Source organism: Periplaneta americana, chromosome 13 (assembly GCF_040183065.1).
Source record: "Periplaneta americana isolate PAMFEO1 chromosome 13, P.americana_PAMFEO1_priV1, whole genome shotgun sequence".
NCBI classification, from domain to species: domain Eukaryota; kingdom Metazoa; phylum Arthropoda; class Insecta; order Blattodea; family Blattidae; genus Periplaneta; species Periplaneta americana.
The window spans coordinates 49,055,158-49,343,515 of record NC_091129.1 but is presented as its reverse complement, the minus strand read 5'-3'; the positions used below and the strand labels follow the sequence as shown (position 1 = coordinate 49,343,515).

Sequence of the window (288,358 nt, the reverse complement as noted above, 5' to 3'; positions counted from 1 at the left end):
CATATTTTTGCGCAAAAAAAAATTGTTTCAAATGTGATTTTAAAATTTTTTCTCGCTAAAAGTACTTGTGTCCCGCACACTTGCAGAAAACGCTTCTGGCATCAAACAAAAGTTCAGTTACTGTTTGTTCCATAAGTTTTCATGTAAATCTGAGTAATACGGTTTAAGTAACTACTCTCCATTGTAACCAGATGTAGAACATATACCGTATATATTTTTCTCTCTCCTAACGAGTGTACCTCTGCACATGTGTGGACATAGTCCACTGTCATACATCTATGACGCAGTGCATGAGGGTAGGCCATTAGAGGGAACCAAAGAAGTGGAACTTAAACTGAGAGGATTCGATCTGACATCGGGATGGGAATCCGGTGTGGCGTAGTGAATAGAGCGTCAGCACGTAGAGCTGAAAATCCGGGATCGAATCCTTTCAGTTTAAGTTCCACTCGTTATGAGAATTTTTCTCCGTTCCAGTCATCTTTCATCATAATTATGATGATGCAGAATTTCTGCATGGAAATATCATATGTACTTTGGTACATCATAATAATATATGATATGCAAAATATAATCACTTAATGATTTAAGACGGTGTTTATTCCGTCGGATCCCGGCCACTTAGTCACTCATAACGAGTGCACCTCTGCACATGTGTGAACATTGTCCCACTATCACACATCTATGACGCAGTGCATGAGAGTAGGCCACTAGAGGGAACCAAAAAGTTGGAACTTAAACTGAGAGGATTCGATCCGACATCGAGAGGGGAATCCGGTGTGGCTTAGTGGAGAGAGCATCAGCACGTAGAGCTGAAAACCCGGGTTCAAATCCCGGTGCCGGAGAGAATTTTTCTCGTTCCACTCATCTTTCATCATATTATGACGCAGAATATCTGCACGGAAATATCATATGTACTTCGGTACATCATAATGATATACATTATTCTTGCCACAAATCAATCAGAACAGTATTATTTCTGGAATTAGTAAGCCCAAAATGTAACATCCGGAATTGCGCTTGGGCTAATTACCTGGTTGGATTTTTCCTGAGTTTTCCCAACTGTTAGGCGAATATTAGATAATCTATGGCGATTCCTTGCCAAATACCATCTTGCTATCACCAATGCCATCGATGCTAAATGACACAGTAGTTGATACAGCGTCGTTAAATAACCACGTAAGAATATAAAAACACGTACAGTATACGTTAAGGAGGGGTGTTAATATATCTTTCAATTCGAGATATCCTTCAATCTTGGAGTCTAGATAGCTCCTAGACTACCAGAATGGCTGTGAGCCCACTCAGCTTCCTGTCAGATTTTCTTCATGGAGTAAAGAGGCCACGTCGTGATACTGACCACTTGCATTCTTCTGGTGCCGATGTTATTGAAGTACGAGATCTATACTTCACTCCGCTCTTCAACTTTAATATCTTAATAATGATAATGATGTTTTTAAATAACCATTTATAGGAGCTACTTGTACGGCTTTAAAGCTTTCCACAACTACTTCTCTCCTGAAAAAGTAATTTCCACCCTAGATAGGAATTGTATGAAAGCCCAACATGACACATGACTCCGAGCATAATTATATCCAGAGATATCAGATGCTCTATTATCAGACAATCCCTGGTCGGTTTCATCTTTGTATATTCCTCAGGTGCTACCAAAATTCTCCATCTTCCCCATGTCAATCTAATACAGCTTCTATTTGGTCGTCGATGTCTCTGTTATAAATAATTACGAGAAGAGCTCAAAGTTTCAGTAGTAGAAATTGTCCCTCGTTCCCTTTTCTGTAGTAAACAATTTCGGGCAGAGCACACTTGAGTCTGAATGATACAGATTATATCATCCCCGTTTGTGTTTATTATGTACGAGCAGACTCCAGGTGAACCTCCCAGCAGAAGCTTGCTTTCTGGGTCAACAGTTTGTGCCTTCTTCGATGACTATTATTCATCATTGGTCCCATGTTTCGACGACCTTCCCATTCTATTCTAACGCCTTTTAGTATGTTCTCTCTTGCTATTTTAGGTCACTATTTGTTCATACTTCATCCTTCCCTACTTTAACTGTCAGAATTCTCACTTCATTGTCTTCCGTCTCTACTCCTCCAGTCTCTCTCACCCAGTGGTCGTAAGTATAATCAATAAACACTGCAGAAAATAGCTTGTAACTCTATCAGTTACACTGATCAACAGCATTTTTGTCACAAAGAATGTGAATGCTGTTATTAGCCAAGTCGTGGATGCTAAATTCGAAAATGAAATCAGTTTTTGCCTATCGGGCTGAATTTTCTTGTGACACGCTACCCTCTATCTATCGAAATCCATGAAAACGTTGCATATTGGTTATTCTGGTAAGTCTTAATTTAATTATTCTACAGATGTAATTTGGAAAACAATGGAAAAATGTACAAGGAAATCCCTGAGTTCAGGAATCTATCTCCAGGAAATGAAGGAGGTTTGGCAATATTGCCGAGAGACAGAAAAAAAACACTATTTTGGAAAAAAAAATGGCCTGCTCGGAATGAACTACTGCCTGAACAGAAGAATGTGGCGAACACTCCTCTTGTTGATCCCAAAAATGTGTATCTACCTCCGCTGCACATTAAATTAGGTCTCGTCAAAAACTTTGTGAAAGACATGGACAAAACATAGCCTGGATTCATGTACTTGCGACAGAAGTTCCCACTGATCAGTGAAGCAAAAATAAAGGAAGGAATATTTGTAGGACCGCAAATTAGGAAATTAATGGCTGATGGATATTTCCTTGATTTTAGTGATCTTGAAAAAATGGCATGACTGTATTTCACAAATGTCTGGAAGAACTTTTTAGGCAACCAAAAGGCAGAGAACTATCGCGATATTGTACATGAACTGCTGAGATCGTATCATCGTATGGGATGTAACATGTCACTTAAGCTACATTTCTTGAACTATCATTTGGACTTCTTCCTGGATAACCTTGGCGCCGTTAGTGATAAACACGGCGAACGGTTCCACCAGGACATTTCTCAAATGGAAAAGTGTTATCAAGGCAACTGGAATGCTGCAATTTGGTCCGACTACTGCTGAACCTTACGAAGAGATGTAGGCCTACCTGAGGCAAAGTATCGCAGGAAATCGGAAAGGAAATATTTTTAGGTTTGTTTCTTCACTTTTCTTTACTCTTATGTTGTATTTTTTTTTTTTTTGCTATTTGCATTTTAATTTACAAAAGTGATTATCATATGAAAACTGAGGCCGATACAGAATTTCTGAAATTAGGTCTGGATTCAGGGACGAATTTTCTTCCAGAAACAGTGTGTTCTGTTCTTTGGGCAGAATTTCTTTTTTAGACCACTGTTATTATCAGTCTTCGATTATCTTGTCCGTGATCTCGTTCCCCAAACTCCCCGTTTTTATTCCATAGGAACACAATGGCGAATTCGCAAAAATATCTAACAACTGCTGTAAATACAGATCTAGAATTTCACCTCAAACAACACTCAAGTTCTAGATGGTGCTCCCTTAGAAACTTAGTTCCGGATCCATAGTGTGTTTTCGTAATCGTAACAGTTCTAAAAATCGTCTGTAGTAGCTTCGGTACAGTTCCACTTCTTTCAGTATCAGTAGGTACCTTTCGTGAGAATTGGATTCGTCTTAAATTTTACTTGATATGAACAGTATTTCAGTGGCATGGACTGGTGAACTACTACAAAGTGAAACTGTGATAATTTTAACATGTATTATCGCCGCGGTCTTATGCTTAACATTCGGCAGGTCTTTGAGCGGCCTTGTTGCTTAACATTCGGCAGGTCTTTGAAATTTAATAAAATGTTTTCTATTTTTTATGTCGCCGCTCCAACCACTCGCCTCAATTTCAATGTTGCAACCAATAAGCTGCTTACATTATAAAATGACACCTACTTGCCTAATCCACGTGGACTAAAACCGAGATTGCAATATTGTGCTGACCCCGAACGTTAAGGTATGTGATTAAAAATTATTATCAAAGAGTTAATTAAGAGTTCAGAATGTCAACGTGCTCGCATATGAAACAACAACAACAACAACAACAATAATAATAATAATAATAATAATAATAATAATAATAATAATAATAGCCATTTAACAATATAACAAACTAGTGCTTATTCTTATGGAGAAAGTAGACGTGACAACGTGACGCTTAGAGTGAAACCTACAGAGCAACAATCAGTCGGCAAAATTATGTTTTAAAAGCACACCGCACGTTATTGTATGATGCCGGCATGAGGCCGCGGCGATTATAGCTTAAGCCTGGTTCAGACGGTGCGTGTTTCTGTGATGGATTCCAAGGTGGCTGCGTGGATGGGTCGCCTGCGTGCTGACTGGCTGGCTCCCGTGTTGCCTACGGTGATGGTAGTTGTTCACACGGAGCTGGCTCTTTTCACAATTCAAATTGGAAAATCATCTGCTGCTTCATCTGTTGCCAACACTCATGGTCAGAAAGAAACTAAACCGTGAGTGGAAAACAACTAAAGTCCTACATTAACAGCAGTAAATGCCGTAATAAAGTAATTAAGCCATAAGTGCAAAACAGCTAAAGTCCGATATTTAATTGTTGTTTCTTAGAAACTGAAGAATATAGAAAAAAACCGGTTTAGTTGGAAAACAACGAACATGGCGACATGGTTTCAGTGGTGATATAATATGATCATCTTTGGTTTCCAACCTGCAAACCATCACGAAAAAAAGCAAGGAACCTACCCTCGAAATCCAGCAAGCTAGCCATCCACGGAGGCACCAGAGCGCATTACTTCCGGTGAGTGATCAAGCAGGCGACCCATCCGCGCAGCCACCTTGGAATCCATCACAGAAACACGCACCGTCTGAACCGGGCTTTAGGCTATAGCGTCGACGCCGAAGACTGGCATTCAAGGATTCCAGTAGGCCTATAATCTATACTAATAATAAATCTGTAGCCGAAATTTTTCTGGTAATTTTCGATTATCCAAAAATAATTGGTCCTAACATATATAATTAATCACCCTGAAACCGAAAATCGCTTTTTTGAAATTTTTGTTTGTATGTCTGTCTGTATGTTTGTTACCTTTTCACGCGATAATGGCTGAACCGATTTCAATGAAAATTGGAATATAAATTAAGTTCGTTGTAACTTAGATTATAGGCTATATGGCATTCAAAATACATTATTTAAAAGGGGGGGGGGGTTATAAGAGGGCCTGAATTAAATAAATCGAAATATCTCGCTTATTATTCATTTTTATGAAAAATGTTACATAAAGACAATTTCTTTAAAAATCATTTCCGATAAGTTTTATTCTTTGAAAAATTTTGATAGGACAGATATTTAATGAGATAAATGAGTTTTAAAATTAAAATAACTGCCATCTAAGGCCGTGTAATGAAATAAACAAATGACTTCGTCTATAAGGGGCCTTGGTCAACAACAATCGAAAGCTATGAAACATAGCCTACAGAAAATGTTTCTGTGCTTGTATGAAGCAATATCGGAAGCTAAATTAACCGATTTGTATAATTAATTATTATTTCACCATTGGAAAGTGTAGTTTCTCTGTATGGACATAATGCTATAATGTTATTACAGAACTTCTGAGTGAATTGAGGACAGGTAAGATTAAAATAGCTTCTTATGCACAGAAAACTTGATAGGCTATTCTGTGTATTCGTTTCCTGTATTTCTTAAAATAATGTTTATCTCAGAGAATTAACGAACAACGAGAGTGTATTGTTTTAGTAGGCCTATGCAGTAATAATATGTTAGCTTAACATTTCATTATTTTATAATCCAAATTTTAACTATGCTCAATTGAATCGTGTTAAAATACATAAAATATATATGCATTAAATGCAATGCAAAAAATTTGGGTAATGAGCCAAGTAGATTATGTTGCCCTGTTGTAAAATAAAATTTGTTCCTCCTGAGATTCAAGAGCCCCCATAACAAATTGAAAACTTACTTATCGGGGTACATCCGTTATCAACACATTTTTATATAATATAATATAATATAATATAATATAATATAATATAATATAATTTAAGTTATTTGAGTTATTTGAAGGGTTCAGAACCATAGTGGGCCAAGCGCCATTTACTGAATACGTAGAAAACAAGAGTTAAAATTAAGTTATTACCATAATTCAATGGAAACATATAACAAGTATAATAAAGTATACACATTAAATGTAAATGATGTCAATGTTCATTGAACTATGGATGCATGTAATAAAATTTAAGAAACATGTTAAAGGAATTGTCATTGCACTAAATGAGTGCTCTCTGGACCAAAATGATTTCATTTTAATTATTTAAATATAATTTAAATTAAGTAACATATTAAACGATTTATCCTTCTATCAAACACGAATATTCCCTGGATCAAATGTCCTATTTTAATTATGTAATTACTTTATATTTATTTCTAACGGGTGCAGCGGAGCGCACGGATACGGCTAGTGTATAATAAACAGAAAACAATGTCAGGGCAACTTCTCTTAATCTGTTCTCGTTTCTGCTCAATAATTACACTATTTCTCAATTTACACATTCTATCATCCATACCATGAATCAAAACATCAAAATTGTACTGCCATTTGTGATGTATCTACTGATGATGATGATGATGATGATGATGATGATGATGATGATAAACGACAGACGCCTACACGGATTACTTCTGGACTTTATCCAATGGACTATTGACGTCACAACGACATTCACTTTTCTATAAAAAGTTGAATACTGGTATGTTTTAATGTTCCTAACAGTCTCGAGGCTATGTTACTGAACAATTCTGAACAATGTGCATGCGGAGCCCGCGCGCCTTGGCGCCGCGGTAGTGTGGTGGTGACGTGTGCGCCCTCTGTTGTGTTGTACAGTTTTCTCGCGGCGGACTATGTCGACAGGTGGTGGCTCGCTGTTTGCGATCCACAGCGAGTGCGAGTGCTACAACCCGCGCACCGATCGCTGGGTGCCCATCGCCCCTATGGTGTACCGGCGCAGCCGCAGTGGCGTCACCAGCCTGGGCAAGTTACTCTATGTAGTCGGCGGGTAAGTACCAGCCACATATAACCACAGTTAACAATCTGCAGTACGAGATGAGTCAGTGAGTACAATTCTAGTGAATCTGGTACATGTAAACACCGTCCGTGGAATCTGTAAAATATGGTCGCGCATGAAATCATTCGGGAGAGGCCGGAGTCTGTTTTTTTTTTTTCTCTTGGTCCAAGCAGTTGTCTTCTCTCTCCCACGCAATTCCTTTTGCGCCCTGACTACTCATTGCATCAGCCGTCTATGACGCCACATACGCATAAGGCTTTTTTTTTTCAATGTCACCATAGATCCTACGGACGGAGATTAATGTGTCAGTGAATAACTAGCATAACACAGTAGTCAAAGGATGCTGCAAGTGATGGATTAGTAAATTACTAATCTAACAAAGCTGCAATACATGATGATCTGTGAGTAACAGTCTAACAAAGGTAGATCAATGCCAGCGTAACAAAAGTGTTTAAATTATGGTTTATTTAACAACGCTCGCAACTGCAGAGGTTATATCAGCGTCGTGAGTGTGCCGGAATTTTGTCCCGCAGGAGTTCTTTTACATATCAGTAAATCTACTGACATGAGTCTGTCGCATTTAAGTACACTTAAATACCATCGACCTAGGCCGGGATCGAACCCGCAACCTCCAGCACAGAAGACCAGCGCTATACCGACTACGCTATCGAGGTCGACGCCAGCCAGCGTAACAAAGCTGCAATCAATGCGTACTGGTACCAGCCTAACAAAGGTACAATACATGGTGGATCGGTGAATAACAGTCCATCAAAGCTACAGTACATAGTGGATCAATGAGTATCAGCCTAACAAAGCTACAGTAATTGGTGGATCTATGAGTACCGGTATTAGCCTACAATGCTACAATATTTGGTGGATCAATGAGTACCGATATCAGCCTACAAAGCTGCAATACATGGCGAATCGGTGAATAAGTATATCAAAGCTACCATACTTAGTGGATCAATGAGTATCAGCCTAACAAAGCTACAGTACTTGGTGGATCAATGAGTATCAGCCTAACAAGGCTACAGTAATTGGTGGATCTCTGAGTACCGGTATTAGCCTACAATGCTACAATCTTTGGTTGATCAATGAGTACCGGTATCAGCCTACAAAGCTGCAATACATGGCGAATCGGTGAATAAGTCTATCAAAGCTACCATACGTAGTGGATCAATGAGTATCAGCCTAACAAAGCTACAGTACTTGGTGGATCAATGAGTATCAGCCTAACAAGGCTACAGTAATTGGTGGATCTCTGAGTACCGGTATTAGCCTACAATGCTACAATCTTTGGTTGATCAATGAGTACCGGTATCAGCCTACAAAGCTGCAATACATGGCGAATCGGTGAATAAGTCTATCAAAGCTACCATACTTAGTGGATCAATGAGTATCAGCCTAACAAAGCTACAGTACTTGGTGGATCAATGAGTATCAGCCTAACAAGGCTACAGTAATTGGTGGATCTCTGAGTACCGGTATTAGCCTACAATGCTACAATCTTTGGTTGATCAATGAGTACCGGTATCAGCCTACAAAGCTGCAATACATGGCGAATCGGTGAATAAGTCTATCAAAGCTACCGTACTTAGTGGATCAATGAGTATCAGCCTAACAAAGCTGCAGTACTTGGTGGATCATTGAGAATCAGCCTAATAAAGCTATAGTACTTGGTGGATCAATGAGTACCGGTATCAGCCTACAAAGCTACAGTACATAGTGAATCAATGAGTATCAGCCTAACAAAGCTATAGTACTTGCTGGATCAATGAGTACCGGTCTCAGTCTACAAAGCTGCAGTACATAGTGGATCAATGAATATTAGCCTAACAAAGCTACAGTACATGTGGACCAATGAGTATCAGCCTAACAAAGCTACAGTACTTGGTGGATCAATGAGTACCAGTATCAGCCTACAAAGCTGCGGTACACAGTGGATCAATGAGTACCAGCCTAACAAGGCTGTAATACGTGTGGCTCGATGAGTACAAGTCTTACAAATTTTAAGTGCGCAGTGAGTATTAGCTGAGGAAAGTCGCTGTACGTATTGAATGGATGAGTACTATCCATGAAAATTATGTAAGAGATGGGCAGATGACTATCAATCTGGAAGAGCTGCTGCTGTAGGCCTAAATGTTGGGCAGATAGGTGCCAGTTTAGAGAAGCTGATGAACATGGTGAATAAATGAGTATCACTTAGGAAAGCTGTTGCATGTGGGAAAGTGAGAGTCATTAGTCTACTATCGCCTTACAAATTCCAAATGTTTTATGTAATCTAGAACAAAATGGTTATATAACAATAGAGTACCGAATTAATGTCAACACTCAAACAACAGTAGCGTTTCAAGCTTCAAATCCAGCGAACCATGTTTCAATATCTGGCAGGAAAGTACCCATATAGATTAGGATTGTGTAAATATTCCATGTCCTTTGTTTATTTTTATTCTAGCATCATGGTGATTACTAAAGATGAGAATTGTATGTATAAACATATTTTGTTTCAGAGTACATGCGTTGCTGATTTTTAATATGACCACATTTTAGCTCAAATGCTTCCAGAGTATAAAATTTCATAGAAAATACAGATGTATATTTCAAGGTTTGAGGAATATTTGATGTGTTAAAAGCATAAATTTATATTTACATTTTTTGTCTATGTGTTTTAATGTATTAATTATTTATTTACTCATTCTCGTTTGGTTGCTTGCTTGGTTATTTCAGAGATGGAATTAATCCTCATATTATACACGTGGAATGCTAAATTCAAACATATTACGCGATTTTATGTTTCCGGTAAAGAATTGTCTCCTACTCCATGGTGCTTTGAAAACCATGAAGAAGGCGGAGGAAAATGTAGTGAGTGTACATGGAAAGAAAATAAAAATAGTGCAATCAAAATTTAACCAGGTATTTTCTACAAATAAAGGAACAACGGAGCTCAAAAAGCTATCGCAGGTGTTACATGGAGAGCAGGTTGAAGTGGGTTATCTCTTTTCACAAAATATGTCCAGTGACATCATGTGATGAGGAGAGTGCTTTCTCAGCTTTTAAGTTCATATTAAATGACACAAGATCAGGCTCTCAGAAAAGAATATGGAGAAAATAATTCTATCACAATGTTATTTCAAATAAATGTACATATAAAATTGAGAGATTAATGATGAACACTAATACCATATATACTGTATGAATGCCATTCCGTATAAATTACATTAATCAAGAACTTAATTTTAAGATAATATTTTTGGGTAAATATTTGAGTAATTTTATTATAAGAGAAGATTTAGATGAATATTTGGCATGCTTTTAGAACATAAAATTCATGCCCTTACTTATAACTAGGGAACGGATTTCATGTTTGTTACGTCCTAGACTATGTTATTAAGATATCTCTAAGTTTCATGTACAGAAGATCCCCCTGTTAAAATACTATAGGACCTAAAACGCCTAAATGAACCATAAAGCCCTATAAATTCCTAAAAACTATGTTTGTGTCTAAAGCACCTTTTTAGTAATTTGCGTATATTTAAAATAAAAATACCGGTACTAAAAATGCAAAAATGACCAAAAACCTACAAAAATACTATTTAAAATGTAAAAAATTCTCTTAAAGACAAATGATGATTTGGTAAATTCATTCCATATTGGTCTTAAAAGGGGAGGAAGAAGATGTTAACAGAACCGAAATTCGTTTGGAAAAGAACATCTTGGCATAAAAGGGGTGGTAGGTGGCTCAGGTTAGGCGAGAGTTTACAAATTAGTTTTTGCATCAATATACCCCCACTATGCGAAATAAAACTGACCAATCAGCAATCAGTCTCTTTTACTGATAGAATTTGAGTTTTCAGTAGCAATCAATGTCAGCGCCAGTTCTTCGTATATAAATTCCACCTAAAATGGAATGAAATATTTACTAAAATTAAAATTATTTTTGTTAATTTTATATAAATTCCACCTACAACGGAATATTTACTAAAATTAAAATTATTATTGTTAATTTTATATAAATTCCACCTATAGTCCCGTCGCTCTAATTTCCGGCAGCCAATCACGTTGTAGGTTGGCTACATTTAAACGTGTGCGTCTTGTGATTCGCTGATGAAGATGTTATGCATTTCCTAAGGCTGGATAAATACTTAATGTAATCGCCCGCCATTTTGGCTCTTTCGTTGGCGTTCGCAGAAAGCACACGAGGACGTTATTTGCAGCTCAATTATTTGCTGAATTACAGTGCGTTTGATTTATTACCATAGGAGCTACGACATGATAATGTTTAACGGTGTGGCAAATAGATCCCTCGTGTGGTAGCTCTGCAACGAAAGAACAAAAATGGCGAACGATACTACCTACCTAGACTTTATAGAGCCTTCACTTCCTAAGACGTAATCAAAGCGGAGGAGTCACGCCGGGAATAACAGCGTCGCGACTATAAAATGGGATATTTACTGAAATGAAAATGATTAATTGTTAATTTTATATAAACTCATAAAAGTCCTGAAATATTAATGTATTTAATAAAGCCCTAAATCTCTCTTTTTTTAGTACCTAGAAATCCGTTCCCTAATGATAATATTCTGATTGTCCAGCTATTTGTCTGTGGCTATTATTGGTATATAAAATCGCAACAGTGAGCCTTAATACGCAACATACCAAAGTGCTCATCAATAGAAGCAATTGATGACGATCAACAAATAAGCACAGATTAATAAAACAAATAGGCCTATTTCTTTTTTGCCTGTTTATGTTATTATTTTGCTCTATAACTAGCTTTATTTCTTCTTTCATCAAGCTTAAAATCAATTAAGGTGTTCTTGATTTAATTTAAGATACCTACCCTTTATGCCTATAGCTGTTTGCAATAATAATAATTTATAAATTTTATAATTTAAATTGTTAACTTTGCATCTTTGTCGAATAGAGTCCTTATGAGTTTGAATATATCAGACACTGATTTCACTGAGCCTATACCTTTATTGTCATTACATATATTTGTGATATTGTTATTTTAGGATATAAAATAATATACCATGGGCAATTAATATAATGGCGTAGTTAAAAATTTTTTTTCAGAAGTGAAGATTAAAAATTATACAAATAAATTGTTTAAAATATTCAAATATAAAATTATCAGTATGTGACTTAACTTTATGTTTCCCCAAGTCCTTAATATATTGTACCTTGTAATACAGGGCTTCCAGTCACAAGTGCCTCCAATCTCCTGCAAACTCCGTAGGTCTATGTGGAAGTCCACGCACAATCTACTCGCTATCAGACCATCATACTGACGCTGTACTTATCGCAAGATTCTCGGTACTCGGGCGATCAGCAGTATTATTGCAGTCGAGGTAGGCTTTAAAACAAGAAGAACATAGTGTGGAGCAACGAATGTTATCACGTTTTTAGTGAATACTTTTGCAAGCATAGTTAGAATCTACGAAGTCAATTTCAATTTCTGAGAAAATTATCTGGTGTAAACGTTCCAAGAAAGTAAATTATAAATATTTTTTTGTAAATTCGGTTTTTGACAAGAAAGTAACCAGGAAAACTGTTTTTATAGAAGAGAAATAGGACGAAATTTAAACAGCATTAGAAAGAAGTCTAAGATTAATTTCTTAATCATCTAGTAGCACAGTGTTCAGTTCCAAGTGAATCCGCACACAAAACAATGACTAAAATTGGGACCGTATAAGTTTTCAATGATTCAGAGACTATTCAAGGAACAAATTTCAAGATAAGTGTCTGGTGATTAGATCATAGACTAATAACTTAGCCCATCGGGTTCCTCTGATTTTGAAACCTTCCGATTTCTATTTGTGGGGAACGGTGAAAGACAAAGCATAAAACAAAAATTCTCGCACAAAAGAACAAAAGGAAATTAAAGCTCGTCTACGTGCAAATGGATATCATTTGGAACATTTGTTGTAATTTAGGGTAATATTATGTACACTGGTAGTGTTTTACACTCTTAATCCTGCTTAGCACGCATACTATCGCTAACACTGGTTTATGAATACAAAAAACGTTAGTACGCTGATCATCCACCGGAAGCAGCTATTTAGCCCGCGCTAAGAATGTCTATGAATACGGCCCATAGTTTACTTACAAGATAGAAGAACAGTGTCAGTATGTATATTTTACGGAGGAAGAGGAAGGGCTACCAACAGGCCGGGAAACGCCCGGTACGTGTCGGAAGCGTTCGAGGTAGGAAACACTGTACACTGAAAAATTTATAATATACTCTATTTTCACAACATAAATGACACTCGGGAGGAAATTAAACACAGGAGAAATATGGGATATACCTGTTATTATTTGGTTGAGAAGTTTTGTCATTTAGTGTCTGTTGTCAAAAAATCTTAAAGTTAGAATGTATAAAACAGTCCTATTACCGGCTGTTCTGCATGGTTGTGAAACTTGGACCCTCGCTTTGAGAGAGGAACAGAAATTAAGGGCGTTTGAGAATAAGGTTCTTAGGAAAATATTTGGAGCTAAGAGGGATGAAGTTACAGGAGAATGGGGAAAGCTACATAACGCAGAACTGCACGCTTTGTAGGCCTATTCTTCACACCTAACATAATTAGGAACTTTAAATCCACACGTCTGAGATGGGCAGGGCATGTGACACGTATGGGCGAATCCAGAAATGCTTATAGAGTGTTAGTTGGGAAGCCGGAGGGAAAAAGACCTTTGGGAAGGCGGGGACGTAGATGGGAGGATAATATTAAAATGGATTTGAGGAAAGTGGGATATGATAATAGAGACTGGATTAATCTTGTACAGGATAGGGACCAATGGCGGGCTTATGTGAGGGCGGCAATGAACCTCCGGGTTCCTTAAAAGCCATTTGTAAGTAAGTATTCTATTTTCACAATGTATTCTAATGGTAATATTAACACATTTCGATAATATTAAACACAGCTACAGAAAATCGTTGTCACAAATGTAGCACTAAGTTACTTATTATATGCTTTAAGCGTCTTCATAAATTCAAATTCTATTTTCACACTATGTTCCACTGATAATTTTCCTAAGAAGAAAATATCACAGAGAAGACTGTGATTAAACTATAATAAGATTGAAAACATCAATAAAATGTCAGTATCACGAAGGCAACACACACTTCGTCATTATAGCTGCGTTTCATGGTTTCTGTATCAAGTTAACAATCATATTCTGTTTTCAGATTATTTTCTTAAACTATCATTAATATGTTTTGCACACAGAGGATATTTTTGTAATACTAAAAATACATAAGCATATATCTCACTCCAACTATAAATTGTATGGCTTACATAATGTTTAATTACACATAATTGAAATTTCAGTTCAAAAACGTATCTCTTCAATGCAAATCAATATAATGCAACCCACTCCTCATCGTGCAACGACACAGTGTAGAAGTGTGGCGACTCAGCTCTCGCCATCGTAGTGAAGTGTGCAAGCTGTCTGAAGAGTGCCAAGAAAGTGAGTGGAAAAGAACTGAACAGAATGGATCCAGTGAGCATAAGGACGAACTTCTATGAAATAAATAGGAAGCTACTCTACAGCAGTGATGTCAAAGCAAGCGCATTTTTCTGACCTTGATGTCGTGAGCGGGCCTCAAGCGCTAAGTATGTACGTGTACATACAGCACACTTCCAACACATAGCCTACACTTCAACGATATATTTTACATTACCTTATGTGTACCACAACACACGTCACACTATACATTTACAACGTGCATACTGTGTAGTTCAAATTATCTTCTCAACGTACAGTTCCCCAAAAAAAGGAATGAGACGATGGAATATTCTAAAGTCTCAGATGTAAGACACTACGCATGATCGGACACCAGAGCACTAATACACAAGATAACAAATATTTGAGTCACTTAAATTGAGAATATTTGGTTTGTTGTTAGCATCGTTCCGAAATTCACTTCAAAAACTGCAAAAAATATGATAATATGACGTAAATAATATATAAATGTATACATAAATCGGGTAGTTAAATCGACATATGAATCTTCATGACTAGATCGACAGTCCGCGCAGAAATGAAAGCCTTCGTGTCTTCTCAATAGTTCAGACGCTAAGTCTTCTGCGTATGGTGTAAAAGAAAGCTACACCAACGATTTTTTTTATCTGAATAACTTTGAAATAGAGCTTTACAGAGTCCTGAGATTAAGTGTTGATGATCACAGACAAAACAAAATTACAAATTATATTATAAACGTTAGTCTAATGAATGCAATTACACCATTTATATATTATACATATATACATATACATATACATATAAGTATATATACACTGTAAGTGGATCTATATTAAAAACTAACAATTACAATGAAATTGAAAAATGTAAAATGCTTTAACAACAAGCATTAAGATTTTAAATAACTACATTTAAATATTAACCTATCAGCCGCCGAGATAAGATGGAGAGACAGACATTTATCCAGCTCTTTAATCTCACTGCAGGCAGGTTCCCATTCAAAATACTGACAAAGAATATTATAGCTCGGGCCATTTAGGAAGACTTTCCAAGATGGGAAACGTGCGAGTGAGAGTGCTGACTTCCCTCCTCGAGAAGGCTTTAAATCAATTTTTTTCATTTCATTTACTGTGTTCTGTAGATCTTACATTAGCATTGAAGCTTTAAGCTGTGCAATAAGTCACAATTTTGTAAGATTACAATTGTACAAATTTTTGTACTATATAGATGAAGAGGCGAGATATGGCGTATGAGCTGTGTGACAGGGGAAAGAATGAGCTATCAGAAAGAGAGTTTGTTTCATGATGGTTAATATTATACGAATCTACTTATACGAAAATTCATCTATCTTCCCCTTCTATATCCATTGGTGATATAGCCACGGCACATGTCACAGGACAGATCTTGCCTTCTCTACTATAGTATAGCTCACCTCAAAATTAGTTATATAGCGCTCGGTATATATCCTGAGTAAATCTGTGATCGGTATGGCTGCCGTACAGCATCTTAAGACCCCGCTTTGAGGACAACATTATCTACCGTGTGAAACAATAGTCACTTGCCAAAAGGGAAAAACATTATTATTTGAAATGACAATTATAGGAGCATGATAAAAACAAGTACCATGACAAGGATCACAACATGAATTGTGACAAGCACCACAACAAAGATCACGATAAGGACCACGAAATGAACCACGATAAGGATCACGATAATGGACAAGACCACGATAATGACTGACAAAGAAAATAAGGACCATCACAAAGACAAGGATCGCAGTAAGGACCACGACAAAGACAACAAGGATCAGGTTAAGGGCTCTGGCAAAGACAACAAAGACCACGGTAAGAACTACGATAAGGTCAACAACAAGAATCACGATAGGCCTAAATATCACGACGTGAATCACGGTTGTTGTCGTAGTCCTTGTCATGATCCGTGTCTTGATACTTGTGATCCTTATAGTGATCGTTGCTGTAGATGGTATAATGATCCTTGTTGTCTCTGCCACGGTCCTTATCGTGGTCACTGTTGTTTTTGTCATGTTTCTTATCGTGGTCCTTGTTGCCTTTGTTGTGGTCCTTATCATGATCTTTGTCACTGCAATGGCCCTTATCGTTCTTATTGTCTTTATCATGATTCTTATAGTGATACTTGTTGTCTTAGTTATGGTCCTTATAGTAGTCTTGATCCTTATAGTGGTCTTGGTCAGTGGCGTATACTGGTTAAAGGGTTTGGCTACCACTGACCCTATTATTACACAAAATATATTTTAAAATCCCTATAATAAAATTCCTTATATATTTATGTGAATTTCAGACGTCTTGATTGGGACGAAAATACGTTGATGACTTCGACATTGAAATTACAGTTGGGCCACTTGCAAAGTTTCTGTAGAAATGACTTTTCAATGGATATTAGTGCCAAGCCGGATAAACGTTCTTGTGTATGAGTTGATCTACAGTAGGATTTTATTCTCTTCAACGCAGAAAATGTTCTTTCTACTGATGCTGACGTAGCTGGTATTGTCACAATTAATGTTGCCAATTTAAGGACTTCAGGAATAACTTGGTTCAGCTGGTTTTCATATGTGGCAGATAATATTTCATGGATAGGTTTGTTCGAAAAATCAAACACTTCTGCTGAATATATTACACTTAATTCATTTTTCAAACGTACTTGATCAAAGTGACTGTTATAGGACTTAAATAATTTGTTTAGTGCCTCATTCGGGAAGTTTTCTCTATAAGCAGAACATTTTTGAGAATCTAGAAGATGTGTGAACTGAAGCTTTCCATAATCAGAAAATCTGTCAGTAATTTCCATGTGCATACGATCTAGTATGCTGTAGTACAGCTGCCTGTATTTCAATTCATCATCTCCTTTTCTTCGCTTTAATGGTGGTTCCATTGTATTGTCTGAAGAATTTTCATTTTCCATATTACTCCATATGGACGGAAACCCACTACGTCTGAACTCGAATATAGTATTTTTTTTTTTAACGTTGATACCTCTTGCAAGTAGTATGCTATGTCTAGACTTTTTGTCTGAAGAATATTGTAGAGCACATCTGTATGTGCGAACACTCTAGCATAGACTTCAAGAAGAAATATATTCTGAAACTGTGCGAAAAAATTCAAATATCCTTGAGCCTGCACAATTACAGCATCATCCCAGTTTTCTTCAGAGTCATTACAAATGATATTTTTAAAGAAAGCAGTCCGTTTTTCTCTGTATTCCTTTACTGCATTTACAAGCCAAGATGTAAAATTCAATCTAGTTGGTGCTACTTTTGGGAGTTTCTTGTTCATAAATTTCTTGAGTTTTCTGATCTTTTAGGAGATGATGAGAAAAATGCAGCTAAACCCGACAGTGTTTTGAAAAAAAAATGCGGCATTCTGGAATGGATGAAGTAGTTTGTTGCAAAACTAAATTGAGAACATGGCTGTAACAATGGACAAAGAGTGCTTGAGGATACTTTTCTTGAACTTTTGTTTTTAAGCCATTAATATTTCCCGCCATAACTGAAGCACCATCGTATGTCTGTGCAATTAACTTATTGCCGACATTGTATTCTACTGTAACACCTTCCACATGCTGAAACAAAGTAGCAGCAGTTTTGTCCGAACTGCCATTTGTGAATCCAATAAACCGTTCTTGAACATTGGCAGTATTGTCGACGTATCTTAAAACAGTGGACAATTGACTCTGATTAGAGCAGTAACTTGTTTCATCAACAACAATGGCCACAAAAGGTTTTATATTCTTTATCATAACCCTACTTATAGCAAATATTAAATCTTTCTGAATTGCGAGAGAATTACCACGAAATACTGTTGAACTCTCAAGATGATTGGCCAGTAAATGGTCAAATTCACTTAAGGAACTTAAATGTTCAATATAATTTCCTGTATTGTCTGATTCCACACTCTCATTATGACCCTGAAAAGCCAATTCTTGTTTTCCTAGAAAGCAGACTGCGTTAATAAGACGCAGTAAAATCTCCCGATTTTTTTTTCACAAGAGCATTGTGTTGGTTGATGTGTAGAGCATTTTGCTTATCTAGCTGTAAATCAATTCTTGTCTTCCCAAAGTTTGCAAAGTTCATGCTACTACAAATATGAGCTTTTGATTTGTCGTATTCTAGGACTGCCGTTCGAAGGGAGTTGATATGTTAGAAAACCCCTCTTTTGATCACACATTAGTTTCGCGGCTAAATAACAAACATGACAAGCAAAATAGTTTAGACAGTTTAGAAGTACCACACAACCAATTCCACTTACCATATGATGTTGAAGTGAAATGTTGTGTGTACTCACGCTGTTTTTCTTTTACGTCCATGGACAAATTTAACTCAGGAGTTGGTCTTTCCATTTTCACAATTTCAACTTTCTCGTTGTTATGTACGACGGTTAAAAGGCACTTTTAATAAACCTTCTATTACACAGTCATTTTCAACACAAAGCTCTCCAGAAACTTGTTCTGCCATATTTTTCACAATATCACTTAATTGGGAAATTAAAAACTTAATAATTCACAATTAATATAACTCTTAGACAGTCGAACAAATCACAGATTTAAAATAATGCACTGCAAGAACACAATCACATTCAATTGCTAGCGTACTAAGCGAATTGCGGCTTCGCGCCTGCGAAGAAACCGATCACGAGAGCGGCAACTCGCCCGCCTACAGTGCACGATGGAAACAGAAGGGAGTGGGGGGACGGGCAGTTGTGCGAAGGACAGCGTGAGCGAAACGGTCACAGGCTACCTCACGTAGCAAGTGGTTTCTCCAGCGATGCCGCCTTGACAACTTGTTTCTTTTCGAGAGCAGAGAGCGAATGTAAATCTAACAATTACTTTAATTTTAATTACTATGGTAAAACTAATGATACAAATTTATTACATTATGTTATATTATAAACTTTTTCTTTTGTAATTTCCTTGGGCTACCGCCGGTAGCCCCGGTAGTCCGCAAAATACGCCCCTGGTCTTGGTCCTCATCGTGGTTCACGTAGTGACCCTTATCGTGAACTTTGTCCTTATCGTGGTCCTTTTCGTAATTATTATCGTGGCCCTTGTCTTTGTCCATGTCGCGTTTCCTATATTGCTTCTTGTTTTCCGCATCATGGTTCTTATCGTGATCCTTATTGTTTTTGTCGTGGTCCTTGTTGTCTTTGACATGCCCCTTATCGTGATCTTTTTTGTATTTATCGTAGTCTTTATTGGCATTGTAATAGTCCTTATCGTCTTCCTTCCTGCTTTTGTTATGGTCTTTATTACATATTTACTGTCTTTGTCATTGTCTTTATCGATGTCTTGGTCCCTATCATGGTTCTTGTCGTGATCCTTATTGTGGTCCATGTCGTGGCCCCTATCGTGATCATTCTCGTGGCGTTTGTCGCAGTCCATGTTGGGATCTTTATTGTGGTCCCTGTCTTTGTTATTGTCGTGGTTCTATAGCGGTCCTTGTCAAGCTCATAGTTCTTATCGCAATCCTGATACTTGTCATCTCTATCATAGTCCTCCTTGTGATCATTGTTGTGATCCTTATAGTAATCCCTATCAAAGTGTCTTTCGTAGCCTATATCGTCATCTTTATCGTGATCTTTGTCTTTGCTTTGTCCTTTTCGTGGTCCTTGTTATCTTTGACGCAGTCCTTATCGCGATCCTTTCGTAATTCTTTCGTGGTCTTTTCATGATTCTTTCTTGGTTCTTATCATAGTCCTTTCGTGATCTTTGACGTCATCCTTATGATGGTACTTATCATTCTCCATGTCGTGGTTCCTATCGTGATCGTTATATTGGTGCTTATCATGGTCCATGTCATATCCTCATCATGGTCCTTGTCTTTATCGCAATCGTTAGAGCGGTCCTTGTTTTCTCTACGGCCCTTATCATAATGCTTGTTGCCCTTGTAATGATCAGTATCATTCCACTTGTCCTTGTCATGGTTTTTATAGTGGTATTTCTTTTTTGTCATGGTCCTTATCTTGGTAAATTTCTAAGCCCCTACCGTTGTCTATGTCGTGGTTCCTACCCTGTTCCTTGTTTTGTTTGTCGTTGTCCATGTCGTGATCCTTACCGTAATCTTTGTCGTGGTCCATATCTGTGATCTTTATCGTGGCACATGTCGGAGTCCTTATCTTGAACCTTGTCATAGTGTTTGTCGCGGTTTACGTCGTGATCCTTATCCTAGTCCTTCCTGTGATCCTTATCGTGGTCCACGTTGTGGTCCTTATCGTCATCCTTGTCATGAACCTTATCGTGGTCCTTATTGTGATTATTTTGAAGCTTCTCGTGTTCCATGTCGTGATCCTTTCCGTGGTCTCTGTTATAGTTCATAACGTGCTTTTTGTCGTATTCCATAATGTGATCCTTATCGTTTTCCATACCGTGGTCATGTGATCTTTATTGTGGTCATTGTTGTTCATATCTTTGTCCTTTTCATGGTCCTTAGGAAGGTCGTTGATATCTTTGTCGTGGTCCTTATCGTTGTCCTTGTCTTTCTAATAGTCCTTTTCGTGGTCCTGGTCTTTGTCGTAATTCTTATCGTTGTCCATGTCGTGGTATTTATCGTAATCCTTATCGTGATGTTTTCGTGTTTCTTGTCGAAGTATATTATCTTAGCCCTTATCGTTGTCCTTGTTGTATTTCTAATAGTCCTTTTTGTGGTTCTGGCCCTTGTAATCCATATCGTGATCCATGTCGTGGTATTTATCATAATCCTTGTTGTGGTGTTTGTCGTGTTTCTTGTAATATGTTATCGTGGTCCTGATTTTTGTCCTTGTCGTGGTCCTTGTTGTCTTTGTCGTGGCCCTTACAATGTTCCTTACTATCTTTGCCGTGGGTCTACATTTGTCATTTCAAAATTAATATTGTTCTCCCACTTTGGCGAGTGAATTTTCTGTTACAAGGTATATTTAAAACTTTCATAAAAGTTGAACGATCCAGAACGTAAAAGGAGACCTACACCAGAAATAGACAACTTATAACATGTTGCACTGGTGTGTACTTTGAAATTTGATGAAAATAGGCTTACGCCTTCACGGCCAGATGTCTTCCTGGTTACGTAGATATCGCGTGAACAGCTCTGTAGAACTTTCTAACTTTCGTCGTTCAAGAGTCTTCTCATTCCTCAATTGGGGAACTGTACATCTACAGTACGAACACACCATTCATAGACAGCATGCTTACGTGAACTTATAAACTATAAAGTCGTCATAATATTTACTTTCAAATTAATCGATTAAATACATCACTAAATATAGTACATATTCGACATCAATACTATGAACGAACTTAGATCAAGATTTTGTATTATGTGCGATATCTATATGAACCCAATTTAATATCCATGCAAACACCGTACAAATACATATATCTAATAGTTGTTTTTTTAGTTGGTTATTTAACGACGCTGTATCAACTACTAGGTTGTTTAGCGTCAATGAGATTGGTGATAGCGAGATGGTATTTGGCAAGATGAGGCCGAGGATTCGCCATAGATTACCTGGCATTCACTTTACGTTTGGGGTAAATCTCGGAAAACCCCAACCAGGTAATCAGCCCAAGCGGGGATCGAACTCCCGCCCCAGCGCAACTTCAGACCAGCAGGCAAGCGTCTTAACCGACTGGGACATGCCGGTGACTTCAAATAGCTGTTTTACAGCAATCCACAATAATAGCTGATAAGCATAACGTGTATTAACACTTGTAACATAGTTTCATTCATGTCCGATTGATGGTAAAATTCATGTTCTGGGAATAATAAGTTAATTAAGTAGTAAAATATCGCTGCAATAAAAATTATTGGGAATAAATTTGAATAAGGAACAAAAATGTTTCCTTCCCAGACAGGATTCGAACCACGAAAGTCTCAGTTACCAGTCTATCGTGCTCTGGAGTGAACAAGGCTCTGAAATCAGCTACAAGGATCGGTCCGGTTTTTTTTTACCACTACTGTACAGGCTTCCCAAAATTGGATATTTATATGATGGCGAAACTGCCTAGTTATAGCTGTTACCAGATTACGGACATGTATTAGTCATGGGCGATTTTAATACTGATATTCTAACCACAACCTCAACCTCCACCTTACAGCTTCAATTTATGTTCCAAGTCTGGAACATGTCCAGCCTACCTTTGAATCTCACACATCACACCGATACTTCTGGTACTTTTTTAGCTTTAATTGTCACAACCAACCCAAAGATAATTCTTTCTAGTGAGTCATTTCACGTCGAATCGCACAGCAATAAAACACGACCTTCTAGTAAATGGTTGATTTTTTTTTTTCATAAATTCCAGACATCAAATAAGGAGACCCGTATTGTTTTATTTCCACAATTATTAATTATTTATGTACTTATGACTATTTGAAATTACGCAAATTATGCGCGCACTGTTACATAAACTCACTTGGAACTCTGTGTCTACATATAATTGAGATTTGCGGTTTGGCGCATTTGAAAGACTAAATACAACACTTTTTATTACTCTAGGCCTATCACAAATAAATTTCAAATTTGGCCTAATTTTTTATAATTTATTTTTCAAAGCAAAATTACTACATTAAATAGCCCAGTTAAAAATCTGAAAAAAAATATATATATATATATATATATATATAGGCTTGTTCCCTGATGTATTATCTGTAACTACTGCATTTAGAAATGTGGGATCTGCACTCATACATTTGTAACAATTTATTTTCTGGAGGAATGCACGCGCTCGCGGTTCCCAGCTAATGAATTCTTCCGGCAGTAGGCTAGAAGGCTTCCCGCGGAAAGTTTTACGAAATCCTCCATTGCATATAACTGATGTCGCACACAAATGCATTCATTCATCAAATGATTAATATCTTAAGGAACAGTAAATATCTTATCCAAAGTTATTTTATTATTGTCAGCTCAGCTAAGAGGGGGAGTCCTTCACAATACTCTATGTTTATACTGTAATATAGCCAAGTGTTTAAAGATAGCAAGGCTGGGTAAGGCAGTAAACTTTATGGGAATAAACAGATGGCAAGAGACAAAATATAGAAGAGAAAAATAATCAGTCAAGGTTTGAATTTCATGGAGTGGCGTGACTTCTATACAACATCAGTGACAGCAAAGATCGCGTAATATATAACAAGTGTTTAAATCCATTTGACCTTCCTAATCACGCTTTTAAAAAGAAAAGTACGCGTAAGTCGCGATTTATTGATAAAGCTCAATTAAAAGGAGTCTTTGAATGTGCGAATATGTGATTCGTTCTGTAAAAAATCTGTCAACTTCTGAATAAGTCAGGTGAAGTTATATGTGAAGCCGATAGTTCTTGTGATATTAATAAACATGAATCAAATGCAAATGCGGACAGAGAAAGTGATTATCCCAATTCTCCTTCTAGCAGTTCTATGGATACAACGCTAGAAATCAGTATTATTGAGGAATTAAACAAGAGTTTGATATCAATAGAATCCTCTCTCAAGAAAAGAAAACTACAACAAAAACGATACGGTACCCCCGTGAAAAGTTTCCAAAAGTAAAAGGTTCCCTAGCAAGCAAAGTTTTTCCATGTAGAAAATGCATCGTCATCCCTTCAAAAGTAGACATATTTTATTTTTGACGGAATTCAAAGAAAATGTACACCTAGCGGAAAAAAGAATGGGCCGGCCGACAATTTCTAAGTTCCAGAGACATAACATTGCGCATGCTCGTCTCGTCAAAGCCATAGTTCACTAGGTAACACATAATTAAACCATTTAAATTTGCTGTATTTTGTTTAAGAGTCTAAAATACGTAATAAAATCAATGGCGGGTTGATTCTAGATACATCAGGACCCTTGAAGAGTGAAATAATAATAAAATTGATAAATACAAAATCAACCGGAGCGAATATGAACATGAAAACCACGTATTATGCCGAACTGATATCAACAGTCACAGTAGCGTAAGTCGTTACGGCATTGGTCTATTGAACAAGTTGATAGTAGTAGCTCGAGGTTCGAATCTCCTTCAATATTCTTTTTTTTTTAATTACAAATTTGCCATCATATGTGTCTCGCAAAGCTATAATTATGTGGCGATGTCTCTTAGAATATGCCCAAACTCTAATAAATAATAAACCTCCCTCTCTCTTTCAAGCAATACTGCTCTCTATAAATACAACGTTCTGTCTCGTCATTACGCTTGAAGATGACAAATAAATAATAACTCATTGCCCTGGTTCGCATAGGTTATTCTGCGTATGCTACTCTCCGACAGGACTTCGATTGGAGAAATGTCATTTTCTCCGACGAGGTAATTGTCTCCAATAGCAACGATAGTACTGCCCTAGTTTATTGTATGAATGGCCACCGATACGATGAACGCTTCGTGAGACGAATTAACAAGTCGCGTTGCGTGAGGGTCGCGTGTTGGTGGTGGATGTCATACGATGGGGCAGGACTTCTGGAACGCATCCACGGGCGGTTTACGGCAGAAGTCTACGAACACATTTTGGCAAATGTAATGATACCTTCCGCCCGAAAACGATATCCAGAAGGAACACTTTTCTTCCAGCAGGATAATCATCAGATACACACCGCCAACCGGATTCAAAGATGATTTACGAGGAGACGTGATGTCGACCCAGTCGACTGGCCTCCAAATTCACCAGATATGAATCCGATTCAAAATTTGTGGGCTGCAGTCAAAAGGATCCTACGCTCTAATTGGGCAGAACAACCACCCGTTCGGACACCTGAGGAATTGTGGGACAGAGTTCTAGATGCGTGGGAGAAGATGGCCAAGAATTTAGACCTGTTCCATAATCTTGTGGAATCCAAGCCGCGCAGAATGAGCGCAGTTGTTGACGCAGGTAGTTTGTGGACGAGATACTAGTCCCCACCAGAGGCCTTGTTTTGTTAATATATTAAAAAATTGTTTGTTTTTGTTAATTTAATTATTTATTTGTGTTTGATATGCGTCCGGTTTTTTAGGATGTGAAACAAGTATTTTTGTTTATACAGGCCTGATCTCACCTATTAATCGCCCAAAGGTGATGGGCAATAATATTTTTACAAGGCAGACATAAGGAAATTTTGTTAACAAATGCCATTTCACATTTAAACTAATAAATTAAGTAAAAGTTAAAATAAAAAAAAAATAATGATTTTACCATATCGGGAGACGAACTTACAACCTCTGGTACGGATGACAGGCTTCTTACCACTGGGCCACCCACTGCTCGTAATGTTTATTGCATTATAGACGGACGACTTTCAATGAAGAGACACCACAGCAATGCCTTGCAGTGGGTTACGTTTACACGAGTGAACCGCGCGATAGAACTTAGCATTTCTATCGACCAAGAGTCGGCCCATTCTTTTTGCCGCTAAGTGTACAACCTGAAAATTACATAGTTATTGCAGACTTTTCTGAAAATTATTCATTTGTAATACAAGATTCAGTACAAGGTATGCACTGGAACAAATGGCAAGCCACAATACATACTTTCGTAGTATATTTCAAAGAAGATACAGAAATTCGTCACAAAAGTATTGTCATCTCAGAAAGCATGACGCCGATTCCTTTCACTTTTTTCAACCCGAAGAAATCAATTTCTTAAAGCCAGAATTCAATGATATGAAAAAAATCATCTACTTTTCCGATGGATCAAGTTCACAATACAAAAACAAAAAGAATTTCAAATAACTACTTACATGAAGACGATTATGGAATTAGCACTGAATGACACTTCTTTGCAACGTCGCATGGTAAAGATCCATGTGATGTCATTGGAGGGAATATTAAAAGACTTGCCACGAGAGCCAGCCTATACAAGATCCTATAACAACACCAAAAAAAAAAAAAAAAAAGTTTGACTGGTCACAAAAAATATTTCTAACGTGTCATTTATATTTTGTCCATTGAATAAGCACAAAAACCACACTGAAAATTTGCAGGCCAGATACCATAATCTAAAACCAATAAGTGGTACATTAAAATTACATTCTTTTATTCTGTTGTCAAAAACTGAATATTTAGTAAAACAATTTTCTTTCGAGAAAGAAAGTAGGCGAATGAAAATTTAAAGTGTAGTGTGAATCAAAACAAACGTTTAAAAAGCATAATGTACAAATATTTGAAGATATCATAACAAGTAAAATAACACTGTTTCCTCGAGTGACTTGATCCGTACTGGGTGTAATGTTGCAACGTTCACTCGATAATCCAGCGCCGATAAGCCTCCCAGCGCGCTTCAACGCTTCCCGTCCACTGCTGCACCGACCGCTACACATTGTTTCGTAAGTAATTAAATTTCCATTAATCTACTGGAGATCCCATTGTGATTTTTTCTGGAATTATTAAGAATATTTCAGTGCACCTATTAAGTATTCTTTTAGATTTTTAATACGGCTATTTCACATTGATATCTAACTTTTAAAAATTGAATCATAAAAAAATATTTGTAATAATTATATTAAAATTGGTTAGTAAATATTTAACAAAAGACAGTACTTTAAGCTTTTAAATGCATTTTTTTTTTTCAAAATAAATTTTTACATCAATATCCTCAGAAATATGACGCTTTAAATGTTGCATTGTGCGACATTTTTAAAGAATTTTAACATGCAATATCTTAAAAACATGTGGACTTAGGAGGAAATAAAAATACACTTGTTGGTTTATTAGACCCATAGAGTTGGTAAAAAAATACAAACGCAATAAAAAATATCAAGGTCAAAATTTGTATAATTTTGTGCGATTAGACGTGGAATGACTCTACTGGACAATTGGCTTCTCCAGATATATCCCGATTATATACACACAGTATTTTCTCCAGTGTAATAAAAGTAGATACAGAATGATAATAACATACAGAGACTTGGAAAACATTGACGAAACGAGACTTAACAATGACATTCTTCATTTACCTTGGCACAATATCTGGAGTCTGCCGAAAATAGATGACAAAATCGAAATGTTAAGTGGCATAGTACTCGAGTTTTACAACAAGCGCACCTGTGAAAACCAGACGAATTTCCAGGCAGCCCGCTCCTTGGATGGCTCAAACAATTAGAAACTTTATGACAACACGAGATGCTGACTATATAGAACCTTCGGACGAGACAAGTAAGATAAGCAAAATCTGAATGCCTACAGAACACTTAGAAACAGAAAAACTCAGGCCATTAGAAATGCAAAGCTTCGGTATGCTCTTAAAATCATCGATCATGTTGTTAGTCTGAAAAAATGTGGAAACACACACATTCTTTAGGACTGATACAGAAAAACGTGCAGACTGATTGTACTGTAGCATTCCTCTTGACAGTCTTTTAGGGTGCTATTCATAGACATTTCGCTAGCCCGCGCTACGAGCGTGCTGAACAGGATTCATATCATATCATATCGCTAACACTGGTTTATGAATACGAAAAACGTTAGTTCGCTGAACATCCACCGAATGCCCGCGCTAAGAATGTCTATGAATAGGGCCCTTTATGATTGCTTCATCTAAAATGACAATGAAACTAAAACTCAAACATTAAGTGAACTATTCGACAAACCTTCATCATCATGAGACAAATTTCACTTTTTACATGTTATAGTCGACCTGGTTGGCAAGTTGGTATAGCGCTGGCCTTCTATGCCCAAGGTTGCGGGTTCGATCCCGGGCCAGGTCGATGGCATTTAAGTGTGCTTAAATGCGACAGGCTCATGTCAGTAGATTTACTGGCATGTAAAAGAACTCCTGCGGGACAAAATTCCGGCACATCCGGCGACGCTAATATAACCTCTGCAGTTGCGAGCGTCGTTAAATAAAACATAACATTTTACATGTTATATCCGAGTCTGGAAAGCATTAAGACGGATTAAAACAAAATCACAAAGTACAGATGACATGAATAGGGGAAATTCTCTTAAAATTACATATCATAAGAAAGAACTGCTGTTGGTGGTGTGTTTCTTCATAATGAGAACATTGTTTTACACATAATCTTTCCACCAAGTCTGAAGTAGATAAAATTGATTACCATAGAAAGTGAGCCATAGCGAAGACAAAAGTTAGGAAGAAACACAGACTTTGCTGATATTTTCGAACATTTAAAAGCTTTGAATAATAGTTTGCAAAGCCAAAATGTTAACATAATGACAGCCAGAGATAAAATCAAAGTATTTTTAAAGAAATTTGTTTTATGACCGACATCACTGGACAAAAAGAAATGTTAGCCTATACATGCCAGTGCATTAAACAACTCGTGGAAAGTTTAGTTACGCATGATACGACAAACAGTCGGTTTGTTTTAGCGACTAGCAATTAAGTTTATATAATTCTAAACTATAGCGTTTTTTTTATATTTTTCGGAAGACGCTCAAAACAATACTACAGTCACCGATGGATACTAAATCCAATTTCAGACAGCTGCATTCCATTGGTTCAAATTAAAAAAAAAATAAGGAAGAATTCATTTAAATATGTACTGTACGTAACTGGCGGCCGGGTAGCTCGGTTGATAGAGCAGCTGGCTACGGACTGGAAGGTCCGGGGTTCGATCCCAGGTAGTGACAGGATTTTTTCTCGTTGCCAAACTTTCAGAACGGCCCCGAGGTTCACTTACCCTCCTATAAAATTAAGTACCGGGTCTTTCCCGGGGGTAAAAGGCGGTCAGAGCGTGATGCCGACCACACCACCTCATTATAGTGCCGAGGTCATGGAAAGCATGGGTCTCTATCTCCATGCTCCCCAAGTGCCTTCATGGCATGTTACGGGAATACCTTTTTTTTTTTTACTCTACGTACCTAATGATGGAACGTTGAAATAGGTTTTTTTTCGCAGAGTGTAGGTCAGTTTTGGATCAAAAGAATGCACGAGTATCCCGAGCTTGCAAAATAAGCTCTTAATATTTTTATAACATTTCCAACTTCATATGTATACGAAATAATCTTCTCGTTTATGATACGAGAAATCTCATTGAATTTGAAAGTGATATCACTACGTGTGTATCGAATGTAGAGTCCAGATTTGAGAGCTACTTTCTGAAAAACAGGCATATTTTTCGCATTATTAAAATTATTATTTTTGTTTTTGTTTTAGCGTATAACTACTAGACATTTTTTTTATTATGTTAAATGTAGTATGAGGCGGTCAGAAGCAAAGGGGTGTATGTGCACTTACGTTATTTTCCATAAAATGTGATTAAAAGTTACTAAACATTCGTAAATTCCATGTGAAGTTTTAATTTTAAACGTTAATGTGCGATGTGGTTAAAATATATATTCATTTACCACTGAAATTTTAAATGCTTTAGTTTACCCTAGGTGCATTTAGATCATTTTTTATAAATGTCACTTACACCCTTTTCTTCTAACAGCCTCATAAGTGTATGGTAATAAGGCGTTTTTTGTTTCATTTTGTAAATCATCTCGCCGGTGAACCTAAATTGCGCGAGAAAAAGAAAAAAACGAATTGCATGCCACAGTTTACTAAGATGTATCCGAATTTCGTGCCGTCACGTTCGCAGATATAAATTTGAAAGCAGCATTTTCCTTCCCATTTTTCAGACTTACGACTGTCGAAAGTGAAACTGGTATGGTTAAAATGCATCGTGTATATTAGTATATAATGTCATTATTTCAAAGTTTTGTAATTTTATCACCATATTGGAAATTGTTTAAAATGCTGCATATATATTGATATGGTAAAAAAATATAATTTTAAGTAAAACTGCTATGCATTAAAAATGTAATTTTAAGTTTTTGGCAAACACAGATAACATACTTTTTACAAATTAGAATGTCGCTATTTCACAGTTTTATAATTCCATCATTATATTGCAAATTGCACTTTCTCTTTGATGGGTTTCTGGTTGTTTCAAGCCTGGTTCCGAACGCATTTCTATATATATATATATATATATATATATATATATATATATATATATATATATTTATTTATTTATTTATTCTTGAATGCCTTTTAAAGTACCTATCTAGTAACTGGTAAATATTTGGATGGGAAGAGTAAAACAAATTATTCAAATGGGAATTGAAAGATTCACGTGCGTTGGTTGTCCGCACTGAAGACGAGGAGAACTCGGCCCATAAGATTGGTGTAAAAATACTGTCATGCATGATTTAATTTAGTGAAATAAAATGACAAAAATCATCCACTTGTTTTTCATTTGGTTTTATGATCATTATGTCGTCGGTGAAGCAATCTTCTACTTGATTGCGGTGTAGAAACGTTAATCTGGTCCATACCTGTGGAGTAACGGTTAGCACGTCTGGCCGCGAAACCAGGTGGCCTGGGTTCGATTCCCGGTCGGGGCAAGTTACCTGCTTGAGGTTTTTTCCGGGGTTTTCCCCCAATCTAATATGAGCAAATGCTGGGTAACTTTCGGTGCTGGACCCTGGACTCATTCACCGGCATTATCACTTTCACCTTATTCAGACGCTAAATAACCTAAGATGTTGATAAAGCATCGTAAAATAACCTACTAAAAAAAAGATAATCCGAAGAAGAGATTAAGAAAATTACTGATTTTGGAGTCCTTTTGTTTGTACATTGTACTGAGACAAAATATCCTGAATCTTTCTCCCAAAAATATGTCCCATGTGAAATCGGTAAGAGTATAGAAATGGCCATAGGCAAAGCTTTCTCGAAGTCTGTATACACTATACTAGGAGAAAAAAAAAACTAAATTCAGCTTTCTCATCTCTTCCACTAAAAGAGAGAAAACATATTCATAAGTCCCTGCACTTTTGCATGGCAGTAGAAAAAATGCTAATGTCTTTTGACCCCCACAAGTGGTAAATATCTTTCGGAACAACTTGGGCAACTTTTGAATGTACTATCAGCTTAAATAGTTTTACATGTACTCAAATATTTCAAGTTTTTCTCTATCGGAAGAATTGCAATATGTTTTGTAGGGTCGTTCAGCAGTAAAAGTGACTCATTTTTATTTGTCATAATATCAAAATTGTTTAATATAGAATGAAACTCTTCCAATGAATTAGGTGCTTTCTGTCTCATCATAACATGAGCATGATGTAGGTTATTACGAATTCTAGTTAAATCTGTTGTTGATAAGAATTCAACGTCCCCCTTTGCCAGTTCCGCATGTAAAAATTTTAGTAGGTTTCTCCGAAGGGTTTTAAATAGCTTTGCGCTTCAAATTATTTTTACTAATTTTTTGCCCGGTTATTAAGTGTCCATCGTCTTTCTCGTTGTAATTTTTTATCACACGCTCTATTACAACACACTGATCATCAACTTTTATGTATACGTCTTACAAAGTCTCTTGCAACACTACCATCTTTCCTTATTATCAGTCAGAGTATTATGACAATAAAAATTAAAACCATCGATTACTAATCGTTTCTTGTTTTTTTCGCTCATCATAGTACTGACAACAGTCTTCATACTGAATCGTCCTTCAGTTGAAGCTACTTAAATGAGACACATTTCGCCATATGTTATTGTTTTAATAAATAAAATATAAAAATAATAACATTTACAGTACTTTAACTCACCCTGTTGTGTTGCGCGGATGAACAGACACAATTGACTCCTTGACTTGTGTGGTACACTGGCCAACCACAATACCTGATCGCGCGCATTCAAATCGAGTGTGCGTTCAGGAATCCGCGAATGCAATTCAATGTTTACTTTTCTGACCTGAACTGATCTCGCATGCAATTCGAGTGCGCCCCATCTCGCGACCCCCTTCAGCTCCTTACACGACTCCCCTCGGAGTAGCTACCCCCAGTTTGAGAACCACTAACAAGTTCAAAACACATTCAGGCGCCACATAATTAGTTAACAATAATGAAATAACTGTTCCTGATATTCTGATTAGGACTTGGCGCAGTTAAAAATGATAAAACAAAAAATATATCAATATATGATCTTACCTATTAAAAATAAAATAATATAATAATGAATCTATGGCAAAAAATATCAAATATGCTAAATAAACTTGATTTTATTTGAAACTAAGAGAAACGATTAGCAAAGATATAAGATTTTTAGGTGCATGCGCATTCAATAAAAAATATGTATATAATTATTATGATGATGATAATAATAATAATAATAATAATAATAATAATAATAATAATACAATTCACAAATAATTTTATAACATAAGGATATTCAGAATAATGCATATCATAAATTTGATTATACTGTAGCAGGTGTAGTTCGTGCGATATGACATCTTCAAGGAAGAAAACTAATAAACTAAATTTGCCAGAGCAGCGTTACTACTACAATGCAAACTAAAGCTAGAGCAAGGTTTCGCTCTTTCATGGCTGTGGCTCTTTATGACTTGCACATAATATTTAATAATGATGTAAGTTACTCTGCAAATGTCAGAGAACAGCTCCGGTTTCACATTGGATCATACAAGTAGTAAAAGTGAGCATGTCTGATTCAAGTAGTCATTTTATGTAACCGCACCGTACCGCAATGCGTGTTCTTAGTCATTCCTTCGACTAGCATTACGGAATGAGCGCGATATGACATCTTCAAGGAAGAACCGTATATAAAAAATAAAAAAGCTAAAACCCATAGAAACATTGAAAAAACTAGCAGCGTTACTACTACAATGCAAACTAAAGCTAGACCAAGGTTTAACTCTTTCATGGCTGTGGCTCTTTATGACTTGCACATAATATTTAATAATGATGTAAGTTACTCTGTAAATGTCATAGAACAGCTCCGGTTTCACATTAGATCATCCAAATAGTAAAGTGAGCATGTTTGATTCAAGTAGTCATTTTATGTAATCGCGCCGTACCGTACTGCTTGTTCTTAGTCATTCCTTCGACTAGCATTACGGAATGAGCGCTGGTTCGAATCTTCATGGGATAAGAAATGTTCTCATGAAATTTCAGCCGGTGTACGAGTAAGGTACCTACTCAGCACCGTGATCAATTTGGGAAGCTGCAGTAAGTACCAGCTATGTTGAGTGGGGATCCATCGTGATAACCATGCGTTATACCGTATTGGCTGAATGGTCCTTCACCTCTGCTGAAGTATGTGGTAGGATTTTTTCCTCGATGGGCTGTCGCGTAGGGAATTTATTTTCAAAACTCAATTGGCTGACCAACTCGACGAACTCATGAGACTTGCTTGCAGGTATGACGGAGCATCAGACTTGGCATCAGCAGAGAGCTACAACCCGCAGGTGAACAAGTGGAGCGCCATCACGCCGATGGGCACGAAGCGGAGCTGTCTGGGCATCTGTAGCTTCGACGGCCTTCTCTACGTGTGCGGAGGCTATGACGGCGCGTCCTGTCTCAGCAGCATGGAGCGCTATGACCCGCTCACGGGCGTCTGGAGCTCGTGCCCCGCCATGACCACGCGCCGGCGCTATTGCCGCATCGCTGTTGTCGGTCAGTGCATCCATTTTTCAGAATCCACTTAGCAGGCGGTAGGAGCGTTTGTCTTCAAATCCGGAGTTATTCTAGGGCATGGGTTCGATTCCCACTTGGACAGATTACCTATTTGAGGTTTTCTCAAGTATAAGGCGAATGTAAAGTAATCACAAGAGCTAGGAAGCCGGTACCAAAACTGTTAAGTTGTGTGAGCGTGGACTATATCTCTATCGAATGAAAAGTAATAGCGCATCTCTCAATGTCAGTGAACCAGAACGACAAACATGCACAGCCGGGTGGTAACCAAACATGTACTCCAATCGTCCACAGCCTTAGAACAAGAAAATAATAAACGAATAACGTAAAAAACAATAATTTGTAATTATAAACTTCGTAACTTCCAAACTAAAATAATTTACCCATACATATAAAATAACATACAATTATGATTCTAGCCTCATTCTAACAAATAACAATGAACATTTTCATTTTATCAAAAGAAATACAGTACTGCTTTTATGTCCAGAAAAAAAAAAAATATTTTTACTCTGAAAATATTCGTTCTACATCATAAGACGTTACTACAGCAATTCTGAAATATCTTACTATCTTCAGGTGAACAACTGCTTTGTCAATCTAATAGTGTATCTCGTATGTGGCACATAATATTAAATTCTATTGTAGTAGTAGTAGTAGTAGTAGTAGTAGTAGTAGTAGTAGTAGTAGTAGTAGTAGTAATTTATTTATTTAACCTGGTAGATATAAGGCCGTCAGGCCTTCTCTGCCCCTCTACCAGGAGATTCCAACTATAATATGAAGAATAAAATTACAATTAGTATTAAATTTACAATTACAATTAGTATTAAATTTACAATTACAATTACAATTACAATAAAAATCAAAGTACTAAAAGATTACCTGACTAATGAAAGCTAGATAATTTACCATAGAAAAACAAAGAATATTTTATATTTACTGAATTACAAATTAAACCTAAAATAACAAAATTGTATAGTGATGAAATTACCGGACAGCTAGGAAGTTTCTATTGTAATTTCGATATTGAACTTGGACTGTAACGCAACCGAATGCATAGCAGCACGATACGTCAACATTTAACGAATAATGCGGAAAAAAATTAACGTATTACATACTACTTTTCCCATAATTATTTAATAACAGAAGAACCATGCATAATATTAACATTACATAAATAACACAATTATAACAGAATAGCTCACTTTGTTCAGAACCTAAAATATTAATATAAATGAACAATATTCTTCAAACGATTCACGACTCTACACAGCTTGACAGAATGCCACTATGCGTTGTTTATATGAACATACTGTGTATCGTCTGTAGCGATCGGGAGCAGGCGAGACGCGGGTGACATCTTTACTTCTCACTGTACTCAACTGAAATCTACTGTTTTGGTACGAACTCCTACCTATGATAATCATATGGTTAATCCTGAGACTCATTTCGCCAATACCACCTCACTATCATCAATTCCATCGACGCGAAATGTAATCAAGTACAGTAGAGCGTCTCGTTTAGATACAGTGAAAACGTAAGCAAAGTGCAGGTAACGTGTGGGGGGGGGGGGGAAGACAAGCCGTACGATAAACACGAGGAATGCACACGGTTTAGTTACAACATTTATGGCGGAGCATTAATTGAAATTATATTTACCAAAAACACACAAAACAAAAGAATACAAATTGCATAACGTTATCATATACACATTTTCACAAACAAGCAATTGTAACATTGAAATAATTCAGTATAACAAATCAAATTTTGCTACTTATATGATGTTGCTTTCAAGCAGCACTTTTTTACGGTCATGGATTTCATTCTCTGTATGACTAACATAATATCATCATCTTCTGTGGCCGAATTAAGAAAACTACAGTACATTGGTCTGAAGTACAGTACCTGAATAAATTGAACTTTGAGAAGGGATAATTATGTTGAGGAAATAGTGTTTCACTTCAGACCAATATACTGTAGTTTTGTTAATTCGGCCACAGAAGACGATGATATTATGTTAGTCATACAGAGAATGAAATGCATGACCGTAAAAAATGCTGCTTGAAAGCAACATCATATAAGTAGCAAAATTTGATTTGTTATATTGAATTATTTCAACATTACAATTGCTTGCAATGTGTATATGATAACGTTATGCAATTTGTGTTCTTTTGTTTTGTGTGTTTTTGGAAAATATAATGGTCCGCCATATATGTTGTAACTAAAACTTTGTGCATCCCTCGTGTTTATCGTACGGCTCGTCCTCCCCCCTCCCCACACGTTACCTGCACTTTATTTACGTTTTCACTGTGCCTAAACGAGACTATCTAGGCCTACTGTAATCGAAGCAGCGCCGTCAAATAACCAACTAAAATAATCAAATTTTGTCTCCCTTTCCAATACTGCACTTTCTACTCCTGCCTCTTCCTTCCTTCCCTTTCTTCCTCTTCTCTTCCTTTTCCCTCGTCCTTCTTTCTTTTCTTTCCTCCTCTTTTTCTTTATTTTTTTCTGCACGTCAGTATGCGGAAGCTGCAAAGGATCGAGTCCCAAGATTTTCACAGAAAAAAGAGACTTTTCAGCACCATTGATAGGATCGAAAAAAAATAGTCCATATTATTTATGTCTTTATAGTGCATATTTTGTTCAAATGCAATACCTATAAGTTAATTCAATATACAGTAAAATATATCTCCAGTATTCGAATCTCCAAGTTCATTGACAAGGCACCGCAACAATGTGTCCATGTAATTATTCTATTATGCCTTATTTCCTCAGAGAACTGCGTGTATGCACTCGGAGGCTTTGACTCGACTAACTACCAGGCGAGTGTGGAGCGATTCGACCCGCGCATGGGACGATGGTCTCCAGTTCCTTCAATGAGCAGTCGGCGTAGCAGTTGTGGTGTCGCTCCTCTGGATGGGGCGCTATACTGCATCGGGGGCAACGATGGTACCATGTGCATGTCGAGTGGAGAACGCTTCAATGTCAGGAGGAACGCATGGGAGCCCATATCCGCCATGCACTCCAGAAGGTAACACTAAGGCGTTCACATATTTATCCAAATACCAAATATAAGTGAAATTATAGCACACCATTTGCTAAAATCAATGATGTCATTATGAGGCACTACTAACCCTTTCTAACCTGAATTTATGATTTTTCACAATTATGGGTACACCGTGAAGAAATAAAAAACAAAGCACTCCTCTTCCTAATAACAGCTGGCCAAGGAACTGGCGGGTGCTGCACTCTATCGGTAAAGAACGAAACAACTTCTGAAGATATTAAATGGAATCATCAGGCAAATCATATGAGTCAGAAATTACTGAAATGTTAGTAATTCCAATTGGACTCATTAGAACGGAAAAGGTTACACATGACATGCATGGGCAAGTTTTATAGGATGTCACTTGAATAAGGCTTTTGCTGCCGCTAGCCAAATGATATATGATATAGTTTATATATCTCGCGTCAACAATAATTGCATTAATGTAATGTGAACCTCACAATTTTTATACGGTACCACAATTATATTCATTACATATACATTTTCATTCATATGGTTTTTTTATCTAACTTCATGCCTAACTTCTAGTCCCTCTACTTGAAAATAATATCATATTATCCCTTCCCTTCTTGATTTAACATGGAATATGTATGCCTAATCATTGATTTAGTCAAATCAATCATGCACTATTATTACTTTTTGTCTTGCTACAATACTGACTGGTTATCTCGATCTTGTTTTTCTATAACAAAAACTTAACACCATGAATACTCTTTTAGCCATTCCTCTTCCTGCTCGCGAAAAGTTTTTCTTCTCTAATATTACAGACACTGAAGTTAGGCAGGCTCTTAAAAACACTAGATCTACAGCGCAAGGCTCTGACAACATAAACATTGTTTTTATTAATAAATTAATCGATATCGTGCTTCCTGTGATAACACATATTTTTAATTCTTCCATCATTACTTCTACCTACCCAAATCTTTGGAAAACGGCTTTAGTTCGTCCAATAGGCCTACCTAAAGTAAACACACCTACATCTCCTAAAGACTATCGGCCAATCTGCATTCTTCCCGTTCTATCAAAGGCTCTTGAACGTATTCTCCATAAGCAATTAAGCAAATATCTGATTGAATTTAATATTATCGACCCCTTCCAATTTGGATTCAGGAGCGGGCATAGCACTTCCACTGCTTTATTGAATTTAACTGAAGATATACGAGAGGCTATGGATAAACGACTAGCAACAATATTAATAGCAAAGCATTTGACTCTGTCGACATGGATCTACTATTAGCTAAACTTCGAGTGTTAAATTTTTCTGACAGCGTTATCACCTGGATGCACTCCTACCTCACTGGCCGCCAGCAGCGTGTTGTCTTTAATAATCGGTTCAGGATTCAGGATTTCCCCAGGGTTCGGTATTGGGTCCATTGCTTTTCTGTCTCTATATTAACGATATCGCCAAGTCATTTAAATATTGCAGATATCATATTTATGCAGATGACGTTCAATTATACATTTCCGCCAGTCCTGATAGACTAAGTGACTATATTAATAGACTCAATAAAGATCTCGAATCCGTTTCATCTTGGTCTCAACAATTCGGACTTAACTTAAATACAGATAAATCACAGGCTATCTTATTTTCGAATAAAATATTAATCCCCGATATTAATAAGCTGAGCCTTCCTCCTGTGACTCTGAATAAAGTGATCATTCCATTCAGTTCAACTGTAAAAAACCTGGGAGTTCATTTTGAATCTAACCTTACCTGGGACACGCATATCAAACACACATGCAAGAAAGTATTTTCCACTCTTCACTCATTAAAAAGATTGTACCACTATCCAGCTAAATTAAAGCAGACGCTTGTACAGACTCTTATTATGCCTCATTTCGATTATTGTGACGCTTTATTCAGTGATCTCAGGGTGGATTTATCCCAGAAACTGCAACGTGTTAATAATGTGTGTGTTCGTTTCATTTGTAATGTCCGCTACTACGATCACATTTCGCCTTCCTTCGATAAATTATTGTGGCTCAGGTTCAATGAGAGGAGAAAGTTACATTCCCTTTCTCTCTTATACCGAATTTTGCACACCTCTACTCCCTCTTACTTATCTGTCCGATTCCACAGTCTTTCTCGGTACCATAACTTAAATAAATACTCGGTCACAATATGATAACACGCTAGAAATACCACTGCACACATCATCTCTTTATTCTTCATCTTTCACTATTGCTACTTCTCGTCACTGGAATTCTCTGCCGCCTGAAGTCAAGGGCTGCCGAACTTTAATTTCCTTTAAATGTAAATTAGAAAAATATCTTATGATGAATTGCCAGACCTAACGCGTTGCAAATATTTAATGTAATGTGTTCCACTGTATTTATTTTTTTTTTGTTTCTTATTTTTATTATCTAAATCGTGTTTATTTATCACTTAACGCCAATATGTATCCCACTGTGTTGTTGTTTTTTAATATTAATCTATTTTTGTGTATATTTTATTCAATTGTCGGTTTCTGGTTTAATTATGTAAATCCTACTTAATTGTAATCTAATACTAATATGTATACTAATGTGTTTATTTTTATTTTTACTGTGTACATTTTTTATTGAATTATCGGCTTCTGTTTTTATATGATTCGTATTTGATTCTAACAACATTAATATGTATTTCACTATATTTATTTTTATTTTATGAGGTAAATTTTATGTAACTACCTTTTTTGATCTCATTATGTACCTAAATTGTATCAGTATGTAATTACTTAATTCCGATCCAGTTTTTATGTTCAACTGTGTAAGCAAGTTTTAATCCTGGTTGAGTGTAAGAGAAGGCCTTACGGCCTTAACTCTGCCAGGTTAAATAAAACCACTTTATTATTATTATTATTATTATTATTATTATTATTATTATTATTATTATTATAAAATTTTTCATTATAACCTAATCAACTTTAGTTTTCTTTATTTTACGATTCTACATCCTCATTACTCCATTTTCTTCCAGTTCCAATTTGTAGCATACTATGCTTCCCTGTCAATATTTACCACTAGTCTATACACTGTAACAGTTACGTTTTTCACTTCACTATTCACTAAACAAAACCTCTTATTATCTCTCCCACCTAGTTACTTCAAAATTCTTACCTTCATTTAAATGTAATGACTTGTTCCAAATTGACACTTCTATTCCTCATTCCTTAATCTTTGTACAAGTTCACTTATATCTATATCTCTTTGTTTACTGCTAATCTTATCTCTAATCATTGCTTCACCACTCTGAAAGAGGTTCGTTATTAGATCTGATTCTTTCACTAGTTCACTGTCCCTTTATTCACTCGCCACTTGCTTGCATTTCTTTATCTCATTTGTCTTCCTTATACTGTGCTTTGCTATCTTAGCTCGCCTTCCCCTCCATACTTTTCGCCTATTTTCCTTTTTCCTATAGAGCATTTCTTTATCTTATATTCGTTATTCACTTCACTATTTACTATAACAGTTTATTCTCACCCTCTAATAATTCCCACTATTCTCACATTCGTTACCCCGATGACTTGATATTATTCTAACACTTGATACTTAACACTACTCCTTTCTTAATGTTTATACTAGTTCACTAATATCGATCACTCATTCCTTCTATACCTCTGATTGAGGGTCTGGCTGATATGTATATCTATTATCAGGCAGTACATCTCACTTGACGATATGTGTCGGAGGAAAACCAATTGAATCGTTTATTTCTAAAACCCCACAAGTGACAAAAACAAAACTTTTGGGAAACCAATAAAAACTGTTTAGTTTTATTACTTTTATTTTTATGTCAAAATGTATTTAACAAGTGATATTAGTTGCTAAATATGAGGTTTATTCACTATTAGTTGTGTTTTATAATATATATATATATATATATATATATATATATATAAAGTCCCCAAAAAATTTAATTAATTAGGATGTTATGGGATTTTTCCAACAAACAAACTGAAACTAAACAAAGAATTGCCTTTTTCCAAATATCAGAGTGAATGAAAGTAAGTATGAACAAACTTTATAATCTATGTAAAAAGTACAGTATAAAATCACAAAAAATTACAGCTTTTTCTTTTGCAACGGACATTTTTCTTATCAGAACTTATTACTTTTCTAGTCTTTGCTTCCACTGTCATTACTATCTTTGTTGGTGGTAGGTCAAACGTACAGTTCTGTGTAGAATCCTTTCACTTCCTCCGGTGTGTACTGCAAAATCTTCTTAAGGTCCTCCATTTTTTTAAACATTGATTGGTAGCCTCGAGCTGTTATAAGCTAGATCTGTTGGCAGTTCAAACAGTAAATTTTCAGCACAAACACTTTTCTCAGAAATTCGAATTGTGAATATTTCTGCCTGTACAGTGATGTCAATGAACTCTTTACAAAGAACTTTACCTTTTTGTTCATTGTTACGAGTATGTAACTTACTCTTTGTGGGTGTGCTAGAGTGTTTTTATATAAAAAAGCAATATGCATATTTGTCCTGATAACCAATATTATTAAATATGACGGCCTATTTACGGCGAAACTTGTTACAACGCACAGCTGAACGGTCTTATATATATCCGAACAGAGTCATCCTAGACGAAAGTTGTCCGTTTGCATAGATCACAAGATCTTACTCCTCTGAAATTGTTTTGTTTGTTTCATGGCCTACTCCATTATGAATACACACATTTATTTTGTGTTTCATTATCAAAGCATTTGAAAGAACTATAACATTTACAAGAGAGTATTCATCATTTATGGTGAGTCAAACTTCTATTTGTATTTAAAATTGAGTGGAGATTTCAAATATATAAAATTTAATATAGGGTGCCATTTAAAAAAAGTGTTATTTTTGCCACATGAATCAATACTTTTGTGAAACCACAGCCATAAGTTTTAGTTAGATATCTCCAATAACGTTTGTTTTTGGTATTTTTTCATAAAATGAAAACCTATATAAAGAGTTATTAGCAATATTCCATACTTAATTAACGCACTGTATATTCACAATTGAATACTCTTTCAAAATTTAAATATCATAATATAGAGAAATGTCAAAGGGATGGATGAGGCGGTGAAATCTAAAATACAATTGAAGAGTGAAATATGAAAAAGGACCTAACTGTCAAATACAATATTTTTCAGAAGAAACAAAAACCGTCACACAGCTCAAAGATATTACTTTACTTTTTACTGAAATAACTGAAAATGAGATGCAGTTTGTTGCAAGAACCTCACCCTGAAATATATTTGAAATAATGAATACAAAGAGCAGCAAAAGAGGGATGAAACTTATTCTGCGAGTTCATTGTGGCACTTGGGATCTGAAATCATAATAACCTCAATTTCACAAACAATGGCTCTTGTATCCTTTTGCATATTTCACTCTTCAATTATCACTGTTTAAAACTTCTCTCTCAATATCTAAATTGACGTATTTGTTTAAATTTAATTTAATTGAAATAAATATTTATTTAGACTGGGGCAATTTAATAATCAAAGCCCGATATTTTAAATCCTCATTAATGAAGTCTTGAAGCATCCGTATAACTTCATAAGTGTTAAGATAATGAATAATAAGAAGTGAACTTCGACGTGATATGGAACTGTAATAGAAAGTTCTGATACAATGCTCTTTGTCAAAGATGTTTTAATGTGAATTATTACAACTTACTGTCATATTATTTTGTTAAAGTGTCATAAAAATAAAGATGCGCTGAAATTATAAGTAGGTAGTGAAACTGAAATGTTTTAATCAGTTATGTTATATTATTGCCATATTATTCGATAAATTATTAAGTAATACTGTCATTAATAAAGTCTTGAACCTTTCTATGTAACTTTATAAGTGTTACGCGAAAATAAATGAGAAGAAAATGGGTTTAGAATTGATATGAAACAATAATATGAAGTGCCGACAATGTTTTTTTTTGTAAAATATGTTATATACAGAGTGTTAAAAAGTATCCAATATTTTAGGAGGTGATAATATTCATCAAAACAAGAAAATAATGTCTAATAAACATAGGTCCTACAACACATACTTTCTGAGATCTGAACACTTGTTCATGGGAGGTGTTCAATGTGACGTCCATTCATGGCAATGCATTTCTCTGCTCTACAATACAGCAGACTACAGATAATCATACTGTAGTTGACACCCCTGGCATGGAATAATGATACGTCGTAAGGAATACTGAAAACAAAAGTCTGGTTGCGGATATGAGCGGGGTCCAGCAGAGATGGTGTTGTGAATTTTCGTAACCAGCATGCGTAGGCTGATGAAAATCTCCATGGAGTTGAAGAAACAAAGCATAAGCACCGATTCTCAATCAACGTATGGGCAGGCATTCTTGGTGATAGATTAATAGGGCCATACGTAGTACCACAGAGATTAACTGGGGCTCGTTATCAGGACTTTCTTATTAACGTATTGAAATAAATTTCAAAGATTGTGTGGTTCCTTACGCCGAAGGGCAGAGGAATGCATTGCCATGAATGGAGTCACATTGAGCACCTCCTATGAACAAGTGTCCAGATTTTAGAAAGTATGTGTTGTAGGACCCATATTTATTAGACATTATTTTCTTGTTTTGATGAATACTATCACCTCCTAAAATATTGGGTACTTTTTAAACACCCTGTATAGACTATATTATTACAACTTACAGTCATATTATTTTGTTAAAGTGTCATGTAAATAGAGATAATGTTGAAATTATAAAATAAAATGTTGTAAATGAACGATTACAGCAGAATATCATACTAATTTTTAAACAGAATGAGTCTCCTCTCTGATTAAACCCAAGAACTGCATGTCTATCATTTCAGAGGCCAGCAGAATAAAAATTTTGTGTTAATACTCTTTTTTTCAATTCTATTAATATTAATGAACATGTAAAAATCGATTATCATTTACTATTTTGCTTTCCCATACCCCATTAGGTCCTAAATACACGCTTCCGCTCAATCAAACCACTTAATACAACTTAAAACAGTTGCCACATTCTTCGGGCGTGACGTCATGCGCGAAGGAAGACGCGTTTTGAGCAAGCATACTGACTGACACACCTTCATATTCACATCACGTCCGTGTCCAATCAAAGTCTTCTTCTTATAACAGATTGAGGAAACTCAATCACTAAATATCTAAACACAAGCTTCATTTCAAAGAACTGAAAACAATATGTCTAATCCACATGGAGTCATAGAAACTACAGTTCGATATTCCAGGTATAACATATAATAATAATAATAATAATAATAATAATAATAATAATAATAATAATAATAATAATACTTACTTACTTACAAATGGCTTTTAAGGAACCCGAAGGTTCATTGCCGCCCTCACATAAGCCCGCCATCGGTCTCTATCCTGTGCAAGATTAATCCAGTCTCTATCATCATATCCCATCTCCCTCAAATCCATTTTAATATTATCCTCCCATCTACGTCTCGGCCTCCCCAAAGGTCTTTTTCCCTCCGTCCTCTCAACTAACACTCTATATGCATTTCTGGATTCGCCCATACGTGCTACATGCCCTGCCCATCTCAAACGTCTGGATGTTCCTAATCATGTCAGGTGAAGAATACAATGCGTGAAGTTCTGCGTTGTGTAACTTCCTCCATTCTCCTGTAACTTCATCCCTCTTAGCCCCAAATATTTTCCTAAGAACCTTATTCTCATACACCCTTAATCTCTATTCCTCTCTCAAAGTAAGAGTCCAAGTTTCACAACCATACAGAACGGGTTACATCAGCGTCTTGTCTATGTGGATGACTTGAATATGTTAGGAGAAAATCCACAAACGATTAGGAAAAACACGGAAATTTTACTTGAAGCAAGTAAAGCGATAGGTTTGGAAGTAAATCCCGTAAAGACAAAGTATATGATTATGTCTCGTGACCAGAATATTGTATGAAATGGAAACCTAAAGATTTGAGATTTATCCTTCGAAGAGGTGGACATCTCCTTGCTTTAACCCGCAGTTAATTGGAAAAGCATCAGATAGAAACTGGCCTGTACGGACTCTGCTGTACGTTTCACTGAGACACATTTTAATTAATCGAACTAGTTTCTTGGGAATACCAAATTCAATAAGAATATCATACAATACTCCTTCCATTGTTCTGGTACAATTTCCTTTTCCCAAATAGCAAGTACAAGTTTATAAATTTCGCTAGATAATGCCCTTCCCCCCTCTTGTATTAATTCTGCTGGAATTTGATCGATACTGGAGACTTGTACTTCTTCAGATTTTCTATCGCAATTTCGAATTCTGAAAGTGTGGGTTCGGGTATAAATGGCTCAGCAGTTTGTATTTGAATTTCGTCCTGATCATTTCTATTTGGCCTATGTACATTTAGTAGTTGCCCAAAATAGTTTTTCCGTCTGTTCAGGATTGAATAAGAGTCTGCAATCAAGTCACCATTCTCATCCTTTGTCAAGTTTACTCTTGCCTGATATCCGTTTTTAAATTCCTTTGTACCTTTATATAAATCTCGAATGTTTTATTCTCACTATTTGTTTCTACCTCATTGAGTTTTTCCTTCAAGTAACCTTTTTTTTTATTCCTAAGTGCACGACTTGCTTCCCATCTTTCATTGAAATAATTATCTCTATTCTCCTCAACTGGATCTCGTAAGAATTTAAATTTTGCCTGTTTCCTTCTTTCTACTACCATGCAACAATCTTCATTAAACCACGGCTTCTTTTTCTTAGTTTCATAATAACCTATGCTCTGCTCAACTGCAATTTTGATACTATCTCTGATATTTTCCCACACGCTATTAATATCTAACTCTTTCTCAACTTCGTCGGAACTTCCTAAAGTGGCAAACCTATTCGAAATTTCGACCTGATAATGTTGCTTAGTTTCCTCGTCCTTTAATTTCAGAATACTGAATTTACTAATATTAACTTGTTGCTCTACTCGCTTGGCTACTGATAGTCTTTCTCGTAATTCTCCAATGGTCAGAATTACAGTCTGCCACCCTGAAAGTTCGAATGTCTACTATACTAATATGTCTCCGTTTATATAATAATAATAATAATAATAATAATAATAATAATAATAATAATGATAATAATAATAATAATAATAATATAACAATAATAATATAACAATGAGAAAATAATAACAGAATTCCCCATTAGGGAAAAATTTTGGCTAGCCCCTTGCAAAATTTTGCGAACTACAGTTTAGAAAATAATTACTAAAGTACTAGCATAGGCTAATTGAAGGGCAGTGGCGGCTGATTGACTGAGGCAAATGAGGCCCGGCCTCAGTCACTTGGCTTAACTGAAATCAAATTTTGTGTTTTTATATAATGTATTAGTTATTTGAATGAAGAATATATCGATGTAGAAGCATTTGAAAACTTAGTGATGTATATAGACCTGTTTTGTAGTAAAATTTGTTCCTGAGGCCAAGATCGCTCATGCCAGGTCTGGCTTGTGATGTATATAGACCTGTTTTGCAGTAAATTTTGTTCCTGAGGCCAGGATTACTCGTGCTGGGTCTGGCTTGTATAGACCTGTTTTGCAGTAAAATTTGTTCCTGAGGCCAGGATCGCTCGTGCCGGATCTGGCTTATGCGTTTCCAGTCTTTTCGCGAGCTTTGAGTTTGCGCTTGAAACGTTGTAGCTGAGGCACAATTCGTCAGGCCTCGTGGCCTGGTCAGGTTTCACTTCTCCCATCCATGGGCCGGCCTCAAGGGTAGAGTGGGGTGGGAATAGCAATGGTGACTTGTCTTCCTAAATAGGCCATAAATAACAAAATTCCAGCTGTTCGGCAGGCAGAGCCCCACACTATTCTCTCCCCTTATGTCTCAGTTTATGAATTAAGCGAGGGTGTTGTACTATTGTACTTCGTAGTACAGTAGTGAATCTGGGCCAATGTTGTTATGTATTTCGGGAAAATATAAACAGAAACAAATGAGAGAAATAATGGTGGTGCAGTTAATTCATTGTTAGAGTGTCCTTTTTCGAGAAGAAATAATACTGAAAGAAAGGAAGTTTTAAACAAAGAGAGAGACAACCGAGATACCTACGACATCTCTGACAATTTTTCTGACAGATAATCTTAAAACGCGAGTTTCTATTGCATCCTGGTATGGGCAACATAAATTGTTAAGTGGTAATGTGGTGCAAAATAAACTTCTCTTGGCCTTGTTTTTTGCTGTCAAAGGAAAAAAATAAAAAGAAAAGAAAGAAGGGAGAATTTCAACACATAATATGGGTTGCTTCATCACATTGAAACAATCACTGAAACTCACAGGATAACAGCTTATTTGGTGAGTGAAATTATTTTTCATTAATAATAATAATAATAATAATAATAATAATACAGTAATAATGATATTAATAATATAATAACAATAATAATTAATATCATAAACAAACATTTCCTTTCGGAGGCACTTAAACTACTGTAGTTGCATCTGGCCTCACCGAGGATTTCGATCACCGGCCGCTACTGTTGAAGGGTTCAGGACTAATGGCATATTTAATTCTCGCCACTAGTTGTATAAACTATAGAGTCTCTACTTTTCGCTTTTGAAAGATGGCAATCCTACTGGTATATTCATAGTCGATACTTTATATCACCACTTTGCAGACTGACACTTTTGACGAAAGTGGCTCTTTCATATTAGTGGTATTCATAGACGATTGAAGAAGTGCACTTTACAAAGTGTCACTTTACGCCAGCAAAGTGTAGAGTTACAATTTAGTTCGTAACAGAAGTCCCATAATGTCTTTCAAAACAAGTGAACAAATAATAACAGATTAACGTGTAACCACAGATAATAACGCTTGTGATTTTAGTTCGGAGCCTAATTGATTGCGCGAGAAAGAAAATATATATTTAAAGTTGTTTTATTTCAGTTTTTGTTGTTGATAGTTTAGATTATTTCAGTCATTTCAGATATATACTTTATTAAATAGGTAGTGATACTGCTGGTGAAATTTTTGTAGATATATGCTAAAGTTAGGTTAGGTTTCGTACAGTACATAGCTAATCCATTCATATAGTTAGATTAGGTTTTATACATATATTTTTTCATTGATTTATATACTTAAGTTAGGTTTTGTACGTATCTGTTCCACTGATTATATAGTTAGGTTAGATTTTTTACAGTACATATCTTTTATTGATTTATATAGTTTTTTAGTTGGTTATTTAACGACGCTGTATCAACTACGAGGTTATTTACCGTTATTTTAATGTATATCGTTAGGTTAGGTTTTATACGTATATGCTTCATTTATCTTATATTATCGTTTTATTCCCCTTATTTTCATTTTTGTCTTTTTCTTCAATAGAAATCAAAAGAATGAAATAAACATATTACTACTGTTATTATTATTATTATTATTATTATTATTATTATTATTATTATTATTTTCTCTTGTTTCCATTATTGCCTGCTCTTCAGGAATATTTTGAATGCCAAATTTTTTTCTACAATGCAAAACAAAATAGGCCTAATGGTATGAGATCTCTTTTCATGGTGAGGTTATGACTGCACATGAACTAGAGACAGTATCTCAGCAGAAGCAGCCATATCAGATTATTGCTTACCGGCATGAAAATAGCTATATTATATTATCAAAACAGTAATGATTATATGAACATTAAGATAAATCTTATCTCAAAATACAGGCAGTCAACAAAAATCAAAATCATTTTAAACCCAATATAATTACGGAATCCGCTTAGAAAGCAGGCATGTGAGGTCTCTCAGTGCTAATTTAAGATAGTTACACCTACATCAGATCGAAAATAGTTTAATATTATTTAAGTTAAAAAAATTCGTTTCAGTAATAAAAAATTGGTTATTTAGGCATATCTACCTACATTTCACTTCATCGAATTGAGGTTATAGATACACGAATGTTATTATAGATTTTTTATTTGGTTATTTAACGACGCTATATCAACTACTAGGTTATCGATGAGTTTGGTGATATAGAGATGGTATTTGGCGAGAATGAGGCCGAGGATTCGCCATAGACCACCTGGCATTCACCTTACGGCTGGGAAAAACCTCGGAAAAAACCCAACCAGGTAATCAGCCCAGGCGGGGAACGAACCCACACCCAAGAGCAACTTCAGACCGGCAGGCAAGCGCCTTAACCGACTGAGCCACGCCGGTGGCTATTATAGATATCAATGTATGCTACATACATAACTGTATTATTGGAGGCACTGGCGAACCTCTATTATTCGTTTTTGTCAATCGGTCCTCAAAAAGATGAGCAAACTCAATAATTTCTTTATCAAATCGGAACCGTTTTTTAAATTCTAGGGGTGCTATGCATAATCATTTCGCTAGCCCGCGCTACAAGCGTGCTAAACTAGCCCCGGCTATCGACTGATTACTTGTACAGGATTCATATCATATCACATCGTTAACACTGGTTTATGAATACGAAAAACGTTAGTTCGCTGATCATCCACCGGAAATCCACGCTAAGAATGTCTATGAATATGGCCCTAAATCATTATAAAATTCCATGGGATTGTCTTTAGGCCTGTCCCTAATGTAGCGCTTTCTACATTGTTCACTAATCGTGCCACATCTTTCGCACGTTCTAACAATTCGACAACTTCCAAGACGTCCGCCATTTTTCTACAAAGTGACACTTTCGGCTCAAAGTATGGTCGGAAGTACACTTTCATCCAAAGTGTTCCTGTGTACCAAAATGTCGACTGTGCAACGAAAAAGTGACACTTTGCGTCTTCCAAAGGACATTTTAATTCAAAGTGTCGACTAGTCTTTTTATTTATAATTTTTCTTCATAATGAAGAGAATCAAGAGTTCAGAAGAGTGTCTACCTTATTCATAATACTTATATTAATAATTTCACTACGTAGTGCACACTAATCAGTAACTAATTAAATAAGCGCTGCCCAGAACTTACGATTTTCATAACTACTAAAGGTAAACTGAAAACTGAATTCGAAAAATGTGTCAAAAGCTTCACTTTGTAAATGTTACAAGACAGTGTTATTAGAAGGTCATAATTTGTAAAATTCCTACTGAAGATAATTTGCCACTGTAGGAACCGTTCTTTGTGTGCAGGTCCACGCATGAAGTGGTGGAGATTGAAGGTTGTCTGTACGCACTCGGAGGCAACGATGGAAGTTCTTCACTCAACTCTGTGGAGCGCTACGACCCCAAACTGAACAAGTGGACTCTGGTTACATCCATGCTGACGCGACGCAGCTCTGTTGGAGCAGCTGTACTCGACTGCCTTAATCTTGAGAAAGGAATTGCAGCCGCTAAAAACATTTGACTGTGGTGGCTAAGCTCTACATGTATGCGTATACGATAGTTCTGCAATGTGTAGACATGTGACAGATCTGTGAGAACGTTGATATAAGTAACACTGACATGCTCAGTGTAGATAGGCTATGATGGAGATGAGAGATGCAGATCTCATAATGGTATATGAATCTATATAGTATAATACATGAGAAGGGACCAATCATAGGGGCATTATTCTGTTTTCAAAGGATTACTGGTGAAATAGATCAGTAAATATATTGAATAAACAAAATACATATACATGTAAGCATTCATACGGAAATTTTAATGCCTATTTAGTTAGAATTTTTCTCTAACTCTTTTACGCCTACTTCAAAGTAAAGATGTAATATAATTCTACATTGGACACATACATACAAAAATGTTAGAATAAAACTCAGACATTTTCTGCGACATCACAAAATTTCAGAACCTGCCATTTCGTAAAATTTGCGTTCATTTCTGAATGTTAAGGGGAGGGTCTATGTTTGGAATTAAAATTTACGTTGTCCATAATTTTACCAATTTTATATTAATTGAAAAGCAATCAAATAGCCGTCCATCTATGCCACATGTAATTAACGTCTAATGTATTCACCTCATAAATTTACAATTTTATTCTCCTTTTTTTAAAGAGATGGGAGTGTGTTTAGGCTATTTGTAGGCTGTAACATGCCGAATCTATCAACTATCACAGGTTCTATCCATATGACTATATGAATATTCATTTTACATCTTCATTACACAAAGTTTAACACAATATCACTTAGGAATAAAAATATATATGACCTTCACGTGTTAACTTGAACTAAGTTTAAATATATCTTAGTTGACTAGTTTCGGCTTGGTAGCCATCTTCAGAATATTAGTTTTATAAAATTTCGGGCTATGGGATTTTCCAAACTCCATTACCCGAAGGTAATGTGTAGTTATACATTTTTGCAGCATAAAATCCGAGTACATAAAACTGAATGAATAATGGAGAACAAATTAAAAATTTCCACAAAAGCTTCACCACGTAGCAAAGAATATCTCTCTTTCTGTTACAAAGTTAAACACTAATAAATTCAAATTTTCTCTACATCCACTAGCTATATTATTATAATATTTGTCTCCTTCAAGAAATTGGCTTTCCTCCTTTATGTTCTTGTCATGTGTAACAAGTCACTTCAATATTTCACCAATCAATGGATACTGAGGATCTCCGGAAACAATAGTCTATAGACCAAATGCGTACATTGTCGCTTCATAGCCCTATTTGAAGATATGTGTCGTTACGTTGGGATTAATCTTGTACTTTTTATGTTTTACATCTACTCATTGAATGATGTGTGATTTGTTTAAAGGCACAAAAAGGTAAATTAATTTCCATCTTCATTTTTCTACACAATAGAATAGAAAGATTAATTCATACATATTTGTACTAATCATAGTACAAAGACGATTTTAAAAACGTTTTAAATCTATATTGATATATTTTATAAATTTAATTATTTAAATATAGTATATTTATCAAATTATTTCAAGGACAGGGAGACTCAGAACCGAGTAACACATTATGACAAACAATTTTGTTATTTGTGAAAAATTACATCCGATGGATGAGCCTCCTTAGATGCAGTACATTCCTTTAAACGATTGAAAAAATTAACATAAACTCTGGTTAAATTTGCATCTTGATTTAGAAACAAAATATGAGCTTCAATTGCAAGTATTAATTCCTGTAGTGAGTGGAGGCTATTTTTGTATACATGTTTCTTCAAATAATAATAAATTTGGTACTGTAAAATATCATGTCGTGCTGGCCAAGGCATGTCGCCAAATCGAGAGATCAGATGATGGAATTGATTATGAACATCTGTAGGCCTACTGTCAATGCTGTATAAGCAAAAAAGAAAATGGAGTCACTCGTGGAGTCGTTTTGACGCGAAAGACAGAAGTCTCAGGTGAAAAGATCAGGAGCTGGAACTGCAGAAATTTGTAACAGTAAATGAGAGAAGTACATTTCTTTTGCTGGATAAATAGGCCTGTAAAGACACAGAAATGGAAAATACAATGAATGTAAGTACAGTAGTGCCTCGCATAATGAAAGTCCCGAACAACGAACAATCCGCATAACGAACGCGAGATTCGGCCGAAAATTGACACTCCTAACGAACCATATCCCGCATAACGAATCGAACGTGTGCGATCACACGAGCAAAAAATCGCATATTCCGGGATTAAAGTGAAGAATAAATTTAATTAAAAAGTTTTTCTGTTGGTTTTCATGTTTTTGTTTGTTTTTCGTTACAGTAGTTTGAGGTACTGTATTGTATTTCTTGTGTCTTAATGTTTTTCTTCTTACATCTGAGTTTTTTATTAGGGCGATTTTTGCTTTTTTTGGCTCAGGAACGAATTAAAATGTTGCCCATATGTTACTATGGAAAACAGCGTCCCATATAACGAACTTAGGTAAACGGGAGAATAGTTCGAGGCGGAAGAAGAGTTCCAGGCAGAAGAAGTTATCAGATGATAGACGACATTAAGATATATGGATCATATGAAGACACAAAGAGGAAGGGAGAAAATAGGAAAGACTGGAGAATCTTGGATTTGCAGTGAAAGACCTGCCCTTGGGTAGAACACTATGAATGAATGAATAACGAATTTCTCGCATAGCCAACTTCATAGTCATTCAAACTAGTTCAAAACATCATGGTCGTCACTGATGATTCTGGGCATAGTATTGCACAACTCTCTCTATTCGAGTTAGGACTACTTTATGTATATCTAGGAAACAGCTTCTGGGCATATGAACTTTAATAAGAATTTAATCGCGTATCATACAAGATCCTCCCAAAACTCATCCTAGATATGTCATGGAGGCATATTTTGCTGGCCAGAGTGAAGTGAACGATGTTTGAAGGATTCCCACACTCTCTTAGCATTTTCTTCATTGTAAACAGTTCTAGAAACTACATGAGTAGCATCTAATATACTATCAGTATCTAAAAATCACGTCAAAATAGTACTGTGTGCAGCACCACAAGAACATTAAAACCTACGTCTTAAATCTCGCTAGGTTTGAATGATGGAAAAAGTTCCATGACAAAGGCAAATAGATGTAAATCTGTGAGCAATACTTCATTTCTCCATTTTTAAACATACAGCATATGAAATGGCATTATATGATCTTATGTTTATATAGTTGAAAAACATTCATAAACAGTGGATTTCAATGGTAAAGATCTTCGGAAATGTGTCAGTCGGCTCTGCGTCACCTTGGGTTGCAATGCCCATGAAGGAAGATTGGACTCATTAGTTATTCGTGTCAATCTTGCAGTACGTGTGCAGTACTAACATAATGCGGTAAAGTGCAAATTTAAATGAGTGGAAAATATGAGACACTAATCCACTTGTGAGCGACAGCAAAGAAAGGAAGTAATCATCCTAGGGTGGGATGTACAGTACAGTCTGTAACAAAAAGATGAAAGATGGGTGGAGAGGAGAAAAATTCTCTCCGGCACCAGGACTCGAACCGGGGTTTTCAACTCTACGTGCTGTCGCTTTATCCACTAAGCCACACCGGATTCCAGTTCCGATGCCGGATTGAATTCTCTCAGTTTCAGTTCCACCTCTTAGTTTCTCTTTAGTGGCCAACCTTCATGCACTATGCCACAGATGTGACAGTGGCACAATGTCCAGCACACTTAGTGATTTAAGACGTCGGATCCCGGCCACTTAGTCACTCGTAATGAGTGCACTTCTGCACATAATGTGTTGGACATTGTACCACTGGCACACATCTGTGACACAATGCATGAGGGTTGGTCATTAAAGGGAAACTAAGAGGTGGAACTTAAACTGAGAGGATTCAATCAGGCATCGGAAATGGAATCCGGTGTGGCTTAGAGGATAAAACGTCAGCACGTAGAGCTGAGAACCCGGGTTCGAGTCCCGGTGCCGGAGAGAATTTTTCTCCGCTCCACCCATCCTTCATCACATGATAATGCAGAATTCCTGCACGGAAATATCATATGTACTTCGGTGCATCTCAATAATACTGTAACAAAAAGCTTAAAAAAATACCTGCGACAGAGGTCCCAGCAAATTTCACACTGCTGCAGGAGAAATACCACTATGGGAAAATCTCATCTCTCACATTCCATTTATAAGGTCTGCTCCATCAACACAAGGCAAATTGTTAATTTTACTTATATCTGTGTTAGCACTTAAGTAAAGTGAAGTTTCCAACCTGTGGACAGTGACGTGGGAAGGGCCGTCGGTGGAAGTATGAATTTGTAGGGAAACATGATAAAGCGACAATAATTTTAGGTTAGAGATTGGAACAAATTCCATGCTTCTTGTCACATGCTCTTATTGTGTTACATGTAGACTACTTATCATATCTTGTTGCAGCAGAGCTGTCTATGCATCTACTGATGCTCGATGCAAGTTCTACAAGATACGATACGAACAAGGTGCTTGCCGAGTGGGATTTGAACTGTTTAAATATGTTGAAAACAGGCAATTAATATAGAAAAACGGGCCGGAAATATAAGTTTTTCAAACTACGTTACCAGCTCATTCTAGTCACATTGGTAATCAGATATAATTTGAATCTCAAGGCACAACAATCTCAAACTTATATGCGGCATTCCGATTCCTTCCAAAAGTTTCGTACTCATCCTGTTACTTGCTCTTATTATGATTATTTTTTATAATTTCTGAGTCTTTCACTCCTCCTGCACTCATGTTTTTACCTCAGAATTTTATTGTTGTTGTTTTAAGTAAAAGTTACTCTCTTTTTGTACACCTGAAATATAGCATTACCGATTTGAGAATTATTTATGTGAGAAGAGTTTCATAAAGAAAAGGATTTCCATATTTCATTCCCCAACCGCAGTAACACTCATTATTATATGATTATCGACAATAGGAGTAAAGCACTGCAGCTGCACATTATATTACTTCGTCTGTCCTTATGACGTATTATCGTGTGAATATAGAACTACCTATATTTCAATAAGAATTATTATGGATATAATGGTAGTGCTGGAGATTGTGAATGATGGACTGTTAGCAGAAGTAACAGGAATACCCTGATAAAATCAACACTAAAACCGTCTTTGCCCACTATAAATTCCACTGGGATGCTCTAAACCAATCATTTCCAACTGACCAACCTGTGACGTCGGAGCGCGATTCCCCCCTCGGAGCAGATCTGGTAGAGCACATGAGGGAGAGTAATGTTGTGTCTCCGCAATTTAAACATCTCCATCCCTTCCATTGCCACTCCCTTTACTTTGCTCTTTTTTTTTATTATCCAATTTAATAAACCCTATTTCACCCTGAGGTATATTAGGGTTATAGTTGGCATCAAAATATGTTTTATAAGCAATAAACAATAATAAAATTATAATACAAAATTGTGGTCAAGGTTGCAATTCACATGAATTATGTACAAGAATGCACCTTAATGAAAGAATGGATCGTTTCATAAAGCCTCAAGGCATGTCTCTATATTTATATCTAATGGTTATAGGAAGAAATATATATATATATATATATATATATATATATATATAAAATAGCTATTAAACATGTTATTTTAGAAGCAATAAATAGCTATACTAAGAGATGGCTTAAAATTTACGAATTAACTACATTATTTAGTAACAACAATTGGCAATAATCAGGTATTACAAGAAATGGCTCAAAATTAGAAATCAAATGCATAATTAAAATAAAAATTAAAACCAATAGTACAATATTATAGTATGCGAAATTGAAGACTTGCAGTTTCATTATAGTTGATTAGAAATAATAAGATTTTTTTTCCCGGAATAATTTAACATTTTACAGTTTCACGAATATTCTATTCAAGAAGGACATGAAATACTTATATGATTTAGGGTTGGTAAGTATATTGGTTAACGGTTTGGTAAATGTATAGTTTAAAGTGTTCAGTAACAACTCAAGCTCGTATCTTTCACGGCAAAAGACTGGACAATCATATAATACATGTTTGACATCTTGAGATTCCTCCCCACAAATGCAAGTTGCATCGTCTTTAATATGGAATCTATTTAAGTATTCCCCGAATTTTCCATGCCCAGTCAAAAACTGTGTCAGTAAGAAATTTGGCGTTATTACTTTACATTTATTACTTTGCTCTTTCATCTATGCTTCCCCTCTCGAAAAGCACGAGAGCAGGGACGTGTGACGTCACAGAACCAGTAGTTGGAAATGTTTGCTCTAAACATTCAGCTAAGGAAACTGCTGTAACCAGTTGCGTTGATTACGATCTGTCCTGAGAAATAATTAATAGCACTCAACACAGGATCCGCCTGCACATTCCATACTCAATGCCATTCTTGTCTTTCTTAAAATCACTAAACAACTTATGCAGTTGATACGGTACTATTCGCATGCTGCTATATGTTGCCTCACATATTTCAATCATACTTTTGCTTGTTTGCAATTTTAAAGACAATAGTGGTTGTGAAATCATATGAAAAACAGATTACGAGCAAGATGCCTTTCGACTCTGATCAGTTCTAAATAAATGAAATTTAAAGGAACGTTGTAACCGCGTCACTGTCTGCAGGTTGGGTCGAGGGTCTTAAAGCAACATGACAGAATCGTGTGTGGACAGGGTCTGCTTCGTCTAGCGTCTTAAGCACATAGTGAAGCATTCCCTCTCATTGTCCAGCCACCCACTGCTCTGTAGTCACTGCCAGAATGGACAGGAACACGACCAAGTGCATCAGCTTAGGAAATAAAGATTCTTCCCTAGCAAATTTAATATACAGTACTATTCATTTATCTGAATTACAGTAAACTGTACGAGTTTAGAGAAATGTATGCAGTATTTTGTATAGCTTCGATCTGCATCTTACAAAATCAACCCTTTATGTGCCAACAGGCGAAGCATCATTCCTTATAGCTATTATTTCTCTTGCAGTCTTTTTAACTCTGTCAGACAAGAGATAAAAAAGGCACACCTAATGTCACTGCCTATTACATTTCATACAGTCTCCTTTAGAAAAAATTTCTGTGATAATCTGAGGTCGTTGCAGTCCCAAATCGAAATACTCGTATAATTATGGCTTATCACTAAAGAAGTGAAATAGGAAAGATTGAATACAAGACTGGCACAATAAAACATACAAATTTAATGAAATACGGTTTCTATTACGTGAAATTGAGGACAAAAGATATGCCAAAATATTAAAGACTCTATTATACAGTAGTAAATACATCTTTAGTATTCGATGCACTTGGTCTTGAGATGGAAAAAGTTTCAGTATTATGCATGGGGACCAAGAGCCGTGATAGAATGGACTAAAGGGTGTAACGAGAGGACTGTATCCTGAATCTCAGACTTCATGAAATGGTTTGAACTTCATTTTCCCATTTCAGTGATTCAATGTTTATATAAAATGATTTCAATCTGGATACCGGAATGTATGTTGAGAAGTGTTTCATTTTGCATGTGCTTTCCTCATCCTCTAAAATTACGCATTACCGGTTACGGCGTAAGTAAATTGTCTAAAAGTGAAGAGAACGTTATAGTTATTTTAAAGACGGCTTCCAAATTTGAAATAACTGTCATACAATTTAGTTAATTATAGAACTAAAAAGGTTTCAAATATTCTACATAAAACATTAAATTTTTTAGAAATGGAGATCATCCAGCATCCTGGGCATTAGATCACTAAGTTACTTACCACCACTTCCGCCACCACCACCACCACCACCACATTTTATCATTTTATGAATGAGAAATGATGAATGTAACTTTATGAAGAAGTGTGTTAAGAATTCCAGTAAGAGAGTGACTGAGTGAATCAGAGAAAAGATGTATTTGAAACTGATGATATAAAAAACATATTAAAATTTTTCAAATATACTGAATAGTATATCTGCAGATTTCTTTCTTGTCTCTCTTTCCATTCTTTATGCTTTCTACAAGGAGGGATCGCATCTAGCACTTAACAGGCTACGTAGGAAAACAATTATTGGATAATTATATGTTAACAGATAATTAGCAATGTCAGTGAAAGTTTAAAATCTAATCGAAAAGAAGCGATAAATTATTAATTCCAACTAATTGATAAATATTTCCTGATTCTATATTCGTTTAACGGCACACAGAAGTGCTTACAATTTTATTTATCTGTTTATTTATGTATTTGTCTATTTATTTATATACTTATTTATATACATATTTATTTATTACTTATTTACTTACGAATTTACTTACATATTTACTTATTCATTTACCTACTTAGTTATTTATCTACTCAGTTACGTACTTATTTACTTAGTTTCTTAGTTACTTACTTACTATTCATTCATTCATTCATTCATTTACTCATTCTATTTATTTTTATGTACTTACTCCACTAGGGTGTAACACGTGAAGGACATGATGATGACGACTGATTTACTAGTTTATTTATTTATTTGTTTGTTTGTTTGTTTATTTATTTTTTCATTCATTCATTCACTCACTCACTGATTTATTTATTTATTTATTTATTCATTCATTCATTCATTCATTTATTCATTCATTCATTTATTTATTTATTTATATTTGAGTATGTTTAAACAAAACACGACGCAACAATAAAGACAGGCACATAATCATAATGGTCACTATCAAAATGTTACATATGAGACGTAAGTGGGACATGTTTTTTTGTTTATTTATTTATTTCTCATTATGTTTAAACAGCACATGACGCAACAATAAATACAGACACGTCATGATAATGGTCACAATCAAAGTTTTATATAAGAGAAGTAAGTGTGGACATGTTTTATTAAGTGAATTTGAAAAACTTATATCAAGTGAATTTACTGCTGAAGATCTAACTTACTAATTAAAATACGAGGTGCATTAAAGTTATAACACCTCCGATTTTTTTTCTCGCAAACTAATCATACGAAAAATTCGAAACTTGTGTCACTTCTCGACGTAATCTCCCTGCAGCCGTACACATTTCTCACAATGTCGATGCCATGATTCCATGGCCGCTGCGAACGCTTCTTTAGAAGTCTGTTTTGACCACTGGAAAATCGCTGATGCAATAGCGGCACAACTAGTGAATGTGCGACCACGGAGAGTGTCTTTCATCGTTGGAAACAGCCAAAAGTCGCTAGGAGCCAGATCAGGTGAGTAGGGAGCATGAGATATCAATTCAGAGTTGTTGTCACAAAGAAACTGCTGCGTCGCGTTCGCCCGATGCGCTGGTGCGTTGTCTTGGTGAAAGAGCACACGTGCAGCATTTTCCGGCCGTTTTGCACGCAATGTTGGAAGGAGCTTTTTCTTCAAAATGTCTTGGTAGGATGCACATGTCAGCGTAGTGCCCTTTTTTAATGAAATGAGTAAGGATTACGCCACTCCTGTCCCAGAACATGACCACCCGAAATTTTTTTGATGGCGGTGAGTCTGTGTGCTTCCATTGAGCTGACTGGCGCTTCGTTTCAGGACTGAAAAACGGCATCCATGTTTCATCCATTGTCACAATCGATGAAAAGAAAGTCCCATTCATGCTGTCATCAGACGTCAACATTGCCTGGCAACTTGCCTGGCAACTTGCCACACGCGCAGCCTTGTGGTCGTCCGTCAGCATTCGTGGCACCCATCTGGAGGACACTTTTCGCATTTTCAGGTCTTCATGCAGTATTGTGTGCACAGATCCCAAGAAAATGCCAACTTTGAAGTGATGTGTTCCACACTCATTCGGTGATCCTCCAAAACAACTTCCTCCTTCTTTGAACTGTCGCACCCACGAACACACATTAGACACATCCATGACACCATCACCACATGTCTCACTCAACTGGCGATGAATTTCAATCGGTGTCACACCATGCAAATGGAAAAAACGAATGATTACACGCTATTGAAAACGTCGCCATTTTAAGAATCAAAAACAGTCCTCACTCTCACCGCAGCCGCTAGAGTTGTGTGTGCCGTACAGTGCTGCAATCTCTGTCATCCATTCATAACGAGTACACGCGTATTTTAAAACAAACCGCTTGTTTCTATCTGCCCCCAGTCCTGAGAAGAAAATTGGAGATGTTATAACTTGAATGCACTAGTATTATTATTTCATATAATATTATATCAATGTAATAAAGTGTATTCTTAATTTTGTTTAATCAAGTATCTCTCTTTAGTATGAAACATCTATATTTTTCTAGTACAGTCAGCTAACATCTTTATTCTTGAAACCATTTCATGAAAGTCATGAAACTTTTGCAAGACATAATTTAGTCATAGTGGGATCAGGGCAGTCCTTCGTTCCACAGCCGAGTGTAAAGATCACTGAGACATGGTGCCTACCCTAAGTGTTCGCTGTGATTTTATAAACTTTTGTATATACCTCCATATTAATAATGTAGGAAAGTGTCTATTACACTGCCGATATTACACAATATAATAATCGTCACAGCAGATGTCGGCCTTGCAATGCAGGTCTCTGGAGTACTTTTTTCTTCTCCCAGCCTCAGCAAGGTGAAATCTCATTACATTTTAGGACAAAGTATCCCACATATCACATATGAAACTTTGTGCTTCTAAAATAAAATGTGAATTATCTGATCTTGAATTTTTTCTTGACGAGCATCCACCACGTCTGCTTTCCAATAGAGAAAAGTTGTGTGAAAGCATTACTCAGCTTCCAGAATAACAGCTTGATGACTTCGAGTTTTTTCATATATTAAAATTATTTTATGTTATTAAATAAAGAAATAAAAGTTTTCATTTGTTAGTAACATTCCACAAACAAAGAAAATGTCTTCTCTTTATGTTAACGAGCGAAGATATGGAGGAGTCAGATCTATTGCATTTGAACAGTGTTCAGTTTTATGCATTGCACAGATGTTGTTTGTATTGGCACAAGTTTGGGAAATACTTTACGTATATTTTGTAATCAATTATTTTAGTTGGTTATTTAAGGACGCTGTATCAACTGTAATCAATTATTATTTCCGTTCTTTTATTTACTTTCTACACTTTCTAAATGCATTTTATTCGTTTTAAATGCATACGATTTTGGTCCATTTTTGTAAGTTAAGATTTTAAATTAGGAGTAGTTAAATCTTAACACTGCATTATCTTTAATGTTGCAACTATCACGTCATAGAAGTCATAGCACATGACTAGTTGCCCTAAAAAAATAAACACACAACTGTATTTCTCATAAGCGCAATGACAGCAGTGATAAGAATCATTTCACAGCTATCAGAAAATGATCAATAATCTACTTCCAATCTATCTATACACTATCAGACATTCCTTTTTGGTCCTACTTGTTATGATTTATTTTCCTGGCTATATAAAGTTAAATTTTCATTAATTTTTTTTATTTTCAGAATTTATGTAAAACACTTTGTAATGAGATTTCACTATGAAATACTTTGAAATAAACAACACACAGCTATAATATGTTGCCAATAGCGACATGTTTTCCTTACACTACGTATGACACGATAATCAGATGTTTGAATGTTCTCTGAAAATTGAAAAGATAAATAAAGTAAGCAGATTTTAATTCCTTTAACAAATAATGAAAATGATTTAGACATTTTTCATATTCCCGCACTGTTGTGTATAGTCATATATGATCATGTGTTAGTATAACAAAATTTCCGTATTGAAATTTCGTTAAAATTGACAAATATAACATAACAATAAAACGTTCAAGTAATGCAACACAATAATCAATGGTAAAAGTATAATATAATGATGGAATATTTCTTTGCTACATCGGGCTTCTTCTGCTCTTTGGCTACTTATTCTGAAATTGTTATGTTTCCTTTAAAAAGAACTGTTTACAGTTCCTCTTCATTGTTGTGTTGATTGACATGCTTTACCCAAGGATACTCTCTCGGTCAATCAGAATCTCCTAACTACAGTGGTGCGTATTCAAGCCAGGGCGGGTTGAAGCATGCGGCGAGCAGATTGTACTGCGAGAGGGTTAAATTTCTTCCCCTACAAGAACGCACCGAAAGAGACCAAAGAGGTCTAAAAGTTGTCCATGCATACGCTAAGTAGGTCAGCGATTCATAGAACAAGGCAGAGATATATTGTCCTTAATATGTAGAAAACATTGCATTGTTAAAAAATGAAGTATTCAGAGACGCTAAATGGAATTATTCAACACAAATTACAGCTCTTTTGTCGTCCCCCAGATCCAGGAAAGTTGCTTCCTGAGTTGCAGCTAAAATTTTAATTGATCTTTCACATATTGTACTGCTGAAATGTATGTACAAATATATTGACAAGAACATATTTAGGTTTTACAATTCCTTAAACTATTAGCTGTGTCCGAGGAATCTTAAATTACAGCGAAAATTAGTATATTACGTTTTTAGCAGCTCATACGTATTGGTAGATTTTCATGAACCTAACAAAGCCAAGATTAAAGGCCAAGCCACCCGATCAAGATAAGCATCCTATGCTTAGATTCGCTTCTCTAAATAACATTTTGCGACATGTAATAAGGCTGGTGTGAGGAGGAAATCGAAGAAGAGATTCTGGCGAAATTTTATTTTAAAAGGTTTATTTTCGCATAACAGTAATTCTGTTATGACGACAATGATGTAATACTCCAGCAGTTTCGAAAGTCGTATACGTGAACGCAGTTATTTTTAAATTACTCAATCCGTATTGTAATGTACAAGGAACATTTTGTTGGTTATTCAAAATCGTACATATATAACATCTTCTGCTGTGAAATAATTTATTGTATTGCATTTATTAAAAATGTGTAAACAAAAGTATAAAGAGTTGCATCTCGACTTCATAATGTTATTTTTGTTCACCCGTGTCTTTTGGTCGCTCCTATTTGTACAGCATATTATATACTGCAGTCAGGGAGCACGCGGAAGAATCGAAGCTCGTTCATGTGCTGTTTCTTATGCATCTGTCCTAACATAACAGGTACCTACATTATTAAAAAAAAACAAACAAAATATCGTCCAAATGAAAAACGCTCTGTAGGACGCCCCATTAAAAGATGACATGAAAATTACTTTCTCAGCCCGTAACAGTTCTAGCACAAGTTTGTCTCACACGAAACAAAATGCCTGGTGCATGCAAAATTCTAAAATCGTCTTCTTCCGGCACAGTTCATCTTCTTTAGTACATAAACTAACATAAAAGCTCACTACAGCTAGCAACATACTTGCGTTACATTGGTACGATTCTATGACAAAAGTAGCCTAGACGAGGAAATACCGCTAGGAGAACAGGGGGTGAACAACCTGCTCATTGAATTTGGCTATCATATGCATTTGCGTAGTTAAGTGAAAGAAAATGCACAAAATAAATTCTTGCAATCAGTCATATTTTGATGAAGAGAGGGTTTTTTTCGTTAAAACAAAATCTTCGTAATACAGGTAATAATACAGGCGTTCGTACAAATGAAATATGGAGACATAGACGGAGATTACTATTTTTTCGTTGAACTGAAAACTACGTTAAAGCGGTGTTCTTTATATTGATACTTGACCGTACAAATTATCGTTTTATGCAATTAATATCAAATTACTTAATGTTTTATTATTTAATTATGCTTCAGCCAGCCACATTCTATACAAAGACTAGCTGTGCAGTTTTAACAATGCACACAAATAACAGTCGTAGGTTTGAATCCATATGAGATACGGATATCTATCCATTTCAATGTAATGTCTTGTGTTGTCCTGGAGGTTTGGAGTCATGCTGGCCCAGTATCACGGAAACTCAGTTATATGTCCGTCATAAACAATGGTTAAAGATAAATCCCCAACAGGAGTATTCAAACATATAATAATTAAATTAGAAAAAATTGATTTGAGACAAGAATTACTTTGTATTAAGCTTGCTATACGTCCCGCTAAAAACGGGACAGTTCCTCCTCTTTTGCCTAAGCGTCCGGCGTCCCCGTAATTTTTGTCGGGACGCGCAGAAGTTCCGTATTTTAGTCAAACTTTATTTCATATTATAAAAATCCGTAATTATTTATTTCAGCGATATCGTTCATATCCACTATTTCTCTACTTCTTCCTGTATGATTGTATTCAGTTATGCTTTAGACTACCCCTCATTCTTAGGAAGTTAGATTACGTTAAGTTATGTTAGCCCTGAAACCTTCCAACTACACTTTCTCGACTTTCTTTCTGGCGGTGTATAATATTTGCCGCAATTAGAAACAAAATTGTTTCTAATTACTTTCACTGACCATTCAAAATGTCCACATGCCGTTCACCATTAGTTCAATTATTTCCATAATGAAGAGACAAGTACGGTATCGCTAAAGTAAATAATTTTCTAAAAATAATTAATTTCTCTAACTAATGTTTACTTCATAAATTAATGTTGAAATTATTGTTTTGATTCGTATAAATGTTTGCAAATGTTTGACTTTGAAATATATAACATACGAGTGTTTCGTCACAGCATTTCTTACTTGTAATGGTAGACCTCACATGAACATTCCTCGTATACGGTGTCACCATTAACAACTTTATCATTACAGTAACACTCTTTGCAGTAAACATTATTAAAATACTCTATTCTCACTAGCTATCTCCGCTCTTAAAACTCAGTCTATCGTCTATTCAACATTATTATAACTTTCCTTTGCTAGTATGATATTGAAATAAGCAAATATGAATGAACTACACACATCTGGATGGTAGGCTACTGTCAGACAAAAAGATAAAAAGTAAAGTACTGTCAAGTGACGTAAATAAATTGGCAAGAATAAACACTTTTAAAGGCAATAGTGTTTTTTCTTTTGTTAATTCTCTTGTTTCAATCTTACTTTATTAATACATTTGTCAGTAACGTCTAGCTTTAATTTCCTTACAAAAAAGAACACGTCGATAGTGAAGTGTCCCGTATTTTCATGAGAAACTTAAGGGGTAATGGCAAGCTTACTTTGTATCCAACCTTTCAAACAGTCCAGATTGTCTTGACTTACATCATGGGGTTAGAACAGATATATGTCTGTCAAGGATTACTTGTTCTCTGAAGCGGTGTCGTGTTGTTTATTGTTGCCTTCAGCAACAGGTGGTGTTACGAAACAAATGATGTATTTGCGTGTCTCAGTGGTCTCAAAATGGCCTTCAGACTTAGATGTAGAAGCACCCCAGTTACCAAGTGAATAAATTGTGATATATCTGACTTGTTTATACTATGTTATTCTTTAAATAGCTTGAATGTGAAACAAGACAGAATGTGGCACTATGGCGGCCTTACGTTGTGCTTCAGGATCTGACGTATAAGAGATGTGGGCCCGGTCTGCCCTCAAACTACTGAAATGCATAACTGTTGCATATTGAACATTATGGCAAATAGTTCGACAACCACAATTGAGATGCTCCTGTAGCCAAAGAAACATACTTCGTCAACAAGTTCCATTCAAGTGGCAGTTTTATTGCTTTCAGTAATTCGATACACAGGCGAATGACTTCTCGTGTATTATGTAAAAGGATAATTATGTATTTTTCAACCTTGTAGTGACACAGTTTTATCGAGTCGAAATCACAATCCACAGCTGAGTTTCAAAATTCTAGTCCCGTTATATCCTATAATTATTAAGTACTGTCTTTTCCGGACCAGGGTTCCTTATCTCAAATTGATACATGTGCCCTTCCCCAACATCCTTGAAAGTTTGTAACACTAGCCCGGAAACACCCTGTCTATATATATTGCATATTATGCACTGTGCGTCCCCACCACTTTTATTTTACTAAAAATAAGTCTCCATTCTGAGTTAAATTTACTGTATGTTATTTTGCATGTAACTTGCGTGCGCGTTGCACCACATTCCTGGCCTATGACTTCCACTAACCCCTATTTATAGACTAGCCCTTTCGTTTAGTATGTTCTTGTCTAATACCCGACGAGAGTTGCGGGCATTATGAGCTCTAAAGAGCGTGCTTGCGCCTATGAACATCAATTGACATGGCTGCTATAAAGGCTAAACCATCTCTCTACTGTTTTTTTTTTTTACTTTTAATTTATTGTAGCCTATTCCATAGATCTTACATGAGCATTGAAGCTTTAAGATGTGGAACAAGTCAAAATTTTACAAGATTACAATTTTTTGGCGAGATGAAGTGAGGTGAGGCCGACGATTCGCCATAGACCACCCGGTATCCGCCCCACGGCTCTAATATCAATTCTCAGACATCTTAATGTCAGAACAGATCACAAGACCTAATCCATGAATTGGATTAATTCAGTAGCGTTGGAGACTATGTAGTAACAGAACCGGAGTAACATAGATCAAGAATCTTGGAAGTAAATTATTCACTTATTTATTAGAAAGTGTAGGCTACTGGTAAATAATCAATTTTTAAATCCACATAGCATACACAGTGAACGATTTATGACAATATTACTACAATTAATGCATTATTGTTGTTCAGTCAACTGTCCGAAGACAGGTCTGAACCCCACAATTGACATCAAAAATACACCAATCATGAGGCAACTAGGCCAGGAGATAATGGGATAGGGTAGCCTTTCCCCCTCCATTGCATACAACGCCGACTAGCTACATATTACACTAGTCAGATTTCAGATGCAGACAAACAATTGCTCTTCCTCTGACACATATCGTCAAGTGAGATGTACTGCCTGATAACAGACGTACAGTTACCCTTAAAAAGAATGAGACGATTCTTGGTCGTCGGAAGTTAAAGTTCTACAGCGCGGTTCACTCGATATCGACGTAACGATACATAACATGAGAAATAGTACAAGAATTGTTATAAGGACCACAACAAGGACAAGGACCAGAATAAGGATCACGAAGAAGACTGCCATTTAAGGCCAGGATTTCACAACATAGCTCGAGTCACAAAATATCATTGCTTCACTGTACCGAATGGCAAATGCCTGCTAAGGGATCTACATTCTGGACTGCTGCTGTCACTGTCTTGTCTCGGTAGCTCATATAGTAGCGTGTTGGTTCCGCTGTATAACCGAAACGTCTCGTGTTCGATCCCGGGTAAAACTTTTTTTTGAGGTGTAATTAATTTGTTCAGAGTTCCTCGACTGTCTAATTTGTCGAAAAATATGGAATAATTTATGCCCAATTTCTGGGTTTTACAAGTTGGCTGAACCTCGTCAAAAAAAAAAATAAAACTTACTTGGAAGTTAAAAGTATTCTTCCTCAAACAAAAATCATAAGAAACAAAAATAGACCTGTTAACTTAAAATCTTGTCCACATGCCATCAGCTTCTATTACAGATCTAAGTCGATCCGGCATGGATGTCACGAGATTGTGAAATAAGTTCTGATCCCCGGCGAGATCTTCCCAGGTGTCAACAACTTGATCCCACAATTCGTCTCGATTTCGAGGGCGTCGGTGGGCATAGGGACTATCCTTCTCTTTTTCAATTCCACCCATAAATTTTCGATGACATTCAAATCAGGTGACTTCGGAGACCAATTAATGATTTCGATCTCGGGTCTCCTTTGAAACCATCTTTGAATGCTTGCAGCATAGTGCACGGGATGGCTATCCTGCTGGAAGAGCAATGTTCCTTCGGGAAAACGTTCTCGGGCGGAGGGAAGGAATATATTTTCCAGAATGTGCTCGTAAGTTCCCGCATTAAACCGGCCATAGATGCTTCTATAACGCCAGGTCCATCGTAAGACATCCACCCCCAACACGATATGCTAAAGCGCCCCGATCTTTCACGTCGGTGCACATAGCGCTGGTCATGTCGGAGACCATCCTCACGATAGACACGGACAGGACCTCCGTAATCACTCGAGATGGTTGTTTCGTCGGAGAAAATTATATTTCTCCAATCGAAATCCACTCGATTGGTAGCGAAGGCAAGACGGTCGACAGCTTGTGCTTCCCCCAATATTTCCATTTGCGCAGCCCTCCGGCTCCTAATACCGCGGTTCCTCAACCTGCTGATCACAGTCTGTGAAGAGCCGGGAAAGTTAGATACTGCTCTTATTTCGTTAGCAGTCAGAAAGGGGTCCTGTCGAACTGTCTCGAGTAAGAGAGCATCCTCTTCCAATGAAGAAATCCGCGGACACCCAGGAATAGGGCGATTTTCGACCTCCCCTAAATTTTGGTAACGATAAGCCACCTCGCGGCTGTACTTCCAGGAACACCGACCAAACGGCCAGCAGATCTAGCCCCATATCCAGCCTCAACTAGAGCTATAACTCGCTGTCTCATGTCACGTCGGTTCGCCATTACGATGAGAAATGAGGGATGACGATAATACTTTAGTGTAGACAATGACTATTTAACGTGATATAGAATTATTGAAATAAGAGGCATCTTGCATAGTAAGAGTTAATAAATCAACCCTAAATTAAATATCTAAATAACAGGATATAACAGGAAGTCCAACTGTTGCGAAACTAATCAAATTAAATCTAAGCTGAAGTAGCACAGCCATTGATAAATGTTTTGTACACAGAATTAGACTGAATTCCTATTCGACAGAACCTATAATCAATGGCTTGTCTGAACATGATAAACAAATCCTAAGTGTTTCCAATGTCACTGAACAATTTCAAAATATTAATTTAAAAACTAAGAAAGGATCGTAAATGTTGTATCTAATGATTATTTACATTTATGTCTACAAAATGAATCTTGGAAAAACGTATATGATACTGGTACTACTGATATTAAGAGTTAATGTATTGCATTTTTCACTTAATTTCATTATCACTTCAGTGGATTTTCTCCACTCAATGTTGTGAAAAAATTCAAAAGTAAAAACATGTAGATAACGCAGGGACTTCAAAATCTCATGTATTAAAAAGAAGAATCTATATGTAATGAGTTGCAATGTAATGATCCTCATGTTCTTAAATACTGCAAGGAGTACAGTGTAATTTATAAAAAATTATGAAAGAGGGAAATAGAATATATTTGAATAGAAAAGTACAAAATTCAGATAATGCAATTAAATCTATTCGGAATATTATTAAATTTAAACTTGTAGATATCCTAAGAAAGAAAATAATTTTTCACTAAAACCAATGATTATAAAGTAGAGGATCCCAAATCTATTGCAAATTCTTTTAACGTATTATAGTATATAGTACAGAAATATTATTGACAACTTAAACATTCAAGATTTTGCAAAAGATACTGCAATTGGTTACTTAACAGATGCATTTAATAATTAGTATTAATATATGTAATTAGTCAATAACTGCAACAGTGCTTTTCCATTCAATCATAACATGAATAAAATTGAATGCATACTAAATTAAACACTATTGCAAACACGTAGATAAAATAGTTAAAATTAACTGAAGGTGTGAGAATGAAATAATCTAAAGCCATACTTTTAACAAAAATTGTTTTGTGCGAGTGCATTTCTTACACATATGGGAAAGCTATTAATCAAATATTGTAATAATTACTCAACAAATTACATAGCCTAAGGACTCTAAACCTTTGTAAAAGTTTGTCTATTATTATATATATTTTTATAATTTCATTTTAATTGTTAGTTTTTAATATATATGCATTTACATTGTATATGTGTGTGTATAAATGCATTCATTAGATTAACGTTTATAATATTATAACTTGTAATTTTGTATTGTTTGCGATCATTAACACTTAATCTCAGGACTTTGTAAAACTCTATTTCAACGTTATTTACACAAAAAAAATCGTTGTATAGACTAAGAATCGAACTCGCACTCTTCTACACAACACGCAGAAGTCTTACCGTCTGAGCTATTGACACGACATGAAAGCTTTCCTTTCTGTGTGGAGTGTCGATCTAGTCATGAAGGTCCATTGTCGATTTAACTACACGATTTATGTATATATTTATCTTTCATTTACGTAATATTATCACATTTTTTTCAGTTTTTGAAGTGAATTTCGGAACGATGCTAGTAACAAACCAAATAGTCTGAATTTAAATAACTCAATATTCGTTATCTTGTGTATCAGTGCTCTGGTCTCCGATCATGCGCAGTGTCTCACATCTGAGACTTAGGAATATTCAATCGTCTCATCCTTTTTCAGGGAAACTGTACGTATCAGCCAGAATCTCAATCAGAGGATAAATGCATTATTATCAGTGTTAAATAAAAGATGTCTAGCTCGTATAGATTTATTCATTTTATTTATTTTTGTCGTAAAGGTCCTTTTTAAATAATGGCAATTGTAATTTTACTGAAATAAATGTACACAATTGAAATTGTACATCCAAATTATATCTTAATCCAATATCGAGGTCGCAAACTGTCCTATCGATAAAAGATTACGCTGTTATCTCGAAGGCACCGATAATTTAGTCTTATAATAAACAAATATGAATTAAAATATTATAAATCAATATATAAAATGCAATCAAATGAAGTCTTAAAATTTATTCCTGTACGCCTAACTACATATCATAGTGATGCCTCTTTATGAATGATTTATGACATTACTTCTGATAATTACGTTTCTCTTTCTCTGTGTTCGGCTTTTAAATAGTTTCTCCTATAAAGTGTTCGTTAAATGGCTATTACAGAAAATAAATATTGTCGTAACAGAACCAACATATATATTCATACATACCATTTAATGACAAAATTAATAATTGTGAGTGGGCACTTACTCAAAAATCAATATACAATAATTATTAAGACCAGATTAACCTAAACTATCTTGACATAGTATATGGATCAACTCGGATATTTTCTCCGAGGTTTTTCTCTCAAACTTAAAGACAGGGATCTGTGACTTCAACTAGAAACTGTAATAATACATACGCAGTATTTTTGTCAAAATAAGTTCAGAATTAATATAAGTTAATATGTACTGGTAGATATTTTATCTTATCTGCCTCTGACTATATCTCTTGCTTTCATATACAAAGTGTATCGAAAATGGTGGACAAAACTTCAGGTATGGATTCCTCATATATAAAGAAGAAAAAAAGGTTAAATCAACATGGTTCCGGAAATGCTTGGTTGCCGCATTATTAGGGATGACAAGGACCATTGTGCACTCCAGAACTTTTATTTGCTGGAATTAAATGCGCAACACATGTTGATGATGCTCCCCACATTTCAGTCTACGTGTAGGGTAGCCTTTCCCCCTCCATTGCATACATCGCCGACTAGCTACATATTACCTAGTCAGACTTCAGATGCATACAAACAATTACTCTTCCTCTGACACAAATCGTCAAGTGAGATGTACTGCCTGATGCACGTTATCCTGGCCGATGGATAAGACGAGGTGAATCAATTGCTTGTCCCTCACGCTCACCAGATCTCACCCACTGGACTCCTATCTGTGGAGACATTTGAAGGCGCTTGTGTACTCGATCCCTGTGAATGATGTAGAAGCTTCTCTTCATCAGCGAATTTCGGAACGCTGTCAGACAATACGAGCTATGCTAGGCATTTGGAAGAATGTTCGGATGTCAATGAGACAACGAGCTGCGGCCTGTACTCAGGCAGAAGGAGGACATTTTAACAGTTTCTGTAAGCAAATGTACACAGACTGCATCATCAATAAACTAATTCCAACAAACAAACATACTTTAGTGTAATTTGAACTCATATAACGTTACAACAAAGCATTTCCGGACCCATGTTGATATAACCTTTTTTTTTTTTTTTCATGACGAATTCATATCTGAAGTTTTGCCCACCGTTTTCGATACACCCTGTATAGGTTGTTGCAAAGCAATGTAACTGAAACTAACCACAGCACAATCAAAAGCTTTGACTGGTCATCCTTAACACAACTATATGCTCCACATGGCGTCCATCATTGTTCACTAAGTATTACATGCGGTCTATAATCTTTTTCAACACGTACGCGTACACAAATGAATCGTCTCACATGGAAAGTTTTCCAAAATCAGTTTCAACATACTCCTGAAGCGAAAAATGTTTCATTAGTTACAAATTCTCAGTGGTACACATTTCCAAGATAGACGTCACATGAAGCACAACTGCAGACCGTCATAACTACCAATACAGGAAAAGCCTTTGTTTAAGGAGAGAACACGGGCTGGTTTATACCCCCTGATATTTTACAAATGAAAGTGATTATTTTTATATTACTTTCTAAGTTTTACCCTTACTGGAACTGCTTAAATTTGCAATGTAGAATGCGCGGCTGTGAGCATTACAACGTCGTGGTGCACTGTGATAGTACACAAGGAGTCTCAATGCCTGGATCACCAGCACCACCCAATCCTTGTCTTAGTCTTGTACTGTTATACACAAACTAATACACCATTAAAACAATAAATTCAGTATTTTTCATTACATGCTAATGTTACAAAGGAGTATTAGCGAAAGCTGACAGTACCAGTATCTCTAATTTTGTAACTACATTTTAAGAAAAATATATTATGCAGGTGTCCTTACTTCACGCCTCTTGAATATTTCATTATTTGTGCTGATGCCGTCAAACCGAAAACTCCTTTGTATTTAACCACAGTGATAGTCTAAACTTGCCTTTGTGTGCAATCCAAATATCTGGCAACACGGAAGTCCTTCAGCTGATTCAATATCTACTTCACTGCATTAGAACTGACAATTAGAATACAATTTACTAAATTAAAATTGGACTTCTTCACACGTGCGAAAATCATGACTGAAACTCTATTCCTAAGGAGTCATTATTTCATAAGATTATTTCAGTCAATAAAGTATCATGTAAGAGTTTGATATTTACATTTTATTTCAATGCTAGACAAGCACTGGGCTATTGGTGTAAAAAAAATTGGATCCAGACATTGTAACTGATTTGTATAGTTGTTGTATGTGTATGTGTGTGTGCGTGCGTGGACTTGTTTGTGTGTCCCATGATTGAAGGAAACATCGGGAGGACAAATTTCAACAGTTTTTTATTTCTTGCCTTATGTAAACAATACACTGCCATATTTCAACGTACCTCCAGCCAACTTTACAATTTATTTAATACAGTTGTCTAGCTCCTCTGCACAGTGCTGTCCTCTTCACTCTATAGGATAGAAACATACTCATTAGCTCTAGTTTGTACATGTATCAAAGAATAAAATGCATTCCACTACAATACAGTCTACTTCTTTCATATCACAATCATCATGGGCCCGTTTCACAATGTTTACAATCTCTGTAAATTGTAAACTTTGTTTGCTTCATAATCTTTGTTTGTAATGTTGAACTTCACAAAGGAAATCAAATCTTTAAAAATGAAATTTTGACCACTTCACAAGTGTTTTGTTTCACAATCTTGGAGTAATTTTACACATGTGTAAAGTTTACTTGTGATGGCACATTTCCTACAATAATTCTTAGTTGTGTCAAGTTTAATATTGCAACAAAGTCTGAATAAATAAATAAAATACATATTTCCTTTTTCGTTGTTGATAACTCTATAACATCTATTAGATGTTTTATGGTTGTGCTAACTTGTCAACTTGTGTTACTTGTCAACAATGTGACGCTGAAACGTGTGTTCAGGTTACTGCCCATCGACAGTCCTGATGTATTTTTATATTTGTGATGATTGGTTAATTAATATTAACCCGGTACACTCACAATCACACTCACATTCATACAAATTTCCAGACTCTAGACACCCAGGGAATTCTTCTTCTTCAAGAAAAATTCACCGAGAGCGGAGCCCAGGAATCGAACCCGGCACCTCCGGATCTGGAAACTAGCATGCTGACCAACAGACCACAGTCACATATTTCTTAAATTAATTTTTGAGTGAATGGATATCATTAGGAATTAAACTAAACCAGTTCTGATGTTACTTAGCAGTTGCAGTGACTAAATATACGTACTTATGTAGCACAGGATTTTTATGACGTTGCTGGGTTCCTTAATGTTTATGGGATTGTGGACAGAACATTAATAAGCTATATTGATGAATTAGAATTTATAAAACAGTTATATTACCGGTTCTTCTGTATGGTTGTGAAACTTGGACTCTCACTCTGAGAGAGGAACATAGGTTAAGGGTGTTTGAGAATAAGGTGCTTAGGAAAATATTTGGGGCTAAGCGGGATGAAGTTACAGGAGAATGGAGATAGTAACACAACGCAGAACTGCACGCATTGTATTCTTCACCTGACATAATTAAGAACATTAAATCCAGACGTTTGAGATGGGCAGGGCATGTAGCACGTATGGGCGAATCCAGAAATGCATATAGAGTGTTAGTTGGGAGACCGGAGGGAAAAAGACCTTTAGGGAGGCCGAGACGTAGATGGGAAGATAATATTAAAATGGATTAGAGGGAGGTGGGATATGATGATAGAGACTGGATTAATCTTGCACAGGATAGGGACCGATGGCGGGCTTATGTGAGGGCGGCAATGAACCTTCGGGTTCCTTAAAAGCCATTTGTAAGTAAGTAAGTAAATATTGATGAACCAACACAAAATGAACTGATTTTGTGGAAAGACATGGCAGCCATTCTATCAATTGAATGTTTATTGTGGACAGAACATTAATAGCCTATATCGACGAACCAACACAAAATGAACTGATTTTGTGGATAGACATGGCAGCCATTCTATCAATTGCATGTTTATTGTGGACAGAACATTAATAGCCTATATCGACGAACCAACACAAAATGAACTGATTTTGTGGATAAACATGGCAGCCATTCTATCAATTGCATGTTTATTGTGGACAGAACATTAATAGCCTATATCGACGAACCAACACAAAATGAACTGATTTTGTGGATAGACATGGCAGCCATTCTATCAATTGCATGTTTATTGTGGACAGAACATTAATAGCCTATATTGATGAACCAACACAAAATGAACTGGTTTTGTGGATAGACATGGCAGTCATTCCATCAATTCCATGTTTGTACGTGGCACTGCCTGCTGGATCGCATCTTATTGCTGCTTACACTGCCTGCTCAATCAGCACTTATGTGCGAGTAATGAAAATAGTAGGGGAGCTGCAGGTAAGCCCGGTCAGTTGGGAATGCCGGTCACCTCTTTATCTCCAAAACAATAATTCGATTTTGTCTTCCGACTGGTGCTGCACGTTTGGAAGGATGACATTAACTATGTGTAAGACTCTTTTTGTAGTAGTTGAAGCCTAGCTGTTACGAGGAGTGCTTGTATGTTTTCATTGATATTCTTGTAAATCAAAAGGAACTTCAGGCTGCTGCTGTAAGTAATTAATCTTGTTTTATTTAATACTTTCACACTAGGAATATACCCATACATGTTGCTAGTCAATGAGCAGCAGTTTGTTATTGGTACCTACATTCATTAATTTACTGCAAACTGTCTGCAATGAAGGCAGTACCGGTCAACTGACCGCCATTACCTTCACTATACCGGCATTACCTTCCTGTAAATATAACATTACGAAATGCAGCTAATGCATTATGTCAAGTGATATAGTTTCATTCTTAATAGTTCATGCGTTTAATATTACTTATTTATTTTTATTAATTATTTATTCATTACTTAATTAATTAATTATGTATCTGTGTATCTAGTCGTCTATTTATTTATTTTTGCATTTCCTTGAGGTGGTTAGCAAATACAGGCGTAAGACAAACAGAGGCAGCTTGACAGCAGAAGATCTTCAGAGAGCCCTAAGAGCTATGCAGGCTGGAAAGTCCATCAGGTCAGTGTCGAAGTCTACTGGAATATCCTTCAGCACACTTTAGGAGAGGATAATTAAACAGAACTATAATGATCCTAAATTAGGAAAAAAGTGAATTTTTACTCCTGACCAAGAAGCAGAGATGTACAACCAGTTAAAAGTTTTGGCAAATTCCTTCTATGGTCTTACGCCAAACGATGTAAAGCGTGCAGCCTTTGAGTTTGCTAAGGAAATAAAATAGAACATGAACATACATTCTCCAAAGAAACAAAAATGGCAGGACGTTATTGGCTTGAAGGTTTCCTGAAGCGAAACCTTTCTTTGTCTTTGAGAAAATCAGAGGCAGTAAGTATTAACCGCATTAAAGGTTTCAATAAGGAAGAAATTCGAAATTTTACACTAATCTTGAGAATGTTTTTCTAAAATATGGATTCTCGCCATCACATGTCTACAATGTAGACGAAAGAGGGAATGGAACCTGAAACTATTTTAGCACCCAAGGACCAAAAACGAGTAGGAGCAGCTACAAGTGCAGATCTTGGCACAAACGTCACTGTGATGTGTGCCATGAGTGCTGCTGGGAACTATATTTGCCCGATGTTTATATTTGGTCGGAAAGGAATGTGTCCGACTCTTGAAAAAGGCGGACCTCCTGATGCACTGTTCCAAAAATGGATGGTCCAATGAATTTTCTTGAAGTGGTTGGAAGATTTTGCTCATCACTCCCGTCCTACTCCAGAAAACCCTAACCTTCTGATCCTTGACAACCATTACTAACATTGCACCTTAGAGGCATATGAATTCTGCAAGGTAAAAAGTACTGTTATGGTTTCATTGTCACCCCACACATCTCAGAGAACCCAGTCACTTGATGTGACATTCTTTGGAGCTCTCAAGACGGCATTTAATAAGGAGTGTGACATCTATATGAAAATGAACAAATAAAAGTGTATCAGACCTGATGATCTTGTCAGAGTTGTAAACATAGCAAATGTTTTTTGTCAGATTTTGAAGCAACAGAAATTTTCACTTTAATTCCCAATTTGTCTCCAGATTCTGCTTATTATAACCCTAATCTTCACCCAGCCACATCACAGAGTAATCCCTCTAATCAGTCAAATATCTGCTCATCTGATCCTGTTTCTGCTCCACCTGAGTGCAATGTTGCAGTCAACCGTTTCTATAGCTGTCAGTGAAACACCAGGAGAAAAGAAAAAACGCAATTACATACAAATCAGTATTTCCGAAATTTTGAAAGCGGTATCAGCTGGACCTATTACATCAAACAGTAGAAGATCAGGAGGAACAAAAAAGCAGCACTCTGAAGTACTCACATCTACACCTATGAAGAAAACGTTTGAGGCTAAAAAACAGAAGAAACTGTCGCAGAAAGAAGAAAAGAAATACGATCCTAAAAGGTCTGCTGCGAAGAGATCTGATGTAAAGAAAAAACTCCCAAAGAAGTTGTTTGAATCTTCATCAAGGATAATGATCTAGTCATGTGTGATAACAGTGATGATGAACTGAGAGTGACAGAAAGAAGTGCTCTCTGTGCAATGATTATGGTATCGAGCTGCTGAAAGTGGGTACCTGCAGAGTGTAGTGATTGTGATAGTGCCAAGGGGTATGAATATGACTAGTGTCTTAACATGACTGATTAAATTCCGTTCAGAGACCTAAGAAAAACTTTTAACTATATCTGTAACTAAAAAAATATAAGACTGTGTTTCATGTAACTTCCTTAGGCGGATTTGTAGCTAATAAAATATTATATGCAGTTATTTTGTTTTTTTTTTATGTAATTTCTAACTGTTTTGAAGAAAGACAGATATAAACATAAGATTTTTAATTTACATATTCATTATAACATGGTTTTTGTGTAATTCCATTGACTGGTACACACATTGTAACGTAGAAAATATTAAATAAATCATATAATAGGTTGTTCCCTTTAAATTCAATTGTAAATTTCATGACCGTTATTACCTTCATGTGCTGGGAATGCCGGTCAATGCAGTGGTCTTTAATTAAGGAATTTGTATAAAAATTAGCAACTGTTTATAAACTGTAAATAGATGCAGTTGAAAGTGGATAGTTCAACAGTTCTAATGCCTTCACTAAAATTCAAATTGGATTATTAGTTGTCTGATACAGTCACATTTTGCTTAGGTGACCGCCATTGCCTGCTTCTTCCCTAATATGCGTTACAAGAGCGGTATGTTGAAGTTTTCACGTTCGAGGAAAAGTTTGAAAAAGCGAAACGTAGTTGAGCTTTTTTAATTTCCGAGAATTGAAAGAAAACATACCGCTCATGTATCGTACATTATTTCATGCGAAGATCGTTTATTACATACCTGTTTATTGTGGACAGAACATTAATAGCCTATATTGATGAACCAACACAAAATGAACTGATTTTGTGGATAGACATGGCAGCCATTCTATCAATTCCACGTTTGTACGTGGCACTGCCTGCTGGATCGCATCTTATTGCTGCTTACACTACCTGTTCAATCAGCACTTATGTGCGAGTAATGAAAATAGTAATATGCGTTACAAGAGCGGTATGTTGAAGTTTTCATGTTCGAGGAAAAGTTTGAAAACCATTCTATCAATTCCATGTTTGTACGTGGCACTGCCTGCTGGATCGCATCTTATTGCTACTTACACTGCCTGCTCAATCAGCACTTATGTGCGAATAATGAAAATAGTAATATGCGTTACAAGAGCGGTATGTTGAAGTTTTCATGTTCGAGGAAAAGTTTGAAAAAGCGAAACGTAGTTGAGCTTTTTTAATTTCCGAGAATTGAAAGAAAACATACCGCTCGTGTATCGTACATTATTTTATGCGAAGATCGTTTATTAGATACCTGAAAGAGGAATTTCTAATTAGTTGCAATGAAATCTCCATCTTGGTTTCTGTTCAATGACGGCAAATTTGCAAAACAAAAATACCTATCTTCAACATTCTTGCTTTAAAATGTTTTCTGTGTTTACTATACTCCAGCAGGCCGTGATATACGTCTGTCTTCCCCCCCCCCAGTCTATGATGAGTCTGGAATCTTGCTGATTTTTTCACGGCTTCCTTAATGTTACTTGCATCACGAATGCAGTAACTTTAGTGGAGTTGTAGAGTTTACTTAATTTTTGCAAATATTTAAAAACAATAATTAACAGTGCAATTTAGGTGAAATTGCAGTGGTAAGTTTCCAATTTATAATTATTACTATATTGAAAGTCTCTAAAAATAATATGTTAAAAACCTAAAGCAGTAAAATCAATATGTCACTTAAGCGGTAAGAAGAGGGAAATTGTTATGTGTGTTAGGTTGGGAATACTGAATGTGGAATTTTAGACTTTCCGCGGATTGGTTTTGTGCGGAAACCAAGCAAATACGCACGATCTCGCACAGAAGTTATTTTGCCACTAGGTAGCAGGTAGTGCCCACCGCTATTAACATTATCAGTATATGGAAAGTATTCTAAATAACTATTGTTACGACGTTCTTAAGTACCAGAAGGGACAAGGGCTTAGGGACACAATGGCTCAAGGTGTTCGGATTCTTCCGCAGTGCTTAATATTAGGCTAATAGTATTAATACTGAACTTTAAACTTAATATTTTTCTAAGCGATACTACATCCAAACAAAAGTTCTAATTAACGGGTTTGTATCATATAAATACAATTATACAAGTAGGCCTATGCTTGCTTCAGGAGTTTACTAAATTAATATTAAAATCAATGAACGTAATAAACATAATGTTTGAAACTGGTATAAAATATCTCAACATGTTTAAACACATTTACGAAGAAATATATGCTTCCTCTAACCGAGCTAAGAGATTATTGGAAATCACAGTTCGAATTAACGACAATATGGTGGTAACTTCCTGTTTGTAAAATAGCAGTTTCCTCAAATTCATGGAAATATTATACGGACACTAGGTCTACTGATTTATTAAGTTCAGTATTGCCAGAAAGTAAGTTCCCCATATATAAAAAGGCCCATTCGAAGTGTGATAAATTTTGCTCTCATAAAAAAAAATCTCCCCCCCCCCCAAATAAAAAGAACGAAAAGAAATGCTGAGTAAAATATTGCAAACAGATAATTTACCCCATCTGGTTTAGGTTCTGGCTGCTATGTATATCTATTATCAGGTATCACTTGACAATATGTGTGAGAGGAAGAATAATTGTTTGTACGCACCTGAAGTTTGATTAGTATAATATGTATCTAGTCGGCGATGGAGGGGAAAAGGAACCGGCCACCCTACCCCATTATCTCCTGGTCTAGTTGCCTCATAAGTGGTGCCTTCTTAGTATCACTTGTGAGATTCAGACCTGTCTTCGGACAGTTGACTAAACAACTACCTTTGGAAATATTAAGTTATAATTTAATATGTTTTACGAGATATAGGCTAATGTTCTGATCCTTTCCACTTCATGTTGCTGTAATACCATGGGTGATAGATAAGTTTCACTTAAAATGACAAGAAATTAGTTTAATTATGATTTAATAGGAAAAACTTACATCATTGTAAATATATTATAATTAATAGTGTTATTTTTAGAAACCCAAGTTTTATATCTCCTACGACAAATCTTGTTTAGAAAACATTAAATTAAACGTATTTTAACTCGAGTATTTCTTACTTCCAATATACTTCAAAGAAAAAAACCACATAATTAATAAACAATAAAATTACATACACTGTAATTACTTCTAAGATTTCAAATTAAAAATTATAATTCATTCTGCACACTTCGTACAGCCAAACCAATGGCAGTTACTTGCTGTGCTCTAGTGTCGAAACTGGACAATAATGGTCCACACGAAACTCAATGCTAAGAAAGAGGAATGAACAGGCAGTTACGCAGCCATAAGATGCGATCCAGCAGGCAGTGGTACATGGACTAAATCATTTTAGTCACTTATTTGATTAAATTTGACGCTTTCTATGGTCGTTTAAGTCGTAAGCCAATCAACGCATTGATATACTTGACCAATCATATAACACGAAACTCCATTGTCGCCAATATAGCAAAATCTAAATACTTTTACATTTTTCTTTTAAGAATATTTTTATATTTTCTGTTGATGAAATAGGGTTCAGCAAGCTTATAATAATCTATTTTAGGATAAAATATAAACATGTTTATTGATAATGTTAAAAATATAGCGACTTCAGCTCTGCTCCTTAGCATATTTTGTAAACTGTCGTTAGCAATATTGCTTAACCAATAATTTTAATTTGTAAATCTCTTCAGCTGACTTTGTAAAGTTCTTTTAACTTTACAAATTAATAAGATTGCATTGTGAAACACAGTTTACAAGCATGTGTAATCTTTTACTTGTGATTTGTAATTTGTTAACATTGTGAAACGGGCTCCTGGGCGCACACTTATCTAACAAAACTACTTTAAGGAGAAACGTTTTTTGCTGAAACCGAAAACAATTTTGTTTTGTCAAAAAGCACTTCGTTTAACAACATTTTTGTTCCGTATTTTAACGTTTCTGCTAAGAAACTAAAACATTTTTGCTTCTTTCGAAAACATTGGTGCCATGGGAGACAAGAAGCAGAAACAGAAATCAGTCGTGCAAAGGCGGTGGAGGATGATGAAGTTGAATGAAAATTGCTTGTGCAAAAGGTGCAGACAAACATTTGTAGATGCATCCAATAAATTAAAAATGAACTAAAGAAAACACTTTGGAGAACTTCATTAATTAACTATGAAGTGACAAAAATACCTATACATACATTTGATTATGTGTCAAATGCGATAGTAACAAAATAAGAAAACGTGACTGTAGGCTTCATTACAGCAGCGTAATCTACCAACACAAAGAATGTTTGTTACCGGTACTTTAAGTTTAGTAATGGACGGTAGGAAATAAATATGTGCTACAAATTATCTTTTAATAATAATAATAATAATAATAATAATAATAATAATAATAATAATAATAATATATAATAATATTATTAATATTAATATCATTATTATTATTATTATTATTATTATTATTATTATTATTATTATTTTGAAATTAATCAACACTATTTTTTAAACAAAGCTACATTAAATATGTAGTCTATATCAAAATTCTATATGTTCTTTAACTAATAAAATAAAATGCTCCCTAGGATTGCGTGGTTGGAATACTTAAAGGTTTGTTAGGTGACAAACAGAGCATAGACATCATCACTCACTTTCCACGAAGAACAATTTTTCAATGTCTATTTCTATATTCACAAAAATTTTCTCTCAACTCACTCAAGACATTGTTATACCTACTGTAATAATCTCGCAGCACTGAAAATCACGTCGACAGACACACCTGCCTATTGAAAGTGCATGAGCACAAACAAATGTTTTGCCTTCAAGCAATGGTGTCAGTGTACCTCTGCGCAAACTTGCTGCATTCTGCTCTACAGAGTTTTTTTTTTCCCTCAATCATGTCTAAACTTGTTTAATCGTGTTGTACAGCGTTTTTGCTTTTTGCTCAATCGTGTTTAAACTTGCTTAAACATGCTGTACAGCGTCATTAATCAATGAAAAAACAGTTTAAGCTTATTTAAGCAAAAATGTTTTTGTTTAAAGCAGTTTTGCTAGACAAGTGTGCGACCAGCAAAGAACGTGATCATCCTGTAAATAACCCAGATATACCAAGTAGAAGAAAGCTGAGTATTCAACCTAAGGCAGCGGTACATATTCAAGCCCTAACGGGCTGTAGCACGCGGGGAGCAGATTGCTCTGAGCGCGGGTTAACATTCTTCTCATTCTTCTCCTTCAAGAACGCACCGAAAGAGGGATAGCGGTTCAAAAGTTGTTCATGCATACGTTAAGTAGAACAGCGATGTATAGAACAAGGAGGAGACATACTTTAATTGTTCCCCATAAATAAAAATCGCATAGTTATAGGTCAGGGGATCGAGGTGGCTACAATCCTCGACTAATTATTCTGTCACCAAACACACTTCGCAATTCATGCATAGAATTCGCGGCAGTGTGGGCTGTAGCTGAATCCTGCTGAAACCAATCGTTCATTTCTTGTTAGTTGCGGAAAAAATCATTTAAAATTGAAGTTACATAAACGTGTGAATCAACTGTTGTGTCGAAAAATATGGAACCAATAATTCTACTCACACTCACTGCACACCAAACCCCAACTTTTGCAGCGTGGTGAGAAACTTCATGAATAATATGAGGATTTTTCGATAGCCCATTATCTATTCTGGGTAGAAACGTGACCGTGGAGATGAAACCACGCTTCATCGGTGAAGAACGTTAAAAGTGGGTCCATGTCGCCATTATGAACGGACTGCACAAACCAACTGCAATAATTAACTCTACTTACAAGACTTTGTGGTTGTAAAGCATGAACTACAGTTACCCTGTACGGCTTAAGTTTCAGAAGTTTCGTTGCCACAAAAGCTGACGTCTTGGAAATGTTAACCTATTGTGCTAAACATCGCAGTGATTTACTGGGTGAGTGCTCTAACCGGGTCCCTACTTCATCAAGCTTCTCTTCTGTCAGTACACGGCGTTGTTGAACACATTTCTTGTTCAAAAAAGATCCTGTACTTCTGACTTTATTGACAAGGTCATGAATAGTTGACCTGCTAGGAATTCGAACACCTACAAATCGATGTTCAAATTCTCTTCGACACCTTGCAGAAGAGTATTTCACATACGCATCATTGAGAAAAATTACGTTGTTCTAAAGTGTACTCAACCATTATTAATGGATACTTTATTACCACGAGACAACACAATTTTACTCACAACATGCGCACAGACGTCTTTCCCTCACGACAGCTCCTACTCGACTGACTGGCGCGACAGTGGTAGCTACAGTGCCACTCTGGCGGCAGGCGCGCCAAACTTCACCCAGTCCAAGGCTGCCGCGGAACGGTCCGGCCGAGCTACGAACGCACTGTATTACTAAGAAATGAAGTATTCAGAGAATGGAAATGATTCAACACAAATTAGAGCTCTTCTGTCGCACCCATTTTGAAAATCAAGGAAATCTGCCTCCAAAGTTGGAGCTAAATTAATTGATTTTTCACATACTGCACTGCTGAAATGTACGTATAATGACAAGGACTTATTTAGCTTTCACAATTTATCTCTGAACTGTGTCCGAGGTTTCCTAAATTTGCAGTGAAAATTAGTCTATATTACGATTTTCAACACCACATACGTACCAGTAGGTTTTTATGAATCTAACAAAGCCAAGATTCAATCATGTTTAGATTTCCTTCTTTAAATAACATTCTGCGAGACGTAATAAGGCAGGTGTGAGGCGGAAATCGAAAAAGAGATTCTGGCGAAATTTTATCTTAAAGGGTTTATTTTCGCATAACAGTATTTCTTATTATGACTACAATGATGTAATACTCCAGCAGTTTCGAAAGTTGTATAAGTGAACGCAGTTATTTTTAAATTATTCAATCCGTATTGTAATGTACAAGGAACAATTTTTTTAGTTACTATTCAAAATCGTACATAGCCTATATTTCATTTTCTGCTATGAAATAATTGTATTTCATTTATTATAAAAATGTGTAAACAAAAGTATAAAGAGTTGCTTCTCGACTTAATAATGTTAATTTTGTTCACCTTGTCTTTTGGTCGCTCCTATTTGTACAGCATATATACTGCTGCCAGGTAGCACGCGAAAGAATCCAAGCTCGTTCGCGCGCTATTCCTTACTCATTCCTGACCTAAGGCAATATGAACTTAAAGAGGAATTGGGAAAGTTTTTTGTTGTTCAATCAACTGTCCGAAGATAGGTCTGAACCCCACAAGTGATACCAACAAGGCATCACTTATGTGTAATATCACTTGATTTGTTTCACAAAAAAATCTTGAAAATAGGCCTACGATAGGGCTGTCTGGTAATCGGAATGCAAATAAATGGCAGTTGCAACATTAACTCGAAGAAAATACGAGGAACTTTAAAGAAAGAAACCTAGAACACCAGATCAGATATAGGCTCTAGTAACATGTTAAATCACAGTGTGGGAAAAAGTACGGTAGGCCCTATCTTAGTGTAAAGCCGTTGATCCTGCTATATGTATTATTAACCATCAGTTTATTTTCATTATTTAAAATTTAGAATGCACGTCAATAATATCTGAGATTCAGGTTAGTAATATTTACTTGCAACAGTTGTGTTCATATAAATTATTAAATAAATGTTATATATTTCTAAATACACACGTTCTCTTTGTTTCATGCAAATGAGAATCACCCACAAGCATTCTCATGGCATTTTTTCCTACGATGTTAATAATGTCAAAACAAATGCTTATAAAAATTCTGGCCACTCGAGCGCAAATACGAGGGCCTTCTTAGAAAATAAGTTTACCTGGGACTGTTTACAGAAAGAAATACAACTTCATGGAAATATTTATTGGAACAGATAAAGATATTGTTGAACTATTTTTCAACATATTCTCCACCAGAAATGAGACATCTGTCATATCGTGGGATCAACTTTTGTATCCCTTTGTCGTAGAAGTCTGCTGCCTGGGATCGGAACCAGCGTGTGACAGTCGTCTTCATCTCTCTGTTAATCAAACGGGACGAGAAAAGTCTCAATTCCGGTGGGGAATATGTTGAAAAATAGCTCAACAATATACTGTATGTATCTGTTCCAATAAAAATTTCCATGAAATTGTGTTTTCTTTCTGTAAATCCCCTAGGAAATCTTACTTTCTGGGGGGAGGGACTCGTAATTGCGCTCGAGTGGCCAAAATTAGTATAAGCACTTGTTTTGATATTACTAACAAGGTGGAGGAAAAAATTAAATTTTTTACCTGCCCCCATGAAAATGTTTGAATGTTTCAAGTCTTCACACATGCTACACATAATCCAACAATAATATTTTATTACTGTACCAATAATAAAACACAACTACTGACTGAAAATACAATTTAACTAAAACAGAAGAAGGCAGAGAGCTAAATTTATTTGTTTCGATGCCGGTTTCTATAGGCATTATTAATAAAAATAAGAAAGTGACTGCTTGCTACGAAATATCTACAACACCATATTCGTACAGAAGGTAACAGAAAGAAGAATAAAATGAAATTAAAAACTCATTGGCAGTCATGACACAATGTCCGTAAATATTGGTCTCAAATATAGGACATTCCTTACAATATGAGACACCTGGCAACCCTAAAATACGACGGCTGTGGCTTCCAGTGGTTATGCGTAATTTTTGGCTGTTTGCGCAGTGTTGTGGAGATTAGCAGGCTATTACCTCCAAAGTACCTGAACGTTTCAGTGGTTACATTTTCAAGACGAGAGATTTTTTTTTTTTTTTTTTTTTTTTTGCAATTCATTTTTATGTTCAGATAGTTCTGGTAATATAGTACAAAATATATATATATATTGTACTATAAGACGAGAGATGCAAATTAGTCAACACCAGGTACGATCTCTAAAGGATCACTGATAATTATGAAGAAAACGTAAAAATTTAATGTATTTTTTACAACTTAGTTTACATTGAATATTAAATTTCATTAATTTGAATCTGCAAACATTAGTTACTTTGTCACCAGATAGCCCATTGGCTTGACGTTATCCGCTTTTACGAGAGAACCGGCCCAGGAGGATCCGAGTGCGCACAAAAAGCGGCATAAGTAGCTCGATTTTAAAGTCATTATATTTCGTAAACCAGGAAAAAACGAAACGAACGATTATCACCACGTTTTTTAAACGAATGAAAATTACATTAAATATGCATTTTCATTAAATTCAAGCACCACAACCTGGGACGGTTGCCTTGTTAGTTTATTGTATTAGTTATGATGGACTGCCCATTTCCTTCCCAGCAACTAGCAGTTCCGCTGACGTTTATTTCAACAGAACCTCGATTCCATTTTTCCCTCTTCATCACACAGTAAACGCGCCAGGCTGGACTGCTGTGAATGCAGTCTTAGGGCAGTATTCATGAACGTCACTTGAACTTCACTTCCACTTACACCCGACCTGAGTAGGTAAAAAACGCAGAATTTGTATTCTGAGTAACTACTTAACTTACACTTGAGTCTAACTTAGCCAAACGCTAGCAAGATTCAAGATACGTGAAGACCAATCTTATATTATATTATCTCACTTAGAGCTATAATTTTCTTGAACAACAATTAATAAGACAATTATTTACTACGATAAAGGGCTGAAGTGGATTTAGAAGATGGCAATTTCCAAGAAATCATAGATTATGTATTCTGTGTCATATTATTTGCTTGTTTCCCTCAAGTTATACCTATGTAATCATAACCTAAATCTTATCTCCATTTTTACCAGTTTATTCCGAAGTTATGTACCTAAAAAGTCTATTACAAATTTCTCACTACTGTTATTATTATTATTATTATTATTATTATTATTATTATTATTATTATTATTATTATTTAAAAATCAATTAAAAAGGATGATTTAAATTTTTTAATTGGTTAGCTTGTAAATTTACCTCTGATTGAGGTTCTGGATGATATGTATATCTATTATCAGGCAGTAGGCCTACATCTCACTTGACGATGTGTATCAGAGGAAGAACAAATTGTTTGTATGCATCTGAAGTCTGATTAGTGGAATATGTAGCTAATCGGCGATGTATGCATTGGAGGGAGAAAGAAACTGACCCCATTATCTCCTGGCCTAGTAGCCTCATAAGTGATGCCTTATTGGTGTTACTTATAAGGTTCAAACCTGTCTCCGGACAGTTGACTAAACAACAACTTGTAAATACGTATTTATAGTATAATTTAATAGAGTTTGAAAAAAAATCGACAATAGACTATGATTTTTTTCACCTTAGAATAAAAATTAGTTATATTAATATACTTTATTAAACATAAGGTTAACATTCTAATTCAATTTTCGTGTACCCGTACTTAATATTATCATTATTACCGGTACTAAATTACTCTAAATTCCGTGCCATTTCTTCTTTGTCGAAACCTAAACTACATCTGATTTCTAAATATACTTAGTTTTCGCAATCTAGGGATTCGCGAAATATGGGTTTTTAACTGATAAAAGGAAAAAAAATTGTTTCAAGGCCATTTGGATCAAAATATCGTAAGCTTATACTCGCGAAATTTTATGTTTACGCGAAAATGTTGTTTCTAGCACGAACTTATTCGAAATCAATGTTTTTCAAGAGAAATTTTTATTTTATCTGTTTACGAAATTTTAAGTTAAAGTTTCCAAAAATATATTTATTGAAAGTCATTATAAATATGTACGTGAAGAGAAATTTTTATTTTATCTGTTTACGAAATTTTAAGTTAAAGTTTCCAAAAACATATTTATTGAAAGTCATTATAAATATGTACGTGAATTAATACAATAAGCGATGGTTAAGCTGCATTACTATGATGTACCGAAGTACAGAGACATCATTTTATTTTTACTTAACATTTCTGATATTAACCTGGCTATACCTTTCGATTAACGGTTGAGAACCGGAAACACCATTTGCTACCCCTTTCCACAACTGGAATTCGATGATACTGGCGTAAAATATAAACAAATCACTTTACTAGGTATAGGAGGGAAGAAAAGTAGTTCATCCATTTAGGTAAACTAGGAAATATCGCGATTTTAAGTATGATAATTTTCATTAGGTTTTTCTTTAATCAAAATACAGTACTGTATTTAACAATAAGTGTTTTACTTACGAACTGAGCTATCCATTCGGACGTATTCATTATGTAGTGTACATTATACTGTCTACAGCACATTAGTGTACAATAAAGAGAATGAAGTTAAATTGAAAAATATTCATAATATGGATATTTAAACACAATTTCGCAAACGGTGGCCGTTCATTTCGATACATGCTTCAGTTCTTTTTTCCATATTATCGCACTATAGACTATTGTACTCGTACCTAATTCCAATTACCAGTTTTGTCCTTCATACTAGTAACTCATGTTGAAATAATTCTGTACCTGCTCCGTAAAAGATTACCTTACGTGCTGTAAATTCAGTCTTCACTTCTGACCGATCCGAAAAGATAAAATTACTCAGACACGCTATCTACTGTCCGTCCAAGTGGTTTTATCGCAGGGTTGTAGAAAGGAGGGAAATCACGTGATAATTAATTAACGAGGCCCTTTTATTTAAGTTATTTTAAAGAGTTGTATAATATTAAGTAGACGTCCAATTCCTAACAGAAATTAATGTTTTCAGAACAGAGCTAAGACAGCCCAGCCACTAGCCTTTACAGAGGGGCGAGCAGAAGAGGGTGGGGGAAACCGGGATGCAACATAGGCAAACGGACGACAGTACCTGTGCGAGAACATGATTCAATATTGAAACTCTTTCGTCACTGGAAAACGCAAACATATTTCTGGAACATACTATACTCACTATTTCAGTACTGTTTATGTTTACTATGATCGTAAGGCGACTTTGACTGCATACACTTGGTTCTGTGTGGAGAATGGTTGGAAGTTTACTAGCAGAGGGGGTGGGAGTGAAGTACGTTAAAAAACTCAGGTACAATAAAAATTGAAGTAAAATTAAAATAATGTACCAGTACATATGGAGTTTCAGTGCAGTAATTCTGCGTTTCCATGTGGTGAAGACTCTGTAGAACGGAGAAAAATTTTCTCAGGCACCGGGACTCGACCACAGTTTCCAGCTTTACGTGCTGGCGCTTTATCCACTAAGGTACACCAGATTCAAGCTCCGATTCCGGATTGAATCCCTATCATTTTTAAATTTTACCTACTGTATTCCCCCTTATAGGCCTAAGTACAGAGGCGTACTCATTACGAGTCACTAAGTGGTCGGGGTCCGACGAAACATAGCGCCGCACAGTGGTCTAGAATGCAAATGTAGCGGGACAAACTAATAACTTTTCAACTACCTAACAGATTTTATGAAATTTTACACAGTAGTTACAGATAGCATATATGTTTTGTATACAAACTCTCGTTACATTGATATAAGGGGAACTACCCCTTATGGGGGGGGCGCAATTAGACAAAAGTAGTAACTTTTCTCCTATCTGATAGATTTTCATGAAATTTTACAAAGCAGTTACAAGTAGCATATATGTTTTCTATACTACCTCTGATTACGTTGGTATAAGGGGAACTACCCCTTATAGGGGGCGCAATTAGACAAAATTAGTAACTTTTCTCCTATTTAACAGATTTTTATGAAATTTTACACGGTAGTTACAGGTAGCATATATGTTTTGTATACAAGCTCTCGTTACGTTGGTATAAGGGGAATTACCCCTTATGGGGGAGCGCAATTAGACAAAATTATTAACTTTTCTCCTATCTGACAGACTTTTATGAAATTTTACAAAGCAGTTACAAGTAGCATATATGTTTTGTATACAAGCTCTGATTACATTGGTATAAGGGGAACTACCCCTTATAGGGGACGTAATTACACAAAATTACGCAACTTTTCTCGTATTTAACAGATTTTTATGAAATTTTATGCAGTAGTTACAGGCAGCATATATGTTTTGTATACAAGTTATGATTACGTTGGTATAAGGGGAACTACTCCTTATAGGGGGCGCAATTAGACAAAATTGGTAACTTTTCTCCTATCTAATAGATTTTTATTAAATTTTACACAGTAATTACAGGTAGCATACATGGTTTGTATACAAGCTCTGATTACGTTGGTATAAGGGAAACTACCCCTTGTAGGAGGCGCAATTAGACAAAATTAGTAACTTCTGTCCTATCTAATAAATTTTTTATGAAATTTTATAAAGTAGTTACACTTAGTACATTTGTTTTGTGTACAAAGTCTGATTACATTGGTATAAGGAGAAGTGCTCCTTATAGGAGGATGCATTTAGACAAAATTTGTAACTTTTCTTCTGTTTTAACAGATTGTTATAAAACTTTATACAGTAGTTACAGGTAGTAAACTTGTTTTGTATGCAAGTTCTAATTCTCTGGATTGTCTTTGTTTCGATCTCATACTTGCTGTAATTGAAAAGCTTTCTTGGGAAGCTACGACTTTTTCCAGTGGTAAGTTTTCTATAAATTTTCATTACTATCACGATGAGAACCGAATTTAATAAGTAGCTCACTTCGCCAATGTTCATTTGGTTAAAAAATCTCACTCATATTCTTTATCCTCTTGCTCTCCAACGATAAATTATCTTTTGGGGAAAATGTAACATTTCAGTTACTATTGCACCTTTTGGCACTCGGGAAGTTTATTTGACACATAATTAACAAGCTGTCACCTTGAATTCCCTCAATTATCTTCGGTTCACAGATATTTAAATAACTGCAACCGAGGAAAATTGTACTACTGCACCTGGAAAGAACAGTGCGCATAATTTATTACTTCCGCAAATCTGCGCACCTTAAGACTTCATTTAAAACAGAGGTAAATACTCGTGGAAGTAAAAGAAAATCATTTTGGGACGGAACATGAGACGGTAATTATCTTAAGTCGTGGGAGTAGGTATTTTATAGGATTAATGGTTTTTTATAAGTGTTAGATAAGTATAGATATCGCGTACATAGGAGTAGATCGCGAGAATTATTTTATGTAGAATAGATTTTTTTCTTTTACGTTTTATGGAGATAGTACGCGTCGAGAGATAGAAAAGGACGCGGAGAGGCTTTGTAGGTATGAAGTGTCGACCTGGGTGGCGCAAGCCGTTGAGGCACGCAATGACTCTACGGCTTGGTCCGAAGTATTGTGGGTTCGAGTCACATCTGGGGCATGGGTGTTGTGTTTGTGGTAGTTTAGGAAAGAAGCAGAAAAACAGAAGAACCTGACAAACAGAAATCTTTCGGAAAAATGGCCTATGGCCGGATAATAAAAAAATGGCCGGAGATTATAGACAATAGGTAACGGCGCGTTTTGTGGCTTTTTTTAGTGTCATTTCTATGGAAGCTTGTGTTACGTGGCGATGCGTATGAAATTAGTAGAGCGGACGTTGAACTTAAATGTATGTGTAGACGCGGTGGAAAATTTTAAGCGTGCATCTTTTGTAATTTGTGGGGAAGTTTAGGATTCTTAGAACTATTAGTAGGATAGTCGAAGCCATGGAAGGTTCTAGAAGAGTCTTTAGGTTTTGCAACGCGTCTGGTGGTAACGTATGACTGTTTTTAACCAATCAAAATTTGTTACGAGAATCGCATGAGGAATATTGAGAGGGGTTAGCGTCTCAGTGAGGTTTCCTCCGTGGATGGGGAAGGTAGTCGAGAGGAAGAGCTCCTGCGGAGAGGTGTGATCGCGGGCGATATAGGTCCAGGAGGGCGAGAAGCGAGACACTACTACAATTTTCGGACTTAGAAAATTTAAGCGGCATACGGCGAAATAGCTCCATATTTTTGGGACTTAGAGAATTTCCGCGACAGAAGGCGAGACATCATCATATTTTGGGACTTAATCTTATATAAATTAGCTGCTAGTGTGATACCGCCGATCAATGATCGTAAGATATAACTTTCAGTTCTACCTGCCTATAGTAGCAGCAATATTTTGTAACTAAATACGAGCCTGGATCCGCATTCTACAAGCAATCACAGACGTATGATAAATAAATTACAAGTAGTGATTGAATTATTGGACAAATTAAACGTGTTGTTCTTCGAATAATAATTATGGAATTAAGTCCCGTCTCCTAAACTCCACGTCCCGACCGACTTCAGCTTCCCTGAGATCTCAGCTTTACCGTAGGCAGGTCGAGGTGGCTGGCGCCCAATAATCTACTTATCTACAGATCGACAATCATTTTGCCACCTTGAACGACTTGTCCGGTATACCCTGGAACTGACAGCCGGAGCTGCATTGTAGCGGCAATCGACTAGACAGCTGGAGGCGACGATTGCGTACCCTCTGGCGTATCTCACGCCACCGCGGCCGCAGCAATCCGGCCACAAAAAGAAGTTGTCACCTTGAATTCCCTCAATTATACTTCGGTTCACAGATATTTAAATAACTGCAATCGAGAAAAATTGCACTACTGCACCTGGAAAGAATAGTGCGCATAATTTATTACTTCCGCAAATCGGCGCACCTTAAGACTTCATTTAAAATAATTTTGGGACGGAACAAAGGGTGTTTTTTCTCTGCCTTAGCCAAGTCTGCACTCAATGGTTATATTTATATTTGTCCCGTGTCCATTCATGCTATTTGATATGTCATAATATCAAATGTGACAAAAACAGTGCTACATACCTAAAGAACTACTTGACATGTTGATACCAAATATGAATGGAATCGACCATTTACAACAGAGTTACAGCACAAATAAAATGGCACACTTGTGGCACTTGCTGAGTAAGAATGCTGGGTGGCGAAATGTGGCACGTTACCGGCCTCTTACCTCGCTCTGCAGCCACCTCCGCTGATTAAGATAATCAATTGAGTGTTACTCAGTTATATAGGAAAAATAATTTAAAGGTTTTATTTCATTATTTTTACATGTCATTTTTCTACTTTTGTCCTCCTAAATATGGATTTTGGACCACTGTGGGCCGTCTTGAATCACAAAGTGATTATTTACGCTTTATCATATTACTATGATGAACCGAAGTAATATGGAGTTCTTATTAAAACGGAGCAAGGAGCCTAACACTGAAAAACTTCAAGCGAAGTAGCTGACTAATGTTCTATTGTTCTGTGGGCACAATCGTCTTCATTTTATGATCAACAGTGATTAAATAAGGATTCATAGATTCATCAGTCTTTTAGTAATCTCTCCACTAAAGAAAAATCGGCAAATTTAAAGTTGCCAATTCTGGAATTTTGGAAACAAATTGAGGAATATCAAAATATCAATTCTCAATTCATGTTTCAAAATATAGCGAAACTTGTCAAAGTCTGTCTTTCTCTGCTGCACTCTAATGCTTCTGGGTAACGCATATTTTCTAGGTGTCTAACATTAAATCAAAAAACAAATAAATACATTTCTGACATGTACTGTTTCATCACTTGTGCATATAAAACTAGACATGCTCAACAAGAAAAAGGTGTACTACGACTACCCTGTAACACAATAAACGCTTAAATTACTTAATGGAAGCATGTACAAAAGAGATTAAACAAATAACAAAATTGCTACTAGACTTGCAGTGCGTGAGGAAGCAGTGGCAGATGACGAGGAAACAATTTCAACTGTAAGTACGCTGGCGCTTAAAGATACCTGATCCGTAGTAATCGATAAAGATCCATAATTTGTTCCTGTAAGTATGATTTCTTTAGTTATTACTTAATGATTAGATTATTATTATTATTATTATTATTATTATTATTATTATTATTATTATTATTTAGTTATTAGATGAAGATAACAGCCAGTGTCGCCAAAAGTACAGAAATATACCAGTATTATAATATTCAAAATTTCATCCCCCTCTGCTGATTGTAAAAAGCACTAGGTTTTGCGGGAAATCGCTGATATTGTCAATTATGAGAATAAGTTATACTTAATCCACATTAGCATTTTCCCCAACACATTTTTACCGGTCCCAATAATACTGTCACCTATTGAGAGCTAGCAGAACCATTTCAAAGTTTGTCCATTTGTTATATCTGTGATTTTGATTTATCCTGTGGTTAGAAAGATCGCTTACACGATCAGAAAATTATAGAACAGATGTCTCTGAACGCCAGTGTACAAATATTTTCTTTATTCATCACTATCTTGTATAGCCCTCATTTATGTATGGGTACCAAATGGGATCGCTGAGCTTTGATTTGATTAACGTATGGATTTTTTGTTGACTGTGGGGATTTTTTTAACATGTCTGAAAAAACCTGGCAACACTGAACGGAGGGATGTGCAGATTCGGAGAGAAGCAACAACTGAAGGACGTAGATATCAAGGATGATTGACCAACTAACCGTGAGTGGAGTAAAATGACACTAAAGCGTATATCCGACACACAGAAATTCTTTCATTTAGTTGAAAGTAATTAATAAAGTCGCAGGCTGGAAATTTTGACGGTAAGTTTTAATGTGTGTGCAACACATCCTAGATGGCGAAGGTTTAATTTTTTGACGGCAGCAACCATATTTGGGGCATTGTGCGTGACAACGGCAGAAACTTTATTGTTTAGTCCCCATGAGTTAATGATGTCTTGAATGCAGCCAGCAATGTTCCGGCTGCATTGCTTCCCTTGATGCAGGGGCGGTTATTCAGGTGCAATAAGTGAAGTGCCACTTCACCTATTTACGTATCAAACACAATTTTATCTCGTATTAATAATTACTTCTAGTTAGTACTGGTACCGTAGTTTTAAAATATAGAAAAAGTTTTCTTTTCAGTCATTATGAACAGTATTTAGTTGTATAAATAGTACCTGTAACCGTCCGCTGAATAGAATAATGTCAACTGTTACGAGCGCTGAGCGATGTCTATTGGAACTTACAATACTGTAGAGGTGAAATTATTTGGGATCCTATTCTCATACAGCACTTGATTCCCATGGTAACGTGACGTCACGCACTAAAGAAAGATTGTATGAATGAAATGCGTTTCTGAGTCTTTCAGTTACGGAGAACTCTCAGACTTGTAGGTGGAGTAACCAGTTCGCAGATCTAACAGTACTAATAATAGAGATTGATTGAAGCTGGTCTACAAGGCCGGGGGCTATTGTTTAAGGGCTGTGAAATTTTACAGTATGTACTACCTGACTCGAGGAAAGTATCCTCATTCCTTGTGTCCAAGCAGCCACTCCTGCAACTGTAAATTAGCTGTAAATGTTATTTTATCAGGAATACACCCACATAGATCCGTAAAGTTTAAAAGTTGTTTTCCGAAGCGTGTATTTCTTCTCATGAGGTCATGAGCATGCCAGTTTTGTTCCAGCTCTTGTATTTGAAAGTTTACGCGCGCGTAAATGTACACATGTAGTTTAATACTGTGCACGTATATATTAACTTATTATTTAATGTATTTAGATTATATTAGTGATAAGCAGGGAAAGGATTTATATGTAAATACATATTTACTTATAAAGCTAATATAATTTATATTTTGCATTATCTTTATGTTTCACAATGTGTAGGGTTGAAAAATCCTACTTTTATTTTCCATATTTTTCCATATTTTAGAGTTTAGTACATATTTTCGTTAATTTCCATATATTTTCCATATTTCATATAAAACAGTCCATATTATATTAGGTTTAACAATAAAACAAAACAAAATTCCATTAACTTTTAAAAATACATTTCAACAATAGAGATTTAAACACATGTTCAGTAATCCCTTTAACATCAGAGTTATTTGAAAATTAGCAGTCCTATCAACAATGGGAAAGTAAGTTACAAAACTGTATTAATTTAATTTAAAATTTTTAACAGACTTCAGTTGTGCAGCTCAACAGTTAAATGCCAGTCAGAGTACACATAGGTTCAGTTTTGTAAATCATACTATAAAGACGGTAAATATGCCAAAAGTACGTCATTCAGTCAATTTAAAATCAAAACTAACAAGTTACATTTCAGAATTTAAAGAAGATGGTTTATCAACTGACAATAAAATATTATTTTGTAATTTGTGTCAGTGTGCAGTATCATCTACACAAAAGTTCCTGGTGCAACAACACATTACAACTAGTAAACATCAGGCCAACAAACAACTAAATTCCAAGCAGAGACAATTGTTTTTAACACAACCAACAACATCGAATGTAAGATCTGAGTTTAACATCGACCTGTGCCGTTCTCTCATCTCTGCTGATATTCCTCTCTACAAACTAAAGAATAAGGTCTTCAGGGAATTCCTTGAAAAATATACTCAACATACAATCCCGGATGAGTCAACACTTAGGAAGACGTATGCTCCATCCATCTACGATGAGACAATACAGAAGATAAGAGATGAAATTAAAGATAGTTCAATTTGGGTTTCCATTGATGAGACTCCCGACAAAGAAGGTAGACTTGTTGGTAATGTAGTTATCGGTTTGTTAAGTGAACAATATTCTGAACGAATTCTTTTGCATTGTGATGTTCTAGAAAAGTGCAATAACAAAACTATAGTTAAACTGTTCAACGAAGCTATGGGTATCCTGTGGCCAAAGGGTATTATGTACGATAATGTGTTATTCTTTATTAGCGATGCTGCCCCTTATATGGTCAAAGCTGGACAAGCATTATCTGTTGTATATCCTAAATTGACTCATTTTACTTGTGTGGCGCATGCATTTCATCGTGTGGCAGAAGTGGTCAGAGACAATTTCCCTAAAGTAGATTTGTTGATTTCATCAGTGAAAAAAGTATTTCTCAAAGCTCCCAGTAGAGTTAACGTGTTGAAAGAAATGTACCCTGAAATTCCATTGCCACCAAAGCCAATTTTAACTAGATGGGGTACATGGCTAGAAGCAGTTGAATATTATGCCGAACATATAGACTCTATTAACAATGTTCTCCTTGCATTGGACTCTGAAGATGCAGTCTCAATTGATACTGCGAAAACAGTTACCTGTGACATAAGTGTGAAGAATGACTTAGCTCACATTCAGCATACATTTTCATGCATCATAAAAACGCTCAAAAGTCTCCAAAATAGGCACCTTTCACTATCTGAAAGTTTTGAAATTATAAATAGTACTGTGGAACAACTGAATCGTGGTAGAGGTAAAGTTGCAGATGCAGTAAGAGCTAAGGTGGACACTGTACTTTCAAAAAACCCTGGATATGAAGAACTACAAAAGGTTGTTGCTGTGATGAGTGGTGAATCAACAGTGAAGATTAACTTGGACTTATCCCCAGCAGACATTGTGAAATTGAATTATGTACCAGTTACTTCTTGTGACGTCGAACGCTCTTTTAGTCAGTATAAATCTATCCTCAGAGACAATAGAAGAAGATTCACTTTTCAGCACTTGAAAGAAATGTTTGTAACCTATTGTTATGGTAACAGACAATAAAAATTGTGTTTTGTTGAAACTACATTGGAAGATAAGGTACGTCCATTATATTTTTTGTTTAGTTTGATTAAAATGTACCAATATTTAACGTACATAGTCATTTTTTTATAATTTTAAGTCCATATTTAATTCCATATTTTGGTAAAAATCCATATTTAATTCCATATTTTGGTAAAAATAACTACATATATATTTACATATTTCATATATTTTTAGTCCATATAAATCCGTTCCCTGGTGATAAGTGTATATAGTGTATTAATCCTACATCATAGTGCATATTATATGTTTAATCACTATAGTGCTATTGTGCAAATACTTAGGTAGGCCTACCAGTACATAGAAAATGTTGATAAATGAGTGCGAAATATGTATCCCGAAAATGACACGGTTTGTAATTTATTAGAAATGCCGTTTTGTAGACTTAAATATGAGGAAAAAAATGTTTCAAATTCTGGACAATCTACAATTCAATTTGTTCTTTGTTTTAAAAAATACTAAGAAAATAGAGAAGTTGTATAAAATAACCTTAAAAAATTATTCCGATGAAAGAAGCTTTCCTGTTTGAAAACATTGAAAATTTCACTTGGAATGCTACATCACAGGAGAGACTTTCATCATTAGCCCATAGCTTTGCATAGAGATATACTGTTCTCCAACCAGGAGATTAACCGTGAAAGGAATGTGCTTACTATTGCGTCATCTATTGGAGCGAAGTAGATAGATAATATTATCGTTATAACATCAGTTTAAAAAACATGCGCTCTCCTGCATATGTTATTTTCTGTATGGAAGGATTAAAACACCAGGAAAGTAACTGTGATCTAATTTTGTAACTAGGGTAGTATAAATATATGTGTATCAATGTTATCGTTTGTGCTTTGAGAGTTAGACAATGGAGATCCGTGTACCCACGTGTGTGACCTTATGATATCAACATTCATTCATAGCATTGCCCCGCTGCATCTCATTCTCCTGAGACTTTCTCGTGGTTGGAGTAGGGCCTACAGTACTGTCCATCCTCAGTTAAACTCAGACATTTTATGAAGACATCATCCACAGGTTTGCTGCATTAAAAGATAGGAGGATTGACTTTGAATGCAAGAAATTGGATGAGTCCTAAAATAAATTAATTTTCCTGTTTGCAAGTGTTCTAGAACTATTAAAAGTGTACGTAGTTTACAAATAGTAGGCCTACTCATTATATTGGTAAAACTGTTCATGTATTTCTGTACTGTGGGGAGCTTACGAGAAAGTCTCTGCGAGGTGTATTTTAATTAGGTGCTGTACGGGGAAGTATTGATGAAGGGAGCACCGCTCTTCCTAGAACTGACCAGAGATGAAATAAGTTTTTATGAGTTATGACCCTTATGACACTAAACAGGTAACATCACTGTCGCCACATGTTTAATTATACCGTGGCTGAAAATATCTGGTAGTTTGAGACTAGCTCTGTATCGGTGTGTTGTATAAGTTGACACTATTGGTTTATATCATGGATGGGCATCGTGCCTCACTTGAGAAATAATGTCTCACTGACCTTCACAGAGCTTATCGCTCTGAGTGACATCACCTTCACAGTCCCCGATCCTCCCTCTCGCAGCTCCTAGGCGTGGGCAGGTTCTATATCAGTTTCATAAGCAATATCAGTGGTGGCATAATGGCATTATCAAAGCAGTGTGTACGCGTTAGAAAACGATTATTTCATGAGAAATGGGAGAAAGAGTTTTTTTTTTTTTTTTTGCTGTTTAGAAGGGGAGAACATACGATGTATGTTATGCTCGAAAATCCTATTAGGCATTAATAAATTTAATATACAACGACATTACTCCTTATGCCATAAAGAACATGCTGAATTAGAAGGTAAGACAAATTAAATGTTATTTTTCGTACTATTCCGAAGAAAATTTATGATCTTAACATTTGCATAGTATACTAAATACGACATTATACCTTAAACACGCTGCATTAAAATGTACGAGGAATTAAATGTTGTTTGTACGTATTAGTTCCAAAAGAAATTTATAAAAAAAAAATATTAAATGTGCGTAGAAAACGAAATATGATTTTCTGAAATTATTTTAGGTCGAGAACGTGCAAATCTATTAAGTAATCTTGATAAACGCCAGAATATTCAAGAAAATAAACGTAGACAACGTGATGGAATATTATTGGCTAGTTATGCAATTTCTCGCCTGTGATTTAAATCAATTCAATGATGGAGAAATAGTAAAGACGTTTATGATTAAGCTGCCGAATTAATTTGCCAAATTGAATAAAAGTTTTCGAGTCTCTCACGTTAACCACGCGCTTTCCTAATAATTCGCCACTGACCGCCTTAGCGATAACGATAAGGTGACGCAGGTCACAGAAGTTTATATTTCCCGTCTCCTCTCCTAGTAAACAAACTATTTCAAATCGAGTGCCTCACGTAACCGAAAATTGTGCCCATGTATGGTTTATATTTTAAAAGTTGATCGAATGTTTTCACATTGCTTAGTTACTGTAATGTAGTTAGTAGCGTGTCATTATGTTGTTTTCTACGAGCAAGAATGGCGTTACGCTGGATGTTGCCTGCGTGTAGGATTGGCATTTTTCCACATTCCTACCAGGTCTGATCTGGTGAACTCCCCACAGTATGTGAACAGCGTTTCACCTATTCTTCTTTTACGGCGAGCCCCTACTGACTTGATGACGTAAGTCAAAACAAGGGGAAGTTATTGACCACCACTCACATACTGTCGGTGACTCAGGAGAAGACGAGAGCGGACTGAGGAGCAAGGGATGTGAAGAGATAATGTACCACAACACGTAAAATATTTGTACTGGAGTAAGCGGAAACACTAGGTCTCCTTCTGTTCAACTTAGCTTTAATTTCCATACGCATTGTTACTCATGTTTCCTGCACGAGTAATAACCTGGCTACTGGGATGCTTATCTGAGCGATGTTTATAATAATCAACAGCGATAGTCAAGAAGGTCACATTCTTTCCGCTCGTCTTCTCCTGAATAACGGACAGTACCTATGACCTATGACTTATGTATCCTCCTTGCCTGTTGGAGGACCAACAGTCTATTGTGAAATAAACAGTTTTTTACGTTCTTTAATTTGGTTCGAAGTTTATCCCGAACAATGTCGTAAAAGTTACCTAAAAGAACCTGAAATATTCACGTGAAAGAGAAATAAAAAATTGGAAAATCAACCAAGAACCTGGTTACTCAAATCACGATTAACTGTGTGATAAGTTCTCCGCACTATCACAATATTTTAGCACTCTGAAACAGTGTTACGACACGGCAGCGAAAATTTTGGGTTTGAACTCTTGACGAATTATATTAATCCGGCATCTTCTACCACGCTAAGTTGCTACAAGTCTTTTTATATAAATTTAATTAACAGTTTATCCAATATTTTGTCACTGTTCGGTGCGCACGTTAAATGTTGGGGCTGCTGTCCAACATTATTGTCTGCCCTATCTTCAAGTTCGATAGGATGCGGCCGCTTCAAATACTTACTTACTGGCATTTCAGGAACCCAGAGGTTCATTGCCGCCCTCACATAAGCCCGCCATTGGTCCCTATCCTGAGCAAGATTAATCCGGTTTCTATCATCATATCCCACCTCCCTCAAATCCATTTTAATATTATCTTCCCATCTACGTCTCGGTCTCCCCAAAGGTCTTTTTCCCTCCGGCCTCCCAACTAACATTCTATATGCATTTCTGGATTCGCTCATACGTGCTACATGCCCTGCCAATCTCAAACGTCTGGATTTAATGTTCCTAATTATGTCAGGTGAGGAATACAATGCGTGCAGTTCTGTGTTGTGTAATTTTCTCCATTCTCCTGTAACTTCATCCCTCTTAGCCCCAAATATTTTTCTAAGCACCTTATTCTCAAACACCCTTAACCTTTGTTCCTCTCTCAAAGTGAGAGTCCAAGTTTCACAACCATAAAGAACAACCGGTAGTATAACTGTTTTATAAATTCTAACTTTCAGATTTTTTGACAGTAGACTGGATGATAAAAGCTTCTCAACCGAATTATAACCGGCATTTCCCATATTTATTCTGTGTTTAATTTCCTCCCGAGTATCATTTATATTTGTTACTGTTGCTCTCAGATATTTGAATTTTTCCACCTCTTCAAAGAATAAATTTCCAATTTTTATATTTCCATTTCGTACAATATTCCCATCACGAGACATAATCATATACTTTGTTTTTTCGGGATTTACTTCCAAACCTATCTCTTTACTTGCTTCAAGTAAAATTCCCGTATTTTCCCTAATGGTTTGTGGATTTTCTCCTAACATATTCACGTCATCCGTATAGACAAGAAGCAGATGTAACCCGTTCAATTCCAAACCCTCTCTGTTATCCTGAACTTTCCTAATGGCATACTCTAGAGCAAAGTTAAAAAGTAAAGGTGATAGTGCATCTCCTTGCTTTACCCCACAGTGAATTGGAAACGCATCTGATAAGAACTGACCTATACGGACTCTGCTGTACGTTTCACTGAGACACATTTTAATTAATCGAACTAGTTTCTTGGGAAAAACCAAATTCAATAAGAATGTCATATAAAACTTCTCTCTTAACCGAGTCATATGCCTTTTTGAAATCTATGAATAACTGATGCACTGTACTCTTATACTCTCATTTTTCTCCATTATCTGTCGAATACAAAATATCTGATCAATAGTTGATCTAATTACGCCTAAAACCACGCTGATGATCTCCAATAATTTCATCTACATATGGAGTTAATCTCCTCAAAAGAATATTGGACAACATTTTGTACGATGTTAACAAAATTGATATTCCTCTAAAGTTACTACAGTTAGTCTTGTCCCTCTTCTTAAAAATAGGTACGATTATGGACTCCTTCCATTGTTCTGGTACAATTTCATTTTCCCAAATAGCAAGTACAAGCTTATAAATTTCGTTAGATAATGCGCTTCCACCCTCTTGTATTAATTCTGCTGGAATTTGATCGATACCTGGAGACTTATAATTTTTCAGATTTTCTATCGCAATTTCGACTTCTGAAAGTTGGGTTCGCGGCCAAATAGTCTAACAAATTTCAAGTGGCTTCACCTTTACAGTTAACTCGCCCAGAATATCGGGGCTCCTCTCTTTGTGTCGTTTATCCTTCTATTTCTTGAAGTGAAATCCTACCGATGTTATTATTCTTAATGTTTCTTTACAAGCTGCGAACAAGGATTTCAGTAAGCCTAATTTATGTGAAGTAGGAATGTCTTTGTGAAGAGAGTAATAGCATTGAAACATGTGCCTAATCGTGCACTTATTCATGTATTATGAATAAATTTAATTTGTTACTTTCCTATTTCTTGACCTTAGAGTACGTTCCTTCTGCACATAGGCTACTTGTCCTAGGTGCCAAATATAATAATAGAACTCATATTCTTTATTCTTCTCTTCATCCAGACCTTTTTCAACACTTAAACTCGATAATAGACTGCTCTCAAACTCATCATCTCCCACCATAGGCGAAGAGACAATCGTTTCCCTGGGGGGGGGGGGGAGCAAAGCAAACCCATAGAATCCCCGTATAACAGGGCTAGGGGGACTCATGTACCTCCTCCCGCATTGTAGCTTGATCGTGGCACAGTATACCGGAATATGATTATTTAACAAAGGTATTTTCGAGATCATGTTTCTTACAGTGTTACAGTCCGCATGTTTCGGACCGAGTTGTATAGAGCTTGAACTGTTATGTCTACTACAAATTATAATAGGGTATAACTTAAAACAATCTTCCTCTTTTTCTCTCTCGTACAGAAACGCATGCATACATCAATAAAACTACGCAACATAGTTTACCTTCCTGAAGATATCATATGAAAAGTAAACTCTAATTACGTTATTTTAATCTTCACTTTAAGTTTAACACATAACGGGATCACTTTTATTTTTTCTGCATTGTTGTGCAGTGTGTTATTCATATTTTCCCAAGTGGCGCGGCGGCCTGAACATCTGCGGACTTCTAACACGTGAGTACTAGCTGTTACAAAAGAAACATTAGTGCTTCCAGTCCTCAAATGAGGTATAGAAATTGTGATACATTCAGAAATGTAAAATAAATATTATAGTCCAGACACATGATCTGATTAATTCGTCAATTTAAGCACAAAAACTCAATAATAAACAAAATCAAAAGAGAACTTTTGAATTCAATATTTTCTAACGTTAATAGAAAAAAAAAAAAAAAAAAAGAGTTCAGACAAGTACCCCCCCCCCAATAACTCCGCCTATGTCTCCTACTGAAGTTGGATTTACTATATCTTCTCATATTCCTTCACGTAACGATCGCTCCCTTTTATTTGTTACCTTTTCTCTCTTTTTTTCTTCAAAAACTCTTTTCCCTGTGTCAAATACCCTTCACATTTCTCGCACATTCACATTTCCTACTACCGGTACCTGCTTATTCCTCTCTTCTTCTGGTTCCATGTCTTCTCTCCTAACAAATCATGTAGTTTACTTCTATCCGAGCTTAAGTGAATGTTTATTATTCTTTTATGTAATTTGTGTTCGTGTTGTTTTGTCAATTGTCCTAAGACAGGTGTGAACCTGATGACACTAATAAGATATCACTAATGAAGCAATTAAGCCAGATGTAATTTGTGTATGGACAGAAAATACAATAATGGAGAAAATAATTTCGGCGTGAAGTATGTAAAAATCACTGAAATGTAATAGTTTAATACTGAGTGAAAAGTGCGATATAAAAACATGTGGTTGACCTACTCGTATGTTAAACATTTCCTAGTATGCTACCAGCTTACCAGTCGACAAAAAACAATACACTAGTAGCCTTGTTAATAAAAACTGCTTACACATGTATAGTTGTAGAAGAGGAGTGCATAAGCCATGTATACTTTTCGTAACAATAAATGCTGGCGTTTTACTATTCCCGTGTTACACAGTATACGTCATAACTTGGTCATCATTTGTTACGTCACAGAATAATAAATAAAGAAAGCACGTTCTCCACATTGGAATAATACGGAAAAAGTATATACATTATGTTTTATAAGTTCCGCATATTGTCTTTTACATTTAAACGATTTTTTTTTTTTCGAAAAACGGTCGGACACGTAAAATCTTATATTTTGAAGGGAACTTTCTAACATTAAGGAAACATTTTTATGGTCATTTTTATGAGAGTTATGATGTCATCGGAAACTTTCTTTAAATGACACACTATATTTGTATTCGTATTATCTGAAAGATTTGCTTTTTTTCCATATCGCTACACAAACTAGCAATTGTTTTTATACTAAACGTTGCTATGGTAACCAAATAAATAGTTGGGTTTCTTAGTGTTATGGAAGCAGTTTAATTGTTTGTTTTTAGTAGGTTATTTCACGACGCTTTATCAACATCTCAGGTTATTTAGCGTCTGAATAAGATGAAGGTGAAATGCCGGTGAAATATGAGTCCGGGATCCAGCACCGATAGTTACCCAACATTTGCTCATATTGGGTTGAGGGAAAACCCCGGAAAAAATTTCAACCAGGTAACTTGCCCCAAACGGGAATCGAACCGGGGCCACCTGGTTTCGCAGCCAGACGCGCTAACCGTTACTCCACAGGTGTGGACGTTCAATTGTTGAAATTAACAGAAAATAAAGATAAGTGAAAATGAGAGAATTGAGACTTTTAATGAGATTGGATATGTTGACAGAAAACCTTAACAAAAGGAGGTGTGTATACTTTTTAATGAAAAACACCTAAATCGACTTCCTATTTATCAGTCTATTGTGAGTAGAATAGAAAACAAAGCCAGAGAACATGGACATGTCAGAGAAGTAAGAAGAGCTGGTAGACCGACAACTAGGCCTAATAAACATTTGGGGCTAGGCATTTTGCTAAGAGATCCACATTCTTCACTTCATGAATTACAATCTACATTTGATATTTCGAGAACCATCTGGAGAATGCTGCATCGTTCTAAATATCATCCTTATAAAGTACAATCCTTCCCAAGAGTTAATGGAAGATGACGGAGATAAAAGACTGCAATTCTGTGAGGAAATGAGCAACCTTTGCGATAGAAACCCCCGTTTTGTACAAAGTTTGCTTTTTTTCTGATGAAGCCACATTTTGTCTCAATGGAGAAGTGAATAAACAAAACTGCAGGCACAGGTCAGAAACTAATCCACACTGGATGGCAGAAACACACGCAGTTTCCCCAAAATGTATGAAGAGGGATTCTAGGATGCATAGTTTTGGCCCTTACTTTTTTAATGGTACACTTAAAGGGGACAGTTATTTAGAATTTTTGCGTGAAGATTTGATACCAGCTCTTGCCGATCTTCATCCAAACATTCAGGATCTAGACTTACCAAATGATTCCATCTTGTATCAGCAAGATGAGGTTCCTCTTCATCACTCTGTTCCAGTACGGGAATATCAGAATGAAGTGTTTCCTAACAAATGGATCGGAAAAAGAGAACTTGTAGAATGGCCAGCTAAATCGCTGGATCTTTCCCTTCTTGATTATTTTCTATGGGGCTATCTGAAATGTAAATTATTTGCTACGAAGCCTGCCGATATGGATGAGTTGAAAAGAAGAATATGAATGGAGTGTAGAGAAATACCACCAGCAGTAATTTAAAATGTTAAAAAGGAATTTGTGCTGCGTCTTTATCTATGCCTGATCGTAACTGAGGAAAAATGTTGAACATTTAATTGAATACTTGCTGTATTGTTTCAGAGAAATTAATTTATTCGTTTCAGAGCAATTACTAACAATTTTATCCCCAATTAAAAGTTTCAAATGCTGAAGTTATAAAATTCAATTTCTGACAAAATTGTCTTACGAGATGTTTATTGTTTGTAAATTCAACAAGTTCTATGAACGTCATATTCAATTTATTAAAAGAATGGGATCTTCGGTTGACATATATTTATTTAGGTATAAAGAAACACATACGAGTACGCTGCCATTTAAAAATGCTTATGGTGACATCACAATTCGCACAACAGTGATATTAATTTTTTTTTTCTGTGAAACAATTAAAATATACATAGAGTTTCATAAGTTCCGCATATAATAATAATAATAATAATAATAATAATAATAATAATAATAATAATAATAATAATAATGATTTATTTAACCTGGCAGAGTTAAGGCCATACGGCCTTCTCTAACACTCAACCAGGAGTAAAGACTGCGTTACAAAAACACTACAAATTTACAAATTACACTACAATTTTACACACAAAACTGAATAAGATAATAATAATAATAATAATAATAATAATAATAATAAAAAATAAACAACAAATAAGAAGAAATCAGACATAATATATAACATACAGAAAGAAAGAAAAAGCATAATAATATGTGAACAGCAGGTCAAAATAAATGAGGCATACAAAAAAAAAGACAATTATTCATAATAATAATAATAATAATAATAATAATAATAAGAATAAGAATAGTAATAATGATGATGATAATAATAATAATAATAATAATAATAATAATAATAATAATAATAATAATAATACTAATAGTAGTAATAAAATAGTGCAGTACAAAGTATACAGTGAGTACAATATTTCTAAGTACACACAATAAGGAAAATTAAGATTATATATAGCTCAACTTATCACATTAGAGATATAACATTATCGGAAAATATGAAAACAAAAATATAAAATAAGTTGAATATCATTAGAACATAAAAAAATGTGAATACGTGGAAACATGCAATACAACACTTGTCATAATAGTAAGTTAGTTTGGCAACTCGTCATAAGATAATATGCCTTTTGCATTTACAGAGAGAACTGTTTTGGAAAAAACGTTCGAACTTTTTGGTTCTGTTATATTTTGTGCATATTATGTTTAATACCTAATAGGTGGAGTTAGGTTTTGGACATAGGCTGTAGTAAGGTAAAGAAGCCGTATTTCGGATAGGTGCTCTATTTCGGATGGTATCATTTCTCACTCATCCACTCCTGTAACCAATTGTATTCAATTAGAATTAGAGTCTGGCTGGGCGGAAGAGAAGGCCTACTGGCCTTAGCTCTGCCAGATTAAATAAATAAATAAATTATTATTATTATTATTATTATTATTATTATTATTATTATTATTACTGCACTCTATTGACACTACACTTCATTCCATGTCTGACAAGAGACGTAAACATTGCCTGCAGAGGAAGAGAGATAACAGGAGACGTTAACATTGCCGGCAGAGGAAGAGAGAAATACATTGTGTCCCACTCGCTACAGAATTAATTTTAATAATTCCAATAATAATGAAAATATTGATCACTGTTGTGTGGTGCAACTTGGAGTAGCAACAATGCGCTTGTCCGCTGGCTTATTTATGATTGTTGCGTTGCGTGTGTAATCACTGATTTTATTGTGTTTATTCGTAATTCGAATGTATTGGAAAACAGACTCAATACAGTTCAGTTCGCAGAAAGACAACTAGTACTTGAAACGAATCGGTATACTTACTCTAGAAGAGAGTGCGTTTATTATTCGAGTGTATTGGAAAACAGACTCAAAATAGGCATGTCAAGAGCGGTTCATAGATTTGGAGACAACCGACATCCAAGTCCACCATTTAGGCCTTATCGAAGAAACTTGAAACACATGGAACTTTACTGAACAGATATGCAGGAGGCAGAGAACAAATGACACAAGAAACGATGAGAATGTTAAGGAGAGGCTACTGGCGTCTCCCTCTAAATCACTCTGCCGACTTTCGAAAGAAACAGGAATGTCCAAACGCATTTGTCAACGTGCCGGGGGGGGGGGGGGAAATCGAAGCTTCACGCTTACCGTTTCATTGTGGTGCATGAACTGAGTTTTCGTCAATTTTGGTCAATGTTAAAGTTAATTTTTTTTTTTACTGATGAACTGTATTGACTAGGAACAAACCCATGCACCATTTCATTGTAGGTAGTCTTAGCATAATTTTAAAAGTTTAAGAAACAAATTATCTTTATATTAGACCCAGATATTTGTTTACTAGAATTATAAACACTTTTTTATATTTTATTTTTTTCCGAGTACATTTTTCAACATAAAATTTTGAAAATAATTGTGCACATGTAACTCATCAACATCTATTCGATTTTAAAATTTCAAAAACTTACAATCAAAATTGTGGAGATTAGAAATCTCAGTAGCGTGTCCCCTTAAAAGAAACTGACAAAGTGAAACGAGTACGTAACTGTCAAATGTTTCAAACATTTCTTCAAAATAATCCGACCATTCTGGACTACACTTGGTTCACGGACAAGGTGTGGTTTCACCTGTCGGGATACATAAATAATCAAAATTCCCGTATTTGGGCAAGTGAAAACACCATATGCTACACCAAGAGCCTCTTCATTCAGAAAAGATTGGTATTTGGTGTGCAATATCTCGACGGGGAATAATAATAATAATAATAATTATTATTATTATTATTATTATTATTATTATTGTTATTATTATTCAGTCAGCTGTCATTCAGTCGTCAGCCGTCATGCTGATCGGATGTGTGTGTAAGTAGCTGCGTCTATTACGCAGCATATTACGTCATCATTTTCTCGGGATGACACCTAGCAAGGATATCTGCCCTACTTGTTGTGGGATCTTCTATGGAAGACAGAAATTTCTAAAATGAGTAGGGCCCTGTGGTCTTCGTTTTCATTTGGACTGCATCAATATTAGTGATGTAGAACATGATATATATACGCAAAGTGGTAGTTCTTCATAGAAATGTCTAAAATGTGTTAGTGCGTCCAAGTCTTCACATGGTGACAACACCCGGTTTGATCCAGTAATGCTGCTGGGAAAAAAGGTGAATTGGTTCTTCCCAATTTGTCTGCAAGAAGGTCTTTCGGTACAAATTGAAACTGTTAGACTCAATAGTGTTACATTAATCAATATGGTTAGTAATATCTTAGAAAATGTAAAGAGTCTACAAAAAGACATGAGTGAGTTAATGAATTAAAATATTGCGCTTAAACTTCAAATGTCTGAATTATTATCTAAGGGTTGCTCTCCCCTTATATCAGATCATATTAATACCAATAATGGTCAACAATCTAATCAATCAAGTTATCCCATTCTCAGTAAATCATATAGCAAAGTTTTGTCGCAGAATATAGCAGCTGACAATTCGAATGCTTACAATTCCGCTGACTCAGCAACCAGGAGGACTTTGCCTGCTACTACTATTACATTGAATCAGCATAACAAGCAATGAGAGCTTGCTGTGGCCAATGTTCCAACAGATCCTATTGATACAGAAGGCTTTCAATTAGTTACTAAAAAGAATTAATACAAAAAACGTGAATTTAAAGTTTGAACATTGACGAGTACATTAGAAAAGGTCCCAGAGAGAATTAAATCTAAATCACTTTTTGTCTCAGATTCAGCTCTAAAGTTAATGCAAATAATATCGAGGACACTCTCAAGAATCAACTAAATTTAAGGTCCCTTGTGGTAACAAAATTAAAAACGAAATTTCAATCATATTCGTCCTTCCAAATCTCTGTGGATGAGAGAGATTTTGAGTTAATAAATAATGCCGAAGTTTGGCCTGCTGGGTGCCTTATTGCACCTTTTATGGCAAATTGAAACCTGAGAAACATTTTGCTCCCTCAGCTAATTCTGTTTCTGTTGATTCTAAGGGAAATAATTCTTAAATTTGCCCTATATTACTCTCAATGTGTTATTCTAGTAATCATCTTGAGATATTTTACCAAAATGTACGTGGACTTAATACTAAAGTTGATGAAATTTTTAAAAATGTAGTAAGTAATAGTGATATCATTATCTGTCTCACTAAAACATGGTTATCTGAATCAGTTAATTCAAAATTATTTCGTAATAACTATACTGTGTTTCGTGCTGATAGAAAGTTTGAGGACATCAAGAAAAATAGAGGTGATGGTGTCTTAACTGTTTTTAATAACCAGATACCTATTACATGTTGACGACATGACTTAGAAATTATTAGTGAATGCATTTGGATTGAAATTAAAATCGCTGAGGGTTATAATTTATGAATTGGAAACCATTATTTCCCATCATAAACAATTAAAATCTTATCTAAATTTTATTAAAACAATCTTTGATACTCATAATTTTCGAATCACAACAATGATTTTGTTAAATGTAAAATTTCTGTTATTTCTTATGTATTGTCATATGCTGATTCGAAAAATGAAGTCAGAATTTTTCTACCAACCACTTTTTTTTTTTTTTTTTGTAATTTTAGAAAAATTAATTTATTTTTATTGTTATGTACAGTCCTTAACATACTAATGGAAAGAAAATATTTCAAATATTTCATTTTATTGCTTTAACAATTATTGACTAACTTTAGATCACTGTTGTCTATGAAATCAGAATTCATAAAAATGAATTTTATTCCTCATAAAACTGCGAGAGTTAGTATTAGTAGTAGTAGTCAGTTGAATTGGAACTTGCAATCATGAAACAAGTTTCATAACCCATGTTTTCCTTGTCCTAATTTTAAGTGTAGTAAAAGTATCTTATAAAGTGAAACATACCTTGAAATACTGTGTAAATCACAAACAATTTTTGTTATGTTTGTGGTTAATTAACTTTCAAAGCACACAGGTGAATTTTACTACACTAGTTAAACGAGCTTACGAGTGTTCTTTTGATTGCAAAATAAATGAGGACAGGAACTGGGCTCCTGAAATCTGTTGTGCTCCATGCAATTCTATTTGTCTACCTGGTTGGCTAAAAGGATCCTGTCATATATCTTTTCCAGTTCCAGTGGTATGTCGGGAACCTAAGGATCATTCAATAGACTGTTACTTTTTAGGAACCACAGATCAGAAGATTACAGAGAACTTGTCAGCAAGCTGATTCAGAACTATAATGTGATGGAGAGTCATGTATCTCTCAAAATAACGTCTTGGATTCTCATCTATTTTTTCTTTCCTCAAAACCTTTAGATAGTGAGCGACGAACATGAGGAGCATTTTCATCAGAATTTTTCTGGAATGGAAAGGCGCTACCAGGAAAAATGGAGCCCAAATATTCTGTTAGACTACTACTGGACACTCAAAAGAGATGTTTCTCAAGAGAAGTATAGCCTAAAATCTATTTCAGACACATTTTAGGTAAAAATAAGATTTTAGGTAAAATATTACAAGGTATCAATACTAAAAAAAGCCTGAAGTACATTTCATATAATTACTAAAAAATCCAGGGTGATAGAAACAATTTGAAAACAGATCTGAAATCAGCACGAAAAATGACATAAGAATCAACCATTCTTTATCTTTTAACAAGAAATATTTTTAATTTTGTTGACCAGTGAAAACCATTATTTTCCACCTGACACAGATCATAAACGATTAAAATCTTATCTAAATTTTGTTGAAAAAAATCTTGATACTCATAACTTTCGAATATTAATCCTTGGTGGTTTTAATGTGCCTGGTATTGATTGGTCATCTGGTTGTATCTCAATGATGTTCATTAGTACTCTAAAATTAAGTTTCAGGATTGATATTCCTCTTTTTATCTTCTGGGATTAAATCAAATAAATTTTACGACAAAGAGTAAGAATTTTCTTGATCTAGTTTTTATTAATGTTGATACAGTAAAATTAAAGTGGCCAACCACCCATCTATCTCTATTGATCTGGAAGTAAATTTATCATTACCTGAACATTGTCAAATGAGCTCGTATTTAAATTATTCTCAAGGTGATTACCTCAATCTCTATTCTATTCTCTACAATTTTGATTGGAATTGTATTTATTAGACTCCTGATGTAAATGCTGCCACAAATTTCTGACTCAAATTATAAATAATGCTATATCTCTTGTTGTCCCTGTCACCGTTGTTAAAAAGTCGAATTACCCTAAATAGTTTTCAAACCATCTATATCAACTAATTAAGAAAAAAAATAAAGCACACAGAAACTAAAAAAAAAAAAAAAAAAACATAAAACTGATCATCATCATCAAATTTTCTCTAATCTTAGAAAACAAGTCAAAGTTATGATTAAATCTGATAAAATAAAATGGTTACAATCAATTGACGACAATTTAAAGAATGAACCAAATAAATTCTGGAAATATGTGGAATTGTTTCGAAAATCCAATACTAATCCCACTGAATTAATAATAAATGCAGTTCACATCACTGATCAGAGTGAAATTGCAACTGCATTTGCTAATCAATTTAAATCTGTTCAAAAGAATACTAACTCTAATTTTGTTATTAATGATTATCATATTACTGACTTTTTACCAATACCAAAAATTACAATGGAAGATGTAACTAATGCCATTAAAAAGCTCAAATTTAAAAAATCTAAGGGTACTGACAGCAGTTCTAATTTTATAATTAAGGGAAGCTCTAATATTCTCATATCTGTCTTAACTTTTATATTGAAGTTAGAAACAGGAATATATCCTTCACTATGGAAAGAGGCATCCATTATTACCGTTTTTAAAAATAGTAATAAAAACAGTATTAGTAATTACAGACCTATTTCTATTTTAAATAACTTTTCTAAAATATTTCAGAAAATTATTCACAAACACATTTCATTTTATGTCAAAAATAAGATCAATTCCGACCAATATGATTTTATTAAAGTTAAATCTACTACTACTAATTTAGTTTCCTATCTCAATCTTATTATGTCTGCAGCTGAAACTCAAGGTCAAATTGATTTAATTTATTATGATTTTAGCAAAGTATTTGATGTACTTCCTCACAAAATTTTATTAAACAAATTAAATCATTTTGGTCTCTCCACTAACTACGTGAATTGGTTTGAAATACTTAACAGATAGACAATCTTGTGTTAGACTAGGTAATTCTCTCTCGGTTCCATTTAATAGTTTATATGGAATTACACGTAAGGTCTACTTTGGAGCATCTCTTATTTTTATTATTTATAAACGACATAAGTAAAAGAATACGTTCTAGCTGCCTTTTATTTGCGGATGACCTCAAAATCTTTCGTAAAATTAATAGTCAGACTGAGTGTCAAATTCTTCAAAATGATATTAATTCAATTGGACTATGGTCTGTTGAAAATGGAATGAAAAGTAATAAATCCAAAACTTTTGTCATTTTCTTCTCACGGAAAACTACTTCCCTAAAATTTAATTATTCTCTTAATAATGTCATAATTACAAGGAAAGATTGTATTAGAGATCTTGGTGTCTTACTTGATTCTATTATATTTCCATGATCATGTGCAATATATTTATACCCTTTCATCTATAACATTCTTTTTCCACTCCTATGTGTCTATTAATTTTATACTATATGTTGGTTAGATCCAAGTTTGAATATGCATCTGTTGTATGGAACTCCATTACTTCCACTGACTTGACTAATTAGAGAATATTCAAAGAAAATTTATTTCCTTGTGTTCCTATAGATTTTTACATAATTCCGATGATTATAAGATTAACTGCAAATATTTTAATTGCTGTAGTTTATTTGCTAGACGTCAAGATCTTAATTATTTATTTTTTTTGTAAAGTCATTAAGGGTGATATTGATTGTGAATCCTTTTTAAGCAATATCAGTCTTCGTATTCCTGTTGAGTGTTTAAGATTTCAAAAATTTTTTATAATAGAAATTCTAAATCTCTCTCCCCAGTCTTCAGATGTATAAAATATGCTAATTTGCATGGATTTAGCTTGGATCCATACACACGCAATAAAAACAGGAACTCAACAACAGTAAAAATGGCCTATTGATATAACCACACATTCTAAACACGTGACATGACCACAGATGTTAAGGCGTGAATAAAATAAACTTAACATACAAAAAAGAAAAAAAAAAAGATGCACAGTAAGGTTAACATAAAAACTATCTTCGTACAAAATTAACTCTATTAATCTGGAGTGATTTATTAAAGGATGCATTCAAGACTAATTTAGAAAAATGTTAAACGAATTATCCTTGCACCAAAAACGGATGTTCTCTTAACCAAATGATATTTTAATTATTTGCATGTAATAACAATTAATAAACATGTTAAAGGAATTATCATTTCACCAAATGAATAGTCTCTGGACCAAAAGATCGCATTTTAATTATTTAAAAACAATTTAAATTAAGTAGCATATCGAACGATTTATCCTTCTACCAACCACGAATGTTCCCTGGACCAAATGTCCTATTTTAATTATGTAATTACTTTATATTTATTTCTAACAAGTGCAGCGGAGCGCATGAGTACGGTTAGTTGTTAATATTTTTGTTATGAAATTCTCATGTGCTGAACTGTTTTTGGCCTCTGCTGTTGTACAGCACATTAAATATTAGTAAATAAATAAAAAAAAAATAAAGAAATTATTATTATTATTATTATTATTATTATTATTATTATTACTACTACTACTATTATTATTACTAGGTCAGTTTCTGTCAGAAGCGTTTCCAATTCACTGTGGGCTAAAGCAAGGAGATACACTATCACCTTTACTTTTTAACTTTGCTCTAGAGCAGCGTTTCTCAAAGTGTGTTCCCCAGAACCCCGAGGTTCCGTAAGCAACTCTTAAGGGTTCCACCAATTCCTGATATAAAATTATTTACTTTTTAATGTCTAAAATATAATGTTACACAAACATGAAAAAGAATAAGAACAGAATTATAACTGTTTATTCAGCCATTCTGTTGGCAATTATCAGAACAAAAATGGATACCGTTTACGCCAATCCAATCATTAATGCACATTGTTGAAATAATAAGTGTTGAAGTAACAAGTGTCTGCAGCTAACACATTTTCCAACAATAATGCAGAGGTGTAAATTGTATACGGAATTAATTAAAAATTCTATGAAGGATATTTCGCAGAGTTGTTTTGATGTTCCTTCAAGAAAGCACAGGAAACTGTGGAGAGGTAAAACCATTATTTTTAAAGTCAAAGTGAGTTATGTGTTAATTTTGTCTCAAAGTTTATTTAATAATATCAAAAAAATGTCAAATGTTTTAAAGAAAAATTGTGCGAGTTTTGTCATCCCTTCTTCAAAATTGTGTAAATAGAGGACAAGTTCGATCATTGCGAGCTACGTCATCCTATTTTTAATACAGAGTGATACCGATCCTAACTCTACTTTTCTTAATACAGGTTGACACCGAATCACAGATCGGTGGCTTAAAACAGAATCATTAAAACATTACATTACAACTTCAAATATCTCTAAACAAGTATGTGGGTCTGATGAAGGCGAAATGGAAACACCAGGTTTACAAAATAGCTGCTCATCACCTGAAAATGTGAAGGAGCCAACATTCAAAATACAACATGAATCTCTAATTAAAAAACATAAACAATTAGAGTTACTTAGCCTTGGATTTCATGGATGCTGGAAATTGCCCTCAGTGTGTAATATGTGGCAGAATTTTACCTAATAGCTCGATGGTATCTTCAAAATTACGTCGCCAGTTTGAAACAAACCATGCTAAATTTCATGACAAGAATATTTATTTCTTTGATAGGAAACGTCGTGAGTTACTAAATTCACAAAAGTTCCTAGCTCAGACATCTTATAGTACAAATGAAAAAGCAACAGGGGCATCTTTCATTGTAAGCTACAAAGTGGCTCAGGCAGCTACAAAGTGGCTCAGGCAGGTGAGTCCCGCACAATGGCCGAAAAATTAATAAAACCCTGCGCGACTTATATGGTTAAGTGCATGATCAATGAGAAGAAGACTAAATAATAATCTTCCATGCCACTTTCAAATGACACAGTGGCTCGTCGCATTCAAGACATGGCAGTTTAGGTCAAGGAAGAATTAAACTGTCAGTTCAGATCATGTCAGTTTGCACTACAGTTAGACGAGTCAAGTGATGTAGCAGATCTGGCAGTTGTACTAGTATTTGTCCATTACCATTATGAAGATGCTACCAGTATTGAAATTTCTGTGAAGGATATTTCGCAGAGTTGTTTTGACTATTATGTAAACCGCTGCCAGCTAATGCAACAGGATCTTAAATAAACAGACTTGTTAGTAAGTACTTGGAAGAAAATCATAAACGCTGGGACAATTGTGTTCATGTCTGCACAGATGTGTAAAGACAATGGATGGGAAAACAACTAGTACAGTATTGCGCATAAAGTAGTTGCAAAAAATTGCAAAAGCAGTCTTTGTATTTTGGACCATCAAGCTTTGGCCACATCAAAAATCCCACTGTCAGTCAAAAATGTTCTTAATGAAGCAGTAAAAATCGTTAAGTTTATTAAGTGCAGACCACTAAATTCAAGACTCTTCAAAATCATTTGTGAGGACAAGTCTTCATAAATCTCTGCTTCTCCATACAGAAGTGAGATGGCTTTCTCACGGAAAAACTTTAAGTGGACTCTTCGAACTTAGGGCTGAGGTGATGACTTTCTTCATTGATCACCATTTCGAGTAGGACGATCATTTGAGTGACAAACAATGGCTCTTGTGACTTGCCTATTTATCTGACATTTTTGTCAAAATGAACGAAGTAAATGTGTCATTGCAGGGGAAAAATGCTAATATATTCACTGCAGTAGATAAAATCAGGGCTTTCAAAAGAAAATTCCAGTTCTGGATGAGAAATCTAGCCGGCCGTGAATTTCAGGGCTTCCCTGCTTTGAAAGATTTCCTTGAGAAGAACGAAGAATCTCTCTTAGAACTTGATGAAATCAATGAAGAATTTGTAAAGAATTTGGAGGATATGCGCCACACTGTAGAGCAATATTTTCCAGAACAGGAAAGTGAAAACAATTCTCAAAACTTGTGGGTCAAAAATCCATTTGACATCAAAAAAAAACCTTCTTCCCTCGCTTCTGAAGAATACGAAGCATTACTGTGATGGACTTTTGGCACAGCCTGAGAAGAGAGTACCCAGTGTTATCAAAGAAAGCTATTATAATCAACAACATTATTTATAATTTTTAAATATGTATAATATGTGACATCAATAAAAATGTGTAATGCTAGTGGTAAAAATACATTTGGTAATTTAATATTGTCTGTAATATATATACATACACCACTAATATTCCGCTGGGTTCCACAGTTTTATTTTGGGTTTAAAAGGGTTCCACGGATAGAAAAGTTTGAGAAACGCTGCTCTAGAGTATGCCATTAGGAAAGTCCAGGATAACAGAGAGGGTTTGGAATTGAACGGGTTACATCAGCTGCTTGTCTCTATGGATGACTATGTTAGGAGAAAATCCACAAACCATTAGGGAAAATACGGGAATTTTACTTGAAGCAAGTAAAGAGATAGGTTTGGAAGTAAATCCCGAAAAGACAAAGTATATGATTATGTCTTGTGACGAAATGGAAATATAAAAATTGGAAATTTATCATTTGAAGAGGTTGAAAAATTAAAATACCTGGGAGCAACAGTAACAAATATAAATGATACTTGGGAGGAAATTAAACACAGAATAAATATGGGAAATGCCTCTTATTATCCGGTTGAGAAGCTTTTATCATCCAGTCTGCTGTAAAAAAATCTGAAAGTTAGAATTTATAAAACAGTTATATTACCGGTTGTTCTTTATTGTTGTGAAACTTGGACTCTCACTTTGAGAGAGGAACATAGGTTAAGGGTGTTTGAGAATATGGTGCTTAGGAAAATATTTGGGGCTAAGAGGGATGAAGTTACAGGAGAATGGAGAAAGTTACACAATACAGAACTGCACGCATTGCATTCTTCACCTGACATAATTAGAAACATTAAATCCAGACGTTTGAGATGGGCAGGGCATGTAGCACGTATGGGCAAATCCAGAAATGCATATGGAGTGTTAGTTGGGAGGCCGGAGGGAAAAAGACCTTTGGGAGGCCGAGACGTAGATGAGAAGATAATATTAAAATGGATTTGAGGGAGGTGGGATATGATGATAGAGACTGGATTGGTCTTGCTCAGGATAGGAACCTATGCGGGCTTATGTGAGGGCGGCAATGAACCTCCGGGTTCCTTAAAAGCCAGTAAGTACATATTATTATTACTATTATAGATTTGAAGAGTTGGGCAAAAAAAACCAAATGTCTCTCTGGAAGAATGAAATGACACGGAAAAGAAAATATTACCAGGTTCCATGCTGAAATTCGTAAAGATAGATTAAGGTAATCTAACTGCATCAACATCAATCGGTTCGGAACTTTTTCCAAACAGTAAGAACTAAATCGAAATGGAAGGTGAAAAACCAGATGGGAAGTTTGAAGTTTGAAATTGTCCCGAAAGGAAGGGTCAGTGCCAAAATCAAGTTGTGGGGATACTTTAGGGGGTAATAGTAATTGTGCTGAATTGACGGCAGAATGTAATTTAGAGGATCCTAGTACTGGGCCACCTATTGTTAATAATCGTTTATTGGAACACATAATTCAGAAGGGACCTGTAACACCTCAAAATAAGATGACAATGGAAGATAATTTTCCAAGTTTCAATTTATGATACTTTTACCTAACGGTGAAAAAGTTCAAAGAACTTGGTTAATTTATTCCGAAAAATTCAATAGTGTGTTTTGCTTTTGTTGCAAGCTGTTCGCTTTAAAGAAAAACAAATTAACAGATAATCAGTGGTTTTCAGATTGGTGACATTTAGCTACTCATTTGTCATGGCATGAAACAGGTGCAGAACATATGCAAAACTGTAAATTTAATAGTGGTATGAATTAAAACACTCATTGACAATAACTGTAGAATTGACAAAGTACAACAACGGTATTTTGAATCTGAAAAAATAAGATGGCGAGCCATCATTGAAAGAATCATTGCAATTGTACAGTTCTTAGCAGGGCAGTGTTTAGTTTTCAGAGGTACAAATGATAAATTATATGAAACAAATAACGGACATTTTTTAAAGGCTATAAGAAATGTTGTCAAAATCTGATCACATTATATCACAGCATGTCAATGACATAACTCATTCTCAAACTGCTAAAAGTCGTATGCCTCATTAGTCATTACTTAGGCCATGTTTTTTAAAATGAAATTATATCTGTTTTAGCAAGCATTTTTAAGGAAAGCAAATTTTTTTATGTAATTTTCGACTGCATGCCAGATGCCAGTCACACTGAATAAATAACATTTGTAGTAAGAATTGTAAACACTGGCACTTCTGATGTTACAGTTCGAGAATTATTTCTTGGATTTTATCCTGTTCCAGACACTTCAGGGGAAGGTTTATGCAATTATCTCGTAAGTGAACTCTTGTCAGATTATGAGTTAGATATTCAAAATATGCATTGACAAGAGTACGATAATGGGGCAAATATGCATGGTAAGCACAATGCCTGTAGAACAAAATTAAGAATATCAATCCTAGAGCATTTTTTGTGCCCTGTGCATCTCACACTTTGAATCTAGTTGTAAACAATGCTACCAAAGTATCATAAGAAACAGTTCATTTTTTTAACATTATCCAAGAATTGTATACATTTTTCTCTGCATCCCCTTATAGGTAGGATATACTGAAAAGCAATATGACCAGGTTAACATATAGTTTGTAAGTGATATGAGAGAGTAGAATAACAGCAGTGCGGTCTCTCAAAATGCAATTAAATGAAGTCTTGAAAAGTTTAAATGCCTTAATAGTTCATAATTCCACAGACATGAAAACAAAGCACGCAGCTCAGTATTTGCTTTCAGGTTGCAGCTTTCAAGTTCATTTGCTCAATTGTTATATGGAACAATATTCTGTCAAAAATTGATGTCGTAAGCAAAATGTTGCAGTGCCCTCAATCCAACATAAATGAATTCCTTAAAGTTTTGAGCGAACTTGTTAAATTTCTAAGTGAAGCCAGATGTAATGAAATATTTAATACATATATTAGTCATGCAAAAGTTTTAGGCAAGGAAGTTAATGCAGTATCCGAATTTCCAGTTGTAAGGAGCAGAACTAAAATTCGCCATTTTGATTATGAAAGTCCAGACGAAGAAATAAAAGATCCAAAAGAATTGTTTAGAATACAATTTTATCTAATAATTGTTGACACTGCATTAAATTCCATTCAAGAAAGATTTTAAAATGTCGATGATTGTAATAGTACATTTAAATTTCTTTGTGAATTCAGAGAAATGACAGAGGATATAATTAAAAAATGTTGTTCTGATTTAGATGTTTCCTTTAAATTAATAAAGGAAGTGCAAATCTTAAAGATGTTGATTCAGAACTTTGAGCAATGGTAATGATGGCGTTTCAGAAACTGATCCATTAAAAAACTTGACCTACATTGCACAAAATAACTTGACATCATCATTTCCTAATCTGTATATAGCTTTGAGAATTTCTGTGACATTACCTATGAATGTAGCATCAGGTGAAAGAAGTTTTTTAAAACTCAAACTTATTCAAACATATTTAAGAACAACAATGACTTAAGAAAGATTTAATGATTTAGGATTGTTAGTTATAGAAAATGAGTTGTGTGAAAAATCAGACTTATCAGATGTTATTCATGAACTGACAAACAAGAAAGCAAGAAAAGCGCTGTTCTAATGTACTGATTAGCAGTTACATCTGTTTGATACATTTTTTTGCACTTTCTGTGTTTATAAACTTCAAATAAATACTGTATGTAAAAATTTTTATGGATTTTTGTCAATTACATGGTTCTGTCACAAAAAACATACTAATAGGTTTCCATGGGTTGGGTTAAGCTGTGAATGTATTTGCGATGTGCATTGTTTAGGGCGGCCAATTATATAAAATGTGGCACGTTTTAATTAAGCACGAAGAAATACAACTACATATTATTAGTGTGCACTGTTCAAAAGAACACTTCATACAATTGATCACACATGTCACTTTTTGCAAATTATGTTCTTCAGGTGTCTACCATTGTTGGTGATGCAGTCTTCTGCACGAACACATAGACTCGCCATAACCTTACGAAGAATGACACCCTCGATTTCGGCGTGAATGTTGTTTTTCAGCTCCTGAGTCGTTGTTGGCCTGTTAGCATACACTTTGGATTTCAGGAATCCCCACAGAAAATAATTAAAAGCTGATAAATCAGGCGAACAGGCTGCCCAGTTGACATCACCAAAGCGGGAAACAAGATGCTCTGGAAACATTCTGCCTAAGGCTCTCATGGACATGTGGCAGTGTGAGCAGTTGCACCATCCTATTGGAACCACAATGACTGCATATGGATATTTTTACAATGCATTTCCTGCATTGCAAACTGTTGCAACATAACATTTTGATCTGATGTTACAGTGACACTGTCATCTGCGTCATTCTCAAAAAAATACCCTGCAAAGACATGCCACACCACACAGTAACTTTTGCGCTATTAAGTGGTCTTATGTGAATCTGATTAGGATTGGTAGGTACCCAGTACCTAAAGTTTTGCTTGTTGACATAGCCTGATAAGTGAAAATGGCCTCTTCAGACATCATGAACTTGTTGAGAAAATCGAGTGAGTGTTGATCATCTCCAGAAGTTGTGTACAGAAAGTTTGACGTGCCTGCAGGTCTCTGTGTGGTAATTGTTGCACCACTTGGAGCTTGTAGGGATGGAACTTCATATCCAGATGCAACATTTGTTGCACACTTCTGTCCGAGATGTTAAGAACTTGCGAATGTCAATGAACTGATCGCACTGAACTTCACTCTAAAGCAGCTCTTGTAATGTTGTCCAGGGTGCGAACAGTACGTGGTCTACAGAGGGGCTTCTTGTTTGCTGCAGATGCTGTTGCTCTGAACTGCTGGACCCACCTCGTAATCGACTTCCGGTAGGGAACTTTATTATTCCGACCAATGTCAAAATGTTGTCGAAACAAACACTGCGTTCATATGACACTATCACCACTTTTACAAATGCACGATGTTTGTTTGATCAATGCTTGATACTGGCTGACAATGCTTTGAACTGCACTACACACTGGTAGTCGTGTCCAACAATGGCGCGCAATTTAAAATGAGTTATTGTTTCTGCCACATCCTGTATCTAGCACGCAGGCGTCTAATAACCCAGAACCAGCCCTGCTGGGCTTCGACATTTTTGGTGGACTTGAAGGTTCCTGTTGTTCTGGAGATGAAAGTCTTGTATTGGTGGAACAGCCAACTTCAGGTATGGGCTCTGCCTGTTCTTCAAAATCACTATACATGTCCAGCAAATTATTATGCATTTCTGTGTCATCCCCATTATATTTGTTACTTATTATGTTATAATAACATATTTGCAAACTCCACATCCTTGACTCTGAATATGTTTCCATATTCGGCGAATGAGTTTCCATATTCTGCATATCGCAACTTTGCTTCTAATATTTTTACAACATTCATATGATTAATTTGCCTCATGAAGCCAATGTACAATGTTTACACTCTAACCCACAACCGAATACTCCAAGAATTCATACTGAAGCTATACCATTCACGCTACTAGGGAGAGTATTTGTTAGTGCAGGTACAACATGTCACGGTGAAATGGTGCTAGCAGACAACTGCTAAGTTTTGCATGGGAAAGATTGAGATGACTGTTTTTGTGATGAGTGATTTATATTCTAAGCATGTTTTTGTGCGGTTCTGAGCATTTGAGGTCAAGTACATCCCTGTCAGAATATTAAATGCTCTTTTTTAATGGATTTTTTTTATTCGGTTATTTTACGACACTGTATCAACATCTAAGATTATTTAGATAATGCCCGTGAAATGAGTCCGGGGTCCAGCACCGAAAGTTACCCAGGATTTGCTCATATTGGGTTGAGGGAAAACCCCGGATAAAACCTCAACCAGGTAACTTGCCCCAACCGGGATTCGAACCTGGGCCACCTGGTTTTGCGGCCAGACGCGCTGACCGTTACTCCACAGGTGTGGACTTTTTAATGGAAATCACATTAGGCATCTCCTATTATGTTGATGAACAAGTACTTGTATCTGGGAAGATATTAATTTTAGGACTCATGTTCATTACACTTTTTCTCTTGTTTTGATGAATGATTACATTATTCTTTCTGGTACTGACCCATGAATTGGTTCTTGAATATTCTTCATAGATGATTACACCGATCTCTTTTGCAATTCATCATGTCTTCCAGAAGTTTGAGGTGTTATGCTGACTTCAGGAATTTTCAGGCATTTGAGAGCAATTTTCTTCTCTTCAAGATTCCTGACGAGAAAATGATCACTACAGAAATGAAGATATAAGGCAACAGCTAAACATACAGAAGATTGGTAAATGGGTAGAGCGAAGAAGACATAAGTGAAATGAGCATAATGAGCATGTACCTCGAATGGCATTGAACAGAATCATTCGTGTCGTGTGTGATAATCTCCCAACTGGAAGGAGAAGTCCTGGAAGACCAAGAAAGAGATGGAAGGAATCCTCATGTCTGGTGAAGAACAGGCTATAGCCTAAGTAAGAAGAATAGTAACTTCCAAGTTATTTATATTACAATTACAATTCTGATTTTCAATAAATTTCAATGAAACATAATTGGAAAATGTTGTTTCTTCGTTGTTCAATTTTGTGTTCATGAAATTTCCTCGTTGATTTGTTTTATTCCAACTGTGACTTCCACTAGTTAGAAAGAGTATTTGTTTCTATCATCCTGAATTTATTGTTCGTCTGATTTGGCTCAATTATCTGCTCATTAATGTCCAGAGGTTCCAAAACGCGATTGTAATCACTGAAAATAAATAGTGTAATATGTTACTAGTCAGTGATGTATGCATTGGAGGTGGAAAAGGAACTGGGCACTCTAACCCATTATCTCCTGGCTTAGTTGCCTCATGAGTTATGCCTTATTGCTGTCACTTATGAGGTCCAAACCTATCTTTGGACAGTTGACTAAACAACATGAACATATTTGTAATTTTATCAATTTTTATATTTATTCCAATATGATGCAAAGTAAACCTACTTCCATGATGGTGCACCTGGAAATGCTATGCGGCTAAATAGTCTACACATTGGTAACATCAACAAAAAAAATGACAAATACAGCAACCACTTCAACCTGTCCCTATAAGCTCTCTCCTGCTCTTAAAATTTTACAGAGGATTGCAGACGCATAATCCCAAACTAAGAAGACAGAGCTTATAAGAACTTTAAACAAGCATAATATTGATATCTTCACGATAATGAAAACTAACCCTCAAATGAAGACCCGAAATACTACCACTTTGGTGGCTTCTAACTGCATCTTCTCCAGATATCCAGTCAAATTGCAGGTAGGCATCTTGGTAGAAGTAAGAAATAATACAAACCCACAGCTCTATACAATTCCGAGAGCTGGGGAAGGGAGGGGTAGGCTCTCAGTAGTTAGCTGGAACAGGGGTGACTGTAGTATTCGTGCAGAAAACACGTGCCTCAACCTAAGTTATATATTATGGTAAATGTACGAGTATTTAAATTTTTCTCGGCTTTCTTCTTGTGTTTATTGTAATCAACTGCTTACATAAAAATAACATGCTATACGGAAAGAATGTTATGTAAAAATGCCGCCAAAAGGAAGAATAACGTCATCCTTTAGGAGAGTCTCGAAATTATCAGTTCCGAGAAAAAATGCTCTTCCATTTCCGATAAATTAGACAAGAATAGCAGCATTATATTGCAATAAATCGCAATTTACAATAAAAATAAATGTACGTAAAGAGGATGAATTACGAGAGGCAGATTTTCCTAATAAACCCCTGTCGATTCCTGGAAATAAATGCAAAACTAGAGCACGTCATACAACAATGCAAATAGATGATATCAATCAATGCATCATTTGCAGGACTATACATGATATATACTTACAAGATAAGGTTTCAACCGTGCCGAAACTGTTGCCCATTATTAGACAGAAAATACAGTTTCCATGGGATAGGTCTTCTCTCTAAATTTTTTACGAAGAGGATGGAATTTAAATAGAATACATGTCGAAGTCAACAAAAAGTGTTACTAGAGAGATCTGGTATTTTGAATTGGCGACACAAATATTTAGTAGACTACAAATTCGGCACTATAAGGAATTCTGTTGTAAGCTGATTTACTTGGACAAAAGTTGGATCGCCAGTAATTTGACCTTCGAAAATATCGACTAGAAGAGCCACCAGTTGGTTAAGGCGCTTGCCTGCCGGTCTGAAGTTGCGTTCAGGCGAGGGTTCGATCCCCGCTTGGGCTGATTACCTGGTTGGGTTTTTTCCGAGGTTTTCCCCAACTGTAATGTGAATGCAAGGTAATCTATGGCGAATCCTCGGCCTCATCTTGCCAAATGTCATCTCGCTATCACCAATCTCATCGACGCTAAATAACCTAGTAGTTGATACAGCGTCGTTAAATAACTAAAATAAAAATAAAAAATCGACTAGAAGATCGTGATATCGGCATTCATATGGACATGAATGTTAAAAACATTAGTAACCGTACATGCAGGGAATACCAATGGTTTCATACAAAATGCAGAGTTGATCTATAAAGAAGATAAGCCTACTGGTGATTACAACGGTCAAATGAACCATGTCAATTTCGAGAAGTAGATTAAGGAAAAACTAATACCAAATCTCCCTTTCCAAGCTCTGATATGGCTATGCCGGTATCACAGTATGCAAATTGACAAGGTTCCATCATGGTATGCTGTGAAACAGATCATCATAAAATGGCTGCAGAAAAATAAATGTACACTAGGACTAATCCATGCGTACAAAAGATCTTTACAAACCAGCTCAGTAGTTTTATAAACTATGTAGATACCATGCTTACTTCATATGGAGACACAGCATTGCACTAATCTATTTCCTTGATTGATTTCACAAGGGCTGGATCCTTGCACTTAGGCCGTTTAGGCCGATGTACGCCCTACATACGATGATTGTCTAAACCCAAAGGTGACATTCATGAATCCGACATTGACAGATGGGCCCTGCAGGTAGGTCCCATCATCTACTTAAGAGCCGAACCCTGAACCCGAAGTCGCAAGCCCCATAGAACTAAATCAGTGTCAGAAACCATACTATCTCTCAGTCTATTTTTACTATTACAGACGAAAGATGAAATGAGGGGGAAGTTGAGAGTGTTGGTAGAATGAAAGAGAAAAACGGGAGTGCCCCGAGAAAAAATCCCCTGCAACGTCTGTTTTCTCCACAACAAATTCCACTCAGACCTGACTGGGGATCAAATCTGAACCACCCAAATGGAAGATCAGCGTGCTAGAACTGTAGTCACAGATGCGACATATCTATCCCCTTACATGTGTGAACTTAGTGTAATTGAACTGAATTTGCCTCAAGTGCTCAGTGTGAGGAAATAATGTTACAGGTGACCTGTCATTACAGACGTTGACTAATATCACAAAATGTGCAATATCGTCAACAACGAAATAATCACGTGAAAAAACTGGAGAACTTTTACTCGGATGGCAGATTGCATCATGCTATCGGTAGCATTATAATTTCTGGAGACAGTTTCGGCACTGATAGTTACAGTGAGAGTACCGATGATAGTGCTAATTCTTTATACAGTGACGATCAGACTACATCTTTCCTCATGTCGGACCTGGTAACTCTACTTTCACCATGAGTAAAAGGTGAACAACGTTTTTAACATTAGGTAGTAACATGAGCAATAGGGTGGCCCTTAATTTTGAACTTCCGGATTTTCTTCAGGGACTCCTTGAAGTTATTACATAAGGTAAAAATAAAAATCGTGCGAAGTTTGAAGTCGATCCAACAAAGTGGCGCATCTTTTCTGAATATTAACAGAGGAACAACTTTGCCGAATAGGGAGTTTTATTATAGGGTTAAGTTTACGACTTAGGTTCGTTTGTGATGGGTATGTGGTTGGATGGTAACTACTGAATTATTCGGATTCTAAAAACAACAGTACAAATATCCTGTTTAGTCGACCAGAAAAAGTATACTTAGATTAGTAAAAGTAGATGGAGGTAATGTATGTCACATTGCTCCAAATGAGAATCACCCCCACTCCCTCCACCAAGTGCCGATTGTGACAAATTTGTATTTGGTATTGCGTAGTTGCACTGTTGTACTTCTAAGATGGTAATGAAAACTGATGCAATTTAATAATTATTGTCAGTGAAAAGTAATAGAAAATAGGAATAAGAAAGTTTGATTCATTGTTCCTCTTACAACACGATGACAGACAAATAATGGGTACATAATTGCCTTCTACTGGCCAGGTTTTAAAAGTGTTGTTCTACAATATGTGTAAAGTAAAACTGAATTTATTTCCTAGTGCACATCTGCTTATGGAAAAAGTGGAAGTATTTTGGAAGAAAGCACAAATTCCTACAAGAAGATTTCAACATCATATTGAAAAACTGTAGTTATTGTAGGTATAAAGAGTGAAAAGTATTGGAAAAGAGTTGTAAACGCAGATTTCAACTTCAAGTAATACAAGAGCAGATATTTCTGGAAAAACTAGATCATCTGTTCGATTTTGTACATGTGATGTTGACCTTCTGATGATCAACATTGAAGAAGACTGCCAATTTCTTCTGAGCCAAAAGAAAAAAAAGTAGACAAGGCTCAATGATAGAGAAAGATCGCGTATTGATGGAAAAAGAAATAAAACGTATCCTACATCAGCAACAGGAAGAATCCAGGCAATCCCAGTGGCTCAGGTTCAATGCAATATAATTTTACTGCAGTTTCTTAAATTTAGAATTGTTAATTCAGTGTCAGCTTTAATTCATACTATTTTATTATTAATGGTGGTGATATTTAATTAATTACTTTCATAGTGTAACTAATGTAATTAAACAACAAAAACAGTGAAGGTACACTACACTTCACATTGAATATCGTCCTTATTCGTGCAATAACTCCTATGTGCAAAATATAAAATTTTTCAGTAGGAAGAAAAAACACATTTATTCATCCTATGACAACTATATATGGGAGACTGAATTCTTACATTTTCGAAACAAAGAAATATAATTACATATAAGAGATTTTATTATTTGCTGTATCACTATTTATGTTATTTAATAGAGCAAAAACCTGAAAATCGATAAATATGTCACATAGGAGTTATTGTAGGAGCAACGACGATAAAGTGATTACTATCATAATTAATTTTATAGCACATTAACACGATCTTACACTTAATTTACTCACAAACTGTTCAAAATAACTGAATAAACAGTAAATATTTCTGACACACCAATTTATATTTGCAAAAGGAATAACACACATTGAGCCTTCTCCATTCACAGAAGATGGTTCGATTCCAGTTGGAGAACCTGGTCCAAGCAATGCCCTTCAACCTAGTGACTTAAGTGTAGCAGATAATACTTTGCTTCACAAGGGATTAAAAGTGCTAGAATACGCCAAAATTAGTTCATTTTCAAAGAGCTTGTGTATTACTTGAATAGAAATCAGGGAGATATATTCTTTATTTACCATGTAGGCATCATATCTATGAGACTGTTTTGAAGGGTGTGTTCGGCTCTACAGTTGCCAAGTTTTCTGGGACAATTATTCCAATTTTCAAGAAATTACAGGAAAATTGATTTAAAATAAATAAAGTGGATTTTATTCCAGGTGTTGGAGGTAAATACCTCAAAGAAAAGCTGCCGAACAGTGACGAACTGCTTCACTTTGCTCCCAAAAATCTTAAAAAATAATTTCCTCACAAGGATATCAAGATGTGCTGGCACTTATGGTAATTTTCCTTGGAGAAATTCCTCCACGAGGAATATCATTTAGAATTCCAAGATTCTTTCATCTAGCAAGGTGAATGACTAAAGTAATTTACTGCATCAAAATGTTTCTTTTCTGGTATCAGTTTCCTCTTTCCCCTGATGAAAACTTTATTTGCCAAGATTCAAGAATATTTTTTAAAGGTTTTCAATAAATGGTGCCTTCTTGGAAACACATCCATCAGAATAAGAAAGTAACGAGCATTTTCAAATAGGATTACATACTGCAAAATATCTTAAAGTTGTTAGTGATTCAGCAGAATGGGAAGTGTAACTGATGACAGACTACAATAATATTTTGACAACGAAAGGAGAAAAATATAGTTCATCCTGCAAATTGTGTCGAATATTGGCAGATGTGAAGAAATCAACGTTATCTAAAGATTTTCAAGAATAATAAAACCATTAATGGAGAAGGATAACACAAAAAGAATTATAAATATTTCACTTGTGGTTGAATATGGAAATTTAGTTTAGATGCGAGTTTTCTTATTTCCCAGTCCCTCCCAGTTTTTCAGGGAATTACTTTCTCAATCTGTGTAACAATTCTAAGGGTGTCTAAATTTTTACGAAAACCAAAAATCCATCTATATGGCTAAGGGCCACCATAATGAACAACATAGCTCTGTCCTTGTCCCGCTAGTAGACAGTCGCAGCATTCCAAGCAGGAACACTGAGCTGATGGCTATACAGTATCACCTCTTACTTATGGCTTTTAAGAAACCCGGAGATTCATTGGCACCCTCACATAAGCCCACCATCGGTCCCTATCCTGTGCAAGATTAATACAGTCTTTATCATCATATACCACCTCCCTCAAATCCATTTAAATATTATCCTCCCATCTATGTCTCGGCCTACCCAAAGATTTTCTGCCCTCCAGCCTCCCAACTAACACTCTACATGCATTTCTGGATTCACCCATACGCTCTACATGCCCTGCCCACCTCAAACTTCTGGATTTAATGTTCCTAATTATGTCAGGTGCAGTATCACCTCTACATTCTTAGAAATAAAGCAAATGGGCAATGATACAAACAAAAGTGAAGTTGTTGAAGTAGATGTGTAGAAAAATGACTGCCATTACAAAATCTATGCATTGTAGCTACTGTCCTCCAAGCAACAAATCTGATTTCTTCATTCTAAATTTCACAAACAAAACAATATTCCTTTGTGACTTCAATGGTCACTCCCCTACATGGGGCTATGCTATGTCATACGTTTCTCACAAATGCTAACAAAAAACAGGGTAAAAGTAATCTGCCATAAAGGACTTAAAAACCAAAAAATTCCCTGGAAGAGACAGAATACATAGTGAATTTATCAAACATCTGAGTAATGAAGCTAGGAAGTCATTTCTCCTATGCTTCAACACAATTTGGAAGACAGGTACCCTTCCATCTCAATAGAGGAAAGCCTAATTTAGAGAAGGGCAAGGATGCAGCGCACATGCAGAATTATAGACTTAAGACCTATACCTCTAATTAGTATAATGGCAAACACCATGGAGAGAATGGTGAACAAAAGGCTTAACTGGTTTCTTGAAAACTTTGATATAATAGCAAAACAACATGCAGGGTTCAGAACAAATAGTTCTACAAGTCAACAGGTCACCAAACTAAGCCAGCATTATCAAGGATGCTTTAGATCAGAGATGGACATTGTGCCTCACTTGAGAAATAATGCCTCACTGACCTTCACAGAGCTTATCGCTCTGAGTGACATCATCTTCACAGTCCCCATTCCTCCCTCACGCAACTCCTAAGTGTGGGCAGGTTCTATATCAGTTTAATAAGCAACATCAGTGGTGGCATAATGGCATTATTAAAGCAGTGTGTACGCGTTAGAAAATGATTATTTCATGAGAAATGGGAGGAAGAGTTTTTTTCTGTTTAGGAGGGGAGAACGTACAATGTATGTTATGCTCGAAAATCCTATTAGGCATTTATAAATTGAATATACAACGACATTACTCCTTATGTCATAAAGAACATGCTGAATTAGAAGGTAAGACAAATTAAATGTTATTTTTCGTACTATTCCGAAGAAAATTTATGATCTTAACATTTGCATAGTATACTAAATACGACATTATACCTTAAACACGCTGCATTAAAAGGTGCGAGGAATTAAATATTGTCTGTACGTATTATTTCCAAAAGAAATTTATAAAAAAAATATCAAATGTGCGTAGAAAACGAAATATGATTTTCTGAACTTATTTTAGATCGAGAACATGCAAATCTATTAAGTAATCTTGATAAACGCCAGAATATTCAAGAAAATAAATGTAGACAACGTGATGGAATATTATTGGCTAGTTACGCAATTTCTCGCCTGTGATTTAAATCAATTCAGTGATGGAGAAATAGGAAAGAGGTTTATGATTAAAGCTGCCGAATTAATTTGCCAAATTGAATAAAAGTTTTTGAGTCTCTCACGTTAACCAAGCGCTTTCCTAATAATTCGCCACTGACCACCTTAGCGATTACAATAGGTGACGTAGGTCACAGCAGTTTATATTTCCCATCCTACTCTGCAGTCTCCTCTCCTAGTAAACAATCTATTTCAAATCGAGTGCCTCACGTAACCGAAAATTCTGCCCATGTATGCTTTAGATAATAAGGAAGTTCATGTTCGTCAACCTCAGCAGTGTATATGATTCCGTCTGGAAGTAAAAACTCAGATTAAAATTATCTAAAATAGGTGCTACATCAACATGTTCAAATGGATTGCATTCTTCATCAGCGAATAGTACTGTAAATATGGAAATGCATACTCAAAGTGCAAGGTCTTACAAACAGGTGTACAACAAGCTGCCATATCCAGATGCACGCTGTTTAACATCTACGTGAATGACTTAAATGCAGATCTCACCTTGGTGAACGGAATTAAATGCTTAATGTATGCTGATGGCATAGTTCTTTGGACAGAAACCCCGAAATATAGAGCCACGAACAGAACCGAGACAGTCTTAAAAAAAGGAACCAGAAAAACTTGAAACCTAATGTGGTGCAAACAATAGGACTATTAACCTCTCAAAAACTAAATTTTAATGCTTCTCCCTGGTTCATCAAAGAATCACTCCTAACCTAAAATACAGTAACACTGCCATCTCTCTAAATGATTCTTTTATTTATCTTGGGATAATTTTTGACAGCAAGCTAACCTTGAAGCTTTAAACAAAAAATTGCATCACAATCCTCCAATGTCTTAAGATCCTAAAACCCTTGGCAGGAATCATAAATTGAACCATGCATCATTACTGCTGAGAACCACTCATAATAGCAATGGATAACACACTTGATGTAGTCCAAAATCAAGCATTTCAGATACTGACAGGAGAAATCAAATCAACACCTAAGTATGCAATGGTGACTCTCACAGGATTGAAACCCATGAAAAACCAGATAGAAGAACGAGTCCTTCTTCTTTACAAAAAAACTTATTAGAGGCTCAGAGAGATACTGGATCGACTATACCCCCAATGAAAGGCACCTAAAAATGCAGGTAGGTTTCACTCAGTCTGTAACCAAACAGAAATCACAAAGAAACAGAGCGGTTGTGTTGGGGATATCAGAAGTGAGGTGGAAAAATAGTGGTGAGTTGGTGAGTGATGAATTTAGGTTGTTTTATTCAAGTGGTAAATGCGAAGGAAGTCATGGTGTTGGTATATAACTGAGAATACGCGTGAAAGATAAAGTGAAATAAGTGTGTTATGTATATGACCGGATGATAATGGTAGGTCTACTAGAGAAGAAAATAGACTTAGTGATAGTGCAAATTTACATGCCACATGTGAATTAGTAGACGAGAAAACTATAACAAGGTATAAGAGATAGTTGAGAAGGAGAAGAATCCTAATGGGCGACTGGAATGCAGTAATAGGAGGAACAACAGTAAAGTTATAAAATATTGATTGGGAAGAAGAAATGACAGACCAGAATCTTTGGTTACTATTTGTAAAGATTGGAGGAGAATGCCGGGTTTGCAGTGAAAGATTTACTCTTGGGCAGAAAACTATGTATGAATGAAAATTATCTTCTGCAAGGAATTTTCAAAATCAATGAAAATGTCCGGAAATTGGACCTGTGCATTCAATTTCTATATACGCTTGACTTTTAAACAACATAAGCTAAGCTTTACAACATATCTAGTATCTTTGTTTTATTTACGCATCAGAGCTCAGAATGACACTTGACATTTTTGAAAATATAAAGTACAGACACAGTATATAATATCAAAATTGCAGCTGAGCAGAGCATAGGTTATTATGAAACTAAGAAAAAGAAACTGTGGTTTGATGAAGATTGCTCTATGGTAGTAGAAAGAAGGAAGCAGGCAAAATTGAAATCTTACAGAATCCAGTCCAGGTGAAGAGAGATAATTATTTCAATGAAAGATGGGAAGCAAGTCGTACACTTAGTAAAAAGAGGGATTACTTGAAGGAAAAACTTAATGAGGTAGAAACAAATAGCAGAAAAAAAAAAGATTAGAAATTTATATGAGGGCATGAAGGAATTTAAGAAAGGATCTCAGGCAAGGGTAAACGTGATCAAGGATGAGAATAATGAGTTGTTGCTTGCAGATTCTCATGCGTCCTGAACAGATGGAAAAACCATTCTGGGCAACTACTAAATTGTACACAGGTCAAATAGAAATGATTGAAACGATAATCAAATACATACTGCTGAGTCATTTATACCTGAAACCACACTTTCTGAAATCGAAATTGCGATAGAAAAGCTGAAAAAGTACAAGTCTCCAGATATTGATCAAATTCCACCAGAATTGATACAAGAGGGTGGAAACGAAATATCTAATGAAATTTATAAGCTTATACTTTCTATTTGGGAAAAGGAAATTGTACCAGAACACTGGAAAGAGTTCTTAATTGTATCTATCTTTAAGAAGGGGGAAAAGATTAACTGTAGTAACTTCCAAGGAATATCACTTTTATTGATATCATACATAATTTTGTCTAATATTCTTTTGAGAAGATTAACTACTTATGTAGATGAAATTATTGGAGATCATCAATGTGGTTTTATGCATAACATATAGACTATTGATTAGATTTTCTGTTTCTTTCGACAAATATTGGAGAAAAATGGGAGTATAAGGGCACAGTACATCAGTTATTTATAGATTTAAAAAAGGCATATGACTCAGTTAAAAGAGAAGTTTTATATAATATTCTTATTGAATTTGGTATTCCCAAGAAGCTAGTTTGATTAATTAAAATGTGTGTCAGTGAAACGTACAGCAGAGTTTGTATAGGCCAGTTTCTGTTTGACACTTTTTCAATTCACTAAGAGCTAAAGCAAGGAGATGCACTATCACTTTTTAACTCTGGTCTAAAATATGCCATTAGGAAAGTCGAGGATATCAGAGAGGGTTAGGAATTGAATGGGTTACATCAGCTGCTTGTTTATGTGGATGATGTGAATATGTTAGGAGAAAACCCACAAATGATTAGGGAAAACACAGGAATTTTACTTGAAATAAGGGCATAGGTTTGTAAGTAAAGCCCATAAAGACAAAATATATAATTATGTTTCGTCACCAGAACATAATGTGAAATGGAAATATAAAAATTACAAATTTATTCTTTGAAGAGATGGAAAAATTCAAATATCTTGGAGCAACAGTAACATAATATAAATGACACTCAAGAGGAAATTAAGCACAGAATAAATATGGGAATTGCCTGTTATTATTCGGTTGAGAAGCTTTTGTCATTCAGCAGCCTTTCAAAAAAACTGAGAGTTAGAATTTATAAAACAGTTATATTACCGACTGTTCTGTATGGTTATGAAACTTGGACTCTCATTTTGAGAGAGGAACAGAGGTTAAGGGAGTTGAGAATAAGGCGCTTAGGAAAATATTTGGGGCTAAGAGGGATGAAGTTACAGGTGAATGGAGAAAGTTACACAATGCAGAACTGCATGCATTACATTTTTCACCTAATATAATTAGGAACATTAAATCCAGATGTTTGACGTGGGCAGAGCATGTAGCACGTATGGGTGAATCCAGAAATGCGTATAGAGCATTAGTTGGGAGACCTGAGGGGAAAAAAAAGACCTTTGGAGAGGCCGAGATGTAGATGGGAAGAAAATATTAAAATAGATTTGAGGGAGGTGGGATATGACGGAAGGAACTGGATTAATCTTGCTCAGGATAGGGACCGATGGCGGGCTTATGTGAGAGTGACAATGAACATCCGAGTTCTCTAAAAGCCATTTGTAAGTTGACACAGTATATGTATTTTGTGGTACAGAAGCCATTTCACTTTCATTTCCTTATTCTTACTGATTTACTGGTTAGTTCACACACGTTTCACACAAGGTTCTATTAGCTCAATTTACCTAAGTAACTGTTTCACACAAGCTTTCAGGTGAGGATCATGTGTTCTTTGCCATGCTCGCAGAGTATTTTGCCATTTCTTTAATAGAAATGCAGTGGTCTAAGGAGAGAATCACCTTGTTGTGAAGTCAATGAACAGACGAGCTATAGTGAAATACCGTATTTGCCCATGTATATGCCACACATTTTTACCCAAAAGCTAAGTAAAAAATGTGAGTACAGCTTATACTCGAAACATTCTAAACTAGAAAAATTTCTTATAAAATACATTAACATATGGTATTACTCGACCGAGGTGAGTGAAGCCGCAAGCGTAATGTGAACTATTGCAATGCGGTATTACGAACGCAGGAGCAGAAGCAGTAGTGCCATGGCTTCGGGTTGCAGGAACTACACTGGCCTTGGTCAAGTAATACCTCATTATGTATAAAAACACGTACCTCAAACAGTCATATCCATCTGTGTATTCACAAAAATTCAAGTGCATTCTTTGCTTTCATCCATTGTTGCACTTTTTTTTTGTCAATATCAAACTTCCTCCCTCCTGCTCTATTTTTATTTTCTCGTGCACATCGCACTACTTGCAACTTAAATTTCGATGAGCAGCTTGTCCTCACTCGACCCATGATTTTACACACTGAACTCCCACTGTAATGAACAAGGAGCAGTGCTCAACCATTCAGCCCCTTCACTACACAAGGTACTGTTATGCAGCCAAGGAACAGTAACTAACCCTCCATCTCTCTTGTTATGTGCAGTACCGCTATGCAGCTACTGCGAGATCAGGAATTTACAATGTTGCCATACCATATTTTCAAGATACAGCATGCTTGACTCTGTCTTGCTTCTTAGAAATTTATTTTTCTCCAAAAGTATTGCCTCCAAATTGGGTGCAGCCTATACACGCATGTGGCCTATACTCAGGCAAATACAGTAAAACTTTCGTCATCCTAGTTATATGGCATTTCATTCATACTTGCCAAACGTTATTGACATTTTAAATAAAATCAAATCAACAGAGAAATATTCATGGGCTGTTTAAATGAAGTTTGCATCTATTGGAACATGACTGACTGGAATTTGATTGAATAATGAAGTTAATTCTTGCAGTTTTCAATATTCAGATTCAGATTATAATAATTTAGAAATATGGTATCAATACATGTAGCACATTAAATATATGACTTAATTCTACTTGTCTGAAATTGAATGACTTTGTCTCATTGTGTGAATTTGTATCTGTAATATGTTATTTAAGAGTTGAAAGGGTTTGATTGTTATGGTGTCCTTATTTTTGCGTTTTAAGATACAGTAACCCTAATTTCATGCCTCTATGTTGGTAGAGTTATGGTAATGCAAAATGGAGAACTGACCTCTCTTTGGTTCTCATAGGAGATAATGGTATGGTTGTGATGCAAAACTCTGCTATTGGTTCTCGCCATAAGCAAAAGATCTGTAGGAGTAGGCCTATAGTAATAACACGTTAGTTGAAATCCCTGCCACACATAGTCGACAATTGTAATGGCCACTCTCCACTACTTACGAAGAAAGATTCAATCTTCAAAGCACAATTCTGAGACACACTGAGTTAATCAAATGAAACTGGAGTTCAATTAAAGGCCATCTTCCTTATCTCTAAAAAAACCACAAAAGTGTTTTGAATGCCCATTTCTTGTATTACATAAAATAAATATAGCATCTTTCACAAGTCTAGTCTCATCTTCATACTCATATCCCTCCCACCAGTGGTCAAGGTTTTCTTTCCAGTTCGTATTTACAAATGTGACTTTAATAACAGTTGCATATACTTCTATCTTCTAATATAAAAAAAAACTCTAGATCACTATTCTAAGTTGTGTTACAATCATCCCACAAAGTTACTGTCACATTCACAGTAACCTTATCTCTAAAAAAACCACAAAAGTGTTTTGAATGCCCATTTCTTGTATTACATAAAATAAATATAGCATCTTTCACAAGTCTAGTCTCATCTTCATACTCATATCCCTCCCACCAGTGGTCAAGGTTTTCTTTCCAGTTCGTATTTACAAATGTGACTTTAATAACAGTTGCATATACTTCTATCTTCTAATATAAAAAAAAACTCTAGATCACTATTCTAAGTTGTGTTACAATCATCCCACAAAGTTACTGTCACATTCACAGTAACAATGAGTAGTAAATCATCTTTATACCGTGCTTTACTTCAATTACGAAACTGAACTGATTCAGAAGCTGTCAGTTTAATTTTTTTTCTGAATACTCAAACTACTGACTGGGACTTCAAGTCAGTACATTAAGCCCAGGAAATATGAATTCCATATCTAATCAGAGTACAGTGTAGCAACCAAATATTACAATAAATAAAATTATCAAGCAAAAATCTTATTTGATACAGACTGACAATTTCAATTGACATGTCTAGCATATGTGTTGATGTAAACATATCAAAAACTAAATTCTCTAAACAACACAATTTCTTCAGTAAATGAAAATGCATTTTATGAATAATATGGAATGCAGGAGAAGATTATAAATACAATATTCTGATGAAGAGATTTTTCTTGTTGATAAAATTTCCAGAACAGCCTTGAGGTTCACTCAGTCTCATATCAAATTGAGTACCGAGTCTTTCATAGGAGTAAAAAGTGGTCAGAGGAGTGGTGCCGACCACACCTCCTCATTCTAGTGCCAAGATTAAAAAAAGCATGGAGCTCTACTTCCTTGTCTCCTAAACACATTTTGGTGTGGTTTACTTACAGTAAATGTAACAAAAAGATTAGGAGAAGGATATATTTGAGGAGTTATTGTGATATTTCACACCTGATTATTCATTCTGAAATGATTCTGACCATAAAATGAACTCAAAATGGAAGCTTAATACATCACAGTGAAAAGTAGGCCAATGCTTTCTAATTTAAGCACTTTCGTTCACAATGTGTTACTCTTATTTGTTGAGAAATGGAAGAAATCCGCCAAACCTGTCCTGTAATTAAGCACTCACCTGCCACCACATTCCTATGCTATAGACAACTACAACAACATTACGATAATCTACACAAGCCTGAGGCAGTTCGTACAGCCGAATCCAATACAATTGAGCTGCTATCGTCACCACCACCAGAAGTTCCCACACTGTCCCCGTCTGAAAAGGAAACAAAACTTCATGTTCCTTTAGTAATGAAAACAACTCGCATATATGGACACAGCTGTACGAAACACAAGCCTAGCTCACTGAAGGAGGAAAAGCAAGGCAGGAAAGGGACAGCTCTGCTTCTAGTTCCCTTCTTAGCAGCTTAGCTAATAGCTGGTAGTAGTAATTATTAACAAATAATTAAAATAATGAAAATAATATTAATTATCATTACATTATTGTTATTTCAATAACATAAGAACTAAACAGTGCAATAAGACTTTTCAATTTACAAATTTCAACAGAAGAAAACAAAAATAATAGTAAGCATTTAATTCTATCCAAATTGCTAAAAAAATAATGAATTTTTTTTTTTTTGAAGAGGTAAGAAATTGTAATTATCTTGGATGTGATATACGTGAGAGAGACATTTCCATAGGGTTACCATACTTTCTTAATCTTTCATACAAGTCACTGAAAGCAGAAGTGGTATAAATAAATCATTGTAAATGAGGGTTAAAGTAAAAGTTAATACAGTGCAAGGTACCAATTTATACCTCCTCTGTACTGTTTACTAATATGTTCAACTAAAATTGACCATTTCACTAAAAAATAATAAAATAAAAAATATTTCCTATCACAATAACCAGACTGTTAAAGAAATGACTTCCACCACTTCTGCTTTCAATTACTCATATACAGTATATACCACATTAAAGTTGAAAAGATATATTGATGGCTGAGAACCAGACTGTTCTAAGTCCAACTTTTTACAAGAAAGAAATCTGTGTTTCATTGTGTTCCAGTTCTTGTCTGCCTAAATGAATCGAACAAAATTGTAAATATTCCTCTCCATAAGGTTGCTATGAAGCTATTCCAAATTGTTTCATGAAGCTTTGAATGTCAGGAGCTTAAAATAGCTGTCCTGAAAGAAAAAAACAGTAAAATGGACTTGGAACAGTCTGGTTCTGGGCCATCGATATCACGATCTTGTATAGGAACTTATCTGAACTGATTTCCCCCCCCCCTCCACAAAACTGCTACTAATAAAAGGAACATGGCACTTAAAAATTACTTTCCTTGCTAGCTTCTAAGCCAATTTAAAAAAAAAAATTAAGATCTCCAACTTGGTGTGGTTCTCTTGTTAGTAATCAGTGTATTACATACCAGGGTAATTAAAACTTTAGTAATAAAATGACATACATTCAAACATTCAGTGATCAACTAAACTCAAACAGTTGACACAGTGAGATTTTCATCCAAATCTATTCTAATAAAAGAAATACAGAGTGAACAAAAAGTCTTTCCCTGATTATAAATATTTATTACCGAAAAGCTATGCAAGATACAGGGATGCGGTTTCCAGCACATAATACCTCAACTTACATAGTTTTCAAGCATACACCTCAAAATGTACTTTGTTTGTTGCCCAGAGAACATCTAATTTCATGTCATGTTTTTGCCAACATCTTGCTTTTCCAACCCCCAAATCCGAACATTGTGTCTGTTGACTTCTAGAATTGTGAAAGATCAGAGAAACAAACTTGTTTAAGATAGTCATTGTGTTGTTCAATCTGTTCCAGAATGTCTGCAGCAAATGCTTTGCAACTACTGCTTTTAATATCCATTATGTGAACTTATTCTACATTAATTTCTTGACACATCTGTAATCTTTTATATAAGAAGTTATTTCCCAGGCACAAACAATACCAGTACATAATTTTGATACAAATGCATGCATTATTTTGAATCACATCTGTAGTAAAATGTGTTCCTTTCCAGACCAACAGGACATCAACAACTTCAAAAATCAAGATTGCTCGCACACAGCACTCACTTTAACTACCAACCAAAGAATCACTGGATAACTGAACAAACATAGAGCTTATTCATTGTTATACAAGGCAAAGAACATTCCTTATTGAAATAAAAAATATTTATAGGGCATTCCCATGAAGTGTACTCCATATATTTGTTTCACTCTGTGCACAACGGATAATAACTGGCAGGTTAAAAAAGTTAGTGACATGAAAATGGCTCATTAATGCATTTTACACAGTAAATAATAAAACTGACTCGTTCATTCATGGCATTCACTGCAAAATCACGATTTTCCAATCTTCTCTATTTTCCATCTTCCTCTTAGTCTCAGCATAAAATCTATATATCTTTATGTTGTTTATCATCTGAAATCTTCTACCACGAACTTTTCTCCAATTTACCATTCCTTCTAGTGCATCCTTCAGTAAAGGAAAATTCTTCTTAGCCAGTGATCCAGCAAATTCCTTTTTCTCTTCCAGATCATTTTGAGCATTATTCCTTCTTCATCTACTCTTTCCAACACAGTTTCATTTATTATTTTGTCTGTCAATTTCGTATGCTCCATTCTTCTCCACATTCACATTTCAAATAATTTTAGTCGTTTCTCTTTACTTTGTCGTAATGTCTATGTTTCTGTCCCATACAATGCCACACTCGACACAAAGCACTTCACAAATCTCTTCTTAGTTCTCTTTCCAAAGGTCCGCAGATACTCCTTTTTCTATTAAAAGCTTCCTTTGCCATTGTTATCCTCCTTTTGACTTCCTGGCAGCAGCTCATGTTACTGCTTATTAGTACATCCCAAGTATTTGAAGCTATCTACTTGTTCCACTGCCTCATTTCGAATTAGCACGTTTACCTTCATTTTACTTCGTTTTGTTTGCATTTATCTCCATGCCATACTACTCACAGCTGTCATTTAGCTCCAGTAACATATTCCTTAATATCATCTCTTCTGCTAAGAACGTCATATCAGCAGCAAACCTTATGCACTTTATTCTTCTTCAACCTACTATCCCTCCCATGTTGTGAAAACAGTCCTTCACTAAATCTTTCACGTAGATGTTGATCAGAGTAGGTGATAAAGGGTATCTTTGTCACACTCCTCTTCCTATTCCACTTCCTTTTCACACATCTTCTCCTATCCTGATTTTGACAAGTTTCATATGAAGATTATTGCAACAGCCTCCTCTCTTTCCGATCCACAACAACAACAAAGAAAAAATAATAAACGGAACTCAAAACAAATTAACCAGTAAAATAAGGACTAGTAAACCAAATTAATAAAGCCAAAGTAATCTAAAAATAAGAGCAAAATAAGAGTGTTAACATAAATAATTAGGTAAAAAATGGAAATGTTTGTATTCTATAGAATTGATATTGTATGTAAATTTCCATCAAATGAATTGTGTGCAACCATGTCTAACAGATACCTTTATCTTGAAAAGTTCACTCCCACTATAATTATGTAAAATAACCAATTCAGTTCAAAGAAAATATAATATATTTAAAAAAAAACGAAATTCAGGATTCTCAACTGATAAATTTCAATTTAAATTGAGAAACAGTAATCTGAACCTGACATGGATTAAATTTTAATTGGAAGGCGCAGATTGCCAGGTAAATTCACAAAACGAATGCGTATTACAAAGACATTAATAAATACGTTTTTTTTTTTCTTTTTTTGTACAAAGCTTACATCCTAGCTTCATATAACAGGTAGGCCTATATTTTGTTTGAACTTCTTACAATAATTATTACATACCATATTTATCGGTGTATCAGATGCTCCCTCATATAAAAATCACCCCAAAAATGCAAAAATGAAAACAGTTTTCCTGGAGAAACTTAAATTTAAAAAAAATTGTACGACAATTAATAATAATAATAATAATAATAATAATAATAATAATTCACTAACCTTCCACAAGCATACAAATTCATTCATAAAGACCTTAGAAGGAAACAAGTGGAATGTGCACGGTTGTACTTTCATATAAGATGCACCTTAATTTTAAGACCAATTATGAGGGAAAAAAAGTGTGATTTATACACAGACAATTATTGTATTTATAATCAGGATATAATAATATGTCAAATATACTTCTACAGGTACAAGTAAAGGCATCCCATATATATACCATGAAGAGCTTTCGGAGCATGGAGGTAGAAGCAGAGCTCCATGCTTTAATGCAATTAGCATGATATTCTTGTTACTGTGATGGTTGATACTTCTTTTATGGAACAAGCTTTTCAAAGTAAATTCTCAATCCTAATACATGATTCCAAAGTGAAATTGTCACGATTATATCTGTAGTTTTTTATTTAATAATTTCCAGGCGAAAAAAGACATTCACAAACATAAGTAAATTACTTCCAAATGAATAGATCATCTTGAAAATGTTATTGATAAGTTCTTTTCACAACATCTTCCAAAATTCTTCTGAACATTCCTTTTCTTTGCTACAAATTAAATTCACACAACTCAAATCTGAAGGCCTGGGAATTTCAAGTGCATTTTAGCGCTCACAGAATTGTTGCAAATATTACAATATAAAGAGACATCACGAAATCTTTGATGGCATTCCTTGCGAACTTTGAGTACCTATATAATCCCAGATGTGTCAGCCCATTAAGGCCGAAGAATTCTGTGAAATCTACTTTATCTTCTTTTTATTCTTTCAGCTGTTAAAATGATGGTAAATGTGTAATAATAATTTTGATTAAACTATCTTCAAACAGCGTAAGTTTCTTGCACAATCCTTCCATATGTTCAACTAGCCAGGAAACCTGGTAGTTTCAGGTTCAATGTGTTCAGATGACAGATGGAACATGAAATCGAACATATAAAGTCTATGTCATATAACTCACTTCGTAACTATTTCTTCCAGATCCTCATTCTTAAAACATAAAAAACAAATTTATTTTCTTAGACTGACAAAATTCTACAGACACTTCCCTGTATTCCCAGCTAAAAAATTTTAGAATATAGAGACATTCCTAAACCTTTGCAATTAATTTTGTCTAATAATAATAATAAAAATGTTATATAGTAATTAACACTATATTACTATTTGATAAGCAAATAGACGGCCCATATATACTCATACTTATAGTTATAATCTTACTGGGGTTTTTCATGGTTTCCTTCAGTCACAAAGACAAATGCCAGATTGTAAATTTACATGCTATGATTCATCACCGCCTCAATCACCAATATAAACGTTAATCAAAATCTAAAATAAAACTATACAACAGCCTACTGATATACTCGAAGTTCCTACACGCGAAATGATCAAAGATGTTAAAGCATGTATAAATAAACTTGAAAAGAAAAAATAATTAAGCCTGTATTAATAATAATAATAATAATAATAATAATAATAATAATAATAAAACACTGCACTACAACAAAATTATCGTTGTTTGTATTGCTCTTTTTAATCTCTAAAGAAAATCACATCTTTCACTTCCAAAAATATGTAGATTCATGATATCTTTCATAATGTTGACTAATATTATTAATCCTGATACTTGAAAAGACTTCAGGCATATAAGATGTAATGGATTACCATTCTCCTCTATAAACAAACTGAAAATAACTTTTATACACTTTCGCCTGTTTTGCAAGTGGTCTGAAATTGGTAGAATCAGACATTCTGCTATCCATCATTACGCTCAAGTAAGTGATGGACTCCAACTGGCTCCGAACTCCAAGAGTACAAGCGAGCAGTCTCAAGACTCATATCGGGCCGCTTGGCAAAGCCTGTGTTAGAGTGACTGCCTAATAAATTCTAATGAACTTTAAAAGTTATGTACTCACCTAAGTCAGGCAAGGAGATCCTGAAACTGCGTGCCTCCATTTTTCACACATTTCTGAAATCTGCTCAGGAAATCACCCATCATTACCTTTCTGAGTTCTCTTTGAGAAATTGAATTGATCTCTTGGCAGATGTTATCTTTCAGTTCTTCGCTTCTTATCTTGAACACTTCCCGTTTCGCAAAGTGTATTAACTAATTTATTAATCATATCATAACTTGCCTGGGAATTTCTCTTCAAATAATTTCCTGACAACATGAGCAGATTCTGTATGGACATATGAATCATAAACACCCATTGTGGAATAGAATAATTAGGCCTATTATTTCCCATTTATTCTTAGCAGACTGTACACATGTAGATCCTTGCACTGTAGTTCAAACAATACTGTGTCATTTGAGAGTCAGGTCAAAATCAGTTAACCCCGACTGCCCACTTCCCTGTCCAGCCATAGGCATTGCCTTATTGACTGAGGCAGTTCCCGCCTCAGTTCTGGTCAGAAGAAAATTGGATGACCATGTGGTGGTTAGTCATTTCTGAACCAGGTGGTGCACAACAGCATATGAACCAAAGAGAAACTTATTTGTTCTAAAAAGAATTGTAAAAATGCATGTAACATTCTAATGTCAATTAATAGGTCGTTGCTCAATGAAGTCATTTAATTGGTAAAATAGTGAATATAACCTAACAAATTCACATTCCTTAGAAAATCTGCTCTTTTCTGGTTGCCATTCGCAAATCTCTCGATTACTCACTGGTTGAAGTGTAGGATATTCAGGATGAAGTCTCACTCTGTAGGCAGCATTGCTAGGGTTGTCATGAGACATGGTGTTTCTTAGAAATGATGTTATACGCTTCAGAGTCATCATAGGAATTGTAATTAGCATAGTCAACAGTTTCACAAATTGACTGAAGGTCTCTGAATGATTATTCAGTCAAAATGAAATCCAAAAGACTTAAACAACCTGGCACGTTTCTGAACTCTTGTCTTTAAACTACCTGGCATGTTTCTAAACTCTTGTCTAAGCTTTTTCAAATCCAGATAATTAATCTCGGATATGAGTAATAATCAGCAGAAAGTTTCAATAGAGTTTGAGGACTTTTCAGGGATAAAAAAGGATGCTGCAACAAGATGTCCAGTAAATTTGAATCTTTCTTTTAATTCGCATTTTGATCACATCGCAAATTTCTTTGACTTCCTTTAACTTCCAGAGCTTTTGTCATCTCTTCATTTTTCCTGTACATTCGACTGGAATCTGGCACAGTTCATCTATAGGCCACTTGGTATTTCGTGAAACCTAACTGCACATCAGCAGAAGAAGGTGGACTTAGAAGCTTCCCTCCTTCACTTCTACCCAAAGCAAGAGAGCTCTCTTGCCTCCACCATAAGGTTCTTACTATATGCTATGGCACACACAAGCATTTGGTTTCATAAGATAACGTTTCTCACTCGAAGGACTCAAATTGGGTTTAAATACAGCTAGATCAAATCTCACATTTGTAGCTGATTATATAGAATATCAACATGTAAAAACACTTGATAGAAAAAAGAGAACCAGAAAATAAAACTATCATTCTTCAGCATATCGATGTAACCTGACACCTGGTAAATTGTAGCAGCATTTCTTATACATATGTTCTCCAGTAAGTATGTTCCTTATACATTCCAGAAGCAGATCAAGTTTTTTTTGTGTGTGTGTGAACATTGAATTCTGAATGAAATGGTGACCGAATGATAATTTGTCTGTTTTGGTAATGTTAATATTATAGCCCAGTTAGATGCTTATAGATGAGACAGACCTTGGCTGTCTTTACAGTTGAGTCAAACTCCACAATGGAAACTTTTGGGTGTACACAGCATTGAGCTTAAAAAGGAACACAACACAATAAATATATATATATATATATATATATATATATATATATATATATATATATTTTAAATGAATGCACTCATCCTTCAAAGCAACAATGCAATAGTTTTTACTTCCAGCTCACCTCCGTTTTCATAGGAGAGCGATTCTTAAAAATAGTATGTCACTTTGCCAAGCAGTTGTGTAGCTGTAACAGTAAGGCACAGTGAGTTTCTTTCTCATTCTGTGCAGTCGTTAAAATGCCTCAATATGCAGTTAATGGATGTTCCAACATTTCTGGATATAAAGGCAAAGACAGAAAATTCTTCTACTCATTTCCTAACAGAGATCGCTCTCCAAAGCGGCACTTGGCCTGAGTGCAGTTTTGCAAGATTAAACACTTCATACCAACATCTAATGTAGTTATTTGCTTTGAACATTTTTTACCATCTGACGATGAATCTGAGATTATGAAGTTTAAATTAATCCCCAATAAAAGAAAAGGACCTACCTTTAAATCTGGAGTAATACCAACTGTAGGAGATGTAATATATTGAAAGTTGAACAAAAGAAACCACGAAATTTACGATATGAGACCAAAGTGAGGGAAGATTGTTTCCATGCTTCTTCAAAAACCTTGTACAGCTGTCAAAAGAAAAAGTGGCCGCTCTCCTGAAACAAACTTCCCTTCGGGTATCTTCGCTACAATTCGGAGACAGGCGATGTTACATGTTGTTGGACCACGTTGCCTGATATCTACAGTTATAATTGAAGTATTCTGTGTGTTATCGATAGCATAATGGTAGCGTTCAGGCCTCTTATTCATGAGGTCCTGCGTTCGACTACAACCATGTGCTTTTTATGTTCTTTTTTGTTCAGTTTTTGAGAGAGACAAACTATACATAATGGCTCCTTTCTCTTTTACGATTATTTTAGTAATTAACATCAGGTTCATTAATATATTATGCCATGACTTTATCATTATGATATTGTGGCTGCAAATGGAAAGAAAAAAGATTTTATTCTCAATAAAAATATCTTTCGTGGCATAAACAAAACAAATTTACTGGGGTCGGCCTTAAAACATTCAAACAATTAAGCGTTCAAAAAACAAAACAAAAAGCCACAATTCAATATTTAGTCTATCTTCCTCTTATCTCGATCATCTTGCAGTCGAGTGGGCATGGAATTGACTAGTCTTTGCAAATAGCAACTGTTTTTAGACACGATATTCCAGGCATTCTGAACATACATACATAAGTGTTCTGTCCATGGGCAGGTCTTTCATTGCAAACCCAGCAATCTCCAATCTTTCCTATTTTCTGCCTTCCTTTTAGTCTCCGCATATGATCCACATATCCTAATGTCGTCTATTATTCTTTTCAACCAGAGACCCAACCAATTACTTTTTATCTTTCTAATCAGTTTCAGCATCATTCTTTCTTCACTCACTTTTTCAAACACAATTTTATTTCTTATTCTATCTGTCCATTTCACACGCACCGTTCTTCTCCACATCCACATTTCAAATGCTTCAATTCGTTTCTCTTCATTTCGTCGTAATGTCCATGTTCCTTCCCCATACAATGCCACACTCCACACAAAGCACTTCACTAGTCTCTTCCTTAGTTCTTTTTCCAGAGGTCCGCAGAAGTTCCTTCTTCTTCTATTAAAAGCTTCCTTTGTTCATGTTTGCAGTTTTTCTTGGGAAGGATAGGCCTAAATGCGGTAACATCCCGTTGCTTTCCGCACACCACTATCTCTTTCGCATCTTATTAAATTCCAGGGGGCCCAAGCGTGGAGATGAAGAGACTGGATTTGACTAATTGGGCCCTCCAGACTTCACCGAAAGTCATGGCAAGGGTTAAATATTAATTCTATCAGGATGTTTGACCCTATCAGAGATCGGGAAATCTCAATTAGCCTGGCCCCCCGCATCCTGGACTAGCTCCTACGAATCATCAAAAAATCTTGGAGTGTGATTGGGCCAATTTTTCCGAAAATGTTTCCACATTTTTGCCCTCGTAGCTCAGCGGACAAATGTCGGAATTTAGATGTCAACGTCTCAGGTTCAATTCCTCGTTACTCCTTTTCATTTTATTGTGGTTCAGGATAATATAATGTAATAATACAAAAAGAAAAACTAATAGCAGTATTATGCAACTGGATTTTTCCAAACCTAATATTAAATTTATGTTATTTATATCGCTAAAGAACGATTACAATATAAATAACTTGAATATTATTTATACAGTATCACTAAAGAACGATAACACAATATAAATTATAAATATCGGTTTGTTTAATTAATATAAGATATTATATAATACGTATTTAATTATCTAAATAAAATAACCTATTTTACAAAGAAAGACGTTTATTTGTGTTATAATAATTACTTACATAAAATACAGATTATTTATATTGCGAAAGAACAATAACAATATAAATAACTTTAATATTATTTTATAATGCTAATGAAGGAAAACAATATAAATGATAATTTGAATATTATTTATATCGCTAAAGAACGATAACAATATAAAAAACGTGAATATTATTCATATCGGAATTTCACAGATTTATTACAGATGTATTTAAGAAATTGTAGAAGAATAGCAATTAGTAACAGTGTCCTATTTATTCTTCTTGGAGCCAAATTTGTAACTTTTAAAAGTGTGGTTACTATGTTGAAGTGTATGTGTTGCAACGGATGCTTGATTTGTTATGTATGTGAGTCAGTTATGGGATGCTTGATGTTGTCGCAATGTCGTAATTATAGTTTGATTGTGTTTGTGTGACTATTGTGTATTAATTTATGATGTGTGGTACGGAAAGCTGCATATTTGTGTTATGGAAGTGTTACGTATGTGTGTTGTTAATGTTTTTGTATGTTTCAAATTGATAACTGATATTTGTTTTGCAATCGCAATGCCTAATTTACGGATTGTTTATGTTTTGTTTACATCGCGTAAGCTAATTTAATTTTCTTTTCCATTTCTCTTTATGCTTATCTTTTTTGTGTATAAAACTATAGCCCTAACATACATATGTAAAATAGGGCTAACCCCCATTGGAGATACTGTAGCTACAATAGTAATAATTATTATTCATATTGTTATAAAACGATAACAGAATACAAATGATGACTTGAATTTTATTCATATCTCTAAAGAACAATAACAAAATATAAATAACGTGATATCCATCAAGAATGATAACTGGATATAAATGATAATTTGAATATCATTTACATCGCTAAAGAACGATTAAAAAATAAAATGAAAACTTGAAGCAGGCCCGAACCCACAACCTTTGAATCATTAAATAAGCACTCTACCACTGGTCTGTGAGGAGCAGATATGGAACACTTTCATAGTTCCGGAACTGCTTGTACAAGCACATGCATCGTGTAACATCGCCGCAACCCGAAGTGGACTTTGAAAATATTCGCTGTTCACGAGTGCGGCCACTTTTTTTTTTTTGACAGCTGTACATCTACTTGTGACGTGATAGTTAATGAGGAAATTTCATCCCAAGATCCGGAAAAAACACTTAACGTGGATAAAGAAGTTCAGTGCGAAATGGGAACTGAAATATTTAGAAAATTTTGTATCGACGGAACTTTTAACAATAGTAATTATGCAAGTTATGAACCGAGTGAAAATTCCGAAAGTGATAGTGATTTTGAAGACAATGATAGCGAAGACGTAAACAACGAAACTTGTATTGAAGTTTCTAATTTTATGGAGTTGTTAAACTATTTCAATTTTGTTTGTGCTGTGCATCGCTGTTATACAAGTGAGTTGTTACACTAAAGGGGCAATATTGTGTGTTATGACTATCTGTGAAGAGGGTCATAATGTACAGTGGTATTCATAGGAAATGCAAGGTCGACATCCAAGAGGCAATATGTTAATTGCATCGGTATTAATGTTATCTGGAATGCAGTTTAGTGTATTTCGCGAGTCATCTGCAGGGAAATGAGTTGCAAAAAGTTCACTTGGTTTCCAATACAACACTGATCAAGGGTAGGCTTGTTTATACATTTTAAAATAATTTAATGTCAGATGCAGGTCCAGTAGTTTGTGACATAATTTTATTAGTATTGGTTTAGATTTGAGAAAAATTAGCCATCATTACGAAAATACACTTCATTTTACTGCATTACAACAAAATAACATTAGCATGTAAAGTTTATACTATTGATTTTATTAATAAATTAATTTATTGTAATTGTTGCAAGTTGTTAACAATGGTTATATACAGGGAAACATGTGAAGCCATTAACTGGGGTGTTAAAATAATGTAACTCAAGCAGATTGCAAGGTCAGCATCTGGCTTATTGACGTCACGTGGGAAATCTTAAATTGCGAAAAACTCGACTTCTAATTGTCATCAAGAGATTAATGTTGCACCATTAGATTTAAAATAAGCTAATCTAAGTTATCCAACACTCAACTAACATTCGATATATGTGTTGTATTCTCAAGTTAAAACATGCCTCCCTTCCACTGTGCCTCTCAGCCCCCGCACAATGCATCATAATGTTGCACCATTAGATTTAAAATAAGCTAATCTAAGTTATCCAGCACTCAACTAACATTCGATATATGTGTTGTATTCCCCTTTAAATTAAAACACGCCTCCCTCCCGTTGTGCCTCTAAGCCCCCGCACAAGCCCAAGTTTAGACTTTCTTCAGGTAGTTGCTACCTAACAAGACTACTACAAAAGAAGTTCTCGTCGCAATTGAAAGCCCATAGATATAAATCAGATTAAAACTTATCTAAATGTAAAAGTAATAAAATGTAGATTTAAAAATAATAGCACTCACAAACAAAAATTAAAACACATCACGAGGAAAATTTTGGTGGTAGAGTAAATCTGCTACCATATGCAGTGGCACCACTGAATGACCAGTAGATATTGAATAACAATAAAATCCAACCGAACCATTATTTTAGGAAAAATCGCTGTAGGAAGAGAGAGAGCATGCTACAAACGTGTTTTACTGTGAAAGTTTCGTATAATGGGAAAGTAAAAAAATGTAACCAAAAACGAAGGTCAAAGCTCAACAATGGTCACTTTCAACTTCAGATCGGCCATGATGTCTTGCTTCCCACTTACACAGAATTCGAATTTACACCAGCATCCAAAGTCAGGAAATATAATAAAATGTTAACATTCTCATTTTCTTTTTTCTCTTTCATATGCTATATTCATTATGCACTATTTGTATTTGAACAATGACAGTGTCAAGCTTCTTATACAGAATTATGTACCTAGGTAAAAGGGAATCTGGGAGAATTTTAATGGTTTATTTAACGAGATGGATGAGTTAATCATATAATCAGACCACATGGGAGCCAAGTCCAACTTTGTGCTATGCTGGCGACTCGTGAAAGAATTAAATCATTAGAAGACAATTTTGAGAAAATTACCATATTGCACTTTGTTTTGCCGAAGCTTAAAATGGAACTGTCTGAAGAGACAATTATTATTACCAACTTGGTCTGCTACATCTCATACTGAATTAATTGTGAAACTGTTACAATTATTCCAGATAGTATCAAAATTACAGATAGTTGATTGATTTATGACACCTTCCTGACATAACAATAAATAAAAGAAAATTAAAATTAATTATCTTGCTTAATACACTCCAGACCTTGAAACCATACAGTATACCACAATAGGGGCACATTTGTGAGTCTAAATTTATAAGAATTACGAAAAGTCACCTGCCAAAGTAAAAAAGCAAGCAACTGTCTATTATTCAACTGTATTAATATTTAATCCAGTGAGGAAAAGCAGAGTGCTGTCAGTTGGGTCTACTCCATTAGTTCCAGAAGTAATAAGAAATGAGAGAAAGTGACTGTACAGTCCTTAAAAATATGCAGTCACTCTTCTAATACTCGACAGCACTCCATCAGTATAACGAGTAATAGAGTCCCACGACTGATATAAAATGTAGCAGAAAAACAGAATAGGCCTACTTATGTCCATCCTATTAGGCGGAGGGTGCTGGCCTGTCTCAAGGCAATGTTACATGCCGTCAAGATCAGAATCTATGTGACTACACTGTACTCCAACTATCACTAGAATTGCCGCCTCGAGTGATAATATGACTTGTCATGTTGTCATCGTTGTGTTCTTCAGTTTGGTGGTACTTACTAATTTTAATTACATGAGGCATGCTTTATGATATAACAGGCAATCAAATTCAATTTTAATTACATGAGGCATGCTTTATGATATAACAGGCAATCAAATTCACCGACTTCAATTTTCTTAGAGGTGTTTGTACATTTCTTTCCTGGGCCTTACTTCACAAAAATGTGGTCTAATACATTATTAATTAGTAAAAGTTCTTGTATAGTATGGAGTTGTAACTTTCTGTTCCACAAAATAATGTACAGTTGTATAGTATTAGTAAAAAGTTATTAGTGACGTCATAAAAGTGTATAGCAGAGGAACTGTTGTTTGCCACATTACATCATATACCTTGAATTAGGTTATGTCTACATCCTTGGTAATAAATTCGTATTTCAGGATGCAAGAAATGGTTTATCATCATTCCTATAATATTTGTCTGATTTATTCTATCAGGAATAATGAGAATTTAAATACTTTAGCATGTATTTGTCAATATTTAAACGTGATCTTCCACTTTCAGATGACAGTCACTAAATAATATATTTTAAAAGAGCTAGAGGCAAGGAACGACATTATCTTCGGTACATTTAGCAAAAGTCTTAAATCAGGTGCAATCTTAAATCAGGTGCAATCCACATTAAGAAGCATATTCCAATAATAACAGAATTAGAACTAAGCTCATCACAACCTGTCGACTTTAGCATGTATTTGTCAATATTTAAACGTGATCTTCCACTTTCAGATGACAGTCACTAAATAACATATTTTAAAAGAGCTAGAGGCAAGGAACGACATTATCTTCGGTACATTTAGCAAAAGTCTTAAAAAACACACACATACACAACAACGAGCTGTAATGAAACTGTATGTCATTTATAGTTGCTATATGGACAAGATTGCCCTCATATGCATGTATATAGCATCAGACACCCCCACAGAAGATATAATAGTTACAGTACTACAAGCAACTTCATGAGTATCGAATGAAGAAAATGCAATCTTGGCAGGAGACCTGAATTGCAGATTTGACAAACCGAGCACAAAATCCGACCATCTTATAGAGATTATAAAAGAGGAAGGCTTCTGCCTAGTTAACAGCACAGACCTCTGAACCTACTTCACACATAATGGCTCCAGCGTGACAGACCTTGTCCTCTACAATGATAAAGACATCACAATCAAAAAACAAGATCTCTGGAAATCAGGTGCAGTCCCCATTAGGAAGCATATTCCAATAATAACAGAATTAGAACTAAGCTCATCACAACCTGTCGACACTCCAAACAGCATCCAGAGATTCTCAAGAAGAATTGAACCATAAAAAATCCAGAACTCTGGAGAGATAAGGGAAATGAGAAATCTCATAGCGAAAGGACAACTCGACGATGCCATCTGTAGCACAACAAACCTAATGAGAAAGGCCGCCATACCTGCAAGGCGTAGATACGCACAACAATGGTTTGACAGCAAGTGCTATACTATGCAGAAGCGCATACTGTCTGCATTACAACAATGCAAGAACAATGCAATCCCCAGAACAACTGGAAACATATGCAGAAACGAGACGGCAATACAAACACCTCCTAAAAACAAATAAATGCACTTATCTCGAGACAGAAGCCATGAAGCTAGTTGAGGAAACCAAAAGAAACCCCTTCATCACACTCAGGAGGAAGCAAACAGTGAAATCCAGAGAAATCCCAATGCTGACATGGGAAAACCACTTCACAGCCATCCTCAACCAATCCAATAAGGAAGTAGCATACACTGTGGAATCAGTCGACATATCAATATCCTCCCTCCAGATACAACAGAAAGAAATTCAACTAACAATCAACAAGGTCAAAACATACCAAGGAATGCCCATGAGCATAATCTGATCAAAATTTTCACAAGAATACTGACCAACAGATTCATGAAGGAAGTGAATACTGTCACCCCGGAATCCCAGTTCGGTTTTTGCAAAGGAAGAAGCACGTATGTGCAATGAAGCTTCTCCAAGAAAACGCATAGGAGACACTGAGACACATGAAGGGAAGTACTACGTGGTTTTCATTGATTAATGCAAAGTTTTCGATAGGATAAACAGAGAAATCCTCATTCAAAAACTAACAAATCTCATCGGAAGAAACAACCCAACTACTAGAATCATACAAAATATCTTGGAATACAATATGATGATGATGATAGATGATGAAGTCTCTACATCAAGAGAGGTAACACAAACCAACGGTGTGCTCCAAGGAGATCCCAGAAGTCCGATACTTTTCAACATCATCAGAGCAGACATAACTATCATCAAGGATACCCCTATGACTAGCCTAATTATGTACGCAGATGATATGGCTCTTGGACCACCTAATAAGGAAGAACTGCAGAAAGCACTAAACGAATTAGAAAAATGGGCAGAGGAAAACCAGTTCGTCATAAATGAGGACAAAACAGAAGCAATGGTTTTCAGGAAGGGTGGGAGAACTTCCGCAAGTGACTCATTCTTAAAAGGCACACCCCTGAAAATAGTAAAGAAATTCGAATATCTGGGTGTCACACTACAGCCAATCTTAAACTCATACAGTTTCCATATCCATGAAAGAACAACCGCCACCATCAAAGCCATGAACAATATAAAAAACATACATATGCTCAGTCTCTACATAGCAATGACTCTTTTCAACTCCACCATAGCACCAATTGCAACATATGTAATAGACTGTAGTAAAAATAATTTGGAACAAACTCACAACAAATGACCTGGATAGATTAGACATGACTAAAGCAAGATTCCTAAAGAAAGCTTTGAGAACAGGAAAATCAGCACCTTGTAGATTGGTATATCTGTTGGCCAGAGAAACCTTCTTCATCAAAGACATAAGAATGAAGATGTTGCTACCATCCACCAAACCTTACAACATACTAATGGAAATAAACTGCAGAAAACGAGAGGAAGTGGAACCTGAATTCTACAGTTGGACCCACGAATTCCAGGAACAAAGACACATAGTCATCAGATTCGCCATCCACGGTTTACACCACAAAATATCTACCACAAATCGATTTCACCAGCCTACTACAGAATGTATCTGCAGTTTGTGTAATCAACGCTGCAAGCACTACCACCTAATACTAGTCTGCAAAAACCGAATTAAATCTATCAACGAATATAGCAAGGAATAAAATAACCCTAGAATAATGCCCTTTTAGGCGCACCTTTATCTTATTATTTATAGCTATCACAGAGTGGACTCATGTACACACTGAAAACTTTGATATTCCATGCATATCTGCTATGCCACGATATTGACACCATCGACCAATCAATGAAGTGTATTTGATAACTAATGCTTAGTTGATCATGATTTACTTCGATTTGTTGGATGTTCTAATCTATGCCTAATGTTAGTGAAAGGTCCTTCTGCTTGAAATGCACTAAAATTAAAACGTTCATTCTACTCAAGTATAGAGTAAAAATTGAAATTTATTATTTTTTTATATACACGAATATTCTCATTTTTACTACTGTTATTCTACATAATTCAGCCAACTATTTCCTTGAATTACACAAAAAGTTCACCAGTGTTTGAAGTTATTAGCATTTCTTCAGTTGTAGAGAAATCTGTATAAATTACAACACTAATACTAAACAATGAAAATTACTTGTACTGTTGTAAGTATGGAGTTATGAAGTACAAATATACGAACCCAGAAACAAAATTTGGGCCACCTGAATTTTTAAAGTTTCAGGTATAGAATACTGTGTATGTGCAGTAAACAAAGAGTGCCTAAATGTACGCTACTTGTGGACAGTCTTGTGAAGTCTATTGACTACATTCAGGAGGACTGCTACCAAGACTCAGCCCACATTTTATTTTCGTATCTGTACAAGAAACCTTTGTGGAACACAATTCTACTAATAACTATTGGTTGCAGCTCAATATACTTGTAATGTATACTTTCGTGAAATATACTTTTATATAATGTATACTTCTGTGACAATACTTTTGTAAAATAGGGCCTGGAGATTTAATTTTTTCGTCATAAATATTTGCAAATTTTCACTCTTAGTACTGTATTTTACAAATTGTAGATTCAGACCTTCCAGTAGCAACAGCACATTATGTAACATGGGATACTTTAACTTCCCATTTGATTTTTCTTTGGCACGAAAGTTAATAAACATTTTCAACTATTTCACGACTCTCAGTATGGATAGTAGGTATATGTTGACTTGTTCTCTTTTGAAGCTCTCACAGCATTAACATGCGTAAATCATATGCTAGAAGGAAGAATATTGATACAGACTCTACACCACTGCCTAGCCAATGCAAAAAATATGCTGCCCAATTCTCAATTTCACCCATGCACAATATCAATTGCTGCCGCTAGTTTGCAAATTTTCCGAATGTTTTGTTAATGTGGTCGCACCAGAAGTTAAAATGTTAATAAAAGAAAGTGTGGGTACTCACCTCAAGAAATTGTCTACAGGTTCACGTAGTGCTGGGAAGTGTCATGATGTAGATTAACTTTCCTGGATTTGGTGTCCTCAGTCTGCCTATGGTTCCTTAACCAAATTTTAATATAGTCTTGAGGGTTCCAGATATGCAATGAGGGGTCCATTTATGTTGATGAACATCAGTGAAGCAAATAGAACATGAACGAAGAGTTTCTCAAGGGGGTCATTATCAAGTTTATGGTACCAAAATCTTTCACAGTCCGCAGCAGTTACAGGAAGAGCATCTACACACACACACAAACACTTCTTCAAGTTCTTCGGCCCATATTCTCCATTTTCATCAGTGATATCTCGAAACCCATTTCTTGATCTTTCATAGGAGAGGGGAAATGTTGACATATATTTTTCAAGTGAACTTCGCCTTCACACCATGGACTCTTTAAGGTCATTTATGTTTATCAAGAACATATTGTGTCCATCATGAAGGAGAAAATCTCCATTTTCTTCCGAGAACAGTCTTACCTTAAAATTATGACCCAGGCTCCGACACAATAGTCCTCTATTTGTTCATGTTTGGGCTCTGCTCAATTCTCTTCATTCAAGAAGTAGTTTTATGTTCTTGAAGATACAGTTCTTAATCCCTTCCTTCTAGTTTTCTATTCCTGTTACGGTTCTCTTTATCAATTTCAAAGACGAATAAATTGGAGTGCTATTTTGCTGTAGTTGTTAAGATGCTGATTTCTTCTAGGCATCTACAAGTAATGCGATGTTGTAATAAAGTGAATATTCTCTTCAGCTTACTGTCCTTGAACTTTCGGCCACTAACCGCAGTGAAAATATTGAGATAATCTTCAGAAGTTCCACTCCTAGATCTGTTGCAATATTTTATGTGTATTTTATGTTGTAATTTTTTTTTTAAGAAATTCACCATATTTTAATATCTGAGGATACTTTCTAACTAATCTCTGTAATACTCGAGTTCTTTTTTAACATAGCACTAGCCCCATCACTATATATTCCAATTCACACATACAGTATAAAATCCATGTTTGAAGAGACATTTTAGTTCACTTTCAATGATTTCTGCATTTGATTTCTGAAGTTCAACTACATCTAATGTATAATTCTGCTTGTAGTTGTATTGCGTTTCTGGTAGTTTAGAAGAGAAGGTCTGATGGCCTTGACTCCACCAGAGTAAATAAATGTTAGCTACATGTTAGCTGAGCATCACTAGCACGACTGGTGGCAAATAACTATAACTACATGCTCACCTATCTATTAATTTGGAAAAATAAATAAACACATCACAAAATATGAAATATTAAATAAAACAATGCACATTATTGGATGTCTGACATCTTAAATTTAAATAAATTTAAACAAATGAACAATATGGAAGGCACAGAATTTTACTTCAGAACTGGCATTAATTTCAAATGTTATAACCTGTTATTTAATATCCTGCAGGCCCTATTATTACAAGTTTACTAACTCCAAAATTATTCATTGAAAGGTTCATTAAAATGAAAAATGACAAATCAATAGAATAGAAATATCATTATCATACGATAAATTCAATTCAAGAATATCGTGAGTAAAGCAATTTAGTTCTTTTCATAAGCATTGATTTATACAATTATACAAGCTTTAACATCAATGTTGTATAGCATGTGTAGGATATTTGGGTATATCCTTAGTCCGTTGATATTGTTGAGATTCTGTTTCTATTGTTATGTTACAAATCACTTGTGTTCCTGTACCTTACTGATTTGGATTTTGTTTTAATATGTACAACATTGGTGATTAAGGCAGTGATAAATCATAGTATGTAAATTTGCAGTCCGATATTTGGCTTAGTGACTGAGGGAAACCATAAAAAAAAATCTAGTCGGAGTCTGCTAAGGAATTCGAACTCGTGACCTCCCGAATGTGAGTCTCAAATGTTACCATCTGAGTCATCTTGCTTGGTTAAAGCAGTTTAATAAGTTCATTCAATTAATGAGAGCTTATTGAAATTCATAAACTGGCTGTTCTGGAAGTGTTGCATGCATGGATAGCAATTTGCATTCATATACTGTATATTTTAAATAGCAAGTTCTCTTGTCATGTTCATTTTTACGCTGAAATTACAGCAGAATTTAACTTAGTGATTAAACAAAACAAAAAGATAAAAATTGGAAATTTAACTACATTAAGAACACACGCCAAGTATAAATAGGCCTACACTAAAATGTTTTTTTTTCATAAGTCTGAAGAATTCGGTTCCTTTGAAAACCTCATTCTTCTAATAAATCTTTCGCTTCTGTATCATCACCATAACATATAAACAGCTGAGTTTCCCAGTAGTGTTAGTTATTTTTTGTTTGGATCACTAGCTGTATGCACATGCATGTCTGTCTGGCAGAAAAAGTGGTGAAGTTTCCTTACTGTATGAATACCTATACTGTGAATATGTGAATATACTATTAGAACGAAATGTGATGATACTGATTCTCACTCATAAATGAAAACTGAAAATTTTTAATTATTTCCTATTATTGCAACATAAAGATTTCTCCTCTTGGAATCAGATATAATATCAATTATCTTAGCACAAGAGGCATTACAATTCAGTATCTTTTCAAGATTCAAACCATTTTCAATTTGCAAATCTATCTGTATAAGTTTGTTAAGACTGAGTAAGGCAACGAATACTTAGCTACAAAATATGCAGTTTGGAACATTTTATCAGTACATTCAAACATATCTTCTTGTTGTTCAAACATAAGTGTTTCCAAAAGTTTATCACTAGACTTTTGCACTATCTTGCATGCTAATATATGTGATTCTGAATTTTTGCTTCCTTAGTGAAGTTAGTTGAGCTTGTCTCTTCCCTGTAGCAGTTGGTATCACCCTTATCACTTTATTCTTTAGTAATGTACACCCCTTGACATTTGTTAAGTTGGAGGCATTTAACTTTCTTGCAAACAGCACAACCCAACTTACCATCAGAACATACCCAACCATTTATATTTTGTTTTAAATTCATCCAATGATTTTCCATTCCAACATTCAGGATATGTCAGCGATTTACAAAATTCCCCTAGAGAACTGCAACAGTTGAACATTTGTTACATTAACATCGACAGTTAATGGCCTGGAACCGAATCTTAATTCACGACCAAGGATTTTGTGTTTTTACCTATTTTAATTGATTTTGCAGTGCTTGGATCACTCCCAGAGTTGCACTGAGGTGAACTGAGCTTGAGCTTTAAACATCTGCAATACTTTATTTCATATCAGTATTTGTTTGCTATATACCAATGAACACCACTATGACGACATGCCATACGACCATTAGTCATTCACCAACTGACAATGTCGTATCAATTTCTTTGATTCGAACACAGACTCCATATGCAATGCCAAAACATTCATTTATAATTGGTATTACAGTAATCATATGCTCAATTATTGTTATCCTTAAAATTGAAATTTCAAAATAAATTACTACCTGTGGCTTTTATATTATAGAATATAGTTGTGATTACATAGTGCAGCACCTTAATAAATATGTATGAAATGTTTTATAAATAGACACGACAACTTATAAGTGCAATTATAAAATATACATGTTTTCATTGGTCAAGAATTTTATTTGTTGGTTGTTTCAGAGCAGAGTGGGAGTATGCAAGATAAAAACGAAAATAACGCTAATGTAATTTAATCTGTAAGAACCCAGTCACAATGAAAATGTCAACATCAACTCGAGGACATAAACGTATAACATGACCATAAAATTCACCTTACCATTCACAATGCCAACAGGAATGCTAACATAAAAAAAAATAATAAATTAAAGAGAGTGACAAATAAAATGGACAATTAATATTTGAGGAGAAAAATTCGCTCCAGCGCCAGGGATCGAACCTGGGTCCTTGGTTCTACATACCAAGCGCTCTGACCACTGAGCTATGCCGAATTCAATCCACAGCACCGGATCGAATTCTCCTCCTTCAATGTTTCCCTTTATGGCCTGACTCCAAGTTAGGCATATATGTTGACGTATCTGTCCAATGTCAACTGCCATTATACTAGGAGCACACTCAGCTGAGTGACTTGTTTGGCCGGGATTCCGCAGTTAAGTGCACAGTAATCTGTATAGACATATGCACTGCAGCTATGAGAATGTTATAGATTTATTAATTTGTCATACAGAATAATATCTGTAATATTGATAATTAATATTTGAGGAGAAAAATTCGCTCCAGCGCCAGCAATCGAAGCCGGGTCCTTGGTTCTACGTACCAAGCGCTCTGACCACTGAGCTATGCCGAATTCAATCCATAGCACCGGATCAAATTCTCCTCCTTCAATGTTTCCCTTTGTGGCCTGACTCCAAGTTAGGCATATATGTTGATGTATATGTCCAATGTCAACTGCCATTATACTAGGAGCACACTCAGCTGAGTGACTTGTTTGGCCGGGATTCTGCAGTTAAGTGCACAGTAATCTGTACAGACGTACGGCATAGCTCAGTGGTCAGAGCGCTTGGTACATAGAAATAAAGACTCGGGTTCGATCCCCGGCGCCGAAGCAAATTTTTCTCCTCAAATATTAATTGTCAATATTACAGATATTAGTCTGTATGACAAATTAATAAATCTATAATATTCTCATAGCTGCAGTACATATGTCTGTACAGATTACTGTGCACTTAACTGCGGAATCCCGGCCAAACAAGTCACTCAACTGAGTGCGCTCCTAGTATAATGGCAGTTGGCATTGGACATATACATCAACATATATGCCTAACTTGGAGTCAGGCCACAAAGGGAAACATTGAAGGAGGAGAATTCGATCCGATGCTGTGGATTGAATTCAGTATAGCTCAGTGGTCAGAGCGCTTGATACATAGAACCAAGGACCCGGGTTCGATCCCTGGCACCGGAGCGAATTTTTCTCCTCAAATATTAATTGTCAATATTACAGATATTATTCTGTATAACAAATTAATAAATCTATAAATAAAATGGATGTTTCGATGATGAATGACATTGTAGCTGTATATTATGTTCATACAAATTGTATTAGCTTGTGTGTGTGTGTGTGTGTGTATGTGTGTGCGATGTTTTTTTTTTTTTTTAAATCACATCAATGTATACATGAAAGCTTGAAGTTTGCAGACTTTCGCATTAGCATTTAACATTATTGTTATTGTTGAAGTTTATGTAAATCACTATTAATGGATCTATTAAATAACTTGACTACAAACTTTTGTTCGCACTGTTTTTACTTTTCATTGTGAATGGGCCATAATACAAGTATCAGACTGTATTGTTGTGTAAACTATATGACAAAAATGATGGCTCAAAACGAGAATGATACGAATATGCTATGCAACATGAAGTACATACAGCCGGAACCTTGTAATTTAATGGTTAAATGAAATGAGTGAGAAACTTCTGTATAAAAATAACAAGCTAATTGAGAGGAAACATTGAGGGGTACAGTGTTTCAACACTAAAAAAGTGAGGGTACAGTGTGGCACTGCGTTTCCCCTACATTAAGCCCTGGATCAATCAGTAGTATGATATGAAAGAAAGGAATAGTACATGCTAACAAAATCACAACTTGTCCCTGAAAATTGTTTATTTCTTTGTATATTTATATAAAAAACAATTCTAACATGTATAATTTCTGAACATTGGAGCACATCTCTTTGCGTGCTTATATCACAGAAATTAGTCTACTACTATATAGAATAATTCACACAAAAACTATTCAACAATATGGTTGCAAAAAATATGATTTCCAACAACATTTAGAGCCATCCTTTGGACTTCCAAATTCAGTAGCTGTCATCCATTAAATGCTCTTTATTCACTTATTTCTATCATGATTATTTGTAAATTCCACTACATACGTGAAAGAGATCACGAAACAGTCACAGGCATCACCAGGAATATTTCTACAAATGTCAGTTTCATGTAAATAGATACTAGAGATGAACAAAACTAACTGCTGCTCTCAATCGCTGTGCTCTTTGCACTTGTCTTTGAAGTCTTGTCTCGTAACTCTTGTGTACTTCGAGTCTTGCTCATTATTCTCGAAATAGCATTTGATCGATGTGGAAAGATTTTGTAACTTTGAATAACATACATAATTGAAATAAGTAATATTAGAGATGTTTAACTGATACAAAAAAGCAAAAGAAAACAGTATCAAAATGTTCTGGTTCTACTATCAAATCAGATATTACCTATGGTTATATAAATAAAACAAAATTCTCAAATAAATTTGAAAACAAAGCTTTTTTTTTTTTTTTTTTTTTGAGATTGTATTCTTGATCTCAAACATACGAAAAAATTTTTCTAAGTCTTTTAATAAGGGCCTAGTAATTAAATAAAGTTTGGGGAACGAATTACTACACTGAAAGGTAGAGATGATGTTTCAAATAGGCTACTTAATTGTTTATACATATATAACAGTTGCCAAAACAGATATAGGGTCAGTCTTGCATAAACAACTGTGACGATTCAAGGCTACTTGACAAACGAGAGTTGATCACTCCCGAAGTCCCAATGTTTTGAATGTCTGATTACAAGCAGTCAACGACAGGCAATAATGTCGTGCGAATTTTCGGCTTTGTAGGTGCTGTTAATCTTGCATTCTTGCTCGTTGTTCATCTCTAGTAGATACTGACTCTGTTAATTGTACATTCATTGCAATTTGTAGGAAGTCAATTAATGAGCACACGTTTTCAAAGATGTTTCACCTTTATTTCCCCTACAGTATAATATTTTAATACTTGAAGTGGTCACACTTATTCTGCCAACGCTCATGTGCTAGCATGCTATCTATACTTGCAACATCATAATTAAATGTCTCTTTCTCTCACTGGCACTGCTGCTGTACCCTGAGCACAACTAGTAGCACAATGTCTTTATGCATGACTAATCACTATCAACATCGACATCGTCGTTTTAATTATTCTCATCATTACCACCATTATTTTAAAAATTTTACACTGATACAATCAATCTTCACTTTCCCTACCACTATACGAACTCGAAGATATAGAAGTAGTGGGTCTACTCATGGAACAATTCCAGTCTTCCTAGCGAAACTTAAAAATCTCTTTCCCTGTCAACATACATTTTAAAAGAAATAACTATTGCCACTATCAGGAGTTCCCTACAGATTTTTAAAAACCATTGCTATTATCTACCTTAATTATTCAACTTTTCAGGATTTTTTAATGTCGTAAATTTGTAGTTGAATTTAACATTGTATTTAATACATTATCTAAATTTATTATTATCTGCTATGCTTTGTCTATGGGCAACCTCGAAATCTGACGAAGCAATAAAATAAAATACATAACAGATGGCTGCATTGGAGTTAAATCGCTTGCTTGAATTCGGTCAAGTGTCAGGCCCTCGAGTGAGATACGATCTGTCATAACACGCTAGTAAGAAACACGAAGCACAGTACAAGGTCATCTCACCAACATGTCTTATCTTGTATGGAAGGCGACAGGTAAGATACACAGATGTCTTGCATACACTGTAAAAAATAAGAATTTATTTCCTGCGTTTATGACAAACGTCTAATGGAAGGGTGCTGCAGCAGAAAATGAAATATTTTCAGAAAAAAGTTTTCTAATACTTTTTTGTTTGCGATGTAGTGATAACATAGAATCTCAAAGGAAATTTTAATCTGTCAGTTATTGTGGAAGACTTTTTGTATGTTTATTGTGACTAACTGACCTTAACTTACAGTATAAATAGGTATAATGTTTTAAGTTACTTAGAACATTAGGGTACTCCAACTGTTTCATATTTAGTTCAAGGAAAGACCAAAATATGGTATACAAAAAAAAAGAGGGATTGAAATAAAACGAATTTACGTGTCCAAATTGTGATATTAAATATACATTTCCCTTCCGTCATTTTTAAGTGTTTGCAATATGACAAGATAGACTAAAACAAAGAGTATTTGAAACAGTAGTTAATGGAATAAGTCAACTTAAACTATAAAGAAACATATTTCTTCAACAAAAATATTCCCATGTTAATTTAAAAAAATTTACATTTATATGACATTTTCATGGAATCGTACTTTTATATGAAGTGGCACATAATCAAATCTTCTTCTTTCTGGACAAAATTTACACATGTATCTTCAGATGAGTTTTAGCAAAAGAGAATGGCAATAAAGTTGAACAATGTTTACAAGAAGTCACAAGTAAGAATTTGTCCCACACATCACTCTTCATCAAGGGCGGCCGGTCCTTAGGAGCCACCCCACCAATATTTCGTCCCCCATAATTTTGTTCCAGATTTAAAATACGTAAATTTTGTTCAAGACAGTGTACTGGATTCATAAGTGTTTCAGTAAATTTCATCACATTAAGTGATGTGTGTCAGTAAAATGTCAAAGATTGTATGACACTAAATAATGTAAGCTTAGGCCCGCGTCAAAGGGCCCCACAACTTGAATCACTTTAGCGCTCAACTGCGCGGCGTGCAATATCGCATTCGCTACCGACAGAAATTCATGAAGTGTTACAAAGTTACCGTTACGAGTATATGCTTCGTTGGGACCCATCCAAGCTGGCCTGCCTGACAGACAGAAGCAACTGTCACAGATATTTTTGTTCTGTGAACAACTGCACAGGTAATGGTCTGAACAAGGTTCTAAAACAAAGTCTACAATCTTCCAATTTAGAAAATAAACTCATAGTTCAAGCATATGATGATGCTGCAGTAATAAGTGGAAACCAGGGTGGGGTCCAGACTTTGGCCCACCAACTTAATTTGGTTATAAAAAAAATGCATGTTCAAAACGCATTAAATCAGTGAAGTTGTTTTTTGCAAAAATATTACTGGATTCATAGCTTTTTCCTCCATTTCACCTAACGCAGTGACCTACTGCGATCTGTGTGCAGTAAGCACATACCAACCATTTCGGCAATATGATGGAACTTTCAGTCCCGAGTTGTAACCTCCGTTAAGGGAAATAAAGCTTCGAAAGGATTGAAGAGGGAGATAACTCAAATAAATGGAATGATATAACAGTGAGAGAAGCTTTTGGCCTTAAAAACTTGTTAAATAATAATGATAATGAATTTTTGTTTTTCTAAATTTCTTTTATGACTTAATGAAACATGTTGATATGTTATACAGTATAATACAGATGCAAACTGCAAATAGATTGAGAATATCTGATGCATTACAACATTTTGAGTCATCTGAAGTGGAAATAATAGAGAACACTAACAGATATGAAATAAATGTCGATGATGAAGAAGAATGTTCGTTTTCTCCAAGAAAAAGGCTGAAACTCAGTAGGCAAGTAAACCTGTCGGCAGATGCCAAAGAAACATGCGATATCATTATCAACCAATTCAACTACGTTTCCTGCAATCACATATATTTGGCAGTTTTAATATGCTTGATCCAAAGAAATTAGCTTCATAAATGATACATTTAAAGACATTTCCTCTGTGTGTGATTTGTTCAGTTTTTTTTTTCTTTTTTTTTTTATGGATTACTCCTTTGAAGATTCATTGTCTGAGTGGGAAAAGCCCTTCAAATCGCACTAACAACACCTGTTTCAACAGTTGTGTCAGAACGGAGTTTCAGCACATTAAACAGGATAAAAACATTCTCAGAAACACCATGGGTCAAGATAGGCTGAATTTGTTGGCTTTCTGTTCTATTCTTAAGGAGCATCTCCATCAAATTCCGAACTTAAGAACAGGGTCATCAAAAAGTTTGCCAGAAAGAAGGGCAGACGAGCACATCTTCTTTATAAATAATTCTGCAAATTGGTGAGTTTAATGTTGAATTTGCGTTATTATGTAGGTGGTAGTTTTAGTTATATTATTTTAAGTAGAAACAATTACCTAAAATGAAATAAAAAATCTTGGTATTAATTGCACAAATTTGTATAGCTTAATGAAAGTATGCTACTTTGTATTGTATATATTTGTATAGTTTTGGCTGATGAATTGTATATGCTTTAAATTGAATAGTAATCTATATAGCTCTACTGATAAATTGTTTGTGTTTGTAATTTGAAGTAGTTTGCATGATATGTATTATCAATTTCTGTATATCACAACTGGTTGAATTGTTTATGCCTTAAATTTAATTAAATTGTTTTGTATTATAATATAGCTCAACTTATGAATGATTGTTTGCGTTTGTAAATTTAATAATCTGATTGGCTATGTATTGTATACTTTTAGTAGAGCCATCGATGTAGCTCAGTCGACAGACTCGCTGGGCTGCTGATCCGGAGCTGCGTTCGGGCTTGGGTTGGATCCCCCTTTGGACTTTGGTTTCTTCGGAGGTTTTCCCCAGCCGTGGGACTGAAGCCGGATGGTCTATGGCGAGTCCTTGGCATCAACCCCTTTGATTTGATTACCCCCTTTGATTTGATTACCTGGTTGGGTTTTTCCGAGGTTTCCCCCACCGAAAAGGCAAATGCCGGGTAATATTTTGGCGAATCCTCGGACCTCATCTCATCTCACTACATCTCACCAAAATGTAAAAAAATGTAAAAAAAATTGTACAAAATTGTAAAAATTGTAGAAAATTACTAAATTGTAAAACTATAAAAATTTGTAAAAATTGTAATTGTAATATTGTAAAATGTTGACATGTTCCACATCTTAAAGCTTCATTGCTCATGTAAGATCTATGGAATAAAATAAATGAATGAATGAATGAATGAATGAATGAATGAATGGTGCATTATTTAACGCATATTGCAAAATTTGTGAAATATCTGGCCCCACCAACAAAAATGATCACGAGCCGCCACTGCTCTTCATACCTTCTTTAAAATTTAACTTGTATTCCTTGTTGAGTAGTTTCAACTTTACCACATCTTTTACCTCGCGCTCCATTTTTGACAGTGTACTACTTGCCGGTATAAAGAATGAAAGCCTAACGCTTGGCTTATACTGTTCAAGGATTTATCGCTCACGAACTTTTACCCATCATGCTTGTGCACTACCTATCGGATTATGCTATGAACTACTTGACATTGAGTTAAACTGTCCAATGCACACCTCTGATATATATATCTTCGTTGTCAACATCATCTGTATAATAATAATCATAATGAATGGTAGTATATAGATTATCAAATAGAATAGGTATAAATGGATTTCAAAGTAAGGTTTTTTTTTTTCAGGCTCAAGTTTTTTTGATGACTTTATTATTGTCAAAATAATAAAATTACTTTCGTATGTTTACTTTAAAAATTTAAATTTAAATCTTTTTAAAATACTTGCCTGAGTAAAGATCTGTAACCTTTATCTCTTTGCCATGATTGTTTAATAAAATATTCATGACACTTAGGTCTAAGGTAAGATGAACAATTTCATGGCTAAAAGGTAAAGCTTACATATCTTAAATCGTACAAGTATCTTGCATAGATACTATCAGAAATTTAAATTTCTAAAGTAAGACAAAATAGAACTGAGGACCATTTTTGCAAAACTTGCTAACTGCAAAATTTGCAAAACTGAGATTTTGATGGATTTGTTAACATAAGGCAGGCCTCTACATGATGTTCAAAGTGTCTAGTAAAATTGGGTTATTTCTCTTTATTGTAGTGTGTCAAAGTGTCATCGTTTTTTCAAAACTTGCTTTCTGCTATAAGTGAGAGATACAGCAAAAGTTGCTTACTATAGTGTTTTGTCTCTCCTGTAAAATTTAGTTTTTTTTCAGTTAGCAAGTTTTGCAAAAAGGTCCTCAATTTCTCTTCACACAAATACTGTTTATGAGTTAAAACATAAAAACACAAGAAGAGAGATCGAATATACTAAACCAGTCCTAAACAACTCAATCTACTTGTTTCGTATGTGCAGCGAGGCTTGTACAACTAGTGATATCTTCTGAGTGCAGGTGTAGCAGGTTACGGTACAGTATGAGGAATTCAGTGTAAAGACATTGCGAGTGTTCAGTCATTATAAGCTTCGAAAGTAAACAGATCTTTGTGATGGCTTCTAGCCAGAGCGTACCTAGTTTCTTGTTAATATGAATGAACCTTTTTTCTTTTTGTGTCGTGTGGTGAAGATGCAAAATGTTTAGTTTGTGGCAAGGAAATGCAATGTGCTAAAACGTTTAATCTGCAATAGCATAATTCTTTGTGCTACATAAGTGAATATGACAAATATCAGGGAGATAAGAAAACAGTTAAAGGAGACTGCTGTTCATCAAATTAGTGAATCTTATGTTTGCTTGCACTTCAAAACTGCTCTATATATAGCAAAAAAAAGCTAAGGCATACTGATGGGGATTTTGCTAAAGCTGTTATTGTAATGGGTGCAGAGGAAAGATATCCAAATCTTCTAGAAGGTTTTGAAAGTATAAGGCCCGGTTGCAGAAACATCGATCAAAATATGATTGGCAATCAAGGAGGGTTTGATTGGCCATCAGTTCTATTTCTGTTGCAGAAAGAACAATCAGTGTTTGATCGGAGATCAGTCTTCCATCAGATTTGATCAACAGATTTTTGCTGGTTAAGTCACTGATCATCGATCAAGTAGGCTATTTATGTTGTTCTGTTTATAATGCAGTTACTGTAATGTATATAGTAAATAGTTATAGCATAACAATATTGTTTTCGACATAATGGATTCTTCTGATGAAGAAATTTTAGAATGAAAAAAATATTATTAAGAAGAAGGCGTTTCCGTGATAGACATGAATTGTTTTTATATATAATGATAGAGAATTTGAGCAAAGATTTAGGTTAAGTAAGGATTCATGTGTTTTGTTACTTTCAAAAATTGAAACAAATGAGTAGCTTAATATCAAAGACGGACATCTGTCGTCTCCATAGTTTCGATCTAGAGGCAATTTTTTAATTCACAGTGTTCTTTGTAATATTTAACACAATTTATTTTATAAATATAGTGTTATAGAGTTTGCATATGGTTTCACTACAACTGGAAATAGCATGAAAAATTGTATAAAAAACCACAGCTATCTAAATTTTGATTGAGGTCAGATGTCCGTCTTTGATATTAAGCTACTCAAATATATGCAGACAGACAAATCGAAACCTTCCACTTTCTCCTATGAACCAAGTTCTAATAATGCTGAGATTTTATGCTGTTGGAATTTTTGAGGCGGTCTTGGGTTATCTTTTTAGGGTCCACAAATCAACTATTTGCCGAGTAGGCTAGTTAGGAATGTTACTTATGAAATTGCTTTGTTATGGCAGGGTCTCATAAATCCCCAAACTTCAAGCAGGGAACGATTTGAAATCCAGAGAGAATTTTCAGCCATGTCAGGATTTCCAAGAGTAGCCTAATATTGGTTGTAAAGACTGCTCACATCCCCATCCAATCACCTAGTTGAAATGATGCCGAACTTTATCGAAATAGAAAAGGTTTCTTTTCTGTGAATATACAGGCAATATGTAGTCTACACCATCATTGAAATTCTGGAATGTTGTAGCCCGTTGGCAGGGTTCTACACATGACAACACAATATTTTTAATAAGTAGGTTACGAGCTCCATTTGTAAACAGAGAGATGGGAAATGGAATCATTTTGGGTTATGGAGGCTATGCATATTCCAATTTCTTGTCGACTCCCCTAGCAAATCCCACAACAGAAGCCCCCTCACGTTTTTTTTTTTTTTTGCTTCATTTTTTTCACTATATTGTAGTCTATATACAAATAGAATCCGCCTGTTTCCTTTCTACAAAAAGCAACAAAACAGCAAAACATTCACTTGTTTTCCTAGTCACCGCCCACTTGATGCATTCGTTTCACGTCTTTTAAAGAGCATCAAATTGGCTGTGGTTGCTAAATAGCGCTGTTGTCAAATGTATTTCTTTCTCAAATCAGCAATTAGTAAATTGAAACAAGTTGATTGGAGATTCACGTTTGTGCAACGCAATGAACAATCAAATAAATCAGACATCAACTGATTGGCGATCAGGGACTGATTTGATTTGCGTTTCTGCAACCGGGCCTAAGCTTGTCTTAAAAGACAATGAGAATTCAAAAATCCAGAAATCATAATTGAGTTCATCTGGTATACTGGTATTAATGTTTAATGATCACACTTTCTTGAAACAGAAAATAATGTTTATTTTAATTCTGAGAGATTAATGGTTTTATTTTATTTGTTTGTTTTTGCAAAGAATATATTATTTCAGTATTGCTGTGAATAATATTATGTACTGTATATAATTACATGCTCAGATTTACTCGAATAAAAATATGTGTCCCAGTTTATTTCTAAAAAGAGCACTATTATAATTTAATCATACTTATTAGTTATCCGTTATATAACTTCGGTTTCTTCACAATTAATTTTGTGTCCCGTCTGGATTAACTTGAATGCTTACATTTTACAGTTTGAGTTATAATTTTAATCTCCTGGACAACATTTATGCAAGTCGTATTCTCAGTTATTAGATTCGTGTGTCTTTAGATCCGCACATGGACTTGTCCTCATCCCTTCCTCAAGAACCACATCTACAGTGTTTCATGACCTTGTCAACTCACCCTCAACCACTACCCCTACAATGCTCTTAACTCACTCATGCAGTGTACAGTGATAAGAAGTGCAAGGTACTGGAACAAGAGAGCATATTGCTGTCTTCCCCTGTATTATACTGTAATAAAAGAAGAGTGTGTATTTTCCACTCCATTCATCATTAAAACTGGAGTGCTAGTTTAGCAGAAATGTAACCTTTTAGATTGAGCACCATATTTTTCTGCTTTGGCAGTTGCTTTGCTCATTCACGACCCCCCAAATGTTTGGAGGGCCACACCCGTTGGTTGGCAGGTTCATTCGACCTAGTCAGAAGGATTATCAATGTTAAGTCCACCGATCTTTTCCCCTGTTTACCAGCGAGGGGACACCTCACATGCCATGATGGGTCAGCATGTCAATAATTGTCGTGGTACTTCTGTACGGAGGTGTTGGTCGTCCTCTTCCCACGTTGGGACTATTAGCTTCTCCTCACCTCTTACCAACCAGCAAGTTAGAAATGTCAAACTTTCCTGATTTGGTTGTCTGGTTCATTGGATACTAAGCCCCCCCCCCACCATGGCAAGGTGATAACTCTTCCTCCTAACAAAGAAAATCTATTCCTTAAAGTAAACCCATTACAAATGCTAGACATTGAACATTATACAGATCTACTGGAGGATGTCAAAAAAGATGACACTCCGAAAGACATATTGAAATTATTAGCCTTAGAAACAATCCATACAAGATTCCCAGAACAACAATGGCTCTATATTTTTACTGACAGTTCCTTGCTACAAATCAAATCAGAGCAGGTGCTGGAGCTACATGCCATCTGTTCTCCTTTTACAAACCCCTTGAATTTGGTACTACAAATTTTGATGGAAAAGTCGAGGTCATATGTACGACACTTCAAAATTTTCTATAGAGAATAGCTCAATTCCAGCAAGCAGTAATTCTTTCTGACTCAAAAGCAGCCATTTTAGCTATAACATCCACTTTAACACCAAAAAGTCAACAAATTCTTGAGTGCTGGAAATGCCTATTTCACCTGAACAACCTAAAGAAAAAAAAATAGCTTTTCAATGGAAACCAGCACACTGTGGATTGACTGGCAATGACGCTGCTGATTATCTTGCCAAAAAGGGCTGTGATACTATTCAAAAACCTGCTATACAATTATCCTATTATACAACAAAAAGAATAATTACTTCACAATACAACAAAATTATAGTAAATCATCTCCAAATTCCAAAAATAAAAGGTGGAAATCTGTCTCAACTCAAAACATCCCTGGATACCCAAGGAAGAATGAAGTTGCAATTTTTAAACTGTTTACGGGCCATAACTGCTTGGCCAAGCATCTCCACAGGATTGGAATATCTCCTTCACCACTCTGCCCCTTATGTGATCTTCAAGAGGAAATGGATCAAAATCATCTTCAACACTGCCCAGCCACTATCAACTTGGCGTCCTCGAGTAAAAAATACTAGAGAGTGAGAGAATTAATGATTTCATTCAGCATTAGCAAACAACAACAACAATATTCTCCACTCAAGATGTCTTATATAATAAAGATACAATGTAATCCCAAGTGTCTCATTTGCCCAGCTGTGCTTGCATGGCTGTTTAACACAATGTGCAACTGTTGAGTGCAAGTTTCTATATCAATATTTAGAGTATGGTTCTTAGTTATAGATGTTACCCATCTACATTTTTAAGTTCAAGAAAAATGTGTCGACAAAAATAGTTTCTCTCACCCTCCAAGACCTGTCACGTTCATACTTACAACATTTTTTCTACTTTCTATTTATTTATTCATTCATTTTTTATGAGTAGGGTTAGTCTATAGTGTTGTGTGAATTGTGTATTGCATGTGACCACGTGAGAGCTTGAAAGTTGCTAGATAGTATACTGAATGACGAAAGTGAAAGTTCAGATGAAGATAATGTATAAATAATGTTATAAACTCTGATAAATATGAAGATTCTGATGATAACTGTGCATGCAAGTGACACAGCTATGTCTGCCAAGAGTGCAATTTGTACATAATTTGTGATCGAGTATGGACAACAACTCAAAATACAAGTTATATACTCTTTCAAACATAGTGGCGTCTTTGAAATTATCAATCAATCTTCTTAATGTATCCAGCTGTTTGCTGACAACATAAAGTCCACTATAGTTCACTGTGGTCTATTCAGTTGTTGAAATTATAACAGAAAAATTCTAATCAGCTTTGTTATCTGAAATCTAAGGATTTTTTAGAATTCCTGGAACTATATTTCTTTGCACCCTTTCTAAAGAGACTAATCACTTTGTCATGAAGCAACTGATAGCTCCCAAAACAAAAATCATAAGAATGATGAAAAGTGCTTCCTTATCATCAACTTCAAGGATTTGAACCATGTTGGTCCGCTATGACTCCTTTCAGCGTGTAGGGTGTTCAATTTATCTGTTTTCTTTAGAGTCATAGGTTTCTATGACTCTAAGAGTTCATTACTGCCAATTAACTAAAGGCTTATTATGCTTCCATAATTTAGCATCACAGGTGAAAAAATCGCGAATTCATTTGTACTGCAGCAAAAAATGGCACAGTGAAAGAGATTTATGGAGAAATAATGGGCAGAGAAAAAATTTTATTCATCTCCACGATTCTTCATTTTGCTGATGATGAAAACAAAAATGATAAAGTGCAAAAATTGAGGCCCACAACTGAAAACACTAAAAAAATTTCGGAATTATATTTTTTGCGGTGAAAACACTGCATTGCACGAGAGTTTGATGAAATTCTTGTATATGCAATGCAACCAATTTAAGCTTTCCCATTTTGTAAAAGTCCCACGCCGTGGCCTAAGGCATCCTGTCTAGGACTCGCATTACAGAATGTGTCCTGGTTCGAGTCCTTATGGAGAAGAAATTTTCTCATGAAATTTTGGCCAGTATATGGGACCAATGCCTACCCAGCATTGTGATGCACTTGGAGAGCTACGATAGGTAACGAAATCCGGTTACGAAAGTCAGCTATAACAGCTGGGGGGATCATTGTGCTAACCACATGATACTTCCATTCTGGTTGAATGATCGTCCACCTCTGCCTCAGCATGTGGACATGATACCAGCAGCCAGCTGGTCGGTCATGGCCATTAATGGGCTGTCATGCCTCGGAGTATTATTATTATTATTATTATTATTATTATTTTGTAATAAAGATACACAAAATCTGTGAGTCACAGTCGAGGTTCTGTAACTATTTCAGAATCAGGATAAATCGCAATATAGCGAACGCCAGTAGGGGAACTTATCCCCACCCACATGAAATGTGCATTCGACACAACACTCGCCTATCACGTAGAGTGTCTGATGAGCTAGTAGGGGAAAAGTGGAAGGGGTCGTGGGTGAAGCTTCTACGTTCGCTATATTGCGATTTGCCCCAGAATCTAGACAGGTAGGCTAATGATTTTGTGAATCTCTGCCCCCAGTCAGTGTGAATGTTGTCATGAGTATGTGTGTAAACATCTTCTTTTGACGAAATATTTTTATATAATAGGTACATGTGACCTGATTTACTTCAGAAACTAAATAACAGAAAACACAACAGAAACAGCACAACAAACTAAAAGAGACATGTTCCCTAACATGAAAACAATGAAGCTGAAGAGAGAAGAATATGTGTAATGGTCAGGAAATAGTATTTTGTGTGTGAAATGGAAAGACAATAAGGATACCTTATATCTGAACTGCGACCGAACACGAGTGCTGCTCATTCGGTCTCAAATTTTGTTAATACTACTGTATCTCCTGTTTTATATTGTTTGTATTATTTTATTTCTATTTCTCTTGTTTGTTTGTAATTAATTCTTTATTCTGTATATTTAAATTTAAATAAATAATAAATAAATAATAAAAAATGTTTATTTCTTGTCCTCAAAGCACTAAAAATCTAAAGGAAACAGATAAATTGTCAAAACGAAAGAAGTTCTTATGGAGGTAATAAATAAACCTGAGTTTAGTCACAAGTACCAGATGTTAAGAGGAAGAGCTGACCTGCACTTTTCTCCATAATGCAATGAATAGTGAAGGAGTATATATATATATGTATACTTTTATTTTTTACCTGTTTAACATGTGCAGTTTCAATTCTTATGTGGAGTACAATAAAATTTCGAGTAAAAGAAAACATTTCTACATAGATTTTAGAGTTGAGATAGCGAAGCAATTGTTAGGAGCAGTGGTGCTACCAGGGGAACCATATGCAAGTTCTACTTTCCCCTAAGACTGCAGTCCCATTTCCCCATGCTAATTCCTCCAACAAAGAAATGAAGAAAAATGTGGCTAAAGAGTGTGTGGTGTGTGCTAGTAATGGCATACAAAGCAAGGTATTTACCTCGCAATGCAAGAAATGTGGTTTGGTCCTACATTTTCCAGATTGTTTCGAAGTTTACCACACCAAACATCTTACTAGAATATCAATAAACAGCAAATATACTTTCGGCATAGAATTTGCGAAATGAAAATCTTGCACACTTATTTTTAATGACTTCTTACAGCCCACTGCACATATTCTGATCACAGTGATAGTTTAGGAGGATTTATATAAGAGGTCACTCAGCTAACAAACATAATCTACTTTCCTCACGAACTTTTGGAAGGTCAAATTGACTCACCAAGTAAGATCCAGAAACACAGATGTTACAAAAATGGGGTACATGGAACCACCAATATCATCATCACTGCATTAATTCTAAAGATCAGCAACAGCACTAAGGTCAATATGACATCCTTTTGTTTTGACCTAACACGGAATTAACCTTGTATTTACTGGACACATTGACAGGAGGGAAGCAGTGGTCCCAGCTCTTAAATATTTGAGCATTAAAAGAGCTTAAACAGTTGGCATTGTATTCCAAGGTGAATAGTGACAAATTCTTGCATTCAACTGCAATTAACCTAGAATTCCGTCACCTGGGGGTACAATTTTGAGCTACATTTCTGAAGTGCCTGGGAAAAGTGACGTAAGTCGGTTTTCACAAACCTTTTTTAATAATTTATTGACAACTTACACTGGTTTATGTCGATTTGATTTTTTTCTGTATGAATTATTGTAATGGGAGGAATACCTACGTATTTTTTTCCAAGCAAACAGATGTTCCGTAAGTTGTCAATAAATTATCAAAAAAGGTTTGTGGAAACTGACTTATGTCACTTTTCCCGAGCACTACAGATTTAATAATTGGCTTTGATTTAATTTTCAGAAGTCCAATGTAATAAAATGAGCATCTGTGGAGGTGAAATAAATGTGTTCAAGAGAATAATCAGGATCCCTTCTTTCAAATTTTATTTGCATACTTTAATGGCTGTTCATTTGAAACATCTTACGGTGAAGTATACTGCAACTATTCCAACGAATAAAATGCAATAATGAGCACCTTCTACATTAAGGATTATAAATTGTAAATCTGTCTCAAATTTCGCTGTTCTATAGGAAGAAACATTCATTTCATCATAACCTCAAGTTCTCAATGACCATAGCCTACAAGAAAGACATTTGGCATTGTACGTTATTTTTCCAGTTTAAATTAATTGTCTCAACATAAATACAGTAGAATCTCTCATATCCGGCAACTACATGACACAGAAAAACCCATTTTGCTGGTTAATTGAAAAATAATTTTATAAGTTATTTAAAGACATATTAGTATAATCGTGTAGAGGTGCCATCATCTTGCAACTGCTGTTTCCAAACCTACCTATCTGTTTATTTCTGTTTATTTAAGAAGCTTTAGGGACTGAGACAATGAATCAGCTGTTCCGTCATTTGTCAAGAAGACAAAAAAGTACATATTACTCATGTAATGGTTGTTTGTGCTCCCAAAAGTGTCACACTAACATCGGCATTTTGTGATAACATCATTCTCAGTATGTGTGTGTGTGTGTGTGTGTGTGTGTGTGTATAGACACACACACACACTAACATCGTTTAGTTGCCAAATGAGGGATTCTACTGTAATACATTTTGTACATGTGTATAAAAAATAACTCAAGGTAAAAAATCAGAATACCATAGCTATGCTACATTATAAACCTTTGCAGAATAGAAAGCACTTATTCACCATATTATATAATCAAGACTACATACATACAGTGCAAAACCCATGTAAATGCTCCTAAATTTTATACAAGTTCTATAATTTTAAATTAAGTGTTTAATTCCCAAACTTCTACCAAAAACTCGTTCATAATTTTCCCTGCTTTATGGTCGTTCAAATTATCATATTATTTCGTTGAACTATACCTAATGTTCAACACAATCTGACTGCTATAGCTCACTCACTGACTGCTGACTTCTAAGTATTCCCTGACACTTCCTTCTGCCTATGTTCAGATGAAATAAAATTTAACATTAACTCATAACAACACTGCATGTTTTGTGGAGCTTGCAGTTGTGTGCTACTTGCTTGACATATCTACACTCAAACTAATGCTACAGCTTTCTACTTCTTACTTTTCAACTTCTCACTCAAGTCGTCAAATGTGGAGTCATTGATGTTCAGCATCAGGCTGCTGCCACTGAGGAACACCCTGTTCTGTGAATTTGCAATCTGTAACATAAACGGTTTAATAGCAATATAGAAATATACCAACAAATGTGCCATATATGCTTATTAAGGACAAGAAACAGAGGTCCCATGTTTTCTTACACTTGACACAAGGAATAGAGAATGGTTAACATAATGCTCCAGCCATATTTACCCACATATTCATATGATCAATTCTGTTTTCTTCCAGATAGCAAATTACTGTTAATATGCACAAGTGAGTGTGTGATTGTGCTCATTTATAAAAGTTTAAATACCCTCATACAGCTGTGAAAGGTGATTTACTAAAAAGATACAACAGAGTCTAAGGTTACAGCCAGACACAATCTATTCTGTTCTAAGTCCCTGTTTACACAGTCTTGTTTTCTCACCTGATTCTCTGAGCATGCACATTTCATTTTTTCTCCAAGTCAGTCATCAAGAAAGAATTGTGCTCAATTCCTTTCCTGTCAGGAATGTGTTGACTGAATGTTCCTCAAATAACTGGCGTGCACATCTGTTTCTGTTGTCATCAGCATGTCACTCCGAAGAGCCCTACAGTCTGCTTGTGTCTCATCATGGCTGAAGAACAAGCGGCTTTCTTTGCTGCTTCAGCAGTGACATTGTTAGTTGCAGCCTAGATCATATATGTAACAGATATGTCGGGCTTACAGGCTTCGAGGTTAACAACTTTTGTCAGGTTTACTACGCTGCCAACTAGTTGTTACATAAGGAGTCACGTCGTAATTCCAATTTGAATTGCATTAGCGACTGTGCTGCCATCTCGTGTTCGTTTACGGCGGATGGGTGGCGATCCTGGCAGTTGTTCTGTCGATTTTAACGTAGCAAGAAGTTATGTTACATATATGATCTAGGGTTGCAGCAACTAGCTCAAAAATGAAGCGATCTTGTTGGATAAAATCATGGAGGAAAGGGAGGGAAGAAGTAAACAGTTTCCAATTTTTAAATAATGAATTGCGTTTAGGGGATGTCTTAACATCCAGGAACTATTTGAGAATGTGTGAAAGTAATTTTAATAAACTTCTCAGTTCCATGAATAACACTTGAAAAGCAAGACACATATATGAGGAAGGTAATTTCGCCTAATGAAAAGTTTTGTGCTACATTAAGATTTCCAGCTACCATAAATCATACCAGAGGTTGTAACATGAAACACTTTTGTTCAAATCCTTTCTGAGCAAAGAAATACTATGTATATGTGAAGTTATATAAAGTTCTTTGAAAGGAGAATACTTGAAGGCAGCCTATGGAGATTTATTTTTATCATTGAAGGAATCATAAAGTGAATGATATAAGGAACTGTTCAATGATTAATGATAACACAAATTATTATTATTATTATTATTATTATTATTGTGCCCCGCTAATTTAAGGGATAAATCGATGGTTCCTAGGAATAACAATGTAACTGACATTTTGAAGAATGTGAGTTTTAATCATAGACCTGAAGGTTTCATAAGATACCATCTGTGGAATAAATGATTAAAATCGGCTGGATATTTGGGCAGTAATCGCGCAATATTGAAATATTGTAACCAACATTGATACATTTTATACGTAGAATAATATTGCATCTCACTTAAGAATTTGTCGACTGTCTCCTTTCGCAATAATGTCCTGTTAAAATTACTGTCAGTGACATAGTTACCATAGTCTTCACTGTATGAAATGAATGAATAATTGAATCAGTGTATGTAATTTAAAGGTACTGTATCTGCATTCTGCAACAACATGCAGGCCTATAATAATCTGAGGCACGACAGCCCACGAAGGACCTTGACTAATGAGACCACCCGGCTGCTGGCCTCACGTCCACATGCCGAAGGAGATGTGGACGATCTCCAACCAGAATGTAGGTATCATGTGGTTAACACAATGATCCCCCTGGCTTTAATAACTGGATTTCGCTACCTATCGTAGCTCCCCAAGTGCATCATGATGCTGGGTGGGCACCAGTCCCATACACTGGCCATAATTTCATGAGAAAATTTCTTCCCCCATGAGGACTCGAACCAGGGCGCATTCCATAACGCGAGTCCTAGGCAGGATGCCTTATACTATGTTGCCACAGCGCAGGACCATGTAGACCTACAGTCATCTTATTTCATTCTAAGTTGTCAGTTTTGTGTGAAACGAGACAAAAGAGAAGCTACAATGGAGCGAAGTAAGTGAGGATGTTTGCGAAAGAGGTGTATCTATAAAGATGCAGAAGATGTTCCTGGTAAGTTTTATTTTGCTATATTTTGTTTTTACTTACTATAGTGTGTTTTTGAAAACTTTAGCTTAAGAATAAAATATCCAAATAACTATCGTGTGACCACATTTTATAACTAAAAATAGAGAAGTTCTCCTTGCACCAACAATATAGGACGTCCATAGATTCTATATAATTCAGCAATTGGTCCATGTGGCTCTGGTCTGTTGCAATATTAAGGCACGGTTATTACAAACCTATCTCCAGTTTACTTGTATTCTAGATTTGTTAGTAACTGCAAGCTTGCATCTCAGTCTTGACATTTTATTTTAAAGCTCAGTTAGCTCTGTAATGGTTTTAAGTTATAATTAAATAAATTCTTATAAATGAGTTCTATACTTTTAAAATTATTTTTAGATGAAAAATTTAAAATGTCCAGAGTAGCCTATTATAAGACATTTTCCATACTTGGGTCTGAGGGCGAATATTTTGATTCAGATTATTCTCTCAGATCCAACGTTTACTTTCCCTACTAATAACCCAACATTAACTATAATATTGTATTGCATTACTTCAACTAATACAATCATGATTTGCTTTTTGAATGTTGCTAATTTCATAAGAAAAAAATTGCTATATAACAATGGATTCTATCATTTCATTTTGTATCACAGATTGACCTGCAAGTCAACCTGGTTGGCGAGTTGGTATAGCGCTGGCCTTCTATGCCCAAGGTTGCGGGTTCGATCCCGGGCCAGGTCGATGGCATTTAAGTGTGCTTAAATGCGACAGGCTCATGTCAGTAGATTTACTGGCATGTAAAAGAACTCCTGCGGGACAAAATTCCGGCACATCCGGCGACGCTGATATAACCTCTGCAGTTGCGAGAGTCGTTAAATAAAACATAACATTTTTGACCTGCAATAAATGGAAATGGCACCAGAGCAAGATATTTCTGAAAATAATGATAAGGGACTTCTATAACACATTGTATTTGACAATAGTATTATGTCTGTTCAGGATAAATTCCCGGAAAGAAGGTCACACATGGAATAAAGCAGATTCAATCCATCCTTTAATTGAACGAAGAAAAAAAGGACGAACAGTATTCACTCCTGAACAACAGATAATGCTAGTGAAAATGGCTAAAGCAAGTGGAAACCCTATGAGGTAACTTAAATGGCACAAACCGGTTTTAAAAACTTGAAGTCTCTAATCGCCAATGAAAAGGACAACTGAAATTTGACAGAAGAAAATGAAAAAGTGTTTTGATGAAAGTGAAGCAAATTCAAATTGATCCTGAATTAAGCAAGAAAATATTCATAAAATACAATCATACTGACGAACAAGAACATACAGTAGCACTGACATACAACACAAAGTCAGACTCAGGACTTAGAAGGATATAAATCTAAAATATGATTACATTGCTCCACTACCCATCTCCCAAAGCAAATCATTCATCGATCTGCTATCACTGTGACGAAATACACCCCATATTAATGGCATTTATCATGGCAGTGATGAATAACATTAAATTCAGTGGCATTGTAAAACAAATTACTACACTTTTTGTAAATATTTACCGGTATGTACATTCCTGTTTGTAGTTATGTAGTTACAATTCTATTAAGTGTAAACTGTGACATTACCACTCCTTCTTTCACAAGCAATACTATTGTATGTCACATACAACTTTCTTACCGGGAATTTACGTTAACTTTTTAATACTGCAAATAACAATATGCATATAAGGAATGATTCAGAGAAAGTGTTATCACTACAATGGAGTAAGACATCAATTTCAATAATGGTAATGCAAAGAAAAAAGGCCTAATGAAAAATCCTGATTTTTCACAGCCATCCAAAGTTATTTTTAATTCTACTGAAAAAGTTTATTTTGTCAGTTACATTGTTCTTCCTTGGAACCATCGAAATTACAGTAGTCATACATGGCAATTGTCGTTTCATAGCAAGTTTTACGGACAACACCATGTATATACAAGTCCTCAATGAATTGTATGCGCCAGCAGAAAGACGATTCCGATGTCAAGACTCGCTCTGTCAAGTCAACTGTGTACCGAGGGAAATGCAATGCTAGCTTTCCCTGCTTTTATCTCCCACGCGCTGAAAAGTCGCGTGCGTGATTATATCATTCCATAGCCTTCTCTTGCTTTGAGATCCATATTGAAATCTTGCTGACGCTGGGAAACCCATCATTTTCCTGTATGTTAAATGAATGCAAATCTAGCATTTACGTCGACGGTAAGACAGGCGTATACGAAATACATCTCAGTAGTAGCCCTGCTTTTTCCCATGACATGGATAGTATTATGACGCTACCGATATAACAAAACCGAAGACTTCTGCGGATGCGTGGTCAGATCAGTCCAGATCAGCCCAGTTGCCATAGGAGTAGAGAGCAGTAGAAGCCGACAAAGAGAAAATGGAGATATGAAGTCCACGACTGTCCACATTACCACATTCGTTTTATGTAAGTGAAAATAATTCTATTATTTTCCAATTGCTACTGAGTGTCAGAGTAATTTACCACATGTATTATAAGAAGGAAATATCAGTGCTTGGAACTTAGTGAACTGTGTATATTTCAAAGTTCTACTTTGAACGCAACTACTTAGACATAATGCATTTTTCCGAGGTTTGTGACTGGTACTACCTCACGAGATATTTCGATGGGCAATACTATTACCAGTACTCAGCAATCCAAGCCGAATGGTAATTAAGCAACAAATGCCTTTATAGATAAACTCTGTAAATGATTTTGCATTATTTCCGAAGTTTGTTCAACTAACTGCATCTGTATGTAACCAAGCTAACGTACTGAAGTTTCCATATTATTTCATTGTTTAATCAACTGCATTCAAATATAACTTATGCTTTATTTTATCATTTCGTTTTCATTTAAACTCATGTAACTTAGTAGGTATATACCAAGTAGGTATACCCTAGATTCTCTTCTATTTGTGAAGTCAAGTAAAGTAACTAGAAATATATATCTAACTAGACCTGTTAGAGATTTGCAAATATTTTTGACATAGTTAAATGTGTAATCCATGTATACAAGAAGTTTTACAATATATTATAGAGTAACCAGTGAAGTGACTTATTTGATTTGATTAAGCTAATATTCTTGGAGCCTGATCTAATCTGTGATCCTGTTCTTGAATACGCAGTACCGATCTAAGATGATAGCTCGACCATTACCATTTTGATTATCCTGATTTAAATAGTGTGTGCTTCGATAAGTAGAGCCATAGTAACTTGGTGCCAGAACTTGAACACAACATCTTGGTGTCAGAACTTAAATATATCAGTGACCAGTAGCACCAGCCACAACAAACTGGTGTCAGAAGTACCATGACAAAAGTAATGCTCGGTAGGGCAGAGGCACAACATTATTATTATTATTATTATTATTATTATTATTATTATTATCACACCATTATTAAATTATAATATATAGTTAGGTCTGGTCTACCTGTCCTGGGTGGCTGGTGCACATGACATTTGTTTTCTTATTCCAGACATGAAGGCCATTTGAATTTCCCTTTTTGTCTTCATCATCAACACCTGAACTACTTTTCTTCGACTTCTCTATTAAATGCTTCTCATTGGAGTACTGTGACTGCAAAGTCTTTATTTTAGATTTTATTCCAGTCACAGTAGTTCCGAGTCTCACTTTTCCGACTTCACGGGAAATTTGTTGCAAAACTGTTTTGCGTTTCACGCAAATGTGAATGTAATAATTAGGGCCCAGAAGTTCATGCATTTCCATGTTTTTTCTTACGGATTAAAAATGTGTTCTTATACATTATGTGCACGAATTATGGAATTTTCAGTTATTTGAAAATGATTTTATGGTGCATATAACTGCATATTTTCGTGATTTTGATAAATGCATCATATTTCAATATTTTAGTGCCTATATGGAATATTTTAAGGAGTTGTATGGTTTTTCCTAACTTAATTCATATAACTTGTGTGGTACATGCTATTCAATGCATTGCTGAGACAATATGTAATTCTTTCCAATTGGAAAATAGATTTGTAGCCTCTACAAAGAGAGTTTTTTGTTAAATCTCCTTCAAGAGTCAAGTTGTTTAGACCAACAGCACCTAATATCCTACTTCCTCTTGCGCCAGTGTTAACTTGATGGGGAACATGGATGGATGCAGCTTTGTACTATGCTCAGCACATAGAAATACTCAAAGAGGTTGTTAATTCATTGGACTCGAATGATGCTACATCAATAGAACATTGCACAATATTCTGTCAGGCACTGGGTTAGAAGAGAATCTTGTTTTCATATCTGCCCATTTTTCTTTCTTACTAACAGACATAACGTGCACTGGAAGTTATAGGATCTCCCTTAAATGAATTACTTACTGTTTTTTAAAAAACAATATGCAATCTAAGTTCTGGTAGTATAGGACAAAAAGTGAAAGAGAAAGTGAATTATGTAATTTCAAAAATCCTGGTTATAAACAGATCTGTGATATTCAAAGGAAAATCATCCGTCACACCAAGAGACTTGCCTCTCTCTGTGGAGCAGTTAACATCATTTAAATATGCCCCAATAACATCTTGTGACGTGGAGAGAAGTTTTACACGTTATGAAAGTGTTTTGCGAGACAAAAGACGAAGTTTTTCAGTTGAAAATTTGTGCAAAGTGATGGTTGTGAACTACAATTCATCAGTCAACACTGGCAGCGGGACCACTTCTGCTTCAACCTCTAGGGAATAATGTGAGTTTATTATTATTAATACTAACTTGTCTTGTCTACTGCCAAGGGACATTAATTCTTTTAATTTAATAGTGCATATTTATTGGCATATTTTCAAGTTTTTAAGAGCATATTCCATAGATTTTTAGGGCCCCAGTGGTAATCTTTGTTTTTTATGTCATACAGGCATCATATGACATATTGTTCATACAATTCTAGTAAGAGAATTGGCAATTCACTTGAATATGCAGTAGGAGACAGAGTGGGTGTGGGACAGCTGGTTTCAAGAAAAGAAAAGGGAATGTGAAGCTGCACGTTAGATTTTCCTTTCTTGGCAGATCAGTTAGGCACCTGAGAACAGGCGAGGAAACAAGACTGTAAACAGGGACTAATATGTGCAGAGCATTTTATGCGACAAATGCACCCTGCATTTTTATTTCGATGCATGACCACACAAAATCATTCTCTGAGCAGTCAATCATGGTCTTGACGAATATGGGTTACAAGTTATTACTAATCGAGAATTCGGGATTGAAACAAAGATCAAGAGAAAGAATTTGGATGTATGGAAAATGCAATATGTTGTTTCCAAAAACTTAAGGATGAAGGCAATTTTAATACATCAGAATGTCGAAGAGATCTTTCCACATTATTCACACAAGAAAGACTCTCAAAAGTGAAACTAAGCTATAAAGATATTTTTCCTTTCAAATACATTTTTCTGTTCAGATAAATATTGTTGAAACAAAATTTCATATTAAATATCTCAGTCTTACTTATCAGTAGGCGAATGCTTTTTATTGCACCTTAATGTACAGTATCACATATTTTTTGGACAAACATTTTCGCTATATTAGCATCATCAAAGCCATATTATATTAAATTTATGAGTAACTGATTAACTAACAGACTTACTCATGTTAATTATGTAAGGCTGTGCGGCTTACAGCTGTTTCGGTGCTTCATCACACCATCCTCAGAGCCTACTAGATCTCGGCGTCATCTCGAACTTCTCTGCCTGTTATGTGGGTGTGTTTGATTGTTGAAAGGTGTTGAAAAGTGGAGTCAAAGAGTGTGTGTGTATACTGAAATTGATCTGTGTGCTGAGAATTTGATCGGGATGTGTTTTAGTGTGTTTGTATATTTCGTATTGTTTTAGTGTGTTGAGTTTTTGGTTCTTGGGTTGTATGTGTAGGATTTCCATGTCCGCATTTATGTTATTGTATGTATGGTTAGCATTGGTTATGTGATCGGCATATGTAGATGTATTGTGTCCTCTGGTTATTGCTTTAATGTGTTCTTTGTAGCATGTTTGGAATGATCTGCCTGTCTGTCCAATGTAGAACTTGTCGCAACTATCTACATACGCCGATCACATAACCAATGCTAACCATACATACAATAACATAAATGCGGACATGGAAATCCTACACATACAACCCAAGAACCAAAAATTCAACACACTAGAATAATACGAAATATACAAATACACTAAAACACATCCCGATCAAATTCTCAACACACAGATCAATTTCAGTACACACACACTATTTGACTCCATTTTTCAACACCTTTCAACAATCAAACACACTCACATAACAGGCAGAGAAGTTCGAGATGACGCTGAGATCTAGTAGACTCTGAGGATGGTGTGATGAAGCACCGAAACAGCTGTAAGCCGCACAGACTTACATAATTAACACGAGTAAGTCCGTTAGTTAATCAATTACTTATATTCAAGTGTTGAAAGTAGTGTAAGCAAGATTCAAAATGGATTAAATTTATGATTGAACATATTACTAATAAACAAAGAAAATTAAAATACACATCATAAAATTAAAATAAATTATCTTATTATGTATTAGCCAGAGCACTGAACTGATTGATATTATTAACCTTCCAGTTACATTAATAATTGTACAAAGAATAGTAAATAGTTTATTTCTGATAGTGCCAATGTAGGGAACATAGAATTGCAATTTTTACAAGTCCAACCTGTTCTTTTTTGAAACTATGCTTTCAACTTTGGGAATATTAGCACCAATAGAATTGATGACAGCAAGATGATATTTTGGCAATGAGTCCGAAGACTTCGCATGGAATTGCCTGACATTTGCTTCAGTTGGGGAAAACCTAACCAGATAATCAGATCACGCAGAATTTGAACAGTATGGCTTCAAAGCATGACTTCAACTAGGTAGTTACCCAGACTAGACCAGACTGGTAACCCCTAGACATCCTCAACATGATGTAAATAACACTGACCAAATCCAAAACTGTTCAGTTCTAAAGAGTACCTACCACTGGGAAACCTGAAAACATAAATCTTAACCTTTCCATCTCTTTCTGTTTTTGACTTGTGCCGTTCATTATTCTTATTTGAGTTTGAACAATGACGTCAAGTATCTTATATTACATCGAATATATAGCTACATAATCCTTACCGTTCTAGAGATGCTCTGTGCAGCTCGGATTTTGCGCAACTTCAAGTAGCCAGGATTCTGTGATACTGCTTCACCCAAGTATAATGAGTTAAAAAAAATATATAATTCAATCCTTTCCTTGCATATTACAATAATAACAAGGAATAAATAATCCAAATACATGTAACAAAATGTTCTTGTTAATTAGAAACATCCTAAACTACACACAGCTTCTACACAAAACCTTTCTGGTTTTGAACACACTTAATTTACGTTCTATGAATCTGAGGTGCATGAAAATAGTACCGGAAAGAGAAAGTCAAGAAGTTTAGTTCCTTACCTTAAAGATGTTCAATGTTTCCCACCCCCTTGGTAACATGGCACATATCAAGCCTATAGTCAAGTTTCACATAGGTACACGGATTTTCCGATCCCCAGATTCTGAGGATGTCTGTTCACCTTACCAGAAAGATGAAAAGTGGCTTCATCAGAAAATACTGCATAACAAATAAATTCAACATTGTTTTCAATTACAGTCTGCATACTTATGCAGAAATTTCTTTGTAGCACTTTGTCCTCTGGTTTTAGGTTTTGCAGCAAATGTAGTTGGTAAGGATGAAATTGCAACTGCTTGAGAAGGATCTTGCCTTAAAATCAGTGTACCATTTACGGATTGTAGGCCCACTGGGTGGGTCTACACCAAACTTCGGTAATGCCGTTGCACATTAATAACCAACTGGTTCACATGAAAATCAAGCACACAAAAAAGCTTTTCTGTCATCTATAGCAGCCATTTTGCCTCAACAATGAAGAAATTTGTTTATATGCGCTATTATGAGGCAGTGTTACCAGCTAGGAAAACAATGTTGCCACAACTAAATCTTTTGAGTTTCTCTTTCCACTGGTGCTATTTTCATGCACCTTAGATTCATACAATGTAAATTATTTACATGTGTTCGAAATCAGAAAGTTCTTTTGTAGGAACCCTATACATATGGGTATTATAAACCAAACTGCATTATACACACATTAGAATGATTATTGATTAAGGTCCTTGTTTGACTTAACAATGAATTGACTAACACCATACCTGCCAACTTCAGAGACTGAAAAATCTGGAGACTTACTATATTTATTCATGTAATAGACGCATTTTTTTCAATAATTTTTTTAAAAAACTTCAGGATGCGTATAAGTGATGAAAAAGTTTTAAGGGGAAAAAAATCATAATTACCTGGCATCCCACGAGATAATCACAGCTGGTTCTGACATCAGACATTCAAGTAATAGTGAAAATGATCGATAGTACAACTTCAATAGCATCAATATATCGAACAGTTACTTACTTATGGTTTTTAGAGAACATGGAGGTTCATTGTCGCCCTCACGTAAGCCCGCCATCGGTCCCTAGCCTAAGCAAGATTAATTCAGTCTTTACCATCATATCCCCCTCGCTCAAATCCATTTTAATATTATCCTCCCATCTACATCTCGGCCTCGCCAAGTCTTTTTCCCTCTGGCCTCACAACTAACACTCTATATACATTTCTGGATTCGCTCTGCTCATCTCAAACGTCTGGATTTAATGTTTCTAATTATGTCAGGTGAAGAATACAATGTGTGCAGTTCTGCGTTCTGTAACCTTCACCGTAAAAAACAGCTTGTTACGAAACTCCAAAATATCGAACACTTACAAGCAATTATAATGTAAAGTGAGTAATATACGAATAGAATAAAAAAATGTAGCACAGTATAAACTAAAATTGAATATAAATAAAGCAAAAACTAGGTATAAAATGTAATGCGTCATTATTTGAAAATTTTCTTCCCTACATATTACTGTCAAAAATTAAGGTGCATACTCTATGCAATGACATCTATTAAATGAGTAAATATGTTGGTTTCAAAAGTTTGCTCGAAATACAGCTCTCTTTGTACAGATTTAATTGTCAATAGTTTTCCCAGAAATGAGAATGTGAATGCTTTAGCAAAGAAGGCAGCACTGCTACTTACAGACCTGTTACTAAATCTACCTATTACTCCGTGAAAAGATTTATTAAATCTACATACTTAGACTTCAACAAACAAAATTTGATAACACAATCACAAGGGAAAAAATGGAACTCTCTGCATCATAATCCACAGTTGATTCCCGATTTACCACGCAAATCGTCTGTAGCTGCATTTAGATTGGCAACAGGCCATGACTGTTTGCCAAGCATCTGCATAGAATTGGAATATATCAGTTCCCTAACTGTCCATTGTGCAACTCAAATCAAGAAATGGATTCAGAACACCCCAAAATCTGTGCTTCAGTGGCTGACCATGACAATATCTTTGAAAAATATTGGAGTGCAAGAGGTCAAATGACTTTATTATCAAACGCCTGGCATTAGAAATTTTTTAGATGCTGCATTTTATTTTTTTTTCTATTAAAATGTCCAAATTGGCTTGCCTTGAAAAGAAAACATGAAATAAACACAACCAATTACGTTTTGGTTGCACCTTTTTTTCCATGTCAGCACCTTTCTGCGCTGTTTTTCCATTGTCAGCACCTTTTTGTACTTCCCTCCCCCCCCTTTCTTTAGTTCCTTTGTCGCATTTTATTCCTATAAAAATTAAACTTGACAAGTGCTTCTACCTACTGTTACATACACCAATCAGACATCTTAATCTACTATTCTGTTGTTGAATTTTTAATAAATGGACAAATCTGCTTTCTAAATGTTTTTATTAGGATTTACTGTTTTTAGTGTGGTATCACATTACCTTCGCTTTAGTGCAGTCCTCTTTGGTAAAACATTTCAAATTAATTTGTGCCTCAATGAAGTCCCACTAAGTAAAACATCCACAAATTAGTTTGCGCTTCATCTCACCAATGTTAGGCAAAAGATATTGAATAGAAAGGAGGAGGGCAAAATCTAACTGGCCAATAAGAGTTGACTGCTAGATTCTGGAATTTGAGAACGAATTTAAACTGTTTTCATTCTTCAGTTCAGAGTACACTTTGGCTAGTGCATGGTGCCTTTGTCATTCTTCTTTGTTGCCAGCATTCAACATGCTGAAACACAAAGTGAACACCGGACAAATACAAGATATTGTTAAACAGTTTAGTGCAGATAGTATTCAGAGTGACAGGTCTGTTCTGAGGTGCAATGTTGTGATATTTCAATAACAACTGATGAAAAACACCGAAGTAATTGTATATAGGTAGTACAAAACACATGAGGAATAAGAAACTACACTGTAGTAAAGGTGGAGTGCAACACACTTTATTGGTGAGGCACTGACTTCTTCAAATTCAAGAAATAAAAATGAATTTTATACTGAAACAATAAAGACGTTCTCTTTCCAAGCTCAATAAACCCATTATGAAATCGTATTTGCAGAAATATACTGGGAAATCTGTTCCAGGTGAGAGTACTTTACGAAAATCATATCTTCAACTTCTGTATGAAGAAAAATTAAAACAGATCAGGTAAGTAGTAGCTGATAATCCGGTATATTTCATCCCAGATGAAACCACTGATCGGCAGATATGTTTTGAACATTTTAGTAGCACCTCTAAATGAACAGCAAGCGAAACCTATGCTTTTGAAAATCTACTTTCTGAACAGAACAGACAATGCCAGTGTGATGCAAAGTTTCAACAATGTGTGCATTTTATTGTGACCTAAAGGAATAGCATATGATAAAATGTGGCTAGTGCTTACGGACCAAGTGTCTTACATGTTACTGGCTATTGCCAACCTGAAACCTATGTACTCTAATCCAAAACATGTGACCCGCATTGCGCATTCATTGCAACAAGTTTGTGAGGCACTATTAGATGAATATTCATATGCAAATGAATTTGTATCTTGCATTAAAAAATGATGAAAAAGGTTCTTGCTACGATACATAAGAATGTTGAAATTACAGGACTTCTTCTTCCACCTTTTCCAATTCTCTTCCATCACTAGATGGGGTACTTGGTTAAAGACTGCAGTGTTTATTTGTAACCATTTTAAGGGTATATGCGATTTCTTAGATGCTTTACCAAATGATTCTTCAGTTGTGAAAGAAGGCAAAGAACTAGTAGATAAACAGGAATTGTAAGATGAACTTTTTCTTCTTCTTCTTCTTCTTCTTCTTCTTTGGCACTACGGCCCTTGTAGTCTAGCCTTGGCCTCCCTTAGGATCTTGGTCCATTCCTGTCCAACCAGAGCCTTCTGCCTCCATCTTCTCACGTCTAGAGTCCTCAAATCGTCCTCCACTCCATCCAACCATATTAGTTTCTGTCTGCCAATATTGCGCCTGCCTTCTGGTTTTGTGCTTAGAATCTTTTTTGGTATTCTCTGATCGTTCATCCTGATTACATGTCCTAACCATTCCAACCTACGGGTTTTGATTTCAGCAACAATATCTGGAGATTTATATTGAGTTTTCAGTTCTGTATTATATCTAATTCTCCAGTGCCCATTCTCATATTTAGGACCATAGATTTTCCTTAGAATTTTTCTTTCCCATGTCATCAGTTGTTGTTCCATTTTCTTCGACAGAGTCCAAGTTTCACTGCCATAAAGCACAATTGGTCTTATGACTGTTTTATATAATGTAAGTTTTGCTTTTTTACTTATGCATCTTGCTCTCAAAGTTTTGTTAAGGGCTCTCAGGCATCTATTTCCCCCAGCAATTTTTTGCCTCATATCCGCATCTGCAGTGTTTTCTTGGGTAATTAGAACTCCTAAATATTTTTAAAAATCTACTTCCTCATATTTGTGTCCATCTGTATTACAAACGCCACTTGGTCTTATGTTTCTCATATATTTAGTTTTCTCTTTATTAATTTTTAACCCCATGTGCTCTGCTTCTATTTGAATTTGAGTTACTATTTCATTTAGCACTCCAAGAGATCTACTCATGACCACAATATCATCCGCATAGGCCATGCACTGTCTGGTCCTATTAAATATGGTACCATTAAAATTTATATCAATGTTCCTAATGACTTTTTCAAGGCCGATGTTAAACAGAATTGTAGATAAGGAGTCTCCTTGCCTCACCCCATTTACTGTTAAGAATTTATCAGATAGTTTTGTTTGTATCTTTACCTTATTATATGTTTTGGAAAGGGTTATTTTCGTTAAATTTACCAATTTGGTAGGGATACCAAATTCTCTCATAGCCTCCAGAATTTTAAATCGATTCATGTTATCAAATGCCTATTTAAAGTCTATAAAAAGCATATGTATAGGGATATTATATTCACTTGTCTTCTCTAAACACTGTTTGATTGTGAATATGTGATCGGTTGTACTTCGTCCTTGCCTAAAACCACACTGATATTCACCCAGGAGTTCATCTGTATATGCTTTAATATAATTAGATATTATATTTGTAAAAATCTTATATGTAACATTCAGCAGCGAGATTCCTCGGAAATTGTTGCAGTCCAGCTTGCTGCCCTTTTTGTGTATGGGGCATATCAGCACTGTTCTGCATTCATCAGGAATTTCTTCTTTGTTCCAAATCACTAATATTAATTCATATATGTAGGTCCAGAGATGCTTTCCACCTTTCTGTATCAGCTCTGCTGTTATCAAATCCTCACCAGGAGCTCTGTTATTCTTCATTTTCTTAATTACGTTAAAAACTTCAAGTTTACTTGGTTCTTTTAGTTGTACTTCTGGGCCAAAATAAACGGTTTCATTTGATGATGTGTCCTCTTCAGTGTTTATGTCAGGATTCATTGTTTCACTAAAGTGTTCAGTCCATCTTTTCAAGACTCCAGCCGTTTCGCCAACCAGATTCCCATCTTTATCTCGACACCAGGTTGTTCTTGGTTGAAAGCCGAGATGAACTTTTTACAATGCACGATTACTGTTTCCTGACAACTGCCATTACACAGCTGGGGAAGCAGTGTCCTCAGGAAGATGCACAGTGGGCTGTTGTGATGGATGTGAAGAAAGTACTGTAGGTTATTGGGAAGTGAAAGCTGGAGAAGAACTTAGCCAAAAACCCTGATAAAATTAAAAGTCATGTTGAAGTTAAAGTTCAGATAAGTTGAAAAATATATTGTGACAGCTGCCTTGGTATTCGAACGCCATCCAACAGGGCACGCGGGAAACAAGGCAAGCTCCGCGGAGCACTGGGGGGCGGCGCGCGACATAGAGAGGAGCCATGGCAGAGAGGGGGAAGAAACAAAACAGCGAGAACAGAATCGTCCAGAAACAGAAACTTCCAGGGTCGTAGATTCTGGAAAGTGTGGTTTAACTAATAAAAAGTGAGCAGCCTTAGAAGACAGCCAATTGTTGCTGGTATTGTACAGCAAGTTCAGCTTGTGAACCAGCAGCGCCCAGGAGTCTAGGGTTCAACACGCGAGTGAATTTGAGCAGCGTCCAGGCACAAGCAACGCAGTTGAAAGTCTTGAGTTCGAAGTTCAGTGGACTGTCTCTGGAAGTCTTGGGTTCGATATACTGTGAACTTGAATGACTGAGCTAGAAGAACTAGCCAAGGCAAACGAACTGTGAACTGAGAACTGACAGTTTTGTGTTGTAAATAGTGCTTTGTGAACATTAGTTGAGATTAGGAGTACATTGTTGTTCGCAATAATCCATTGTTGTCATTGTCGTCTGTGGAGTGCAATAATGAATACTGTGTTGATATGTGGAGTGAAATACCCATTGTTGACGGGAATGTTTAAATTCAGTTATAGAAAGTCATTATTGTTGTGACAATAAAAGTTACATTATTGTTTTGAAATAAAAGTTACAATATAATAAGGAAAATTATATTACAATTTCAGTCAACAACTTATCAGATTGGTACAAAAACAAGCTTTGTTACAATAATCACATTTTAATTCTTGGTTGTATCCACGAATATTTTCGATTTTACAGAAAATCATCATCAGGTGGAAAAGCAATAAATTAGACAAATTGAACACAAGTGAAATATAAAATATAAAATGCCTACATAATAAATAAAAAAACAGTATAGGAACAATATCATATGTCAAAATATTAAAACAACTTATAAAATTCAATGATAGCATGCATTCAAGAGGTGATGCATATGCATACATATCTGTTGGATTTTAATGATTGCAAGAATATAAAATATGAGATATGTGTGTGTATACTAAAAGTTAAAATTTAATGATGCCATATTTTGATGGTAGTTGAAAAACTGAAGTTCTATGGAATATTTTGTCACTCAGGTCGATGAGGTGATTAAGACATCTGAAATTAATCAATAGGGATTTTATTAGAAAAGTGAATTAATTAATTAATTGTGGGAGCAACAATAGTACTTTTCTGTTAATACTTACGACACATGTCGATGAGTTGACTTCAGCATCTGACTCCGCTCCACCTTCAACATGCATTTTATATTTCACTTCTGTTCAATTTGTATAATTTATGCTTTTCCACCTGATGATGATTTCTGTAAAATTGAAAATATTCGTGGATACAACCAAGAATTATAATGTGATTATTGTAACAAAACTTGTTTTTGTACCAATCTGATTAGTTGTTGACTGAAATTGTAATTTAATTTTCCTTATCATAAAAACCCTGATGCTGAGTATGTTGCAACAAACAATAATCTACATTACCGCCTACAAATAAAATATGCACCATTTGTGTCTGATGAAATGAAACATTTCTTTCCTACATACAAGTATTTACTTAGTGACTGGAGATTCAACGTCACTGAAAAAAACATTGTAATATTGAATGTGATCTCCTTTAACAGTTTTCTGAACAACTGACTTTAATAATATTGTGTTCTGAGACTTTTTAGGCAGAGTAAATTTTGTATCCTTATATGTAATGTAATTGGTTTTGGTACTGTTTGTAATGAATATTTACATTTGAAACTTGCACTTTTTTTAAACTAAATTAAGGCACCTAAAATTCTTAGCTCTAGGCGTCAGACAGAGGGGATCTGAACTGTGTCCTTGTTTTGGCCATTTGACTTAAATTCTTTTCACAGTCCACACTGCTGTATGCAACTGAAAGAACACCTAACATCAATCTTGCTGGTTTATCATATTTTAATTTGTCATATCTAGATTTCATTCTTCCTATCAAAGACCACAGAACATTCATCCTTTCTTCCTTGCTAATGTCTTCAATATCTTTCATTTGCGAGGAAAACTGCAGTACATCCTTACTTCAATTCTCCACTCTTTACCTTACATACTATATAGATCAAATAACAGTTCAAGTAATCACGTGACAGGATAAACGAGACATGCCCTGGTGCATGAATTCTACCTGTTGGTTGTATTTATTTAACGAATTTTTTTAGACTGTAAAAACTGCTCACAAATGATATTGTAGAGAAGATAGAGAAGTGGTACAAAGTAAATGACAGAATTATTGAAGTAGATAAACTTCTGTTATGTCATCTATACAGTCACTACAACATCATTTCGTTAGTCAGAGGAATTACAAAGGATATCATTCGAGCAGCCTCAGCCTCTCCCTCAGCCTGCACAATCTTCTGCTGTCTCTCCTGCTTTGCACGCTCCACCACAAATGCTGCTCGCTGGGCCTCTTGCTGTGCAACCTGGCAACAACAATAGTATTGATACTTTCTTTTCATCAGTTCTTATCAATATCAAATAACATCACATCAATCAAGTCTCTTGGCTTTACTCTTTACTCCTTGGCATTATGTTTGTCTGTACAACTAACAAGTCCTTTTAAAAAGGTTGTTTTGCAATAGAAATTTCACGTGGATCATAGTGAGAGTCATTGTGTGGCTCAGAGCTTCAACTGATATACTCTAGGGCACACGCAAAAGCCCTCTGGACCTGACAATTGGCTGAGGACATAGCAATCAACAGTTACAGTGGCGGAACCAGAGATTTTACGTGTAAGGCTAAAACTGTCATAAGACTCTAAGGATATAAATGTATTTCAGCTGCATAATGAAGTATATTTTCATTGTTTATTTATTACATACTTACTAATGAAAGTAATGTTTTAGTATACAGATATTACTATAATAAAAAACATATATATATATATATATATATGCATAGTTTTCCTATCTTAAAGGGTACTACAAAATTCACTTAACTAAATGATAATAAATAACATAAATATTTTAATCGAAATTAAATTTCCTAGTCAAAGTATCTTCTCTTAAACATCAAGGATTTGCTGCGATGTTTGTAGTTTTCAGTCTGCAGGCAGCCTTTCAGTATGATGGATTATTGTTTGAGTACTACCCAATCACAATGTTCATCATTTAGTTGACTTCTGTGACATGACTATGCAAGCTTCATTAAGGAAAATAGTGTTTTGAATAGGCCTACATACGTAGTCCCGATAAAATTCTTGCAGCAAGATTGTGGAATTCAAGAAACCTTTCTCGTGGGACATGAGTACAGGAAAGATTTATATTTTTTTGTTTGTTTTGAAATTTCCTTTAGCCACCAACGTAGCTCAGTTGGCTAAGACACTTGCCTGGCAATCCAGAGTTGCGCTTGGGTACAGGTTTGATTCCCACTTGGGCTGATTACCTAGTTGCATTTTTTCCAAGGTTTTCCTCAATTGTAAGGCGAATTTCAGGTAATCTATGGTCTTATCTCGCCAAATACCATCTCGCTATCATCAATCCCATCAGTGCTAAGTGACGCATAGTAGTCGAAAAAACGTAGTTAAATAAGCACCTAAACAAAAGTTACTTTAAAATGGGGTGAATCCAATCATACTCATAGGTTTCTATCATACTCGGTTTTAGTTCGAACTTAGGGATAAGATACAAATTAGATTTACTTTAAATGTTAATTTAAGTAATCATGCTTTATTTAATCCACCACCACCAGTAGCAGTAGCAGTAGCAGTAGCAGTAGTAGTAGTAGTAATTATTATTATTGGTATTATTATTAATTGTATTTTTTATTAGTTGTGTTTATTACTCATTATTGAGTGTAATTAGTTACCACCAGAGACAGGCAAAATGTCTATCAGGCTTGCCCATGACTGTTTACATCCGTAAGCGGGCTTACGCTTTGTATCGTTCGCCCACCTGCAACCTTCCCTCACAAGCAGGCAGGCAGTGTGGTTGCACATGACTCCCAAATAGTCCTAAGAGTGACCCGAAAGGACTGTTGAATTCTGCCGACCTGCGCCAGGCTGTGCTGCTTTCAGATGCATGATAAATATGAACCAAGTGATTCAAACCTGACAAGAAGCCTACACATATAGACAAACTACTGAAAACTTAATTTGTCTTCTGAAATGTACCATTAATAAAGACGAAGAAAACTATTTCTCGTCAATATAATAGCCATTAAATGTCAACAGTTATTATAAAGTACTTGCACTTTCCTTTTCATCGTAGTAATATAAATTTAATGCAAACCATTCAAACTTTCAGCTTCATACATAAAAAGAAATCTGTCCTTCAGAAGTTAAATAGCAAATCAATATTCTGAAGAACGAAAAACTTTTATACGTTTTTTGGTATTCATGAGGCTTTTAATTGTTGATAAGGAAAAAGTTAAAATGAAATATTTTTCTATAATAGTTGTTGATATTCATAATAATTGTTACCAATATCTTTTCAATATATTCTCTCGTCTCGTCTCGTCTCCTCTTCTCTTTCTCGTCAACATAAAATCCATTAAATGCCAACAGTTATTATAAATTATTTGCACTTGTATAAAATGGCATGACAGCCCTTCATGGGCCCTGGCCTTCTTCAAAAGTTTTCGCCATTCCTCGCTATCCAATGCCAAACTTCTCCAATTTCTAACACCCAAAGTCTTGATGTCATCCATCACACAGTCTTCCCATCTCAATCTCGGTCTCCCAACCTTCCTTCTTTCCATCAGAATAAATTTAAAAACTCTCTTCGCAACTCTATCATCTTGCATTCTCACAACATGCCCGGCCCAATCCAATCTTCTTATTTTTATGAATTTAACAATGTCCGGCTCATTATATAATCTGTACAGTTCGAAATTATATCTTCTTCTCTATGTTCCGTTTTCTCTAACTGGTCCAAAGATTTGCCTAAGAATCTTTCTTTCAAATGTGCATAATAATGTTGCATCTGACTTCGACAATGGCCAAGTCTCAGATGCATAAGATAGTACAGACCTTATAAGAGTTTTATACATCATAATTTTTGTACTCCTAAATATAATTTGAGATTTCATATGTCTTCTAAGACTATAAAAGCATCTATTGGCAGATAATATTCGTTTTTTTATTTCAGAACTAACATTATTTTTGTTGTTAATTTCAGAGCCAAGATAGATAAAACTATGGACAGTTTCAAATTTAAAAGAGCCTATTTCGAGGTAAGGGAGTCCATTTATATTAGCTCTCGTGACTGGCATATACTTTGTTTTTTCTTAATTAATTTGTAAATGCATCCTTCTTGCTGCCTTTTACAGCTTAATAAAGGCCTCTTTCATTGCTGCCTAACTTCTTCCTATGATATCTAAGTCGTCAGCGTAAGCCAGCACTTGAATCGACTTACAGAAAATATTTGCACTTTCCTTTAATATAAATTTAATGCAAACCATTCAAACTTTCAGCTTCATAAATAAAAAGAAATCTGTCACTCAGAAGCTAAATAGCAAATCAATATTCTGAAGAACGAAAAACATTTATACATTTTACAGGTATTCATGAGGCTTTTAATTGTTGATAAGGAAAAAGTTAAAATGAAATATTTTTCTATAATAGTTGTTGATATTCATAATAATTGTTACGAATATCTTTTCAACATATTTCCTCATCTCATCTCTCCTCCCCTCCCCTCTCTTCTCTTTCTCGTCAACATAAAATCCATTAAATGCCAACAATTATTATAAATTACTTGCACTTTCCTTTTCATCGTAGTAATATAAATTTAATGCAAACAATTCAAACTTTCAGCTTCATAAATAAAAAGAAATCTGTTCCTCAGAAGTTAAATAGCAAATCAATATTCTGAAGAACGAAAAACTTTTATACATTTTACAGGTATTCATGAGGCTTTTAATTGTTGATAAGGAAAAAGTTAAAATGAAATATTTTTCTATAATCTCCCCTCCCCTCCCCTCTCATCTCCCCTCCCCTCTCATCTCCCCTCCCCTTCCCTTCCCTTCCCTTCCCTTCTCAAGATATTTGACACCTCTGACGAAAAAGGCAAGTTGTGCAGTATCAGTTACGTGATTACTGTCATCCATTGCAAAACAATGGCACATCATGTTCAGGACCTTTCCAATGATGTGCCATTGTGGAGGAGAACAGTCATGTAAATACTCTGGGCTTAATTCTTCTGCTGCATCAATTAAATATAATTTTGCCAATTCATTTTCGATGAAAGGTCTGATATTTCTACCAATGTGTAACACTATTTAGTAGCGCACTCTAACAACATTAGTGTGATCAGTTTTATCTTCATTATGAAGTTTACATTTCAGGTTTTAAATCATAGATATGCATTCTTTGTCTACTAATCAAAATATTTCGCGAGACAAACGGAGTAATGCTGTTAAAAGATTATATTTTTTTTACGTTTTGTTTAGTATCTTGTGACACACTAAACACTTTGCTGAGTAGTTTTCTTTTATGAACAGAAAGAGTTCTTCCCAAATGTCTGGGAAAATTGTAGGCATGGAGATCGTCTTCCTGACTCATGTACTGACAATCATAACACATAACAGTATGTTGATTTCCACCACTATAGCTGACAACTGGGCAGCCCTAAGTGAGAGTAGTAACAGCTCTTCACACCTCAAGTGACCTTGAGCTGAGTTCACAGATTCTAGAGTACACGCTGGTAATTACAAACTTTGATTTTTAAGAATAATCTGCGAGATGAAAACATAGAAATATTCTCATTTCCTGGTACTCTTCTGTGTTAATATGGTTAACTTTGCTCACAAGTGCACATGAAATTTCCAATTCATGTTATTTAAGATTCAATTTCATTATAATGAACACTATTTACTTACTTGTTTGGCCTCTACAGCAGCTGTATATTCTTTGCCAAAGCTCAATTCAGTAATAGAAACATCATCCAGGATTATGTTGAAGTCCCTTGCTCGTTCAATTAGCTCACGTCGCACCAGTAATGACACCTACAACAAAGTCAAAGTGTGATTCACACACTCAGAAGGAACAAAAGATCAGATATAAACTACAACCTTGGCCACAACATCTAGCATAGTAACTGCCACACCATTAAGGATGTGAATCATGTCAATAAGTGGACCAGTCAAAAGTAAGAAATTTACTAAATAATGAAGAAAAACATTCCCTTTTATGCCAATATAAAATCGGCCTGGGTAACATAGTCGGTATAGTGCTGGCCTTCTGTGCTCGAGTTTGTGGGTTCGATCCCGGCCCAGGTCGATGGCATTTAAGTATCATTTAAGTATGCTTAAATGCGACAGGCTCATGTCAGTAGATTTAATTGCATATAAAAGAACTTCAGTGGGACAAAATTCCAGCACACCAGTGACGATGATATAACCTCGGCAGTTACGAGCATCATTACACAAACCATAATTTTAAAATGTGTATGTATGTATGTATGTATGTATGTGTGTATGTATATATATATATATATATATATATATACAGTAGAACCTCGATTATCCGTGGTAATGAAGGGGGTGGGCTGAACGGTTAATCGAAAAAATCGGATAATCCGTACTATAAAAAATGTTCATAAATGAAATGCAAATTACTTATAGTTTCGTAATTTGAAGCTTCTGCCGTACTGCAACCGCTGGCATCTTCATACAACACAATACACTATACAATATTATGCTGTTTATGACTAATAAACACAAAGAAGTACAGTAATATGCAACTAAAAACGCAATAAAATTGGATTTATTTACACAATCTACAGATTCTCATAACTTCTGTGCTGAGAAGAAATCAGTTACTTTTCTTTGAACTTTAGATTTATTTAACTTTGTCCTTATGTCCATTCTTAATTTTCTGATGGCTAGAATATCAGGAAATTTGAGTATCATTTTCATGCTCCAAAAATTCCAGTAAAGTTTCTGTTGATTGAAGCGCTACTTATAGTGGCACACGTCTTGTTCTATCACCTCCCTTCACTACCTCTTCTTCCTGATCAGAGTAGGAGTTATTTTGCATGTTGTCACACTGGTTACTAGCACTGGCAACGATGTCATCACTTTTTAGTTTATATCCTGGCAACACAGTATCAACATTGAGCCACTACTGCATGTTTTCTTCATCCACATCACCAAATTTGTTATTGTGTCCGATCATCTCACAAAGGGATTGCGAACTTGTCTGAATGTCAGTTTCTTCATCGTCGGATGCGAGATTTTTACCGACCAACTCTTCAGCATTATTATTCAGTTTCCTCCATGACCGAATTATGTTCTGATTTGATATCATGCCCCAAGCCTTAGCTGCTAGATATGTCTTTTTTATATTGAAGACTTTCTTCCAGACATGTCATTGTCTGTTCTTCTGCAAGCAGTAGACTCAACAGCTCCCTTCTATAATGTCGCTTCATTACAACAATTACCCCCTGATCCATAGGCTGGAGAAGTGATGTGATGTTAGGTGGCAGGAAAAAAGCAAAAATGTTCCCATTACGAGATTTGAGTTCTGTCTCATTGGGATGGGAGGGAGCATTGTCAATGAAAAGAACCGGTTTTACGGGCAATCCTACAGATTTCAGAAAGACACTAACCTCAGGCACAAACTTGGAATGAAACCACGAACTCAAAATGTCACGTGTCATCCATGCCAATTTACTGTGATAATTATCGACAGGAAAATGTTTAATTTCCGTACCTTTGAATAATCGTGGATGTTTTGCCTTGCCTATACAGAATAACTTCATTTTATGTTCTCCACTTGCACTTGCGCAAAACATTAGCGTCACTCGTTCCTTACTTGACTTGTGCCCGGTGTCTTTTCTAATGAAGCTGCAAGTGTTTTGCTTGGAAGGCATATCCAGTACAGTCCAGTCCCATCCGCATTATAAATTTGGTCGGGCACAAACTGCTACCTATCAATAACACATTTGAATTCATTTTTAAACTGTTCTGCAGCATCTGTATAGGCACTAAGTTTTTCTCCCACTAGAGAAAGTTCACGAATTCCATGGCGAGATTTAAACCTTGCCAACCATCCATTCGATGCCACGAATGGTTGACTTAGACCCAATTTCTCATGAAAAATTTGCGCCTGCTTCATTAAAATTGCCCCACTAATTGACACACCTTCAGCTCTCTTTTGTTGGAACCAGCTAGACAGAACTTCACCTAAGGTTTTGAACATGGAATCTTTCATAGTTTTTCGATTTTTTAATCCAGTAATACTGTCTGAAGAAGACGCAAATTGTAGCACTTTACCCTTGTTTTTTTATTAGATCACGCACAGTTGTTACGCCAATCTCGTATTCTGATGCCACAGTTTCTCCTTTCCCGAACCGCTCGATTATTTGCAATTTTTTTTTTCGATACTTAACACAATACATTTTCTTTTGACGCCCCTAAAAGACATTTTACATAGTAGCTACACAGTTCGGCCACACGACAGTAGAACAATGACTGAATGGTGCATTGGGTGTAATTGTGTGGAAGTTCTCCTCTAAAAGCAGGTAGTGGTTATTGTACAACCTGGGAAAAACATCCCCTTTCACAAGTAATTGTGTCTGTTGCGGATAGTGGCAGCATTCCTGCTACATACTGTGTAACGGTAAAGCTGGAAATAACCCTTTCTAGTACAAATACGTACTAATGTAATGTACGGTACTTCACATATTTTTCTGCCTACAATAAAAAAAATCTCGAGAGGACAGTCGGATAATCTGACAATCGGTTAATATATCATGTGGACCATATATGTTGATAATGCGAAAGATCTCAAAAATGAAGTGTTTTAAAAAGAAACATTTGAAATAAACATTAATTCACTTTAAAGGGGAAAGCAAATTACATTATTCATTTTGTATTTGGAGGACATTTTCAAGGTCATTTAAAGGTTAATCTATTTTGAATGGAAGTCTGCGATTTTTTTTCATTCCCCATACAAAAATAAAAAATCTTTGCACAAAACATTTTTCAATTTTGAGCTTAGTTTCACAAATATTTCAAAAGTAACAATTGATGATTTAAAAAACTACCTACTTTATATAAGCACCTAAATTTTTATTATAAAAACAAAAAATGTAATATTCGATTAGATTGTTTAATAAATGCTCTAAGTGATGCACTTCTACCTCAGTGCATTTTCCAATCCTTTGAAGAAAAGATTGGTGTGTACATAAGATTACTTCTCTCTCAATATTTGCACAAGCATTTTGTATGCACTTCTGCATGTTTTCTGGAGTAGGGCTAGTAGGAGATAGCCCCATAAATAAAAATTGATAAAAAGAATGCATACTATTTCATAGACAACTACATTAGTATCACAAAACGAAAGAAATTAAGCATGCAATTACACATTTTAACTAGAAAAGTGATCCGCATAAGGGTGACAACACCGTAAATTCCTTTTACTTTCCAAATATCTGTGTACCCATGTGCTAAATTGAAAAATAAAAACTAATGGCATGGCTTCCATTTTAAAAAATTAGATTCACCTTCAAATGGCCTTAATAGTAATATGCGTTACAATAGCGTTGACGTTTTCATGTTCGAGGAAAAGATTGAAAAAGCAAAACGTAGTTGAGCTTTTTTAATTACCAAGAACATGAAAACAAACATACCGCTCGTGTATCGGACATTATTTTGTGCTAAGATCGTTTATTGCATACCTGAAAGAGGAATTTCTAATTAGTTGCAATGAAATCTCCATCTTGGTTTCTGTTCAATGACGGCAACTTTGGAAAACAAATATATCTATCTTCCAACATTGTTCCTATAAAATGTTTTCTGTGTTTACTATACTCCAGCAGGCCATGATATACGTCTGTCTTTTTTTTTCCCCCAGTCTATAAATGCGAACTTAAAAAAAACGGTAAGGTTATGTAATGATTTAGAGTTTACTTAATTTTTGCAAATATTTAAAAACAATAATTAACAGTGCAATTTAGGTGAAATTGCAGTGGTAAGTTTCCAATTTATAATTATTACTATATTGAATGTCTTTAAAAATAATATGTTAAAAGCCTAAAGCAGTAAAATGAATATGACGCTTAAGAGGTAAGAATAGGGAAATTGTTATGTGTGTTACGTTGGGAATACTGAATGTGGTATTTCACACTTACCGCATATTGGTTTTGTGCGGAAAGCAAGCAAATACGCACGATCTCGCACAAAAGCATTCTCCACATACAACATAAATAATGCAGTCTGCTTTCCACTTTAATGCCATTTAATTTTTATTTCAAACATTTTTTCTAAAACACTTTATTTCTGAGATCATTAGCAATATCAACTTAAATGGTCCACCCAGTATATTTACCTCTGATTGTCGTTCTGGCTGATATGTACATCTATTATCAGGCAGTACCTACACCTCACTTGACGATATGAGTCAGAAGAACAACAACAATTGTTTGTATACATCTGAAGTCTGATTAGTGTAATATGTAGCTAATCAGTGTTGTATACAATTGAGGGAATGTGGAGGCGGCCTGACAAAAGGCATTCCTCTGCACATCTTCGTCCAGGATCACTTTCCAGGGGGTTCTGTGATGGTGTGTGCTGAAATAAGCTTAACGACAAGGACAGGGCTAGTCTTCATTGAGAATGGGAGTCTTACAGACATCGGTATGTGCAGGAAATCCTCCAGGAGCATGTTGTGCCATTTTCTCCATTTATTGGTGATGGTTTCTTGCTGATGCACAACATCGCATGCCTGCAGGTAGCCAAATGTGTGCAACAGTTCCTGAATGAGGTCGGAATTCATATCATGGAATGGCCTGCTCGAAATCTGGATTTGAATCCTTTTCAAGCAGCTATGGGATAATCTGGGACAAAGAATCCGCCAACATTACCCAGATACCCTTCAAGATCTAAGAGAAGATCCAAGAAGAATAGGAACTGATTCTTCAGAAGAATACTGCAACTATGATAGGAGCATTCCTGAGGGGTTGAATGACGTAATTAATGCGAGAGGTGACAATACATGCTTCTAAAGGTGAGATGAAAGTGTCAGTGAAGTGCAGTAAACAAAGAATAAGTATTACGAGTTTTCGAGAGAAAAAAATGTAAACATTTTGTGTTACGTTCCTTTTGCCAAAATTCAAATAAATTGTTATAAAAATAAACTTTTTTTCATAAACAGAATTTTAAATTTGACTATAACTTACTACTGCACTATCAAAGAATAAGATACTTACTTACTGGCTTTTAAGGAACCCGGAGCTTCATTGCCGCCCTCACATAAGCCCGCCATTGATTCCTATCCTGAGCAAGATTAATCCAGTCTTTATCATCATATCCCACCTCCCTCAAATTCATTTTAATATTATCTTCCCATCTACGTCTCGGCCTCCTAAAGGTCTTTTTCCCTCCGGCCTCCCAATTAACACTCTATATGCATCTCTGGATTCGCCCATACGTGCTACATGCCCTGCCCATCTCAAATGTCTGGATTTAATGTTCCTAATTATGTCAGGTGAAGAATACAATGCATGCAGTTCTGTGTTGTGTAACTTTCTCCATTCTCCTGTAACTTCATCCCTCTTAGCCCCAAATATTTCCCTAAGCACCTTATTCTCAAACACCCTTAACCTATGTTCCTCTCTCAAAGTGAGAGTCCAAGTTTCACAACCATAAAGAACAACCGGTAATATAACTGTTTTATAAATTCTAACTTTCAGATTTTTTGACAACAGACTGGATGATAAAAGCTTCTCAACCGAATAATAACAGGCATTTCCCATATTTATTCTGTGTTTAATTTCCTCCCGAGTATCATTTATATTTGTTACTGTTGCTCCAAGATATATCAAAGAATAAGATAATATTCAGAAATATAAAATAAATCTTAATTTCCAAAAAAAGTGAAATATTCCGTTTTTTTGTGCCTGTCAATGTATATAACTGGCAATATTTAAGAAATGATCAACTGAAGTTATATATACAAACAGGACCCAGTATAATATTATTTCGTGTATGTATAATCTATAACAAAAGGTTTTCTATTACAATGTAAATGGGTATTCAGATACTAGATACTGAAGTCCAATTTTTAAGTGAGCACAGTGCTATAATAATTATCATTCCCACCTTCAACAATTACAGGGTTTGATCACAGACCTGGCTATCCTGAATTGGGTTTTTCAGAGTTTCCCAAGTCCCTCCAGGCGAATGCTGGGACAGTACCAATTTAAAGGGCCACAATCCTGTTCCTTTTCAATCCTATTAATCCTTAACCATCGCTTCGTCTTTGGAAATTTATTTTTTTTGACTGTTATTTTGCATGTTTATTCTACTATCTCCTTCAGAATAATTATTAAAACTATTCAACAACCAGTTTTTAATTTATTTTTATTTCCTTATGAAAACTGGAAGTAAATTCGATCCCCACGGCTTTCTTCTCAGTACAGTATTTCACATTTGTACTCACAGAGGGCACATTTTCCGAGTGTGATACTTCAGTGGATATGTGGCAACCTATTGTGGAGAGATGAGGAGAAGATAGGATGATAGATAAGAAGCTATGGAATGGACTAAGTTTCTGGCTGATATGTATATCTATTATTAGGCAGTACATCTCACTTGACGATATGTGTCAGAGAAAGAACAATTGTTTGTATGCATCTAAACTCTGATTAGTGGAAAATGTAGCTAATTGACGATGTATGCATTGGAGGCGGAAAGAAACTGGCCACCCTACTCCATTATCTTCTGGCCTAGTTCCCTCATCAGTGATGCCTTATTGATGTTACTTATAACATTCAAACCTGTCTTCGGAAGTTGACTGAACAACAATACATTGTCTGGAAAAAAGACAATGAATAACCGCAACAAATTTGTAGTGATGACAAAACTAAGAGAATGAAGGCCTCTTGGCTATTCCATTGGAATAAATACATGCAGGCATTTTGTCAATTACTGAATACTAACATACTGTTGTAGTCACTATCATCATTATTTCCCACTATATTCACTGGATACTTCGAATAATGCTATACTAGATAATTATAATATGACCTATACTAATATGCAGCAAGATGATCTTAACCAGATGTTTCAAATTTCAGTTCAAGATATTCAATGGGCATTAAATGGAATGAAAGGAATTCCGCAGCTGGGCCAGATCGAGTGTTAATTCGGACTTTGAAGCTAATAGATTGCGCTGCAGTAATTAGTACAATTTTGAAAATCATGATGGACTGGAATGTCATGCCTGATGGAATGAGAGATGCTAGAACTATTTTAGGCTGGTATTCATAGTCGATACTTTCGATTAAAGTGTCCTTTGGAAGACGCAAAGTATCACTTTTCCATTGCACAGGAACACTTTGGATGAAAGTGTACTTCCGACCACACTTTGAGCCGAAAGTGTCACTTTGTAGAAAAATGGCGGACGTCTTGGAAGTTGTCGAATTATTTATTAGAACGTGCGGAAGAGGTGGCACAATTAGTGGACAATGTACAAAAGCACTACATTAGGGATAGGCCTAAAGACAATCCCATGGAATTTTATAATGATATAGAATTAATAAAAGGTTCCGATTTGGTAAAGAAGCTGTTATTGAGATTGCTCATCTTTTCGATGACTGGTTGACAAAAACAAATAATATAGGTTTGCCAGTGCCTTCAATAATACAGTTATTGACTGCATTAAAATTCTATGCTACAGATATGTACCATACATTAATATCTATAATATCATAGTTAAGGTATTTCTGTAGTAACATTCGTATATTTATAACCTCAATTCGATGAAGTGATATGTATGTAGATATGCCTATAGGCCTATAAACTATTTTTAGTACTGAAACGAATTTTTTAAGTTAAATAATATTAAACTAACTTCAATCTCATGTAGGCGTAACTATCTTAAATTAGCATTGAGAGACCTCACGTGCCTGCTTTCTAACCAGATTCCATAATTATATTGGGTTTTAAATGATTTTGATTTTTGTTGACTACCTGTATTTTGAGATAAGATTTATCTTCATGTTGATATAATCATTACTGTTTTGATAATATATATTTTCATGACGGTAACCAATACATCTGAAATGGCTGCTTCTGCTGAGATACTATCTCTAGTTCATGTGCAGTCATAACCTCACCATGAAAAGAGATCTCATACCATTAGGCCTATTCTGTTTTGCATTGTAGAAAAATTTGGCATTCAAAATATTCCTGAAGAGCAAGCAATAATGGAAACGAGAGAGAGAGAAAATAATAATAATAATAATAATAATAATAATAATAATAATAACAACAACAACAACAACAACAACAACAACAACAACAATAATAATAATAATAATAATAATAATAATAATAGCAGTAGTAATGTGTTTATTTCATTCTTTTTTCAATATTCACGAAAAAGACAAAAATGAAAATAAAGGGAATAAAACGATATATCAATTAAGCAGATACATGTAAAACCTAACCTAACGATATATATATATATATATATATATATATATATATATATATAAAACTTAACCTATTCAGTCCAACTTAACCTAACTATATAAACCAATAGAAGATATGTACAAAATCTAACCAAACTATATAAATCAGTGGAACAGATACATACAAAACCTAACTTAACAATATAAATCAATGAAAAGGATATGTACAAAACCTAATCTAACAAACTATACAAATCAATGGATCAGCTATGTACTGTACAAAACCTAACCTAATATCGCCAGCAGAATCACTATCTATTTAATAAAATATTATATATCTGAACTGACTGAAATAATCTTAACTATCAGCAACAAAAACTAAAATAAAAACTTTAAATATATATTTTCTTTCTCGCGCGATCAATTAGGCTCTCAACTCAAATCACAAGCATTATAATCTGTGGGTTACACATTAATTTGTTATTGTTTGTTCACATGTTTTGAAAGGCATTGTGGGACTTCTGTTACCAACCAAATTGTAACTCTACACTTTGCTGGCGTAAAGTGACACTTTGTAAAGTGCACTTTTTGAATCGTCTATGAATACCACTAACATGAAAGAGCCACTTTCGTCAAAGGGGTGATATAAAGTATCGACTATGAATACCAGCCTTAATCTATAAGGGGAAAGGGGAGCGATGCAATCCTTCGAACTGGAGACTGATTTCTATACGATCTGTTGTTAAACGATTAAGAGAGTTATTGATGTAAAAATGAAACAATTCGTCTTTTGAATGAGAACCAAAGGGGTTTCGTCAGTCAACCAGGTACTTACATCAATATTTCATTAGTTGACGGTTGTTTACGACAAGCAAAGCAAGATAAGAAAGATCTTAATATCGTCATGTTGAATATAACTCAGGCTTTTGACAACGTGGATTTTGAACATCTAGAACAAATACTTAACACACAGCCTTTACCGACTCGCCTTCGTGAATTAATAAAAAGTTTAACCAAAGGAAACTTCACTACCATCCATTCTTCAGGTTCAAAGTCTAATCATATCGAACTCAAAAGAGGGGTTTTTCAAGGATCTCCATTGTCCCCTCTCCTTTTTAATTTATCCATTGATTTCATTATTAAAGAACTAACAGAAAAACATAAGAGCTCGTTATGATAGTTGCGTCTTTACTTCAAAGTATTGGCTACAACTCAATGTTCAGAAATCGGCATTAATTAATATTCATAAAGGAAAGCTACTTGAAAAGGATTGTTTTTTCCCCATGACTCGTATATAAAGGCCATTGGACCAGAAGACACAATAAAATATTTAGGAATAACTTTCAATGATGAACTGCAGTTTAATTCCGAAGAATTGATATTTTCCCTTCATCAGGATCTTGAACTTTTAGTACTGACACCTGTTCTGCAGCCTGATCAAAAACTTAATATTGTTAATCAATATGTCTGGCCCAAGCTCATATATCCCCTGCAAATGGCTCCCTTACATAAATTATCTCGATTTTGGAAGACGCTGATAAGATCCTTCAAAGCTCGTTAAAGAAATGCTTTTCCTCCCGGCTGATTTTCCAAATAGCATGTTGCACGCTAGTAAAAATTAAAAGGACTTCAGTTAATACGTGCTTCTTGGGAAGCTTTTCTTCAACATTGTAACATCTGTCAATCATTAATCAGAACAGATAATCCGCATGTTAACATGATGAGACAGATGTCGAATTCAAATCATCATGTGATTCCCTCTGCCTTTCTTTTCCCGAAGACTTTACTAAAGCTACAATTCGAAATTTTTGAGAAGAATTGCGAGGTCGTGAATATGAATCATGGAAGACCCTTTCAGGATGGGGAAAAGGTTTGAGATGTACAGCAAAGTAACAGTCGCCAACATTTGGATTACAAGAAAGGACTTTCGACTAGTGAATGGATATCTAGCCTGAAAATGACAGCAAATTTAGCAGCTGTTTGTTCCGTTCCCGGCAGATCTCTTGACCGTACCCAGTGCAGGCATGGCTGGCCAGAGATTGAAACTTTAGCACACGTCTTGGGATTCTATGAAAAGGGATTGCTCTTGAGGAACTCTAGACATCATCTTATAAGATCCAAAATTGCTGCCACATTAAGAAATAAGGGCTGGATAGTAGAAGAAGAAATCTCCTGTCTAGCTGAAAATGGGTCAAAGAGACGAGTAGATATTTTAGCATACAATGCTGACACTAAACAGGGTATCATTGTGAACCCCACGATACATTTTGAATTAGGATGTCATCAGTCAGCTGAGATTCACCATGAGAAGAAGTCGATCTATGAGCCTACAGTCAACTATTTCAAGCTGAAATATAACTTAATTCACGTTGAGGTATTCGGCTTACTCATAGGTGCTCAAGGGACTATACTAGCTTTTTTCGAAGAATTTCGACAGCAGTTTGCTCTGCCAACATCCCTGAGGGAAGACACTGTGATAATTGTGTTAAAAAAATCCTACCAAATCCTAATTAATCACATGGTGCCACATTAATAGTAATTGTAATTTTTCATGTCCTTTTCTTTGTTTCCTTTTTTAATTTAATATCTATGTTTACATATGTATATCAATTTTTTTGAGGATATACAGAATCCATAAGGGCTACCCTCAGTGGGGGGGCAGTTTTTGTAATAAAAATAAATAATATTAGTTATAGCTAATTGATCGAGTTGACATAAGAAATATGCTTTCAGTGAAGGTGTGGTAAGATGGCAACATCATATTGTTTCTGCATTGGCTGAGGACTAAATAATACTTTAGAACTGCCTTTATACCTCTCTTTCTTTTCCCCAAATAAGTGTGAGCGTGTACACATACTTGCAAGTACCTTGCAAACTTATTTCTGCCTTCCAAATCAGATAAAATCTGTGCACATTTTCAACTGTAAATGGGACAATAAAGCTTACAAGTGAGAACAATTGGGTTTCACAACTAATACTACAGTATTAATATCACAAGCTTGTTAGGATAATTTATAAACACGTTGATCACAATCAATGCCAATAAACTAATGTGTCTCTATTTGCAGGTATACAAGATTAGAATCTTAAATGCTTTATTTATAACAGATTTATTTTGTAAATAACTGATTATACCTGCTGTCTCTGTGTGATGAGCTGAGATGCATTGAATTTGGCCACTACACTCTTTAATACTTCGTTGCATATTGAAGGAAGTACTTTCTCGTCATAGTCCAAGCCCAGTTGGCGGTACATGGATGGCAGGTTTATAGCATCTGGTCGTGACAGTACTCTTAACGAGATGTTCACCATTTGCAGGTCCTTGCTTCCTGTAGGGGAAGAGATTTTACGAGGACGAGATCTGTAAGAGAGAAAATTCATTCAATGTTTCTGCTTTAAGCACATTTTCTCAGTTTATGGTTCATAATAGTAAAAATTCCAACCTGTTTACTTCATAGTAAAATTCCATTTTCTTCAGTCCAATACTGTTGGTTTAAACAGAATAATGTAACCTAGGTCTCACAATCGCATCATTTCACATATGTGATGACACTGACGACATAAATTTCATAATGCCACTGATACACAGCTGCAGAACACAACAGGGAATGTTAGGCATGTGACACTTTGTTCACATCAAAGTTAACTGTCATAAAACTTAAAAACTGATAACAATATACCACAGCTGCACTATAAAACAAGAATAAAGGTTACCGAGCAACTTGGCTCAGATGGTAGCATTTGAGACTCATATTCGGGAGATACCGGATTCAAGCTCTGTGGCCAGTCAATCTGACTGCGGTTTTTCATGGTTTCCCTCAGTCACAAAGGCAAATGCCGCATTGTAAATTTACATACCATGATTTATCACCATCTCAATCACCAATATCATAAACATTAATAAAAATCTAAAATCACTTACATCAACACAAGCCATCTACTATACAATAGAAAACAGGAACTCAATAACAATAACATCAGTCTACTGGTATATCCACAGATTCTAACACACGATCTAACCACAAATGTTAAAGTATGTAATAAATAAACTTGACATAAATAAATAAAAAATAAAAGATTATTTAAACATATAGACTTGTAAAGGAGACACTAGAGGTGTTTAAATGAAGACAAAGGTGTTGGTTGGGCTGACATTCACAACTTCGTTATACGAGGCGTATTCTTAAAGTAAGTTCCATTTTCAATATAATCGTCGCATCACTGCAATCGTTATTTTGCACACGCATGTTTTCTTCTTCAGTCCTCAGGTAAGCTGTACATGCTGTTTCAGAGCTTCAGTCCGTGTGTGTGGTTAGTTGTGATCAGTTGAAATGTTTAAAGTGATCGAGCACCCCGCCGCCGCTGACTATGAGATGCGGTCTGTTATCCGTTTCTTCAATATGAGAAACATCAAACTAGCTGACATTCATCGTCAACTTTGTGAGGTGTATGGTGATGATGCTATTAGTGATGGAATGGTCAAGAGATGGGTTAGGAAGTTCGACGAGGGCCGCGTCTCTGTGCATGACGAGCAGCTTACCGGTCGGCCATCTTTGATCAATGATGATTTGATGCGTGCTGTCGATGAAAAAATTCATGAGGACAGGAGGTTCACAATTTTTTCGCTTTCCTTGAATTTTCCACAAATGTCGTGGAGTGTTCTCTACAAAATTGTGACAGATCGATTACGATATCGAAAACTGTGCTCACGATGGGTACCCAAGATGCTCACCAAGGAACACAAAACCAAACAAGCTTCCAGTGCATTGAGCTTTCTCACACGTTACAGTGAGCAAGGTGATGGGTTTCTTGACCATATCATGACAGGTGACGAGACTTGGGTGTCTCACATGACACCTGAATTGAAGCAGCAGTCCATGTAATGGAGGCACACTGCATCACCAAGGAAAAAGAAATTCAAACAAACCATGTCAACACGCAAGATCATGTGCACTGTTTTTTGGGACAGAAAAGGAGCCCTACTCATCGAATTCTTGCCTCGGGGTGAAACCATTAATAGAGAAACCTATTGTCAGACCTTGAAGAAGCTCCATCGCGCAATTTAGAACAAGAGACGTGGGATACTGACCAACGGAGTTGTGTTGCCTCATGACAATGCTCGGCCACACACAGCTCGTGACACCCAAAATCTCATCTCGAAATTTGGCTGAGAACAAATTGACCCTACAGCCCAGATTTGGCTTCAAGTGACTTTCATCTCTTCCTGCACCTCAAGAAGTTCCTCAGTGGTCAATGTTTTGATGGCGACGATGAAGTGAAAACAGCAATGCGGGAGTGGTTCACATCACAGGCGGGCGAATTCTACAATGAGGGGATAGAAAGACTTGTGCCACGACTCGATAAATGCCTCAATAATGGTGGAGATTATGTTGAGAAGTAATTGAAGTGTGGGGAATACATTGCAACAAAAATGGTTTGTAAATATCTTCCCGTTTACTTACTACACCCTTTTGGAACTTACTTTAAGAACACGCCTCGTATTTATCTGAACAATAATTAGCTTGCCAATAAGGTGTAAATGAGGCTTAAACATATGTTACAGCCAGAAAATCCAACAGTGATTATCAATTCACCCCTCCTGCATAGAGTTGGTTTGGGTAAAACTGACCTTATGTTACTATCACCAGTCATAATATAGTCTATTCGTCTCAGACATCCGACCACACATAGATGGAAATCACTGTTTCAAATTTTGTCCTTGTGAATTTGATGTGTGTGTCAGTCTCGGTGATGATCATACTTTACAGTTTTCTTATTGTGCAGAAATTGACTAGGAATGTTGTATCTGTCATAGCACTAACTCAAGGAATCATTTAGTTTTAGTCCAATGAAATATTCTGTATAAAAGCAACATAAATATAAAGTGAAACCAATACGCTCATTTCACAGGAAAGATAATAACTGTTTCACTATATCATGTACTTCCCTATTCTACATTTGCATCTCTATTCACTTCACCTGAGACCAAACATTAAAAATTAGACCTCAGTATCTAATATCTAAATACTCATTTACATTGTAATAGAAAAACCTTTTATTACAGATTATACATACAAGAAATAATATCAGCACCTTATTGCACCTTAAGGGTGGATGTCCATTTTTGCTATTTTCGGATTGTTACTAATTCTTAATAAGAAAAGACTTATTTATCAGATTACATCTAGGACCCAGGCACCAATCTTTTTCGTGAAACTGGCTGCCTCCATCTCATCATCAGCATTTGACATAGCACATGAGGCATCATATCTATTGGGAATTGTGTGAGTCTCACAATTTGAGTTTGCATGCTGTTGCGTACAGTGACTCACAAGTATGTTATCCTAGTACACGACATAACTCTTCACAGATACACACCACAAGGCTTCGCACGTTTGTCACAAGTACTTTCTCCTGGTATATTAATGACGTCAGTCAAGCAGGTTAGAAGACCTCTATGATTTCTGACTTGTGCACATTGTTGCGTATGTTAGTACGTCAATGAGTTCATTGTGATCTCGTTTAGTCATAGACGGGACACACCAGAAGACAAATGCCGCCACCAATATCTACACTGCAGTTATTTCGGAATTTGGAAATGGTAACTTATTCTGTAAAGTGTGCAAAGTGGAACTGAAGGTAGAAAGACGACGAGGCATTAAGATTCACTGTGGCAGTAAAAAACATATGGAACATTTGCATTGTTTCTTTCTGCAAGAGATGCAGATTCTAATTGTGATCTTTCGCAGTTTTTCAGCAATTTATGCTTAATGATGATAACTGACAATTGGAAAAGGTTCCAATTACATAATCTCAGAATGCATATTTTTTGTCATTTCAATAGTAATTTCAATAAATAGGTGTAAATTATCGTTTGTATATAGTAGGTATAAAAACTTTTGTTGTATATTTATTATCAGATTATTAATTTTGAAATGCAATAGTCAATGGAGGGGCAAACATATTTGTTCCAACACGTTTCGGTTGTGCAAACCATTAAAATTAAGTTGCAATGTTGTCATGATATTCTCCATTATTTACATTCCCTTAGGCCTACTATACCGCCACTTATGCAGTGAGTGCCAGACATCTGAACTCCAGCTGTACAAGGCTATATTTCTCGATAAATTCAGTGACAAAAATACGAAGCCTGCACATCACGCACAGCATGGTCCACCGAAGTAGTGTACAACTTGAAAATGGGTCGCAGTCCTGCCATTTATCCCCAATATGCAGAATCCGAATCATGTAAGTGAAGTGGGTTGGGATTAGATACACACAAATATGTTGCTGTATCCTGTAAATGGTGAATTTGAGCTAGCAGAGATGTGGTGTGGTATTTCACTGCATTTCACATAATGCAAACCTAAATGTCCCTGGCACTTTCTTTACACATTGGCCGACTAAGATTAATAGTTTCCTCTGAAGGAACATATAAAATGCATGAATTTTTCACCATACTTGAAGCAACTTCCTTGCAATACACTTAGCCATACCATACTCTTATGTCACTGCCAATTCCGTCAACAGCACCCTTTTCATGAAATGTTTCAAAGAAGCTCCAGTCTGGTGCAAATCCAAAGTCTTCTTCATAGCACAGAAAGCTATCAAAATGAACCAATTTTTAAACACTGCCCCATCAGTCCAATGACCAAAAAGCAAACTTCAGGTTCTTCTGTTGAAAATCACATGAAATAGCTTTATGAAAATTAACAGCAGCATATTCGTCTGGATTTGGAGATTCAGATACATCATCATAAGAAGCTGCCCTTAGTTCTTTAATGTCGAGATCATGATGGTATCACAGTTATGAATAATATAGCAGTTTCAGTTCCCAGTGAGATTGCACAATTCCTTTTTGAAATTTGACCACATATCACAAAGTATTCTGTTCAATCTTGTCACACCTCTCTTTGCATGATGTTTCACAAACCACAAAATCTTTTTTTTAGTTGGTGACATGTTACAGAAAATGTGATGTACATTACTGCCTGTTGCTTGGGTGACTTTGGCAGTGCTTTCTTAGCTGACTAGCTTTTCCCAATGCTTGAGGAGAAATTTTATACTCAGTGACGTCTTGTTGCTGCTTTTGTAGTTTTCTTCGATCTCATGTTGACCATTTCTTTCTGCAGTTCTTTTGCATTGCTCTTCCTTTTCAGCCATGTAACACAGCTTTTCTTCTTTTGGTGATACTGGGCTTTCTCTTGCTGCTTTGCATTATAATGATTTTCTTCTTCACCAGCTAGCTTCTTTCACTACTGTTGACATCTCACTTTTCTAGGTGTTGAAGATATGTCCACAAAGATTTAAACTACTGTATGGAAGAGTAATAATGAAACGTGTATGTGTGTGTGTGTGTGTGTGTGTGTGTGTGTGTGCGCGTGTGTGCGTATATTAAATACCTACGCACTTCACTTACAGTACGTGATTCGGGTTCTACATATTGCAAATAGAGATGGTAGGACAGTGACCCATTTTCAATTGCACACCACTTTGGCGAGTATGTTGTGCATCATGTTATCTGTAAAGAGTTATGTTATGTACAAGGTGCATGTAGGTATAAGTGTTCGTGTAAGTGTAATGTATGGAATAGGTGGCAACATCTGCACCTCTGTTCCAAATGAGAGTGTTTGGGATGCCAAATGTCTCAGTTTTCCTACAGACTATAAGATAATATTGTTTATGCTATATTAAAAATTTCCCGATGTTATTAGCAATCAATATTCAATGGAATTAATTCTATTCTCTCTTACACCCAATGAGAATGTCTTAATATGAGCATGACTAATCAGAGTATATGTTCTTACTATTTCCAATGTTGGTCATTCTGATTCTGTTTACTTCTACAGTGCTTCATTTTAATCTCTGCTCATGACTGTCACTCCTGGTTTGGCTGGTTCTATGAGTCTGCTTCCAGCCAAGCACCCGCCCTTTCTCGCCCGCACTGAGTCAAGGGCTTTTGGAGCATACGGTTTAGTGCTCAGTGTGTTGTTCCAAATGCCATGTTTATTACGTGAGCATGTGTATATGCATATTACTTTCATTAAGTACAGAAAAGTTTGTGCGAAAACATGGCACAAATTCTGTAACAAATTTCCAAACAGGCCCATGCCTAGTGCAAATAAGAAATTTAGCTAAAAAATTTGAACAGACAGGCTCAGTAAATGATCGTAAAAGATGCAGAAGGAAACATGTTCTTACAGAAGAAAAATTAGATGAGATTGGACAGAGATGAGAGCACACCTCGCAAATATCTCTTAGGCTTTTGGTGCAGGAAACTGGAGTAAGTAGGCATTCTGCACATAAAGCAACAAAATTACTTAATTCAAAACCATACAGAATTCCGATAGTTCAACAGTTAAGGGAACAAGACCCCAATAAGATGTTGCATTTTTGTAAATGGATTTTAAAGAGAATTAATTCTAATGAGTCGATCCGAAATTATTTTTTTTTTCTGATGAGGTGTGGTTTCATTTAAATGGACACATATGCTCATAAAATAATAAGCATTACAGCCAGGAGAAACCAGATTTTGTACACAGAACACCTTTGCATGGTGAAAAAATTGCTGTCTGGTGTGCAGTTAATGGACACAAAATTATTGGGTCTATTTTTCATGAGTGCACAATTTTAACAGTTTAATTATGTGAATGAGATCCTTGACCCAATTTTTGACGAATTGACTTATGAAGAATGCTTGTCAGTACATTTTCAGCAAGATTCTGCCACTGCTCATACCGCCGAAACATCCATGACAGAACTGTATCAAATTTTCGGTAGGAAAATTATCAGTAAAAAGTGTGGCCCCCATGAAGCCCAGATTTAACACCATGTGACTTTTATCTATGAAGGCAATTAAGAATAAGATTTATATGCTAGAAACCCACACACAATAAATGAGCTTAAAGATTATGTAAGAGCTGAAATCGAGACAATCAGTGCTGAAGAACTTCTCACAGTAAATAACAATTTCATAAACAGAAGTCAACAATGTGTAGCAATTAATGGGGGACATTTTCAGCACTGAATATAAGCTGAGTAAGTACAAATACCTATATTACATGAGTCATTCTGTGCAGGGGAGAGCAGGCGAGTGCTTGGCCTGAGGCAGACTCATAGCATCGGCCGAGCAGGGAATGACAATCACACACATAGATAAAAATGAAGCATTGTGTAACTAAAATTTGCAGTTGAAGTTCAGCAATATTTAAACATGAGCATCTTGTTTTAGTTTTATTGAATTTGAATGTTAATCATTATTTGATATACCTAAAAGACCATGTGTAGAAAGCATAATCTTTTCTTTCAGTGTAACGGTAGTTTAGTAGTTATCAATTTCTTACCATCATGGCTAAGAGAAAGTGTAATTTTTCAAACTGTTTAAAAGTGCACCATCCTTATTCAAAAGAATTTGACCAAATTAATTCAAGTGGATTGTGCTATATGTAGATCAGAGTTTAGCATCAGTCACGGAAGTAGGGCAGATATTGTGGACCATATCAAGGCTGAAAAGCATAGAAATGCAGAATTGGCAAAATATTCAAATCAGGTATTGCCTACATTCTTTAGATACAAATGTATAGATGATGAAGAAAAAGAATTGTCTGCCCAAGAAGCCACTTTTGTGCTTCACACTATCAAACTCAATAATTCATTCAATAAATTCATGGATAAGAAATTTACTTATTGACAGACTACAGGCAAATCCACAGCTATTAATGTTCTGACACTGCATGTTCAAAAGAAGATAAATGAAGATACTTTTGTATATTATTAATCGACATATAAAACCACAATGACAAGAAAATGGCAGCAATTACTGTTAGATACTGTACAGTAAACCTCCAAATTTGAAATTAAAATTAAATATTAGAATTCACCAATATACACGGAGACACTCAGACATTCTGGCTCAGCATATTATGGAAGCTGTTGAAATGCAAGGCATATGAGACAAAATAATAGGAATATCAGTAGATAATAAAAATATTATTTCTGGTGTTTTAAAAAGAAATGGGAAAAGTTATATTTTTATAAATTAAAAGAACTGGGTAGGCAAATATATGGAGTAGGTTGTGCAGCCCATAATAGTACACAATGTTGTACAGACACTGTTATAAGAAAGATCTTCAAAGTTTTTCATTTGTTTACTGTCAGAATGGAGTTTTAAAAATCATTCTGTGAATTTTCCAAGACAGAACATAAAATTATGCTACAACATAGCAAAACCAGATAATTTTCTTAGGAGCCTGCTTTGAATTATTTGACTGAAATGTACACAAACCGTAAAAAAAAAAAACCAATCACTTGGAAAATTAAAATAAAATTAAGTTCAAGCTCAATTACGTAGTTATTATAAAGCTGATCGTTTTTGCAACAATGTGGAATTTATTTTGTATACTTTTATAAATTTTTTATACCAAACATAACACACTAATTTTACCCACTTTTTCAGAAATATACATAAATTCAGATTCCCTGAAGATCAAGAGTTAAAAGTAGACTTATCTGTGGAAACTTATTGCAAATTGGGATAAACGTACCATAACAAAACCATATCACCCCTATTTGTAGCTTAAAATAATAAAAAAAGTGTCAGCACTTACGGAAAGAACAAACAAATGAACTTTAAAACTATATTCAGCGTATTCCGTATGGGTTAAATCTCCTTTTTATTATCAAGTTTACATCAGTGGTCGAGTTTACCCCAATTTACGGTATGGAAATAGTTCATTTCTGAAGAAATAGTGTGGAGTATGGCACTCGAAAAGATATGCCCTAAAAAAATAGTCCCCCCTCCCCAGAGCTAAAATTGAAATGGTGTCCTTGTTTTTAGGCTACTAATATTGATTTTTCTCACAGAAAATAAGCATAAAATCATGTATAAATACGTATGATTTGAGGCTTTCTCGGCGTTGGTTCGCTAATATGTTTTCGCGGGATATCAGCCGAGTTAAGATTTTGGAATGCTCCAAGCTTTCGACTGCTATCTCTGCAGCCATCTTCAGGGAAGTGATGTCCGAACAGAAAGTCGAAAGGTTATATAGATGTGGCTGTCTCAGGTGAAACGGGATTGGTTGGCGGATCGGCCAATCCGGGGCCGGGAATTGTCATCGCTCGTAAGCTCCGCCCCTCCCGGGATTACTGCGTGAAGTTTGTCGGGCGGCGAGCCCTGTTCCGCCGGTTGGAATCGGTTGCCGTCCTCGGTCCGTGATCTTCATGACCTTGATTGTAAGAGGGCCTGAGTTGGTCTAAGGCCGGTGTCCATGCCTGACTGAGCTGGAGTCCACTGTCTCTGTTAAAGTTGTTTTTCTCCAGCTTGATCTCTATGGCCTCCTTGATTGTACGATCCCAGTAGTGGCTTGATTTGTTAATGACCTTGGTGTGGTCAAACAGTATTTTATGCTCCTTTTCTATGCTGTGTTGCGCCACTGCAGATTTTTCCGGGTAATACAGCCTCAGGTTCCTCTTATGTTCTTTGACCACACCAAGGTCATTAACAAATCAAGCCACTACTGGGATCGTACAATCAAGGAGGCCATAGAGATCAAGCTGGAGAAAAACAACTTTAACAGAGACAGTGGACTCCAGCTCAGTCAGGCATGGACACCGGCCTTAGACCAACTCAGGCACTCTTACAATCAAGGTCATGAAGATCACGGACCGAGGACGGCAACCGATTCCAACCGGCGGAACAGGGCTCGCCGCCCGACAAACTTCACGCAGTAATCCCGGGAGGGGCGGAGCTTACGAGCGATGACAATTCCCGGCCCCGGATTGGCCGATCCGCCAACCAATCCCGTTTCACCTGAGACAGCCACATCTATATAACCTTTCGACTTTCTGTTCGGACATCACTTCCCTGAAGATGGCTGCAGAGATAGCAGTCGAAAGCTTGGAGCATTCCAAAATCTTAACTCGGCTGATATCCCGCGAAAACATATTAGCGATGTATAAATACATTTAGGAATAAATTGAATTAGCAATCCAGGTTCGAATAATTATATATTTCAAATTATGATTCACTTGAAAGTAAGAAGCAGAAGGAACTAAGATTATAAAATTTTCAGAGTTTCTCAATCATATGATTTATCATTTGTTGCAATTAATAGTTTCAAATACATCTTACTACAGAAAATATATGAACATTTTCGCCTATCAACAGATATTCAAATGTTATAACGATACCGGTATCTAAAACGTAGTATTCTCTGTGATAAACATAACAATAAATAATTAAAATCATGAATTATATGTAGTATGTGTCTAATATCGTGGTAAAGATATGTTCAATTTAACTAATTTGCATATGGTTTTGCTGACTTTCCGAAAATGTAATATGTAAAAATATAAAATACATAGAACTCATGTTACATATTTTGTGTTTGTTGAATAGCACTATTAGTATATAAATTGATAAAATATGTAAAATGTTTGTGCTTATGTGTATATGATACAGTTTTGACGTGAATTTTAAGCAAAAATATTACTGATATTGTAACTGATATTTACAATGTTGTAATAATGTATGAAGTTGTGTTGGAAAGAGTGGGTGAAGAAAGAATGATGCTGAAACTGATCAAAAAGAGAAAAAGGAATTGGTTGGGTTACTGGCTAAGAAACTTTCTACTGAAGAATGCACTGGAAGAAATGGTGAACAGGAGAAAAGCTCAGGACAGAAGAAGATATCAGATGATAGACGATATTAAGATATGTGGATCATATGCAGAGACTAAAAGGAAGGCAGAAAATAGGAAAGATTGGGCAGAATACTTATGTATACGTATGCATTGGATAAATGCCCAAGCATGTTTTGTGATTTTTTCAACAAAAGATAGAATCCGATTTTCTTAAGAAGTCAAACAAGAATTTTTCTGAAGCTGTGTTGAAGATTGAATGTGAGGATGCCTCAGCTACTGAAGTCAAAAAATAAATTAATAACCTTCTGTTGAAGCTTAGGACAAGATAAGAAGAGGGCTTTATAAATAATTTTAATACTTCTGAAGTGCTCAGTCTACAAAAAGAAGGCCTAATAACAGGAAGCTCTTTAAGATAAATTGTTGTAAATTTTTATTCAACAGAAGCAGTTTACATTGATGAATGGATCCAACAAACATCTAATGTAGACCTATTTACAAAAAAAAAAAAAAAAAAAAAAAAAATGAAAGGATTTCATTAAAATTCTTGTCAAACAAACTCCTATCAGACTATGCTGCTGATGTGAAGGAAATTCTTCCTAAAGTTAACATATATGAAGATGACCTTTCGATAATTTTAACCATGTTAGAATGTATGCAATTAAAATAAATGAATGAATGGAACATTTCTAACATAAACAAAACTCTGAGATGGATCAAAATATTCTCTCCTTTCAAGAAAGAAACTGTCTACTCCAAAGAAATTGAACTTCTTATCAGTTTTTGTCTTACTTTGCCGGATTCTAATGCCTCAATAGAGAGGATTTCTCACTTATGAACTCTCTTTTGGATTGCTGAAAATACGTAGTCTCCTAGTATTTACTAATTTATGGCTAAGAACTGGAAGTTCATTGCCGCCCTCACATAAGCCCACCATTGGTTCCTATCCTGAGCAAGATTAATCCAGTTTCTACCATCATATCCCACCTCCTTCAAATCCATTTTAATATTATCCCCTCATCTACATCTCAGTCTCCCCAAAGGTCTTATTCCCTCCGGCATCCCAACTATCACACTATATGCATATTTCTGGATTCACCCATACATGCTACATGCCCTGCCCATCTCAAACATCTGGATTTAATGTTCCTAATTATGTCAGGTAAAGAATAAAATACATCCAGTTCTATATTGTAAAATTAATACTTGCCTCAAGACACACTACAGTAATATTTCATCTCAGAATCATACGAGCTAATCTCCAAAGACAGCAAATTTGTAGAAAAGAATCAGTCATCAGAGAAGCATTGCTAATAGAGCAAGCATCAGTAGTTAAATGGAACTTTTAGTGAGTGTTGATCTTATTTCATTTATTGCTGATAAGTGTGTACTACTTACTGTACATGTAAGTCACTCCCTATCTTTATTGTACTATGTCCATATAACTTGACAAAATTTCTTTTTATATCCCCAGAATTTTCTAGTATCTCTGGATTTTTTTGGTTTTGAAATCTGGGAATCTAATTATGAGGCAACTACTCATGGAGTAGGGTGGCCACTTTCTTTACCCCTCCATTACATATTTCACTAATCAGGCTTAAGATGTAAACAAACATTATTGTTCTTTCTCTGACACATATCATCAATGAGATTTACTCTGTGAGTGGCCGCATCATGAACAGCGGATATTTTCTAAGTCCACTTCGGACCATGGTGATGTTACATGATGCTCGCGCTTGTAGAAGCAGTTTCAGAACTATGGAGTCATTCAATATCTGCATCTCGTAGAGTAGCGGTTGAGTGCTAGCTTAATGGTTCGAAGGTTGTGAGTTCGAGCCTTGTTCAAGTTATTTTATTTTGTTATCATTCTTTAGCGATATAAATAATATTCTAGTTATCATTTATATTCTGTTATAGTTCTTTAGCATTATAAATAACATTCAAATTATCATTTATATTTTATTATCGTTCTTCAGAATATAAATAATATTCAAGTTATTTATATTCTGTTATTGTTGTTTAGCAAAACAAATAATATTCAAGTTATCATTTATATTCTGTTATTGTTCTTTAGCTATATAAATAATATTCAAGTTATCATATGTATTCTGTTATCATTTGTATTCTGTTATCCTTCTTTAACAATATAAATAATATTCAAGTTATCATTTATATTCTGCTATCGTTCTTTAGCAATATAAATAACATAAATTTAATTTTAGATTTGGAAGAATACAGTTGCATAATACTAGTGTTGGTTTTTTCTTCTTATATTATTACATTATACTATCCTGTAACACAATAAAATGAAAGGAACGAAGAATTTGAGCCTGAGACGTTGACTTCTGAATTCAGACGGTCTTTCAACTGAGCACAAATAAAGAAGCAAAATAATATGCGGAAAAATTGGCCCAATCCCCCTCTAAGACATTCTGATGATTTTTGGAAGCTCGTCCAGGACATGTCCACTCAACTGAAAAATGTGATCAAGAATGGAGGAAGATGAACTAAATATTGAATAGTGGCTTTTGGTTTGATTTCTTAACTTTTAATTGTGTGAATTTCCTAAGGTAGACGCCAGTATGCTTGTTTTGTTTATGACTCGAAAGATATTTTTGTTGAGTATAAAATTTTTCTTTCTTTCTTTTCATTTGCTGCCATAATGTCATAATAAATAATGATAAAATCATGGCATAATGGTGTAATGCATTCATGAACGTGATGTTAATTAGGCCTACTAAAATAGTCAGAAAAAAAGACAGCAGCAATTATATTTTCTATCTTAAAAACAAAAAAACATAAAAAGCACTCGGTGGTGTTCGAACGCATGACCTCACGAATACCAGCCCGGAACGCTATGATTATGCTACAAGTATAACACATAAAATACTTTAATTATAACTGTATTAACAGACATTGTGGTCCAACAACATGTAACATCATCTGTCTCAAAATTGTAGCGGAGATACCCAAAGGGAACTTAGTATCTAGAGAGCGGCCACTTTTTCTTTTGACAGCTGTACAAATCAGCCAGAACCTCAATGAGAGGTATACAGACCTACTATCTTACAAAAAAAGGACAAGTCTATACTGTATATATCCTAAGAATAGCTGTTGCCTGAGGTTTCAAGAAAAATATGGTACTCCACTTTAATACAAATGGGAAGTTTTCATTTCAGTTAATATGTTTTTCTATTAAATGATAAAAGTTTTCTTGAACATGAATTAAAGTTGCAAATAAATATAAGCATCACAAAAAGTCAAACATACCGTATGTCATATATAATAGGGTACTGAAACCAAGGAACTCTGAAATGAAGTCCTTCTGCGAACACTTCCTGCTGGATACCCCCAAGTCGACTGAAGATTATTGCACGGTGGCCACCTTCAACTGTAACAAATAATCACTTAAGCCATCTTAAAATTAATCTTTCCATCCTGTGCAATGTAAGTATAGGCCTATTCAATAAGAAAAGAAATGTACAAAGAATCTAATTTACTATTTTAACATGAGAAGCATGAAGGAGTCCATATCTGGCATTATTAGTAGTGCAGTAATTTATTTTTACAGCACATAGTTACTCGTTCTTAACACTGGAGTGTCAATGTGACCAATTGAACACAAAGCTAAACATGAAAGTAGCATTGTAAATGCGAAGAAAATGCACTTTGAATAGGTCAATCAAATATACTGCTAGTATTCACCTATTCAGCTCTCGCAAGGAACCACAGACTGGAGTGTCTGCAACTTATCAACATTGCTCCTGCTGTTGTGAAATTGCCATGATATGAGATGTGAAGGGAAGTTATGAATGCATTACATTTTATAATGCCTTTTACGCTGTTGTACAGATCAAGAACACATTGAACACTAATGCAACAGGAATATACACATTTTAAAGAAGTGTATGTAGCATTTGTGGACCTAGAAAAGGCTTCTGACAGAGTGGATTGGAATAAAGTGATGGGGATTCTAAAGAAAATTGGTGTGGTTTGGAAAGAGAGAAAACTGTTCAGTAATCTTTATATATCCTGAACTCAGAACTCAGTTCTGAGGATGACCCATAAAAGGTCGAAACATGTAAACAAGGTACATTAGAATTTAACACAAGAAAGTCTTATCATACATATTCCGAAGTGATACAGTGTTGAAAGTTGTGTAATCAAGATGTTTAACTTATTACTAAAAAAAAATAAATAAATCTTGGTACTCATATTAAGCCTCAACTGGTATCTATGGGTCAATAAACAGTAGCGTGCAAATTAATCTGAACACGACATATTTTTACATTTTCTGTCATTGTTGGCCTCACAGCTGCTCATACCGCTTTAATTGACATCTGTAGTACGTGTAATTCCATTGTTGAAGGTCTGTCATTATTTTTTTTATAATATGTGACATTTTGCCTGTCGTTTTATACTTATAAGCATTTCAGTTATGTTGAAGACTTAATACTCTAATCCTGTGTACATTCTGTCGGCTTCACAAATGGATACAACTCCACGAAAATGGTCTAAAATTATAACATTAGCAGAGCATTCTTCTATGACATAGAGGCAAATTGCTGCAGAACGTCACATCAGTTTGGCTACTGTTAATTCGATCATAAAACGATACAGGGAGACTAGATCCATCACACCCCAGAAAAAAGGAAACTGTGGCCGGAAAAGGAAGACTTCACCTGCAGATGATCGTTTAATTGTCAGGAAAAGTAAATTAAATCCTAGACTAACTGCTGTCGACCTAACCCGCAAGTTAATGGCTACCACTGGACGAAGGGCTCGTAAGCCTATTAAGAAGCAACTGCTAACCCCTGTTATGTGTAAAAAACGCTTAATGTGGGCAAAATTACATCAACACTGGACAGTGAATGACTGGAAGAATGTACTTTTTTCCGATGAGTCTCATTTTGAGGTCCACGGCCACCGTGTTTCTTACGTACGGAAAGGATCCGAAAAAGTAACAGCAGCTCATCTCCAACAAGCACCCAAATATCCCCCTAAAGTAATGTTTTGGGGTTGTTTTACACATGAAGGGCCTGGAGCATTAATACCTATCAAGGGAATGATGAATTCTGACAAATATATTCACTTATTGGAAACCAGAATCGTACCCCAGCTGCAAAAATCATTTCCGGATGGCAGAGGTGTGTTCCAACAAGACCTGGCACCATGCCATACGTCTCGAAAAACTACAGAATTCTTCAACAAGAAGAATATTCAGGTACGCCCCTGGCCAGGCAACTCACCCGACATCAACCCCATTGAGAACTTGTGGTCAATTTGCAAAAGAAGAATGCAAAAAATGCATTGTTCTACAAATGAGAAGATGATTTCTGCCCTCATTGGTGTATGGTTTCGCAATGAAGAAATGAAGAATATTTGTGGGAAATTAGTGGAATCCATGCCAAATCGTCTCAGAGCTGTTATTAGGAACAAGGGAGGCCACATAGATTACTGAGGTATGTCTTAGATCCTTTTTTTATCCCGTTTGAGTGTTTTTGCATAAGTAATTACATTGTTCAGATTAATTTGCACGCTACTGTAGATCCCTATGGATAGATATCGTTAATGTACATTTAAAAAGCAATACCAGTTGAGGGTTAATCAGTTGGATGAGCCTGCTGATTCTTACACAGTTGTTCTATATTTGGACATATACTGGTAAGCTTAAGTCGGAGATTGTCACATACATCAAGTCGATTTCAGTAGCCTACTTTGTTTTTATTAGAGTTAGTGATGAAAACCCTTTCTTACATAGATACATAGAGACAAACTGGATTATAATCTCTAAAGCACCATTGTACAGCCCACTGTATTCTCTTTTTACTTGTGATGAGGTCCAGAAATTAACCATACCTTCCGCTTGGAATTTCATTTTAAGTCTGGTCTCAATTCGTCATATTTACTTGGAAAATAAGTTTCAAAGTGTGACCTCAGAATTGTATTATTGGTGTACGACGTACAGTATGTGACCATTTAAATGTGCAGACTGGGTGTCGCCAAAACTATTAAGAAAGTCATCAATACATCAAAAAGTTCGGTCCTCTGTTACGAATTTGGGTGGTCCTTGGCTGGGTTACAAGTGCGGTGCCAGATGTGCAGGGAAATACTACATTCATAGTGCTTTAAATCCCTCTTCTGTTGTTGAGAGTAGAGTGGGAAGTCGGTAGACGGATAGGGTAATAAATTTCATAAAATGTCAGTACTGGGTGAAAAAGTGAAAGGCGATTGCCATGTGTCATTTCCAAACTCTGAGATTTTCAACTATAAAGTGATACACAATTCTTTAGAATTATATTTTTTCATCTGCATTTTTTTGAAGGACCACAAGGGCAGATCTCGAGGACCACAGGTCGTCTGCGGACCATAGTTCGAGAAACGCTGACCTAAAGAACAACGAACGCATGCAAGCATTAAGACAGCAGAGAAAGAACAGCCAACCAATGCAAGATACAACAATTAGTTCTCCACCAGCTTACAAATCTCGACAAAGTCTGGAAAAAACTGTGAAATGCATACAGAGAAACCTGCCTAACACCCCATGTAAAAAATTGGCTATTGACCGGAAACTGGAGGATGACTTTGGTGTTAGCCCTAAATCTATCACACATAGAAATTGTAGGTTGTCTGCTGAGGTCCTTTACATGTTTCTTCAGTTCTATGAACGAGATGACATATCTCGACAATGTCCAGGAATGAAGGAAATACTTGTGGTTAGAAGCACAGAAGGAAAAATGAAGATGCAAAAACGAAACCTCTATTTGTCTAAAAACTTGTACTATCGACACGTTAAAAGTGATGTGCCACCACAAGTCGTTGGAATTCAGAGTGGAATTCTTCAACCACATTATTCGTGTGCTGTCCGCCATTAATTACTAATTCAGAGACGTTCCATGTCTCAGGATAAAATCTAGGAGGAACTGCTCATCTTCGCCCTCTTGCCAGATGACCAGTAATGTAATTTCAATGTAATATGCTAAGTCCAAGATATCGTCCACAAATCTTTCATTTAATAAATCTCAAACAAATTGCAAGTCATTTAGCGGAATAAATGGCAATCCCATAATTTCCTGTATTTGGTTTCTTACTTCAGGGTTCTCAATACCCAAATATTGCCCTCCGACCCCTGTTGACTACATTTCTCCATATTGCTTGACTGAAGTGGAAAAGACACCCACTCACTACTGCCTAATGGAATGCCGGTCGACAAGCATTCATATTGGTGATTTCAAAATCAGACATTGTATAGGTAGGATTGCAAGTGAGATTTAAAAGTGCTGAATAACTTTTTATCTCATTACTAAGGCTAGGATTTGTATGTAATTACATGTTTTTTCCCTTTGCATATACATAACTAAAAATGATAAATGTTCACGAATTAGAACTTTACCCACCATATATGAAAATTTATCATTACATATTTTACATATTTGATAATAATTATAATAATTACATATTTTTACTTTCTTTTATGTAAAACTACATATTCTGTCTCTTAATTAAAATAAAAATGTCGTAAGAGCAATATGATTTAAAACAGTCTGTATGACAATATTTGTTCACATTAGAAACTCTGGTACCTGACACTGAAACGAATTTTTCAAGCTATTCAAAAGCTGCTGAGAAACGGTCAGGGAAGAATTCTATTCACTCAATACCATAGATAAGGATAGCTACACCGCTGGTTTTCCAACATTCCAAGAAATTGTAAAGGGACTGGCAGAGAAAAGAGTATGGGAATTTACCTCACACCCTGCTTTCCTTCTTCACAGTTTGCATTACTGTAGAAAGGTCATCCAACCTATTTTATTTTAGTTGTCCAGTGAGTGCCTGAGGCACTCCTTTTCTACCTGTTGTTTGGAAAGGGCGTTGCTATCTTTCCTCCCACCCCGCAAAGAAAAAGTGCACCTCACAAAATTTATTCTTAAATTTGTACATTAGTATTGGTTTGGCAACCACAGCGTTTCATTGCATTTCACAAGTGATGGCTCCTGTAGCATCAAAATTATCATCAAAGTTAAAATCGTGGGTTAAAATAGACGATTCGTTCATTACTGACGGTGATGTGGTTCTGTGCCAGGCTTGTAATAAGAAGATAGGATGTTCAATGAAATCCCAACTTGAGCAACATGCATTCTTCCATGACATGTGTAGTGCTATGGTTGCTGCAAATATCCCATGGTACAAACTCCAGGTACCTAAATCTCGCGCATTTTTAGAGAAGTATTGCAGGAGGCAGATACCTAACGATTCTACGCTCTGAAAAAACTACCTGCATTTGTGTTACGAGGAAGCGCTTGCATATATGCGACGTTATATAGGCAGTAACTATATATGGATTGCCGTCAATGAAACTACCGATATAAAAGGGTGCTATGTTGCCAACCTTGTGATTGGTAAGCTGGATGGAGAAATATCCCCCACACCTTTTCTGATTTCTTCGAAAGTGTTAGAACACACAAATCATGTAACAGTGGCTCGTTTTGTGAATGATGGACTTAAAGTGTTGTGGCCTGAAGGCGTTCAAGAAGATAAAGTTCTTGTTCTTTATTCTGATGCTGCTGCATACATGCTAAAAGCGGGAACTGCTTAACGTGTGTTCTATCAAAATATGATCCATTTCACCTGTCTCGCCCATGGACTGCAACGTGTCACAGAAGAAGTGCGAAGTAACTATCCACAAGTGAACAGCATTATTTCAAACACCAAGAAAGTGTTCGTTAAAGCTCCCAACGTGTGTTGTACTATAGGGAACAATTGCCAAATATGAAATTGCCCCCTGAACCTGTCCTAAGTGGAGTACGTGAATCGAGGCTGCCTGCTTTTATAGTGAACATTTTAAAGAAGTGAAGTCTGTGATAGATTCGTTTCCAGGGAAATCGGCAGTTTCAGTGAGAGAGGCCCAAAGTGCCTTCAGTGATTCTAAAGTACAGTGCCAATTAGCATATATTCAAAGCAATTTTGGATTCATTGCTGACAGCATTATAAAATTAGAAACTCGTGGGATGCCTTTGAAGATATCACTGGACATTGTGGAAGATGTTAAGTCAAAGTTAAGTGCTGTTGAAGGGATTGTTGGAATAGGAGTAATGAAGAAATTTATGTCTGTTATGGGAAGAAACCCTGGCTTCTCGACATTGACTGCAATGTGCAAGATCCTCAGCGGGAAAGAAGAGAATCCTCCAGACGACATCTCTCCTGAAAAATTTCATCTACTTAAATTTGCACCAGCAACGTCCTGTGATGTGGAAAGATCATTTTCTGCATACAAGAACATCCTCTCTGACCGATGGCATTCCATGACAATGGAAAGCTTGGAGATGTATCTGATAGTTCATCGCACTTCGAAATGAAGTAGATTGAGTTCTGTAAAATAATGTTTATTGGACAGATTGCTTAAACAGTGACTATGAAAATAATTGTGTAACATCTATTATATATTCGCATTTTTCATACAGAATAATGGAATTTATTAAATTTTACATATAATTTCGACAGTGTCTGTCCATATCAATAAATTAATCAATTACAATGGACACAGATGGTTTTCAATTTAATGACTAGTACCTAATAAGTGCCTTACTCATTCCTACTGTGGTGTGGTGCACCACATTTATTCTTTTGCCTTTTCCCGACATCTTTCCCGCAGTTTTGTACTTCATATATATTCTTAATCATTTGCTGGTAGTTCTGTTATATGCTATCAGAGTGCGTGGTGTTTCCTTTATTTTGTTTTTTTTTTTATTATTATTTTTCTTTTTTCTTAATAGGGTGCGTTAGTTTACCTTGTGGTAAAAGCAGATCAAAAATTCACAGTTCTAAATACTACCATTTGTCCATTAATATATCTGTTTATTACTTCTGAATTTAACAAACTACCAACTAAATTCTTATATGATATTGACAAAATGATAATAAGTCCCCGTAAGGAAATATTACAGCTGCCAACAGATGCACCAGATAACGTGATATATTCCGAGAAAAAATGTAAAGGATTTGGTCTATTTAAATCATCTTGGGAGACTTCCTTCAATGTATCAACACTTGTAGCATCATTTTAAAATCATGTCATTTTTATGCACTGCTCACTCGAAATCCTCAAAATTAAAGTTCACTACGCTTGAAGTATCTTCAGATACAAGATACATTAGCATTATTAATCCACGCAGTAATCTGTACGACTCTCGAAAAATTCACCACGAACTTAAACAGTGTGAATTTTTTGCCTCGTATCAGCTTCTCCAAAAAGAAATTGTAGAACTCTACGAGGCACACACACCTGCTAATTCTTGAGTCAGAAATCATGAAGGTCTCTCCTGCAATGAATGGTGCAAGACCCTCAAAATGTTAGCCAAGGTTTCTCTCATTCGCTCCACACCAGACAGGTCTTTGGACTCTCACCACTGCAGGCAGTGCCGCAGGGAGAAAAAAAACACTTGCCCATGTCTTAGGGTCCTGTCTGCATGGCGAACTTCTCAGAAACTCACACCACCATCGTGTTCACTTCTTCATAGCTGAAGAACTTAAGAAAATTGATTTTTCCATTTACGAATAAGTCCATGGCCTTGCCATTAATGGTAGTTGTCATAAACTCAATATAATCATACGATGTAAGTGATGGAATGGAGAAAAATTCTCTCCGGCGCCGGGATTTGAACCCAGGTTTTCAACTCTACATGCTGATGCTTTATCCACTAAGCCACACCGGATACCATCCCGGCGTCGGACAGAATCGTCTCAGATTAAGCTCCAACTCTTGGGTTCCCTCTAGTGGCCGCCCTCTGCACTATGTCATAGATGTCTATGAACGTAGGACCGAAGTCCACACATGTGCTGAAGTGCACTTGTTATGAGTGACTAGTTGGCTGGGATCGGACGGAATAAGCGCCGTCTTAAATCACGAAGTGATTTTGCGCATATCATATATTATTTTAATGTATCGAAGTACACATGATATGCGTAAAATCACTTCGTGATTTAAGACGGCGCTTATTCCGTCCGATCCCGGCCAACTAGTCACTCATAACGAGTGCACCTCAGCACATGTGTGGACTTCGGTCCTACGTTCATAGACATCTATGACGTAGTGCAGAGGGCGGCCACTAGAGGGAACCCAAGAGTTGGAGCTTAATCTGAGACGATTCTGTCCGACGCCAGGGTGTATCCGGTGTGGCTTAGTGGATAAAGCAACGTAGAGCTGAAAACCCGGGTTCAAATCCCGGCGCTGGAGAGAATTTTTCTCCGTTCCATCACTCTTACATCGTATGATGACGCAGAATATCTGCATGGAAATATCGTATGTACTTCGGTACATTAAAATAATATATGATATGCGTAAAATCACTTCGTGATTTAAGACGGCGCTTATTCCGTCCGATCCCGGCCAACTAGTCACTCATAACAAGTGCACCTCAGCACATGTGTGGACTTCGGTTCTACGTTCATAGACATCTATGATGTAGTGCAGAGGGCAGCCACTAGAGGGAACCCAAGAGTTGGAGCTTAATCTGAGACGATTCTGTCCGACGCCGGGGTGGTATCCGGTGTGGCTTAGTGGATAAAGCATCAGCACGTAGAGCTGAAAACCCGGGTTCAAATCCCGGCACCGGAGAGAATTTTTCTCCGTTCCATCACTCTTACATCGTATGATGACGCAGAATATCTGCATGGAAATATCATATGTACTTCGACACATTAATATATATATATAATCATTTTTAAAGAAAATTGTGGAAATTTGGAAAAGTCTCAGACTATGCCTTAACAAAATTAAAAGCACTGTTACCTGTTACCACTGTAATTAGGGGTTCCTTGCATATATTACATTTTTAGAGGTAACACTTAAATGTTATTTTGATCTCTGATTTCATATTAATTTAGTATTTTTTTTCTTTTCAACATTTATCGTATGTATACTTAAATCCTAAGTTATTATTCCTGTTATTATTGTATTTCTGTTTACCTTGTCTTTTTCGACAATCTGTAAATTTAGGAGGTTGTTTTATAATAAACTAATATCAATATCATATCTCATTAATACTGAGAGCAATCTTTGAAGTCTTAAAGTTGTCTGAGCCAGTTCTTTAAAATCATTGTTATCTGTGGTTTATGATCAGTATAGCATAAACAGTTACATCTGCACATACATAAACGTATGTGTGAATTTTTTAAACGCAAAATAAACAGATAATAGTTATTTTCCAACTTGTGCATATTTCTCCTCTGTCGCTGTCAAACTTTTGGATCCATAAGCAATTGATCTTCCTCTTGTAAGAGAACTCACTTTCTACCATCTACATGCATTAACAAATTTTTATTACAATCAAACAGTCCTAATACTGGCGAATTACTGACAGTCTGTTTAGTTTATGAAATACAAGCTTTTCTTCTGGTCCCATTCTTTATTATTAGTTTTCCCAATGGGGCAGTTATTTCAGCAAGTCCAGGAATAAATTAAGAAAAGTAACAAAGGCCTAGTATCGTCTAAACTTCAGTAACATTTCTTTATTCAGACACATATTTCAGTGCATCTTTGTGCTGCGAGTCAGGTGACATGCCACCAACTGAAAAAACAAAACCTACATATTTTGCTGTCCTTTTCTTAAACTGAACTTCATCCTTATTAAACATTATACTCCATTTAATTGTTATTTTCATGATTTCCTCCAAAATTCTGTCATGTTCAATAAATGAGCTGTAATAGTAAATTGAAATACCATCACTTCCATCAAACATCATCATAGACATTTTCTGAAACATTTCAGGAGCAGCAATAACTTCAAAAAGAAAATGTAAAAACTTATACTGACCAAATGTAGTTGAAAATGTACACAAATCTGATGATTTTTTTGTCCAACTCAATGTGATAAAATAGCCTACATCTTTCACATCTAAGACAGTAAAATTTTTCTTTCCTTGATTTCTACATTCATGTAATATCTTCTTGTGTTTGAATATAAGAATGTTCCCAGTCAATGTATTCATTTAATAACTTTGGATCAAGCCATATGCGAAAATAACCATTTTTTTCTTTTCTGTTACAACTCTATTATACACTAGCATCATGCATTACAGGTATTATGTTCGGTTCAAGTTTGTCGAGTACAGCAAAGTTTGATATTCAATTATATTCACTCTGCAGAAGGAGGCTTGCCATGTTTGCTTGGCCTTGTTAAGAAAATATTTCTGTCCTCCACTCCCACCCCTTCATGTTTTGACTGCTTAAGGATTTGTGATTAATTTTTCATATGAAATAGACGAATTTTGTAATATATTTGTTGCATCTCTCATGTTCGAACATTGCAGGATACTATTGTGCATTCACTCAATTGGATAATCCACTTTCGTTATGATGCTCTGAGCAGTTACATTTTGCAAGGTCTATTTATTTTATCCCTTAACCTAAAAGGTATTCTATGTATAGATCTTACCACAATCTTGCATCTTTTCTTAACCCAGATAAGACTGAATTATTTTTTGTTAAAAAAATACGATTTTTTTGTATGAATTATTTAATTGTAATTGATATAACAAAACAAAGCTGTTTTTAAATTTTTTATGTTGATAGTATCCGAGATTTTCAGTGTCCTATATATAGGACGTCAGTCATATCCCCATGCAAAAGCATTATGACATAAGTCGTTTTAGCACAAATATATATAAATTGTTTAGCTTAACAATACATCAAATTAACACAAAATTATAATATCACTCACAGACAATAAGATTATTGTATTTTTCGAGAATGTTTATGGTGTGTGATACGTGACAAAACATTTTATATGTACACCAACATCACACTTCATACATATTATTGTTGTCTTTGTGTGACACTGTCTGCATCGAGTTTGTTTTTCTTGAGATACCACAAAATGATTACTTCCAGCAAGCCTTGAATCTTTTTGCTCAGTCTTAGATGAGATGGACTACCGCAGTGGTCGTCAGCATTCGCTGAACTGGATAAAGGATAAGTGCAGCAGGATTAGGTAGAGAGCATACCGCCAGCAGCCACAAATGCACCTGCGGGTAAGAGACGATAGCTCGAGAGTGCAGTGAGTTGACGACCGCTGGTCTACCGCTTGACTGTACATGTTGAGCAGTGGATTCGAGAACAGATACGACAAGACGTTTGCGAAATGCAAGATGATCGAATTTTTTCGTTGGAGTTTATCTTGTATAGCTGCCATGCATTTTGTTCTGCTACGTCAATGCAGACTAAAGTACCATTTCTTGCTTCTAATAGATGTTTTGTACAGATTGATGTTCTGGTCCACCCATATTTTTGTTGTACTAATATATGATATTGGGCTATTTCACTGATATTTTCTTCTTCAGATTTCTAGAGTATCTTGAAACTGTGTGCACGAAAATTGAAAAATATAGTATTTCCCTGCTGTATGTCAACTTCTTCCCAATTGAAATTTATTATTCTTTCTCTTCATCTGTATATCGGTTGCTGAATCACTATATTTCTACTGCCATTCTCACCATCGCCTTTACTATGTTCATCATCACCATTATGACTTTCGTCATCATAATCATCCATTCCCTCTCCTTGTGTGTTGAGGGTTACTTCCGTCTCAGCTCGCAATTGACTACCAGGCATACTGTCAATTGTAGGGTTATTTTCATCACCAGAATCCTCATCAGTTACATTACCACACGCATATTTTGGTGATAAAATGGTGATGGAAATGTTATTGCACTTAGGTATAGCAACTTGGTCGTCCTGAACCATTTGTAAGGCTTCATTTAGTGAAAACCCCCTATAATAACATGAGTACCATCAGTCTCACGAAATCTCCCCTTTTATGACTGACGTACTACATGTAGTACGCCTAACTTTACCATGATATGACATAACACTAAATAAAAAATTGAATCTAATTATAAATTATTATATACGAAGTACATCATACGAGTATGCCCTAACAATATCAAAAGCATTATATCTATAGCATGTAATATATACCGACTTCGAGAACAACATGTTCTGCTCCACAGCCATGACTCACACAAATATGTTAACAACAATGACTATGACAGACTGAACATAATAAAAAAAATTGGAGGCAATTTATAACACATAAGGATTATGATATCATGATTGCCGACTATGAAAATCTTACACAACAATGTTAAAAAAATAAAACGTCCGGTGTCCTATATATAGGACGTCAGTCTTATCTGGGTTAATTTAATATGATGCTTAAATGGAAACTTCTTTCACTCTCTTAAACAGTTCTTGATATTGTTCAGCAGATTTATCAAAGCCTTCTACTTGATTTACTGAGAATATTGAACTTGAACTTACCATTGATATTCGTCTTGAATCTTTTAATCCTAACTTAGCTTTGATATTGAAATTCAAACAAAATTTGGTGAAATTTTTCTGTCCTGATACTCCAATTCATGAGAAATAACGCCAGAAGCTTTTTTTTAATCAATGCCAGCTTGTTTCTTTCCGTAATTTTGCTACTTGCAACCCAGTAGAGATTAGTTTTCAATTGGTTTATTTTATTTTATGATGCTTTAACAAATGCTATTTAGCATCTGAGTGAAGTGAAGGTGGTAATGTCAGTCCAAGGCCCAGCACCGAAAATTGCCCAGCATTTGTTCTTAATGAGTTGAGGGAAACACCCAGAAAAAAAGCTCAATCAGGTAATTTGTTCCAACCAGAGTTTGAACCTGGACCAACTTGTTTCATGGTCAGATATGCTAACAATTACTCCACAGCAGTGGACTAGTAGAGATTTGGAGAGGTAAGACAATAACCTGTAACTTCCAAAATATCTTCCAATTCCAGGTAAGTGGTGATCTGCAAGCCCAAGGCATTTGGATTCCCACACAGAGCACATCCTGAAAGTCAAGGATGCCAATTCTTTGCAAATGACTTGGCAGGTAGTCAAATCCGGTGCTCAAACGAAAGCAGACCACAAGGGACTCACTTCTTACAGTCTAGAAGTGATTCCTAGCATTTGATCTTAGCATGGCAGGCCAATGAGATCTGTCTATAGGCCTATGCAGCTACTCTAACCTCCAAATGCTTCAAGTGTCAGTCTTGTTGGATTTAGTTTAATATGAACAAGGAAATTCAAATATTTTCTAAACAGTACATTAATTAACTTGTGCATCAGTGTCAATTTTTACTTTGATTTGAATACCACTGATTAGTAGACCTACTCATTAATTAATTATCATTACACTGATTGCCAAGGGTTAACATACCTAAAGAACTAATTGGTCACTACTGTCATCATTCAAAAAATGAATTCTTTTGGTAGCTGTATTCCGACAAAGTGACTTAAAATGATACAGTCTCCAATAATTTTGAAGTTTTTTCCGTATGGTCAACATGTCTTGCTCAAGCAAACAGCCACACCATTTACAGAAATTATTTCTACTAATAACCTCTTTTTTGTGTAACTTTTCTTGTGTTACAAAAGAAATATGACCTATCTCACAATTATAGACTTGCTCATAACAACCTACTGCAGTCATTTCTTGCCTTATGACTACGGAATGGATTTCTAGGTGCTAAAAAACAGATATCTGGATTTTATAAAAACCAATTTAGGACTTATAGGAGTTTATACAAAATTAACAATTAATAATTTTAATAAATATTCCATTTTAGGTGGTATTTATGTACAAAGAACTGGTGCTGACAATGAGTATTACTCAAGACTTCAATTATATCAGTGAAAGAGACTGATGACTGCCGAGTTTCATTTCACATAAAGGGGTGCACTGACGCAAAAACTAATTTGTAAGCTCTCGCCTAACCTGAAAAATCTACCATCCCTTTTATACTAGGATGGACTTTGCATATGAACTTCGGTTCCAAGAAATTAGGTAAAATAATCTTCCATCCCCTTCTAAGATCAATACAGCTCAATTTTTTCCTGTAAGATTTTTTTATATATATTTTAAATAGCATTTCTGCAGCTTTCTTTTCTTTTGCATTTTAGCAGTTTTAGTACAGGTCTGTTTATTTTAAAAATACCTAAAATACTAAAAAGGCGTTTTTTTTTTTTTTTCAGGAAAAAACATTTAGTAAACTATCATTACCGGTAATAGTTTGTTAGTAAATTTAAATTTACAAATGTATAAAATGGTAACTAACCTAGCTTTCATTCCAGATCGTGCCATGTACACAAATTATGTATTGTGAAAGACAAATAAATATCCAAAGTGTTTTCTGTCTTTTAATAGGAGATATTTTAAGTTCACAAAATAAGCCTTATCGAGAACTTAAGTATTCGCTGAAATTTTTTATCTTGTTAAGTCTAAGTTAATTAAAATTTTTAAATGCCTACATAACCTCTGCATTCTGTTCTAAGATACATACACTAACCCGTGATGGGAATATAATGGTGAAGCAGTGCGCAGTCTCGCCCGTTCTCGTACTATGTGATGACGTCACGCAGGAAGCATTGCGAACTCTCTCACAGCTTGCTAGCTTAGCTCAGCTCAACTCCGTAAGGTTTTGGAAGTGGAGTAGGTTAATTGATTATGAATACCAAGAAAAATCAGAACCAAATATGGCATTTTATATTACTTGTTATTAATTAAATATACTAACTTTTATTAATTCTTTATGTTTAAAATATAAAACAATTTTAAGCACAAGAGGTGGATACAGTCACCTCATTCGGAATTTAAAATAACAACACGTGTCGAAAAAAATCTGAATCTAAATTTAAAAAATAATAAGCAAGTTCACCAAAATTCAGATGTAACCATTCTTCAGTTCGTCTACAATAGACCTACATATTATAATTATTTAACAGTAAATAATTGAATTATTGAAACAGCAGTATAATTTGTGAAATAAAAATAACTATAAAGCTACCTACTAAAATTAATTTTACATTACACATTCAGTTTATGACAAATGGGCCGCTTTCACCAACCTTCACTCAGGTTTGAATGATTTTTTAATTCATTTATTGGTTCATTAAATCATGTTTATATCTCGCCAACCATCTTTAGCCTAACGGACCAGTAAAACTATCATTAAATTTAGTGATAGAAATTTCCGTCTTTAAATTTGTAATGGTTCATTAGTTGCAAAATAAAATGGCGGAACGTTTTGACGCAGAATTGTTAGGCCTATATTGGGAACTGCTCGAAAATTAAGAGTCAGATGAAGATAATGTTAACCATTTAAGAAACGATCATTTTGAAAATTTGAATGACACAAAAATTCACGAAAGATACCGCGTCACGAAGATCGTGGTACTCAAAATTTTAGAAGAAATCGATCATAGCTTAGAATGTCATAAAAACAGCTGAGACAAAGCTGAAACTAGTCAACTAGGTAACATACAAGTGAGTTTTTATTTTAACACATGAAAGTGGTTATTATAACTATACCTAAGAAATATTAATAAATTAATACATAATATGCATTCAAACATAACAAAACTTAATTGGTATATTAACTTTCATTTATTAGAATTATATTATAGCTAGCGATAAGATGTTTGCACTGGCTTTAAAACAGAAGCAAAAGAACTGGATTCATGGAATTTATATATCATTTTCTTTCCAAAGGAAATTTCATTTCCAGCAGGATAACCACCCCGCATACACCGCCATAAATGTTCAAAGGCAGGTCACGGAAAGGCATGAAAAAGAGGAGGATTGACAAATATCGAGACAACCCGCCTCAAAATCCAGATCAGTTGTGGGATCAAGTTCTGGCTACCTGGAAAGATCTCACTGAGGACCAGAACTATTTCCGCGATCTGATGAACTCAATGCCCCTAAGATGCCAGGCAGTGATAGACGCCAGTGGCATGTGGACGAAGTATTAGATCCACATGTGTATTTTTTTTATTTTTCTTTAATTTGTTTGTTTATTTTTGTTGTATTTTGGGAAGAAAATTGATCTCCCAAGAGTTTTCTTAATTCTCCTAGTGGAGCCAGAGTTGCGAAATAATTCGTTTCACTACAAAAAAAAATAGAAAATGCAGAAAGATAACATGCATAAAAATTAGTTACGTTAATAAAAAAAATAGTTCTCAACGAGAGTCGAACTCGGGTCCCCTGGTTGACAAGCCAGCATACTAATGACTGCTCCACCAAAGAGCCGAGATGTAATAACCATTACAAGGCATATAATAGGTGCTCGGCTTGAAGTCTAGGGAGACACAGCATATAAACATACTCGTGTAAATCGCAGCCAAAATTTCAACATTTCCACTACCAAGAGAGATAACAAAACTGTTTTCTAATATTGTACACGATTTGCAATATAGTAGACTGTGGTTTCATATAAAGATGTTCCGATATACTTATGAAAAATTCATAGATCGCATTTATTTATCCTTAATGAGCCATTTCTTACTGTTCATTAAATGTTAAGAAAATTTGGCTGGTGAGCAGCTTGCATTTTAGTGAATCGCTAAATATTTTAATGTTCAGTAGTTAATGTTTCATTTGAACTGATTTACTGAAGGTTGGTGAAACCAGCCCATAGACGTAGTTTTGCTAAATATACTGTGGTAATGCTCAAATGTCACTGTACGATGTGAGTTATTCCAAGTACCTCATCGATTTAAAAATGTGTCACATTAATAGCATTACTGATACAAGAATAACATTCAATATAATATGTATAAACAAAGAATTAACACCGTGCATGTACACACAACAGCTGTTTGTTTTGTTCCTCGAGGACTGCAGTGAGAATTAGCGCGCCGCTGCTGCTTCCCAAGTGATGACATGTGCAGTAGAAAACGAGTTTGAGTCATCCTTCTGCTACACCATTATATTCCCACCACGCACTAACCTATGATTGGAATAATTTGATTTTATAAGAACTTTGAAGCAGTTTTACTTCAATAATACACATTACATCCAAATTTCCCAACCCACGGTGTAAAGTGAGTATAGTTAAACTTAGGGTTATTATTATGATAAGAAGAGGCCAACATATTTCAAAATGCAACAGAATCATACTAGAAGGTCATGGTGCTAACATATAAAAAAAACTGACTGGAAAATTCTATCATGGTAACAGGCTATGGATCTTTGAACTTAAAAAATCCTCTTTTTATACCTAAAATACCCCAACCCAACCTACTTGGTTACTTTTGTTATTGCTCTTAAATGAATAAAGACAGAATAATTTTAAAATTTTTCTTTTATTCAGAATAGTATCAGCTTCATTTTTCTCTAAAGAAAAGCTGTGAATGTTGAGCAGTCTAGCAGAAGTGTGTCAATGAAAAGGGCTTTTATGATACACCAGAAGGGCTAACTTAATATAATATTGTAACTTTTATTCAAAACAACAATGAAATGTTATTGTTTCAACAATAGTCACTTTCAATAATTTAGTTTAAATATTACCGTCAACAATGGGATTTCCACTTCACACAGTAACAAAGTATTCGTTATTGCACTCCACAGACGACAATGACAATTTACTTGGATTCTTGAGAACAACAATGTACTGCTAATCTTAACTAATGTTCACAAAGCACTATTTACAACACATAGCTCTCAGTTCACAGTTCGTTTGCCTTGGCTAGTTCTTCTAAGCTCAGTATCTCGAACCCCAGACCTTCAGAGACAGTCCACTGAACTTCGAACTCAGGTCCCCCAACTGCGGTCCACTGCACTCGAACTGAGGACTTCGGACGCTCACACAGCTGCGGACACACTCAAGTCGAACTCCGGTCTCGAAGCTGGCTTCACTGCTACACAAGACTGGCTGGCTCGCTGTCCAACGACTACAACAACAACTGCTCAAGTTCACTCGCGTGTCGTATTTATAACTAAACCATAGTTTCTGGAGAGTACGATTTCGCGATCAATCGACAGATGCCTAGAAGATGGCACCTCTCGAATTCTCTGGATTTCTCCCCTCAGTCACCAGCTGCTTTACTTCCCCCTCACCCTTCGTCACGTCCGCGCCGCCACCTCGCGCCCCCTTTTACGTCTGTCCCCTCCAGACCCGAGTAGCCGCAACCTTCTTCGCTGCGTCGCTCGTTTTCTCGTGCGCCCCCGACCTCTGTGGGACGCGATCGACTCCCGACTGTCACAATATTATGTTTAAAATGTAAGAAATTGACCAAGTTGATCAATTTTCTAACATAAAGTAATTTATTACCTTCTGGGGGGTAACTCATAATTTCTCAGCTCTTAAGGGATGTTTGAATTGACATGTTGGCATGGATCTACAATATAAGTTAATAAAATTACACATTCAGATTTATTTTTACTTATTTACGGTACCTAACAATTTTAGCTTAATAGTCAATCTTCTTACTGCTAAAATTTAACACTATTTTGGAAAATACATTCATCATTTAAAAACAAATCTTACGGTAATTTACTTTAGCAATACAACCTGTATCATAATTTTCTCAATCTATTTCCTTACACACAAAAAAATTATTTGGACAAGCAGCAATTTTCTAGCATCAATAAATTGTGGAAGTTTCAGTAAATTGTACAAATTTCTGGGGAAAAGAGGTCATTACAAAAGTCGCTAAATCATATGTCAATTTTAATGCGATTTCAACCAAACTTTTACAGGTAACACATTAACCATTTCCCTGATTAACCCGAGTCAGTTTGCTAACCGCCATTAATATTTATTAACCCGAGTTAACTTGTGTGAGACCCATTTTTGATGCTTAGGATTATTATCCCGAATTTATACGTTTCCATCATTTTATTAACCTTTTCCTCACTAGATGGCTACAGAAGTTAATGATATTGCTACATCTGGTGGTGTGTTTTGTACTTTTTCCCTGCGAGTGGAATTCTATGCTCATATAGATTCACATACAGCAGTCAGTAGATGCTAGTTAGTTTTGGCAGTTTCTGCTTGTGTTAAGTGTTTTGTTGTGCTGTTTTTTGTAAATATGGATCAAGTTAGTGATTTCGAAAGTTTTGATTAGGAATGTATTCCTGTAGAAGATTAGGCAGTGAAACATCGGTATCAGAAGACGAAGTTATAGACCAACATACAGATTCAGATAAGTTGATGTCACGTCTGTTCGACACTGGTTTGAAAAGAAGACATCCAGCACCATTTCTTCTGCACCTCCGAGGTTCCCATTCAAAGCTGCTTCTCCCCTGAATTTTAACATTGTTTCTGATAATGATAATTCTCAATTTTTTAAATTATTCTTTGATAATGACCTCATCAATATTATATTCGAGGAGACGATTAGACATGCTAATAAGTATTTACAGAATGCTGAAAATAATTCGTGGCAGCCCACTACAGACTCTGAAATACGTGTACTTTTGGGCATAGTGATCCTGCAGAACATTATTCACAAACCTGAAGGATAGATGTACTGGTACAAATATCCAATGACTGCTACACCATTCTTCCCAAATACACTCTCATATAGGAGATTTGTCAAATTGAAAAAATTCCTGCACTTTGCCAACAATGAGGATTACAATCCGGAAACCCATCCAAATCTAAGATTGAATGAAGTCTGACCTATTTTTCGGAATCTTGAAGACAAATACACTCCTGACAGAGATGTCACCATCGAAGAGAGCCTGTTGTTTTATAAGGGGCGACTATGATGGGTACAGTAGGCCTATATATCACTAAAACGAGCCAGCTTTGAGATAAAAACATAAATGCTCTGTGAATCTAAGAGTGGGTATGTTTAGTCCAGTATAATTTATACTGGAAAAGGAACTGTTCTTGACAACGACTACAAGGATATTACAATGTCTAGCCAAGTAGTCATGACACTCATAAAGTCTTTACTTGGTCAGAACTACTGTCTTACAAGTGACAATTTTACACATCACCCCAGCTATCCAACATGCATTACACACACTACAGACACTTACAGGGCTGTGAGAATGAGTAGGAAAGACATGTCACCTGGAATGAAGACGACAAAGCTGAAGAAGGGCGAAACTGCGGCCTTCCAGAGGGCAAGAACATTACCACCAGGTTGAAGGATAAAAAAGATGTGGGGCTTCTTAGCACAATACACAGCGCTGAGATGGTCGAAATCAAGGATGATTTGAGGCCGAAAATGGTGCTCGACTATAACAACTAATGGGAGGAGCCGAAAAGGTAGACCAGCACTTGGCAGCTTATCCAGTCCTGCGAAAGTGTGGAAAGTGATATTATAAGAATATCTTCTTTCATCTTCTCAAGTTGGCCCTGTGGAATTCCTACATTTTGTATAAAATATCTGAAAACAGGAAAACACTCTTACACTATCGAATGGTGGTAATTTGTAAGATTTTCGAAAAATACACCCCGAATGTCCTATCACTCAAGGCAGGATGGCCAGGAAAATCGGCCAACCCACTTTGGCTAACGGGTAGACATTTTCCAGAAGTTATTCCACGAACTCTGAAGAAGAACAACACAACTAGACAGTGTTTCATGTGCAGTATTGCGAGAGACGCAAAATACAAACAAATTCGACATGAGAGCAGATACTACTGCCCGGAATGCAATGTGCCACTGTGCGTAATACCCTGCTTTCGAGTCTATCACATGACAGGCAACAATTAACGCCTTGATAACAGCATTGGTATTGTACCTCATAAATTAATGCATAAAAAAAACATAAGATGGTAAATAGTTCAGGAGAAAATCGAAGTGGAATCAAGGTGCACGAGATAACTCTGGATAATAATTCAGGTATGAATAGCCAACACAAAAGGCTATTATGATACGCTAGTTTTGTTTTGATTTTATTCAATATTACAAACAAAAAATAAATTTAACTCTAAATTCTTCATAATATGTCTAAAGTAGCACATGATTTTTTTTTTTTCAAATTTGTATATGCTTTGATAGAAAATTACAGCAAAAGATTGACTCTTTATATCACAATAGCCTTACTTGACCCTGCCACTGCAGGTGGTAGATCTCGGACCAATGAACCAATACTCCGAACACCCATGCCTTTAACCACAGAGCTACAGAAGTAATTGCATAAATCACATTTTAATACTGTATATCAAGTATCTTACATTATGTCACAGCTGACATACCCATAATACATTAGAATGATGTCAACTTGTTATGGGTTAAAAATAGAAAAAGAAGTAGAGGAAGGGACTAATACCAGTTACACCTATCGAAACACTCAGCCTACATCAAACACAAGACACATAGCTACAATGATGGCCAGTTGCAGCAGTTATGAATAAGACAACACGAACTACTGATGCAAATCAAGGTTAGTTATACTGTGCCATGATAATAATCCTAACCTCATCATTTAATTAGGCACTAAGCTAAGCCCATATTTATGCATGGGCCCTGGCCCAGAGCAGGAAAATTTTGAGAAAAAAGAATCAAGCTGAAAATAAATACAGAGTGAGTCATAAGTAGGTTTGGAAAATGTGCGAGCATCAAAAATAAGAACAATTCCTTATACGAAAATTTGACGGAAAATGCTTATTCATTGGAAAAGATAGTAACAGTGACTTTTGTTTTCATAAGTATCTGATCATATTATTGTGTTGTATTGTTTTGATTTTGTACCAGTGTTTGTTTACAAACAACACAGTGACAAGACAGTAGTACATTGTTTTTGTTTTGATTGGATGCAGTGGTCCAGCGCCTTGGTCACCCAGATCACCCAGCCTCACCTCATTAGATTTTTACCTTTGGGATCACTTGAAGGCTGTCGTCTATGCAACACCAGTGAATGATTGCAACGTGTTGAAAATGCATGCCAATTGACCCGTGATGACAACATGGTGTTTAAGCAAACTCGCCAGTCATATGTACGTCCTGCTCAGGCATGTGTAAACAATGGAGGGGACCACATTGAGCACCTTTTGTAAATGTTAAATGACAAGTTTCCAAACATGTACTTGTGACATAAAAAAGAACAAAAGCAAAGTACAACCATTTTTCCAGTACATAAGCATTTTCCGTCAAATTTTCATATAATGAATTGTTCTTATTTTTGATCCAGGAGCACGCTCACGCGTTTTCCAAACATACTTATGAAGTTATGACTCACCCTGTACATTTGTTATTTTCCTACTTCGCAGATGCCTACTTTAGATAGTTGCATATGTTAAATTGTTGTTACATGCCACTTTTTTACAGTTTGACAGCTATCTAATATTTATGTTAGTTGGTGAGGGTGCAAAGTTTTTTTTCAGGCCCCTGCACGTTGCACTACATAAATATGGGGCTGTGTCTCATTAATTACCTTTTGCTTTGTATTTTGACATTTTAACAAAATACACATTATAGGCCTACGTCAGTTTCTGCAATGGGTGTTCTTATTGTCTTTGCCTGTATTTCTTACAGAAGTACGGTCATTATCAAGGACAGAGAAGGCAATAATATTTTTATAGTCCATATCGTCTCTTACTGAGCATCCCATTTATTTCAGTAACAAATCTAGTTCCTTCTGAGATATATATATATATATATATATTATGTACCCCAGTTTCCTTTCTGCAATAATGTTCCAGGACGATGGATGTTCCCCTTAGAGTGAATGCATGAAGGTCCAGGGAAAACTGGTCTATATGACTATAGGATATTGGTAGTGTGTTTATGAAAATTTATGTTGGCTAGATTGGAGAATGGGTAATGGGGTAATGTCATAAGATTTGACATCATCGGGAGTGTGACATGGCTAACAAGAAAGACAGACTATGATGCAACGCCACATTCTTAGTCATAACATGGCCAACATGAATAAGTTTATATATAAATGCACTTTTAACGTGAGTTTAATATAACAATTCCTTTGCTTTTTAGAACTTTGAACATGTATTTATATTGGGCAATTGTCAAGTTGGCCATGACTAACTAGACCATGATAACCACATGACTCTGATTCACGTCATAGCCTGTCTTTTTCGTTAGCTACGGTAGTGTGACAGTTTGTGTTTGGGGGAAACTATGTAGGTGGCTGTGTATTCCAGTGGTAAGATTTGTATGTGTGTAAATTTTATTGTTGGTTGGTATTCATGATGGTTGAATGACATACCGGTAAAGCAGATGTTTGGATGGTGAGTAAATCATTCTATTATTTGTTCAATTTATGTTCACTTCTATTATTGTTGATCTGATTGACAATTGATTGCATTGCATTATATATACGGTTTGGCCAATCTTCGATATCATGCCACACCGCAAATGGGACTGACATCTGATTTGCGTTTTATTATGGGTTATATGGGTTAAATGAGGGGGGTCTATACAACTATAGGATATCGGTAGTATGTTTATGAGAATATATGTTGGCTAGATTGGGAAATGGGATGATGTCATAAGACTGACGTCATCGGTTAGTAGGGTTACATTTTGTGTTTGCTGGTAAATATAGAGGTCGCTGTGGATTCCGGTGGTTAGGTTGGTATAAGTGTAAATTTTATTGGTGCTTGGTACTGATGAGATTTGAATGGCGTACTGGTAAACCATGTGTTTGGATGGTGTGTAAATCATTCTATTATTGGTTCAATTCGTGAGCAGTTGTACTACTGGTGATTTGTTTGGCTATGGAGTGCGTTGCTGGCCCAAGAGGAGTGAAACGGAGGGCTGAACAAGGTCGACGTATGTGAGAAGGTTAGAGGGTTAGTTGAGGTGATATCTCAATGACATGAGGTCGATGTATGTGAGAAGGTTAGTGGGTTAGTTGAGGTGATGTCTCAGTGACATGAGGTCGACGTATGTGAGAAGATTAGTGGGTTAGTTGAGGTGATATCTCAGTGACATGAGGTCGACGTATGTGAGAAGGTTAGTGGGTTAGTTGAGGTGATATCTCAGTGACGTGAGGTTGACGTGTGTGAGAAGGTTAGTGGGTTAGTTGAGGTGATATCTCAGTGACATGAGGTCGAATACTGTGAATTCAATGATATAAGTGCGTTTTCTCTGCCGTGTATAGTGTCGAATTGCCGAAATTTCACCTATGGGAATAAGAATGGATGGGTTGTATTCCAGAATGGGATGTTGTGAAATTGTTTTGCTGATATCCTATTTTGGATAAGAGCGGATGGGCTCTGTTCCAGAATGGGATATCGTCAATTTGTGTGATTATTGCTTTTTAGATAATGGGATCATGTTCATGATATCCTATTTTGAATAAGAACGGATGGGTTGTGTTCCAGAATGGAATGTTGTGAAATTGTTTTGCTGATATCCTATTTTGGATAAGAGCAGATGGGCTCTGTTCCAGAATGGGATATCGTCAATTTGTGTGACTATTCTTTTTAGATAGTTTTATTTACTCGTTGTGTTGGTTTACGTCGGCCATGTTGTGACGTCATCGTTTGTCAAACTTGACGAAAATTAAGTGATATCCTATAATAAAAGAATCCCGAATTATTACTACATTAACACATATAGTATATCACGAAACATGTAAAATGTAATTATTATGAAAGTCTCCATTGCTTCTTCGAATTAAGTTAGTAGTATTAGTATGATCCACGAGGTAGATGGAAACCGACACGATTGGCAGAGCCAACAATACATGAAAACAAAATGATACTAAATGTGAGATATGTTACTACAGATGTGTAGTATATTATTAGGTTAGGTTTGATTAGGTGTGTATTATGTGACAGGTTAGGTTAGGTTTGATTAGGTGTGTAGTATTGTGAGAAAGGTTAGGTTTGGTTTGATTAGGTGTGTAGTATTATTTCTATGTTGCCAACACTGAATCCCACTGTTACATTAAAGAAATATGGCAGTATTCTTCGTTCACGCACGACGATTTTCGTATATAAGGGTGTGTTCACGTACATAGCTGGCAGCAAGCGACTTGTCGCCAGTGGCTTGTTTACGAGCGCTTGCATGCATGTACAAATCTGGAAACAAGCTCCTGTTGAGCTATTACTCGTGATCAGTTGTGAGATGAGATCTTCAAGTGGAGAGTTATTTTTGATTGAAAACGTAGAGTTGAAATTGTATAGAAAAAGAGTGAATGTACATGAAATTAACTGTGAAAAAAAAGGAACTTTGATGAGTACCATCAACAATCTTCAGTCTCTACATAGGCTTGTACCCAAAAAAGGAACAATTTTTGGAAATTTCAAACAGTTTTTCTCTATGGTCTTGCAAGGGGTAGCAGATGGTAATTAACAGTTTGTAATTATCATCGATGTTGGTGGTTGTGGTATGCAAAATGACGGAATATATTTGAAGCATCTGTTATGTTCTACCTGGTACCAATGTAAAAGCTCCATAAGTTATGTGTTTCTTAGTAATGATGCTTACCCACTTCTATCTAATCTCATCAAGCCTCATTCAGGAAAGAATCTTTGCTTAGTTAAGGAAATGTGCAACAAAAGGTTATCATGTATGAGAAAATGAATTGAATGTGCTTTTGGGATTCTGTTTTTAAATGGAGACCATTATCAACTAACATAGAAACCGAGGTAAATATTGGGGAGACATAATCAAGTGTACAAGCCTGTTGCACAACATAATCATTAATAAAGAAGGCACACAGTACCACTTAACCGAAATCACAGTCTTCCCTGTACCAAAAAACAAAATGAAACCTTTGGGAAGACTTACAAACGTAGTAGCAGAGATATGTTTAAGACATATTTTGCCAATAACCCCCTATACTTCATAGGCTAAAACTGTTCATAAAATAATTTGTTATAATGTAACTGTCATCAAATGATATGTTTAGATATAAGAAATTGCTTAATTACAATAAAAAACAACTATCAAAATTCATCTTCGGCTTTCATTTCAGAAGATATGTCCTTCCAACATTTGTCAACGAAAATCCTGTTAGCATGTACTTTCAATCGTTTATCCCAAATGGATCTTCTTTGCAATATATGATATATTAATTCATGAACATTCACCATTTTTAATGATAATAAAGCACCGAACAAGTGTACGTAGTGCTATCCACCAGCCGACCAGCACTGGAAATAAATGTTTCATTCATTCTTGTTTGCCAGTCGGCACTTGCAACAAGCGCTTGCATGCCCAGACAGGCTCTGTCTGTGAACGGACACAGTTACAATAATGTGAACTTTTACTCGCGCTGGCAAGCGCTTGCCAGTGCTTGCTTGCAAGCGCTGGAAACCAGCGTTGTACGTGAACGCACCGTAAGCAAGGTATCTATTTAGGGCAGGTCGGGCGGGCTTACAGCTCTCCCAGTGACCACATCAGTTTCTACTAATCAGTACTATAAATGCAAGGCATTTTCAAGGTATTTTTTATTTATTTATTAGTGGCTGGGACATAAGAAAGAATCACCAAATGTTTAATACACAATGGTAATGGGTTGTGGTCCAAAGCTCATATCTATACCTTGCTATTTCATTTTCTCCTTGCTTGTGACCCATTGTCTACTAGATCGCATTGTTTTCACAGCGTGTTCTTCTACAGATCACAACTCACATGATGCGAACATTGTACATATACTTGAAAGTTACACACAATATTTAGGAATAAGCACGTGTGTATTTCAGGCCTGGTGGTGCCAGGGTAAATTTTTCGAGGTCAGGCAGTGCCAGGACACTTTTATGATTTTCATATTATCGTCAAATTTTGCATCTACAGGGTGTAAGAGGTTTAAGTGCCGTCCTTTTCACAGTCTTCGGGGACGGTCTACAGGATCAAAAAATGTCCACACAACATAGGGTCAAAACTTGATAGTTTTCCCAGAAAAAAATATTTCTTTTAATTACGAAAACAATTACATCAGTAGGTATATCTAGCAAAGACATATTTAAATAAATATTTGTGTGTTCTATTACGTTTTCGTGAAATTAAATGAAAATGCATGCTAAATTTGTTAATATTCTGGCGTGAGAGACGTGGCAACATGTTGAGCAGGCAGTACTCTGCACAGACATAAGTACGAGTCAGCTGAGTTCAAGCTCCCTGTGCATAGATCTACTGCAAAGTAGATGACAGTTCAGTATAGGGTATTCGATAAACAACTTACTATATTTACAGTTTAGGAATATCATATGTTATTAATTTATGGAGAAAGTCGTCGTAATTCAAGTAAGGCAAACAGGATGGGTATTCTTTTATTATAGGATATTGCTTAATTTTTGTAAGTTTAACAAACAAGTGACGTCACAACATGACCGACATAAACCAATACGACAAGTAGGCCTAAATAAAACTACGTAAAAAGGAATAATTACACACAGTTTCACGATATCCAATTCTGGAACAACTTGAGGAGTCTTTTATTATAGGATATCGCTTAATTCAAACCGATTCAAAATAGGATATCAGGAGAATAATTTCACAACATTCCATTCTGGAATAGAACCAATAGGATGTCATACGTGAAATTTCGACATTCTCACAGGGAGAGAAAACGCACTTAAGTCATTGAATTCACAGTATTCGGCTTCACATCATTCAGATATTTCATCCCAATGAGGGGATAGTGACATGAGGCCAAGGTGTTAGTGGGTTAGTTAAGGGGATATCTCAGTGACATAAGGCTGAGGTATGTGACTATGTTAGTGGGTTAGCTGATGGAATATCTGAATGATGTGAAGCCGAATACTGTGAATGCAATGACTTAAGTTCGTTTTCTCTCCCATGTATACTGTTGGAATGTCGAAATTTCACGTATGATATCCTATTGGTTGATGATATCCTATTGGTTCTATTCCAGAATGGAATGTTGTGAAATTATTTTCCTGATATCCTATTTTGAATCGGTTTGAATTAAGCGATATCCTATAATGTTGTAATAATTCTATATATGGTACAATATTTGAAATGTGTTGTGGTTGTGATAAAAGTGTTGAAAATTGATTTATAGCGCCACATTGGCAGTGATAAAAGTGTGCAATATTCGTTCAGTGGCCGGCGGAGGCTCTAGATTGACCAAACATTTACGCGATTTCGATATATATTGATAAGCCTTGAAGAAAGAAACTTACGAAATTTTAATAATCCTATCCAAACAGGTAACCGGTAGGCCTACTAAAATTATTTCTCACTGCGAAATGCTTAAAACACAATTGCAACACTATTAATTCTGGATAATATAGACTTAACTACATGAGATATTATTAACCGCCTCACGCGATTTCCAGAACATTTATTACTGCATGCTTCATTCAGAATGATGCAATAATAAAACATCTCTCCAAGGAAGGTAAGGACAACATTGAAAGCGACTCAATGTAATTAATAAATACACAAGCAATCCCAACCCTCACTATGTTTAATGCATATTCAAAATCATACCTGTATACATTGACTGTGAAACACCGTATGCAGCTGCACCGGCAACAGCCAAAATTTTTAGTCCTGTACCAACACCTTTGGGACTTTTTCCAAACCTTCCAGCCAAGTCATTAAGTTTACTCTGAGCCATTCTTTTTACTGATATAAAATATACCGTTTAAAGACTATATGTTATGATGCAACTCTCTTTTTTTTTGCTAGAAATAATAGACAAGCGTAATTATATGCGATCGACGATAACCATACACGTGAGCACAAACCGACCCGACTCCGAAACAAGATTCTCATTCTCAGTGGCGCCATGTAGCTGTAACCAAAAATCCCTAACTCCCTTATAGAATATCCCTACATCATTCAAAAAATCCCTACAAACATCATTTTACTACAGTCTATATAGTATATACAGTCGCGAAGCTCAATACGTAGTAAATATGCAAACATTAGGTAGTTGCTCACCACTAGGATCGCTAATATCGCCACATTACAGGCAATGCAAAATAGTACCGTCACAGTCTATAGTTTCTAGCACCCTCAAAACTCAAGCTTCGTGACTGTATATAGTAGACTGTGCTACAGCAGAGCGTTTAGAATAGAAAGTGTTGTAAGTCGGCATGGGTCTAATGGGACTTTTAAACTCCCTAGTGTCGCCATGGCAACTGAGCGAAGCATTGACGTGGCGGTCGTTTTTAGACTGCAGTTTTCCTCTTAATACTGTGGACTGAGCAGGTAGAACTCGTTCTGCTATGGAATTAAGAAGATATTTCTTGTGGTGTTCGAGTGATTTTTATTGTGCCGTTTATGTGAGCGAGTAGTAATAAGCCTAATTGTTTTGTTCTTGATGTAAATTCAATTATACTGTATAATCTGTAAGGAAGAGACGTTTCTTTTATCCACCCAAAGACTAGACTATTGTTCAGAAGTGGTGTAGAGCAATTCCACGAACACAGAAAACTGTTTGCTCATTCTTATATCTGTGATATCCATTTTTCTGCGGTTTTGATTGCGATTTTTTAAAATTGTGATTTATTTAACGACGCTCGCAATTGCAAAGGTTATGTCAGCTTCCCCGGTGGTCGGAATTTTGTCCCACAGGAGTTTTTTTACGTACCAGTAAATCTACTGACATGAGCCTGTCGCATTTAAACACACTCAAACGCCATCGATCTCGGCCGGGATCCAACCCGCAACCTCGAGCATAGAAGGCCAGCGCTATACCAACTGCGCTATCGAGGGCGACTTTTGATTGTAAAAGCTGATAAATTTATTATTGCCGATAAAGAGGTGGGACTTCCACGCAAGAACTTGCGACCAAAACCGTATGCCATAACAATGTACCCTTACCAAATACCATCTGGCTATGACCAATTCCATTGACGCTAAATAACCCAGTAGTTGATACAGCATCGTTAAATATCCGAGTAAAAAATAATTGGATGTGACACTCGAAAATCAGAAGAACACCTTAGCTAATCATGCGCTTGTATGCATTTATGTGCCATTACTCCACACCCGAATGTCCAAAATTATGTCTAGTTACATTGACCGTAATTCTTTCCAGTGAATGAAATCCAGACCAGCATTTCAGCTGTTTAGTGTGAGTTTTTCAAAATCTATACATTTTTAGTCATAAACTGTGATGGGTTCGAGGAAAGTGAAAATACAAAAGAATTCAAAGGTGAATGAACGACCTTGCAGATACGCTGAACTTAAAGACTCTCTCGTCTGCCCTGTACAAAAGATTCTAGCATTACACGATTTTAGAAAATATATTACTCGTAATTGACAATACAAAGAACACGTTTGTCTAAGAAAGAACCCTTGAATTATTTAGAATGACAATTCAGAGCACTCACGAAATATATTAATTCTTGTGGGATAGCAGATTTAAATATATTATGACAGAAAAAATTTAACCAGGATCCCCTAAAGCGACATTTTGGAATTATAAAATGATTATCTTGCCATGATTACCATAGACTTTCTCCATCTGAACATTTTTCAATCGATGTGTCGGTTAAAAAATGTGCTGTATTCAAGTCCTAATTGTGAACTCCTTATTGAATCCAAGCACTTAGCTTCCACTTCATTAAATATACATGTATAATAATTAATTATTTTATTTTTAATAATAGCACTTTAGTCGTAATTAACGTAAAAGTTATTTCGGTAACAAAAGTACAGTATAATTCTACTTTTCATCTAGGCTAGAACTTAATCTGGTTTACAATTTTATTACATTTGTTTATTACGTTTCCACATCATAAGGGATTTCTAATCGAGCATATGAGAAAGTAATAGATCTCATGGAAAAGTCGTTAATTTAATATTCTCCAATAAGTAGCATACAACTACTTAATACAGTGCTACCAAATTGTTTTAATTTTACAAAACACAAAATAACTTAGGTATTTCAAAAGATCAAAACTTACATTAGCATAGGCTAGATATACAGTAATATCGAAGCTTAATTTATGAGTCTAAGTTGCACGTAATATTTATTGTTCCCCTGAAAACTGATACAACTGCAACTAATGACTAAATAGTAGATAAAAACTATTGGTGAAAATAAAGTGTCTCCTTTATTATATTACATTCTTTCCTGTGTATAAAAACTATAATTTCATGTCAATGCATATTTTATATTGCCATAAAAATGTTCAGTTTTGCGTTGCTGTACTTTTTTTTTGCGTATGTTTGGCTGAAGCCGGCACAATGTTCCATTTTTCTGTTAATTATTATATTTACTATTCAGGGTTGTATTATATAACTCACAAGTTGTTAGTGGCGGCTCGTGAGTATTGAATTCAGGGGGGCTGCATACAAAATAAACCAGGCAACTTAAATTATTTAAATATTAGTTCCATGCGCCTTGTCTTGTAGGTTGAAAACTTTAGAATCATCTTTTTATTAAAATCTGATATGTCGTTTAACATAGTCTTTACAATGGAAAACATAGCTAATGCGGTCAGTCTCTCTTCTCTCATCGTATTTCTGAGAGAGGATTTTACTCTCTTCAAACACGAAAAGCAACGTTTTGGTTCGGAAGCTGTCATTGGTATGGTGATAGCTATGCGTAGTAGTTCCACAACTTCTGAAAATGAGGCCTGCAAGTTCCCAGATAGAAGAAACTGCAAGAGTTTGACTGCGTCACTGATATTTCTGAAATCTTGTCTCTGATACAACACAGTGAGTTCCGTTTTTAGTTTGTCTTTATCGAACATTGGAAAAAGCATCACACATACATTTAGGTCATTTTCAGCAAATCAGCTTTTGTAGCAATCAAATTTTTCTTGACACAGAAGAGAAGATAATATCAGATGATCTATGAACTGGAATCGGGCGTTAGCTTGTGCGATAATGAGGTCACACACTTCCTTGGCTGCCGCAACCCTTGTCTGAATCCCTTCGATCTTACGACGCTTTTTAGGGTTTTCATTTTCACAGATCTCACTACCCAACTGTGCACTGTTCCGTATTGTCTGTATGGCATTAACAAAGCTTGATATGCAGAGTCGGCCTCGGTAGTATAGTCGGTTGCGGGTTCGATCTCGGCCAAGGTCGATTGCATTTAAATGTGTTTAAATGAGACACGCTCATGCCAGTAGATTAACTGGTATTTAAAAGAATCCTGCGGGACAAAATTCCGGCACACCGGCGACGCTGATATAACCCTTGCAGTTGCGAGTGTCGCGAAATAAACCATAATTTAATTTTTTTATATGCAGATTTGAACCTTACAAATCTCTAACTCGCGATGTTGTAGTTGGCTGTATAATATATCTACATGATACATCAATAAATGAAAAAAACTGAGCCAGAAATTGAATTCAGGATCTTCAAGAGTACGGGCCAGGGCGCTAGCCTCATTTATTGTGATGTTGTTAGATGTTTCAGATTCCATTATGGTTTGAAAACATTCTAGCAATGGCTCCTTCTCATGAACAACATTTACTGTTCATATTTTAAAACTACAATCTTGTTGCCCCAGCTGATGGAATTGTCTTTGAAACACATTAATCTAATACAGACTGTGTGGAGATCGAGAGAAGAAAGCAGGGATACTGGATAAATTAGCAAAAAAAATATGAGGGCTTTGTAGGCTATTTTGTTTAGCGGCTCTTTCCGTTATGAGATTCAACTGATGGGCACTTATTTCCACATTTCTCCTGACAAGGTACTGAAATGAATACACTGTAAATATTGTACAGAATTAAACATTGTTGCACTTGTTATACTCACAACATTGAAAAAAAATGTATTTAAAACTGCGCGCTACTGACAAAATGCTGCAAATTTTGCAGCGCCTGGAAACTCTGGATTCTGCAGGGGGAGGGGTAAAACCATAGACAAATAAATAGAAAGACCCCCAACTCAATGCATTACCTTCGACACGCTATTGACACGACATCGAGACACTTGGCGGCAAAACATCGGAACTACATCTCGATACACATAGCGGCAGAATGCGGAACTACATCCCTTGTTACACGGCCCGATCGGTATTACAGGTATCCGTTATGCCAACATTAGAGCACGATCGGTACTGCAGTTACCTATTATACCAACACATACTGGTATTTTTCATATCGCCAAAGGAGTGTGTAATGGTTTATCAGTTTAAATAACATGTTTAACCACAATATTTATATCACATTTTTGTTTTAACATGTGAATATAAATATAATGGTTGAACATGAAACTGAAAACCATTTACACACTCCCTCTTTTAACACCGTCATTTAACCCTTTTATTAAATTAATTTATCAAATTTGACTAATAAAAGTTTTTGCATCTTCTAGATCAAATATGTAATTGAGATACAGGATGCGAATAGGATAGGATACTTCTCTCCAAAACACCTTAAGCACTATTTTTAAATAATGTTATGTATCATGTATTGGAAGATAAAAACAAAGATTGACTTTGGAATATTGACTTCGAAGTTATTATTGGTCAGTTAAATAATTATAATTCGCTCTTAATTTTTTTATGTCAAACATTAGCTTGAAAATAGTCATAAGATGTTTTGCTGTGACATAGTACAACGCACGTTCATAAACATTTATAAAACACCACTTTATTTGTTTTACACCGTCAGAGCTGAACATCTATTTTTAAAAGTAACTGCCATTAGTTTAATATATAAATATTAAAAATCTAAGTAATCAATAACCACCACTGATAAAGAATACTAAGAAAACTATTTGTCTACAACAGACATAAAATTAACTTAGACTTTTAATAAAAACACCATTAAGAAATAAAAGTAAAAAAATTATTTTTAATTCTCTGATGTATAGTTGATTCAAAACACTGAACATATTAGAAAAAGTGCAATACAATTTATTAGAGATAAGTCTATACTTCGCAACATTTCCTAATTTTGAGCTTTGATACTGAGTGTTTGATTTGGTTGTGACCCCATTGCTCAAAATATGTTGTAGTTGTATTCTAATGCCAGGGGTTTGACAAAGTCATTTGACCTCTTGCATTCCAATATTTTTCGAAGATATTATCATGACCAGCCACTGAAGCACAGATTTTGAGGTGTTCCGAATCCATTTCTTGGTTTGAGTTGCACAATGGGCAGTTAGGGGACTGATATATTCCAATTCTATGCAGGTGTTTGGCCAAACAATCATGGCCTGTTGCCAATCTAAATGCAGCTACAGACGATTTTCGTGGTAAATCGGGAATTAACTGTGGATTTTGATACAGGGAGTTCCATTTTTTCCCTTGGGATTGAGTTATAAAATTTTGTTTGTTGAAGTCGAAGTATGTAGATTTAATAAATCTCTTCACAGAGTAATACGTAGATTTAGTAACAGGTCTGTAAGTAGCAGTGCTGCCCTTCTTTGCTGAAGCATCCACATTCTCGTTTCCCAGGATTCCACAATGGGATGGTATCCATTGGAATACAATTCTTTTATTGAGTGATATTAATTGAGAGAGCATTTTAGTTATTTCTGCTGTTTGAGATGAAGGTGTGTGTTTAGAGACGATTGATAGAATAGCTGCTTTGGAGTCTCTCAATATAACTGCATTCCTAAATTTATTGATGTGGCATAGAAGATTCCTGAGACTTTCACTTATTGCAATGATTTCACCATCAAAACTTGTTGTTCCATATCCAAGAGATCTATAAAGTGAGAAGAGACAAAATATTGTACCATATTTACTCTCTTCTTAGCTGATGTTATACAAGCATTCCATTATAAAAATTTAGTTGCTTCTGTACCATTAACCCGCCCAGAAATCCGATTGGGGGACTATTTTGCTGCATAGAATTGGAATATATCAGTCTCCTAACTGTCCATTGTGCTACTCAAACCAAGAAATGGATTCGGAACACCTCAAAATCTGTGCTTCAGTGGCTGACCATGACAATAATTTTGAAAAATACTGGAGTGCAAGAGGTCAAATGACTTTATTGTCAAATGCCTGGCATTAGAAAACATCAACATATTTACTCTGGTCATGATAATATCTTTGAAAAATATTGTAGTGCAAGAGGTCAAATTACTTTATTGTCAAACGCCTGACATTAGAAAACAACAACATATTTACTCTCTAAAAATTCTAAATAATGCACCCAAATCTCACCAGTTGCAGAAGCTGCAGATTCGTATCGCTGCCACTGGACTCCCTCCTATGCCCTATAGATGACACAACTGAAATGCTCATTGTACTAGTAATTATTATTTGTATTTATATTACTATGTAATGTTAACTTAGGGTCTTAAAGATCGTTAGATTTATCATTGCCCTATATATTACAAAAATTATATTTCTCATAATGTAGAAGTCAAGTACTCTACTTTTTTTTTCAGATGAATGAATGAATTCCCCTTATTTTCCTTCAATTAACTGAAGAAATCAACACATTAAACGAAATGAGATAACAATGATAATGATAATGATAATAATAATAATTCATTCTAGTACCGAGGTCATGGAAAGCATGGGGCTCTACCTCCATGCCCCCCAAATGCCTTCTTGGCATGTTACGGGGATACCTTTACCTTTTACCTTTAATAATAATAATAATAATAATAATAATAACAATAATAATAATAATAATAATGAATGAAGTCCATTACCATACACTTGTCAACAAAATTAAACACAATTTTGTTAAAAGATAAAGACAATGAATGAATCACTCAATGAAAGAGAATACAGGTACAAATTGATGCCACAGTGAAGTGCAATGAATGAAGCAATTATGTTAGGTGGTGAAAAAGGTTAATGTAAGTAGGCTGGTGATGAAGTGGGTCGTAGTTCTTGAGTGGGATACCAAGCATCCCTTGATGGAGTGGCCCCTCTTAGTAAGTTATATCTGAAGTCACCGTTATACTGATTACTGCGAAAATGGCTTGCACATATATATATATATATATATAGGCCCTTCTGTAAGGATAAGGATTTTCTGCCACAGCTGCCCACATGTGGTACCTGTTACAATCAAAATTCTATTATTATCTTAAAAAAAATAATTTAAATTAATGATTTAATCATGATGTAAATAAAATAATTTTCATTTTATTTACATCAAATAAGTTAATTGTTACTACTTAAATCACAGATTAAAATTATATGCACCTAACATGATTAAGATGAGAAATTAACTTCCTGAAAAAAAAAATATATATATATATAAACGTTTTTACATATGACTGTTCTGCTGCTTCTTAAAACTATTAGCAATATATATGAGTAGCAAACTTGCATCTCTGCAATGAACAAAATATTTTCTATGGTGAAATATATTTTTCTTCCTATGAATTCATATAAAATTTCACCACAGAAAATTCTTCGTTTATTACAGACATATAATTCTAGCATTTTCTGAAGAAATGGACAGGTTTTGAAAGTTTGCTTCTCATATGTCTTTTCCCAACTCCTAATTAAGGAGCAACAGAACACATGGTACAGGTAGTCAAGTAGAGCCTACTTTCGGAATCACCACCTAATTAAAGCACAGTATGATGCTGAGGATTGAAATGAATAGTTGTAGCTCATAACAATATTCAAAGTAAAAGTTGCACAATGCCAAATGGACTACGTATTTATTCTGAAAACACACAATGCTAAGCTCTTCTGATAAATTTATTTGTAAATATTAATCTCCCTAAATAGTTGAATTCTTTTCTAATGAATAACAAACTGAGCATAATATCTTGCCTAAGTCTAAGCTAATTATTATTATCATTAAGTGCAGGTTATTAGTGCTGTAACTCTTCATATATTAATAATGAGGCCTATGTGTAAACATAGTAAATTATTTTTGAAGCGATGTTGTTAATTACTTAAAATAACACATTAACAAAATACACAATTATGTAGGAACTAATGCACAAATTAAGTTTAAATGAATTACAAAAGAAGGCAAAAACTCATTTTAATAAACAAATATGAATTTGACAAATAATTCTCACTTAAATTTAAAAATCACTACATTTTACCAACCCTGACTATTTACTGATGATATATAAGGATATCTTTGCATTGAGCTTATGCCAATGCCATTGCTTACCTTTTAAGCTGTGCTGCATTACTTGGCGCAGGAAACAGGAATAACCAGGTCTTCTCATTACTATCCGATTTCTGACAGTACACTGCAGCACATTCACAGTGTAAAACTCCGCCATTTGTCTTTCTATTAACTGAAACAAACCAACAGTAGCCTAGTATCATATAATGCATTAATAACACTACATTTCATAGAACAATTGAAGGATTGCAGTATAATCAACGTTTGTGAAATATTCCTGGAAGAATTCTATCCACGAGTCTATACAAATAATAAATATCTCCGGCAATTTAACTCTTTTTATTTTATCAAAATTATTCCAGTAAAGGTACTACTGTTAACTGTAAAGTCAAATTTCTAAAATATATCTTTTCGGGAACACACTTCTTTACTATTGCGTTACCAAGCTAAGGTACCCAGCCATCCTTCGGTAACGCAACTGTAAAGAATTACACCGGGAACAACATATTTAGTCATATCAGATTCTGTCCCACGAATTTTAAGATGTCTGACCAACTTAACTTAGCTATATACAAAAATAAGATCTTCGTTCATACCCAAAGTGTATATTAACTCTGTTAGCTTACCTTTAAAGCTCTTGGCGTAATTGCAGTTAGACCTAATACACTGTTGTAATTCAACACAGAAGTCAGTTCATCATGTGGTAGTGGTAGAAGTTTGGTAATCGCGTTCTGAAGTTTATCCCTGAAAACAATTACAGATCTCAGTTTAATAAACGTTTAAGATATGATGGAAGAATTCAGTTTAAATTAGAAAACATGACGGTGCAGTTAAGCTGCATCTACACGGTTCAGTTTTTCATGCTCGTACGCACGCAGTCTGGGAAGAATATTGAAAGAATCAAGTTTAAAGCGCATGTTGAATTAAGGGAATGAACAAGTGAAATATTCAAATTATGCATTTGTGATGCTAATGGACTGAAATTTTTACCACAGAGTGCTGATATGTATTTAAAACATCCCTATAAATTTCATCAATGTATCTTAATTAGTTTTGAAGAAATTAATTATTTACCAATTAATACTAATTAATATTTAAAAAATGCTGCATGATGAACGCTTAACATTATGAATTTTAAAAAAAATATAGAACAGTTCCTCTAACAATAATAAAACATCTATCACATGATTTTTAGTTAGCACTTCTTAGTTACTGAGAAAAAAATTCAAAACTGGGTGAGTGCCAATTTAAAGAAAAAAATTAATTTCATGCATCTTAATCAATTTATATCTTGGCAAATAATAAATATTTTAAAAATCCATGTGACAGTCTTTTTCCTTTAGGTAATGTGGGCTTGTGGTAAAAATTTCATCACTATTGGTTAAGAAATGCATCATATGGAGCAATTTGAACATGTTAAAATGTAATAAAATTTAAAAGGGAGAAAATCAAGTTTTAAAGTACAACACTATGTTTGAGTACTTACACATTATGGAAATTGCTTAAAACCCTCCTGCCTGATATGTTGACCCCTCCTGCTGCTTTTTCCTACTTTCAGTGACACTTTTTGACAAACGTAGCTTCTTCCTGCTTGTTTTGAAGTTCACACTGGTTGAAGTAGCCGCTTGCTGCAGTCGACGCTTGTCTCTCCTATTGCCAATTTTGTATGCTGCAGGAGATAATTTCACTGTTGACACTAAATCTCTCATGGAAATGTTTGCTGTACAACCCATGTTAAATTCAGTCACAGCAGAAGTAACAGCCACTTCAAGTTTTTTTTTTTGATACAAAAATTTCTTTTGGGCACTTCCGCCATATCACACTATGAACACTTTCATTCACATTTTGAGTTTTTCCTGCAGTGCACTTGCTAAGAAGTTCATCACTAGCTAGTCTACAGTACACTGGCATGATTTTAGCCACAACATCAGGTCGCAACACTGTCTTCATGGTTTTCAAGTCATGCTTCGGAACAGCTTCTTGCTTCGCAATGGCCCGGTTGAAGAAGCACCATGACTTTTCACCACTAGGGCATCTTGAATGCAGGGGCTTGTCATCCGTGGACATTGCATGGTCAAGTGTTGCATAGATGGCTTTCTTCATCTTGTTTACATCGGGGATATTATCAATAATGGCCTTTCTGTAGTAATTTTGCAGTCGAGGTATCATTTCTGCAGTCAGACTTCCCTTTTTTTTGCCTCCGATTGAGGAATCTGTCCCTCTCCATTCCCTAACAATATTCTGTAGACCTTTACCTACTCTCTTAGCAACGTGGTTCACACATTCTTCTTTTCTAATGTCAATGCCTTCACCATAAACTTGAAGCTGCTGAAGGTGATGGTGTGTTTTTGCATCCCCGTCAGACAATAAGGTTGTGTACCTCATATTACACAACCTAATGGACCGGGTCCAGAGAATTTCTGCAGCTTTCATCTCCATGGCATTTGAAGATCCATCAAAATTTTTCTCACAAACACCAGCATCTTTGTGACTTTGATACCACTGTTTATATTCGTCACTTGCAACATCCATTTTTTTTCTGTCTTTTCACAAGTACTGCAATATTTTGACATTATTTCAAAATCTAACACTAGCCCTGTTAAAATATCTATGACTAAACCTAAACCATACTTTGATGTATGTCCACGCTTCATCCATGTGCCATCGTATGACACACCAATATTTATAACATCACTATCACTAATAGAACTGTCCACTTCCATGTGAGCTCGTCTAACTGCAGAGTGAGCATTTCTCAACACATGTTGTCTAACAAGTTTGTTTTCTTCCGTCAGTTTTATCAGGTGAGAGTTTAAGGATGGTGAGCTCAAACCTGCCATACCCATAGTCATACAATGTTGTTCCATAGCAGAGTGTCCTTTTCCCATGGTAACAAAGGCGTTGACCATTCTCCTATTTACATCGAAGGGAGGTCGAGTTGACTCAGTGTTACCTACCTTAGGGCTTGTATACATTTCATTCAACACTGTGTTGCAATTATAACACTTCACTATCACTTTAAATGCAAAGCCTGATGGTTCAGTAAGCTCAGCTTTTGCACTATCCATTCCACATTCACCACATTTTACTCCTTTATACAGTTCACTCCACAAACTTACATACACTAATGTGTAGTCTTCACTACACTGGGGGGCACTTATATTTGAATTCTCCTGCAAGTTGCCATATTTTATCAACTTTATCTCACTAGCACTTTGTTTATTATTTGTTTCTTTTGACACTTGATCTTCATTATCACCAACTAGGCCTAACACATTTTCTTGTTGCACACATTCCACAATAGTTTTGGCATTCTTCCACCTTATATTTGCTAAATTTTTAGCCCTATTAGCATATTTTGATCGTTTCTTGCCCTTATTATGAATGTCACTTAGTCTATTCATGTTTAGAAAACTAAAACTATGCCTAAAATGCTAAATGTTGAGTTATACACGTGGTCTTGAATGTTATTGTGACGATTCCTAACCTAATGCACTTATACTAACTTATTCACACTAATATATACAACTAATTGAATACAAAATTAGTGTAAAACTTTAATAACATCCTAAATAACACGAAATCAGCAAAACAAGTATGAATATTCACGTACAAACGCACAAACTCGAGAAGAAACGGTCCACAAACAATATTTTGCCGTTCAGTTTCAAAACGAAGTATTTGCAGGGCTGACAGGCAAGCTGATAGTATATTCAGGAGTGACAACAAACTTAATTTCACTAGATACACACCAGAAAAAAAACTAGCCCGCTTTATTCAAATTACAAAGCTCAACATAAACTTTAGAGCTGACAGCTCGTTTAAAGGGCAACGAAGCACGTGCAAGCAGACATTTAAACGTCATGTGACACGGTTTAAAGGGCTCCCAAATAAAAAATGAGGCCATATTATGAAAGTAGAAGGTTTAAATAAAATTATGAACATAAAAACAAAAATTTGTATTTTTTTCCATTTTTCCACATTTTTCACTTGTTCGTTCCCTTAAGATACATTAAGATTTTCTATCTACAAGGTACGCCATATTAATATTAAAATACCAAAATACCATGTGATGGAGTCTAAAAACCGTTTATAGTTTCACTGACCAAGTTCTGCAGCAGCGAAAGCTAAAATAACATATTATCCTGCACATAGTGTGCAACTTCCGTTATTATTAAATACCAATCTTGCAGGCATTGCTTGAATGTGTGAAGTTGAAAGAAAAGTTAACCGTGTAGATGTAATCTCAAACATATTTATTTCTTACCTTTAAAGTTGCGAATTATTTCTTGTTGCAGGAAAGCACCAGTAACTTCTCAATTAACTCGATCTGTTCACATTTCTTCCCTAAGCAGCCATGTTCGTCCATTCCATAATTTATACAAGACACAGTATAGATAACATGTTCTCTATACTGTGTACAAGATTTAAACAGAATAGGAATGCCAACATCCAACAATTGATCAACTGAACAAATGAGGTTAATAGGTCATACACAGTACACTAATATGGCTACTTTGACCTCGAATGAAAATGCAAATTAGCTATAGAGTATTAGTAATAATAATCCGAATATTATAAAACTGACACATTCTGTAAATAATGGATATTAATAATATCTGTTTAAAATTGTCATATTGGCAAAACTTATAACCAGGGAAAGGATTTATATGTAAATACATATTTACTTATAAAGCTAATATAATTTATATTTTGCATTATCTTTATGTTTCACAATGTGTAGGGTTGAAAAATCCTACTTTTATTTTCCATATTTTTCCATATTTTAGAGTTTAGTACATATTTTCGTTAATTTCCATATATTTTCCATATTTCATATAAAACAGTCCATATTATATTAGGTTTAACAATAAAACAAAACAAAATTCCATTAACTTTTAAAAATACATTTCAACAATAGAGATTTAAACACATGTTCAGTAATCCCTTTAACATCAGAGTTATTTGAAAATTAGCAGTCCTATCAACAATGGGAAAGTAAGTTACAAAACTGTATTAATTTAATTTAAAATTTTTAACAGACTTCAGTTGTGCAGCTCAACAGTTAAATGCCAGTCAGAGTACACATAGGTTCAGTTTTGTAAATCATACTATAAAGACGGTAAATATGCCAAAAGTACGTCATTCAGTCAATTTAAAATCAAAACTAACAAGTTACATTCCAGAATTTAAAGAAGATGGTTTATCAACTGACAATAAAATATTATTTTGTAATTTGTGTCAGTGTGCAGTATCATCTACACAAAAGTTCCTGGTGCAACAACACATTACAACTAGTAAACATCAGGCCAACAAACAACTAAATTCCAAGCAGAGACAATTGTTTTTAACACAACCAACAACATCGAATGTAAGATCTGAGTTTAACATCGACCTGTGCCGTTCTCTCATCTCTGCTGATATTCCTCTCTACAAACTAAAGAATAAGGTCTTCAGGGAATTCCTTGAAAAATATACTCAACATACAATCCCGGATGAGTCAACACTTAGGAAGACGTATGCTCCATCCATCTACGATGAGACAATACAGAAGATAAGAGATGAAATTAAAGATAGTTCAATTTGGGTTTCCATTGATGAGACTCCCGACAAAGAAGGTAGACTTGTTGGTAATGTAGTTATCGGTTTGTTAAGTGAACAATATTCTGAACGAATTCTTTTACATTGTGATGTTCTAGAAAAGTGCAATAACAAAACTATAGTTAAACTGTTCAACGAAGCTATGGGTATCCTGTGGCCAAAGGGTATTATGTACGATAATGTGTTATTCTTTATTAGCGATGCTGCCCCTTATATGGTCAAAGCTGGACAAGCATTATCTGTTGTATATCCTAAATTGACTCATTTTACTTGTGTGGCGCATGCATTTCATCGTGTGGCAGAAGTGGTCAGAGACAATTTCCCTAAAGTAGATTTGTTGATTTCATCAGTGAAAAAAGTATTTCTCAAAGCTCCCAGTAGAGTTAACGTGTTGAAAGAAATGTACCCTGAAATTCCATTGCCACCAAAGCCAATTTTAACTAGATGGGGTACATGGCTAGAAGCAGTTGAATATTATGCCGAACATATAGACTCTATTAACAATGTTCTCCTTGCATTGGACTCTGAAGATGCAGTCTCAATTGATACTGCGAAAACAGTTACCTGTGACATAAGTGTGAAGAATGACTTAGCTCACATTCAGCATACATTTTCATGCATCATAAAAACGCTCAAAAGTCTCCAAAATAGGCACCTTTCACTATCTGAAAGTTTTGAAATTATAAATAGTACTGTGGAACAACTGAATCGTGGTAGAGGTAAAGTTGCAGATGCAGTAAGAGCTAAGGTGGACACTGTACTTTCAAAAAACCCTGGATATGAAGAACTACAAAAGGTTGTTGCTGTGATGAGTGGTGAATCAACAGTGAAGATTAACTTGGACTTATCCCCAGCAGACATTGTGAAATTGAATTATGTACCAGTTACTTCTTGTGACGTCGAACGCTCTTTTAGTCAGTATAAATCTATCCTCAGAGACAATAGAAGAAGATTCACTTTTCAGCACTTGAAAGAAATGTTTGTAACCTATTGTTATGGTAACAGACAATAAAAATTGTGTTTTGTTGAAACTACATTGGAAGATAAGGTACGTCCATTATATTTTTTGTTTAGTTTGATTAAAATGTACTAATATTTAACGTACATAGTCATTTTTTTATAATTTTAAGTCCATATTTAATTCCATATTTTGGTAAAAATCCATATTTAATTCCATATTTTGGTAAAAATAACTACATATATATTTACATATTTCATATATTTTTAGTCCATATAAATCCGTTCCCTGCTTATAACCAAAGAACTTTCGAAACCAAAGAGTTTTGTACTGCTAATTTTACAAACTCTGTGAACGATTTACAGCCAGCGCTGTCCTGACCACATGCGGCAAACTATGGAACATCTATGAGCATCCAACATCTATCATTTGAGTTAAACCCCCCTGGGTAAAACTACGCGCAAAGCATCCGAGACGAGACTGGCAGCTCCAGGGGAGGAAGTGGCTTCACCAATCCGTCCTTGTCTCTCGTTTCGCTCTGGCAGCACCAGGGGAGGAAGTGACTTCACTAACGATTGCGTGCATGTCAATGAGAGCGAAATTTAAAAAAAATTCGAGCCGCTAAATGAGACTGTATAATAAATATATTTCACAACATAAAACGAGACAAGAGCCACAAATGTCTGGGGGTGCTGCAGCTCCGCAGCCCCCCTTCTAAAGCCGCCCCTGCGAAGTTGTTAATGTGGTAATATTACATTTTTAAAGAAGTAAAATATTGTAACTAAGTACTCTACAATACATTCTTATCTAATGGGTTATTTTTTAAAATCTTTTGCATTCACTTGAATAGTGATCCTGAAACTGGGCACGGACAAAGACGTTATAATAGTATACTAGACTCACACAGAGCGCTGGTGTGCTGTCCAAAATTGAAACCAGTCTGCGCATGTTTACGCCGCCATGCTACTGGTAGAAATAGAGCGGTAAACACGATTGTCATACTTGTCCTTTGTTTTGTCTCGGGTGTTTTTAGTGAACAGTGTGAAAGTAATGGCAATATAATTTTGAAAGATGATATATTATCGCCGCGGACTCATGCTTAACATGTCGGCATCATACAATAACGTGCGATGTGGTTTAAAAAAATAATTTTGCCGACCGATTTTTGCTCTGTAGGTTTCACTCTAAGCGTCACGTTGTCACGTCTACTTTCTCGATAAGAATAAGCACTAGTTTGTTATATTGTTAAATGGCTATTATTATTATTATTATTATTATTATTATTATTATTATTATTATTATTTCATATTCGAGTACGTTGGCTTTCTTAACTCTTAATAATAACTCTTTAATAATAATTTTTAATCACACACCTTAATGTTCGTCCTCAGCACAAGACATTGCAACCTCGGGTTTAGTCTAAGTGGATTAGACAAGTAAGTGTCATTTAATAATAATTGAAGCAGCTTATTGGTTGCATTATTGAAATTGAGGCGAGTGATTGGAGCGGCGACACAAGAAATTGAAAACAATAATACAATTAAATTTCAAAGACCTGCCGAACGCATGAGGCCGCTCAAAGACCTGCCGAATGTTAACCATGAGAGCGCGGCGATAATACCATCCCTGTTTAATTTTCCAAGCTATTTGCAAAAGGTACGATATAATATTATCTCTGTTGTTACAATATCAATATCATTAAAAATCAATCAGTAGTTTACGACAATAAAGAATACTTAATTGTTAGTACAAGTATACCAGACTGTAGAGAAATCCCACTGAGTGAATTATTTAGACTTACACATCAGATGTTAAAACATTAGTGGAAAGATAACTTTTTGTTTTTATTATGTAAATGAATTTATCTGCAAGATAATAAACTTTCATTCAAGATCCATATATTGATAAATAAATATACAGATAATAAATAAATAAATAGCTATAATAGCTAAGCCTCCTTTGTGAATTTATGATTCAGAGTTCACCTATAAATAACTCTTTTACATTTTGCCGGATATATTTTATTAACAAAAGCAAGGAATGGCATCTTATTGATATTGCATATGTGCATAAAATTATGTACCATCACTCCGCAAGCAATGATAATATATCTATTTTATTTATTTAAAATAAAAATACAATATGTAAAAAATCCACACATAAAAAGTATGTGGTTTTTTTTATCTTGCATAAAGTGATTGTTTAGTTTTTAGGTCTTCACGTTACCTATTGTTTGCAATGTATTAGGTATCGATACTTTTTATAATTGATAGCATTCCCTTTATTAATTGAAGAATGAATTCAATGTAATTTGGCTACCTTCGCATATTATATTTTGCCAGATTACCTATTTCCTGTGGTCTAAAAGTACCGGTAATATAATTTATTTTTGATTCTCTAAAACATAACAACAAGTCTATACTGATTATCACATATTTATTTCACTTAGGAATTTGATTATAACAAGAACTTGTGTAATCAAGGTGCATATATTTATGTATTGTGATCTAAGAGTTAATATGTTAATATAATTTTAGATTCTCTGAAACCTAACAATTTGCTGATTATCGTAAAATTATGCAATCTATAATGTGTATTGTGTAGGCCTATTTATGGATGTATCAGTATGTTTTCTATAAATTGCTGCATACGTATTTTCTTTTCTTTAATGTTCTAACACATATCAATGAAACTTTGAATATATTTATTTCGTCGTAATTTTACGTTAAACGTCGAAAATGGCCATAATATGTCAATTTTAGATCATCACAGCGTTAAATTGCGTGATTTACGCACTGCTATTATTTGTCTGCTCTCCAACAATATGGCGGCAAGCGCAGCGTTCAATTTGCCCCGGTTTCCTTGTTTCGCGCAGCCGAGACTGTAGGGGCTTGGGCACGGAAAACAGGGCTAGCGCCACTCGGCGACGAACCACTGAACTAGAGGAAGTAACGTCACTTTCTCTTCTACCCGCTCTGGTCACAGTCTAGGCCTAGCGAGCACGAGAGGATTTCTGTCCGTGCGGATATTTAGCCGCGGCGGTAAGAAAACAGCTCTCTTGATTTGAGTGGGCGCATGAACGGTGAAAAAACCGCTATTCTCTCAGGCCCGATTGTATAAACCATTTAATCTTAGATCAGAGGTTAAATTGATCCTTGTTTCAGCTGAACTTAGAATTTTGTGTTGTATAAAGTCTAATCTGAGATTAATTTGTCTCAAACTAAAGTCAACTTTGACTGAAGAAATTTCTCCGATTAAGTTAGATGATCCAAGTTCAGTTATTTCTTTTCTGTTTGAAATATACGAGTGACAGATTGTGCAAATAAAATATCTATGATTATTAATATTAATAGACATGTTAGGTACATTTATAAATATTTCTTTCAATTTCTTGCCTTAATACACAAACATTCTTATATTTTATAAGGCTCTATCGTGTTCAGCAGTATCAAATAACATAACCTATAATTATATTATGTTTATAACAATCATTAATTATTAATTGATATAAATGTTCAATTAACTGTATTACTAAACGAAAATTGTCGTTTTATAAAGCTTTATTATGTTTAGCAGTATCAAACACCATAACATGATAACAACTTGGAGAACAGTCAACCTTCTTCTTATTGTCCGCCATTATTTACATTGCACAAAAAAACCCAGGGTCTCCAACAGAGTGTAATACGGAAAGTCGACAAAAAGTAGTTGTAAAGTCGCTAGATTTCTCATTATCAACAAAGAAAGATTAAATTTTGTCACTATGGGGTGCTAAAAAGGTCACTAAATCCCTATTTAAGCAATATAAAAGTTAAAAGAAATTGTTGTTGAAAAAGAGTTCAAGTCGCTAGATTGGCAACACTGAATAAACCTGTATAACATGGTCCGCGCATCACGTATTTCACATGTTTATGCGATGTTGCCAAATCCTTTTCACGTGAACTTAGATTGCATTTGAACCAAGGTAATTTGATCGCAGAAAAGTTTTATACCAAGTCCCCACACTGCCTGCTGCGCAGAAGATAGGACTGGACCGAAATTGAAGCGATCGCTCGCCGCCATCTTGGGGCCGTGACGATAGCGGACGGAAAGCAATGTTGATAGAACGCAATCGTAAAACAAACTAAGATTTATTACTATACAACATAAAAACAACCAAACATGAGCCTAAGAGTAACAAGGATAAAGACAAATATAAATAGTAAAACGTAATTACCTGCATTCTTGTGGTATAACATCAAATAACCAAAGATATTAATCCTGTAACTGTCAGTCAATAATCTTCGTCGTCTTTATGAATTGGGCGTATTTCTATTTACATAATTCATCATATCCGTAGGATGGGCTTCCTGAAATATATTTCAATAACCGAGTGAGAACATTAACTTAATCTTGCACATTGTGTGCATCGTGAAAATAGCGGACGAAAAGTAATGCTGATAGAACGCAACCGAAAAAGACACTAAGATTTATTACTATACTATAAAAAAAACAACCAAATATAAGCTATAATAAAAGCCAGGTTATGAACCGACGAAACAGGAAGTACTTGGATGGGCGAGAGGGAAGTGCGGGTTAGAGGGGTAGCTTGTGCAGTGATGACACGTTGAGTGTGGGGGATGGAGGGGAGAACGAGAACGGAGCTTTTCATTGGACCTCGCGTGAAAATGTCGCCTGCTAACGAAAATCTGGCAACGGAATCACGGACACAGTGTAGCCAGTTCATTTGCAGTACCACGTGCATTACGAGTCGCATTTCGTACCAGCGTCACTAGCTTTCTTGAAAACAGTAATTTTAATTACTAATATTGTAAATAGTGTTATCGAGAACTATATACAGTACTTATTTTAAACATATCGGTGACAAACGCTGAACACGCTTTGAATCTCGCCCCACTATGTGGCAACAGAGCTCAGAAAGAGACCAACAGAACGTTGCTTCCGGTTTAGTCGGTTCATAACCTGGCTTTTAGTATAAAAGAGTAACAAGGATAAAAACAAATATAAACAGTGAAACGTAATCACCTGCATTCCTGTAGTAGTCTACAACAGCAAATAATTGAAGAAACTGGAACTGTCATTCAGTAATCGTTATCTTTGTGAACAACAAATATTAAGCTGTTATGCTAAATTTGTAAATTAAAAATTCTTGTCTTCGTGATTAGGCCTATTCATATTTACACAATTCATCAAATCTGTACCGATGGAGTTCCTGAAATATTTAATTAATCGAGTTAGGACATTAACTTCATCTTGCACACTGTGTGCATTTTGCTTAGGCCTAATAATAAATATTTCAATAAACAAGGAAATGCATCAACTGTTATTATTGAATCGAATATGTGCAAGAATATCAAAATATTGTAACTAGGCCATATCTAGATAGTATGAAAATACTTAACCAGATTTATTTTGCACTCACCTATTGATTCATAAATAAAATTGATTTAGAGAGATGTTGTCTAACTATCTTCTTGTGCAAAGTAATACTGTATGATTTTGCAGTGTGATGACGTCTGATTTTCACATACAGATTTATTGTCAGATGCATTATTCTTAAAATGTGGTTTTCGGGATATTCGTTGTCTAAAACATGTTCATGTAACTGGGGGAAAAGGATTGAAGAATTGAGCTGGTCCAGAACTAATTTTTTCACTTGACTTGCCAAAGATCCTTTTGGAGGCAGACCATTGTTTTCTTTTAACAATAACCTAACTGCCTTTTCACACCAGCGACATACTGTTATCACATCCTCAGATGGAATATGAAGGCCTCCATTATTTTTCTTCAACAAAAATGACATTCCCTTGCTGTAGTTTTCATTTTCATAAAGCGCTTCTTCACAAGTGTCACAATTTATCGTTTTACTAATTTGCTTTACTACATAACCAGCTATGTATCTTACTACATTTTCTGAATATTCACTCAGTGCAAATGAAGTGAGGAAAAAGGTGCTATAGAGATCTTCTGCAGGTACCAGTAGATTATTACTGTTGTCATAGCGTCTCATATTTCCGAAACACAGGGGATCTTCAGTAACGGGCTCAACATGTGCCTTGCTTGCTCCACACCAAGGTAATAATTGGACATTACTCCTCTCGGTGACGTTCCCAGTATTTTTACTCTTTACTTCATTTACAACTAATAAATGTTTGTATGCTGCTTTGAACTGCAGAGCTGTAGGGTTGTTGTTGTGTCCAATTCTGCTTTGGATTTTATTAAAAAAGAGTTCTAAATGATCTTGACTGAACTTGTAGGTGGCTAAATAGCTCATCTGATCTGTCTCAATCAAAGTCATTGTAAATGTTTCTAACTCCTCGACACAATGACAAAAAACCTATGATTGCAGTTTTTCTTGCTGTCTTAAATAAAGGGATGTCATACTGATCTTTCAGCCCTAGCAAGTAAGATTCAGCATAATCCAAAAACTGAAAAGAAATCACTTTATTTCTTTTACACAGAGCAGACTTGTAGTCCTTGGCAAATTTTTTCTTTGAATTAAAAAAATCAAATAGTTTATCAAAGAATAAACAGAACTCTGCTGTTGCCTCTGAACCCTGGAATTCATTAAGACCTAGGTCATTGCAAAGAAATAATAGTACATTACCAACAGAGGCACTAAGCACTTGGACAGCAAACATAACCTTCATTTTCTGTTGGACATAATTAATGTGACGCATTGATACTTTGTTTGCCAAAGTCAATCCTTCAATATCCTGAATATTCTGTAATAGTTCAATAAATTTCCATCTTATTATTTTGCCATTTTTATTTTAATAGTTTTTAGTTCACCAAATAAATTTCTAACTAATTTTATCATGTGGCAAGCATCCAACATGACCTGAATTTTATGTTCACCTATTTCGGAAGATGGATCTAGTGATTCTGCCAAAAAACTGCAGCCTAACTTAGTTCCGACAGAAATATTTGAAGTTAAACCATCACACGTGATGGAAATAACATTCAAATTTGTTTTGCAATCTTTTTACAGCTTCTTCGAGTATATTCTTCTTTATTTCAGCTGATAATCCATTTATCAGGTAGTAACCGATTGACATTTTCCAGGAAGCGTTCAGAGCTACCACCATTAGTACAAGAACTTCCTTTCCTTCTTCTGTTTCGGTTAAACATACACCATCTCCCAAATCAACATACCCAACAAATTCCTTACCATTCCACTCAATGCACTTTTTAATTGACATCTCATCAAACATGAGAACAAACCATATTTGATGAGAAGAAAGCTTAGCACGTTCCTCTAATGCAAGGAAAGCTTCCTGAGTAAAACCAGGATCCCCTCTTAGTGTATTGTACCATGTGCGTAAGGTATTGACATGTGGTAAAGAATTATTTAGATTCTGCCTGAGATATTCATATGCAGCTGGTGAATAAAAGTGCATTGTTATGGCAAACTTCTTAAGTATATCAGAATATTCACCCTTCTGTTCACCAGCTGCTCTAGAAATGATATCTAACATCACATCCGAAAAATTATCCTGCATGACTGATAGTGTGTGCTCAGTGGCAAGATTTTTTCTTTCAATTCTTTTACTGCTACTTTCAATTTGTAGATTGAACCCTCTTGTTTGTGAGTTTTCTTTCTGTACGTGGAATTTAGACATCTTAAATCTTCAATTTGTTCATTCTTTCTTTCCAGCTCTTTTTCCATTAATTTACATTTTTTTCTGGGACTAAGAGCATAGTTGAGCTCTGTTACGACCTGATCAGTATTTATTAAAATAGTACCACTGTTACTTTCTTCATTTGTTTCATGTTTGTCTGATTCTAATGATCTCTTTAATACTCTACGGGGTGGTTGTTCAATCTGAAATAAATTTTAGAAGTGGTAAGAATTCTGAATGTGGACATACGGGTTCCAACACATAAAAAACATTAACTTATGAGCATTTTAATTATGATTTGCAAAATATAGACATGGCTCTATGTTATAAGTAACTTTCAGTACCATACTTTAATATAAGTTACAAATAAAGGAACATAAAAAAAAAACATTATTTTAAAGGTCAAAAATCTAACTAGGCTATGGCCTTTTAAACTTATTTTGTGATTACCTTTGTGAGATGGGCTGGAAAATTAAAAACTGATGGAACTGCGTCAGGTTTCAGTAATTTATTACCATTAGTCTTCCAGAAACAAGATTCTATGAAATGAACTGAACAAAGCCTGTGGTGAATTGATGGTATAAATTTATCGCGTTTTACAGCAGATAACCATTTACTGAGAAGCTCAGGCTTTTGCAATGGAAACCTAAAAAGAAAGTTTGCACTTACTCCTATAAAACATTCTCTTCTATTAACACAATAAATATGTACTAATGTTCTCAGTCATTTTACAATATCCTAATACAATATATGTAACTAACTTACTTGTGAAAAGAAATTTCCGAATCCTTCTTACGTTGATTCGTACAGTTGTATGCAGCACAACTATACACCATGATTCCACTTGCCGAATTTATATAGGAGTACGATGAAAATAAATGATAAAAGAACACTCTTTGTACAGTTGTATGCACCACAAGAGCACACGATGGTTTCACTCATAACATTATTAAAATACTATATAAACACTATATGTATAGGCCTCCTATTTGCAAAATAGTAGGCCTACACTGTGATTTCACGTATATCACAGGAGAACAATTCATTTAAACTATATAAACACTATATACACACACACTATTGATTAAATTAATACGCACTTACTCCTAACACATTCAATAATACTGAATAACCTTCTATGTTATTTCAAATTAAGCGGAATTGTGATGTAAACATATTGTAATCACATGGCTATGATCTGCCCCAAGATGGCTATGCGCGAAAGTGTTCAATTTTTGGTAGAGGAACAGCGCTCGTAGTGAGTCTAGGTTAAACTATAAAACGTCTTTGGTTCAGACGGTGCGTGTTTCTGTGATGGATTCCAAAGTGGCTGCGCGGATGGGTAGCCTGCGTGCTCACTTGCCGGAAGTAACGCGCTCCGGTGGCTCCGTGGATGGCTGGCTTGCTGGATTTCGAGGGTAGGTTCCTTGCTATTTTTCGTGATGGTTTGCGGGCTGGAACCAAAGATGATCATATAATATCACCTCTGAAACCATGTCACCATGTTCGTTGTTTTCCAACTAAACCTGTTTTTTTTAATATATATATATATATATTCTGTAGTTCCTAAGAAACAACAATTAAGTATCGGACTTTAGCTGTTTTGCACTTATGGCTTAATTACTTTATTACATTTACTACTGTTAATGTAGGACTTCAGTTGTTTTCCATTCACGGTTTAGTTTCTTTTTGACCATGAGTGTTGGCAACAGATAAAACAGCAGATAATTTTCCAATTTGAATTGTGAAAAGAGCCAGCTCCGTGTGAACAACTACCGTCAACGTAGCCAACACGGGAGCCAGCAAGTGACCACGCAGGGCAGCCATCGGCGCAGCCACCTTGGAATCCATCACAGAAACTTGCACCGTCTGAACCAGACTTTAGCTCTACACTTGTTTTTTTGAAAGATGGGATATGACAGCTAAGCGGCCGAGCTTGGAACTACAGTGCCATGTTGCCAATGTGGATTACCACGCTGCCAGCTGATGGAAGCTATACTAAAAGCCAGGTTATGAACCAAAGAGTTTGTAATACTTACTAGAGACACATACCCGTGAGTGGCAGGCAAGAAAAATGTCACAAATTGAATCGGCTAATATCCGCCATTAAAGGGAGTGTTTGCGGCGCGAAATTCGAAAACAGTACCACAATATATTGATGTAGCCTGGTGATAGACACTGTTTTAATCATCTTTTACAAAGGATGAGTCGTGATGAAATAAACATGAATGGCAGAGGAGCGCTATATTTATTAAAGTATTATAATGATTAATCTTTGTCGATATTCTGAAAAATAAGTTAAATCACCCATACACACTCGGCATAAGTATGTGAAATATTGAATAATGGCAATGTCAACATCAATTTTCAGTATGACTAGTATTGTTTTAAGGACATAATAATAGACATTTACTGTAATATTTAAAATGATCTATATTTCAGTCCTTTCATGCAAAGGAAGAGGAAGGTATATGGTGCTTAGAAAATATTTAGTGGTAAAATATGAGATCATAAAAATTCTGGAAACTGATTTAAAATATAATGAGAATAAATTTTATCATAGAACAATCTATTCATTGTGTAGTTGATGACCATCAAGTTAGAGGTCAGTACAGATATTTCAATACAATTAGTAGCGGTAATAGTAAGCCTAAGAGTAGTGGTAATAGTAGGCCTAGTAGTAGTGGTAATAGTAGGCCTAGTAGTAGTGGTAATAATAGACCTAGTAGTACTGGTAATAATAGGCCTAGTAGTAGTGGAAATAGGCCTAGCAATAATGGTAATAGGAGGCCAGTTTTGGTAGTATTAGTAGGCCTAGTAGTAGTGGTAATAGTAGGTCTAATAGTAGTGGTAATAATAGGCCTAGTAGTAGTGTAATAGTAGGCCTAGTAGTAGTGGTAATAGTAGGCCTAGTAGTAGTGGTATAATAGGTCTAGTAGTAGTGGAATAATAGACCTAATAGTAGTGGTAATAATAGCCCTAGTAGTCGTGGTAATAGTAGGCGTAGTAGGAGTAGTAGTAGTGGTAATAGTAGGCCTAGTAGTAGTGGTAATAGTAGGTGTAGTAGTAGTGGTAGTAGTAGGTCTAGTTTTGTGGTAATAGTAGGCCTAGTTTTTGTGGTAATAGTAGGTCTAGTTTTTGTGGCAATAGTAGACCTAGTAGTAATGGCAATAGTAGGCCTAGTATTAGTGATAAGAGTAGGCCTAGTATTAGTGGTAGTAGTAGGCCTAGTTTTTGTGGTAATAGTACGACTAGTAGTAGTGGTAATAGTAGGCCTAGTAGTAGTGGTAATAATAAAAAAATGTGATGTTTTATTTAACGACGCTCGCAACTGCAGAGATTATATCAGCGTCGCCGGATGTGCCGGAATTTTGTCCCGCAGAGTTCTTTTACATGCCAGTAAATCTACTGACGTGAGCCTGTCGCATTTAAGCACACTTAAATGCCATCGACCTGGCCCGGGATCGAACCCGCAACCTTGGGCATAGAAGGCCAGCGCTATACCAACTTGCCAACCAGGTCGACTGGTAATAATAGGCCTAGTTGTTGTGGTAATAGTAGGCCTAGTATTAGAGGTAATAGTAGGCCTAGTTTTGTGGTAATAGTAGGCCTAGTTTTTGTGGTAATAGTAGGCCTAGTAGTAGTGATAATAGTAGGCCTAGTAGTAGTGATAATAGTAGACCTAGTGTTTGTGGTAATAGTAGGCCTAGTTTTTGTGGTAATATTAGGCCTAGCTTTAGTGGTAATAGTAGGCCTAGTGTGGTGGTATTAGTAGGCTTAGTAGTAGCTAGTAGTAGTGGTAATAATAGACCTAGTGGTAGTGATAATAGTAGGCCTAGTAGTTGTGGTAATAATAGGTCTAGCCAGGCCATCAGCTATATTTTCACTAATTTCTTTGCATTTAATACAACCAAAAACTAGAAGTACATACTGTACAACACGGAAATTACATGATTAATTCATTTGTTGTGAAACAAAACAGTTTTAGACAGATATAGTCTGCGCATTTTCTTATGCACTCTGCTATTATAATCTACTGTAATGTGATGGCACCTAACCCTTACATACATTGTTGAAATCAACCTTATAAACCTGATTAATGTGTTTCTGGAAAAACTTTATCCAAGAAATATTTCGACATTCTGTAAACACATTCAAAGGAGGAACTGCATTTGGAACATTCTTCCTAATATTAAGATATGCATGCTCTCCTGAGCATCCTACAATAGTAGCTATGTTCGAACAATTATTTGTGGCGCAGTATTTCACCATTTTCTTATTATTTCCCTTCAAGTGTACTTATATTTATTCGTACTCCTCAATAAGCATGAACTGCTCGCACTCCTGGCGAAGCATCAACTCCCTTTAATGGCGGCCGAAAAGCGGTTCAATTTTGTACGCGAAACTATCGCCGTTGGTGTCTCTAGTTATATATTACAAACTCTTTGTTATGAACCGACTAAACCGGAAGCAACGTTCTGTTGCTCTCTTTCTGAGCTCTGTAGCCACATTCAAAGCGTGTTCAGCGTTTGTCACCGATATGTTTAAAATAACTACTGTATATAGTTCTCGATAACACTATCCACAATATTAGTAATTAAAATGACTGTTTTTAAGAAAGCACGAGCTAATGACGCTGGTACGAAATGCGACTCGTAATGCACGTGGTACTGCAAATGAACTGGCTACGCGCTCTCCGCGATTCCGTTGCCAGATTTTCGTTAGCAGACGACATTTTCACGCGAGGTCCAATGAAAAGCTTCCATTCTCGTTCTCCCCTCCACACCCCCACTCAACGTGTCATCACTGCACAGGCTACCCCTCTAACCCACACTTTCCTCTCGCCCGCCCAACTACTTCCTGTTTAGTTGGTTCATAATCTGGCTTTTAGTATAGCAATTGTCGTGAAGATGGCTGACGTTAAAACGTTCATTGACAATTGACGCGAAGGTAAGAAAACAATATAAAAATCGACAGAGAATCAAAGACGAAACGTACAAATGCTCACATTGTGTGCACAACAAAATGTCGCCAAGAGAGCTATTAAGCACTCACCACGCGGGAACTAAGTTTGGCAACTCAATCGTTGTTACCATAGCAGCAGGCCTACCACGCTATGTGACATTCAGTTGTTTTTCCGATCGCAACGCTCCTGTCATGTCCCATCTTTTAAAAAAACAACTATAGCTGATAACACTCAAGAAGAAAACATGAATTTTGTGGAAAATCTGTAATATTTATATTACGTCTTCGAAAACAGCGAAGAAAGAGAATGTGGGTCCATCCCCTCTTAAGCCAAAGACTACTTAAGGGACAGATTCATTGTACAGATACGGAATTAAAATTTGGAGCGAGTTTGATGGGAGTCCACTTGTATATAGGTCTAGGCAGCAATTTCGCACGACTGTTCACAAGTACCATATATACAGGGACTCTTGTTTACTGTACAACATGCGCAGTGTATTGTAAGCGAAACTTACACTATAAGGGAGCTCCAAATTTTATTTCCGTATCATATCCTAAAAAAACTTTCTGGATATTTTAGAATGAGTAAAAATTCATTCTACGTATTATTAAACTTCATACAGCCACACATAGCTTATCAGGATACAAACAATTATGAGAAATATGTTTATGTTAATGCAGTTCGAATAAGTTAGATTAACTTGATGAGAGCACTGTACTGTCACTAGGCGACAATGAAAAACCACTGGGTGTAACCTACTGTAGGACGGCGTAGGTTGAAAAATTCATTACTGTACATGAAGTCTATTCTGTGTGAGGAGTCTGAATCTGTTGAAGTGGAACCATCTGCCTAGGTTGAGTCAAATGTGTAGACTGATTATGTGGTGGCATTCCAGATAAACTAAACACATTTGAAGGATAGGGTAAGTGAGAATTGATATGCATAAATGTGTTTTGATATCCTGCATGACTGGGTGACCTAGATTAGCTATTTCGTTGAAAAATGAATTTGTGTAATACTTGAAAAAATTCCACTTTTACTGTCAATATTTGTTGTGGTGAAAGTTTTCGAAAAGTCGACAATAATGAGAGCAAGAAAGATTTGAAGAGTCCACTGCAAGAATGATGAATGCCACTTTCTTATCGAAAAAGAACCAGAGAAAAGTGGAATCGAGAACGCTTTCCAATAAATTCAAGAAAACAGCTGATTAAATGATACACAACACTTCACATGGGTATAAATGATATATTTATTTGTGAAACTAGTAGATGCATTCCTTCTTTATTCGCGTTGATTTGATTATAGCATTAATTCTCTGTAAACAACTGACATCGTGATCTTGGCTCCGATTGGCTAGTTATTCAGTGTAGCCAAGACATGAGAAGCCATGGGCATCTAGTTCCAACATTAATTTAAACGGGTGGGCTGTCAGATATTTATGGAGAAAATGGAAGCATGTTTAAACTGAATAGTAAAGTTGAACGGGTTTAATTTATCCCAAGTTTAACTATCTTTGGAGAAAACGGCCCTAAACGATGCAATATAACTGCCGCCATTTGTTATGTTGAGTCTCAGCTATTGTGAAACGTACCTGCTAAAACGGTTTAAGTACATGTTACTGTTGGAGCACCAACTTTATCTATGGTGTGGCAGCTCCTTTACTTGTCTGTGTCTTGCGCATGCGCAGTGTCCCATCATTGTACTTTGAAAAATATTTTGCGGGACACTAACTGCAGTTTTTCCGAACCAAGACTGTCAATGCATAGCTTAAGACATGTAGAATGTGCATAGAGAGTTATATGGCATTAACACTGATAGTCATTGTCCAGTAAGATCGGAAAATCACAGTTAAGCTTTGAGCGCTAAGCATTTCAAACTTTCAATTGCTTCTCCCGCAAAATGTATTCCAAATGACATCCATCATTCTTGCAGTGGACTCTTCATTTATCTTTATCAATTTCTTCTGTTCTACTATCCTTAAAAATTTGTAGGTGAGATTCTTTGAAATTAGGCTTCCTAGACATTAATTTCTTTTGCCTCTTTAGTTCCTTACTTGTCGAAGACTTTCCATTGCGTTGGGATAATATATCACAACTGCATCATACAGCGGTTGTTTTGCAGCTCGTGTGCACACTAACATATTCTGACACGTGTTTCATAATATTGTGCGATTTGCGCTCCACTCGGAAAATAGAGCATGTTGCGTTTTTAAAACCGCTCCTGCAAAATATCCGCTCGTGAGTTCACATCAGTTTCAAGCAATGTGTTCTATCAAAGCGATTTTCTAACCGCGGCGGATGAGCGGACGAAAAACCGTCCGTGCGCGCTAGGCCTATATTACACTATCACATTTCTGTGTCACAGTATGTGATACAATCTTTGATCAAATATATATGATCAACTGTAAAATTTTAAGTATAGTACACTACATAAAAGCTTTTATCATATCTTTTATCACAGTTAAAAAAAATGGATCCATAACAGTTCTATGCATGTGTTGCAACTGTAAATGCAGTAATGGTTATTGCATTACAGTGTTGCCAATTCAGCGGTTTTCCCGCTAGATCTAGCGTTCTTCGGCGTTAGTTTAGCGGGTCAAATTTATGAAATTTGTATTGCTGATATAGGGATTTAGCGGGTACTTTTACCACTCACAGCGGCAAAATAATATAATTTTACATTGACAATAAAGCAATTTAGCGGTTTCTGTACGGCTTCATAGCGGATATTTAAGAATCGAGTTGGCAACACTGTTGCATTAGTACTAAAGAAGACGAGACGATAGAAGTCACCCTCGGCTCTCTTTTTGCGCATGCGCCATCGGTGTAGTATTTCCGCTTCTGGTGTGATGCTGGGCCCCGTTGTAAGCATAAAAATTGTTTTATTCACCGCATGCTAGATTCACCTTCGTCACAATCATACAGTGTTGCCAGATTTTAGGAAATTTCCTCAAATTAGGGAGCTTCTGTAAAGAAGAGGGAAATTTTGAGGATTTGAAGAAAATACTAGACTTTTGAGGAATTTTTGGCTTTCAATTAAATCCACAGAAGAAATGTACAATAAAAAATTGAACGCTTTATATTTTCTTTCTTTGATACACGTGTGTTATAAATACACATCTCTCAAGTCGATTTTCAATAAAATATTATGTTATTCATGAGATTTGTATTTGTCTTCCGTCTCTCCACAGCTCATCTTCTGTCTATCCAACTGATAAAATTCTACATCTTGATTACACAACTTTTAACACAAGAAAGTCTTATACATATTCCGAAGTGATAAGATTCGTTTGTACTGGCCGATCAGAATGATAGTTATTGACAAATTAGAACATGTACGCGAAAGAAAGTTTAAATTTCAAATTATTGCTACTTCACCAATACCAATCAATCTTTCTTATTTATTTATTTATTTAATTATAATCTTCAGCTCATTGCTTACAAAAATCTGTTGCCCTTTTCAAACCTACTGTTACCAACAGCTAATCACTCTTTTGTTTTGCTATAGAAGAAACAAACTTCACTCACATAATGTGTTTCAAATAAATCAGTATTATGATAGAATCTGTATTTCCGTTATACTTTAACGAATAAAATAACATGAAAGTTTAGAATGCAGTTGCTCTCTTCAATTTGTATTGTGCTTCTACATTCCCAGTATAATTCCAAAAACACTTAACCATAAAAATGCTAAATAAAAGTGAATGTCCGTTTCATTCAGATTAATTTTAGAATTAAACATTACTTTGCACTCGTTAGTCACAATTTAAAGCTTAAATATATTATAAAGCAATATTGGGGCAAAATATAATATAAAGCAATATTGGGGTAATGTGGAAGTTTTACAGGTATTATAATGAACAAAACAGCACTTTTACGTCTTATCAAATCATCTATTTTTTTCTTTATCCGGCATTTCCTGCACAAATCCAGAGTTTGCAGACATGTTGAGGAAATTTGGGGAAATTTTGCCTGTTTCATCGAGGAAATTTTCGATTTGGAGCTGGCAACACTGCAATCATATATTATTTACATTTCGGTGATACAAGTTACGTAATTATAATAATAGTGCATTGGTAGATTTCGCAATTATTACTCCAGCTCCTGTTATCCAAGTCAAACCTTATTTTCGTAAAATTGTATTCCAGAATATTTCCTCATAAGTCTTGATAGGCTATATGTATTAAGAGTTAATTTCTGGTGGTAGTATTGATATTAAACTTGGCCAACACAATATTCCATCTACAACTTCAGAGGGGCGGCAAGAACTAGCGCTGAGGTAGTTCTGGATATTTCAACTGTAAACCAACTTATGAATGTCGTGATATGCAAATAAATATCACCAAACGTAGGTGTCAACTTCAGAGGGGCTGCAAGACACTTTGTGTGCAAATTTATAAAACCAGGGGCATCACATCCAGTAAAATTAAGAGTGATCTCAACCTTGTTAACAATTCGAAGAGATATTCCTATGTTAATAAAGCGGCGAAACTAGCGCTGAGGTAATTCTGGTGATTTCGGAAGTGAAAATTGTTGAATTTATAACGGATTCTTCTTATGTAGATACAGTTGATCGTATATGCATCATAGACAAATATATGCATGGCATAACAAAAGCCTAAACTAACCAAATCTAACCTGTCACAGATTCGTATATGCAACATGTATATAAGCGGGGAACTACTTCAGCACTAGTTTAGCTAAAAATTGAATTAATTTGTTTGAAAGATGATATAGGCCAAAGATTATTATTTGAACTCTATAGAGAGTAGTGGTTTGGTTCGACTGGAACATCTCGGAAAAAAGAAAATATATATTTTTTTTATTATTACCGGCATAGACCTATATTCATTATTATTTATTATTCCACAGTTGAGTAACAAAATGGACAAGAAACCATCAAGAAACTGTATTACAATAATCTGTAAGATGTTTACAGGACAAAAATTATTAAAACATGTAACAATGCTATACAATATTGAAGTATAACTTAATACACAATTTATGGCATTCATAGTTGACAAATTACCTAAGCAAGTGGTTGCCCACCTGGTTGTGTGGAACCAATGTATGTTTTCAAACGTTATTTTAACTAAATTTAACTTCATCACATTCTGTGACATATCAGCTGGCTGAAATATTTTTTATCTCACACTTCTGAGATTTTAACAGGAATGAGTTTGTCCAAGGACTTCCCTTGGCTTGAAACTCTTGCTTACATATCCGATATTATTATTATTATTTTTCTTTATTTTAATCTCTAGGATCCAACTGTGTTCAGCATTCAGGATAAGACTAAAGCAACAATAAAGAAATTAAACTGGTCTTGCTGAGTTATCAATCGAGAATTCGATTAATGTTCCACTCTGTGACTTTCGTCCAATATGTTTGAAAGCATAAAAGTATCTTCATTGATTGAGATTAAAATTACGGAAATATTATCAAATAAAGACAATTGTATGAAAAATTCATTCCCGATGACAAACAATTAATAGTTTGACCAAAGAAAAGGGTCTCTTAAAATTATTAGAATTATCTACTGATATCGTGGTTAAAAATTGTGTTTCCTAAAACATCTCTGTTGCAATCTTGGTTGCATGACTCACCAGTATATCTCAATGTTTTCTGGATTGCAGTACTACACTTAATGCCATTTGCATCAGTATATTTCAGTGAGAGTACATTTTCTGCTCTGGTCTTCTTGAAGAACAAATACGAGTATAGAAGTAAACATATTCTTAAGGTAGATTTGCAACTTAAGCTACGGTTTGTTTATGGTGATCATCACCGGACGCACATCGCCGGCGATTATAAATGCTGGCGATGATTGTCAGGAAGTGGTTTCTTTATCAGTGTAAATCGCTGTCAATTCTCATTTGTTTTGCTACTTTAACTCGATTAAATATTTCTACATGGCCTTCTCTAAAAATCTATTATTGAACATGTATGGAGTGATATGCGTCCTGAATTTGCTTCAGAAGCAACCTCCAGCGTTCTGCACCGCGCCCAACAATCATCGCTGTAAAGAAACAGTGCGCATTCATTTTAACAGCCAGCAACTCCAAGCAATGATCGCCGTAAACAAACTGCAGCTTTAGAGTACCTACAATTCAGCCAGACTTCGCAAAGCGACTTCAACCATTCCACTAATAATTTTATAAGTATAAAAAACTTGTTTAACACTAGAAGAACCAACCGATCATTTGACTCATTTCGATATTTAATTTATTTGTACCTCCTCTGTGTATTTGCTCAACAAGCTAGTCCTTCAGGACATTTATTGAATTTACTCTTTTTAGATCCTCTGAAAATGTCAAGTCCCTATCATTATTTATGGGGATAAAAGTACAGTTACCTAGAAGGACGAACATAGGTCATTTTTACTGGTCTGCACTGTCTTATTTTCATGCAGCAGCAAACTACAAATATTGCTGTTTTATGATCGTCTTACGCCTCCTAATAATGAACTCAATAGGCCTACATTGTCCCCATGTGACAAGCTTACTGAATGTATGTGGCAAGTCTTTCATATTACCGAAAATATTCTCTTTATGTAGACTGGTTGATACTCAAACATAAGAACGACAATAGGGAGTTTATAACCGCTTTCCTATGACATTACAATATAGTCAATTTATTCTGGATAACAGCGGCAATTCTTTTGGCAACTGTGTGAAGTATTTCATTAGTCTATCTCAAGATTTCTATTTGCCATGTACTGTAGTTATTTTGCAAACATGGCACGAAAGGGTTTGAGCGATGAACTTCTGTTATGAAAGATTATGAGTGATGAAGAATTCTGCATTATTTAGAAACACTGTCAGAAATAGATTAGGAAAGAGAATATGCAGTTAGTGTTTGTGACGAAGATGAAAATGAGACTGGTGATTTTAATTA

At 35.5% G+C, this 288,358-nt stretch overlaps 2 protein-coding genes across 6 annotated transcripts in view; one reads left to right on the top strand and one right to left on the bottom strand.

Moving 5' to 3' along the window:
- The window catches only part of LOC138711872 (kelch-like protein 17), a 471,943-nt gene extending 421,481 nt beyond the window's left edge, over positions 1 to 50,462 (top strand). The window contains exons 9-12 of one of the 2 annotated variants that reach the window (XM_069843135.1): positions 6,912 to 7,056; positions 33,664 to 33,920; positions 36,714 to 36,969; positions 50,067 to 50,462. In XM_069843135.1, the coding sequence (XP_069699236.1) occupies positions 6,912 to 7,056; positions 33,664 to 33,920; positions 36,714 to 36,969; positions 50,067 to 50,280 (872 nt within the window). In that variant the 3' untranslated portion in view covers positions 50,281 to 50,462. Of the gene's footprint in view, positions 1 to 6,884; positions 7,057 to 33,663; positions 33,921 to 36,713; positions 36,970 to 50,066 lie in introns of both variants that reach the window. The other variant, XM_069843134.1, reaches the window with a different exon arrangement.
- A 22,671-nt stretch (positions 50,463 to 73,133) lies between these two features.
- Phb2 (prohibitin 2) lies at positions 73,134 to 254,164 on the bottom strand. 4 transcript variants are annotated; one of them, XM_069843130.1, is made up of 9 exons: positions 253,821 to 254,164; positions 225,908 to 226,028; positions 212,136 to 212,361; positions 200,461 to 200,586; positions 195,957 to 196,064; positions 187,527 to 187,604; positions 178,050 to 178,146; positions 138,820 to 138,960; positions 73,134 to 73,268 (listed from the first exon to the last, which is right to left on the bottom strand). In XM_069843130.1, the coding sequence occupies exons 1-8, from the start codon at positions 253,948 to 253,950 to the stop codon at positions 138,860 to 138,862; spliced, it is 987 nt and encodes a 328-aa protein (XP_069699231.1). In that variant the 5' UTR covers positions 253,951 to 254,164; the 3' UTR covers positions 73,134 to 73,268; positions 138,820 to 138,859. The 4 variants fall into 4 exon arrangements, with proteins under 4 accessions (XP_069699231.1, XP_069699233.1, XP_069699234.1 ...); XM_069843132.1 differs by having other exon boundaries at positions 138,896 to 138,960; XM_069843133.1 differs by lacking the exon at positions 138,820 to 138,960.
- Positions 254,165 to 288,358: the final 34,194 nt, after the last annotated feature.

Excerpts from the sequence above, each read along its gene's own strand:
- Phb2 (XM_069843130.1), bottom strand. The coding sequence starts at position 253,950 with ATGGCTCAGAGTAAACTTAATGACTTGGCTGGAAGGTTTGGAAAAAGT. Across the intron at positions 226,029-253,820 it reads TTCACAGTCAATGTATACAG|TTGAAGGTGGCCACCGTGCA; the intron begins GTATGATTTTGA and ends TATTTGTTACAG. Across the intron at positions 187,605-195,956 it reads AGGCTGAGGCTGCTCGAATG|TTGGGTGAAGCAGTATCACA; the intron begins ATATCCTTTGTA and ends AACTCATTATAC.